Below are 288,358 nucleotides of genomic sequence, written 5' to 3' on the forward strand. Positions count from 1 at the left end.
ATTCTATTCAGCATGTCAGTGTCCTGGAAGGAGATCCCTCTGTGGAAGATTTTGTGCTCTTTAGATTTTAAATTATAATTTTCTCTTTTGCAAATTATTTTCAACCAACATGCAATATTTCACTATGCTAATTGAAAATTTTTTAAAAGTGAAGGATATTAGAGAGTAAGTTAGGAAAGAAAGGAGCAAAGAGGTGGAAATGTAATGGAGAGGAAGGAAAGGAAGAGCCTGAGACAGCCTCAGGGCTCCCTTGGCTATTTTGTGTCGCTTACAGAATCTAGTTTTTTCAGGAAATTGTAGGCACTGCTGTTGAATTTAAATGAGCATACCTCAGGTGGTACATTTGCATTCATGAAGCAACAGAGACAGAGTGAGAGTGAGACAGAGAGAGAATGTATGTTTAATCAAACGCTTAATGTTCAAATATTAAGGTCTGTATTTAGTCAAAACTAAAACCAAGACCAAGGTTGAGGCTGCATATCACTATTACATGTCAAACTTCTGGAACACAAGAACCAATTCTATTTTTTATCTAACAATCATTGCTAGATCTTTGATATTGTAATTTTAAAAATCAAGTTGTTAAAGTCTGACATTCCTTCTCAGCTTCCTAGAGGCTAGATGGTACCTCATTCTCTGCATGGAGTATTTGTAAAACCAAACAGAATTCTCACCAAGAATCACTGCTCAGCTTCCTACTATGCAACACTACAGATGATAATGTCAATCAAGTCATGAACCATTTTTTCTCTTTAAACATAAATGACTAAGGTAAAGACAAAATTATCTTCATGTTGGACAGGATTGGTTAATGGTAGCTATGCAATTTCACTGAACTCATTTCACGTGAAGTTTTGTTCATTGCTGGAAAAAAGGTGTCTGACTATTTTGGAAAGCAGAGTTAAGAATGTTACTCACATTTTTTTTTGGCTGGTACTGAAATTTGAACTCAGGATTTGTGCTTACTAGACAGGCAGTGTATCACTTGAGCCACACCCCCTGCTCTTTTTGCTCTGGCTATTTTGAAAATAGAGTCTTGCATTTGCCCAGGGAATCCTAGACCATGAGCCTCATATTTCACCCATCCTACTGTTGTTGGGATGACAAGCACACATCACCACACCCAGCTATTTTCCATTGACATGAGTCTCACAAACTTTTTGCCATGTCTGGCCTGTAATTAAGATCCTCTAGATCTTTGCATCTATGTAGCTTGAATGATAGGCATGTGGCACCACTCTGAGCTATTGGTTGAGATAGGGGTCTTGTGAGATTATTGCTCAAATTAGCCATGAACTGTGATTCCCTCAATCTTAGCCTCCCAAGTAGCTAGAATTATAGGTGTGAACTATAATGTCTGAGTGGTCAGAATTATTTGAAACAAATCTATCCTTAATCTGACAGAGACATGAGGATGGAGCCATGTTACTGGCTCAAAAAAATGGTTCTTTGAGTTTCCATCTGCAGCACAGTTCTTTCATGACACCAACTTTAGCTTCCTCCCTGGAGTGGAATGATTCGTGCATATTTTTGTAAGAAATACTTGCTCTCTTACAACCTGTCATTTTGATTACTTATTCAGCAGGTTCCAGCAAATGAACTTTTTTCTCTTACTGGTATTAGCACAGTGCAAACATTAAGGAGTTCAAATATGTAACAACTGTGACACCGTAATGGTTAAACATTGGGTGTCATGTAGCTCATCTTTGACCAAGGAAAGTGATAAACATGACCATGCATGTGCACATGTGTGCATGTAACCATGTGTGTGTATATGTGTGTGTGTGTGCGTGTGTGGGAATGTGTTGCTTTTGGTGAGAATTTCTGTTCCATTAATTTTGCTAAACACGCAATGAAAAATTTGTAGACATCATATCCTTGGAATTCCTAAATGACTCAGAACCTGGTTCCCTTGTGAATGATCATTGCACAGTGCATTTTCTTCCCAATTTGCCATCTTAAAGGAATGTCTTCAAAACCACTATATTGATAGCTGCTTGAGATACTAAAAACTCTTCCTAAGCAGTAGATTAAAATTATAACAATGAATTTTCTCCAAAGATTTTTTTAAAAATGTATCTCGCAAATACCTGATGAGAAAAAAGTTTCGAACAGAATAAATCATTTATCTTCTGTGTACAACATATTATCATTAAATAAAGATATTGTTTCACTAGCACATTTTCTAGAAAGAACATATTACCTGGGCTTCATACCTTGAGGAAACCTAAAATTATCCTTTGTCTTTAAGTGTTGAAATGGTTGACAGTTCTTTACTAATTATTCCATCAAACTTCTAATTTAAATATTTGGACTGAAAACAATAAATGTTCTTATAATTAAATTTGCAGCTTTTACATACAGAGAAATATTGAGGTGACACCATTGACATTTCGTTCATGAAATTCTTGTTTAGTTTAAAAAAAGTTTGATGCTTTGATGATTGAATCAAACAACTATAACTAAGATACAGTTCTTCAACCAATATTAATTACAATGTTAACTACTCATTTTATTCTACATTACTCTTGAATTTTAAAAGAAACATTTGTTGGTTCAAAAAGAAAATATGCTTCAAAGACTTATGTAGTGAATAATAGTTGACTTATTTATCTCAATAACTGACTTAATTGTCAATCTTTTACCTCACTTATTTGACTATCTCAAAGTTCTTAATATTGGCTTTAGTACTTAATTCTAGAATACTTTTCCATATTATTAATGGCTGAAGTATTTTACTTTTGCAATAATAAATAAATCATCTGACTGATGCTATTTCTCCATATAAATCATGTAAGGATACTTAATTTAAAGTCATGTTTATGGTTTTTCCTCAATTTAAAATTGAATGTTTAGATATAAGCAATAAGTCAGAGTTTCAGGCTTGTTTATAGTCCTCACTTTGACGTGGTGATCAGACATGATGCTACCTATACTGCCACTTAGTCATTGATCATGCAGAAGCTTAGGGATGCCAGAAAAGACACTCAGGATGGTGTCAGGCAGGCTACTTGGTTTCCCAAAGGCTGAGAGAAAAGCTGAGGCTGAGGACTATATAAAGATGGTAGTGCCAAACTTGGGTTCATTTACAATTGTATCTGCACTTGTATTTACCAGCAAATAGAATGCGGAAGAGTGAATCTATTAAACATTGTTGAACATTTCCTATTGCCAAGTGACATTCTTGGTGCCAGGAATGCATGGTTGGAAGATTGGGCAAGGAGCCATCCTCACACAGATGAGTCTGGTGGAGAAGACAGCATAGTGGACAGGTCATAGCTAGTCTGTCACACACACCCCTAGTCAGCACTTCACACAGAAGTCTTAGAAGACCAGCTTCAGCACCACTGGGGATGGCTTGGACAAAGATAGGTGTTAAAGGGAACAACATGATCCATGATCCAGGACCTTCACAGAAGTGGAACTCTTTTAAGATATCTGAAAATATAGTGCAAGGATAGGAGTGATGAGACCTGAGGTACGAGTGTTACCAGACCAGGTTATGCAGGTGTGTGGCGTAATGCCAGGGAGATGTTCCAGAGATGACTGCCAACTAATTGACGTGGAGGGACACACTTGAGCTTTGTGTCTATCGGGCAACATTGCTTTTGGTAATAAGAAAACATAGACGTACTTTAAGCATAGGGAGGCAATGACCATATTTTTATTCCTGAAAGATCATTTCTGCAATGATAAGGGGATAATTATTGGATGGATACATGGATGGGGATAGGGAAGCCATTGCTGGGTATGACAGTTATCCAGGCCCAGGTGAGGCTGGACCTATGTGGTGATGAGCAAGGTGGCCAGAAGGACATGGATTCCAAAGACAACAATGAGGTAGAATTGAGAAGACTATGGAAGCAGATTTGTTGCTGAGGGCAGATTTAGTGAGAGAATTGAGTCCCTGGTGAGGTCATCTATGTTCTTGGTAGTTTCAGAGTGCCTGTTGGACACACAGGGAAATGTGGAAGAAGGTAAGATTAATGAGCCTGGAATTTAGCTCTGAACCGTAGCTGAGACTGAATTTTGCTGATAGATTTTGTAGTCAGGTTATCTAATTTGATTAACTCATGAGCAAAGTCTATTTAGGGTGCTATAAATACACCATAGATTATATAGCTTATAAACAACAAACAGGTATTTCTCACCTTTCTGAAGACTGAGAAGTCCAAGATCAAGAAACTGGCAGATTTGGTTTCTGCTCAGGACCTGTTCAGAAACAGCCAGTTTCTTGCCACTTCCCCACATAGTGACAGGGACAGGGTTGCTCTCTGGGTCATCTTTTCTGGAAGCATAGAAGTCATTCATCAAGATTTCACTGTTATGACCTAATCACCTCCCAAAGACTCCACCTCTAATAATGCAGATAGCAGTGGAGAGAGTACAATCATCCAGAGAGAGCGTGGGATGGGAAGACGCAGGTTGCAAAGGAATTCTTCACACTTGTAGTTTGGACTGTCTATTGAATATTGAATATGAATAATGAGTGCAAATATTGAATATGGTAGCTCATAGGCACACTCATCTGCAGGCAGGTAGGAGCTAACATCAACAGTTTGGCTTGTGTACTTACAAGCCATCGTTTCTGGTTCCTCATGGGACCTTAGTCTCCCTGATAATTTGGTTTTCCACTGGAAACCAGCCCCAGAGCCCTTTTTTTGTCCCCTTTCATGTTGTCTTCATTTTTCTAAGATGCCTTTTGTATCTCCTTTTTTTTTTTAACAGTACTATAATTGAACCCAGGATATAGCACATGTTAGGGAAGTACTCCACTACTTGAGCCACTCCTTCAACCTTTTTTTTTTCTTATTTTTTTTCAGATTTTTAGACAGGGTCTTTCTACTTTTTCTCAAACAGACCTTGAATTCACAATCTTTCGGCCTCCATCTCTTAAGTTGCTGGAATTACTAGCCTGTGTCACCATGCCTAGCTTTAGTTTGCTTTTATATGAATAAAAGGCTTGTGAAGGCTGGGCTCAGTGGCTCATGCTTGTAATCCCAGATACTCAGATGGAGGAGATGAATAGCATAGCAGTTTGAGGACAGCCCAGGTAAAAAGTTAGTGAGACCCTCATCCCAATAAATAAGCCTGGTGGGTGGTCTACACCTGTGGTCTCAGCTACGTGGCATGGTCCAAGACAGCATAGGCGAAAGTGGGAGGCTCTACCTGAAATGTAAGTAAAGCTAAGTGACTGGGGGCATGGATCAAGCAGTAGAGTGCCTGCCTAGCAAGTAAACAGCCCTGGGTTCGAACCCCAGTACTGCCAAGAAAAATTACATAGAAAGGATCCTAGAGTAGGATTTACTTAACCTTGTTTATTCATTTAGTTATTATAAAGTCCTTTTACTCCTTTACCATGAAAGTTGAAAATTAAGATTCTTCCTGAAGGAAGAAAAGTTATTTGACAGTAAACTGCTTTAGGATGATTTCAGTGACATTTGCAAAGTTAGCAAATAAAACATGTTCCAAACAAATTAGAAGTCAGCCTGCCTGATTTTACATACTGAATATGACATACGTGGTCTTACGTGGCTATATTGCCTGTCACACCCTGAGCCCAACCTCCAAGGATAGCGTTAACATCAGACCTTACACACATGCCTCAATACCCCACAGAGAAGTGCCATGTTTTTATGGGAATAAGCAGGTGTGAGCTCCAACTGAATCTTCCTGTGTAGGTTTCCACAGCCCGGGATGTGTTTGTACAGCTCGTTCTCACAGAGGCCTGGCACAATCTCCATCTTTTCCGAACTGCTTCTATGGCCTGTGGGGGTAAAATCTTCTCTCAAGCTGCGAGAATGCTTGCCACAGTGAGAGAAAGCCAGCCAGAGTAAAAGCGTACCTAGAGCGGCTTCCAGGTTTTTAAATTGGTATTATGTCATGCTTAATTGGAATTATTTCCAGGGGCCTATGGGATAGTCATTTCTAATCAAGATAAAAAGTAATTAGTGGGTAACTGTGAGGTGGAAAAAAAAAAGTCTAAAATACCTCTGACCTATTTGATTCAGTGTTTATGTGTGATAATAGCTTCATGTTTTCTCATAACAAATTCATTTCTTTAATTAACAAACGTAAGATTGCAGTTTATATTATGACTGCATAAGCCTGGCCTATTTCCAGATTCAAATGAAGGAAACAGAATCAAGGGACGAAAACCCAATTTCACAGGGCAACTCACTAATGCAGTGTCAACTGTCCTAGCACTGATTTTGCCTCTGTTGTGAGCTCAAATCTCACACCCCTGGGGTGGGAGATGTCTGCTGTCACCTCCAGTTCTAAAATACCTGGTTTCCTTCAATGGCCTACACAATGTCCCAAATGTCTAAGCTGAAATAGAGGGCTAGACCATCTGCCCCATTCTGTAATATCCAATTAAAATACTTCATGTAACCACAATTTTAACTACATAGTGGGTGCTCTTTTTGTATAGCCTTCAATCACACTACTCTCTTCCCTGGAAATTCCTTACCCTTCTTTTGCACTGTCCACCCTGAGGAATCTCACATGCTGCCTTCTCCTAGACATGCTCTCTAGTCAGTTGTCTCAATTTAAATTAACCATCTGTGTCTTTGCTTACACCTACTTGCTCTCACACTTCTTTTCTGTAGAAGTTCCTTATTTGCAAATGTTACTACATGTAGTGTGTCTGCAGTGGGATTTATAAATTTTGAGTGAGCAAAATTTAGCCAATTCTTGTATCAAAGACAGAAGAAACATATTAAATAGATGTGGCAATGGAAACAAAGATCACATAATTGTTTTTACTATTCCATTCATCAAAAATATATCCAACTACAATATGATCCAGGTTTTCCCACTCCTGAACATATATATCTGAACAAAATGAAGTCAGTATACAATAGAGATACCTGAATTCCTATGCTTATTGCAAGACTATTCACAATAGCCAAAGTAAGAAATCAGTCGACATGCTCATCAACAGATGAATGAACAAAGAAAATATGATATGTATATATATATATACAATGGAGTATTATTTGACCATAAAGAAGAATGAAATCCTGTGATTTGGTGGGAAATTGATAGAAGTGGAGGGCATAATGTTAAAGGAAATAAGCCAGACAAAAAGACAAATATCACATGTTTTCTCCTGTATGTGGAAACTAAGAGGGGAAATAGAATACTTGAAATTACAAGGGGGACTACTAGTGAGGGGGAAAGGGGCTGGGTTGGTGAGGCGGGAAGAAGGTAGCGAAGAAGAGGGTACAAGATATGTGCTCATATGGAAACATCACAGTGAATCCACTTGACTTTTTTACAGTTGATCTATGCCATGGTTTTATGTTCTTAGGATATATCAGTGATAAATATGTAAATGACCTATGTTTCTGTGGAGATTTCAGTCTAACAATAGAACAAATAATGAAGTATGAAAACAATAAATTTGGAATTGGTTGACATGATAGAGGGTGATACATACTGCAGAAAAGAAAGACAAAAGTAGAGCAATATAAAGGCAGTTGGAGTGCTAGATGGGGGATGACTGCTACTTTAAGTAATTGATCAAGAGCTGCCTCATGGAGATGATGGCAATGAAGCAAACACTTTGAAGCTAACACCAAGTTAGACACAATGACAGCTGGGAAATGATCTTTCTAAGCAGAAAGGATAGTGTGGACAAGGAAGATGAGGCATTGTTAAAGAAGAGCAAGGAGGTTTTTAGTGTGGTTAGACTGATGATGGAGAGGTACTAGGTCTACATGTGTGGTGGAGGAAGATCAAGGAGAGGTAGGTCGTATCAAGCCTTGTGGCCATTGTAAGGGTTTGACTTTGATGAATAGAGAAATGGGACACCATTGCAGAATTTTGAAAAGAAAAGTAGCCTTACATACTGTGTGCTTAAAAGGAAAGCTGTATTTAGAACAGACTGTAAGGAACCCAAGATAGAAGAACAGTTAGGAGGTTGTAGCTAAATCGAGGTGAGAAGCTGATGGCTCAGCTTCTGGTGGTAGTAATAAAAGTGGAAGGAAGTGTTAAGAATTCAGATGTTCGAAGATAGAATCAATTGGATACTTTAATAAAGAGTGAAAGATAAGAGTGGAGGCCAGGAGAACTCTAAGGATTTTGGCCAGAACAACTGGAAGGATGGATTCACCATTTACTGCACTTTGGAAAGCTAGAGATTAACAATTCATGAAAGAAAAGGGTCAGGAATTCAGCTGCTGAGGGGCTGGAAGTGGCAGCACACTCTGTGATCTAGTTACATGGGATGTTGAAATAGGAGGATCACTGTCCAAAGCTGAACCTAAGCAAAAATGCGAGACCCTGTTAAAAAAAAAAACTAACACTAAAAGGTCTGGGGGTGTTGCTCAAGTGGTTAACTGCCCAACAAGCAAAAACACCAGTACTGCCAAATTTTTAAAAAGTTCAGTTGTGGACATACTAAGTTTGAAATGTTTATCTGATGCCATTTCCATATGAAGAAAGCAGTAGGAAATATGAACCTGAATGCCAGAAGAAGTCTGAGAGAGAAAAATAAAGTTGGGAGAAAATAGTATTTAAACTAGGAGATGGAATAAGATCACAAAGGAGTTCTTGAGAACAGAGAAAGGAAAAGAAAGAGGCATGGGACTGGGCCCTGGGGAACTTGAGCATTAAGGCTGAGCAGGAAAGAAAAGATCAGCAAAATGAGGTTGATTTGGAAATGCACTAATTTGAAATGAAGCCTCCAGGGAAGCTCAGCCAATCAAGCAGGGAATATGTGTTGAATTCGTACCATTACAGGGCTCTGTGCTCAGAGCTCTGGGGAGTGCAGAGAAAGAAGAAGTACTCTTTCTCTCCAGGTATTTATAACCAAATTTGGAAGTAAAACAGACAGATGTACTGAGAAACAGGTAGGTATATATACAAGAAACATTATTTTTTAATTAATTATTTATATTTTTGGTGGGGGTTTGAATTGTGAAATCAATGTGTTGAATGTCAGTGCTATTGTCTGAATATGTGCCCCCAAATTCAGATGGGGCCTTTAAGAGGTGATTAAATCATATGGGTGAGGCCATGATGAATGGGACTATTGGTTTTATAATGGAGGTTGAAGGTAGAAACTGAGTTTCTTTTTGTCCTATGTCCCTTCATCCATGTGATGACACCTCACTCACCTATTCCTGAAGTTGCAATGTACGAGGTACCATCATGGATATAGAGACTTGCCAGAGTCCAAGCCTTCTTCTACCTTATTTTAGGCTTCCCAGTCTCTGTGTCTGTGAGCAATATATTTATGCTGTTAATAAATGCTCAATCTGTGGTATTTGTTACTGGAGAAGGAATTGATTAAGACAGTAAGCATATCCACTTTTTCCAAATGAGCAGAATTGAGCTGGCGCTTTACATAGGAGTTTGGTTCATCAGAGAGGACATTCTAAGCAAGATGACCAATGTGAGTGAAGGAGTAGGTGTGCAAAGCCATGATGGATCTACGCATGCAACAGCCATGTTAATTGGTTTGAAAACCTAGTAAGAAACTGGAATGGATGAAAAAACAGTTAAGACTTGATCATGGAGTTAAAGGGCAGCTATGGAGACTACTTGGGAATGATCCTTACTACTAAAAGTGGGGCAGTTGAAGATAGAGTTGATGGCTCTGGTTTGGATATCATTTGTTTCCTGAGGTTTGTGTACTGGACACTTGGTGCCCAGAGTGGCAGTGTGAGGTGATAGAACTTTCACAAGCTAGGAATTTGTGGACAGTGATAAGATCACAAGGCTCCATCATCATGAATGAGTTAATGCTACCTCATTGAGTGGGTCAAGTCTGGTAAGAGTGTATTGCTTTCGAGTAAAATTGGTTGATGTAAAGGAAGGATCCTACCTAACAACCACCTGGTCTCTTGCTTCTGGCTGTCACATTTGTCCATTTTGTACTCAGTCTGCTCACTTTCTGCTTCTCTCCTTGTAGTAACATAGCTGGGATCTACACTAAGAAGTACCATGCTGTTTGAATGTTCCAGCTACCAGAATCATAAGCCAAATAAAACTTCTCATTTTATAAGTTCCCAGACTCAGGTATTTTGTTCTAGCAACATAAAAGACACCAATGACTCAAGGTCCTTCTTTAACCTCACATTTTAAATTTAATCCTTGATTGAATTGTTGGCCTGATTTGTCATCCTGATTCTGTGTGTCCCTTCCTCTTTCACCTTTTCTAGATACAATAGTGACCAATAGGACTGGGCAGGACTCTGGCTGGCTTGTGAGACTTTGGTAACCTTTGCTATGAACTTTTTATTTAATTCTTCATTAAATTTTGCATGAATTATGTAATGCTTCTCATATCAACTCAGTTCAGCTCAATGGACGTTTGTCAAGCATCTACTATAAACCCAGAGCTTTGCTCAATTCATGGGACATAAAAATGAATAATGTGTAGTCTCAGCCTTGATTTTTCAATGTCACTGTTCAGGAAATGATGTTCTCACTGTATTATGTCATGGAATAAGACAGAAGGATACACAGCTCACAATGTAAACTCAGAGAAGTGTGAAATTCAGAGTGTGGGAGAGCTTCCTGGTTAAGGAGGGAGCAAGCACCCACTTGCTCTGTTTTTAAACAAAGTAACCAGACAAATGCATAGTTAACTGGAAGTAATGGCTGTCTGTGAAAATCAAGCTACAGTGTAGAATAGATGTTATTGCTCTTCTCTGTGTAAATCTCAAATTGCTATTTGTTTTTTTATTTTTTAATTATATATTTGTCACAGTATCATACAAAGAGAAAGAGGGCAAGTTCCTCTGGAAGAGTCATTAGATTAATTACATGACAAATTAAATAATATTTGCAATTTTAACTCCTGTCTCACACCTCAATAAAGAGAGAGGTCATACTACAAAGAACTACGTGGGATCCAGAACAATAATATCCCAAGTCTGCAAGCAGAGAGCACAGGAGGTGGCACAAGTAGTATTGCCAGAGTGGTGGGAGTGGTAGTAGGGAGCATGATGGTGGTGGGAACCCAGGAGGTAGGGACAGGTAACTGACAAAGGCTCTGGGAGACCTCCTGCATAGAAAAAGAGCACAACTGTTATTCCAGGTGCCACCTATTGACACCTTATATCTTGGGCATGATAGTTTAGCTTCTCTAAGCCCTGCTCCCCTCATTTCACATGGTGAGAAGCAATAGCTCTTTTCTCACATTGTCCTGTTAATCTCAGAGCAAGATGGCCTGTCAGTACAGTGAAATTCAGAGAAAAAACTATTCATGTGTATCCTGTATAATGGAATAAGTAAAACACAAGGTTAACTGTAATTCATTCAATCTGTTAATAAGTTAGAAATCCTCACAGTTGTCCACTCTGAAACTCAAGTTACAAGACCACAGAGGCACTGACAAAGCCCACTGAGGGGTCCATGACTGATCAGTCCAAGAAATTCCCTCAAGGTTACCAAGCCAGAAGGCTCATCCAGGAAGACATTAAGACTCAGAGTTTGAGAGTGCTATTAGCTCACCTAAGTTATTACATATACCTGAGTTCTACTGATATCTCAGGGGGGAACAAAGATAGGAAAGTAATGATTTACTCTGGGGAACCAAGTTCATTGTTACTATACTGGACCAGAAAGCAACTGTGAAGTTGAATGAAGAATACTCCCACCCTCCATACATACAAGTTCATAATGACACTGAGTCATAAGATAACAGCTTTGAAGAAGCTAAAAAGTTTTATTACTATTGAAATCAGTGTAACCATGCTGTTTTCATTATTCTGACACTTTCTTTTTATATACCTTATACTGGTTTCCCTAGAAACAGACTCTTGACACCAGGCATTGCCTGCAGAGGGTTTATTGGGGGAAACTCTTGGAAGACACAACTGAAAGGAAAAGGGGAAGTTTAGGAGAACCTAAACTGTGGTAAGGCTGCAATTGAGGTCTCTGGCCATACTCCAGGGAACTGGTATTCAGTCTTGCAGAGGTATTCCAAGACAGAGCGCAACCTGAACCTTTGTTTTCCACATTGGGCTACCCCCAGGCAAGGCAGATACTTGCTTCCAGAGCTGTGTATCTGTGAGCTGGCAGGTAGTGGATATTCTAGTAACAAAAGGATAGGTGGGCCATTTCTCAGGAGGGAATCCGGGATATGGTCAGGAGATAAATTGCACAGTCCTCCCATCATAAGGCTTATTATAGTTGTATTTGTGTCACAAACAGTTATAACAAGTACTTAAAAGCTGGTTTTACTGCAAAGCACTGACTCTTTACTTGAGACCACAAATTAACTGAAAGGGGGATAAAAGCTAAGCTTCTCCAACTCCATGTTCTATCTGAGTCCTTTGCTCTGAGCGATTCTCTCCTAAAGTCACTTTGTAGTCATCTTGGGATCTAGAAAGGACAAGAAAAGAGACAAAGGCTACCTTCCAGGCAGCAATGACTCTTATAACAAAACCCCACAAAACCAATCCTGAGACAATGAGCTACTGAACCAGCTGTGGTGGTCACCTGTGACCACCCAAGACCACAGAACACACCCGGAACTGAGACTATTTAATAATTATCCATACACTTATTCCAATTCTTCCTTGTATTTAAACCTTAAGCAATCATCTGTGTGAGGAAGGGGGTGAATATCTTACCTTTCCTCTTCCCACAGTGTGCCTATGTCATGGAAATCAAATCTCCTTTCTTTGACTTCCACTATTACTTGTCTATTTAGTGCTGGGGTGAGTGGCCAGATCTGATATATGGAGCATCTGGCTCTGGGGCTTGAGTACTAAAACTTCTGTAACTCAGTGATGAGAACATTGGCCGGTTTCAGTGTTTGTATTAGTACAACTTAATTTCATCTGCTTCAATTGATTCCTGATATTTGGAATCTTATGGTTCTAAGATGGAACATGAAAGGTTGTTTTTTTTTAAATTTTATTTTATTTTTGTTTTATTTAAGGATTTCACAGAAAATTGTTTTTTATATTTTGGTGGATTTTTCTTCCTCACTTTGTATCATCACTTGTCTAACTTATTGGAGGGGAAAAAAGAGGCCACAAATTGTGGCAGCATAGAGGGGAAAAGGAAGACTCCTAATGGAAGACCTGCTGGTTGTTATATTTAATTTCACTTTAAAGTTGAGAAATTGTACTTATAATTCAGTCTAACTTGTTCTCTGGCATATGCTGGGCAGAAAGGAAAGAAATATCAGCTCAGAGTCTCATTGAGCTGATGTGATTTGTATGTACAGAAGAAATTGGCAGAGTCCAGGAGGCAGGTCTCAGGGAGGAGTGGGGCCTGGATGTTATACTGCTGAGGACTGAAGGTGCACTGGGAGACTGAGTGAAAAACCCTAAACTGGAAGTTTGAACCTTGGCTCTGGCTATAGTCTTGCTATTTATAGTGCCCTCTTGGCCTTATCATCTCAGCTCAATCTGGTTCAGTTTATTCATCTGTAAAATGAAATCAAATGGAGCCCTGACTGACTCACAAGACTATCTGAGGATCAGATGGGAGGTCTATGTAAGGATTTATGATCTGTAGAGCACTCAGATAAATGAGAAATGGACCTGGCACAGTCCAGTGTTATGAGGGCTGAGCTATTGGTCAGGTAAATCCAAAGTTATAAATAATAAATTTTGAAACTGTAATTTTTTGGCCCAAACTCATGGGATTTCACATGTCAGGTCCACCCAGTCACTCCATATATCCCAAAAAGAGATGATAGCAGTGAAGGGCAGAGAAAGGAGATTTTTTTAACATGTCCCTGGACACACCATGAGAAGAGGCAAGGTAAACACTTCAACCCATCTTCAACCACCTTCTAGGGTACAGACATGAGCATTGGGTTTAAATAGAGGAAAGGGAGAAAAGTGTGCATAATTAAACAGTGTTAGTCAAAGTGTGGCATGATTGTTATTATCTCACTTCTGCTTCTCCAAGGGTTCTAGAGATGTTGTTATAGCTGTCATCACTTGAGAAATCTGATTCCCATGAGATGATTACTCCTGCTCCAGGGTGAAGCCTCATTACTATGAGTAATTGTCTCCATTTTGGGGGTGGTCTGTACTGCAAGTCTCTGCTGTTTCTTAGGAATAATTTTGGTCCCTCATCATAAAGATGTTATTGATCATTATTGTGCTTCTGGGAACCCAATGTGATTACAAAGTGACTATAGACAGAATGGCTTGGAGCAAAGACAAATACAAAATAGAGGCAGGGATGTCAAGTTTTTCTCCTGCTTTTTGTAATTTGTAGGTCCAAGTAAAGAGTCAGTGCTTTTCAGCAAAATCAGTTTAAGTACAATTTCAGGCCATAAGCATCACCTAAGAAATAAAAACATCTTAAATTAAATAAAGTATTGAAGTGATAATCTACATAAATTGCCTAGCACACTACCCTCACATAAAAAGCAGCCCATGAATGATATCATTCTCTATGGTGTAGTCAGAGATATGATTCTGAGAGCACTAGAAAATGTAAAATACTCATTCAGTGAATTAGATCCTTATTGAACAGAAAACAGATGAACCTGGTCTTTTATTACTATTATTACTACTATTTTTGTCTATTTCATTGGTAAGACCTATTAGACCTATTGATACATCAGGAACTCATTAAGAGGCATCTCTTCAATGATTTGGTATACGCTTTTCTCTTTGACAAAATATTATAAATGAAGAGCTCTAATGGACACCAAGAGTGCTTCCAAAGTGCCCATCTAGGTTCCCTCCACACCTAGATGTCCAGGGTTATTTTTGCATTCATGTGCAAAACTCTTACTATTAATGCAATTTAAAAAAATATGTTCACCTTTGATTTTATTGATGTATAATTGTCATGAATTAGACATAGGTATGTGGCCTTTTAAAATGGAAGATCAGATTGAATAAAATATATGATCCAGTTTAGATTAAGAAAGAACTTCTTTGTTAATGACTAAAAGACATTACATATAAGATTATGCCCTTACTTTAAAGAGGATAAAAGGAAAACTCAGGCAATAGTATAGCTTCTATTGCTAGTGATAGAATGCCTGATGGATGATCACCTTTCACTTTAAGTATTAATAAAAGTGACCTCAGTCCACTTAAAACAAATTTGTCCTACACAAGCTTTCAGCTCACTTTTATGTTCTAAATGGAAGTTGCTTGGCATAAACACAAGGGCCTAATGGGAGATGACAGACAGCACATTTGATGGACAAGAGCTGATGGAGGAGATCAAACATGAATCCTACAAAGTAGTGTGAGCACACCATAAACATAATAAACAAATGCAGATGAAAAGAAAGCTCATGAATAATAGATGAGGGATACATTGAACAGTATTAAAATATGCAGACTCTGGATGGCTGATGGATTCTAGATGGAATAAGTCCAAAGAACAGGTGAGCGAAAGGTAAGGCCAAACAAGGAAAGTTGATTTAGTGATGAGGGAAGAAGGTCTGAAAATGGAAGCGCTGGAGAGCAAAGCTCAATTGCACATAGGTACGTGGCATAACACATGCCACGTAGATGGGACACTAGTTAGCAAATGCATAGACAAGAAAGAAGAAAAGGAGTAAAGGAGCAGACATTGCAAGCACTAACCATGAACATCTTAATGAAACGAAAGCTATGTGTTCTTCTTTAACAGAGGAAAAATGGGCAAGAGGGAGCTGGCCAGGAGCTTGTCACTGGAGAATTCAGTTAGCCTTATTAACTTGTAGATTTTAAGAAGCAAAAGTTATGAATGGGTGAAAATGTAGCCAAAACTTCTTAAGCAGAAACAACAGAGCTGAGATATTTGCTGTTCAAGTAAGAGAGAAGCTTTACTAAAAGGCTTTTGTTATTCATGTTTTGAAAAAAGTTCCTAATATAAAAATGGTTCTTTATTTTGCATTATGAGATGATAAACTATTTTTCATAAATAAGTTTTCCAGACTATAAAAAATTTTCCACTCAGATACTACTGCAAAAACCACAGGTTTTGACTCCACAGGCTGAGTTGTAGAAGTGGAAAATTTTTTCAGATTTTCCAGGACAGAATCAGATAAAACCCCAGGGCACTCTGCTCACCTGGGACAGCCTTAGGAATGCTTTTCCACTGATGGGTCAGCAAGTCAGTCAGAGGACACTGAAACTGTGGTCCTTATGGGCTTAGGTACAGGTCATGCAGACAACAGAGCCCAGTACTCTTCATGTAATGCTACAGGGTTTGCAGGCATGCAAAATGCAAGTAAGGGGTCATGGAGGCTTCCACTGAGATTTCAAAGGAATACTTGGAAGATCAGGAGTATATTCCAGCCCAAACTGCAATAAAGATGCTTAGAAGGCAGCAACATACAACACCTGCCAAGAGAAGCTGTGGGAAGCATGTAAAGAGAGTGGCCATTTGGGATACAATCAGCAAAGACTAGGGGGAGAGATATCCAATCACTTGGAAGCCTGCACCCTACCTAAGTGCAATATGACATATATCCATATTGAGCCAGACATGAAGCAAAAATAAACCTTTTCCTTTATAAGTTAATACCTCACATTTTGTTATAGTGACAGAATGCTAACCCCCACATTTGTGTAGCTCAGTTTGCTGGTGTTTCAGAATTAATACATACAGAAGATTATTTTAATTTCCTTTGATTGAAATTTTAGCATCTTTTATGCTGCATCTTATGAGCCTGTACCCATGACCAAACAATGGTTAAGGTCAGACTGATCAGGTTTGATAGAGAGATGGTCATGATTTATATAGAGAGCATAGACGTAGGAAGGGCTTAGGTTGTGATTAGAGCTGGCTAGAACATGACTTAAGATAGCCCATGATGTTTTTCTTAATGAAAATGTAAAATATTAGCAACATGAATACTAGTGGCAGTTAAACTTTCTAAGTAATTTTTATTTCTTAGAGATGATATTAAACATTGACCAGCATTATCTCATTTAATCTGCCAAACAGCTCATTGACTCTGCCATAACAATTAAGTCTCACTTCGCAAAGAATAGAAAATAAACTACAGAGGTTATAAATAACATATGAGATCACACAATTAGTCAGCATGGGAACTGGGCTTAGTTCCCAAACAGCTTTACCTTCTTGACCATTGCATATGCATATTTCAGAATATCTGAAGCCCAACTACTGAAAAGATGGAATGGTAACAATGGAGATCAGGAGGGTGGGAATCCTGAGAAAGGAAATAGCTAAGAAAATGCTGTTGAACAGGACAGACTTCAACACTGCAATGAACCTGGCACCCAAGGGCCAGATAGAGGTTTCCTCCCTTTTGGAGTCCTCTGGTTCCAGTAACAATTGCAGACATTTATAGATTCTCATTCTTCCACAAATAAATAAGCAAAAAAAATAAATAAATAAAAAGAAGGGAACAATTGTAGAATTGTCTTCAAATTTCATTCAGTTTTTATTTGTTTCATTACATAAGAAATTTTCAAAATTATGTGTTGCCCCTTGCTGGTACTGGAACTTCCTATCTATTCCTGGCCTAGCCTTCCTCCTGCCTTTTACTCTTACATGCAAGTCAGTTTTCTGCTATTATATAAAAAAAATCACAGAGACCAGGTCATTAATAAAGAGGACAAGTTTGTTTGGCTCGTGAGTCTAGAGGGTGGGAAGTCCAAGTGCATGGCACTGTCATCTGCTCAGCACCTGGTGAAGACCTCTTGTTGCATTGTAACTTGGTGGAGTATGTCACATAGTGAGTCAGAGCAAGTCTCCTGGCTCAGGCCTCTCTTCCTCTTCTTATAAAGCCACTAAGGCCATGATGGAGGCCCCGCACTCCTGACTTCTCTTAACCCTAATTACCTCCCCAAAGCCTCAAGTCCAAACCATTAAAACATGAATTTGAGGATTAATACATATGAACTTTTGAAGACACATTCAAATCATAGCATAGTACAAAATATACAGCATAAAATTTTCCATTTTAACCACTGTTAAGTATATAGTTAAGTATACTCTTACTATAGTAAAAAAGATCTCCAGAATTTTTTTTAACCTGAAAAACTGAAAACATGTACATATTAAATAAAAACTCTCTTTCCCCCATCTGCAATGTCATCCTTTTATTTTCTGTTTCTATGAATTTGTCTATTTAGAATATCTTATACATGTGGAATTGTACAATATTTGTCTTTTTGGGACTTATTTTACTGACCATACTGTCCTCAAGGTTGAGCCATACTGTAGCACATGTCAGAGTTTTTAGACTGAAAAAATTTACATTTTATGCACAAACTACATTAAAATAAACTATTTGCCAATGGACAGTTGAGCTGCTTTTACCTCTTGACTAGGAACATGAGTTTGCAAATACCTCTTTGAGATGTTGCTTTCATTCATTTTAATATATACCCAGCAGTGAAATTGGTGGATCACAAGTAGTTATGTTTTTAAAAAATTTCTTGAGGAACAAATTGTCTTCTGTAGCAGTTGCACAATTTTTTGGCCCCACCAAAATGCAGAAGAATTCCAGTTTCTCCACATTCTTGCTAATAATTGTAATTTTCAGAATTTTTGATTTAATTTTTGTTGGTTTTCTATTTGTTTTGGGTTTTCTGGTGGTAGTCATAGCTAAGAGGTGATAGCTCATTATGGTATCTCTTTTCATCTCTGTAATGACTAGCAATGTTGAAGGTCTTTTCACATACCTCATCATCTGTTCACCATCTGTTGAGAAGTCTTTTCCCTATTTTTATTTGGGCTATGTGATTTTTTTGTTGTTGTTGTTGAGTCATGGGAGCTCTTTATATAGTTTGGATTTTTAAACCCTTTTTTTGCTCTTTTATATAGAGTTAGTCACTTCAGGCTCTGGGTCCTCGCTTGTACTCTGACTTCTTTGTGAGATATTTGAAAGAATGGGTAGTGGGAGAAAGAGAGGAGCCAGGATATTTCTCTCACTTTTCTTCATTTTATATTATGTATCTGGCAAAAATTATATCTTCTTCTGACTCCAGTGTGAGTCTTGAAAGCCCACTGTGTTGCCAGCTTCCACCAGGGAACAGGTCTCTGTCATCTAAAGCAAGCAGGGGCTTCAGGCTTTTGTTATCTTTATAATATTCTACTTGTATTCCCAGCATTTATATCACATGAATCATTTGGCAAATTTCTTTTGTTTTATGTGGATTGAGAAGTTGATTTGGAAATTTATCTCTTACTTTTCCTTGGTTATATCTTTTCCTTCTTGTGTTACCTTACCCTTATTTTGTACTGTGTACTTGACTTATCTAAATTTCTACCCTGCCCTAATCTTGTTTATCTTTGAGGACAGGATGTCTGCAGGCCAAAAGTTTTTCATCAGGTGGGCAGATTGAAACTGCTAAGATGCCAGGGAGAGTGACCAATAGACATCTTCTGCCTTCATTATAATTTCATCTCCATGCAAAATCACACATTCTGGGGCCATGATGGTTGACAATTGCCATGAAAACTATGGAAACAAACATAAATAGAACAAAAAGAAGTGGCACCCAAATTCCCAGAGAACCTCTGCCTATTACCAGAAAATTCAAATATTCCCTCCTTTTATTAGCTTATCCTACCCTTCACTCTTCTTCTTACATTTACCTAAAACCTCCCTACCTGGGTTAAGAAGTTGATTTGCAAGTTATCTCCCGCTTTTCCTCAACTGGTGCTTTTGTTGGTTATGTTTTTCTTCCTGTTTTTCCCCTTTTACTCCTCTTTCTTCTTCTTCTTTGTTTTGAGACAGGATCTTATTGTGTAGCCCAGATTGGTCTGAAACTGCCTCCACAACCTGAGTGCTCATCTTATTATTGGTTCCACAAGTCTGACAGGAAAACAAACAAACAAAAAAAAAAAAAAGAAAAGAAAAAAAATTAAGGATCAGAAATTGGTAACATTTGAATCCTTACTGATAAACTGAGGATCATAGTGTGGTTTTCTGGTATATAAGACATATATATACTTTTTTATAGTAGAATTGAGACTGGAAACTAGGGGGCAGAGACTTTCTAGGCAGTTTATATTAGGGAAAGGGGACTGAATGGAAAGTATGCTTGAACCAAAGGTGAGATAAACAGGGAGTAGAGAATCCCAAAACCACTCCAGGAATCTTGGAGCATCTTGGATTCTGTAGCCTGCAGACCACAGCATGACTGAACTGCAGGACTGATCAGAAATGAACAACAACAAAAAAAGCACACATGACGCACGATTTGAACAAGCCAACGGTATTGGGACATGCTTGGTTTCCTTTCATTCAAGGGAGGAGAAGCTTTATTAAAACTCTCAACCAAAGGAGCCTTTGGTTCAGCAGATGAAATGTTCAATCTTTCAGAGTCCTACCTGCTCAGGTGTTCTTACTTTCTTTACTTTATTAAACTTATTTTCTGCCTGCCACTCACTCTCATCCCTGCTTGTCATTCTTAGACTGATCCTAGGCAAGAACCCAACAAACTCAAAACTGGTATCAGAATTTTGTCAATCTTTGTGTGGACTTGAAGGTTTTTGAATCGAGGCAAAATTTCCATACTGAAAAATGCAAAAACTCCCATTTATTGATTTAATAAATTTATTCCAATTTATATTTATTATACCAATTAGGCTATGCTAAATTTTTTTCACTTCAGAATATCCAGAACTCCAGGTCTGGAATTGGAAATCTGAGGAGCTCAACAGATACAGTGTCAAGTATAAAGAAAACAAAAACAGTTATACCAACCTAATTGCATAAAGTGTTTTAGAATTGTTATTAGATAATAAGGAAGGTTGATGAAACCTTTACTCAAGAAAATCTATGAAGTATACTAAAACAGCAAGAGTCTGTGGCATTCAAACCATGATGTCATCCCTCCCTTCCTTCTATCTTCTCAGTTCTCCATGAGAGAAGCCTAGGGTCCTGGGTGTGGCTAAGAGTCTGGCCAAGAACACAGGACTTCCTCTTCCTGTAGCTTGCATTTCCAGGCTTAGGTATGCTCTCCAGATAGCAGGCTCCCTGATTCTTCAACTCGGAGTCTCAGAGGCTACATGTCAGAAGTTGGGGCTCCCTTCTTTGAAGTGCCCACTCCAGCTGAGGATAGCAGGGTGAGAATACTGGCATTCCAACAGCTGCCAGGTCAGTGGATCCAGGAGGCTCGCCTCCATGTGGGGAAAGAAAGCCAGGAAACCCAGAGGCTCCAGTTGCACTTACAGCTGGGGTGTAAATCAGAGGAATGAGCTACGGCTTACCCTCAGATTTTGTTCAGGGGGAAAGCAAAGCTTACAACAGAGAGCTAGGAAGTTTTCTCATAAGGAGTTGAACTTATTTAAAACAGAGTAAGAAGGATTCCAGGCCTGAGGGCACTGTCAAAAACAATGGAGATTTTGATAGTAAGCGAATTAAACAAGCAACCAGCTAGTTTACCAGAGAGGGACCGCTAAGAAGAGTTCTCTTGGGGTTAGTAAAAGCATAAAAATTAATATAAAAAACTAGCACTGCAAAGCTTGCCAAATAGACTGTGGAACAAGTCATGCCACAGGGTGCGGTGGAAAACAATAAAACAATCAGCTGGCAATTAGTGGAACTTAACAGCTGGGTGTGGTCAGAAAATGAGAGGAAGAAAGAGTGCTATTAAAACCTCAGTCACCCACTGTGATTCTGCAAATACCCAAGGCTGCTGAGTAAGGAGCAGCATGGGAGCATTTACAGCGCAGGAGAAATACACTTTATTAAAATAGAGCATGCAGAGCTGGGCATTGTGGTATTTGTCTGTGATTCTAGCACCCAGGTGGCTGGGGCAGGAGAATCATGTATTCGAGGTTAACCTTGGATCCATATCAAGACCCTGTGGGAGAAAATAAAACAAAAACAAAGGGGTAGGCTCAGCTGCTCACTCCTATAATTCCAAATTTTGAGGAGAAAAAGACCAGAGATCAGGAAGATCAAGGTTAGAGGACAGCCAAAGCAGAAAGTTTCTGCGACCCCCATCTCAAATAAACTGGACATGGTGTTGTATGACTCTAATCCCAGCTAGCTAAGCAGTAGAAGTAGGAAGATTGATATCTACAGTCAGCCCCTGGCAAATACACAAGATGCTCTTTGAAAAAATAACTAAAGCTAAAAGGGTTGGGGGCCTGGCTCAAATGGTGCTTGCCTACCAAGTGTGTGGTCCTGAGTTCAAACTCCATTATGCCAACCCTTCACTAACAAAAAGAAAAAAAAAAGGGAAAGAAGAAGAAAACAAAACAAAAGTAAGCCAGAGGGGGAGATAAGAAGCCAAAGTTGCTCAAAAATACCATGATAATGTGCAGACTTCAAGAAAAAATTATAAACTTTGCAAAAAAACAGGAAAAAAACCCTACATTTTACATAGCAGAAAAGGCTGCAAAAGAAAACAGATGCCAGATGTAATGGACACCTCATAGTGATACTGGATCGTTTATCCCTAGTTCATGTCCTGGCAAAGTCGATGATTGAAGATGTAGGAGAAGGAGTTAAGAGCAAAGCAAGAACAAAATTTATTACAAGAATAGCAAAGTTCTCTTCATGGGAGGGGCTTAGTGAAAAAAGCTAAGCCAAGGAATGGCTCTGGAGATGATATAGGACTCTGCCTGACTTAGGTCCACCTACTGTACCTTGAAACTATGTTTGTGATTGGATGTCATTTAGTTAACTTCTTGTTGAACCTGACCCCCTGGCCACCCCCATCCTTATCAAACTGGACATTCCAGGTGGGGTCTAGTCAGCTGGACCTGGCCTTGATATCCACCATTTATACTTTATACCTTCCTTTTGCTAACTTGGTGGGAGATTTGCTGTGCTATTTTTCTGAGGAGCCTGAATTTCATCTTTTTAGATGTTGGCTTTTAAGGATGCTCTCCTGTCTTTCTAACCTAAGACAAAGTCATTTCTGTTATTTGCTCCCCTCACAATAGGAGTCATTATCACTCTATTCAAATAATTCAAGGGAAGGTGGTTAAAATGAAAAAAATGATAATAATGCTTCATCAAATAAAGAAAAGCAAAAAAGAGATAGACATTATTTTTTAAAATTTTGCAGTTGAAAATACAATAGCTGAAATGAAAAAAAATTAGAGGAGTTAAAGGGGAGATGTGAATTGAGGAGGAATTGGCGGACTTGGAAATCAATCGAGATTATGCAATGAGAGGAGAAAAACAAACGAAGCACAATGTAGAAAAGTTTCAGAGAAATGCAGCATGTCTGAGTACCCCAGCATGTGCATAAAAGTCACTAAATGAAGAATCATAGGATTCATTGGCTTCTGCCTTTCTAGAAATTTATCCATTACCAGTGGCATAGGATTGTGCATAGCATTCCTTAGAACCCATTTTATTTACAAGAGTGAAGGAGTCATTTCCTCATTCACTTCATATTTTGTAATATCAGTCATCTCCCTCATTTTCTTTGTCAATGTGCCTAATGTTTAATTAATTTTGTTGATCTTTTTAAATAATCTACTTTTGTTATTTTTGAATTTTTTTATTCTTCCTGTTTATTTCATTAATTCACACTCTAATATTTACTGCTGCTTTCCTTTTATAAGTTTTAGGTTTGTTACTCTTTTTTCCAGTGACTTAATGTGGAAAGCTAAATTATTTCAACATAAACATACATTTGTAGCTATTATTGCCTCTAAGTAAATGTTAGAAAAAAGAAAAATATTGAAATAACCCATCTGTATAGAAATGTAATGCACTAAATGGAAAGCTGTTGAATATTAGTGGAGTATGATGATATAGAATGAGTAAGTAATGGGGGATGAGGGGTTAATTTGATTAAAGCATGATATAAACTGGCCTAAAAAACCAAGGCAAAAGCCCCTTGGACTATTGATATACACTTAATTTAAAAAAATGAAGGAGAGGAAGGAAAAATAGGCCTTTTCCTTGGGTGGATACCAGTGGGAATGAATTGGGCATAAGGAAAGGGTGAATGAGGGTTAATATGGTGGATGAAAAAAGAATGAAATCTGTTGAAATTGTTCTAAAAATGGGGGATGGGGGAAGAGGCAGAATGATAAGGGGTAAATCTAAGATATATTGTAAGCACATATGTAAATATCACAATATATCCCCTGTACAGCTATTATATGCTAATAACATACTAAAAAAATTGCCTCTAAGAATTGCCTTAGTTGCAGTATTTGGTTTTATTATATTAGGTTTTTATTTCCATTCATCTCAAATCGTCTTCAAATTTTAATGTCATATTTTGTGGGGGGATGTGGAGGTTGAACTCAGGGCCTCATGCTTGCTAGACAGTCACTCTATCACTAGAGCCACACCCATGTTGTGTTTTATGTTCATTAATTTTCAAGTAGAATCTCCCTTTTTGCCTGAACTAGCAAGAAACATTAACCCTCTTGCTTTCTAGTCTCCCAAGTACCTAGAATTTCATGTATGAGTCACTGAGCCCAGTCTCATATCTTCTTTTATATATTGGAATGTACTGTTTAGTTTCTTCATATTTGTTAATTTCACTAAAATCATTTTCTCATTGATTTCTAATTTGGTTCTATTGCTCTCAAAAACTCACATTTTGAGAGATGGGGCAAGATGTGAAGTGTTGACATCCCTAAACCCTGGCAGGGACTAACTACCCCAAAGAAGGAAGACACTGAGGACTCCAAAAGATACTCAGGAGGTCCTATAACCAGCAAGAAGCAAAGCTCCACTTGAACCCACAAAGAGAAAGCAACTAACTACAAAAAGGATGACTCACAGATAAGCACTCCTGATCCCCCACCCCTGAAGTCTCTGCCCAGCTCCACTCCTCTGTGCTCTGCAGTAAGCTTTCCTGGCACAAGAAAGGACTTTGTTCTCCATGCTCAGCACACACCCACTTGATTTGTTCTCAGGTGACTACAGAGGTTGCCAGATGGAGCTCCTGGAAGCCCATGCAACTGCACAAGTGGGCACTGGCTCTGCTGCTCCACAGGTGCCAGAAGGCACAAGCCTACTGGCTTTGTTATCCCGTGCCTTCAGTGGCTGCTATATGGGGCTACTTACTGGAAGCCCACACTCCTGCATAGGCAGGCCCTAGAACCCCTGCTATCCTGTAAGCACCAAAAGGTCCAAGCCTGCTGGCTTTGCTTCCTCACCGACATAGTCAACCTGCTACTAAGCACAGAAACCTGCTGCCACATGTGCAAGTGGACTCCAGGCACCACACTTTGCTATTCTGCCAGTGCCAAGAGGCCTCCCTCCTTACAACTCTGGGCTGCCTGCCCACAGTACTGTACCTATTTGCAGGAGAGCCCTGCTTCCCTCAGAGTGGGAATACCAACTCCCCCACTGAGGGGAAGAAAGCAGTAGTGCTATTCTGCAGGTGGTGCCAGGAGCCCTGCTTCCCCAAGATGCACAAAGGGCAAGCACTCCTCACCATGTCCACCTGTGGGAGAGTCCATGCTACCCTGACAAAGAGTGGGAACCACAGATCCTTCACTGAGGTGAGGAAAGCCATAATCTGTACACAAGAACCCTGTGGTGGCTCTCCACTTGGTGTAAGGTTTCCTGTATACTTCTCGCTGAGGAAAATGTGGAACCACAGGCGAAAAGGCTCAAAACTCCAACCATAGGGACACAAGGGATTAACACTCTGAACCCAAAACAACTCCAGATGTGTAATTCTCAAAGGAGAATGAAATGGCAAGACAACCACTCTCCCTCAAAAGTCAACCTCAGCACTAAGGACTTAAACAACTGCATAGAAGAAGAAATATCAAATATTTAATACCAAAACTCATAGTAAGAATGATTAATGAGCTCAAAGAAGTGACACAAAAGCTAGTGTCTGATCTTAAAGAGAATATGAATAAACAATTAAATGAGCTCAAAGAGAACCCAAAGACATGAATAAATTAAGAACACTACACAGGATATGAAAGATGAAATCAATAAAGATATGGAAACCCTGTAAAATAATTGATAAACAGCTTAATATCCCAAATAAAAAAATTCAATTAAAAGCCTGGCAAACAGTGTGGAACAAGTTGAAAATAGAGTATCAGGAACAGAAGACAAAGAGACAAAGTAGAAGAATTAAAACAAACACTAAAAGATATGAAAAAATGCTAAGAAAATATGAATGAATAATGCCAAACATCTGGGACACCATGAAAAGACCAAACCTATGAATCATGGGTGTAGAAGGAGAGGAGATACAAACTAAAGGCATAGACAACCTATTCAGTAGAATAATAGCCGAAAACTTCCCTAACCTCATGAAAGAGTTACCCAATGCAGGAAACTTATAGAACACCAAACTGTCAGGATTAAAAAAAGAAACGTCCTCAGACACATCATAATCAAAACACTCAGCACACAGAACAAAGATAGAATACTGAAAGCTGCAAAAGAGAAAAGACAAGTTACATACAAAGGCAAACCCATTAGAATAACAGCAGATTTCTCAAGATAAACTCTAAACACAAGGAGGTCATGAAAAGGCATAATTGGGGCCCTGAAAGAAAGCAACTGTCATCCTAGACTAGTTTATCCAGCAAAACTATCCTTCCTAATTGAAGAAGAAATAAAAACCTCTCACAAGGAAAAACTAAAGGGATTCATGACTACCAAGCCAGCACTGCAGAAGATACCTAAAGGTCTTTTTCACACAAAAGAAGAAACTAAAGTGAGATAGGAAGATTCAAGAAAGAATAAACACTTTTGGCCAAACAGATCAATAAACAAGGAATATGTAAAAGTAAACAACACAGGAATAAAAATGACAGGAAACAACGCGCACATTATTAACAATGTAAATGGCCTCAATGCACCAATCAAAAGACATAGAATTGCAAACTGGGTTAAAAAACAAGACCTAACCATATGTTGCTTACAAGTGATTCATCTCACTGAAAAAAATTAACACTAGCTTAGAGTCAAAGGGTGGAAAAAGGTTTTCAAATCCCATAAACAGACAGAATTAGCTATACTCATATCCAACAAAGTAGACTTCATACTAAAATCAGTTAGAAAAGACAATGAAGGTCACTTCATACTAATTAAAGGAAAAATTCATCAAGAAGAAATACCATTTCTTAACATATATGCACCAAACCCAGGGGCACAGACCTACATTAAAAAAACTCTATTGGACCTAAGAACACAGACTGACTCTAACACAGTGATAGTGGGAGACTTGAATACCCACTGTCACAAATAGAGAAGTCATCCAAACAAAAATCAACAAAGAATCTTCAGAGCTACTTCACACATTAGACCAAATGGACATAATAGACCTCTACAGAATATTTCACACAACAACAAGCCAGTACACATTCTTTTCTGCAGCTCTTGGAACTTTGCCGAAAATAAATCATATTTTAGGCCACAAAGCAAGGCTCAACAAATTCAAGAAAATTTAAATAACCCTCTGTATCACAGCGGAATAAAACTGGAAATCAACAACGAAAGAAACCACAGAAAATGTTCAGCACTTGAAGACTGAGAAACACATTGGTGGAAGACTAGTAAGTGACCAGAGAAATAAGAGAAGAAATCAAAAAGTTTCTAGAATCAAATGAAAATGAAAATACAACCTACTAGAATCTGGTACAATCTACTCTGCTAAGGCCTGCTATGGGGAAGTTGATAGTTATAAGTGCCTACATTAAGAAAACACAGAGACCTCTCAAATAAACAATCTAATGATTTACCTTAAGCTCCTAGAAAAGCCAGAAGAAACCAAACCCCAAACCAGCAGATGGAGAGAAATAACAAAGATTGGGCTGAGACCAATGAAATTGAGACCAAAAAAATGACACAAAAATCAACAAAACAAAATGTTGGTTTTTTGAAAAGACTAATAAAACCAAAAAATCCCTAGCCAACATGTCAAAACAGAGGAGGGAAAAAACCCAAATTAATAAAATCAGAGACGGAAAAGGGGACATAGCCACAAATAGTAAAGAAATCCAGAGAATCATTAAGGAGTACTTTGAAAACAGATACTCAAGTAACCTGGAAAATCCAGAAGAGACAGATAAATTCCTAGGTGCATATAACCAGCCAAAATTGAACCAAGAACATATTAACCACCTAAATAGACCTATAACTAGCAATGAAATTGAAGCAGTAATAAAGAGCTACCCTACAAAGAGGAGCCCAGGAGCTGATAGAGTTACGGCTGAATTTTACCAAACCTTTAAAGAAGAACTAAGACCAATATTCCTCAAACTTTTCCAGGAAATAGAAAGGGAAAGAACACTGCTAAACTCATTCTATGAAGCCAGCATGACACTCATCCCTAACACAATAAAGATTCAACTGAAAAAGAGAATTATAAACCAATAATGAATGAAGACACAAAGATTCTCAACAAAATATTGGCAAACAGAATTCAACAACACATCAAGATCACACACCATGATCAAGTTACTTTCATCCCAGGGATGCAAGATGGTTCAACATATGTAACCCTATAAACATAATACAGCATATAAACAGATGCAAGGACAAAAACCACATGATCCTCTCTATAGATGTGGAAAAAGCCTTTGACAAAATTCAATACCCTTTCATAATAAAGGCTCTGAAGAAACTAGGGATAGAAGCAATGTTCCTGAAAATACTAAAGGCTATATGCAACAGACTTACAGCCAACATTATACTAAATGAAGAGCAAATGAAACCATTCCTGTTAAAGTCAGGAATGAAACAGGGATGCCTACTTTCCCTACTCCTATTCAGTATAGTTTTGGAATTCCTAGCCAGAGCAATAAGATCAGAGCAAGAAATAAAAGGGGCTCAAGTAGGGAAGGAAGAAGTCAAACTATCCCTATTTGCAGATGACATGATCCTATACCTAAAAGACCCTAAAAATTCTACCAAGAAACTATTAAAAGTTATAAACTGTTTTGGCAGGTTAGCAAGAATACAAAATTAACATACAAAAATTAGTAGCTTTCCTATATACCAAGAATGAACAGACTGAGAAAGAAACGAGGGAAACAATCCCACCTACAATAGCCTGAAAAAAAAAAATACCTTGGAATAAATTTAATGAAGGAAACCAAAGATCTTTTTTAATGAAAACTATAAATCACTGAAGAGAGAAATCGAGGAAGACTTCAGAAGATGGAGAGCCTTCCATGCTTGGGGATTATTAGAATCAATATTGTGAAAATGGCCATACTACTAAAAGCAATCTACATGTTCAACACAATCCCTATCAAAATTCCAATGCAATTCTGCACAGAAATAGAAAAACAAATCTTGAAATATATATAGCAAAACAAAATATCTCGATTATCCAAAGCAATTCTGAGCAAAAAATCCAATGCTGGAGGCATCACAATACCTGACTTCAAATCATACTACAGAGCTATAACAATGAAAACAGCATGGTATTGGCACAAAAACAGACAGGAAGACCAATGATTAGAATAAAAGGCCCAGAAATAAACCCATTTACCTACAGCTAACTGATCTTTGACAAAGGAGCCCAAAACACATGATGGAGAAAAGACAGCCTCTTCAACAAATGTTGCTGGGAAAACTGGATGTCTACATGTAGAAGACTGAAACTAGATCCCTGTCATTCACACTGTACCAAAATCAATTGAAAGTGGAATCTATAGGGAACTCAAAAAGTTCAACCTGCAAAGAATCAACATTCCAAAGAGGAAATGGGCACATGAATTAAACAGGGAATTCTCAAAGGAAGAGGTACAAATAGCCAGTAAATACATGAAGACGGGTTCAACTTCCCAGGTTTTAAAAGAGATGCAAATCAAAACAGCACTTAGATTTCATCTCACCCCAGTTAGAGTGGCCATAATCAAGGGTAAGAACTATAACAAATGCTGGTGAGGATGTGGGGAAACAGGAATCTTTATACACTGTTGGAGGGAATGCAAATTAGTATAACCATTATGGAAAACAGTATGGAGATCCCTCAAAAAGCTAAAGATAGAACTGCCATATGATCTGTGATACCACTCTTGGGCACATATCCAAAGCAACATTAAGTCAAGATTCAATAGAGACAGCTATACACTGTTGTTCACTTTAGCACTGTTCACAACAGCCAAGCTTTGGAAACAACCCAGGTGTCCTACAACAGATGAATGGATTGAGAAAATGTGATACACACACACACACACACACACACACACAATGACACAATGGAGTTTTACTCAGTCGTAATATGCATTCATACTGTGTTTTTAAATTATGTAATTTCCTTTATGAGTGCTCCTTGTTTTCACTGTATGCAGAATTCTTTTTATTTTTCCTCAGCACTAAAATAAATGACATGCTAGTGGAGTGGCTCAAGTGGTAGAGCACCTGCCTAGAAAGTTTGAGGCCCTGAGTTTAAATTCCAGTACCACTAAAAAAACAAATAAATAAGTAAAATAAGTGATCATCCATTATTTTCTAGCCTCCATGGTTTCTCGTCAGAAACCAACTACAATGTTAATAATTTGTTCTTTGTTATGTGGAATGTGTAAATTATGCAATCTCTGTTGACATCTTTACTAAGTATTCCCACACTTATTCCTTCTGTGGGTTTATACTGCTCAGGTTTTGCTTAAATTCCTGGATGATGAATTATTCATCTCAAAATTTGAGAAATTTGGCTACATTTTTCAAATACAGATTCTTCCCCTTCTGCATCTTTCCTACTCTAATTTTAGAACTTTGTTTACTTATATTTCAGCCTGCATCACACTGTTCAATAGGTAATTGTATCTGTGTTAATTCATTTTTTCATCCTGTTTTTCTCTGTGATACACACAGCATAACGTCTATTATTTCATTTTTATGCTCCTTGATTCTTTTTTTCTGCTGTCTTCTATGAGCTGTAACATCAATACACTGAATTATTATTTCAGATATTTCAGATTTTAATTTTAGAATTCAAAATTAGTCTATTTTTTATCATTTGCATTACTATGCTGCCATTTACCATCTGTTCATTCATTATACCATCTTTTAAAATGTTATTCAGCATATCTAGCATGGATTCTTCGGCATGTGCATCTGATAATTCCAACATCTGTGTGAACTGTGTGTCCATTTCTATTGCCTGTGCTCTTTTCCTCTTATCTATATATTTTATGTTTCATCTCAGGTATGTCAATATTTGATTGCAGTCTGGAGATTATACTTATACGTTACAGTGTCTCTACTTTCTGTTATTGTCCTCTGAATAATACTAATTTTTGTTTAAATAGGCAGATAAGTTACTGGTGACAAACTTGAGCTTCTGGATACTTGATTTCACATGTTTTTAGTAGGGCTAAATTTATGTTTTGCCCTTTGTTTGGGGGAAAATCCTTAACCATAAGAAGTATTCTTTAGTCAACAAGCATGGCCTTTCTTGAGATTCAAATGAAGACTTGGAGCATTGTCCCTCCAATCTGATAAAATTAAAGCTAAAATCTCTGTGTCCTGCTTGGAGGTCTCAGACATATTCTCCAGCTTTTCTATTGTTGCTCTCAGTCTGTCTGTCAGGCACTCACATGGTTCATGGATCACATATATAGTTCATTAGCTCATACAGGGATTGCAGGCATTTGCCCTGTCTGTTGTCCTCCTTTGTTGGAATTCCAACCCTTAATTTATACCTTCTTTAGCAACCATAGCAATGGTCTCTGAGATGATGTTCTAGGGCATAGATCCAGAAAAATATCAATGTGAACATAAGTGTCACAAGATTTAAAAAAAAATATTTTATAATTTGGTTTGTGAAACCATAGTATATTTCTATCACTTTTGTTTACTAGTTATGAAAAATATGAAAAAACTGAATGATTCATATAGTTATGAATTGATACTTTTCTGTAATTTTCCCATTTGATTATATTATATATCAGTGGACAAATAATATTTTTCAAATAATATGTTGTATTCTTCTTGATTATATGGGTTTTCTTACTTTATCTTTCTTTGTATACTTGGATTGGCTAGCATGTTTGTATTGTTTTTCAACCTCAATAATAATTCTTATTATTTTCTTAGACAATTACTGAAAAAAATCATGTTAAGGAACATTTTACTGGTTTGCTAAGAGTGAGCTTAAAAATAGGATTGTCTGGTTATGTCTGCCTCTGCAGTAGCTTGTCCTTGTCCTTTGGAAAGGGAGCATTTAAATATGACAATGACGGCGTGAAGTCAATTGGAAGGTTTATTGTTAACCAGGAATGCAATGTACACTCCTCAAGTGGAGAGAAGTCAAGATAGGAGTGACTCCAGGATTTGGGCAGGGGAGGGTTTTTATATCTAGGTCTGATTGGTGCCCTAGCCATTTCTCCCTCCCTAAGCTATATGATTAACAAACATGACTGATTATGTGACAGGTACCTAAGTGATGACCCCTGATCCTCTCTGGTGATTTTTCCCCAAGTCTTACACGGGGACCCCATTAATGTCTGTTTTTCTACCTAAAAATTATATTGCATTCTGAAATTTTATTGAATTGGCTTATCATTTTCGAACAGAATTTTAGTGGAATTTTTAGGGTTTCTATATGTAAGACAATATCATATACAAATAAAGAAAATGTATTACTTCCTTCTCAATTTATATGCATTTTATTGCTTTGTCTTGTTCAATTGCTCTGCAATATATTGTCACCTGTCTTGTTCCCAAATTGAGTAAACTTGTCTTGTTCCTAATCTTAGAAATCATGGTTTGAGTTTTTCATTATGATGTCACTATGATGTTAGCTAGGTATTTGTCATCTATGGCCTTTATTATGTTGAGTCACTTTCCTTCCACACCTAATTTATTGAGAGCTTTATTATGAAATGATGTAATTTTTGCCAAATGCTTTTTCTGCATCTATGATTGCATGATTTTTATTATTCATCCTGTTAACATGCCATTCCACATTAATTGATTTGTGTTTGTTGAGCCATCCTTACTTCCCATGGAAAAATTTACACTTTGTCATTGTATATAACACTTGCAGTGTTTTTGAGTTTACCTTGGTAGTAATTTATTGAGAAGTTTTGTAGGCATATTCATCAGGGAGATTGGTCGTAATTTTCTTTTCTTATGTTGTTCTTGTCTGAATTTGGTATCATGATAATACTGGCTCTGTAAAATGAATTTGGAGGTGTTCATTTCTCTTGAAGTTTTTGGAAACAGTTTGAGAAGGATTGGCTTTAATTCTTCTTTAAAATTCAGTGGAATTCATCAGTTAATATATTTGGTCCAAGATTTTCCATGAAAATTTTGTTCAAAATTCTTACTCATAATTGATCTGTCAGATTTTCTCTTTCTTCATAATTCAGTCTTATTAGCTTGTATGTTTAGGGGAATTTATCTAGTTTTGTTCCAGGGCATTCAATTTGCTGATGTATGATTTTTCTTAGCAGTCCCATGGTCTTTTGTGGCTATTTGACATTAGCTTTAATGTCTTCTCTTTTATTTCTAGCTTTATTTATTTGAGTTTTCTGTTTCCTTTTCTAGGTCTAGGTAAAGGCTTATTTTTTTAAAAAGAAACATTTCTTAGTTTCATTCATCTTTTCTATCCACAGTTGCTTTTCTATGTACTATAAAGACCTGAAAAAAGTTAGGAAAATATACTTTCAACAATAGGATCACAAATAATAAAAATACTTAACATATCTAACTAAGGAAATGAAAAGTCTATCTGTACACTAGTAAGTCTAAAATATTGATGAAAGAGTAAAGAAAGACACAAATAAATAGAAAGGTAGTTTGTATTCATGAATCAGAAGACAAACTGTTAAATTGTCCATACTATCCCAAGCCACTTATTAATTCTATACAATCCATATCAAAATTCTGCTGTTATTTTTGATAGAAGTAGGAAAATAACCCTAGAATCCACACAGAACCACAAAAATAAAAGAGTAGTCAAAAAAGTCTTGAGCAAAAATAATAAACCAGGAGGTGCCAACCTTGTTTGAAATCAAAAAAGTAGAGCATTGGGAGGCTAACAAATACATAGACCAATAGAACCCACTGGAGACCCAGAAATAAATCTACAAATTTACAGTCAACTAATATTTGACTGAGCTTCCAAAAACATAAAATAGAGAAGGATAATTTCTTCAATCAACGATGTTGGGAAAAAAGAATATTCACATGCAAAAGAATGAAATTGGACCCTTACCTAATCCCAGTTACAAAATCAACTCCAAGTAGATTAAAGATTTAAACCTGATTTAGATCATGTGGTATACAACTAATCAAAGGAAATAAACAATTCTTAAAATTTGGCTGGGCAAAGTGAGGTTTTTTTTGATTGTTGTTTTTGTTTGGGGTTTATTTTGGATATGATCCTGAAAAAATAAGTAACAAAAGCAAAAATGGACTACCAGGTTTGCATCAAACTAAAGAAGTTGCATTTTTTTTTACAGTGCTAGGGTTAGAACCCAGGACCTTGTGCATTCTAGGTAGAAACTATCACTGAGTTACACCCCCAGAAAGTACTTTGTATTGGCTTATTTTGTGTTATACAAAGTAGTATAAACTGTATAGACAATAGAAACTTAGTTTTTCACAAGCTGAGAACTCCAAGGTAAAGACTCCATTAGATTCTGTGTCTAGTGTAACATTCTCTTACTCAGATGGTGCTATCCTCACAAGATGGATGGTGCAAGTCCACTCTCCGGGGCCTTGTTTATAAGGCTGCTAATATCTATTAGAACTTCGCTTTCTGGACCTAATCACCACCAAAAATTTCCTCGTTTTAATTCATTATCTCTGAGAACTGATTTCAACATATGAATTATACAAGGTTACAAACACTCAGATCTAAGCCTATCTAAATATATGTTTCTTGAAAGAAGATAAACAAATGATCAGCAGGTGTATGCAAAAGTGCACAACATCACGAATTAAGGAAGACATGTTAATGAAGATCAGAACAAGACATTACTTGGTAATGGCTATTACCAAGAAGGCAATGAATAACACATGAGGGCAACAACATAGCAAAAGCAAATCCTTGTGTGCTATTGGTAAGATTGTAAATTGGTACAGCCATGGTCAGAAACTGGCATTTCCTCAAGAAATTAAAAATGGAACTACTACGTGATCCAGAAATTCTACTTCTGAGTATATAACCAACGGAAATTAAAGCAATGTATCAAAAAGATATCTGTACTCCCATTTTATTGCAGCATTATTACCATTTGTCAAGAGACAGAAACAGACTTAGATGCCAGTTGATGGATGAATAGATAAAGGAAATCGTTTCTTATGTGTGTATGCATATATATACATATATATATGTATATTTAATATGAAAAAAAGAAGAAACAGGCTGACATGTGGCTCAAATGGTACAGCACTTGCCTAATAAGCACAAGGTCCTAAATTCAAAACAAACAAAAAAAGTACTAAAAAATCCTGCTATTTGTGGAAACATAGGTGAACCTAGAGGACATTATGGTAAATGAAATAATGAAATGAGGCAGATGAAGAAAACTGAATATTGTATGACCTTACTTATATGTATAATCTAAGAATGTAAAACTTACAGAAGCAAAATGTAGAGTGGCAGTTCTCAGGAGTCTGTAGGGTAAAAGAAATGGGGAAATGTTTGTCAAAGAATGCAAAGTTTGAGTTATGAGTAAGTTCTGAAGATCTAATGTGTAGCAAAGTGATAATAGTGATGAATACAGTATTTTATACTTGGAATTTATTAAGTGAGTAGATCTTAAGAATTTTCTCAAAAAACTATGTGAAGTAATGGATATGTTAATTATGTGATTGTGTTAATTATTTTATAGTACATACATGTACCACTTTAAAAACGTATATGATATTTGAGGTACATATCATGATACACAGCTGTAATCCCAGCACTTGAGAAGTTTCGGTAAGGAGCTTAGGAATTTAAGGCCAGCCTTATTGGGCTTTCCAGTGTTCATTTAACAATCGTGTACCTGCCTTTTCTTTTGGCCTAAATATATGATTACTACTATTAACAGATATCATGATACTGAACCATTTATTTGGTCTGGAATGAACATTACTTAGTCAGAGAGTATTACTTATAAGGTTTCATTTCCTGATAGTTTATATAGAATTATTGAATCTCTGTTAAGAAATAATAACATTTTATTAAGGTTTTAAAAGCAAAATTTACCAGCTTTAGAAAAATAGTGTGAAAGTAACTGTTCTCTATGATTGGGAACTCCTAAATACTCAATGAATAATTATGTTATTTAAAAGCAAGACTTCCTGAGGTTTAATTGATTAATTTATGTTTTTTAATTTATTCACAGATATCTTTCAGAATGTCCATTTCATCACTTAAGGTAAATAGTTTATATATGTTATATGTACATAATAAATATACATACATAAATCTATATATAAATATATTGTTTTGCAGTACTGGGGCTTGAACTCAGGGCCTTCACCTTGAGCCACTCCATCAGCCGTTTTTTGTGATGTGCTTTTTCCAGATGGGGTCCATGAACTATTTGCCTGGGGCTGGCTTTGAACCACTATCCTCCCAATATGTGCCTCCAGAGTAGCTGGGATTACAAGCGTGAGCCATTGGCACCCTGCTACAATAGTTTGTAATTGTAATGTAGCACTTTGTGCATATAGGGTCTAAAATATGTTAATATATATTTATATAAATTCTTTCTTATTATATTTATTTGACAATATCTATTGTTATTTCATTGCTTACTAACTTCCAATTTGTTGATTTTTCCTAGCTTTTCTTTCATTTGTTTATGGTAACTTTTGCTAGTCTATTTTGTTGAGTATTTTCAAAATTTTATGATTTTTATCTATTTTTAATTTTGACGCTATTCTCTAGCATATTACTTACTTCTTTTGCCTGTAATAATTACCTTCATTTGATGTTATTGTTATGCTAATGTCATATGTGAAAAACAGTTATCCATTTATTTTGAAAACTGTGTTATATGTAACATTAAAATGACTTTCAGATACAAATTTTACTGGAGTAGTTTGGAGCATGTCACAAAGGTATTGATATGTGCAGTTTCCATTATAATTACTATGTAAATATTCTAAAATTGAAAGTTTGATTTCTTGCAGAATAATTACATAATCCTAATTTTCAAACAGTTTACTTCTTTTATTTATACTTCCATTATGGTTATGTATTACTTACAATAACAAGATAAATGCATGTAATAAATTTTGTATTTTGTATGTGCTCATTTCTTTAGTTAATGCATCAAACTCAAAGTGTTTTCATTAGGAATCTGTTTCTTACAATAATCTGTTGTTTAAATTTATTATATCAATACAAAAACTAAAATTTGTGGGGCAATTTTATATTATGACTAATGAATACTATTACTTTTACAGATTAGTTAATATATAACAAGTGAGAATGAAAATTGATGCACAGCACCCATCATTCTGAAGATCATGGAAATCTTTCACATTTCATATTCTAGAAATTGCTCTCTTTCTGGCTTGAAACACCTGCACCTCACCACTTATGTGTGCTGAAACCAAGGGACCAGCCTTGAGCAATGTCACCCAGATGAAGAGCTCTCAGAAACACTTCTTAAAACAAAAGACCATCCTTAGCTTCAGCAGCCTGAAGCCACAGAGCTGATGGAACCTGGAGCAATGCCCAGAATTCAAATGAACAATCAGTATTCAAGAGAAAGGAGTGGTTGTCTTGGTCTGGCTGCTGATTGGTCAAGTGAAATGAATGCTAAAACTGACCATTGTGTTCATCAGTCTCAAGCAAATACAAAAACAGTCATTGGGTGGAGTTTTGAGTTCAAAAGCATGAATATAAGGAGTTTACCAGAAAATGGAAATAAACAGTAAAATAAACGATAATGGAAAGTAAAATGAAAATAAAAAATAAAATAGGTGTGACAGCCTGGGACTTTTTTCACTAATATTGTATGATTTTAATTCTAACAGTAAAAGCACATAACTTCCAAATGAGTAGTCATGCTTAACTGCCTCTCTGCTTCTGTGGAAAAAAAAAAAAACTGGAACAACCTCGGTTGAAAAATTAGCAGTCACTACCAAAATTATTCAGCAAACTTATTTGCAGATTTTCTTGTTCTCTGATAAATGATTTTAATAACTTCAAAAAATAGATACTTGTTTCTAACACTGCTTTAGCTATAAACCAACGTATGTTAAAAAGATAGTGTATTATCATTTTTCTCAATAATTTTACTAGTTTTTAGGCACAAAGATTATTGATCTGTCCATTTGTTTTAAACTTATGTCTTATGGCAAGATGAAATCTTTAAAATCTCTTTCTTCTTCTTCTTCCTTTTTCTGTTGAACTAGAGTTTGATCTCAGGGCACTGCACTTGCTAGGCAAGGGCCTTACTGCTAGAGCTGCACCCTTGACCCAAAATTTTTGAGACTCTTTTCTGTCTGAGATTTTAATCCTTTCTTATTGTATGCTCAGATAGAATCTTGACTGAATATTAACTTTCATAATGTTACGCTAATTCTTTTTAAATTTGCTATTGAAACTTTCCATATAATTCTGTGTATTTTTTTTGTGTAACTGTTCGGTGTTTCCTTTCATGAAAGTATCATCTCATAAATTTTAGTACAATTTTTAAATAGCTTATTATCTATGCATGCTGCCAATGTTCATTTTATGAAGGTATACTGTTTGGTATATGTTTGGTATTTTTATAATATATGCCTGTTGATCCTTTCTATAGTATTTAAATTGTGTTCTGTCTTGAAAAATATTGAAATAGGTTCAGGCTTGCCCAGCATCATTGCAGCTGTTGCCCCCTTGGTCCAGAGCCTTAACCAGTCATGGAACATTGCAGCAAGGCTGATCCCAGAGGCGAATCCCAGGCAATCCTGGACCCAGAGGGAACACATGAGTAAACACAGCAGGAGAACCACAGACAGAACTCTGAGCACCAGAGATTGGAGGAGAACATCTGCTGCTCTGACAGAACCCAGCAGGCCCACACTCTTGTCAGCAAGGAATAAACACTGACTTTATTTCTTCTTTGTTTCACAAATTTTTCTGTTGATAGTTTATTCTTTTTTATTCTTAATTTTTCTATCCATTTGCAGTTCTTGCCTACCATGTTTCTCCACAATGATTAGTCTGCATTCCTGTACACTGTTAATTTGTTTACCTTCAGTGCAAACACCTCACTCCCATCTCCTTGTCTCCCTACTTCCTTATTCCTTTCCTCACCCACTCTGTTTTTTTATTATCTAATTTTTAAATACTACACAAATAATTTCTTTCTATCCCCAGTATAGCATATAAAAATGCTATTCTCTTTCACATATAATGTGATTGGTAGTATAGATGATGTTTCCAATTTTTGGTTTACTTCATGTAAGTATCTAGTTGGGTTTTGAATTGGTGAATTTGGTATTGCTGAGTTATACCCCCAGGCCAGTGGTAAGAAACAGCAGATCAACCTGTCACTACCCAGCCCTACCAGAAGATACAGAAAAAAGTCTTTCTCTATGAAAGTCTTTATGTGATTAAAAAGAAAAAAAAAACCAATGACTTGACTTCAGATGAGAAAATCTCAATGCAGAAACATTAGAAATATGAAAAAACATGGAACATGACACATCCAAAAGTCAAAATCACACACTAAAGAATGTGCATGATAGTGAAGTGGATAAAATCTCAAACATTGAACTTAAAAGAATGATGGTAAGAATGAGCAGTGAAATTAAAGAGGACATGTTCAATCAGCTCAACAAATTCAAAGAGAATAAAAATAAACAGCTAAATGAATTCAAAGAGGACAAACATAAACAGCTGAATAAAATAAGAATGACAATGCAATATATTTAAGGAAAACTCAATAAAGATACAGAAATCCTGAAAAAATTAGATTGAAATTCCAGAAATAAAAAGCTTTGTGAATCAAATAAAAGCTCAGTTGGAATCCCCTCTATAGCCTGGATCAAATGAAATATCAGCACTTGAAGACAAGTTAAATGTAATAGAAATATCAGATGAAGATAAAAAAGAAAGAATGGAGAGTCATGAGCAGAACATGCAAGAATACTGAGACGCCATTAAAAGACAAGTCACGAGCACAGAATAAGGAGAATAGGAGTGAGGTAAAGGTATGGGAAACATCTTTAATAAAGAGAAACCAGAAAAATTCCTGATTCGGGAGACAAAAATGCCATCCAGATGTAGGTGGTCTTTAGCACTCCAACAGAATCAGAACAGAACCTCTGTGACATTAGGTATACAGAACAAAGAAAGAATATTCAAAACGTCAGAGGAGAAGCATCAAGTCACCTATGAAGCAAGCCCACCAGAATAGCAGCAGGTTTCTCAACATAAACTTTAATAGCAAGAGGGGCATAAAACCCTGCATTTCAAGCTCTGAAAAGCAGTAACTGCCATCCTCACTTACTCTACCAAGCAAAGCTATCCTTGGAAATTGAATAGGAATTAAACAAAAGCTACAGCAATTTATGACCAAAAACTAGACTGAAGAAGGTACTAAAAGGAATCTTACACAGAAGAACTTATATTATAATAGACAGAAAAATCTAAAAGAAGTTGATAAATTTCTTTTGAAAGTTGAAATAAGAGGATATAAATCACCTAAACAGATCTATAAGAAGCAATGAAATTGAAGCAGTAAGTGCTAGAATTCTTAGCTAGAGAAAAAGAGAAAGAAATAAAAGGAATACAAATGGGAAAGAAAGAAGTTAAATTACCTTATTTTCCAGATGATATGATCCTATATTTATAAGACCCTAAAAACTCCACTGAAAAACTCTTAGATCTCATCAACACTTTTAGCAAGGTAACAGCATACAAAATCATCATGGAAATCAGTAGCTTTTATACATACCAACAATAAATAGGATGAAAATGAAATCAAGAAACCAATACCATTCACAATAGGTTAAAAAAATTTTTAAATGCCTAGGAATAAAACTAAGGAGGTGAAATTACTCTATAAGGTACACTATAAAACAATGAAGAAAGAAATTGAAGGCACTGGAAGGTGGAATGATCTCTTGTGTTCATGGATTGGTAGAACTAATATTGTGAAAGTAGCTGTTCAACACATTCCCCATCAAAATTCCAATATCATTTTTTCCACAGAAACCAAAGAAAATTAATACTAAACTTCATTTGGAAGCACAAAAGACCCTGAATAGCCAAAACAATTTTGAACAAAAAGAGCAATGCTGGATTTGAAATTATACTATAGAACCATACTGACAAAAACAGCATGGTATTGGCACAAAAACAGACATGCAAACAAATGGAATAGAGTAGATGATGAGATAGAGTTGTATAGCTACAGCCATCTAATTTTTGACTAAAGCACCTAAATCCTACATTGGAGAAAAGATAGTTTCTTCAACAAATGCTTTTGGAAAAACTGGATAGTCACATGTAGAAGACTGAAGTGAGACCCAACTTTCTTTGTACAAATATTAATTCAAAATGTCTCAAAGATCTGGATGTAAGACCTGAAACTTTGAACCTGTTCGAGGAAAACACTTGAAGATACAGGTATCAGTAACAATTTTTAATAGAATCTAATTAATTGATCAGGAAATAAGAGAAAAAATTGATAGATGGAATTGCATCAATTTAAAAGCTTCTGTATAGTAAATGTAACAATTATTAGAATAAAAAGAAAACCAACATAATGGGACAAAATATTTACCAGTTATTCATCAGTTAAAGGGTTCAAGTGTAGCATACATAAAGGGCTTAAATAAATTAATCTCCAAAAGAACAAGAAATCCAATTAATAAATGGACAAATGAATTAAGCAGACAGTTGCTCAAGGAAGAGCCGTAAATACATGAAGACTTATAAATACATGAAAAAATGTTCCACATCCTTCTCCACAAATTAAATGCAAATCAAAACAACACTGAGATTCCATCCCACCCCAGTCAGAATGGCAATCATCAAAAGAACAAACAACAAACATTGAGAGGATGAGGGGAAAAAGAGGACAGATAAACATTGTTGGTGGGAATGTAAATTAGTGCAGCCATGATGGAAATCAGTATGGAGGTTACTTAAAAAACTAAACACAATTCTGCTGTACCACTCCTGGGCACTTATCCCAAGTGTGAGTCAACTCTTAATCAAGATTTCTTCACACGCATGTTTGTAGTGGCATTTTTCAAAATAGCCAAAATATGGATTAGGCCTAGGTATGAATCAGCTAGTACACGAATAAATAAAATGTGCTATATATACATAAGGGAGTATTATTCAGTAAGAAAGAAAAATGAAATTATGTCACTTGCAGGAAAATGGATGGCTCTAGAGAATATCAAGTTAAGTAAAATAAAACTGAGAGAGACAAATATGTATTTCCTCTCATGTGCAGAATCTAGTCCTTAAAAATAAATGTCAGGAATGTAAAACATATACTTTTGGGAAGTGGTTATCATGGAAAGGGAGGGGGATGAAGTGAAGGCGAGTATGGTTGAACAACTTTAATACGTATTAAAGTTGAATAAAGAAACCTGATAAACTTGTTTTTTAAATGGGGCAGGGGGATGAGAAAGGGTAATAGAGAGGGAGGGGAATAGTATAACGAAACCTTTGTACAAGTAATATATGCTAATAAGAATGCGAAAGAAGATCATATTGAATCACACTTTTTGAAAGAAACAACAGTAAGTGGTTTTGAATGGTAAATTAAACTCACTTATATTTATTGTAGCTGTTTTTGACATCAGAAGTCATTTTTGCTATTTTGCTTTGTATTTTAAAAAAATTTCTACTCTTTATTCTTTCCTGTATTTCATTGTATAGAAACATTTTATTGTGATTAAATGAAAGGTATTTTTTCTTCAGTGTTTGATGGATTTATCTTCTCTGGGTTGTTATATTTTTAAAGAAGTTTATATTTTCCTCCAAAATAAGCTAAACCCATGAGCCTGTGTCCTCCTCAAGTCTACACTACCTTCTTCTAAGACACTTGATACACTCAAGTTGCTAATATCTGCAAGACTTTTATTCCACTGCCACCAATCCATGTGTCCCTGAGTTTTGTTCTTTAGATTAAATATTGTACCAACATTTTTTTCTTCATATTTTCACTGGTGTTAGGGATTGAACCAAGAGATTGCTAGGCAAGCATTCTTCCATTTGAGTTATGCTCCCAGCTCTTTTGCATTTACTTTGTTTTTGAGATTGTGTCTCAATAACTCGATCCAGGTTGGTCCCAAACTCACAATCCTCTGCCCTCTGCCTATGGAGTAGCTAGATTATTGACGTGTCCCAGCACCCCAGTCTTTTGAAGGCATTTTTAAGGGTAAATTTTGTAGTATGAACAAGTTAAGATGTTGAAGTTCAAGAAATACATTTATCGTGTCTTTGCATTTACATGCTTTTTGACTGGGTGTGCATTTCCAGGTTCAAAATGATGCTGGCTTTGAAGACAATACTATGTTCCCACTCATTCACATTTGATGCTGCTGCTGAGACACCTGTTTTAATTTCCTTATCTAAACTTCCTGGGGGCATGTTGTTTTTTCCTTCCTGGCAGAGGTAGAATGTTCTCTTTGTGTTTAATCTTCTTACATCTCATTACAATATGCTTGGATATATCATTGTCCTTGTCATTGTATTTGATATTCTATGATTTCTTTTAAACTAAGGTATTTGAAATATTTTTTAATTGAAAATATGTTATTATTAGTTTAAATATTTCTTTTTTTCTGTATTAGAGACTTAGGATGGCCATAACAAAATGTTGAAGAGTAGTTTCCTAAACAACATACATTTATTTTCTCATAATTCTGGGTGACCCAGATCAGGGTCGGCATGATTGGTGTCTGGTTGTTGAGGGATCTTTTCCTGGATAGGAGACAACCAGAGACAGTGGAAGACAGAGAGGAGAGAGAGAAAGAGACAAGAGAGAAAGAGAGAGCAGACTAGATCTTATGTCACTTTTCTCTTAAATTTTTGGTTTATCGTACATTAATAAAATGAAGGGATTTCATTGTGATAATTCAATACATGAGCACTGTGTACCTTGAACAAGTTCACTTCTTCCATTATTTTCTTAGTCTCCTTCACCCTCTTCCCTCCTCTTTCAAACAGTGTTTTGTTGATTTCATCATGCTGTCTTCTTATCCATATATTGCTAGTCTACTTCCATCTTTTTCATCCCTCAGTATCTTTTCCTTTTCCCTTCCCCCTACTAATGATCCCTACCCCAGACAGTCTCATATATAACTATGTCCTGTTATCATCATAATCACTTTAGGTTTATGTGCCTACAAATGAGTGAGACCATGCAATGTTTGATCTTTTGAGCTTTACTTATCTCCCTCAGAATAATGATCTCCAGTTCTATGTGTTTTCTAGCAAGTGACATAGTTTAATTTTTCATTATGGCTGAGTAATGTTCCATGATATATATACAAATATGTATATGTATATTTATATATATATATAGTTATCAGATTAATGACACTAATCATATTAGATCAGGTTCCCTACTCTTATGACTTCATTTAACCTTAATTACTGAGTGAATCTGTTTCTAAATATAACTACAGTTAGGTTTACAACTTCAAAATATGTATTTTGTGGATACGAACATTTAGTCCATAACATCCTCTACTACTTTTTTTGTTTTATTTCTATTTATATACCCATTTGTTTCCATTTTTGTTAAATAGATGTTTCCATTTCTTCTTGCAAGTCTTATATATCTTAACTTTAGAAGAAGCTATTGATTTAGCTTTAAAAGAAATATTTGATACATCCATCCCTAATGTATTCCTGAAGACTTCTCTAATTGGGTCTCCATGATCATTCATTTGTTCTTCTCTGCCCATTCTGTTATGTAATTCCACTTAATGTACTCTTTATTACTAGATATTTCCACTTTGCTCATGGTGTATTTACATTTTTCTGTCTCATATGATGTTTTTACACATCTATTTTAGTACATGTATCTTGTTTAATTATATTCTGTATCTGCCATATTAATTCTACTGGTCTTATCACTGTTAAACAGTGGTTTAATTATCTTTATTTTTAAGTAGATTGATGACTCTCCATACAAATTCGCATTTGTCTGTACTGTCAGCTGTTTGCTAGTGATGCACGCCTAGCCAAGTGTCCTTAACCCACCCTGCACTGCAATTGGGTTTGAGAGGAAGAGGCTGACCTACTAGCTAGGGCTTCTTCCCCATTGTGCTCAGGCTTTGAAGTCCCTGTGATGTTTCTACTATCTTGCAGTACTTGCAATAAATTGTCAATTCTTTTTTCTCAGCCATCTTATAGTATGCATTTATTTTCTGATTTATTCCCTAAATACACTTGTTAGGAATGTACCTATTAAGCAGTCATTTCAAAGAAACAGATTTTGGTTTCTTAAATGTTTGAAATGCTTTTCTTCAAATTTCTTAACTTCATTTTTTTATAATTTTTAAATTCTCTTCATGATTTCTTTTGACTTCTATGTACTCTTATGGCATTTGGTTATTAGTTTAGATATTATTAATAAATACACTGAAGATGAGATTTCCTGTGAGAAGATCCCTAAAAGTTTTACTGTAACATGTTCTCTCTTTGTTATTTCTAAATAATACCAAAATGTTTCTTCATTTTCAAATGGCCACTGTTTTGTTTATTTTTCAGTTTTGCTTGAGCTCACCAAGATTTTACTTCTGTTTATTTCAGTTTGATTTTTTTATGGATAGGATACATCCTATAAAAAGTATAATACATACTTATATGAAAAATCACTCTTGGAGCTTCTCACTCTTTGAAATAATTGAAAATTTATCTTAGAACTTACTAATGTCATATTTTCTTTAAAAATTGAAGAGTCCTTGTGTTTTTTGTATTAATCCTGTTTTTAATCTATTAAAAGTTAGGGGATTGGGGATGGAGGTCAGTGTTGGAGTACTTGCTTAGCATGTGCAAGGCCCTGGGTTCAATTACCAGAACTGTCTCCTCGCTGCTCTGAGAAAACTAGTGTTCTATCTTCTCAAAAAGTCTGTTTTCTATCCTTGTATTACATTAATACTCCTAGTTGAAGGTTTGGAGCATAAAACTCATATTAATAATGAATTTACTATGACTTTCTAAGCATTGTTTATCCATTACTTTTAAACTTGATTTGTCATTTTTTCTATACATACATTGAAATTATTTTTAATCCAGTATGCTTATTTGATGTAATAATTCAGTTCTTTTATACTTAGTGTAACAACTAAAATATTTCATTTTGCTCTTTGTCACATGTTATAGTAAATTTTATTATACTTTTCAATTGTACCTGCCTTTATTTTCTATTTTGGTTGACTTTGTCAATTTTGCCTGTTTCTCCTCTAAATGCATGTTTTTATTTTCTTACTTACCCTTCTCCCTTCCCTCCTCCATACACATACACACCATTCCTGTATTTTAATTTGTGATCCTAAATGCTTATAAAATTGGTACTCATGTTAATTACTTTTCTTGTCACTGTAACAAAATACTCAAAAGAAACAACTTAAGGGAGGAGTTATTTATTATTTATTTTGACTGACAGTGTCCGATATTTCCATTTATAGTCCTTGACTGTTGATTCTGGGAACAGAAGGAGCATGTGGAGGAGGAGGCTGTTCTCCTCATAGGGGGCAGGAACAGAGAGAAGCACAATGGGAAGGAACCAGGCCAAAATACAGTCCCCAAGAACACACTCCCAGTGACCTTTATCCTCCAAGCTGGCCCCACCTGCAGTTCTACCACTTCCAAAGTTCACTCAAATTTTGAATTCATCAATGGGTTAAATCACTCTTCATGTCATAGCCCTCAGAATCTAATTGCCTCTGGAAACACCCTCTCAGACACACCTAGAGGTATGACTATGAATCTCTCAATCCAGCCAAGTCAACAATGAAGATCAATCATGATTGTAGTGAACAATTTTTTGGCCATTGTATGTCAATAATTCTTTACCAGTGCTATTTTATTTATTCAACTTCCATTGCCCTAAAATTAAATATCAATTATTTCTCTGCTAACTTTGCCACCTTCTAACATTTGCATTGTGCTTGAGTAATTTAAAAACATTGTTTTCCAATGTGAGTCAATGCCCTGTATATCTATCCTTATCTCAACCAGCAAAAACCCTTGTTCCTTCCTATTATTGCTCATACTCTCTCTACAACAAAATTAGAAATAAGGGCAAAATAGTTTCTGCTGGGTATTGGGGGGGGGAGAGGGAGGGGGCGGAGTGGGTGGAAGGGAGGGGGTGGGGGCAGGGGGGAGAAATGAACCAAGCCTTGTATGCACATATGAATAATAAAAGAAAAATGAAAAAAAATATTGTTTTCAGCTTTTATTAGTATTTCTATTTCAGTATATCTCTTGCAATGTTTAATTTATACTTGGTGCTTATATTACACATTTGTGAAGATTTTTTTTATCAGATTAATTTGAATATGGTTGATTTTATTCACTCCCATTTTATTCATTTTCCTTTATCTTAAGATTTCTTTTTGGACTATATGGGGAAGAAAGACAAGTGTAAATTAGTGGTCATTTTTTAGAAAAATTAGAACAAAGGGTTTGTGCTTTTGAAACATGGAATATCCAAATGTTGGCTTTGTTTGGTCTGAAACATATATTTATTTAATGAGCTAAACTTTGTTGAGCACCATTTTATGCAAGGCACTACTTTAGACTTTGAGAACGTAACAGAAAATAAATATAGCAAAATTATCTGTCTTCTTGGCATTTACATTTTAATTTGAAATGACAAAAACTAAACAAATAAGTGATTTATTAGGACAGCTATGGATAAATATACTAAGAGTATACCTACTTCAGGTAAGGAGTACATGCTCCAGGTAAAGAGTGCCTGGCATGCTGAATGGTACCAAGGAGGCAAGTGGGCTGCTGTTGAAGAAGCATGAGAGAAAACAATGGGCTATGAGTGTAGGGGCAGTGGGAGGTGGGGCAGGCCATTTGGAGTTGCCTACATCATTGTAAGTTCCTCTATTTTCAATAAGATGACAACTACTTGGGTATCTTTGAGCAAAGGAAGGTCATTATCTGGCTTCTGTGTTATGGGATCTGTCTGATTCTTGTGTATATACTAGAGAAAAAGGACACAAAATGATTAGCAAGAGCCCGAGTAAGAGGTCATTGTAATCACCTGAAGTAGAAGTAATGGTGGCTTGATCCTGGTGATCACAGTGGAGAGGGTAGAAAGTGGTAAGACAATGAGTCCATCTTGAAGGGAGAGAAGACAGAAGTTTCTGACTCAATGCATACAAAGTAAGTGAGAAAGAGAAAAGTCATGAATAACTCCAAGGACTGCATCTGAGCAAATAAAGCAATGGAGTAGTCATTTATGGTGGGATAGGTAATTTTTTTAATAAAATTATTTGTTCAGCATTGATAAATTTAGCTTATATTGACTAATAATTATCAAATGGAAAAAATGAGAACATACAGTTAGATATATGATTCCAGAACTGAGAAGCAGAATTTAGACTGACTGGACCTAGGAGTTATAATTTACAGCTTTTTTCTTGAGAATCTACAAATATTGATATTCTCTTCTCACATCTATTGTTTCAATGAACATTCTATAAAGGTAATAGATTTTAAAATATACAAAAGATAAACAAAAAAACTACTACTTTCAGTTTACATAACGGAAAAAAGAGATACCAAATGATCTTTAATGACATTTATCTTTCAATTATATAACCCCTTAAAATCTTCACTGAAAATTAATTTGTATAATTTTATAAATTTGAGTTTCTGAATCTTCTCAGATTTAAAGCATCTTCAGAGTATTTCCAAACCTTTTGCAGATCCAGAGTTTTATGAGTCATTTTGGGTCACTGGAGTTATAGGGCAGAAGAACACATCACTTTTCTAAATTCAGAGAAAGGATCTCGGTCACTTTAATACCTTGAAGATGGACATGCTTATATTAGGGGAATATTGCAGAATCTTTGACTTTAAATTAATTATTTGATTAAATTCATTACTTTGCTTTTCTTGTTAATTGAATTGCATATTTCATCGTACTAACTTCTCTTGGAAGTCACTTGGAAGCCATTTGCCAAATACACATTTGGTGCAGGGTTACAGGTTCTTCTCAGTATGTCAGCCAGCTATAAAAGGTCTTCCTGGCCTCACAAAGTCTATACTAGACTTTTGGTCAGGTTGCATATGCCAAGACAAAGGCATCATCCTATACCCTTCTCCATTTGTTGGTTTTTACTTTGACATGGGTTTTACATGTCATGTCTTCTTCCAAGCCACTCCTTCTCCACATCTCTAACTCAATTTTCTGCCATGTCAATTCAACACTTTATTATTTTTCAGGTGGTTGTCAATTCTTTACCAATACAATTTTCCAACTTTTTATTAAATTCAACTGGTTTTCAAATTCATCTTCATTTGTTGTACTTTCTCACTAATCATCAAGATCGTGTTTCATTGATGTGCATACAAAGCAGATTCTGTGTAATTATTACTCTGATTTATGGATTTAATCCTTTAACTCCTTTTCCTCTGTCTCTTGTATGCTATATTTATGTTTTCTTCTTTTATTCTATAAAATTCCATCAAAGGATGTGTGTTTTTGTTTTGTTGACTTAAACTCCCCATTGCCCAGACAACAAAACCTACTTGTCTCAAAATATCATTGAAGTTCCCCTTGGACCCCATCTCAATTTTCCTGGGCACTGAGAAAATGTGTCATTATGAATTCAATATGAAGGCCTGGATGATTTAGATTTAGATGACAAATTCAGAAGATGAACAGAGAATGACATGGATTCATCAATTGTTTGACATAAGAATTTCATTTCTGTGTTTTCTTCAGTTTTATGAGAAGTCCGTTAGCCAATTTGTTTTCCTCTTGGTGAAGACAGGATGATGTCCCTGTGCTATCATCAGCTGATAGGAGTAAGCACCCTCCCATGCTCTATGCTTGCTTTCTTGTTTCTCTAAATTAGAAAATTTCTCATTAGGGTTAGTGCATTCTGTTCCTGTATTACAAAGTCCAGAAAAGATCAATACAGTTTGGTCAAGCATCTAGTTCTTCGTTCCAGGTGAAATGATATCAAGTTCTTTAAAATTCTTTTTTTATTTCTTGTATTAGTCCTTCCAATTTACGTTATGAGTTTTTAGTTTTCTGTGTTTGATTTTCCATAACCATTTATTAACATATCCGTGATAGTACTTGTATTTTACAATCGTCTTTCGAATTAAAGAATTTCAATTAAAAGACTTCTAAAGTCTTCTTTCAATTTAGATCCATTTCCATCACATTTTAAAAAATCAAATCTCTAAATTTTAAGGATGTGAATATGTGATATTCATTTGATAAATTCTTTGATACAGCCTCATGTTCTCCAAGCCAATGGTTATTGAAAGGTTCTGTTTACTGACTGAATATCTCACTCATGATGACCAATGAAGTGAACATGAAAATAACATTGGCTAGTAACTTTTTCAGGGCCATTTCTGAGCAGTTGTTTTCAGAGCTGTGACAAGATTTTTCTGTCATTATTTTGTTCTGGAAGCCAGAGCTGTGAGTGAGAACATTATGGAGCAGATTATCACAAAACTATAACACATTGTTAATGGGAATGGGAACGTGGTGTTGTAAGCCACTGAAACTTGGGGCCTCCTTGTTAGTTCAATGTGATCTGAATAAGCCCTATCAGTGGTAAAGAGGATTTTTCACATTTGTTTATTTCGGTTACTCAGTTGGTTTTAAGGGATAGTCATGAATATGTTGAATTTAAGTAAATAATTACATTTATCTGAATTGAAAGGCATTATTAAATTCAGCAAATGTGTATGAATGCATATATCCACAGGGCCAAAAGACAAACTGGATTGAATTCATTCTGATTTCTGCTTATGTGTAATTTAATTTGGTATTTCATCTATTGTATTTCTGGGTACTGTGAGAGAAGAAAAGTTTGAATCTTGTATGCCTACTTTCAGATTTTACTAATAATTACTTGTCACTATGTCCTTACCACCAAGCTCACTGAGTGTACACAGGAAAACCTTTGTACTACTGTATTTTTATGGAAGATACATATAGGTGTTTTAGTAGCATGGTTGGTAAGCAGGACCATTAGGATTCTAGCCTAGTTTGTTCCAACTCCAAATCAATAGCTCTTTCCTTTACAATGATGAGTTTTGCTATATTCTTGTTTCAGAGCTAAGGCTTAGAAGCATAACCGAAGAGCATTATATAAATTATTTGTCCACTGAAATAAATTGTATATCTAAAATAGATACTAAAAACTTAAGTTTTGTATATCATCGTGTAGAGAAATAATTAGCACTGACTAGAATTGTTAAGTCAACATTGGCGGAGTTTAATAAGTCTGGGAGGATGCAGAGAGGAACCCAGTGAGGTGTCAGCAAAAAAGGTAGCTGCCAGTCTCAGGGTCTGTGAGATTCCCCTCTCAATTGCTAAAATACATCAGATGTTAAATCATTGAAAATCAGGAGGAGTTGAATGAGGCCAGATTACTTCTAGTGATGACTGCTGTTGAGGAAAATTCACTAATGTGGAATGTCTTTTGTAATATGAAAAGGGCATGTATGCATTAGAAGGTCATTCTGCAGGGATTATTGCCATTTTTAGCAAATGCCCAACTCCTCCTGGCATGTGCATTTCAGACTAAGTGGGTTAAGTTAGCAGTTAGCAAAATCTCCACAGCTCAATTTTTACCTTTATTGTATGAGGCTTAAAGGTGCTAAGAATGCCTTTGGTGTTTCTATGTTACTCTTCTAACTGGAATGCCTTTATCTCCCCACATTCTTCTCATTTTTTAAGACTTAAGCTAAATGAAGCAAACTTCTTTGGTGAAACTACTTTATTTTCATCAAGCCATTGACTCTTTCCAGTGGTTGTCACATTAACACTGTCATTAGACCATGGACTTCTAAGTTGCCAAGTAAATATTTACTGAGTGAATGAAAGTTAGTGGAGTAGAAAGAAGAAGAAAGGCTGGGGGGCTGTGGTCCAAGCATTAGAGTGCCTGCCCAGCAAGTGCAGGGCCCTGAGTTCAGTACCACTAAAAAGATGAAAGAGGAAGGAAGGAAGGAAAGAAGGAAAGAAAGATGGATAGATTTCAGTTGCTTTGACCTAAAAAGTAATTAAATGAGATAGAGCCACAAATTGAGTTGACTTACATCTTAAAAGGGTCAGTGAGATTCCACAAAGAACTGACTATATTCTCTAAAATAAGAAAAGGAAAGGTACAGTCAGGTGCTGGAGAACACACAGAACAAGTAGAGCTCTCATACCTTGGTGCTGGAATGGCAAATGGTGCAACCACTTTGCTAAGCAGTTTTGTAAAGCTAAATAAAGAATATTAAGATTGAACAAGACCAGTCACAAAAATTTTCCAAACAGAAATTGAAACATAGGTCTCCATAAAGAATTTCATTATAGATGTGTATAGATCCTTTATTCAAAAAAGCCCAAAGTAACCTAAACAGCAGTTAAGTTGTTGTAACAACCTAAATGTCCCTCAGCTGGTAAGTGGCATTGTGAAATATCAATGCAATGTAATACTCTCAGCAATGCATTGACACATGCAACAAGAACACGGTTCCAAAGCATTGGTGAGTGAAAGAAATCATGCAGAAAAGATTGCATAATACTTGGCTTCATTTGGATAATATTTTAGAAAAGACAAAATGAAAATCAGATAGTTGGGGTGTATTCTGTGGTGGAGGACAGGCATTGATTAAAAAGGGAGATTTGGGGAATTGTTTTGGTGTGATAGGACTGTGTTATATTGTGACTGTGGTAGTGGGTAAGTGATTGTAAATATTTGTCCAAACTGAACTATTCATCGAAATAGTCAATACTATTGTAAGTAACTTGTATCCCAATAAACCTGGAAAAAGGGTTAAATGTAACATTTTGTTCTTCTCCCTCAATGAACTAAAATGTCTTATGCACTCATTAGTTACATGCTTTTCAAAAAGCTAGAATTATCCAATAGAAAGTCTGGAATTTCTTGCAAATTGAATAAAACTCAAACCTTGGATGTCTGCTCTGTGCTAACATCGTGCTATATACTTCCAAGGCCTACAGTTCATTGGAGCAGCACCATGAGCTGTCATCATGCATTCTACAGACAACAAAGACAATATCAAACCATTTAAATGCACTGTACAGGGCACTTTACTGGGACTTTTAACTAGATCAACCCGACTTCAAGCTGTGTTTGCTAATCCCGTGTGTCAATGTCTGCTTGACAACAGAACTGTCATTCTGAGTATCCCTTGTCACATGTAAATTGGATCAAATTATTTTCTGGTTTAGAACCATTCTATTTCTCTCCATTGCACATTGAATAAGACCCACACCACTCGTGACAGCCTCTGATGGTCCATGTACACAGGTGTCTGCCAACCTGTGCAACATTCTTTATTGCCATGGCCACATGGTTCCCAAATCACCATGAAAGCAAAGCTCTTTCCAGAGAAAGGGATTTTGCACTTTCTACCACCTCCTGGAAATCCCTTTCTGCAAAGGACGGTTTTTCTTCCTTCAGGTTTCAGTTTACTGTCATTTCATTAGAGATAGATATTTCACTAACCCACTTACTTTGAGGAGACATCCTCTCCCTTGTTATTAATTGTGAATTAACATTTTCCCTCACCAAGCCAATCTGGCACATTGCTTAGGACATAATAAGTACTCAATAAACATTTTTAATAAATGAATTAATAAATTAATGAGGGCAGGTAAGGCTGTCATCAGCAGGCACATAGAGAAAATTGTCAAAATCTGGTGCAAAGGGAAAGACCACCTGAAGGGAAACTTTTGGCTGGCAAAGCTGAAATGTGAGTTCTGCATATATTAATGAAAATCAATAAACAGCAATAGGGTTGCTAGAAAGACAGAAACTGGGATTAAATCAAGTAAGAATGTTGTCTCTATGTAAATCAGAAACATCAACTAAATTAAACTGCTGAAAATAGAAGATTAAAAGAATATTAATGAGCTGATGGAACTTGATAAGATTTCCAAAATGAGCCTTTTCCCCCTTGTTTGTTTTACTTCAATGAGAGCCAAATGTGAAGAAAGGGCATTTGAGAATGTTTCATGTCTTCTTAATGTCTCATAAATAGTATTTGCTGAAGGGCACTGCCTAAGAATCTTCATCATCTATGCTAAAATAAAGGACAAGAGGGAACTTTCTGTCTTCTATCTGCATTAAGAATTATGTGGGATTCCTTAAAAATTAGTATGTGTCCCAATGCAGATCCTTCATGCTGATCTTATTTTGAGGTGCTTATTTTACCATGGCAGACACTTTACAATATGGTGCTCCTGTACCACCATAGAAGGAGTCTACAGAGCTCTCCATTCCTTAGCAGGCTCCTGTCTCCCCACCTCCCATCTCCAGAAACAGTACATAGCAGGAGGCTGAACTTAGCTGAAAATGTCACATTTTCAGTGAGCATGTAATATCTTCCACTCACAATGCCCATCCCAGCCCAGCACACATGCATGCCCCAATGTGCCTGCACACACACACATTATCAGGATTAATCCTCTTACTGCATTCATGTCCGTTTTCTCAGACAATACAAACAATCCATGTTGCTCCATGCCCACCACAGGCTGCTACTCAAGATATTCTCTTTCCACTCACTAGTTTTGGCTATTTTGGACTCACATTTTATGTCCATCTAATCTGGAATATCAGGTCCTATATCTGGGTCCACTATGCCTCTTTCCTACCTCCCCCAAATGTTTCTTTTTTTTTCTAGAATTAAGGTTTTGTCATGAGGGACATCCCATTTCTTCAACCTCATCCCCTCCTTTTTCTTACATAAATCTAGCTGACACTAAGGATATCACTTAACACTTAAAAAGAAGGCTATTCATGTTTTCCAGAATATCCCCTCTTCTACTGGCTCCAGAGGAAGAATACTCCTTGCTAGCATTTCCAAGTAACACACACACATTTTGTTAGCACTACCTTCAAATGTACTTTGAGCTGTATACATCCCACTTAGAATTTGTGTAAGACTGTCATCTCTTATCTACCCTAAATATGGTAGTTTTATAACTAATCTTTTTTGCATTTCATTTCCTATTCTCAGAGATTTCTTTCTTGCAGTAGAGAGTTCTTGAGTCAGTGCATGTCAGATTCAACACACTTAACAACATCTCCTGTCTTACTTAGAATACATAAAAGGCTGTACTGCAATACGCCTTTGCCCACATCTCTGACTCTTTTCCTTTCTATTCATTGTTTTCAGCTACAATGAACTCACATTACTTTAACAGATTAAAAAGTTTAATACTTTTGAACTTGTCCCAAATGACTTACTTCTCATATCTCTTACACATAGGGGTCACTCACATCTCTGTTCATAGGTAACATTGTCATTGATGTTTTTCTGACTACAATCTGTAAAAATTTACCTTTTTATTCTCCATGTCTTACCCAGAAATATTTTCTTCATAATACTTTCATTCATCTGATGTAATATTATATATCTATTGGATGATTTGTGTATTATTTTTCTTCCTTATTAGAGTTAGGGACAAGACACAGTTTACCACTGTGTCTGCCAAATTTAGGAATCCCACAAAGATTTGTTGAATGAATGAATTAATTATAATAAGCTCCTCAGTTCTTCACAACATTTGCTTAAAATGTATGATATTAATAAGTGCTCACAGATTAAAAGTCTTATAGGGCTCTGTGATTAGATATTTGATTAGCCAGGACTCAAACTTGTGTTTCTAGAACTCTGAGGTCCAGAGCCATTGCCCTTATTTATAATTTCCCTTCTGTAAAAAGTTACCCATGGTTTCTGATAGCAAAGAAACACTTCACAACAAGGCTTGGATTACACAAAGGATAGCAGGACACACACAAATCTAGCCATCAGTTGACTTGAGTGTCCCCACCAGTTCAAAGTTTTTGAGGACAAGGGTGGCAAAGCATTTACCATCATTTCTACAAGATTTAGATCATGTTTGGCAGGAATTCAGAGCATGACTATTGGATTATTCCATGCATTCATTTATGTCAAATACATAAACAAAAATTGGCTGAATGAAATGTTGTCTCCCTAGTGGGAAATATGTCAGGTAACATAGAAAGTCTGGAAATTATTGATCATTGAACTAGCATAAGTACATAACTACAGAATTTCACTACATTTAACACAATGTACAAATCATGACAGAGATTCTGAAATTTTCAAGGATATATATTGTGTCTCGATAATATTTAATTTTCCATGGAAAAAGATCTGCCCTGGTTATAAAATTTTATTTCTGATAGTAATGAAGTTGTGTTTCTCCATTATAATTCTGATCCTCTTATGTTTGAATATTTAGCCAAGTCTTACCACAATGAATGGATGGATGATTAGATGAATGAGTTGATATTTTGATGAATGGATAACAACTATGTGAAAGAAAATAGTTTACTAGAAGGGCAATTCTCACAAAAACTTGCTTTGAATTGAAATTATTGATTCCAACTTAATTCTGCAATAAAGCACAAACTAAAGGAAAGAATACAGAGGGAGCTGAAGAATTCTTAAGTGTTCCTTTTTTGTTTTAAAGACAGTGTCTTACTATATAACCCTATGTTGGCCTGGGACTCACACTGCAGCCTAGGCTAGATTCAAACTTGCCATCCTCCTTCCTCAGCCTCCAAGATGCTAGGAATATCGATATGTAATCTTCAGCTACCACACACATCTAATTACTAGTTTTCTTAAATTTTAAATTTCAGTGGTCATGAGACTCATAAATAAGGAAATTTCTTTCAGGTGTTACCCCAAACAAGAAGTGATTTTTATTTTTCAAAAGTGGTAACCTACATGGATCTCATCATCATAGTATATAACATACTGCTGATCCAGGAGAGAATTTGAAAGATCAGACAAAGAGGGTTCTGTAGAGAGGGAGAATGGAGATTGCTCCATATGTTAAGAGTGAAGCAGACACAAATTTAATACAAACAGCACTGAATGTGTTTTTTGAGAGAACCATTGTATTTATAGAAATCAATGGCTAAAGACTTTTAAGCAAATTGTATATAAAAGAGAAACAATGGAGACATAACTTACAAATATCCTACACATGAAAGACAGAATCCCAGTATAGAATTCAGTGTTGAGGGTAGGTGTGGGAGTCCAGAGCACACTGGGGTAAAAGTACATCAAGTTTCATGTCAGACAATCTAAAGAATAGAAATGAATCAACAAAAATCTTGGCCAAATAAGAGGAGTTTCTAGCACATTGTGAGCACCTAATAACAGAAACCAAAAGCAATGTTATTACTATTCATAAAAATCATGGTTCAAATATAAGTATTCACTTATTCAGTTTGATGAATATTGATTCTATTTGATATTTCCTTTAAATTCTATAAATTTGCTGGTTCTGAGAGGAAACATATATAGGGCAAAATTCCATGATATTATTGTTTATGCTAAGAAATCCACATTTGGGGAGAAAAATATTATGGCATTGATCCTAAAGATATATCCTTTTCCTTCCCATTCTTATATGACACTTAGCAAAATGAATTTTCCCAGTTCAAAGCTGATAAGAAATACTATTGTAAAAAATTAATTAACCAGTGTCAGTCTTTTCACTATCAACCCACTGGGTAATGAATGAAACTTCTCTGAAGAGCAGTGCAAGTGCTGGTTGTCTTCAGTTTGGAGCTGCACAGGGAGATGTATGAACCAATGCACACAGAACACGGGCTCCTTTCCACTGGGGTTTCTGCCCACGTTTTCCTTTTAAGCAATGAAGGGAGAGTGAACAAGGGCGCAATCCCTAATCCTTGGCGGTTGAGGCTCTGCACTGACAGTGGTCTGTGCCTTCCTCACCAACCTGTTCTGCAAAAGCCAAGAACACAGCTGTGCCACACCCACAACTGCATGTCCTTCAGAAAAATGTATTATTAATCCTTGAATTCAAAAGTCTGATAACCACTAACTTAGTACACAAGGCACTGGTTTTGGAATTTGTTCCCAGCTAAAACCCCAAGACTGCTAATTGATATTTAAATAGCAGATATTTTTATGTGACATCTAACTTGCATGCGGCCGCTTAGGCACGCAGAAGATGCAGTGAAGCACCAGCTTTTATAAAGGACACAGATTTCAGACAACTGCCTCTGCAGCAACCTGGGTCCTTCCTACATATGACAGCATTGTGACCTTGGGTCAGTACTTAAAACTCTCTGCGCTTTGTGTAAAGGGAGAGTTTTTAATAATACATTGTGATTACTCTGAGTAAGGCAGTTAAAGTGTGTTCTTGAAATAATGCTGACAGTGTATAAAACACCCATCAAAATATTTGTGTGCTGGAGTTGTGACTCAAGCAGTAGAGCACCTGCCTCTCAAGAGTACAAATCCTAGTACCACCAAAAAAAGAATTTGTTATGATGATGATGATGATGATTAATTTATTTTAAAATAAGAACATTCAGTAGTAAATATCATGGAAATTTGGAATTATGGATTTTGGAATGAGATACATCTGTATTTGATTCTATTCCATTATTGTTTACACATTTGCAAAACAGGTTCTAATCTTTTCAGACTTTGTTTCTTCACATGAAAAAATAGGATAAAATAACTTCAAAATTATCGTGAAGATTAAACAAGGTATATGAAAGGCATGGTTCTTATGAACACGCCTGTGCACCTGTATGCACAGGTGTGCGTGTGTTTACACACACATCTAGCATGTAATCAGATGTCAGTAGAGGTTGTCCAGAGCCACTTTCCAGTACTAGGATCATTTCACCACCAGATGGTGCCTTCACTCAGACTGACATCTCAGGCCCTTCACCAATACCAGTGAAAAATAGTCACAAGATGGATTTGGTGCCGAGAAAGCAAGGCAAGCAGCTTCAAATGAAGCATTTAATAATGCCCAACTTGAAGATTCCAGTCCCACTGTGGAATTCTTGTTCTCCAACGTGCTTTGTTTTGTTTCTCTCACTTCACATTTGTTAATTTTGTCTCATGTGTTCTTTCTCTTCAAAATCAAAATAAAAGGTCTTACCTTTCATGCAACATAGTCTGGTTGTTTTTTATTGTGTTGGAGAGTTCTGATGTAAGATAAAAACATAATACATTTCTCATAATCCAGAATGAAAACTTCTTTCTCTTTGATCTATTTATTACTCCATGAACAACTAACTTCAGTTGGTGAGAATATTTAGAAAGGGATCACAAAGACATAAATAGTTATCAAACTTCAATTAACTTTTGGGGCTTCCTGTGAGCACTTACTTTTTTTTTCACTTAAAATGAATATTATGTCACATAACTAACTATACCTACTTCAGAAACTGATTTTAGGTCTTTTTTTATGGTACTGGTGTAGAGGCAGGCTTTCTACCACTTGTGCCATTCCCCAGAAGATTTTAAATTTTACCTTTAAAAAAGAATACAATAATTTGATGGATGGAAAATTACTACCAAGTGATAGTGCTTATTTTATTTTACACATTCAAAACAATGTAAAGCCAGCTATAACCCCAAATATGAACAATGACAAGTGCTAAAAATCAGAATCAGGTCCCACATGTGGGAGTTGGTAAACAGTATGAGAACAAGCCCCTTTGTCACCAAGATTGCAGAAAGGGGCATAGTAGTTTTTAGGAAAATGCAAACTCTAGGATGTGTAAACTCAACTTAAAGGCCACGTGGGAAAAGTTACACCATGAAGATAGGCCATACTCCTTCAAAACCTAATTTCATCTGAAATTAAAATGTATATTATTAAATCTCAGGTTTGTCATCTATAGGAGGAGATAGTTGTACTACCTTGCAGGATGGTGATAAGAAACAATCATAAACCTGCCCACGGGATGGCATGGCATATTGTGCTTATTCAATTACTTGTCATTGCTTTGGGGTTTCTTACCCTCTCATTTTCTTCTCATTAGTTTTCAGAGTCATTTTCAACTTTGTAATGTAACTTTCCACATTACTGGTGCACTACTCCAGAGAGCAAGTGAAGCATGCTGATTTCATCCTATTGCTTTGCTCACATTTGAAAAAATTATCCAGGTCACCCCTTGCTCCCCTCTCTCAGTGGCTCTAGAGTAGCATTTTGATGCCTAACACTTTGTTCACAGGATACCTCAAGGACCTCTACAACAATGTCTTTGGAGAGAAATTCTTACTGACCAAAAATAATAGCTTGGTAGTAATGTACTTAAATTTATCAATCATAAATGACTTGTTTTATCTAAGAAAAGCCATAGTTTTGCAGAGAACTTTTTGTTGTTATTGTTGCACATTTTTTAATAGTCAATTTTGTAAGCACTCAGTCTTCCTGAAAGATGGGTTCTGCCAATAGCTTTTGAGGTTGAAACTTTGGAGGCTTTCAGCCACAAGGCAGAGAGAAGGCTTTTGTGAAGTCCCCAGGGTCTCAATGAAGCACTGAATGCCAGGTCCTTTCCACCATGAGGTCTTTGGGAAAAAGTCGAATCAGTCTTCAGAACCATTTGACAGCCAGGTACAAATAAATACGATCCCTCAGGACAGCATCCTCCTTCAGATCTCATCTGTGTTTATTGGTCCTGGGGCCCTGACTCTGTAGCAAACTCCTTCAAGGACAGCTGGAGCTTCCTGGCTGGTGGTGCTGATTGCTCTTTGCTGGAAGACATCCTCTTATCATACTTTAATGACTTTGCAGGCTAGAAACAGACATGGATGGATTGCTGCTGCCTTTGGTTCACAAATTTGAATTTATTTGAAGTCTTGATCAATGCTGAGGCTGACCAGGACTCATTCATGCTTTTCTATGGTTGAGTTTGTAAATAAATTTGTAACTCAGGAGAATGAAACTGAGGCATAAGTTTTGGGTGGGTGTGGTGACTACTTCTATATAAATAACCCACTCTGGTTTCTTAGAAACATACATTTATTACTGGGAAGTAATAAATGGTACTTATTGCATGCACATCCTTACTAGTTTCATGGTTTGTATGTATAATGTCATGTATCAAAGCATCTTACTTATATATTTTCGGACATTCTTACTCTGAAGCAAGGCTTTTTCTTTTCCCTTTTCCCCTCTGTTTAAGCACTTTGCTAGTTCACATGTTTGCCTCTAGATGAACCAAACGTGTTTAAATTCTTTCTTGGAGGAAACAAAGGCAAAGCAAACTTTCTTTCCACTGTATTATATATCTCCTTTATATGCCCATAAAACGCAGGTGCTAAGATGCTCTTTCATCCCAACACCTGCATTTTATGACTCTTATGATATAATATATTTTATTTGTGACTCCTTAAAGTGGATTGAAATGCAAACAAAAGAAATGGGATTCATTTAAAATGAAGGGCAAGATTGGCAATATGTTTATCTGGACTAATATTTTTAAATACCTATCAAGCCAAAAATGATTAATATAAGCGCTAAAAGACAAATCCACAGAAAATCTTATCTGCCATTTATTTACCACTTACTCCTTTTATTATTGTTCAGCATTGGAAAGGTTTAAAATTTTATATCTTTTAAATGATAGGTAATGTTATACCATTCAAGTCTGAAAACATTTGCTAAAAAAAAAAAAAAAACCCTTCAAAAGTCACAACTTTTCTTAGTTCAGGTCCACTGTAATTAATTACCCAATCAGAACAATAAAAAGAAAATGCCAGTGGAAGCTGTTTGCAATACCTTTCTTGTAATTTTCATATAATGACAGAACCATAAGTGAAGCCTCATAATGAGTTTTCTTTTTTCCTGTGGAGGATAAAATCAGGAATCAATTCTCATAGTAGATGCAAAGTTTATAGTCTAGCCTCAAGGCACGGAGAAATGTCTCCGGGAAGAAGGCTGGAAAGAGGGGAGTATTTTATCAAACAATAGATAGGCTGCAAACTGTCCTTCTGAATAAATTGCAAGACTTTGGGGGAAAATTATCCCTTTGACCCCCCCTGTCCCTTTAGAATAGTTCAGAACTGGATGTAGGCATAGGAATAGGGCTAAGTGGCAAAGATTCAACTTTAAATGTAATGTCATAGTATTTATAGACACAAAAGAACCAATTATGCTATCTAGCCATCAGTAACATGGACTGAATGTTATGTGGCAAAGCAGTCTGGCCTTATCAGATTATGGGTTCAATTTTAATACTGTTGGTTTTGAAATTACACTATAAGAAAATGTCTACAAACAAGATGGCACACTGTTACATTTAGGTTTGAGTCTTATGTTAGAACTATGCTACCTTGTAGTCATATCTTACTGTTTAGAGAAGGCAGGTAGCCAGGCATGAGCAGGAAAGGCAACTCGACCCACATAGGATACGATTTACAAACACCTCCTTACTGAGCCCCCACCACTAGGCAACATGAGTGCCTGCTCTAGTCCATTTAAATGGAGTTACGGGTAGACCCAAGAGTTTGTGTCAACAGATTTCCCTCCCCATTACCAAACAAAGGGGCAGTCACACTGTACTTTGCCTGTTTTTACTCTTCTTTCCCTGCTGCTGCTGGGACGATCTAAATATAGATGTTGTATCCATCTAAATACAGATATTGTATCCAAAGGCATGAGGTCATTACAATACTTTCACACCCACAGAGCACTAAAACTGGTAACAACTCTGAGGTAATTTGGTGAGTAAAATATAAAAACCCTTCCTGCAACACCAATCTAAATGGCTATAAATTTATTCCTTCTGTAGAAAGAATACATGCTTATTTTTTAGAAGGTAGACAGTGAAGATGATGAAAGTAATGGTTTTTGCTGCTAACCGTCAGTGGTTGTTCAATCAGTAGAGGTCTACAATATTGCCGTTAAAAACAATGCCTTCCACTGCATGTGGTGACACATAACGTCTATACTGCCAGTCTCTGAGGAGGCAGAGATAGGAGGAACTCAAGTACCGTGCCAGCCCAGACAAAGTTAGCATGACCTTATCTCAGAAGACAAAGTACCAAATAAAACTAGGGCTCAAGTGTACAGTGCTTGCCCACCAAGGGCAAGATCCAGAGTTCCAACCCGAGTACCTGGAGAGCAGGAGGAATGGTGCCTTCTTTAACCTTCCCCCTCCATGGCTTTGCCCTCCTCTCTCTGTGAGGGGCATTGTCATGTCTTTGGGAAGGATTTCATCTGGAACTGTGCATTCTTCAGTGCGGTCAACTCCATATCAAGGAGTGTTTGTATTTTTTATCTTGTTGTTATAGATCACCTCCCTTTGCTATGGCCCAGGCAAAGAGGCTGGAATAAAAGTGTTGGGCAGTATGAAACAACTCCAATCACTGATGAAGATTAAGAAGAAAAAAATGAGGGCCTGTGGTCAGCCTGTGCTTATTAATCTGTGACTGATCACATACAACTATGTACCCTTGATGTCACTTCACTCTCGGTGACTCAGTATATTCATCTGTAAAATGGGTAATATTTTAGGAGTGTTGTAGCAACGAGGTTGCTAGGAGCATAAAATGACTTACTATTCAACCAACACTTAGATCCATCATCATTATTAAAAAGGTGTGACATTACATAAAATTGGATTATCTTTATTATGCATGCCAGTGCCCCTATTTAGAGTTGGCTTCAACTTATGAATTAGGAATTGTGTTTCCCTCAACAGCTATCTTAAAATTAATTTGATTGGTGCCAGCTTTATTAATAATGAGTACAAAACTGGCTGATATGTCTCTCTCCCTTTAATAATCTAATTAAAAGGGGAAAAGGCAGCAAGAACAAATGAGCTGGCCTCTCACATCTCAGTCATTAAGAGGAACGCCTTGGAGTGACCATTTGGATGAAATTAAGCTGCTCATGCATTGACTGCAGGTGGATATGAGAGCCACTCAGTCACAGAACCACATCTCTCCTCTCAGACAGGCAGACTTCACACAGTTGCCATTAGGCCATGTCTCTGAGGACAATGGCTGTCGTAGGCCTGGAGGGAAATACACAGAGAAATTCATAGCAGCATGGGAAGGAATTAGCCATTCCAGGGCAGGAAACCTGTAGAAGACACAAAACATTATTTAGTAAACTAACAGAGCACTCCTTCAATTGTGTGCACACAGCAAATGTTCTGCCCCCACCTGCTCCAAGCAAAACTAAAATTGGTATTTTCAGTCTTCATATTCTGTCTTCCTTTAAACACTGGCATCAGTGACATTTTCTGTTTATTCTTTTCATTTGCTTCTTAAGCAATCTGATTTTAAATAAAATATGTATTTCACTTATAGAGTTATAGCACTAAGAGATTTTGAAAGAGAAGACTTTAGGACAAGTTGAAATATGGCATGCCAAGGTAGAGGAATAAAGAACATGAGCCTTTATCCTGAAGAAGAACCCTTTTGGAATTTTCACTGGCATCATGGCACCTTCCCCCTTGGGACCAGGGAGATCACTTGCAAGATTATAGCACCAGGAATGGTGAGAGGATTAGTGTTTCAAGCAAAGCCTTCCATGACTATAGCTGACACTCAGTGGATACTTAAAAGTATTTACTATCTTTTATTATCAAAGCAGACTGAGTATAAGACTAAGTGCCAGGTCCTAAGAAAAGCATTCTAGTTGATTGTTAACATTAGCTCTTAGTGCACTGGGTGGGTGCACACGTATGCCTTTAACAGTTGCATGTGATGAAAGGTGGAGAATCATGCCCAACATTCTAGAGAAACTACCCTTTAAAAATATTAAAGATGGACTTTTAGATTGAATGAACTATCTGATTTTCAATTTTCCTTGTTTGACATACCTCAAATATATTGAAGGTTTTTTTTTCTAGAAATCTATACTTTCATTATTCCATAAGCCAAAAAGAGCATTAAGCTATGGTATTTTGATGGAATCACATGACCTTTACAATTTTATATTTGCAGACTTAATTATGATTGAGCGAATTGAAAAGTCTACTTCAAAACGGCAGCCTTCCAAAAATGGAAGACACACCAAGGGAGGTGTTTCAGTTTTGTGATCAAATTTGTGGAAAATCTGCTGATGTGGGAGATGTATAATGCCTCTCAAGGTGGGCGCTGTTCTTCTAAGTGGATTATTAAGTGTTTATTTATCATTAAAAATACCTTGAATTTAAGTGATTCCCCTCTCTCCAAAGTAAAGGTTGGAAAGACACGGTGTAGTGCTGGTTCACAAACCTGCCACTGGTTGCCCTAGAGAGTCATCTGAAAATACTTTTCAAATCTGTTCCTCAAACATTTTCCATCTCTTGTCACTTAACCCAATTGCCAATGGAGGCCATGTCTTGTCTGTTCTACTTCTGTGATCCCCTCTCTAAGAAGAAGATGACAAATGAAGGGTCCTTTCCCTCTACCTGCCTCAGGCTGTGCCCTACCAACTTCAAACTCTGTAATGATCATGGGGCATCTAGAATGACTGCCCAGGTCCTGAAAGTTTTTTTTGTGGCTGGTTGTTGGAGTGGCATTGAAGCTTCAGCGCCAAGTAACACTTACACCTGGAGTTTTCAGACCAAGTGTCTCTTTTCCTGACCACTCTTCCCTGATCTGTCTTCCTGCTGTTCCTTTTCACACTCCACTGTGTCACCATGCTGCCTTTTCTGTCTACTGTATTCGTTGCGTCTTTCCTTCTCTTAAGAAGCATTCACACTATTCTCCACCAAAGTCATATACAACCTACTTAATATAAAGCTTTCCTGATCACATTTGATCCTTTCAAACATACTGCTTCTTACATCACTCAGAATTTCTTCTATAGCACACGAAGATACTTTAGCACACTAATGTACTTATGTGCTTGTTTTCTTCATGAGACCATGAACCCATTAGATGGAGATACTCTATTCTTTTCATTCTCAGTACTTATCACATTAAATAATTATACTTTAAAATAAACAAAATAAAATTTAAGGTAATATTTGTAATAAGCTGATAATTATGAAAATGAATGAATGTGTATGAGTAAATAAATGAAGACAGAATGAAGGGCTGAGGCTGTAATGACACTTTCTTTATATGTGATTCCCGCCAACCCTACCCCCAACAGAGCTGGGAGTGGAACCCTGTGTCTTACAAATGCTAGTCAAGCATCCACCACTGAGCAACAAACATTCTGGCACACAGGTTCTGTTTGATTTCTATATTTGTGTGACCCAGCCCCTGACCCAGACACAACTATTGCAACAGAGTTGGCCTTCCATAGCAGCTGTGGGTTTGCAAGCTGGCTAAAAAGATGCAGCCAGATACAAGAAATCCTGGAGTATATATTGCACCAGAATTGTCCCATCTTCAGAGAAGGGGCCTACTGTTTGCACCCCAGGGTTGTTGCTTGTCTGAGAACCCCTATGGGGAAGGAAAGGTGGTGTGAAAGTGACACTGAATTGTTTTTAGACAATAGTACCAGGGGCAGGGGAATGGTGTCACCTTTAATAATGTTAATTCTTCAGTCATTTAACAGGGAATGAGACCTAAAGGTGGAGGTGTCTGGGATTCCTGGGAGCCAGGCCCACTCTTGAGGCTTTTGCATTCTCTCCCTTGCACATGGAAATGGGCACAGCTACTGACCGTCTCACCACCTCAAAGTTTTAAATCATGTTTTTAGTAGCACAGTTGTGAGTAGAAGAGGCAAAGGGTGTGATGTAAATAGGCTCTGACTGAAATCCTGTAGGCTTCACATACTGATATGTAGGCCTTGCCTCTAGGGATAAATTACTGAGACTGTAACAACCTCAGTTTTGCCATCTGTATAATGGAAATAAAAGTATCTTATTATTTTTGATTAATGATTTTTCATAGGTGGATTTATATTGCCAAACATTTTATTATCTTATTACTACTATTTTTGTTGTTTTTTTCAACTATTTAAGCCATATTTACAACAAAATGTTCTTGGAAACCAACATATTGTTTGCTACACTGCATTCAAATTTGCCTTGGAATACACCTCTTCCAAAAATGTGGGCATATATAAATATTGGCATGTTAAAATTTCATACATTGACTGAAAGAAATTTGCTGGAAAGCAAATTAGTTCTATTGGCATTAAACACAGGAAAAATAAGTCACCACCAATAATTGCTAGCACTATTTTTTCCTGTATTTCAACTTGAAGCATCAAGGGGAGATTTTGTCTAATCTTTAGTGTTTAATTTTGCTTTAAAAAGTAAAAAAGTGGGAAGGAAAAACGTAAATCTAAAATAAGGATACCTTTAAAGAAAATTGATATCCTGGAATGCAGAGTATGTATTAAAACTATGTTTTGCATAGTGATATTAAAAGGTGCAGAAAAATGTTCATAATACACGAAGGAAAAGTATGCAATTATGACAGAGGAAGGGGAGATTCATGGAGTGGTGAGACATTCCTGAGAAGGTACACACTACACCATTTTATAAGCCAGGGATCACTGATGGAGGATATTTTTATCTTTTTTCACCATTTTATTTTTCCTAACTTAATACTTCAAGTGTATTTAATGAGAAAATCTTAAAAATTGGATATAGGTTGGGAGAATTAATTTTCAATGTATGTACTAAGTAAAACTTTTCTCAACAAGCATAACCTACCCAAATTAAGTTAGAATAATGTTATCTAAACACGACTCTAGTGTCTTCTTTTAGTGACTAACATTTAGGTATTTTTCTTCATGTCTTATATACTTATGAATTCCTTCCTTCCTTGAATCGTTTAGCCTGGCTGTTTAGTAGTTAGCATTTAGATTTATTTCTGCCATATGCTGTGTATTTGTTCATCCTTCCTTGAATTGCATATCCTGATTATTTGAAACTCATCTCCCATAGGAATAAACTACTTATCTTTACACTTCTGCTTTTAATCAAGACCCATCCTAAGAGCATCCCACTGCTCATGCGTGACACCATCTCTGACCACCCAGGATAAACATGATTTCCTTCTAGTTACAATTACTAAGTCAACATTCATGCTCTGTTTGAAAGACTTGGAGTTAGTCAGGCAAGAGTTTGAATTCCAAATTTTCTACTTAATTACTTCCTGACCATGGACAAGTTTCCTTACAATCCTAAAATAGTTTCTTACTTGCCAAAATACAGTGATAATTGCACTTACCTTCCAGAATAGTCATAGAAATAATGAGATAACATCATTTTCAGAGTGATTCTTTGCATATAATAGGTGCTCACCAAAATTTAGTTTCTTCTTTCACCTCCTCTCTCGTATCCATGCTCAATAACCAATCTCCATGTCTATTGGCATAATTACTTTCAATATGTTATGTTTTCTGTTGTTTATTGCTTCTTTCTTAATGAAAAGTTCAGTTCTGTTTTATACAGTAAAGTACATATACAATATATCTGATAAATGATATATCAGAATAAAAGTACATGGAGAAATACTCAACTCTTGATGCCTCATACCTTCCTCCCACAAGGTAAACAATGAGCCTAAGCATGTGCAAAAGAAAATTCAGGCTAAGTCCCAAACTTCCTCATAACAACCCACTGTTGATGCAACTAGACTGCTCCTGGAAGAACTGAATTCATTTTCCTTAGGGGGTTGCCTCAATGATCTAACTACCTACCATTAGGCCCCACCTTTAAAGGTTACAACCATCTTTTATCATCAGCTCATTGTGGTCCAAGCATCCAGCACATGAATCTTTGGGGACAAATCACATACAAACAATAGTAAAGAGTTACTAAATCAACCCTGAGACCACAAAGCTTCAAGCTTCTTATTAATTAAACAATTAATATCCCCAGGATGTAAAATTCTGTCAACTGAACATTCTCTTAATTGCAATCAAAATCCTTCTAGCAGATACACATATACTAGTAAATTGTATTAATATTTTTAATGCTCAGTTGAGTGTATAAGTTTATATACAAAAATCTAGGAAACATTGTCTTCTTCATTTCTAAATTATCTCTAGGCATTTTATCAGTCAATGGAGCCCAGCTTCTTAGGATCATCCAACATATGCCTTAGTATTGTGGAGCTGAAATTCACAGATTCCCAATATCACAAAATCTGTTTATGGAGCTAAATATATAGTAGCTCCTCAAATAAACGTGGAAATTGACACTTGGTATAGTACACATGCTGTCAATGAAATGGTTTTGGAAACATGTTAGTACATTAAATTAACATTTAAAAATATTAGCTCATTATACGTTAAGACATATTTTAATTGGTTCGCCTTTCTCATTAAGGAGGTTTGAGGCCTATCTCTCCTCAGGATCTTGATAATGAAAATGTTGAGAGGTTAGCTAAAAATGTTGGCTTTAGGAACAATCTTATGCCAACTGACACGGAAACACAATCACTGCATATTAAAGGGAGATGAATAAAACTGTTTTAATTGTTTAATTTGTATAGTTTCTTTTTCTATGGTTTCTATGGCCACAGAAAATTTCCAAAAATGTAAACTTAAATTATGGTGGAAACTTATTTTGCTTTTCTTTGGAGTTTATTTTATCATCTAGACATAATGTTTTTAATTTGTTTAGGGGCAGAAGGATATCTATGGAACATCCTTTGGTTTGTAGTGAACCTCCACAATGAATTGTCCCTGTTAATGCAAAACATTTTAAGGAAGTTAAAATGAAGCATCCATGTCACTGTGGCCAGGAGGAGCTCATGGAAGGAGTATTCTTCAAGGCGCATTGTGAGTGGAGCTGCTCAGATCACCCATGCATCAAAGGCTAGGCACAGGCTTGTGTACTGCTCAAGGAAAAGTTAAATGCACACAGAATGTGAAAAATGGAATTAAATTAAAAGTAAAAGTCAGGGAAAGAGACCTGAACAACTACTTCTCTTTTCTCACTTTAAGTGGTAATGCTATATAAATGGTTTCAGAATTTGTGGGAGGAGAAAGAAGGAGATGACTAAGAATATTTTTGAATTTTTGAATAAGATGGTATTTTTATGAAAAACTTTTTTTATAGGTCAGAGGTTTCTAGTTATATTATTTCTTTCACAAATTAATTTTTCTATCATTTGTTTGCTTCCAGAAAGATTTATTGAGGGGGGACTCAAAAAATAAGGCAACATTTCTTCTTTCCACACACTGTTAATGAAATCTTCATTTTCAAATTAACTATTATCTTTAATAATCCTTACTGGGTAAGGATTATTACATACTTAGAACAAGATGCTGTTGTTATATACTAGGGATATAAATAGGCTTTTAAAAAAGTATTTTTTTAAAATACTATTCCTTGAATATTTCCTTATGACATTCAAGCCTGGTGCCAGATTCTGGGATAAAGTGTTGAATCAGACCTCAATGAATTTATAGAGCTTATAGAAAAGTTAAAGGCTATTACTAGATGGGAGAATATTTTTTAAATGATGCATTTTAGATAAGAAAAATTGCATGAGCAAGACACAGAACTGGGAATGAGAAGAGCCTATATTGACAAATGTGAGCAGGATAATTTGAAGTCAAACATTAAATTGGAAAGAACACTGGCTGGGCACCACATCTTACTTACCTCTGTGTGATTGTAGTGTAGTAAAGAGATGACTGCAGGAGAAACTCAAGTCTGGAGGTGGTTTCAGCTTTAGTGGGGCTGGCATTGTTAGCAAGGCATTCTCAAAAACTAAGAAGGAAATCCTCTGACAGGTAAAAACATGAGTTTGCCCACTCACTCTTTATTGTGAGAATAACGGAGAATTTTGCAATGTTCTGGACACAGCATACATGTGTGAACAAGGTGTCCTTTTCCTTCTCCTCAGGTTTTTACAGTCTGCCAAGGAAGCATGACTACCAGGGCTGAAGAAAGGGCTGAAGAATGAGGACTGATTTTGGGTATTCCTATCAAGATGTTGAATGGGATGTGGTTGTGAATGATATGGAGGTAGTTTTTGCAAACTATGGCTGGTGGGTTAAGTCCAGGCTACCACCTGTTCTTGTATGGCCATAATTGAAAAAAAAATCAAAGGATATTTTTATGACACAAAAATGTTGTGATAAACAAAATTCAGAGGATTTTAAATTTCATGGGCACAGTTATGCTTATTGGTTCATTTGTTATATATGACTGCTTTTCCATTTAAATGAACTTTTGTATTTGCAAGATAAAATATGCCTGCAAAACCTAAAATCCTAATTATCTGATCCTTATAGAATTTTTACTTATTGCTTAAGGAATGACTACCAGGTAGTCATTATTCAGTCAAGTAGTTATTCTTCTGTCTTTAAGTATCAGGGCTGAATGTAGCCATATAGTGCTGGAATCTGGGCATCCCTCCTTAGGCTTCCATGCTGCTTGCACCTAATACCACTGAAGGTTCCATCCCAGTCACAGCTCAAGCTTTGAATCATTACTGCTTGTCTGCTCTATTCTTCACTCACTCAAACAAAAGCCATGCTACCTTGGTCTTCTGGAGCAGAACTTTACTGTTCTAAGGAAAAGATAAATTCTACCCCGCAACAGGGGGAGTTTAGAATCAACATGTTACATATTGGAGGGGGGGAGAAGTATTGCTTTCCATCTATATTCTGTGTACATAAGTTTGGTGACAGTAGTGACCCAGGATTGATGAATAAACAAAATCCAACCCTTCTCTTCCATAACCATGATGACATTCAAATTTCTTGTACCATTTCTGATCCAGATTATGCATAAATTGCTTCTTTTCTCTGGATAACTTCTCTCTCACATCAGCTCCTTTTTGGAAGTGTTCACATAGCAGAAGGGATCTCTGTCATCTACCCATTTGACTCATGTGTCAGAGTTTGTCATTGTGTATCCAGGCTGGCCTGTTTCCCCAACAGATTCCTGAACCTGCTGGTCATTTAGCAAATAAACACAAAAAAAGGGAAGGTGAAGTCTCCTAAATTGATCCTTGGATGAGGTAGATCACTTTACTTTTCACAGTATAAAACTTAAACACTCTATTTCCTTTTAAAATACAAATGAAAGTCCTACTCAAATATATATGAAAATTAAGAGTGTGTTTTTTATAGAAAGGAAAGAGCAGTATTTTTCATGAGCAATTGTTTCCTCTCATAAAGCCCAAATCAGTCTTTTTATAGTATGTGTTTACATTTGAAAAGACATTTGATAACTTTTTTCTCAGAAATGCAATTGTGATAAGCAAATTTTGTCAAGCACTGGTACACTAATAGGATTTGATGCTGATAATAAATTACACAAATTCCTGTGACATTCATCATTCTTGTTTTGTGTCATGTGTCATCCTTTTAGATAGGTATGGATGAATGGCACAAGGTGATGGATAGTATGGTCGCTGTCCACAGGAGTTTGTTAAGGCATGGTACAACTCTTCAGTTTGGGTCATGGAAATTATATCTTCCTATTGCTTACAAAGCATATAGCATACACATCTTTGATTCCATTATCTTTTTTATTTGTTCTTGTTTAGAGTCTGTATACTCTAGAAAGAATATTTACTTGCATCTCAAGATTTTTACTCCCTCTCTTGTTATCCACTATTACATTTCAAATCAATGTGAAGTTCTTACTATTTGAAGCATTGGTATCCTATGGATTTATCACTGTAAGAGGAAAATGTTCTTAGAGTAGTAAGTAGTAACCATATTATAGTTCTGCTGCTTTCGCAGATCTAAAGGAAAAGAATTAAAAAATATTTCTCACTTTCAACAAATTCTATAAGAGAAGGCTATTTTTTTTCTTTTTGCAATGCTGGGATTGAACTTAGAGTCTCACACATTTTAGACAAGCACTTTACCACTGAGCTACATCTCAAGCCTCTCAGTGCTATTAAAATAAGAGAAGAAATGAGATGGATGCTAACATCTCAGTCCCCCAGTAAAGTAAACATGTAAAGGTTTCTGAGACCATTCTACTTAAAGTTTCTTGGGGACCACAAAGAGACCATCTGTAGACAGTTCTGTGCCACATGTGATTTGGGGCTTTATGAATATTGTCTTTTACATATGTAATATACTTGGTAATGTAGGTAGTGTTAGCTACCTTTTTTGTGTGAAGTTCAGAGGACCAGGTGGCTTGCTCCTGGTCACATGGCTTGTAGAAACCCTAAACAACAAAGGTTAGTCTGGCACCAATATCAAGTCTTTTCTGGCAACTGAGACACAGATAAGCTGGAGATGGCTAATCTTTGTACTGAAACTTAAGGTCCTGTCTCACCTTATGTGAACCTTGTAATGGAAGAAGGTCAGGGGATTGCCAAAGAGTGAGGTGAGGACAGTCTCCTCAGGACTGCACCACAGCTCAGTGGTGCCTAAGACTCAATACACTTGGCATCCTTTGGTGTCCCTGCATTTTTCAACCTGTAATTTCACTCTGGGCTCATATCCACTCTTCTATTAAATGTGGTAGACACCATTTTTTTTTCTGTTTACTTGATGAGAAAAACCAAAATTCATAGAAATTCAGCTTACTGACCATAACTTGGGCTTTTTAACTATACCGCCTTATTACTAAGTCAGACCCCTGCTACTCAGAAAACTTCCCTGAATGGCTAAGTCTTCTGTGATGGGAATAGTGAGCAATCCAAGAGATAAAAATGAGTTTATACAAGAAAGTGTGTGGCTCCCCAGCCACTCATGTCCACTTCTGATCTGGAGTATCTGTAACCACTTGCCATGCTTTATCTTGTCCTGGGTTCCCAGGGAACTTGGAGACTAAGATCTGAACTCTGGCCTCTAGGATTGCAGAACAAGAATAAAAACATCCCATGTGAAGTTTAAATAACATAATGAATATTAAATTCCTGGTCAGCAGGAATTTAAAAATTCCTGTTTCTCTTGGGAATACACACAGGTCATTCTTTTATGTCTATGGTGTGAGTGGTGTCTGATTTTGAATTCTTGACCACTGCTTCAACCTATTGATCCTCTGTTGCAAGCTGCCATCTCACTCCTTCATCAGTCTCCTCTTCAGGAGGAAGCCATCTCTCTGACTCTGTGTTCATAGCCCTCTCCTTGAATCTCATTCCTTCATCTCTGTGTGAGTCTCAGTCAGAAGCAGTAGAAATCCTAAATTAGGTTTATTAAAGAGGCTGAGTAATAAAGGAGCAGTTTCCAAAAATACTAAGAAGAATGTGGAGGAACCATAAAAAATAGTGTCTAAACCCTCAATGAGAAACAGGAAAGGGAAGAAGTGCAGTTGAAGACACTAGACTGCCTTGATGGAAGCCTTGATATTGAACACTGTCAACCTAAACACTGCAGAAGCTGGAGCCAGAAGAGTGAAGATCCTGACCACATTTTCCTTTCTCCTCTTATCTCTTCCAGAGTTGCAGTACCTAGATTCCCAGGGATGCCTGGAAATGGCCCTATCCATCATATACCTTCTTGGGCATAGAGAAGGGTAGAGGACTGGAAGAATGGAGATTAGAAGTTGGGGGAAAACTGGGAGACATCTGGCATGTGTCTTCTTTTGTACTGTCATGGTTGGCCCTTGTGTTGAGTACCCCAGCATCACTTTGTCACTAATGGACACTGAAGATAGGTTTTGCTCTTATAGTCTGTCCTTTCACTACATTTCAGAGCTACATTCTGCCTTTGTCCTCAAAGACAGTCTGCCTTCAACTAGCGCTCCTCATGCCCTGGACCATTTTAGCCCTTCATGTAGGCTGCAGTACACAGACACACACATACACACACATACACATACATACACACAGACACACACATACACACATGCACACATACATACATACATACATACATACACACATACACACACATACACACATACACACACATACACACATATACACACATATACACACATATAGACACACACACATACATACACACATACACATACACACACACATACACACACAAATACACACATACACACATACATATATACACACGCATACACACATACACATACACACTTACACACATACACACATACATGCACACATACATACATACACAAAAACATACACACACAAACACACACATACATACATATACACATACACAGACATACAGACATACACACACATACACACATACACATATACACACATACACACACTTACACACACATACACACATACTTACACATACATACATATACACATAGACATACACACACATACATACACACATACATACATACACACATACATACATACACACATTCATACATACACACATACATACCTACACACATAAACACACATACACACACATAAACACACATACACACATACATACACACATACACACACACACATACACACATACATACATACACACACACATACACAGAGCCATACATATCAGCATGGCTAAGGATCTCTCAAGACCCCTTACTCTTATTATAAGTAAATATCCCTGGATCCCACTAGGTCCTAACTAGGATGGTTATTGGCTTCATGAATAAATATAAAGTCTCTAACCCCAAATAATTGTTATTCTGACTGAGAAGACAGTACAGCCTAGAGTTCTGTTGTTATAAATGATGATAAATATAGGAAGAATTTATGCATATGAGATACATTATTTCTTAATTCTCAAAACCACTGTGTGAAGTAGTGGGGTTGTTCCCATTTTCTAGATTAGGAAACAAAAGGACTCTGAAGAATGAGAGCAATTCACTCAACTTTGCATGATTAATGACAAAGTGGAATCTGAATGTATGGCTGACCCTAAGTTTCATTTACACCTCCTAACTCATTATTGTCCAATTTAGAGTAGAAGAGACAGGCACAGAAAGCTAAAATATGTTTGGGGATGCAGAGTAAACAATGACATTGCATTTGGCAATAAGGAAAGACCTCAAGAAGGCACATTGTGATGTGGCAGTTAAAACAGAAGGGTGATAACAATCTAGCATGAGCTCCTTTGAAAACCTCACAATGACACTTTCAGAGATGAGTTAGATACAGCCAGTCCCACATTAACTCACTATCCATGAAGAGAAATAATCAGTTATGAACATTGTACAGAATGAATAAGAAAATAAAAAGAAATGACATTGGTAAAATAACAGTGCACATAGCAGAGATTTCTTTTATCATGCTCGAAATGGGTCTGATTGTGTCAGGTTGGATATAACTGTAGATGTAAGTAATTGCATATACTATTCAGGAAACTTGTTTATGTAATTGCAAATCACTGTTATTTTTATTTCTCATTTCATTGATATGTGCAGATACAGTTGTATAAACAGATGTAGGGGTAGAGGTAGATATTTCCCTGGGAGCTCTTTCTTATGCACACATCCTCACTGGCACCTATCATGTGCACTTCACTCTCCCAGATACCATTTTAGTCTTTTCTGCCAGACTAATGGCATGAGGCCTTTTACTCAAAATAAATTACTGAAAAGAGAATGGCCTCAAGGATGACTTGCTTCTACCTCTGCTATTACTTCTGAACAAAAAGGGAAGAAGGCAATCTCCTGATCAATTATCTGCTTTCACTCTGCCCCAAGGTGTGCATGCCTGATCCCAAAAAGAAGCTCATTCCTCTTAGGACTGATGAGATCTTACAGAACAGCTGCGACCTTACTCTCCCTCTCCATTTCTTTCTCTGTATTGCTGTGTTTCCTTTCTATCTTCTCTAATAAATGTTCTGATAATAGCATTTACACAGAGGTCCAGTGATTAGCCATGATTGATTTTCCATGGGATTTCTGCCTTTCCATCAAGGGAAGTGTATAGACTTCATAGATGGCTGTGCAAGTGACTGTAGAAACGTCACAGGGTGAAAGCATTTTCTTTCCCCTGAACTTCCACTACCCAAGAGACCCTATTAGTGGCTCAGGCAAAAGTTAACCTTAGTTAGTTATTTTGCATTTGGATAAAAGTTATCTTGTTGGCATGTCTGTGTCTCTCAATACAGCTCTTTATTTTCAAAGTTATATATTTAGAACATTATAAAATTCTGGAAATGTTTATGAGTTCTTTTATTTTCATTTCTTTGGGGTATAGTGGGGTAACAGAGATTCTATGGGACTGAATTTTCTGGTTAACGAGCAAGGGATGGTTTGTGACAATTGAAGGTGACTGATTTATATTGATCTATTCATTCAGCCCAAGTTTGTGGAGAGACTACTGTGCTATATACTTTGGTCATGATGAAAAATACTGAAAAGCTACTCCCACAAGGATTTTATATGTGTTCTGTATTATAGACAGGGATAACACAGAATAAACAAGAACACGAATCAATAAATTAGGCTATGCCATACAGTAAAACATATCCTGGAATAATAAAGCAGGATTTATTATTCCAACTCCTGTTGGAGTTGGAGGAGGAAGTTGGTAGGCATTGCTATAGGAAGTTTTCTGGAAGATGAAGTTTGAGTTGAAGATGAAATTGTGAGAAGGAACTACGCCATTAGAGTCCTGGGAGAAAGTACAAATGAGGCTGAAGGAATAATAGGAGAAAAGCCTGGATGGAAGGATGGTTATTTCCAAATTTGGATAAAGAAGAAGATATGACTTTAGTGGGCTGAGCATCAGATAACACAGACTAAAAGGAGGCCAATAGAGAGAAGAGGTCAACATTTAGAAAAAACAAAAAATAATGAAACAAAATGGAAAGACTTTCCTATAGTTTTGATGTTGAATGCCCCATATTAAAGACTGCACAGTATTGTGAATGCTGGGAACTTTTATTTGTGGGAAGTCTTTAGGTCATTGAAGATGTGCCTCCAAAGAGGATTGTGAATCCTGTTTTCTGTTTTTTAAAAAAAATTTCAATAGTATTGGGGTTTGAACTCAGGGCCTGGTGCTTGCTAGGCAGTTTCTCTACCAATTGAATGATGCCCCCTGCCCAGCACTTGTTTCTTTTTTGTCACTTTTTTGCTTGCTGGCAGATGACATCACTCAATTGTTCTGCCAAAAATCACCTCACTAGAGGCCCAAAGCAAACGGAACACTTGATCATGGTCTGAAAACTCCAAAACCATGAGCCAAAATAATCTTTTCCTCTTAAAAAAATTTGCAGAAAAAAATGAAAATTCAATGCAATATTTCAATTTGTTTTTTCAAAGAAAATAACAACAAAAATATTAGTGAATACTTGGCACTCATTAATAAGTTGTCCATAAATATTTACGTTTTTTTAAACCACATTAACATCTAAAGCCATTAATGTGCCCAAAACAGTTTATAGAGAGACAATAACAATGGGTTTGTGAAGATGGGAACAACAGCTATAGCAGCCCATTAGGTAAAGATTTTTTTCTAGGGTATAAGAAATTTTTGAAGTCACAAGATTTTTTTGTAACCAAGCATCTTCATTGTACTTGCCACACAAGGTGGATAGAATTCATATAGAAGACAGTGGGTACACATCATAGTATAGCATTTGTTTTTCATGTAATGTTTTATAGGCACCTGTCCCAATTTGAACTTAATGAACAAATGACCCCTCAACTTTCATCTTCAGGTGGTAATATGTCATGGCAAGAAATAGCTGTTGTATGTAAAGCAATTTCTTTTTTTAAACTATTTTTATTAACATAAGCTATAACAAGGAGATTTTATTGTGTTAATTCTATAGATATGTACAGTGTACTTGGAACAAGTCCATCTCCTCTATTATATTACCTTAACCACCCTTCTTCTTCCTGCTTTTTTTATTGTTTGTTAGGTCGCATTATATTATCTTTCTCTCTGTGTGTGTGTGTGTGTGTGTGTGTGTGTGTGTGTGTGTCTGTGTACTTCAGTCCTCTTTACCTCCAAGTAACCCTTCATTTCTCTCTCCCTCAGCACTGATACCCCCACTGGAATACTTTACTTTTAATAGGTTAAATATCTTAGCTATTTCTATTTTGGTAATTCAAAGCTAACTAATACAGACTTTTTCCTCGTTCTTTAAGGCCATTTGACATGGAAAACTGAAATATCCATTAATGTGCTCCCATTACATACAATATATGAATTGTCTACACTTTATGGCTCTGAGCCATTTATCTGAATCAACTCCACACACAACATGGTCTTACAATCTTGTTGGAGAACTGAACTTCTTCAATCTGCTATTCAGCTGGGCTCTCGGTGCTTTGCCGGTTATTTCCTAGGTATTAACTCAGTTCTCCATTACTCCCTCAACTGAAGAAAGAAATGTCAGTTCTTTTCTGAAACCCACCACAGCCTCCAGAGTTAGACTGACTTTCTGTCTCCATGTTATAGCTCTATGTTATTTTTTTAATTATAAAAAACAGAAATTTATCTCCTCACAGTTCTGGAGACTGGGGTGTCTGAGATCAGGGTGTTGCACTGTTGTCTGCTGAGGGATGTTCTTTGCTTCCAACGTGCTGCCCTGCTCCATCCTCACATGCTGGATGAAACCTCTTCCAGTGGCCGTAATCACATCCTAAAGACCCAACCTCTTCATACCATTGTAATGGCAATTAAGTTTCTATTATGAATTTTGGGGGGAGCATAAGCATTGACTATATCACCCACATTGAAAAATGAGCCATGATGTCATACTATATGAAAAGTGAATCCAAGATGGATCTCAGGATGTAGCTCAAGGTTAGTAGCTGAATGTTCTTTTATGAGCATCATTGAACATAGTCTACATGTTATAATAGTCATATGCTTTTATCTTTGCTCTATCTTAATATGAATCCAGTTCTGATATTTTATGGCTCCTAACATCAACTTCCTGAATTCCTCCAAAAGCCTCCTGAACTCCAAGACAGCAGTCATCCCTAGTAGTGTACTGGCAGTAGTCCGGGAACTTGCAAATTGTAGTAAAGGGCTAATTTGCTTGTTCAGCCAGTATGCATGGAGAGAAGTGAACTCAGGGCTGCTGTCTTATTCGGGTTCATGCACCTGAGGCCTACCAACATTCTCAAAACATGTCACTGCTCAGTAATGAATGAATGAATGAATGAGTGAAGGTTAGGGATTTAATTAAACTTCATTAAATGGATTTAGTGTGGAAGTTCAACGTCAGTCAAGAAACATGCTTAAAAATACAGATTGTACCAAAGAAATAGGTGCTGAATGCTAGAATGAAATTATTACCATGTTCTTATATTCTGGAATAGATTATTATGAAAAGTTGTACTATCTCCTCAAAATCTTTAAAAAATAGCCTATTATTAAGGTTTTGATCCTACAAAATAGGGGATTTGGTTTGAATACAGAAAAGTCTTCAATTGTCTGCTCTCAATATTTATGCCAATATTACCTTTTTCAACCTATTTTAGTAAAAAAATAAAATTGATAGTACTAAAATATTACATATGATTTATATTACACATTTTGTTTCTTAATAATGGCTTATCATTATTAATAAAATAAAGTTCTATTACTTTATTAAAAAAATACCTGTCATGTTATCTGGGGTATTGCAAAATGTAATCATATATATATATATATATATATATATATATATATATATATATATATATATAGTGTTGGTTTTTTGCCCAGGCCAGATGGGAACATAGTCCTCTTATTTTATTCTTCTTGCCATCGGTGAGATGACTGGCGAGCAACAACATACTTAATTTTTTCTGTTAAGATGGGGTCTCATAAACGTTTTTTCATGACCTGGCCTGGAACTAAGTTCCTCTTGATCTCAGCCGGCCAAGTACCTGGGATTGCAGGCATAAGCCACTCCTGCCTGGCCTATATTTTGTTGTTTGATGAATTTATGCTATAGATAAGTCATTTGAAAATAATATTTATGATATCAACAAATTATTAATTGATGTTATAAGAAAAAGGACAATTACTCAGGACCTAGAAGGAAAGACGTGATGATGGTTAAATGCAAACCTACAAATAATTTTCAGTTGGAAATGCAGTATTGGAGTTGGGGAATGTAACTAAATGTTGAAGACGACTGAAGAAGGAAGGAGACAACTTCACTATGACAGCCAAGATAAATTTGCTTAAGGTGACTACATTGCAGTAGGTGAGAGTAGAATTATCTGAAGCTTGGGAGAGAATTAATATATATTTTAATTTGCCTCAGTATTATTATTTATATAATATATATTGTTATCTTCCTCTGATTCATTTTAAGTCATTGGAAATGGCTATTTCTAACTCTCTGCCAAAGGACAGAGTGAATACATGTGTGCCTCACAATTGTGTCCATTCTCCAGACTTTCCACAGTCATCATACTTGCACCTTGCTTTACAAATTCTTTCATGGAAGATACAGGAAAGGCCAGAACAGAACACTCAATAAGGGAACTGGGTCCTGAATTCAAAATATGATGCCCCTTATGGAAAGAGATATTGCCAGCAATAAGTCATCCTCTCTCCCTCCTTCACACTGCCTTTTATTCACCAGATTATTGATAGATGAATATCTGTGAGCTTATTTCTATTCTTTCAAATATCCACCTCATAATGTTTAATACAAATCTTTACATTTTCCCTTCTTAAGATTAAACTGTTCTTCATCCTTTACAGAAAATATATTTCAGACTTGGTGGAAAAGTCTCCTCCAGTTCTTCTCATTGCTCAGAAAACCCATATTCAAAATATCGATCCATTTATAATACAAAGCACTTTATATAATGTGATGTGAATCACATTTTTGTACCAATTAGAAAGAGATTTGACAGTTGGAGATGGATTCCTCAAAGCAGATGCTGAGGAAATTTCTATGAAAAAAAAGTTTCTTTAATCACTTTTCTGATAGTACGGGAACACACATGCACAGTAAAAATGGTGACAGTCAACAAAACTGAAATTTAACAAGCACTGGAGTAGGAGTTTGCCTTAGCATGGGGGTATTATGGCAATGAGGGATTTTATTGTGCTTTTTTGTACATTGAGAATCCTTCCTCTCCATCACTTTTTCCACATTAAATTTACATTGAAATTCCACTTCTTTCTTTGTCATGCCTGTGTAAGGTTTCATATTTATATTCATAACTCTCAGAACTTTATCTACCTGAAGAAGTAATCACTGTAACCAAACACCCTAATAAAAACACACTTTACACTGTCTGTCTGATATTTTTATAACAGGTCACAATATTTATGAAATAATTAAAAGTCATTTTTTTCAAATACAGGCTAGGGACTTTGGGGGAACAAGAGGTCATGATACTATATATTATTCAGAGCTGATGGGGAGACCATACAGCTAGATTTTCACACCTCTTCTGCCCATCAGCCTCTGTGTGACCTTGAGAAAGTCACTAGAAATCTTTGCACCAGTTTGTGTAATCTAAAATAAAGGGCTTGTGTTGAATAACTAAACCTCTTTCTAGGAAAAAAAAATGACAGACTCAATATGAATGTCGAAGCTGGGGAAACAATCAAAGGATTCTGCTAACCTGGTCAAATCTCACCATCAAGCCTGCTGGTATCAGACTGCCAGCAACACTGTTTTGAAAAGATCCTAGAGAGCTGGGAGTACATTCACGGGTGCTGAGAGTACAGAACTGTTTGAATGAGGAATCTTTCATGGATGCACTTGAGGTAAGGAGGCATATTTGCAGAACACATTATCATTTAAATTATTTTCCATTCCCATATCAAAATCACCCATTAAAAAAGTTTCAACAAATCAAAAATTGAGCAGAAAGGCGGTAATTGTGGCAATGATTCCTGATATTTCCTGTTCCTGGCACATGTGTATAAATGTGCTAAGCTTATGATTGAATGGTTTGCAGATTGCTTTTTTTAAAAAAAATTTAATGGCTTGACTATCTTTGTAAAACAATGACAAAAAAAACTCCTGCATTTTCTAAGGTGCTTCCACTGCTTAAGAAACACATTTTCAGATTCGTTTTTATGGAGAAGCAGCTGTTCATGCTAAATATTGTAAAACATATTTTACACACCTGCATTCGTTTCACTGCCGATATTTATCAGTTAAATTTCAAGACATATCTCAAGGCAACCAGCCTCCTGTTTATTTTTTTCTTCTATGACATCAGTGAAAATGTGCCTCAGTCAATGGGTCACAGACCAAGGATCTGGCCAAGGTCAGAATGGTCCTTTTATGTGGTCTTCTCTTGGTACCATATTTAAGTGTTTACTGGGATGACTATCACTCCATGGCAAGACTGATTTTATACTTTTTGCCATGTAAACTGTCAAACCCCAAGAGCATCTGAACTCAGCTAATGATTCCTTTAATTTCTATTGATTATTTTGAATCCCCGATAAGCAAGAATTGGGGATTAGAATGACAATAAAACTGCAGATGGCATCTCACACATTGGAAAAGGCAATGAGAAATTACCATTTATTTATACTTTTGAGATTATGTCTTGATGGGATTTGAAGGCAATTCAGATGAAAAAATCCTCTGTATATTAGAAAATAAATAATAATACAACAATGCTTGTAGATGATTCCACTATTAGGAGAAGAGGGAATTTGAGAAACATAGAAAAAATAATCACAAATCAGTCTGATAGCAAGAAGTTCTTGGTAGGTTAAGGAAAAGTGTGGAAGTCTTTCTGAGACATCTGCAGAATCCCCACTGAGTTTCCACTAACATCTGCATCAACTTTGACTGGATTAGTCAGTGGGTTAGTCTCATTGACTCAGGTTAAGACATTTTGTTCAATCAATAATTTAAAAATAAAAATGAAATGAAACACAAAGCATAAAGATATTAATCTAGCCACCTAATTAATATATTTTCTTGAATATATGTTAGAGTTCATCTGCTCCCATTTTATTATCAAGAGATGGAAGATCACAAACCTTTCTTTTTAAAATTCAACACCTTTAGCCAGGTGCTGTCGGCTCACACCTGTAAATCCTAACTGCTCCACAGGCAGACAGACATCAGGAGGATCACTGTTTGAAGCCAGCCAGGGAAAATAGTTTGGAAGACCCTATTCTTGATAATACCAAATACAAAAACGGCTGGTAAGAGTGGCTTAAGTGGTAGAGCATCTGCCTAGCAAGCATGAGGCCAAGAGTTCCAAAAAATAAAATAAAATAAACATGTTTAAAACCCAAGACCACCCTCTCCAGGAGGGCCTTTCTTTCCTCCTTGACATCCTCATTCTGGTATAAAACAGTTTCTGGAGGCTGAATAAGGATTCATACCTGGTTAGAAGGCCTGGAAAACAGGAGGGGAAAAGATGCTCTCCTTCACCCTACAATTGATCAATTCTGATTACAATTGGTCTCCCTGCCACAAGGTATCAGTGGTGAAACAAGGGTCATCCAGCACCCGGGAGTTCTCGTCACCTTGTCTGTGGTCAAATAGCTATTCACCATTGCACATTAATCTGCTGAGACCTGAAGAGTCCCTGCCATCATCCCAGGGGAGCTGTCAGCCTTTTGGTACCTGTATTCAAGACAAGTGCTTTGCAGAGGTAGGACAGCTTACCACCTTGCAGAAAAAGATTTCTTCTCAGAGTGCTTCTGATTGATGATACTCCCTGAGAGATCAATAGAGTAATATTAAATTGATAAATTACCAGTATTTTCATATTTAATTATTACATAAAGTTTACTATGTACTACAGAATAGTGAATAAAAGATGCAAATAAAAAATTAATCCTCACGACCTTAGGAAGTTTCTCTCATGGCCATTCTTTTACTGATAAGGACAGTAAGGGACAGTGAGGAGGGTAATTTGTCTGCAGTCATATCACTTGACTGGGATTCAAACCCAAACAGCCTGACATTAGGTGCTGAGTATTTGGTTGTATGTAGTGTTTTTTTCTGGCCTGGCGCATGTACACTTCCCCCAAGACTGAGTGCTAGCTGCCTGGATGTGGAAGGGTTTTTGCTAGAGAGGGTTTTGCAGGTCCTCCACTGGACCTTGATGTGAAGGGAGTCCCCTCACTCCCAGGCTACAAGGTATACCTCTGATTCTAGTTCAAAGGAGAAGGTGAGAGCATCTGTGACAGCCCATTTTGGATAGTAACTTCCAGTGCCCTTCTGCAATCTAGGGTTCCTATCTTTCCAGGTACATGCAAGGATCATTTTTCCATCCTGTTTCTATAAAGCAGACTCACACAGCTAGTTCCAACTGGTATCAAGTGACTTTTGTTAGGGGCTGGAGCATTTGAAGTGGGGATCTTCTAGCACACTCTTTCCACCAAAGTTCTTGAGGATGTCACAACTTTCAGGTAGTCCAGCCAACAATAGTGAGCATCATCTGACAGAGAGACCTGAGTCTCCACTCTCACCTTACTTCATACAGGGCGCACCATGTGCACAGAGTTTTTGGAATAGAAGCATTTACTTCAGAGACTTCTGTCAGTCAAGTAAGTACCCAAAGAGGATTCAGAATCACAAATAGGTGAGAAAAAGAAACAGTAGGGATCCAGAAAGACTAGGAATGAGGGAAGTAAGTAAACAGAAAGACTGCTTTGATAAAGTGGCCAGGTAGCTAATACAGGACTCAGACATGAAATCTGACCTGACTGAAAAGCGATGACACTGGTATAAGACTGCTAACCTGGCAAGCAGGCATGAAGCATGGAGTCTCTTTTCCATGCAGAAAGCTCTCTTATTTTGATTTCATCTCAGATTACTTGAGAAGAAGGCAGCCATGATACTTACTCATGTGTGGTCAACCCAGCAGGCAGGTAGACTTAGCTAGGAGGGAGGGCCTCCCATTGCTTGGTGACCAGGTCAGAGGTCAGAGGCTTCTCCAGGCTTCAGGTCCAGGTTACCTTTGCATTTCAGAATCACTTATTGGATTATTAACATGGGGAAATTACGCAAAAGGGATCAGATTACATGCATTGTTCTCTGCTTTTTAAAAAAGTTTAATTTTTTTATTGGAGGGACCTATCGCATTGCCTAAGTCAGAACAGTTTAATAGTATTTCATCATATTGAAATATTGAATCACAATTTAACAATTTTTAGGTTTTTGTTGTTACTCATAATGCTGTGAGGAACATCTCTTACATATTTATTGGAGACATTGTATAAAGTAGATTGCAAAACTGCCTTCCTGGTAATAAGATTGCTGGGTCAAAGGTTATGTGCATTTTTAATAGGCTTGCCAAATTGCCCTCCAGAAATTTCACACTAACTTACATTCCCATCAATTTTTATGAGAGGCCCTGTCTACCCCACACTTGCTGGTACCCAAAATCATTAGGTTTGTTCTTTTTAAAATTTTTGATAGGAGAAAAATCCTTAGTTCATTGTGGATCTGCCTTGCATTTTCTTTTCTTTTTCTTTCTTTCTTTTTTTTTTTTCTTTTTTGATGTACTGTGGTTTGAAGTCAGGGCCTCACGCTTATAGGCAGGCATTCTTCATATATTGTAAGAACTCTTGAAATGCTACAATGTACCCCAAGCACGACAATAAAAAAAGAAAAATAAATTATGCATCTAAGAAGCAATATTCATGGTGATTTATCTGGTGATGCTTACATTTTCTAAAGTGGATTTGAAGTTTGAAAGGGACCTTCTCAATGATAAGGTGGTTCTCATGATTGGTCCCAAATATTCATTGCACAGGGACTGGATTTGCTTGGAGTGAACCTTGCTATCTTTTCTTCTAGGGGAACAAGTGCTGCCTGGATATATGTTTTATCTTGTCCACAAACTCACCTCCTGAATGTGGAAATTCTTTCATGCATTTTAGGTGCTTTACAAAAGATACTATAAAAGACATAATTTTCTTACCTATGTTGAGTGTTCTGAGGAAACAACGCTTAATTTAGACACACAGTGTGAATCTGTGTGTCAATGACATGAAGTAGATGCTCCAGTGTTCAGGGTGGACCAACATCTCAAAGACAGTATTTGGCTACTTGACAAGTGGACAGAACTCCACCTAGTGGTATAACTGGAATTTTTCAAAACTCTTTCTATGCAGATAGATTAGGTTTGTGAGAAGAGCTAGACTTAATGTATTGACAGCAGGGCTCACCAAAGCCTGGCTGTTAAATTCTGTTAACCTGCCCAAAACATTCCATGTTCCTCTCCTTTACTCTGAGCTTCTCTATGTAGCAAGGACTTGAAAGTAAAGATAGAATTAGACTCAGTTTCAAGTTCCATCATTTGACCTTGAGTCTCTTTCTTTTTATATGTGGGTGCTGTCATGGAATAGTCAGCATTATAAATATGAATAAATTATGGAGGTAAATATCATGGACCATTGTCTCCCTACTAGTGTCTGTATTGCTACTTTCGCTAATACCTCTCTACAGCATCAAACATGATCACATCATAGATGCAGAAGGGGAAGGTCTTTGTTTTCATGGTGTATTAAAAAGCTGTTTTGAAAGGGCTGTGTCAAGGTCACAGTACTCTTACAGGGATTCTGCAAGCATCGGTAACTTTTAGGGAAATGTTGGGTTTCTCCAGCAGGAGAGGGAGAAGAGCAGTGAGGACTGGCAAGTGCTTTTCTGAAACCTAATTCTGACCTGACCCTCTGCTACCACCCCTTAAACAAGAAGATGAAACTTGAAAAACCATGTGCCCTGAAACTATTATACAGTCAACCTTGCAAATAATACATGGGGAAGATGATACCACTGGGAAGATTTATATTGATATTAATAAAATGAAATAATATGTAGAAAGAGTTACTCTTTACCTCAAATCCCATCACTTTGACTAATTGATTTAACACCTATCTGCTGAACATGTACTGTGTAAATAATTCTGTACTAAGCTGTCACTTACTATGTGATGCTGAGAAAATGAAAGATTTACCTGTACCTAGAACTGCAAGCTATATTAAGTGAGATAATGTATTAGAGAGACTCTCACGGTGCCAGGCATATAGCAGGTATCCACTGACTGTGGAGCACATGACATTGACACCATCTGCAATAAAACACAGCAATGTATTTGAAAGTGCTTAGCACTGAGTTGTCCTGCAGTATGTACTACTTATGAACCTATTAAATATTAATGGTGAGTCAACCTTCCACATGATATGATTTTCAACCATGATGAAAAGCCTTATATACAAAGAAAATCCCTTGTCAAGCATGACAACGTAGCTAAAAGTTCTAGCAAACTGCTGTTCTCTACTCATTACCACTCATTCTCATTAAACACCACAGCCCAGAGAGAGTACATTGATAAGAATATTGAAAAAATGAAATTCTATGGGAGAAGGACAAATAAAAAAACTAGTATTTTAAAAAAATGACTCTTTTAGTCACTTAATAAAAGATTTCCATATTTGACTCTCATAAAACCTTATAAAAAGGGTAGTATCTCCATTTTCCATAAGAAAAAAAAAACGAAGCTTAGATAGAATGTATACATTGCTCAAGATTACCCAGCTAATAAAAGGCATTGGTAAAAATTTAAATCTGATCTGTTCATTTGAAAACTAACAAGAGTGGAAAATGGTATTTTCAGGATGAATTAGGATGGTCATTGGTGGTGTGAATGCACAGGTGTTTCCTGCCTTTATGATGTGGTGCTATAAAAGAGGTTTATTTTAGTAGAGTCAGAGATTCCTAGAAATATGTCATTCACAAAAAATTATTTGATAAAATAAAGGTCTATGGCAAAAAAAAAGAAGAAAGGCACAGAGGACACTGGAAGAAATAGTAAAACATGACAATATTTGAAAAATTAAGAGACTGTAGCAAGTAGACTATAACTTGGGAACAAGAATCATTGAACATGAGAAGATTAATTGAAAGGCATTCTTCCCAGCATAGACCAATACTGAGAGGGCTGTCTTGGTGCTACATTTGACTGGGAATAATTGTGGTACACAAATCAGTGAGCAGGTCTCTTGGGGATTTGATGGAGGAATGGAGGGGTCCAAGCAGGGCTCTCCTGGTGCTTCCAGGTGAATGGGATGATGGACCAAGGGTGGCTTCAGACCTTCATCTGGGGATGATGGAGACCATGGCTGTACTTTGCTCTGAGGGCTCTGCTGAGAAATTAAAGAAAGGGGACAAGGAGAAAGATAAAGGCAGTGTTGACTAGCAGAAGTTCTAGCATTTGCTCTGTATGAGCTTGTTGAAGTATACATTCTCTATAGTCTCCATAATTCCCTCTCTCTTAATAGACAATACAGAGAGCTACTGCTCAAGGAACCTGCTGTGGTTTAAATGTGTTTTTCCCAAAGCTTATGTGTCAGAATTTAGCACATAATTTGTATGATAGTGCTTTTAGAGGTGGAGTCTTTGAGAATTAATTAGGATTGAGTGAGGTCATGAGGGTGGAGCCTCTGTGATGGTGATAAGAAGAGAAAGAGAAACCTACACCAGTCCACATGTCTGTCTACAATGTGATGAATTAAGCCATTTTATGATGCAGCCATGAGTCCTTCATCAGATGCCAAGAGGATGCTGCCGTCATACTCGTTGACTCCTCAGCCTCCAGAACTATAATTCAAGTACATTATATTCTTTATACAAAAAAACCAAAGTTTGAGCCTTTGAAAACATATCCTCATAAAAACCTGGATATGAATGTTTGTAGAAGCTTTATTCACAACTGCCAAATACTATAAACATCTATGATATCCTTCAATAGGTAAATGTATGAACAATTTGTGGTATATCTATAAATGGAATACTTTCAACCATAAGAACGAATGAATATTCAATCCTTGGGAAGACCAGAATGGATCTTAAATTATGCAGATAATGAAAGAAACAATTATATGCTGTTGAATTCCAATTATATGACATTCTGAAGAAAGAAACTGTAGTAATAGTTGGCAAAACTGTAGTAGTCGCCAGGAGTTCAAGGAGAGGGAGGCTGATTAGGTGGAACACCAGGAAAATATTTTTGCTGTTGTTGTTTACTGCTGGAAATCAAATATGGGCCCTCTCAGGGTAAATTCTCAAATACTGAGCTACATCCCCATCCCAGCACAGGGGAATTTTTAGGGTGTTAAACTTATTTGGTATTATTCTATAACGGTGGATACACGAAACTATAAATCGGTCAAAACTAATAGAACATTTATTAAGAAGAGTCAACCTTTAATATATGAAATTGCATAAAAAGCATTTAGGAGGTAGGGGATGAAATGCAGCATGTGGAAAACAATCTATATTATGACTATATGAGACTTCCTTACTTGACTGGTGTTGGAAGAAAGAGGCTGACTTAAGTAATTTTTAAATAAATGGAGTCTCTAAGTCTAAAAAACAAAATGAACCTCACATAAGCAATATGCTTTAATTAATAAAGTTATTTCCCATAGGAGTACAGGTTAATAATTTGGGTACTGAAATTCATGAATGTTGGAATGTAACAACGAGCACACCTGGTACCTAGATCTTAGTTTCTAAAATTCCCCAATAAAAAGGAACCAGGGCTCTCTGGATAAATGAAAGTGTGTCAATATTGGCTCGTTAACTGTAGCAGATGTACCATACTAAGAAAGGATCTTCACGTGTGGGAGGCTGGGTGATCAGTGCCATCATTACATTTTTTTAATCATTATAAAGCAGTGCTAGGATGGAAAGTTAATTAAAAAGAACAAAAGGCTATAAAACTTTAGGCAAATCCTATTCATATGTTATTTTGAAATTAATCCTTCAGTGAATTTTGTCAGAGTGATAAGGTCCAGGGAGTAAGAATTTGCTGATTCAACTCACGAAAAGCATAACCCATCTAAAAAAGAGAGGTGAGCAATATTTCGGCTTCATGGAATTCTGCCATATTTATTCAGGAAGAGAAGATGCATAAGCACAAATTATTGCCCTTTAAAACACAAAGTGTGCACATATACATGGATACTGGCTCAGCACAAGAAAGAGTATTTATATCCCACTACTTTCCAAATTCCATCTTCAGCGTTTTAAGACCTTCACAGTTTGCACTCTTTCTCCATTTCCCAACATTTACCACAGGTGTTGATACAGAGAAAGTATTCATTTCATACTTACTTAAATGAACTGAATTGTATCTGACTTGATGACTGCTGAGCCTAATGACTCTTTGCACAACAGCAATTAATCACAGAGTGTAGAGCTGGCCAAATTTGGGGGCAAAGGACAAGTCCTCCTTACTTCCTACCAAAAGAACACTTCCTGAATCTATGCTGTACCCATAGCAGTTTGTTGTATATTCCAAAGCACGTTCTCATCACTTAAGAAGGTATAGAAGAAATTATAGACTTGAACAGACCCGAGAGAGAGAGAAAAGGAGAAAGAGAAGTGGAGAGAAACAGAGAAAGAAGCAGTAGGAGGGAAGGGGGACAGGGAAGGGAGAGAAATCCCAAAGAGCCTTAGTCATAGCATGGTTGGAACTCCACAGTCAACTTCTTTCTGTTTCCCTCAAACCTCAACAAGGGCATAGCAGAAGTACAACAAAACCTAAAGGAAAAATACAGGAACTGAGAAAGTCTGTAGCTCTCTTATAAAAACTTTTAATGCTAGAAACAGGGCAGAGGTGCCCTTTTGAAATAATTTTTAAATGATTAAATGAGATACCATAATGAGATACCATAATGTATGGTTTAGCACACATGTAACATGCACACATTTTTAAATGTTTAAGCCAGAATGATAACTGCTCCAGGACAGCCTTGGCAAGAAAAGCTCACGAGACCACACTTCAAAGGAAAATCCTGGACATTGTGGTGAATGCTTGTCATGCCAACTATGGAGGAAGTGTAAAATAGGATTGTGCTCTAGGTTGGCTTGAGTAAAAAGTGAGACCCTATTAAAAAAAAAAAGACAGCATAAAAGGGGCTACAGGTGTGACTCAAGTGATAGAGCACCTGCCAAGAAAGTGCAAAGCTCTGAATTCAAACCCTAGTTTCACCACAATTTTTAGTCTGTGGTGAGGGCACAAGGAAGTTAAAGAAACCTTAGCAAACTTACAAGAGAATACTGAGGTAGCTAAAATTTTCACAACAGAATTATGAAAAGCAGATTGATACACAGGAAAAAAGTTTCAGAAATCTGCATCTCAAGTCCACTTGAGTTTTTACCTGAATAATAGATGCGTAAGTATTGTACCATTCTACAAGTCTAGATTTTAGAGCAAAGAACAATGTGAGGGACCTGGAAGATAAAAGAAAAATCCTAAGCTTCACTCAGGGCTTGCAATTTGAAATCCTTTGTGGTCCCTCTCTCCAGGAATAAGAAATCTCATTACACACACAAAGCATTCATTACTGACCCCAAAAGGCCATGCATTAAAAGTGGGCCCATGTTCCTGAAAATGAAAAATTTAATCAAGACCTTTTCTTAAATGCCTAAAACAAGCCTCAAAAATATCTAATTAACCTGCAAGAAACTTTTTTTCTCATACCCACCATCAACAAAATAAAAATAAATAATGTTCATAGTTTAAAAATGCTTGCTACTAAAAGACACAGAAAAATGTGACCCGTAACTAAAGAAAACTCAGTTGACAAACACAGCAAAGAGAAGAAGGATTAAATAATAGAATTAGAACAAAGAACATTTAACCAATTATTCTGACTGTGTTCTACACGATCAAAGATGTAAAGCAAAACATGAATACAAGGTGCAGAAAACAGAAGATAGGAAAGGACACAAATAGAACTTCAGGCATGAAAAGATGTTAACAGAAGTTCAAAATTCACTGGAAGTAATTAAAAGAAAATTAGAGGTTGTAGAAAAATTCATGAAATTAAACAATGAATATAACATTCATTGAATTTCATTGAATATAACAATGAAACTTAGCATAAGACAGAGGAAAAAATCATGGCAAAATGAATAGAGCTTCTGCTACCTGTGAAATATCATCAAGATAATTACCATGTTTGCAATTAAATTCTCAGAAGGAAAGGGGAAGAAGGACACAGAAATAATATTTAAAGAAATAAACACTGAACGTTTACTAAATTGGATGAGACCTTATAAACACGGAGTTAAGAAGCTTGATGTGCTTCAGATACATTAAAACAAAAAAGAAAAATAGTGAGGCACATTGTAATCAAATTTCTGAAAATCCGCAATAAAGAGTAAATCTTTAAAGCATCTGTAGAAAAAAAAATATTTTACACAGAGCTGAACAAAGATAATGACTTAACAGGAAAAAAAGAGGAAAGAAATTTATTAAGAATTTACTAAGCATAAGAAAATAGATTTCAGAATAATGATTATTACCAAGGATAGAGAGAGATTTCTTATAATGATAAAAAATCAATTCATCAAGAAGCTTTAACATTTCTAAATATTCAGGGACTGAATAATAGAATTTTAGAATAATTAAAGCAAAAACTGACAGAACGAAAAGAAGAAACAGACAGAACCATAGTTATAGTTAGAAAATTTTTCTCAGTAACTATTAGAACAAGTTGACAGAAAATCAGTCACACTGTAAAGGACTTGAACAATACTGTAAAGTAACTGGACTTAATTGATATTTATGAGATATCCATCCTGCAACTAAATATATACTAACTTCAAGTTCAAAAGAAACATTAGCATGTGATCATACTTTGGGGCACAAAACACCTCTCAACAACTTCAGAAGTGTTTGGAATCATGCTAAATATGTGCCTTGACCTGAGAAGAATACAATTAGAAGCCATTATCAGAAAGAAAACTTGAAAATTCTCAAATGCTTGGAAACTAATCAACACATTTCTTAAAAACCCATGATTGAATGATGAAATCATGAAGGTAATTAGAAAATAACTTTGAACTGAGAGCAAAAGAAACACGGAGCACATCAAAATTATGGGACACACTTAAAGGGAAATTTACATCATTAAATGTGTGTTTTAGAAAAAAGAATTGCTAAAAATAGGTGATCTATTTTTCCGTCTGAAGATACTCATAAAATGGAAAGAAACAGAAGCTAAAAAGAGAAACATTAAAGCTAAGAATAAAGATAAGTACAATGGAAATAATAAGAGACAGGAAAATTGATGGAACAAAAATGTATTCTTTGAGAACAAATTGTTTTAATGATACATATCCATTTAGATTGATCAAAAACAAAAGAACAAAAGACACAAGCTACCAGCATCAGGAATTAAAGGAGGGAAAGACTGTACATCACTACATAAGGGAGTATGACAAGAAATTGTTCAAAAAAAAAACCCACTGGACAACTTAGATGAAAAGGATGAATTTCTTGAAAGACAAAAAATAATCATGAAAATTGCAGAAGAAGAAAAATGAAAATCTGGATGACGCTTTATCTTTCAGATAAGTTTAATTTCCAATTTAAAATATTTCCACAAAATTAATTGTTGGTTCAGATGGTTCTGTTACATATATGAAATGTGTAATTTGGCTGACCAAAAGAGATTTATCTGGGGAATAAAGGACTTTTTTAATATTTGAAATTCAGTCAAAATAAGAAATTCTATAGAAGAGGAAAAACAGAGACACATATCAATAAATGTTGACAAAGCATTAGACATATTTGTTATGAAACTGTTTAGAAGGTTAGACACAGAAGTGAACACCTTGTACCTGAGTGGAAGTATCAGTGAAAAACTATGGATTAACTCTTCAAAGAATGATAATTTCCATGTACTATTATCAATGATATCATTTTTATCACTCCAATGTTGCAAATATAAGAAAAACAAATAAAAATACATTTTTGGCAGGAAGATGTTACCTTTTTTGTAGACGATATAATAATAATATAAATTTTTATTTTTTCTAGAAAACAGTAAAGAATACATATAGTAGCCACAGAACAAATGAGTTTAGCAAAGATACATGATACACAGACATTAAAAGTCAAATCTATTCAATATACTAGAAATAAGCAATTGAAAATTCAAACTAAAACTCATGTTTATAGTCATACAGAAAAAGGAACTATTAAGGAATGTAATCAACAAGACAACTTCTGCAAAAAAGTATACTATAAATTATTAAAAAGGTTATGAGATAAATTAAAAATGTCTAAAAAATAGAGAAATTATCCAAAACTTAAGTAGACAATTCAATATTATTTTGTGTCAGTTCTCTCCAGATTGACCCACAAATCCAATGCCATGCCACCAACATTCCAATAGATTTTTCTTTTAGGAATTGACAAACTGATACTAAAATTTCTGTAGAAAAAGAAAGGACCCGTAATAACCAAAACAATTGTGAGAAAGATAGACCTGAAAGCCGTGCACTACTTGATTTGATGAATAAATGCACAGTTCCAAAATTGAGAGATGTGTTGGCCAATCATTAGAAAAGAGAGTTCAGAAAGCCTCCGGCACATATGGTTAATTGGCTTTGAGCACAGGTGCCAGATTCAAGGGAAAATGATTTTATTTTCAACATACAAAGAAACTAAAAAGAACTATCAGTCCTAACCTGCACACACACACACACACACACACACACACACACACACACACACACACACACACCCCTAAAATAGATTACGTACCTAAATGTGAAAGTTAAAATTATAGAACTGCTGGAGGAAGGCATAGGAGGAATTTTTTTTAACTTTGGATGTGACAAGGACTTCTTAGGTGAAATTAAAGACCATGGATCTTTAAAGAAAGACTAGCACACTGAACCTGATCAAAAGTAACACCTGTGCTTGAGAAGAATGGTAAATGGATGGAATTGAAGAACATCATTCTGAGTGAGGTTAGCCTGGCCCAAAAGACCAAAAATCGTATGTTCTCCCTCATATGCAGACATTAGATCAAGGGCAAACACAACAAGGGGATTGGACTTTGATCACATGATAAAAGCGAGAGCACACATGGGAGGGGTGAGGATAGGTAAGACACCTAAAAAACCAGATAGCATTTGTTGCCCTCAACACAGAGAAACTAAAGCAGATACCTTAAAGCAACTGAGGCCAATAAGAGAAGGGGACCAGGAACTAGAGAAAAGGTTAGATCAAGAAGAATTAACCTATAAGGTAACACACATGCACAGGAAATTAATGTGAGTCAACTCCCTGTATAGCTATCCTTATCTCAACTAGCAAAAACCCTTGTTCCTTCCTATTATTGCTTATACTCTCTCTTCAACAAAATTAGAGATAAAGGCAAAATAGTTTCTGTCAGGTAGCAAGGGGGTGGGGTGGGAGGGGGGTAAGGGAAGGAGTAGGGGGAGGGGGGAGAAATAACCCAAACCTTGTATGCACATATGAATAAAAAAATAAAATAAATTAATAAAAAAGGAAATTCCACATAGACTAGTTGAAAATATTTGCAAATGAATGTCTTATCCATTTACTTCCCATTGCTATTGTAACACATTAACACAAATCTGATGGTCTTAAACAGTGCAAGGTTAGTTTCTTATACCTCTGAAGGTCTGACCTGTGAGACCTGGTTCACAAGATATCAGCAGGCTGTTTTTTTTGTTTTTTTTTCAATTAACACTAGGGGAGTGAGTATCCTTTTCCTTGCCAGCAATCCCACTGTTAGGTCTTTACCCTAGAGAATGAGAACTTACGTTCACTCACAAAAGTACATGTAAACATCATCACAGCTCTATTCATGTTCAACAAAACCTTCTTTCACTGTTTGCTTATGGGTAAAAAATCCCTAAAAAACTGTGGTACAAACTTTTAGTGGAATAGTTCTTAACACTGAAAAGGAATGGACTACTGATGTACAACATAAACTATGTAAACTTAAAAATATGGTTGTGGAAGACATAGACTCTAAATGTATGAATACATTCTTACTTAATTTTGGGAAAGACAGCAAAGCATAGGAATGAAGAGGTGAATAGTTACCTACTGTCAATGTTGGTGGGAAGGTGTGAATACTGAGGGACAGCCTGTGGGACTGTTTTATAGTGACAATACTGTTCTGTATTATACATGAATCTAATCTTGTGTTAAAATTCATAGACCTGTACACCAAAACTAAAGTTAATTTTACTTTCCGTTGATTAAAAATTTAAAAATGAATGAGAAGGCCAAAATGTTTGAACTTGTTACACAAAGACATGGAAGAGACAGACATAATGCTGAGCAGAACTGGTGTTAGAGGACTGTAAGTTAAAACCATGTGCCAAGTAATTGCTTACCCACCTACCTACTAAAATTACACCCAAAAACTAATAACATGAAATAGCCACAAAACTTACAGCAGCGTTGTTGTTTGGTGGTCTTGGATGAAAAATAACATAATCATTTTTGAAAATATTTTAGTAATTTCTAGTAAAACACAATCTTCACTTACCACAAAACCTAGCAATTACACTTTGTAGTTAAGAACTGGATGGTATTGAAAACATCTATCCACATAAAGTCCTGTACATAAATGTTCATAGCAGCTTTAAAAAAAAATAATAGGAGCTAAAAATAGGGCCCAAATTTGACAACAGATGAATGAAGAAACATCATTTTGTGTTACGTCACTAGTATACTCTCCAGCAATAAGAATACAGACGCTATTGCTACACACAGTAATAAAGAGAGATCTAAAAAACATTATGTGAAACAAATGAGGTTATCGCAAACCGTTCCTAATGTGTGGTTCTACCCGTTAGGAACTACAGAAAGATAATCCAGTTCTAGAGGTAGAGTCACTGGTTGCCTGGAGCATAGGAGCTTGACTGGAACGCAAAGGAGGAATTCTGTGGCTTGAGGGAAAGGTCCTATGTCTTGATTTTGTTCTAGGTTACATTATCTAGAAGTGTGTTCAAATTCATTAAAATATCTATACACATGAGTTTATTTTAATGCTTTTAAAATTATGCATCACAAAATTTGATTAAAAATAATAAAAGTGAAATAATTGCATTTTCTTCAAGATTTTATTTCCTTCAGATGTTCACTACAAGAAAATCAATCTTCAGAATAAAGAAAAATAAGTAAGTCTAAATGGAGGCCCAGACCTGAAGGAAAGAATATCAAATGGTAGTTTTAAAAATATATATCTGTTCTCCCCATCTCTCTCTTCTTATCCATGCACCCATCCATTTATCCATCAATCCATCCTCTAACTATTCAGCCTTTTATCTTTCAGTGTATCCATCCTGTTTTGTTTCACCCAATACTTCTTCTCCTGGCTTTGTACAGCTCTATGGAACACTCATCACACTGTACTTTAGTTGGCTCTTAATAGATCTGATTGTGTTGGCTTCAGGCTTCCCAAGGGTAAAAGATTATGTTAGTTTTTCTTACCAATGTTTCTTCAACAATTAGCATGGTTCCAACCTGACTCTGTAAAGGGATATTTATGAAAGAATGAAAACAAAAATAAGAAAGAAAAATACTGAAAGTTTGATTCTGATAAAAAGGTTTCCTACTTTGCATAAGAAAGAGTTATTGACAAGTCAGAGCCTAGCCTTTGACCAACTGCCATCTTTATTTTGTACTAAAGGACAAGTACAGTGGTCATCCCTTCTAAAAAACATACTACTCTAGAAGACATAACTGATAAATGTAACTGCTCTATTCTGAAAGCTAGTAATCTTGTTGAGATTATTCAGAGGTGTACAGACATCACACGTAGCTAACGTCAGATAAACAGTGAGCAAGCTAGCAGAACAGGTTTGGAGGATGTTTGAGTGGGACCTGAACAGACACGGAAGAGTGTGCAGATGGGCCACAACATCAGTTTGAGAAATGCTAACTGAAGGGGAAGTTGTTGTACACAGAATATTGTGAGATAAGAATAGGAAGGTATGCGGGGACCAGATTAAGAACAACATATAAAAATGAAAATTATTTTATTTGCTATGAAAGAGATGCTATTGAAGCCATTTTATTATTTTAAAATAAACCCACATTTACCAACGCCACCACTTTTCACTGCTTTATCTCCACGTAAGTTTAAAAGAGCCTCTTAGGAATGTTTATGTACTAGTCACTGTAAAAGGTTTTTTTCATATGCTCTATTAGAAAAGAATACCACAGCAAACCACAAATGATCTATACATAGTTTGCTGGCAATACTCCATGTCACAGAAGTAATAAACAGTAGAAGAGAGAAGTCTAATTGAATTCTATCACTTCCCAAACCATTCTGTCCTTCTGCTCTATATGATTACAAACTAGATTTAGTGTTTCCAAAGTCCTTTAGGCATCAGAAAGTCCTCCATGTCTCAGTTATTGTCAAAAGATGTGGCAGACTCCCATTTCCTATCCATTTCCAGTTATGTTTAGAGTAATGCTCATGATTTTATGAAATACATGTTTACGTCTCTGGGTGCCGTCCTGGCCTTAGCAGTCTTGGTGTCTGTGAGAAGATGGAACTTAATGATCTGTGATAACTCAGGGAAAAAATCACTTCTGAGGATTTTATTTCTTGAACAACTTGAAAGTTTCCAACATACAGAAGATTTCTTAGAGATCTGCCTTTTCTCATAGCTCCTACCCTGACACCACATTATCCACAAAGAAAGACTGAGCTGTGTTTGAAGGAGAATTTGGGGGTTATGAGGTCTGTGGATAATTTTTCCTTTATACACTATTTCATGAAATTTTAAAAGTTCTTAAAAACCCAAATTATAAAATGAATGAGGATGGAGGGGCCTTGCCCTGTATGGTTGCTTCCCATTTATAGACACAGATCACTTTTTAATGATCGTTCTCATTCGTTCTATCTTTTAAAGAGCTGTTGAGTATATTCAGTAGTATTTGATGAACAAGAGCTGTAGGACATAGAAAGTGAGGGAGAGAATGGTCCATTGGCTCTGACTCAGACACCATTCCAATATTTTAAGGCCTAATTTTCTACTTTAACTTGAATCCTTTGAAATTGTCTTTTTATGATTTCTAGGACAAGTAAAAACCCCAGCTCACTGATTGGAAAGGCATTCTCAGCTTTGTGGGCATTAAAATCCTTAGGGAACAGACTCTTCTGTGAGTTTAAGCATCAGACTCAGCAGGTTACATTTCCCTGGGAGAACTGTCCTTAGGAGAACACAGGAAGAGAAAAGCACCATCACTGAATTGTGCCACATCCTGATGGAAGTCTTGGGAGAGAAAAACACCATTCTCCTTGTGAGTGTCCTCAGGCTTTCCAGAGTGAAGCATTCTTAATCTAAATGAAGACATTTTTGAAACTTCTCTGCTGTGCCTCTCAATTCACTTTGTCCCAAAGGGTGGGCATATATAAAACCATTTCAAAAACATGTATTCAGTGTTTGTTTATGTGTCTTTCCCACTAACCATTGTAAATAGAGAAAGTAAGGAAACAGATCTTGGTTCATGTGACAGGAATAGTAGGTTTTCCTCCCAGACCTTAAAACATCTACCACCTGGTTCACCTGGTAGGTTGAAATCCATGAAGACAGGATGTTTAGTTTGCTTCTCAATCTTGTAGGCATACCAAGATGTTCAAGATAGGACCATTTATCACTACCATTTATTGGCTTGAAGGTGCCAACTTCTTACAAAATATTTCAGTGCATTTTTATGTGTTCAATTTTCTCAAGTAACTGCCAAATTTCATAAATACAAATATCAAAAAGAATTAACCTAGAAGGTAACACCCACGCACAGGAAATCAATGTGAGTCAATGCCCTGTATAGCTATCCTTATCTCAACCAGCAAAACCCCTTGTTCCTTCCTATTATCGCTTATACTCTCTCTACAACAAAATTAGAGATAAGGGCAAAATAGTTTCTGCTGGGTATTGAGGGGGGGAGCGGGAGGGGGTGGAGTGGGTGGTAAGGGAGGGGGTGGGGGCAGGGGGGAGAAATAAACCAAGCCTTGTATGCACATATGAATAATAAAAGAAAAATGAAAAAAAAAACAAATATTGTTCCCTGCAAATTTTCTTTACCCTCTGTTAGAGTGAGGTAATAAATTAGGCTTTATTATTTCTAAATTAACCTTCAAAATATCTTAGTCTGTCTCTACTACACCTAGAAAAAAAATTCCTCAATTCAACTTCCATCTCATTCTTTACTTGTATGTTTTTCTCAACATCCCACATTTCAAAAAAATTTAATTTTAGAAACATGCTTAAGTTCTGATGACTTTTTTTGATAATTTGTAAACCAGATGTCATATTCTCTCTATATCTTGAAGATACATGAATGAGTTCTTTGGCTGTTGGCTATCCTTTCTTTCTTTTTATACCTTTGGTTTTTTTCCCTTTATTGTTGTGCTTGGTGGAGGTACATTGTGGCATTTATAAAGGTTCTTACAATGTATCAAATATATCATACTTGAATTCTCCACTTCCACTGCTGTCTTTTATCCCTCCTCCTATTGCAGGTTAAATTAACATTTTAGAGCGTGTTAATTATTCTAGTTTGTCAAATTGCTGCTGAATTTCTGTGCTATGTGCTAAAACCTGCCTGCTGAGGTGGTGGTAGCCAAGCACCTGCTTCATGTGATCTCTCAGTTGCTCCTCTGGGGCTGGGGAATATGCACCTCCTCTCCCACCTTGAGGCGGGCACCAAATGAACAACTGAGGATTTTGCTTTCACTGATTTAGCCACTGGTAAAAAGCCATTGCAAACAGCTACTCTGTGTGAACAAAATGAGGTGTGGTGTACTCCTCTCTGAGTATAACCCCTTGAACTGCTGCATTTCTTTTATCTGTCACATAGTCATACATTCATCACAATGTATAGTGTTTCTGGCTGTATTACTACCACATTTTATTTTCTGATATACATAACATTTTTGCTCTCTAAATTAGGAAATTCTTTGATATGGGGGGCCAACAAGGGACATTCAAAATTTTATTAACAGAGTATTAATTTAACAATGATTTATGAAACACCTATTGTATAATAAGTACTGTTCTAAGACTAAGGATACAGGAGTGAACTAAACAGACAAAGTCTCTGTCCTTATGGTTAGGTTAAGGAAAAAGATAATCTCAAGATGGTATGTGGACCAAAGACTGCTAAGTGCTACCAAAATCAAAAGAAAATAATGAGGGAAGGAAGGAAGAAAGGAAGAAAGGAAGGAAGGAAGGAAGGAGGGAGGAAGGCAGGGAGAGAGGGAGGAAGGAAGAAACAAAGGAAAAAAGAAAAGAAAGAGAAAGAAAGTAAACAGGGAAGTATGTTAAGAGCACATGGGGAGGCCACTTATCACTGCATGAAGAGCAAAGTGTCCCTAGGGATACACTCTTCAAGCAGCCATGTAAGTGAAATAAATGAAAGAAACACCAATAACTGGAAGGTGACAGATGACAAGTAGAAGTTGTGGAGTTGAGCTACAGAGACTGGGTTTGGAGGAAAGGCAGGTAGAAAGTCTCAGTAAGTGGAATAACAAAGAAACATAATAATAAATTATCTTAAATGGTTAACTTTACACCAAAGCACATTATGGAGTTTTTGTGTGATTTCAGTTATATTATTGTCATATCTGTAGTAGATCACAAGGCTCTACATTCCTTCTATAAAGGCACTCAATTCACTTTAATTACACTTCCCTATTGATATAACATCTATTAACATAATATTATAAGAAATTAGTGCATTGGAAAATGGTATTTTTGAGAATTTTGAAATAGGAGCAATTTCCACTGTGTACTTGTGAAATTATGATTTCAACTTAGAAAGTAGACATATGTATTCCTAGGTTCAAGTTAAAATATCTTCCACTTATTTAAAACCTTGATCCAATCAAGTATACCAAATTCTCCCACTTTGAGAAAGAGTATAAAAATAATAACATATGCACTCAGTTCCCTATATAAAACAAGGAAAGGCATAAAATTCTTTGAGAGCTGGTTTTCAGACCCTGTCAGTCACACAGCTCAAGGCCAGTCTTCTGTGGATTTTGACTATCCCATGCTCATGTTTATATTCTGTCTTGTTTCTAGTCAGAGACAAAGAGCATCCACTTGTACTTACTACTTTCCCCCTTTATTCTTTTTAAAATAGGTTGCATTTTTAAATACTTTTATTACCACAGTAGTAAATTTCTCTAAAAACAGTATAATTTAGTAGAAAAGAATGGATTTTTATAAAATAGTCCTACTGTCTGTGAAACATAGGGTGTTCTTCATATAAGAATTCCATTTCATGCTAATTTTAACTACAAAGGAAGCATGATTAATTTCAGTCTAAATAAGCAAATTAGAAATCAGTGCCAGGTTGGATATGGGGTTCATGCTTGGAATTATGACATAAGCACACACATAATAAGATTATCTCAAAAACAAAAAAGAAAAGAAAGAAAAAGAAATCAGTGTTTTGTTGATAACAGAATCAAATCTCAAGCATACTTTGTAGCAATGAGATCAATAAGTTACATTCACTAATTGAAATCAACATTAAAACAACACAGAAGTGAATAATTTTACTTTCAACATTGTTTAGTGGAAGAATAAGCATAAAATTGAGATTTGAATCTTTAATAGTAACAATGTTGAAAATTTAAGCTCTTTTCTATGCATTATCATATTTTATCTTTCCTCATAAATAATCTTAAATTTTCAGATCAGCATATGAAGTTTTGGTGGATCAAATTGCTTGCCAACATCCCACAGTTGCAAAATGGCAGAGTTTAATCTGAATCTGACCTCCCCGTGGCAGGCCTTTTCCAGGGAATGCCCACTAGGCAGTCTGGATGTCCCCTCTATCTCTGCCCTTCAAATGAAAACCTCAGTGAAGCTTTCCCTCTGGGGTGACTTACTTACTACTGAATATACCTGAGGCTTTTAAGAAATAGACACAATCACTACTTTTTAAGATATATGTTGAACTCACTTATCCTGCCTGATCAATATGTGAATACCTTGGGATATAGTGGGGAGGGAAAATGTATAAGAAGGAAATAGTATTATGCAAAGCGAGCACACAAGGCAGTGACAAGTTGTTTGATTTAAGAGCAGAGAAAAAAGATTGGTCTGATTTCTTCAGGATGAACCCTTGGTCTGTCCTCATTTCGCAAGTGAACAGCATATCTCAGAAAATAAATGTATTTTCAGATTTTAATATCAGCACCATGGAAGTCACTGGAAGGTTTTGTTATGACCTTCCCCCGCAATGGAGGATTTCATGAAATATATTCTGTTGATGAAAATGCAGAAGACCAGGGGAGCTGATAAAATATAGCTAAGTGATTCAGAGAGTAAATATTAGGTTCAGTGCCTGATTGCCTCGTATTTTAAATATTTCAGTGCTCCCTGCATGACTGGACAAGTGTAAAGAACTTACTATTTAGCAACTTCAGCCACAGAAACACCTTAATAGCATCATTCAAAATGTGCATTGTTCTCTGTGGAGTAATGGGCTTTTGATGATAGTAATCAAAGAATGCTGCCTTTGTAGATTGCAGTCATAGCCATGTTGAGAAATGATGACTGTTAAAGGCATTTCTTTTCAATAATTGCATGATTTTCTCAATCTTTTTCTCAGGATTAAGATGAGTGACAGTGAAGGTGGAGAAGACACAGATATTTCTCCCCTGTCCAAATGGGAAGCTACATTAGAGAGGCAGATCTGGGTGGTGGAACTATGCAGAGAACATGATCTGCAAAAATAAGATGCAGCTTGAGAGAAAGCCAATCAGAAAGACTAGCGTAGGCAGGATAAGTTGCATGCTATGCAAGCTAAAATTCAGAGACCTGGGATAAGAATTTATAGAGGATTAGACAGTAGTTGCGGGGAGGCTTCATTGGTTGAATAATGTACAACTGCTTGGGATGGGGGCCAGGTTTCATCTACTCATCTTTTCTGTAATGAAGAAATGGGGTAAGGTAAGAGAAGGAGCATCTATGCACAGAAAAGTTTCCCTTTCTCTGTTTAATCAGTCATTAATTTTCCACATTCAGTGGACCAAGAGTCAAATGGTGTGGATATTTAGATTTCTGGTTTTGTGATATTTTGGACATTTTCCTCTGCAGGGTAGGGGTCCCCAGGAGCCAGGTAGACTGTAAAGAAGAGATAGTAAACTTTTTGCCTAGACTGGCTTTGAACCATAATCCTCCTGCTCTCTGCTTCCTGAGAAGCTAAGATGACAGGCATGAGGCACTGGCACCTAGCTCTAACCCCTTCTTTACACAAGTACATCTATCTCCCTTTTCCATTCTCCCAATATGATGCTTGTGAAATAACCACTCTGGCCACCCATTCTTTGTACATTCCTTTTAAGAGCTTCTGAGACAACAACCAGGTGGTCAGTCATTTTGCAAATGGCCATACTTACTAAGAATTTTCTTGGAAATAGTAAGATGAACCAATTTGGGTATATATATATATATATATATTACACACACACACAACCTCCATCATTATCTTTTATCACCCCCCTCCTCCACCATTCCTGGAATAGTTTCAAAAGATATCATGTTTCCATACATGTATACACAGTATTTTCTCTATATTCACCCTACCACACCATTTCCTCATCTCCTCCCCCCTTCCACTGGTACAAATACCCCCAGGCAGGACCTGTTCTGCCCTCCTATTCTCCAAGTTTATAAATGAAAAAAAAAATGACATTTGTGTTTAAGATAGCTACTCAGGGAATTTCTTGTAATATTTCGATGTATATATACATAATATAACCCAAATTTGTTCATCTCCTTATAACTTAGTCCTCTTTTTATGGTGGCCTCAGTAGATTTAAAAATTTTATTTTCATGCTTGTAGAGAGAGTACATCAACCATATTCACCTTCTTAACTTCCTTCTTTTACTTCCCCTCTGTTGTATGTGACCTCCCTTTAGTGTGACCTATTTTTCATAATAGTTCTGTATTTGTATTAGGTCTATATTCCACATATGACAAAAAATATGCAGCTTTTGGTCTTCTGAACCTGGCTAACTTCACTTAAGATGATATTCTTCAGTTCCATCCATTTACCTGCAAACAACAAAATTTCATTCTTCTTTATGGCTGAATAAAATTCCATTATATATAAATGGCACATTTTCTTAATCCATTTGTCAGTAGTGGAGCATCTTGGCTGTTTCCATAGTTTAGCTATTGTGAATAAACATGAGTGTGCAGATGCTGTTATTACAACCTGACTTACATTTCTTTGGGTATATCCCTAGGACTGGAATTTCTGGATTATATGGCAATTCTATTTTTAGCTTTTTGAGGAGCCTCCATACTGTTTTCCATAGTGGTTGTACTAATCTACATCCCTACCAGTAGTGTATGAGGGTTCCTTTTCCCCACATCCTCACCAACATTTGTTGTTGTTTGTGTTCTTGATGGTAGCTATTTGAACAGAATTGAAATGGAATCTCAATGTTGTTTTGATTTGCATTTTCCTTTATGGCCAGTGATGTTGAACATTTCTTCATGTGTCCTTTTAGACATTTGGACTCATCCTTTGAAAAAGCTCTGTTCAGTTCATTTGCCCATTTCTGCCTTGGGTTTGATTTTTTGTGAGTTCCCTCTATATTCTGGTTATTAATCTCTTGTCAGATGTATAGTTGGCAAAGATTTTCACCCATTCTGTGGTCAGCCTCTTCATTAGAGACTATTTGTTTTGTTGTGCAGGAGCTTTTTAATTTCATATAGTCACATTTGCTAAACCTTTGTCTTAGTTGTTGAGTCTTTGAGTTCTACTTAGGAATTCATTGCCTGTGCCCATTAATTCCAGAGTATTCCTTGCTCTTTGCTGCACTACCTTGAAAATTTCAGGTTTTATATTTAGGTTCTTTATCTACTTTGAGTTGATACTTGCATGGGGTGAAAGACATGAACCTAATTTCAATTTTCTGCAGGCATGTATCCAGTTTTCCCAACATTTGTTGAAGAGGCTGCCTTTTTTTCATCATATGTTTTTGGTGCCTTTGTTGAAAATCAGGTGGGTGTAGCTGTGTGGCTTTACATCTGAGTCCTCTATTCTGTTTCACTGGTCTTCATATCTGTTTTTTGTGCCAGTACCATGCTGTTTTTTATTGCTGTAGCTCTGTAGTATAGTTTGAAGTTGGGTATTGTGATCCCTCATGGTGTTCTTTTTGCTCAGTATTGCTTTGACTATTCACAGGTTTTTTTTTTTTTGTTCCAAATGAACTTTAGAGTTGATATTTCAATCTCTGTGATCAATGTCATTGGAATTTTGATAATAATTGAATGTGTAGATTGCTTTGGTAATATAGCCATTTTCACAATATTGATTCTACCAATCCATGAGCATGAGAGATATTTCCATCTTTTATAATCTTCTTCAGTTTCTTTCTTCATTGGTTTATAGTCTTTCTTGTAGAGGTCTTTCACATCCTTTGTTAAATTTATTCCAGGTAATTTTTTGAGACTATTGTAAATGGAATTGTTTTCCTATATTCTTTCTCAGTCTTTCATTATTGGTGTAAAGAAAGGGTACTGTTTTTTTGTAAATTGATTTTGTATCCTGCTACTTTACTGAAGCTGTTTGTGGTATCTAGGAGATTTTTGGTGGTTCTTAAGGTCTTTTAGGTAAAAAATCATGTTATGTGCAAATAGGGATAGTTTGACTACTTCCTTTCCAGTTTTTATTCCTTTTATTTCTTCTTCTATTCTTAATGCTCTGGATAAGAATTCCATGACTATTAGAGAGGGAAAGAACGGAAATCTTTTTCTTTAAAGGAAACAGTTTCAGTTTTTCCCCATTTAGTATGATGTTGACTATAAGCTTTTCATATAAAGCCTTTATTATGTTGAAGTGCATTCCTTCTATTCCTAGTTTCATCAGAGCTTTTATCATGAAAGGATGTTGAATTTTGTCAAAGGCTTTGCTGCATCTATTGAGATGATCATGTGGTCTTTGTCTTCGCTTCTGTTAATATGCTGTATTGCATTTAATGATTTGCATATGTTGAACTGCCCCTGCATCCCTGGAATAAAATTGACTTGATCATGGTGTATGATATTTTTGATATGCTGTTGAATTCAATATTCCAATACTAATATTTTATTGAGGGCTTTTGCATCATGTTCATTAAAGAGATTGGCCTATAATTCTCTTTTTTTGTAGTTGTGTCCTTATCTGGTTCTGGAATGAGTATAATACTGGCCTCATAAGATGAGTTTGGCAGTGTTCCTTCCCTTTCAATTTTGTGGAAAAGTTTGAGTAGTACTGGTATTAGTTCTTCTTTAAGGGCCTAGTTGAATTCAGCATTGAATTCTTCAGGTCTTGGACTTTTCTTTTTTGGTAGGCTCTTTATTGATGCTTAAATTTCATAGCTTGTTTTAGATCTGTTTAAGTGAGTAATATCCTCTTGGTTCAATTTTGGATGGTCATATGTGTCTTGAAATTTGTCCATTTCTTCTAGATTTTCCAAATTATTTGAATATAGATTTTTTCAAAGTAGTTCCTAGTGATTCCCTGAATTTCCTTGGTATTTGTTGTTATCTCTGTTTTTTCATTTTGAATTTTACCAATTTGGGTCTTTCCCTACTCATTTTAGTCAGATTGGCCAGGGGATTGTCCATCTTTTTTATCTTTTCAAAGAACAGCTTTTTGTTTCATTGATTCTTTTATGGTTTTTTTGTGTCTATTTCATTGATTTTGAAATTTATTTTTATTATTTCTTTCCTTCTGTTAGTTTTGGGTTTGGCTTGTTCTTGTTTTTCTGGAGTTTGAGATGCAGGATTAGGTCATTTATTTGAGATCTTTCTGTGTTTTTGAAAGTTTATAGCCATGAGTCCCCTTAGAACTGCCTTTTCTGTTTCCCATAGGTTCTGATAGGTTGTGCTTTCATTCTCATTAAATTCTAGGAATTTTGATTTCCTCCCTTAGTTTTCTGATGATCCATTGATCATGGAGCAATGTTTTGTTCAGTCTTCAGGTATTTGAGCATTTTATGCTGTTTCTTTTATTGTTGAGATCTAGTTTTATTGCATTGGGGTCAGACAGTATGAAGGGGTTATTTTTATTTTCTTATATTAACACTTGCTTTATGACATAAAATATGATCTATTTTGGAGAAAGTTCCACAAGCTTCAGAGAGGAATGTATATTGTGCTGTTGTAGGATGGAATACTTTATAGATGTCTATCATCTATGGTGTCATTCAATTCTAAAGATTCTTTTTTGATTTTATGTCTGGATGACCTATTGATTAGTGATAGAGAAGTAGTAAAGTCTCCCACCACCACTGTGTTGGGGTCTATATGTGATTTTATACCCTTTAGTGTATTTTGATGAAGTTGGTTGCAATGACATTGGTTGTATATAAGTTAACAATCATTGTTACCCCTTGATGTATTGCTGTTTTTATTAATATGAACTGAGCTTCTTTGTCTCTTCTGACTAACTTAGGTTTGAAGTCTATTTTATCTGATATAAGTATTGCTACTCCTGCCTGTTTTGAGGGGCCATTATCTTGGTAAATCTTCTACCCTTTCACCCTAAGGCAATACTTGTTTCTGTTTGTGAGTTTCTTGTAAACAAGAGATTTTCAGGTCTTCCTTTTTAATCTGGTTTGCCAATCTGGGTCTTTTGTTTAGTCTATTAACATTCAGTATTGATATCAGAGATATGTGGTGATTTTTGCTTTTAGTTTGTGTGTGTACAACTATTCCTATGCTACTGTCTGGTTATTTGTCTGTCTGTCTCTTGAGTTTTAATAATTCCCATCCTTTCATGGCTATGTTTGTTTTCATCTTCTGTGTATAGGATTCCTTTGAGAGTCTTCTGTAGTGGTGGTTTAATGGTCATGTTTATTGTGTGTTTATCATGGAAGATTTTTATTCCTCCTTCAATTTTGAATGATAGCTTTGCTGAGTAGAGTATCCTAGGACTGAAATTGTTTTATTTCATTGCTTGAAACACCTCACCCCATGCCCTTCTTGCTTTTAAGATTTCTGTTAAGAAATCTGCTGTTATTTTGGTGTGTTTACTGTTATATGTTAATAGATTATTCTATCTTACAGTCTTCAATATTCTTTTCTTGTTCTCTGTTCTAATTATTTTAACTATAATATGCTATGGAGAGGTTTTGTTTTGGTCATGTCTGTCTGATGTTCTGGATTCTTCCTGTACCTGGATGGGCATCTCTTTCTTGAGACCTGGGAAATTTTCTGATATTATTTTGTTGGATATTTTGCCTATACCTTTGACTTGTACCTCTTGTCCTTCTTCAGTGCCTATGATTCACAGGTTTGGTCTTTTAATGGAGTTGCAAAATTCTTGCATATGTATTCCTTTTACAGTTCTTGAGTCTTTTGTCTAAAAATTCTGTTTTTTTTTATCTATTTGTTTTTCATGCCCTGAAATTCTGTCTTCCATTTGTTCCAGTGTGCTGGAGTGGTTTCAGCTATGTTATTTATTTGACTAAAGTAACTTCTTATTTCTAGGATTTCTTTTGTTTTTTCTGAGACTTTGCATATCTTTGTTAAACTCCTCTTTCATATCTTGTGCTGTCTTCTTTATTTCATATATCACTTTTTAAAATAATCTTCTTAGTTTTGTTTCAAAGTTTGGTGAAATCCTCCTTGAGTTCATTTAGTTGTTTCTTTGCCTTCTCAGGTTTTTTATTTGTGTTCTCTCAGGATTAATTGAGTTGTTTTTGTATGTCCTCTTTAAGCTTCTGTTTAAGTTCATTAAACATTCTTATTATCATTCTTCTGATGTCAGCAACTGGGAATTCCTCACCTTCACTTTCCACCAAATTCTCTGTTATGTTATCATTAGTCTTTTGAGTTATTGTATCCCCTTGCCTTCTTTTTTTCCCTATGTTTCTATTTTCTGCTTTGCTTGTGTGTTGTTGATTAGTGTGTTGTTCTAGATTTTAATCATCTGTTTTCTTTCTCTTGACTTTGTTTCTATGCTCTGAGTATCTTAGTTTTTAGCTAGATTGGTGTAATATTTCTATTCCCTGACCTGGAGGTATAACTTAGCAATAACAAATTCACAGATTCCATACCAAACCAGTTATCTACAACATATATATATATATATATATATATACCCTTGATGATATTATCTATAAACAGCAAGTATTGGAGAGAAAACAGTTGTTTGCATTGAGATAGATACTTTGGTAATTTAAAAAGTGGAGCTAGAGGGGGAAAAAAGGTATGATGTGCATGGACTACAGGGTACTAAGGCCCTAATGTCTGCAAAGATGTATTTCAGTAATAATAAGGCCCTAATGTGTATAAAGATATAGTTCAATAATTATAGAGGAGGGTGCTATTACCAGGGATTGCAGAAGGATAGGAAAGATGGGAGTAACTTGTAAGGATGGTAAAATAGACTATCCAGTGAGTGGTGAATTTGGGGAATGTAGGGACAGTGGGGGAATGGGGGTAGCAGGAAAGAAAGATAAATAGAAGAAAGAAAGAGAGGAGAGAAGAAAAGACAAGGAAAATGGAGGGAGAAAGAGGAAAGTGGAACAAGAGAGGGCTAAGCAAATTGATAGTTGAGCAGAATGGAGGAAGGAGATAGGTAAACACAAACTTAAAAATTAATTTAAAAAGTAGAGAGGAATTGGTTTCTTTTTAGTTCACAGGGTGATACTAGTTCTTTTCCTCTGATTTTTAATCCAGGTACTGACACTTTTGACAGGAGCTTTCTCTCTGTGTCTCTCCCTCATCTTAAGGTTGGTATGCTGTGCTGTGTGGCAATTGGTGTTGCCCCTCCCTATTGGTCAGCTTTGGGGACTTTGGCAAGGGTGTTTGTGACCAGGCTTTCCTTGGTGGGATGGACCATCTGGTGTAGGCAGATTTTCAGAAGTGATCTCTCAAGGAACTGGTATGTGCACTATTTCCAGCCCCTACTGTCCACAGGGCAAGCCTGGGAGCTAGAATTGAGCTTTGAGATCCACAACTGTTCTTTTGGAAGTCTGTCAGCTTCAGCTCAATACCAGTTCCAAGGTGGTAGCATGTTTTGTTTCCACCAGAATGTGACTGGGCTGCCCCATATCCACAGAGGGTGCATCAGCTCAGTGTTCTGCCCCACCCCCACCAGGTGGAGGTGAAGTGTTCCTTCCACTTATTTGTCCACCAGTTTTGTCTACAGAGGTTGCAATTTGCCCAACAGCTGTGCTGGGCACTATGGTTCCTAGAGCAGATGATGTGACACACTCTAATGGTAGGGTTGCAGTTATACATGGTGGAATTGGATCATCTCTAGGAAGACTCAGGCAGACAGTAGTCTAAGATTCTGTGTCTTGAATTATGGTGGGTCCAGGGTATCCTAGATTCTTGTAGAACTCATTCTGTTGCTCTCTGTGTTGTGTAAGAAAAGAAGCTAAATTAAAAATAAAAAAAAAAAAAAACAGAAAAAATGGCTTTCTAGCCAAAGGGCCAGCCACTACCACCCACAGCTAGTCCACAGTGCCTGGGCTTCCAGGGATGTTATGTGCTATGAAAAAGCTAATTTATGGGCTATTTGCTGCACTTTATGTGTACCCTATTTACTGGCATTATCTTAGTTGGCAAAAAAAGCTGAGTTACCCTATCTTTGCTACCATGAATTTGAAGTATTCTTCTGAAATAGTGGAGCTCATTTGAGATCTTAGAGGTAGAAACATGGTTGTCTCAAAAACATTTTGGGAAGCACAAGAACTAGTGGACTAATTATTTTAAAGTTATACTACATCTCTCTACATGGCATATACTGAAACATGCTGAGTCACTATGCCATGTAGAGCTTGTTTATATTTTCTGTTTAGTTCAAATGCAATGCAGAGACACTGTGTATTGCTTCTGTTGGTATAGTTTCTACATTTACTTAGACAATATCGTTAATGAAGCTACACTTACCTACATAACTACCAGAATTCAGAGAATTAAGATCCTTCCTTAATTCTTCCATATTTCCTGAGTTGTTAGGAATAGGCATTCTGAATATTTCATACATCCATTTATCCTTGCTTCCACTGTGTAAGTGCAGGCCTTTATATCTTGCTTGGGTGATTAGAAAAACTCTCTTCTGGACTTCCAGATATCCCACTATGGTTCCCTCAAGACTGTAGCAAAAACATCTTGTATTGGCAAAGGTGATCATGCCATCTGTCTAAAAACATGTTTTAGGTATGAAGTTAGAGAGGTCTGAGATGAGGAAGGGTCAGAGGACTAGAGAGGATAAAAGCAATGATAAATAGAGGTGGCTTTGGTAGATACTTTTCAGGTGGGCCACATTTATAGATGAGGTTGGTATGCCCTTAATTATGCCTGGTGGGCTAGAACCATCTACTTGAAGAGCAGAAATACAAGCTGGGGAAAGGAGGATCAGGATTTTATTAATATATATTTTTTGTCCTTTGTCACTTATTTATAGCCAGATTGAGGGCATATAGGAAAAGACTCAATTTCAAAAGAAAAAAATGTGCATATGTATTATATTGGAAGTTATCAGATCCATGTTCTCTGGGCCCTTGTGATCTCATTTAATATTCCTCCAGGCCTCTTCATCAAATTTGCATTTATGTTTATGCCAGTAACATCATTTTTAATACTCTCATAAGGAAGCAGCACACTTCTAAGACTTTGTATTTAGACACTGTTTATAAGTAGAAAGTCTAAGCCAACTTTACTAAGCTGGATAGGCAAAATCTTTATTAATGTGTGCTATACTGGGCATGGAATGTGAAAGTATTGGTGAGCAGGCTGTTAGTTAACGGAAGATAAACTTAGACTCTCTACCCATAAGCCTCTTAATGAGAGAAAACTTTGGAACAAAGTTGAGAAAAATAACAACTGTTTTGATAAGTTCTCCATAGGTCAGGGTTAGTAGAGGAATGATGCTCTTATATTTTTCCTTTAATGTCATATACTCAGATTCCCTTTCTTTATACCATCTACAGTTAAGGCTTTGTCTTTTAAATGGCTATAGATAAATCAAGAATAAAATAATTTGTCTTGAGTAAGACCAAGCCCAAGGGAAAGGAGATGCCTACCCCATGATAATGCATAGATCTTTTCTGTTTGGTTGGTTTTTGTTTGTTTTCCCCATCATGTGCTTTGGACCACATTTGTTCTTCTCTATCACTGAGTCCCTTTCTGTAGCTGCACCTTTTTTATCATCTAGACTATCTGTCTTTTAATTACAGTCCTGGATTGCCCAGGTATTTTACAATCTTGCAGCCTCTCTCTATCTTTTTCTCTCTCTCCATCTCTTACATACACACATATACATACACAGTCTCTAGCTCCTTGCCCCAAACATAGTGAAATCAACATCCCACATTGCCATTACTAAATTTAATAAGGCTCCCATTTTCCAAGAGTGAAGCAGCATATTGTCAGGATCTAATTGTCCTTAATGCTTATTCATATTGCTATGTGCTGTGCTTTCTGATTTGAAATTCAGGATGTTAACTACTATGCATTCTAGAAAAGCCTATTGTGTGATTTCTCTGACTGGTAATATTTTTTAAAGTGAGGCTTTGTTAAGTGATATATTCAAAGCTGCGTTGTTTGTGTTTTATTGTAGTTTTCCTGAGAAAATATTTGCTGTGAAATCAACATAAAGTTATTATAAAATAAAATAATTTAATATCTCAATCATATATATGGGTGTGTTTAGGTATATCTCATCTGTATATATATATATAATATGTGTGTGTATCAGCAAAAGTTTAGTGTTCAATGTATGAAAAACTACACAATAATAAAGAAAAGGAAATTAAACATGTAGAAAATGACCAATTTGAATATTAACAGAAAAATTATAAAGAATTGAAAATGTAAAACTACATGGAATAAGGGTTTCTAAGACAATAGCCATCAGATAAAACAGATTAAACAAGATTATTATTATATATTAGAAAGCAGATATAAAATTTTTGATGACAGATCAAACCTTGATGAATTTATTCATACATACTGCTATGGGGAATAAACTGGTATAATGAAATTGAATGGCAATTCAGAATTGCTATCAAAACACAAAATACAAATACCATAGAACCCAGTAATTCTTCTCTGAGACATCTTCCTTAAAAAAAGTACTTATACATGTATACTGTGAGATCTGAAAGAAGATTTTTGTTGGAACAGAAAAACAAAAACACAAATTTATTAAGAAGGTAATACTGGGATAAACTGACATATTCACACTTTACAATATTATGTAGTGTTTTAGAATGATGAACAGATGATGATGGATTATTCAATAAAAATGTGTGAATACTCCAGCTTGTTATTAACTGTTATACATTTCCTAAGTATAAGCAAGTGTGTGTAGGTGTTTATATGTATGTGTGTGTGTGTGTGTATAATATGATTACCAATGCATTGCAAAAAGTAGGGAGTATGAACACTAAGCTAATAGTGATGACTTCCTAGGGAGGTAAATCAAGAGGGAGAAAGGTGAGTTCTTGGGTACGGTAAAAGGAAAATTGTGTCCTGTTTGTAATGTTTTGGCTTTTACTAAAAGAAACGCTCATGTACTTCCTTTGTGATCAAACTGGTCAAGTTGCTTGATCTCCCCATGCTGAACACATCTTCCCATGTATTTGATAGGAGTAATTAAGAAACAAAAATCTGCTGGGCACAGATGTCTCATGCCTGTAATCTTAGCTACTCAGGAGCCAGGGATCAGGAGGATTGTGGTTCGATGCCAGACTAGGCAAATAGTTTGAAAAAAAAATCACAAAAAAGGGCTGGTGGACTGGCTCAAGGTGTAGCCCTGAGTTCAAACCCCAGTACTACCAAACTCCCCCCCAAAAAACAAAAACAAAAGCTACCACTTATGATAGTTTCAGAATTAAATGAGACAAACAAAAAGTCTTTAGATTGACTGAAGGTATGGCTCAAGTTTTAGGATGCTTGCCTATCAAGTACAAGGCCTTGAGTTCAAACTCAAGTACTGCTAAAAAAGAAAGCAAAAAAAGTTAAGATGTGGCAGGTGGTGAACATTTGGAACATATGAGTCATTGTTAGCTCTTTGTTATGTGAAAAGTCACCTCTTCTCATAGATCTTTACACACAAACACACACACACACACATCCTATTATTTTCTACGTGATATTTATATAGTAATATTTAGACAATCCTACCAAAAATGTAAATTGAATACCTAAAAGAATGTACAGTATACTATATCTGTATACTTCTTTTAAACTCATTCCTATATTCATATAAAATGAAAGCAAAATGTCATACATCCTTTTCCTCAAAGTTGAAAAATCTCATCACTTGTTGGGAAATTTGAATAAACCACTTTTTTTATCTTATGTCAGTGACATAACACACCAGGACATTAAATTGAATCAACTTAAAATTGACTCTGATGATTTATGATTCACAAAACTTTAGCCCTTCCTCTATTTTGGCTTAAGTTTGGATTTGTCATACTCTGACATTTTTATATGTTACCAAAATGTCACAATTATAGGGCAAAAGAAGCTATTACATCAAGTGCCCTTGAAAAACTTCCAAGTCCAACTCTGCGTTAGTTGTGCTTAATGTTACAGAGGGAAGCAACAGTTTTTTCTTTAGATTTCAGGAAAAAATATTAAGTTTCAGAAATCAAGGGTTTATGAGGCATAGACCCTATCTTCAACTGACTCCTTCCACTCCATTTATAGTCATCTGACACTAAGAATAAAGCAATGCATATCAATGCAGGTACATGTGTGCACTTGTACACACACACAAACACACACACGTGTTTCTGTTTAGATGTGACTTCTACAGCAATAATGGCTGTCAGATATAAATAAAAATAACCATTTAATCTTCAAAATCCACAATGACAACATGATTCCTAACTCCTATTTTAAATTCTTCTTCTAATTTTAAGTTTGTTAACAATGTGTTTGATTTTATCTTACCTTTATAATTTTACAGTACACATGATTTCTCTATGAATGCATTTTTATTCTGAGTTTTCTGTGAGTTTACTGTCTTGTGAAAACATGATGCTACTCTCTCCTTTTACATTTATGGCCACTGGAGATTGGCTTTCTCTCTGTCTCTCTCTAATCACTGAAATCTTTAATCATCCTCTGAAATTCATTTCAACACACTTCCCTGATAAGTGTAGGCCTCACTAGCCACCCCTTCTTTCATTTTTCATGGTACTGTGTTTTGAATTCAAAGTCTTGCTCTTACTAAGCAAACACTCTGCAACTTGAACACTTGAGTCATGCCTCAGCTCTTTTCTCTGCACTATAAAGTGGACAGTCTCCATTCCTAGCCACATTATACTTTCTGTATGTTGTAGATCTATGTGTCTCATTCTTATCTGCATAACTTGAGTGTAAATCCCTGAGAACCAAGAATTAGAAATTATCCCACATGTAAACGACTTCATTCCATAGCATTGCAAAAGGAGGGTAAATTGATTATATTTGGTAATAATATTGGTAATAATAATAAAAGAAAAACTTTAAAAAAATATCCTTGCAGAATGCCAAAGTAGAAAGCACCTGGAACCTGTCTCCCAATATATATAATAATTTCATTTTTTGAATGTGACTGCTACATATATTTTGTAACTCTGGAGTCTGTCAAAAAGTCATAGAATCCAGGGGAAATTTTAGGCAATAAATTGTGGTTCATTTAGATATGTTCTAGCTCACAGCTCAGTAGCATTTGACCATTACACACCCTACCCTTGCAGGTAGGCACTTTTGCATGTGTTTCTGGAGTAGCTTATGCAGAGTTTGTGAGCCAGGGTGGGCATAAGGGACTGTGTCCTCCAATTATGAATGAGGAATTTGTGCTCTGAGTAAAAACCAATGCAAACACGAGGTAAGAAATCCTTGTTTTAACATTTCCTTCACTCCTTGCTCTCTGGAGAAAAGAGAAAAGGGCCCATACTTTAATTCTCCTCCCCATTCTGCTTTTCCCTTTTCAGATCCAGACTTCGAAGATTATGCAACCACAATGTAGAGAATTATAGTTTCTTCCACACTCAGGGAAAAGATTGAGTCTCAGAAATAACCTGAGAAGACATTCAGTTTATATTTCAGTGTGATCCACAACACACAGACAATGTGAAACAATATGAAACAAAAGCAATAAATAAAGAAACAAAAGCCAAGCAAACCCCAGAGATGGAGACAATCAGACTTCCAGAATTATGACATTGATTAAAATGTCACTTTTCAGCAAAAAAGTCAGAAGGCTGAGAAAGCCATAGGAAAGAATGAACCATTTAAAGGAAAAATAAATAAATCTATAGGAGCTGCTTTTGCAAAAGCACTGATGAAAGATATTCTACATAAAGACTTTAGTGCAAATGTCTTAAACATGCTCAAAGAACTAAAAGAAGATTCGGAAATGGCCAAGAAAACATTTATAAACAAAATAGAAATACCAATGAAGAGATAAGGAAATCTAAAAAGCAGCCAAAAGGAAATTATGGGACTGAAAAATACAAATGCTGAAAATTTTGAGCAAGCAGAAAGAATCAACAAACCAAAGGTAGGACTATGGGAATGAATTACAGAGTCTTAGCAAAAGAAAGGAAAACTATGAAAGAAAAGTAAAGAAATACTGTGGATGCTGTGTGGCATCATCAGTGGAACCAATGTACTCCTTGAGAGAGCCCAGAACAAAGAGAGAGAGAGAGAACAGGAAGAGAGAATATTTGAAGTAATAATGACCCCCAACTACCACATATGATGACTGATATGAATGTAGACAGCCAAGGTTCTCAATGAATCTTCCAGTAAATGAATATTATGAGGACAAAACATTTTAATCTGAGCCAGAGACAATGAGGATTTTAAAAGCAGAAAAATGGAAACAACTCATCAGCTAAAAGTCCTCATAAAATTATCTTCATGTTTCTTATCAGAAACCTAGAGACCAGAGGCAGATGATTGATATATACAACTTCTAAAAGAAACAACCACCAACAAAACCTTGTCAACCAAGCATGTACTAGTCAGCAAAACTATCCTTTAAAAGTGAAGGAGACTGCCTGGGAAGTGTGAGGCCCTGAACCTAAACCCAAGTACTACAAAAAAAAAATAAATAAATAAAATAAACAAACAAGTAAATGAGAAATGTAAACACATCCAAGCAAATAAATGCTATGAGATTTCATCATTATCACATTTGTGCACAGAAAGAAATAGTAAGGTGAATCCTGCAGGTTCAAATGAAAAGAAGCTGGGCAGTAACCCAAAGTTGCATGAAGAAATAAAGATCTAGGTAAGAGATGAACCAATTTAGGTTATAATACATATATACCTAGAAATATCACAAGAAAACAAATTTGTGTTTATTTTATACAAATAAAAATATCATTTTTTTTACAAAAATAGAGAACAGGACGTACAACAGGTCCTGTCTGGGGGGTTGGTAGTAGTGGGAGGGGGGAGGGTGTGGGAAGAGGATTTAGGAGAGTGAAAATTGTTCAAATTCTGTGTAACATGTATGTAAAAGGAAAAATGACACCTGTTGAAACTATTCAAAAATGGGCAAGGGGAGTGGGAGATGAAAGAGAATGATGGAAGGGTGAATTCAGCTATAGGAACTTTTGTAAATGTCACAATGTACCCCTAGCACAACAATAATGAAATAAAATTAAACCTGACCAAAAAATCTTAGTAAAAATAAATAACAGAGCAATAATAAAAGCTAGTACTGTTGTTACAATGATGTGTAACCTTAATTTTTGTATGCTATGTGATTTAAGAGACTAACACATTGAAAGATTACTAATCTAAGAGTATTATTATAATTTTGCTTTGTAACTCCCTATTTATTTTTCTACATAATTTGAGAAACTAATACACTAAAATATTATTATTTCATATTTTGGGGCACATGTAGGGATATGATTTTTTGATATCCACCACTTGAAGGTATGGGGATGGAACTGTTAAAGGAATAGAGCTTTGGTATGTTATTGAAGTTAAAAATGAATACTACAGTTTTTGGATATTAAATGTAATCTCAGATGGTAACTATGGATTGGATATCTGAAGAAGATACACAAAAGGAAATGAGAAAGGGATTTAAATGTTTCACTTCAAATAATTATCAAAACAGAAAAGAAAACAATAATGTAGAAAGCTAAGGACAAAGAAGCTATAAAGCATATAAAAAATGTATTGAAATGGCAGAAGGAAACCCCTCCACATTATGAATTACTTTAAATATACATTGCTAAAATATCTAATCTAAAAATAGATGTTGGAAAAAGTGTACAGAAATAAAGATGATACAATATTCTATATGTAAGAGATGCAGTTTATATTTGAAGACACATATAGGTATAAATGTGTCTTTATACCTATAAACTGATATTCTGTAGAAATAGTAATCAGAAATATTTGTGTTACACTGAGGTAATGGACTTAAATCAACAAAGGATATAAGAGAAAATATCACATATAATAGAAAGTCTAATATAACAAGAGATATAATAATTAAAACATCTATACACCTAAAAAAAGACCACTAAAATACATGAATCAAAACTTGGTTGAATTGAAAGAGAAAAAAATGGTTCTACAATAATAGTTGGAGACTTCAGTACCTCACTGTCAATAATAGAATAGCAGATGGAATTAAGTAAATATTGGTCTACTCAAAACAATAAATTAAGTAGTTCTAATAGATATGTATAAAAAATTTACTAATAAGAACAGAATGCATATTCTTCTCAAGTTCACATGGGTCATTCCCCAAGATATACCACAAGTTAGTCTACAAATTAAGTCTCAGAATTTTTGAAAAGGCAAAGATTATAAAAAGCATCATATCTAAATTCCACATGATAAAGTTAGACATCAATAACAGAATAAAAGTGGAAAATTTGCAAATTTGTGAAAATTAAACCATATACTCTTAAACAGATAATGAAATTGACCAGGAAAATTATAAAATATGTAGTAATAAAAGAAAATGTAAATGCAATATGCCAAAAACATTGCTAAGGGGAAAATGTATTAGAATTTTTATTAAAAGAAAAATAACCTCAAATCAACCACCAAGTTTTACAACCTAAAGAATAAACCAAACACAAATCTAGCAGAAGAAAAATTAAGCTAATGAAGATTGAAGGAGAGACAAATGAAATAGAAATCACAGAGAAAATCAATAAATCCATGATTTGGCTCACTGGAAGGATCAACTAAATTGGCAAATCTTTAACTGGATGAATTGAGAAGATAGAAAGAGCAATGACAAAAGTTTCTAAAATGAAAATGAAAGTTGATACATTATCCCCAATTCCATAGAATTAAAAAGTATTATGAGTAATTATACACCAAATTGGATAACTTAGAGGAAATGAACAAATTCCTAGAAACACAAAGTATACTAATATTATAAACTACAAAGGAATAGAAAATAAATAGTTCTATGTTTAGTAAGATGAGTCTGTAATCAAAGATTTCCTAATAAAGTCTTAAATGTGATAGATTCACCAATAAATTCTACCAAATATTTAAAGAACTAACACCAATCCTTTTCAAACTTTTACACAAAATTAAAGAGAAAGAAAATGTCCTAATTATTGTATAAGATTAATATTACCCTGACCCAGAGTCAGTCAAAAGCATTACACAAACAACAAATGCTAATATCCCCTAAGAAAATCAATTCAAAAATCTCCAAAAATAGTAGCAAATGAAAAGCCCCAAAGACCAAAAATCTTATATTCTCCTTCATATGTAGACATTAGATCAAGGACAAGCATAACAAGAGGATTGGACTTTGATCACACAATAAAGCGAGAGCACACAAGCGAGATATGAGGATAGGTAAGACACCCAAAAAACTAGATAGTATTTGTTGCCCTCAATGCAGAGAAACTAATGTAGATACTTTAAAGAGACAGAGGCCAATAGGAGAAGGGGACCAGGAACTAGAGAAAAGCTTAGTTTGAGAAGAATTAATTTAGAAGGTAATACACATGTACAGGAAAGCAATGCAAGTCAACTCCTTGTATAGCTATCCTTATCTCAACTAGCAAAAACCCTTGGTCCTTCTTATTATTGCTTATACTCTCTCTCAACAAAATTAGACATAAGGGCAAAATAGTTTCTGTCTGGAAGCGAGGGGTAGGGGGAGAGAGGGAGGAGTTGGGGTGGTTAAGGGAGGGGGTGGGGGGAAGGGAGAAGAAATGACCCAAACATTGTATGTACATATGAATAAAAAGAAAAATTCAGTCACATTTAAAAAGGATTATATGGAGATTCCAAGATGGTAGCTACAGGGAGGAAGCAGAAAGCATGCCTCCTATAGTGAAATCTTGGAGAGATGCTGGAGACACACCTTGCAGGCAAAACCACAGAGAAGAGGCAAAACTTTGACCCCTCCACACCTCCAGGTGGCACAGAGCATCTCCACTTCACATTAAACATAAAAATCAGGAGGGCCCCTGGGCCACCAGCTGCCAGCCACCAGCCACCCACGCCCAGATGGCTTGGGAAGATGCAGACAAGGTGAGCTTTGTGGTACCGTGGTACTCCCACAGACAAGCCTGGGCCAGAGCAGCATAGCCCCCTGGACAGACTGACCTCGACCCGAGGAAAAAAGAGAAACTGAGTAATAAGCAATAAGAACAATAAAGACACGCTGGAAAGAGGGTGGGTGCACTGAGCGCCGAAGATTGGGGGAAGGGAATCCTTCCCGGGACTATAAATAAACAAGCCAGGTGGGCCAGAGAGGCTCTGGCAGGAGCGGGGGCAGGTGCCCAGCAACCAGGAGCAGGAAAGCTTGTGAGAGTGGCCGAGGGAGGAAAACTCCACAGGAGAAGAGGGAAGACCGACTTCCCACATGAGCTGTAAACAAACATGGCGGCTGGCAGGAGCAGCAGCACTGCCCAGTAATCATGAGCGGGAAAGCTTGTAAAAGTGGCAGTGGGAGGAAAACTCCACAGGAGAGGAGGGAAGACCCACCTCTCATGTGAGCTGTAAACAAACATGAAGGCCTGAGAAGGCTGGTGCAGTGTCACCTCCCCTAGTGTGCTTGGAAAGGGGAAAGCTTGTAGCAGAGGCTCACACACAGGAGAACTGTGAGTAAACAAAGCCTGCAGGGCCAGGTGAGTGTTAAGCTCACCCTTTAGATATGCATAAATAATGCCTCCAGCAACAGCAGGCTGACAGTAGTGGGCAGGCAAGCCACAGCTGCAGATATCATTCACAGAACTGTCTCCGGACTCTTTTTTCTTTTTTCTCTCTCCCTACATTTGATGAGAAAACAACCTAACTAACCTTGCATGCTGAAAAACTTACTGAAACTGTATTGCGTTTGAACTTAGGACACTTTGTGGGTTTTTTTTTTTGTACAGTTTTGTTCTACTTTATGCATCCCCTTTGATGAGACAACTACAGAACAACATCTGAGGCACCATCTCCAGGATTGGAAACTGAGATGGACACCAAAATTATTAAGACTGAAACTTCATTACATTTGAACTTGGAGGTTTTTTTTTTAATTATTGTCTTTATTTTTTATTTTCTATTTTTCATTATGTTTTATTTTATTTTTATACATATATTACTTTTATTTACTTATTTTTTATTTTTGTTCTTATCTTTATTCTTTTTATTTTTTATTTTCAATCCTCTCTCTGTCTCTCTAAGGCCTGTTCAGCTTACTGTCAATTAGTACACTAATGCTTCCTGTTTACACTTTTAAAACTTTCTTGTTTTTTCCTACCTGTCTGTTTGTTGCTTTTCCCTTTTCTTTAACTTCTTGCTTTCCATCTCCTCTCACCCTTCCATTCTAAATACTACCATTGTTATTATTACAAGCTAGAAAATACTTAATTGCATACAGTACAGGGACAGTAACAACACCAAGGACAATGATGGGAAGACAGAAAAAAAAGGGAAAGCAGTTTCTCCACAACAAAAAATTAGTACAAGAACCAGAGGGAAATGAAGAAAACAGATACTCAGATCCAGACTCCAACAAAATGAAGATAAACTATGCCAAAGAACCCAATGAAGCCCACAAGAATAATTTAAAAGAAGACATACTACAGGTACTCAATGAGAATTTTATAGAGATGATACTGGTCAACCAAAATGTACAGGAGACACTCAAGAAATTCCAAGACAACAAAAATAGAGAATTTGAAAAAGCAAAAGTAGAAATAAAGGAAACCATAGAAGCACTGTATAAACACCAAACTGAAACAGAGAACAAGGTTAATAAACAGATAAATGAACTCAGGACAAAAATAGACAACATTAAAGAGGAAACCACTCAGGATATGAAAACCTCAGAAAAAAGAATAAAACAGAAGTGCAAAACAAAATGGAAGGCTAATCCAGCAGAAAAACCAAAGAATTATTAATTAAACAACTCAAGACCTGTGAAAAGACAATGCAAGAACTCACCGACTCCATCAAAAGACCAAACTTCAGAATCATGGGCATCGAATAAGGAAAAGAGGTGCAAGCAAAGGGAATGTGTAATGTATTCAACAAAATAATAATGTAATATTTCCCAAATCTAGAGAAAGATATTCCCATACAGATGCAAGAACCCTCCAGGACACCAAACAGACCAGATCAAAATAGAACTACCCCATGACATATCATCATTAAAAACCAAGTACAGAAACTAGGGAAAGAATATTGAAGGCTGTAAGACAGAAAAAACAAGTAACATACAAAGGTAAACCCATCAAAATCACAGCAGACTTCTCAACAGAAACATTAAAAGCAAGAAGAGAGTGCGGTGAGATCTTCCAGGCAATGAATGAAAATAACTTCAACCCCAGGATACTCTACCCAACAAAACTATCATTCAAAATAGATGCAGCAATAAAAGTCTTCCATGATAAGCAGAAACTAAAACAATATGTGACCACAATGCACCACTACAAAAGATTCAACAAGGGATTCTGCACACAGAAAGTGAAACTCAACTTAACCATGAAAAGACAGGCAGCACCAAACCACAGGAAAAGAAAAAGCAAGAAAGTAAAGAGTAACCTCAACTTAGGTATACACATCAAACCTTCAAACAACTAAGACAACTAAATGACAGGAATCACCACATACCTATCAGTACTAACACTTAATGTTAACGAACTTAATTCACCCATCAAAAGGCACCGCTTGACAAAATAGATTAAAAAGGAAGATCCAACAATTTGTTGCTTACAGGAGATCCATCTCACTGACAGAAATAAGCATAGGCTTAGGATGAAAGGCTGGAAGAAGATTTACCAAGCCAATGGCCCCCAAAACCAGGCAGGAGTAGCAACACTTATCTGTGACAAAGTAGACTTCAAACCTACATTGATCAAACGAGATAAAGAAGGACATTCCATACTAATAAAAAGGGAAATAGACCAAAAGGAAATAAGAATCATCAATCTGTATGCACCCAATGTCAATGCACCCAATTTCATCAAACATACCTTGAAAGACCTAAAAGCATATATTAACACCAATACAGTGGTTGTGGGAGACTTTAACACCCCATTATCATCAATAGATAGGTCATCCAAACAAAAAATCAATAAAGAAATCCAAGATCTAAAATATACAATAGATCAAATGGACCTACTTGATATCTACAGAACATTTCATCCAACTTCTACACAATATACATTCTTCTCAGCAGCCCGTGAAACCTTCTCCAAAATAGATCATATCTTAGGGCACAAAGCAAGCCTCAGCAAATATAAGAAAATAGAAATTATACCTTGCATACTATCTGATCACAATGCACAAAAAGTAGAACTCAACAACAAAAGTAAAGACAAAAAACATGCAAACAGCTGGAAACCAAACAACTCACTACTTAATGAACAATGGATCATTGATAAAATAAAAGAGGAAATTAAAAAGTTCCTGGAAGTCAATGAAAATGAAAACAATACCTACTGGAACCTATGGGACACAGCAAAGGCAGTCCTGAAAGGAAAGTTTATAGCCATGAGTGTATATATTAAAAAGACTGAAACATCTCAAATCAATGACCTAATGATACATCTCAAACTCCTAGAAAAACAAGAACAAGCAAATCCCAAAACAAATAGAAGGAGAGAAATAATAAAAATAAGAGATGATATCAACAAAATAGAAAACAAAAAAACCATACAAAGAATTAATGAAACAAAAAGTTGGTTCTTTGAAAAAAAAAAAAAAACAAGATCGGTAGACCCCTGGCAAACCTGACTAAAATGAAGAGAGAAAAAACCCAAATTAGTAGAATCAGGAATGCAAAAGGGAAGATAACAACAAACACCATGGAAATCCAGGAAATCATTAGAGACTATTTCGAGAACTTATATTCAAATAAATTTGAAAATCTTAACAAAATGAACAGATTTCTAGATACATATGATCATGCAAAACTGAACCAAGAGGATATTAATCACCTGAACAGATCAATAAAACAAAATGAAATTGAAGCAGCAATCAAGAGTCTCCCCAAAAAGAAAAGTCCAGGACCTGATGGATTCTCTGCTGAATTCTATCAGACCTTTAAAGAAGAACTGATAGTAACCCTCCTTAAACTGTTCCATGAAATAGAAAGAGAAGGAAAACTGCCAAACACCTTTTATGAAGCCAGTATTACACTTATCCCAAAACCAGGCAAAGATACCTCCAAAAAGAACTATAGGGCAATCTCCTTAATGAACATTGATGCAAAAATCCTCAAGAAAATAATGGCAAGCTGAATTCAACAACACATCAAAAAGATTATTCACCACAACCAAGTAGGCTTCAATCCAGGTATGCAGGGGTGGTTCAACATATGAAAATCAATAAATGTAATAAACCACATTAACAGAAGCAAAGACAAAAAGCACTTGATCATCTCAATAGATGCAGAAAAAGCCTTTGATAAGATCAACACCATTTCATGATAAAAGCTCTAAGAATACTAGGAATAGAAGGAAAGTACCTCAACATTATAAAAGCTATATATGACAAACCTACAGCCAGCTTTATACTTAATGGAGAAAAACTGAAACCATTTCCTCTAAAATCAGGAACCAGACAAGGATGCCCACTATCTCCACTCCTATTCAACATAGTACTGGAATTCCTAGCCAGAGCAATTAGGCAAGAAGAAGGAATAAAAGGAATACAAATAGGTAAAGAAACTGTCAAAATATCCCTATTTGCAGATGACATGATCCTATACCTTAAAGACCCAAAAAACTCTACTCAGAAGCTTCTAGACATCATCAATAGCTATATCAAGGTAGCAGGATATAAAATCAACATAGAAAAATCATTAGCATTTCTATACATTAATAATGAACACACTGAGAAAGAATATATGAAAACAATTCCATTTACAATAGCCTCAAAAAAAAAATCAAATACCTAGGTGTAAACCTAACAAAAGATGTGAACAACCTCTACAAGGAAAACTATAAACTTATGAAGAAAGAGATTGAGGAAGACTATAGAAAGTGGAGAGATTTCCCATGCTCATGGATTGGTAGAATCAGCATAGTAAAAATGTCTATACTCCCAAAAGTAATCTACATGTTTAATGTAATTCCCACCAAAATTCCAATGACATTCATTAAAGAGATTGAAAAATCTACTGTTAAATTTATATGGAAACACAAGAGGCCACGAATAGCCAAGGCAATACTCAGTCAAAAGAACAATGCTGGAGGTATCACAATACCTGACTTCAAACTATATTTCAAAGCAATAACAATAAAAACAGCATGGTACTGGCACAAAAACAGACATGAAGGCCAGTGGAACAAAATAGAGGACCCAGATATGAAGCCACACAACTATAACCAACTTGTCTTTGACAAAGGAGCTAAAAATATACGATGGAGAAATAGCAGCCTCTTCAACAAAAACTGCTGGGAAAACTGGTTAGCAGTCTGCAAAAAACTGAAACTAGATCCATGAATATCACCCTCTACCAATATTAACTCAAAATGGATAAAGGATCTTAATATCAGACCACAAACTCTAAAGTTGATACAAGAAAGAGTAGGAACTACTCTGGAGTTAGTAGGTATAGGTAAGAACTTTCTCAATGAAACCCCAGCAGCACAGCAACTAAGAGATAGCATAGATAAATGGGACCTCATAAAACTAAAAAGCTTCTGTTCATCAAAAGAAATGGTCTTTAAACTGAAGAGAATACCCTCAGAGTGGGAGAAAATATTTGCCAGCTACACATCAGGCAAAGGACTGATAACCAGAACATATAATGAACTTAAAAAACTAAATTCTCCCAAAACTAATGAGCCAATAAAGAAATGGGCAAGTGAACTAAACAGAAGTTTCTCAAAAGAAGAAATTCAAGTGGCCAAAAAACACATGAAAAAATGCTCACCATCTCTAGCAATAAAGGAAATGCAAATTAAAACCACACTAAGATTCCACCTCACCCCTGTTAGAATAGCCATCATCAGCAACACCACCAACAACAGGTGTTGGCGAGGATGCAGGGAAAAAGGAACCCTCTTACACTGCTGGTGGGAATGTAAACTAGTACAACCACTCTGGAAAAAAATTTGGAGGCTACTTATAAAGCTAAACATTGATCTACCATTTGATCCAGCAATACCACTCTTGGGGATATACCCAAAAGACTGTGACACAGGTTACTCCAGAGGCACTTGCACACCCATGTTTATTGTAGCACTATTCACAATAGCCAAGTTATAGAAACAGCCAAGATGCCCACCACTGACGAATGGATTAAGAAAATGTGGTATCTATACACAATGGAATTCTATGCAGCCATGAAGAAGAACGAAATTTTATCATTCCCTGGTAAATGGATGGAATTGGAGAACATCATTCTGAATGAGGTTAGCCTGGCCCAAAAGACCAAAAATTGTATGTTCTCCCTCATATGCGGACATTAGATCAAGGGCAAACACAACAATGGGATTGGACTTTGAGCACATGATAAAAGCGAGAGCACACAAGGGAGGGGTGAGGTTAGATAAGACACCTAAAAAATTAGCTAGCATTTGTTGCTCTTAATGCAGAGAAACTAAAAGCAGATACCTTAAAAGCAACTGAGGCCAATAGGAAAAGGGGACCAGAACCTACAGAAAAGGTGAGATCAAAAAGAATTAACTATAAGGTAACACATGTGCACAGGAAATTAATGTGAGTCAACTCCCTGTATAGCTATCCTTATCTCAACTAGCATAAACCCTTGTTCCTTCCTATTATGGCTTATACTCTCTCTACAATAAAATTAGAGATAAGGGCAAAATAGTTTCTGCTGTGTATTGAGGGGATGTGGGGGATAGGAGGGGGTGGAGTGGTGGTAAGGGAGGGGGTGGGGGCATGGGGGAGAAATGACCCAAGCCTTGTATGCACATATGAATAATAAAACAATTTAAAAAAGGATTATATGTAATGACCTAATGCCATTTATTCCTGGAAAGCAAGAATGATTCAACAAAAAAACTTAATTAACATAATATACTATATTAACAGAATGAACAACAACAACAACAAAAACCAATTGATCATCAAAACTGATGCAGACAAAGTCTTTGAAATATAGTCAGGTGATTTTTGACAAGGTCACCTCACCTACTCAAAAGAATAAAGAAATAACTTGAGTATCCATTGATAGATGTATGAAATGAACAAAATGGTATGTTCATACAGTAGAGCGTTCTTTAGCCTTATAAAGAAAGCAAATTCTGACATGCTACAACATAGATGAATGTTGAGAATATAATGTTAAGTTAAACAAATCAGTCATAAGAAGACAAATACTATATGATTCCAGTTATATGTGGCATTTAGACTAGCCAAAATTGTAAAGACAGAAAGTAAAATGGAAGTTTCTAGCAGCTGGGGATATGGGAAAATAAGGAGTTATTGTTTAATGGGTACAGAATTTCAGTTTTTGCAAGATGAAAATAGTTCCAGAGAGGGATGATATGAAGGCTGGACAATAATATCAATGTACTTAATGCCACTGGATTTAAAAAAAGTTTAAAATAATAATTTTACTCTACTGGTATTTTACGACAATAAAAAAGAAAGAAAGGATTTTTCTAATTCATTCAGTCAAAGAGCTTTCTGACTATACAATAATTATTCAATGAATACTTGTTTTGATTTCACTAAGTATTACATGTGTTAGGTCCTGGAATGATGTTGATAGACAAATTAGACTTTTAGTCAATGCTTTCAAAATGCTCACATCTCCTAAGTTAGGTTTTGGTGAATAATCAGGCTCTATGTGACAGAAACAACTGCTTATTCCATCTAAAAGGAACACCTGCTGTGTTCTGTTGCCAGGTCATTCTGTAGGCCCATGTTTGATATCAGTGTCAAGGCTAAAAGGAAATATGGGGTCCCAAAGACCCCATATTTCCCTTTATCGAAGACATATATCAAAGACAGAGTAAAATGACACACTCCTTTGTAAGGGCATGGTTCTCTGTCTTGCACAAATAATCTTATCACATTTTAAATTCCTGGAATACTTCATCAAGTCTACCATAACAAGTTGTATTTTAGTAATGACCAGTAGCAAGGAGCAACACAATTATTCTAGACCCTGTGGTGATTGGAGCTCAGGCACATGAGAAAATTATTTGTCTCCTACACTACAGAAAGTAGCAGTAGATGCACTCAGTACTTCCTGCCAAGCTTATCCTTATTTAGCCATGCCCACCTTTCTGGATTTAGGAATGAAGGACAGTCTTGCTTGAAGATTTGAATAAACTCTTAGCTTCGGTTTTCTTCATAATCTTTCAGGATTATAAAATTCGAATGAAGAACAACTTAAAAATATGGATTATATAGATCTTGATATTCTCTTAAAAGATAATGAATTTGCAAGCTCAAAGCCCTGAGTTCAAACCCCAGTCCTACCAAAGAAAAAAGGATGATGAAAATCACCATATAAGTACTCAGTACAAAGGGAGTTCATGCCTCTCAAGAGCCAGAAGTCTTTGGCTTGAGATGAATTTGTTACCTCGGGAGCACCCAGCATTGTCTTCTCTCCAGGAAATAATGCTGCCTTTCTAACCCAAAGGGATCAGCACAAGAAAGATGACTAGCTTTCTTTTCACTTTTATTAGCATATATTCATTGTACAGGGGAATTCGTTGTGACATAGCCTTACATTATACATTAGTTAGGTTTTCCTCACCATCTCTGCCTTGCAATCCCATGTTCATCCCACTTAAAGCAATTGCAATAGGTTTCATTGATCTACTACATATATGTATGTGAAGCCCAACAACCATATTCCCTCAACTTCATCTCCTCCATTCACCCTCACTCCTCCCACAAGAATCCCCCCACACATGTATCTTTTATACAGCCCTGTCTTTCATTTATTATTCTATAGTCAATGTTCAAAGGGGTTTCTTGATGTATCCCAGTTGTGAATATACTTCATTTTAGTCAATTCAACCCCTGTATTACTCTCCCTTACCCCATCCCTCCCACCCTCATTATTCAACAGCTTCCAGTACATATCATTATGTCCTCTGCCTGCACTGATGTACTGCATTTTGTTATTGTTGACTATCATTCTTTTTTCCTTTCTCACCTCCCTGGAGTTTCATAGAATAGTTCCAGTATTACAAACATATAAGTTTGTATATGATCATGTTTGTTTTTGTGTATATGTTTATCTTTTGGATCTATTTTCAACATATGAGAGAAAACAGAAAAAGAAAGCACCTTATCTCATGAAGGAATTTCTTAGTTAGATACATCTTACTCAAAATACAATTCCAGGATATGAAACCTTGATTGGTTAACTCAGTATTTTGACAGATACTGAAAATGGGACAGGCCTCAGTTCTTGCATTTTAATCAATCTTGGATTTAAAGTCACTTGCAAAGAAATAATTTCCTGTTTCTCTGTAACTTATGCATAGTAATTAGAATGCTTATGCAACTGTTTTTGGAAACTATCCTTGATGTAGGCAGCTTAGTTTAGCTTTGAGTATCATCCTAATTTTTTCTCAATACACATGTTCGATGCTTTCACTTCTATAGTGTGATTCATAGCTAAGGTGATACCCGACTGGGCACTGTTAATTTTTCTTCTTCAACATACTGGCATGTGGACTCTTAGTGTTAAGCATTAGCTCTCATTCTTTTGCCAACATGTACCACTTACTGAACATCCTCTGTCTTCTTAGTTCAAATTTACACTTTTGCCATGCAATCAACAAATCCACTTGATCCTTTCCCAGCTGTTCTCAGTTTTCTTGTTAAGAATTTCCCTTGAAAGTTATGAAAACAGCCAAGACGCCCCACTACTGATGAATGGATTAAGAAAATGTGGTATTTATACACAATGGAATTTTATGTAGGCATGAAGAATGAAATGTTATCATTTGCAAGTAAATGGATGAAACTAGAGAACATAATTCTGAGTGAAGTTAGCCTGACCCAAAAGACCAAAAATCGTATGTTTTCCCTCATATGTGGACATTAGATTAAGGGCAAACACAACAAGGGGATTGGACTTTGATCACATGATAAAAGCGAGAGCACACTTGGGAGGTATGAGGATAGGTAAGACACCCAAAAAACTAGATAGCATTTGTTGTCCTCAAAGCAGAGAAATTAATGCAGATACTTTAAAGCAACAGAGGCCAATAGGAGAAGGGGACAAGGAACTAGAGAAAAGGTTAGCTTGAGAAGAATTAATTTAGAAGGTAACACACATGCACAGGAAAACAATGCTAGTCAACTCCCTGTGTAGCTATCCTTATCTCAACTAGCAAAAACCCTTGGTCCTTCCTATTATTGCTTATACTCTCCCTTCAACAAAACTAGAAATAAGGGCAAAATAGTTTCTGCCTGGTAGCAAGGGGATGGGGGGGAGAGGAAGGGGGTGGGGGAATAAGGGAGGGGGCAGGGGGAATGGGGGAGAAATGACCCATTGTATGCACATATAAGTAAAATAAAGAATTTCCCCTGAGCAGTCCACTGGTGCATAGGATTCTATACACTGTGAAGTCACATCCCCTCATGTATCTGTCTGAGCCATAGTCACTTTGAAGTGACAGGGTATTTTGTTGTTGTTATTTAATTAGTGGATGATGATAACTTGGAATGAAACTTGTAGGTAAATATAGCACCTACTTTTTAATACTCTGTGAAAATCACAAATTAGGTAATATACATAATATACTATGCTCAGCGTAGTGCTTAGCACATGGTGTTATGAATTCTGACATTATCATTGTCATTATCGCTAAATAATATATGTAAATGCTTAGTTCATGGCAATTGTTTTGTCAATTATTGCTCTTCTCTGACTTTCCTTTTATCCCTGTTTGTTTAATAACACAACTTAATTGGCATGACAAGGAAAGGAAGGAATTAGGATAATCAGATTTACATAATTTTCTCCCTCCTCTGTTTCCTTCCTGATTTTAAGAACCTAATATGTACCCCTAATCATTCATTCATGTTTTCATTCCCTAGAAGCACCCATTTAATAAATATTTATTTAGTTCTTGCTCTATTCTAGAATCTGTGCAGGATTCTTACAAATTATATTAGCTTATGTTATTCTCAAAATAATTGGCTATGTAGGCATTAAGGTATCCATTTGATGTACGGGAAAACCAAAATGAGAAGAAGAAACTTATGAGCTTTATTTAGACCTCAATATGTCTGGCTTCATACCTGGATGTCTCTCACTTCCTTACACTGCCTTTGGCACAGTGTTTGTCTGTGCTGTGTTGTCCAAAGCCAGAGCAGCACCAAGTCAATTGCATTTTATAAACAAGAATGTAAGACTGGAGAAAGATGAGTACTTTCTCTAACTCTCATGTACATGAAAGCTTTATGCTTTCCTCAAATCACAATTCCCTGCTGCTATGAATCCAGTTCCAGTCAGTTATATTGTTGTAGACTGACTCTGCAGTCATAGGCAGCCTCTGAAGCAACTAATTTTCATTTGAAATGGTGTTTCCGGTGGTATTCATGACCACTTTCTACACTATTGATCAGTTCAGCTGGGTGATTGATTCAATTTGGTCATCAACACAGCTGTAGAAAACAGATACATCATGTGTTTTTTTTTTTCATTTTTCTTTTATTATTCATATGTGCATACAAGGCTTGGTTCATTTCTCCTCCCTGCCCCCACCCCCTCCCTTACCACCCACTCCGCCCCCTCCCTCTCCCCCCCTCAATACCCAGCAGAAACTATTTTGCCCTTATTTCTAATTTTGTTGTAGAGAGAGTATAAGCAATAATAGGAAGGAACAAGGGTTTTTGCTGGTTGAGATAAGGATAGCTATACAGGGCATTGACTCACATTGATTTCCTATGCGTGGGTGTTACCTTCTAGGTTAATTCTTTTTGATCTAACCTTTTCTCTAGTACCTGTTCCCCTTTTCCTATTGGCCTCAGTTGCTTTAAGGTATCTGCTTTAGTTTCTCTGCGTTAAGGGCAACAAATGCTAGCTAGTTTTTTAGGTGTCTTACCTATCCTCATCCCTTACTTGTGTGCTCTCGCTTTTACCAGCATCATGTGTTTTTTTCAGTTGTGTTTAGCAGCTGTTGAACAAGAGCAGTCATCGCTTATAGAAGGTGTTAGCAACCACTGGATTACCCCACGCAGAGGTTGTTCAAAGCCAAAGCCGCTGAATTATCTGCCAGTGCCCAGGAGCCTGGGAGGGGATGATGACTTTACTAAGCTATGCAGTTTTTATTTCTGTCTTGGCAAGCTTCTTTTTTATTTCCTAAATTTTCACTCAAAACTTGAAAATGTCTAGAATACCATTTCTTTAAATCTGTGGTCCAGGTTTCTTCTCTTGAAGTCTGAGAGCCTGGGATATGATATACTCCTGAGTGGACCATTACAAATGTAAGTTTTTTTTTTCTTTTTTTAAGGCAAACTCCTTTCTTTTCCACAAAGGCATCTGGTATGTAGATGGGTTTCCAATTTTTGCTTCTTGATTTCACAACTGATTTTTAATTCATGTATCAGAATCTCATGTAAGGGAAATTGTGTCATTTATTTCTTTGGTTTCTAAATGATGTTTTCTAAATAATATTCTTGTATGTATTAATATCAAGGTTTCTAATTTATTTGCCTAAGTTAATAACAAATTCAGAGATAGATTTCTACTGTTCTGGGTTTGAATATAAGCTATTCACATATTTCTCCTGAAACTACATATTCACTGTATTCATGTTCAATAATTGAAGCATGTGATACAAATAGCAAAGAGTGATAAATAAGGTATAAATGAATATAATTTTCCTTTTTCAGAGCCAATTATTATTATTATTCATTGCAATTCCTAATAACAGTAACACTGAAAGCACACATATTCTTTTTTTCCCCTGGACACACTCTTGAAGTAACGTATTTCCATAATGTAACATCTTCAGCACCACCCGAGGTTTCTTACATCCTTCAAAGCCCGCCATTCACAACCACTTGATGTGTCCTGGGTTTTAATGAACTCAAGCTCAAGCTTTCTTGATTGTCACTATGGTTATGATCTACAGGTCACTCACCGTTCCTGACCTGTGAATGACCTTTGTAAATTCAGTAGTGTTGCATATTCACACAGCATTTAGGTATTTTTTCTTTTTTGCTAGTTTACCACATAAAAATATTTCCTGCATTCTTACTGATTATTACTGTTTCCCTTTAAACAAATATTCTCAGAATTACATTGTGTACCCTCAAGCTTTTACGGTTGTCTCTCTGTCATCATAGAACAATCAGCACAATGGTTCAAAGGCTGCATTCTAATAGGAAATATACTTCTGAGAGATTAATCTACTGTAAGCCTTTCTTTTCTCCCAAGTGTTGCTGTTGACTTCTTATTGGCCAGATACCTGCAGATAGCTAGAGAGCTATTTATTTATTTTTTCATTTTTCTTTTATTATTCATATGTGCATACAAGGCTTGGTTCATTTCTCCCCCCTGCCCCCACCCCCTCCCTTACCACCCACTCCACCCCCTCCCGCTCCCCCCACCTCAATACCCAGCAGAAACTATTTTGCCCTTATCTCTAATTTTGTTGTAGAGAGAGTATAAGCAATAATGGGAAGGAACAAGGGGTTTTGCTGGTTGAGATAAGGATAGCTATACAGGGCATTGACTCACATTGATTTCCTGTGCGTGAGTGTTACCTTCTAGGTTAATTCTTTTTGATCTAACCTTTTCTCTAGTTCCTGGTCCCCTTTTCCTATTGGCCTCAGTTGCTTTAAGGTATCTGCTTTAGTTTCTCTGCATTAAGGGCAACAAATGCTAGCTAGTTTTTTAGGTGTCTTACCTATCCTCACCCCTCCCTTGTGTGCTCTCGCTTTTATCATGTACATTCATTTTTTTAACCTTTTTATTTTCCTTCTGCAATTGACTACTTTTTCTATTCTCTCAAACAAAGCTTTGTTTCTCCTAATTTTCAGGTACTAGAGCACCAAATTTAGGTGATAGTTTTGTTCTTTTGGATTTAAATCCCATGATACCCATTTGTTTTTATCTTTCATGTTTGTTTTATTTTGTTACAAAAATCTGTGCTCATCGTAGGAAGCATTAGATGCTTAAAATTATGTTAAAATTACTATTAACCTTTCCTGAAAATTTTAGCAAAATTTCAGTAATGTCTATTACTTTTCATCTAGTAATTTAAAAATAAATGACAGTACTTACACATGATACAATACTATTCAGTAATTTACTTTTCTTAAGAATTTTGAGTATTTTGGAAAAGAAACATGAAATAGATATCCAAGAAATATTTATTGAGCTCCATTACATCCAAGACACCATTTCAGTGGTAAGTGAAAATTTGATAAAGAACCGTATGACCATGATTATTTGCAATTATATATTAAGGAAATCTACCAAAGTAGAGATATTTAAGTGAACCTATAGCATTCCTTGTATTCTTTATACTTTTTTATATTTTTTAAGTTTTACAATAATTATTTTTTGCAATAAGAAAACCTACTCTTATTTTTTGTATAGTAAAATCTTAGCACATAATAATACTTATTTACCAAGCAGAGTATGAGAGGTGATAATGGGTAGAATGATAACATGCAGTTCCTTAAGCATGAATCATGTCTTACTTACTTTTGTATTGCTATAACCAAAATGCCTGTGAGGACAACTTAAATGAGGAAAGATTTAATTTGGTTTTAAAAGGTTCTGTCCATAGTCACTTGGCTCTGTTTCTGAACCTGTAGTAATACAGAGTGTCATGGCAGCAGGAGCAAATGGTAGAGACTTTTACTTCATGGCACATGGGAACCAGAGTTAGAGGAGGAACTGGGGACCAGGTATGATGCTCAAAGACATGCTCCCAGGTCACTTCTGGTCCAACTAGGCTCCACCTTCTGAAGTTTTCAGAATCTCCCAAAATAGCACCACCTTCTGGGGATCAAGCATTCAACCTATGCTGGAATATTTCATATTCAAATCAACGTAAAATATTTATGTCTTACATAAAGTATAATACATGGAAATTTAATTTTTTAAATCTTTATTGAGCTATAATTCAGAAAGCACACAACTATTTACATTGTTCAATTTACGGGTGGAGTACAGCCAATTCCTGAGATGCCCTCAAGGCATCTTGCTCCCCAAACACTTGATTTCTTCTTAGTTGCACTAATCTCTTTACAACTATGCCCTCCTTGTTTAAAACCTTAATTGTGATCCTCTTCAGGCCAAACCACATATTTTTAAAAATCTTTCACTCTGCTTTTCACCTTGAGATGCTTGTTGTAAATCAACTAAAAGCAGCCAGTAAAGGGGCAATAGCCACGCCATAAACTGAATGCTGTGGGGTCTTGAAACGTCTTCTGTTAAATTAATTAGTCCATTTCTTTTCAATTCAGCCTCATTCAAAGTCTCAGGACAAGTGAAAAATGCAGACTTTTTTTTTGTCAGAATGTTAAACACAGCCAGCGCTTGATCTCAGAATATTAAACACAAGTCCTCTATTCCAGTTCCCAACAGAGTCCTTATTCCCATCTGAAGCCTCCTGAGCCTGGTCTTCATTGTCTGCATTCCTGACAGTATTCTGGTTTTCTTGGTTCCCACTGGAAATCACCCATTAAGTTCTGCTTACAGCATTCCAGGGGCTTTCTAGTCTGTATCCTCAAACTTTTCCAAACTCCTTCCAGAAGCCAGTTTCAAAGACTTAAGAACCACATGGTCAGATTTAGTCACAACAAATCTGATTTTCTATATTAGTTACTTTTCTATACTAGTTACTTACTCACAGCCAGAGAGTACCTGAAAGAAACAACCTAAGCGAGGGAGATTTGGGCTCATAGTTTCAGAAACCTCAGTCTACAGTTCTTGCTTGGCTCTGTTGATTCTGGGCCCCTGGTGAGGCAAAGCATCAAGATGGTGGGAAAATGTGGAGGAGAAGGCTGTTCACCTCATGGTGGACAAAAAGCAGACCTGGGACCAGGCAAGTGTAGCCTTCAAGGGCATGATCCAGGGATCTACTCCAAGTAGGCCCCATTTCCTTAAGTTCTAAACCTCCCAAAATACTGCTACCACCAGAACCAAATATTCAGTACATTCATTCGCCTGTGAGGGACATTTTGTATTTAATCCATAGCAGGTGATATCAAACTAATACAGACTTGGAGAGAACCTTGTAGTCCTTACTAAACAGCCAGTGACAAAATATCTGTGGTAGAATTTATACTAAATATATGCTCTACATTCTACCTCAGCTCTAAATTGAATGAGAGACTCCAATTAGGAACTTCTATTAGATAATGCATATTGTAACAATTTATATATATAAAAATTTAGCAGTTTATAACAAGTTTTTAATATCCCACACAGTTTCAGAGGGTTAGAATTAGCAGCTTGGTTTCCAGATGTCAACTGGATCTACAGATATCTGAAGATGAAGTCCAATCCGGAGAATGCACTTACAATGTGAAAGTCTCACTTTCTTCCTGTTTGTTTGTAAAAAGTATAGTTCACCCCCACATGACTTTCTTGATAGGCTGCTTGAGCTTCTTCATGACTTACTAGCTGGTTACTCCAGAGGTAGCGATCCTAGGGACAAAGCAAGGAAGGCAACAAAATTACTGGATTCCACATTATACACTACTACTTCCTCTATATTCAGTTCTTCAGCAGTGGATTTCCAAGTCTTTGCGCACTTGTGCAGAGGGAAATTAAGTTCCAACACTTAAAGGAAAGACTCTAAAATAATTTCTGGAAGTGCTTTAAAACTATGCCATTGTCTCAGAATCTGTGCCTGCAATGCAAACTCTCCTCTTCTTGATTCCAATGTGTAGGTAGGTTGGGGTACCTTATCATCCCTCTCGCTGTATAAGAGTCCTTCCTACAGGGAGCGTGGCTAAGCAGGGTTTACCCATCCCTGTCTTAAGGACTCCCACCTTTAAGGGGCGTGTCTCATCTCACCAGATGTCACATTATGATTAGGACAAATTGAATTTGCACAATTTTCCCTTTGTTTGAGCCAGTATCTATCGGATAACCTCTTTACATCAGCTCAAATTTTCTGTATCTAGATTAGATGAAAAAGAAAAAATAGCATTTCCTCATCCTGGGGAATTTTTCTTCTGCAAGACTGGGGTATGATTTAAAAGTCTTCCTGGCCAAATCTAGTAAACAAAGCAGGGCTTGAGAATGTGGAATTCACTGGTAAATAGTTCATTGTGAAATAGGATAGACAAGAATCCAGGAAAAAATAAATCCTGGAATTTGAGGTGAATGTAATTTTGGGAGAAGTGAGACATACTGTGAATATTTTCTTTAAAGTAGTCAAAACACATCATTGTGACATTAAAAAATTTAAATTTCATATATATGAAACATGGTAATCCAAATTCTGTGCTCCTTTTGCTACTTTTGCCACATAGATTCATTCAAGAAATGAAAAAGTATAGTGGCCAGTTTCTTATTGACTATACAAAAAGGAATAAGAGAAGAAGAGAATTGGGGGGGGGGGGGCAGAGAGGCCAGAAAAGGCTTAGAGTACAAAACAATTTTTCCTTCTCCCTAGTATATATGTAGGAGTGGGACAATTAAGGTGCTGTTTGTGTGTTTCCCTTAAATTTTAGGGTTGATCCAGGATGTCTGTGAAGAGATTCCTGCATGTTAGTTGTTCTATTACGGTGGGCTGAGCTTCACTTCTTATGCCTCCACCTCTGTTCCCAAAGCCATTCGAGAGGAACTTAGAGAGGGAAGAAAGACATGGTATCTAGGAATACAGATGGAATATTTTCCCTGGGAAGTGTGATAGAGGTGGAAGGAAATTCCCAAGCATCGTCACGCCAGACTAAACTGAGGGGTGTGACACAGCCAGCTTTTGGTCACTCCCTTCCCCTCTGCCCTGTATATTGCCCCTGGCTGGGGCACAGCATGTAGGGAGCATAGAAATCTATGCCCTCAGAGCTGACTCAGTTCCCACATGCATGCAAGAGATCATCCAACTGAGAACATCAGCATGCAGTAGGTAGACTATGGAAGGGTTTCACCAGTACCACTTCCTTTGCCAACAATAGCCATGACCTTCTTTGGAAAAAGTGCTTTCCTGCCCTCGAGCTCCTGTCTACCACTTCTGCACTAAGAAGGAAGATAGAAGGAGGCTTTAGATTTCACCTGGCTCATTCAATCTTAATAGGATTACCACAACTAGGGACCTCTCTATCTAATCTTGTACAGGAAAGTGTGCAAACTAGGGAGTGACAGAAATTTTCACTCTGAAATTATTGCCAAAAATGTTGGCTTTGGCAACTTTAATTTTTTTCTACCCTTCCTTTTCACAAAGTATATTTGTGTACCTTAAGTGTTGCTACACTGAAAACTCTAAATTAGACAATTTTTAAAAATATGAAAATGAGCCAGGCATGGTGGCTCATGCCTGTAATCCCAGCTACTCGGGAGGGGAAGATGAGGAGGATCATGATTTGAGGACAGTCTAGGCATGGTGGCTTAAGCCTGAACTTCCAACTACATGGGAGTCACAGGTAGGAGGATCATGGTCCCAGGTTGCCCTAGTCAGAAACACAGGACCCTTTCTGAAAAATAACTAAAGCAAAAATTTCTGGGGGGCATGGATCAAGCTTCTGTCTAGCAAGCATGAAGTCCTGAATTCCAAATCCCAGTACCTGCAGTGTGTGTGTATGATGCATATGTACACAAACATATATATATGTATATATATTTATATAATATATGAAAACAAGCTATTTCATACAGCGATGAGTTGAGACTGCTAGTTTTTACTGCTGAAGATAAACCTATGTGATGCTTACTACAGATTGCTACTTTCTTGGCACCATATAAAGTTGTCAAAATAATGATAGATAATACACTGATTGCTTAACATGTGTCACCACTTGGCTAGGTATTTTGCAGGTATTATTTTATTTGAGCTTAATAATAATTATATAAGTTATTGCATATGTCATCCCTCAAATAATGGAAACTGAGTTACAGAGTGTGTTGTGGAGGGGAGTAAATCAGGATAGGCAGGCAATTGTCACAGTTACAAAAGAGCTGGGTACACAAAGAGAATTTGAACCCAGGAAGTCTGACTTCACTGAATAGCATTAGTTTTTGCCTAGTTTAGCTGAAGCTGTAGAATGAAATCAACACAATTGTCTATCCTTCAAAAAAGGCTTCTGTTAATTAAATCCTATGCTTTTCTTGTTTTTGGAAAAGTTAGTCTTGCTCTCAGCTCTCCAGAAGGCATGACCATATATAATGTCAAAGTTGACGCTCTGTTTAAAAAAAACTGAATACACTCCTAAAATTATTTTCTGAAAGAAAAATGATGAATGATATGTGCATGGAATTGAATGTTGGTCTTAGGAAATTAATAGCTTACATTCATTTTTTTAACTTACATAATACATTTGAGGACTAAAATATGTTAGTACTTTGCTTCCATGTCTCTCAAATCTCACTTCATTCATTCATTTATTCATATAATATTTATATATTCATGAATTTTTATTGTGAACAAAACACCATGCCAGTTTTTAGGAAGACCAGAAGAACAAATACCTGCTTAGACAGTTCACTAAAAAGCTGGTTCTTAAGCTATTTGAAGACTGAATAGAAATGATCAGAAGGAGAAGGAAATTGACTTCCAGGCAGAGGGAAGCTAAAGAAAAGATGTATCTCAGGGCATACTATACAGAAATTTCCATTATTTATATGGAGCTCATATATGAGGTTCAATAAGAAGATGCTGGGGTAATGGATGTGGAGTAAATTATAAGAGTTTGAATTCTATTTGGAAAGAAAGGGGACCCACTCAAATATTTCATATTTGCTCATGTTAACTTTGTATTTTACAACTATGGCTTTCAATAATATTGAAAATTGAAAATATTCAATAATATTGAATATTGAAAATTAGAGCAAATTGTTGAGGAAGGAGAAAAAATAGTTGGAACACTGAAAATTTGAATAAGAAATGACAAAGAGGACTCTTCTTTTTGTCTTTTGTAGCAAGAACCAAATTTGCTCATTTCTTTGAAACCATTAATAAATGAACAGAATTTATGAATCAAATTTTAAAAATCAATGGACAAAGACAATGAAGTGTAGTGATTAGTGAGAGAAGAATCATGAGTGTTGTAAACTGTATGACTGTCTCAGCTTACTACATTGAGACTTTCCAGGTCATGGTGCAGGGAGAAGGAATCTAGGCAGAGCCCACAAGATTCTCTGAGATGAGCATACGGTGCTGAGGGTTTGGATAGGATATTGAGGAAAGATATTTTCTGAATAAGTAAAGGGTGAATTAAGGTGAATATGGTAGATGTATTTTGCATTCATATATGGAAATAGAAGAATGAAACCTGTTGAAGTTGTTTTGAGAAGGATGGAGGGGGTACATCTAACTAAAGTATATTGCAGGCACAAATGTAAATATCACAATGTATTATTACTCTGCACAACTATTATATGCTAATAAAATAATTTTTAAAAGGAAAATATCATTAACCTAAAAGTCTATTCTCAGTGAAAATATTGTCTAAAAATGAAGGGTGAATTTTTTTTCAGACCTATAAATGCTTGAAAGAATTAATTATCAAAAGATTATACATATAAAAACATTGAAGGACTCTTTTAGGCAGATGGAAAAATGAACAAGGTGGAAATTTGCTCTGGACAAATAGAGTGACTTCCTGTGCCAAAGGCAGGGCCACAGCTTCAGTCTATGTTTATGAGTCACTTGCCGTAGGGAATCCAGTTGAAAATACTGAAGCAGACCATGGTGGAGGCCATCGTGGGAGAACCATGACAACAACCATATGAGCAAATTGTATGGGGAACAGTTCCTTCAGTCCCAGTCAAGTAATCCGGTGTCTACAGCTCTGGCTGACATCTTAATTACAGCTTCATGTTAGCTCCTGAACTAGAGACATCTGAAGTTTCCTGACTCACAAAAACTGAAATGATAAATGTTTGCTACTTTAACAAAAACAAAAAAGCAGGTCCAGCGAGATGGCTTGTTTCTGTGATCCCAGCTACTCAGGAGGTAGAGATAGGGAGAATTGTGGTTCAAGGCCAGCTCATGCAAAAAATTAGAAAGGATCTACTTGAAAAATAACTAAAGCAAAATAGGACTGGAGGTGTGACCCAAGTGGTAAAGCATGTGCCTAGCAAGCATGAACCCCTGAATTCAAGCCCCAGTACCCACCAAAAAGAAACACTAATTCAAAACAGACATATGAAACACAAATTCACATGTATTTTAAATGATTATCTGCATTCTTAAGGGTGTGTTCTACAGAAATTCTAGAACTTGTTTGCAAATATATATTATAAGGACATTTACTGTAACATTATTTGTTAAAAACAAAAGGCTGGAAAAAACTGAAATGCCATTCCATAAACAGGGGTCATTTAAATTGTGAGGAATATTGTAATAATCAAAAAATAGCAGACAAATATTAAAGTGATAGACTAAGTAGTCGTGAAGAAAGTTTGTTAGGTAGGAATGGTTTTTTTCTTGAAATTTCCATTTTCTCTTTCACTATTTCCTACCCAAGTCATTGCAAAAGAAAAATAGGCAAATGGGTTATAACAAAACTAAGATGCTTCTGCACAGCAAAGGAAAAAATCAGCAGAGTTCAATGATAATCTACAAAATGGGAGAAAATATTTGCAAACTATTCATAGAACACGGTATTAATAGGATTAATATTCAGAATACTTAAGGAGTAAAACACCTGCACATCAAAATACATTCCAGTTTCGAATGAGCTAAAGGTCTAAATAGACATTTCTCAAAAGTAGACTTATGAAAGGCAAATCGATATATGAAAAGATGCTCGATTTAACCAATCATCAGAAATATACAAATAGATATCATCTCACCCCAGCCTGAATGGTTATCATTAAAAAGAAAAAAATGACAAATATTGGCAAGGATGTGGAAAATGTGGAACTCTTGTGGACTGTTGGTGAATATGTAAATTATTATAGCTATCCCATAAAGTAAAGAGATTCCTAGAAAAACTAAAAATATGACTATCACATGACCCATGAATTCCAATACTGGATATCTATCCAAAGGAAATGAAATTTTTCCAAAAAAGTTACTTTTGCTCTCATGTCTATTGCAGCTCTATTGACAATAGGTGAACTGTGGATCAACCCAGATGGTCATCAGTGAATGAATGAATGAATAAGGAAAATGTGGTACTCTACAGAATAGAATATTATTCAGCTATAAAAATTTGCCACAATGTGGATGGAACTGGAGGTCATTATTTTCGGCAAAATAAGCCAGAAACAGAAAGACACTCATTTGTAGGGAGTGAAAAATTAATCTCATAGAAAAAAATGGAATGGCTTAATAATCGCAGAGATTGGGAAAGGAGTGAGCAAAGGTACAGAAAGGCTAACAAGGTGCACCAACACATAGTTAAAAAGAAGGACTTAGTCTTGTTATTTGTACAGCACAGTGGGATAATGATTGCATAAAATAATCACAATATGTTTCAATGTGGCTGAAAGAGTATGAAGTTCTCAACACATAAAAATGATAAACGTTTAGTCCAGCCACTGTGGCTCAAATCTGTTATTCCAGCTATTTGAGAGGTGGAGACTGGGATAATCATGGTTCAAGGCCAGCCTGGACAAGCAGCAAGACCCCATCTCCACAAATGTGGGACACAAATGTTGAAGGATTATGACCCTAGACTGACCACTGTAAGAAGTTAGGGAATCCCAATCTCAACTACTAGCTGGTTGTGGTGGGCATGCCCTTGACGTCTGAGCTACATGTGAAGCATAAATAGAATCACAGTCTAGGCTGGCCTGGGAAGAAGCAACTAAAATTAACCAAACATAAAAAGGCTGGGGTGTGGCTCAAATGGTGGAATAACCTCCTAGCAAGCTCAAGGTCCTGATTTCAGACCCTAATACCACAGACACACAAAAGATTAACATTTTAAGAGGGGGAATTCTTCTTGCCTTTATATGATTATTACTGTTTATATACATGCAGTGAACTACTTTATGTACATGCAGTGAACGTACAAATATTACCTCTCAGTAAAAAGTAAATCAGAATGAATGAAATTTCCTTAAAAACTAAAGGAGAAATGGTATATTTGAAAAGAGAGCCAAAAAGTCAGAAACTAAATATTAATTTAAAGTTAGAAATGTAGACTAAAATACAGGCATCACTTCAACACACAAAAAAAGCCTTAGCAGAAGGGAAAAAGAGAAGAATGATCTTTTCATGAAAAAGTAAAATGAAAAAAGAGAAAATAATAAGCTTATAAAATGTGCAAATATTTTTTAATACTATCATTAAGAAAACTTTATGGTGACTAATATAATTTTAAAAATACATCCTAAAAATTTCTAGCATTTCTTAGAAATTCAGTTTAGCTGAAGCAAAGAATGACTTACTTTTATAAAGTTATTACAGCTTAAAGACAAAGAAAAAACATCACCAGACTTTTGAAAAACAATACTTTTTTTGCAACAAGACAATGCGGTTTTATAATATAAGAAGCAGAAATGTAAACCAAAGATTTCATATCCTGCAAATTGATCTCTACATATGAAGGGACAGAAAAAACTGTCTAAACATGCAGGAATTTGGCACATATGTTTGTGGAAGCATTGCCGAAGAATTTACTACAGAGTGAATGAGGGTAAGAAAGTAGCAGTGGTGACATGAGCCTCAGGACCTGTCCTGAGCATTTAATGTATTTCATTCTACAGAAACAATATTGCAATGCATCTGTACTGGATTCAAGACCTTTCCTGGCCATGTGCTATGGCTATGTAAAGGTAACAGGGAGGAAGTCATGGGAAGAGTGGAGGAAAACACAAATATGCACCAGTTGCCTTCTGGGAATTAACTAGGAATAGTAGGCTTTTACTTAGAATTAAATCTTGGGGAAAAGGATGGGAAATAGGGAGTTTTAGCTACTATCAGAAGCTGTTGGCTGATCTTCTTCATAGCAGGGAACCCATGTAAGACAAACTCCTCCCCTGAAAAGAAAGAACTATATGCTTATTTAATACTATTGCACGTAATCATGGCTGGAGTACACAGTGAAATCAAAGTCTTTTCAAGATTAAGAGTTAAGCCAAAAATGAGCATGTGAAGACAGAGGGCATAGGGAAGCCTATGTAATAAGACACATGCACACAAATACACACATCACAGCACCTTACCCTAAAAAGATTCAGGAGAACTAAGAAGAAATTTTGCAAAGAAGTTCAATTTGTTTGTAAAGAGAATAAACACATATTCACAGGAAAAGGAATTAAGATATGATAGGTAAATATAAAAAAATAAAAAAAATTAATATCTGCCATGATAGAATTAAGATCAGAAAGCATTAAAAAGAAGACAAAGAAGCATGTTTCATAATACTTAAATCTAAAATTCACCACAAAGAAATACCAGTGATTAATATTTGTACATCCAATTAACACCAACATTGCTGTCATACAATTAAAAAAACCCTAGAGAATAAGAAATAAAACTTCAGTGTCAAAACTTAAAAAATATTTTTCATAATCTATAACAGGTTCAATATTAAAAATTAGAAGACCTAACCTATATAATCAATAGAGTACATTTTTATAAATTTTAAAACTTTGATAGCATCAAACATACCATCTTCTCAAATATACATGGAACACTGATTATATCTAAGATAGCAAGGAAAACCTCAAAAGTGCTAAGTGAAGGATAATAATGTAAAGAACTTTCTTTAATCATGAAATAAAATAAAATCTAATAAAATTTTTTAAAAACCTTACAACTGAAAATTAAAAGAAAAATGTCATTAAACAATTTTTGGATCAAATTATATGTTAAAATGAGAAATAATCATGAATGCAAGCCCATATTTGTGGCTTAAAACTAAAGGAGATAGGTGTGTGCATGTGCCTAATTAAATATCCATATCAGTAAAAGCAAAAATGAATTGAACTTCTATTCAAAACTGTAAACGTTAAACAAAATAAGCAAATATAGAGATAATAAAGACAAAGTGAATAGAAACAGACAACTGAAAAGAAATTAATACATAAATCCAAAAGATGGTGCTTGAAACATTTCAACAGAATGGACAAACATTGAGTTAAGCTAATCAAGAAAAAGATGGCTCAAATTCATAAACCAAAATGCCAAAATAACTCTCAAAACACAGAACATATTAAAAATGGCAATTGTAGTTGGCACAATTATATTCAAACAAATTTGAACTTTTAAATCAAATAAATTTAAAAAGAACTGGACTTAGTAGAGACAGAAAGTTACCCTATGAGAACTCACATTATAGCCCCAGGCTCATGTGAGTTCACAGGGAAGCTCAATAGATTGTCCTGATTAGGAAAATCCCATTTTGCTTTTATTTGGCCTTTAAAGAAAATAAGAAATGAACAATATAGTCATAATCATTTTGTTAAGTGAGTACAATAATATATTCCCAATTCTGATTTTAAAAAGGTAACAGAAAAAGAAAACAAAATCAATCTCACTTATGAACACATTTGTACCTCCATAATACATAGAATAAGGAAAATGCAACAGTACAGTAAATAGTTTATGCATCATAACAAAACAGAATTCAACTCAGAATTGCAACAGATATCAGGAAATATATTATTAATAGAATTCTAATTTTACAGGTGCCAAAAATGTTTTTTGAAAAAATGTTAATACCTTTTTATGTTCAAACCTCTCAACACAATTGAAGTCACTTGGACTTAAAGATCAAGAAAGTGAGTTAAATATGAGAGTTATTGTTAATTCAGATGCAACAGACCTTGGTGACTGACTAAATGTTAGGGACAAGATATGGGAGGAATTGAAGATGGTTCTGAATTGTCTAGTCTGGGTATATCTTTATATGGGAATCTAGAGGACATATGGATTTGCAGTAGGTTAGATTTGGTATTTTTGAGTTGAAACATCAGGGAAATAGTCATATCCTAGAATCATGATGAAATGACGTGGGGGTATGGGTATAAGGACGGATATGGAGGTGGAACATAAGTTCTAGCATCCTCAATTTATAAAAGAGAATTAATTTTTGTAGAATTATTAAAATATATACATTGCAATGATACTCTCGAATGTGATAAAATTCCACATATTCTCTTGTAAACATTATTTCTCTCCTATTTAATGTAAATGTCATTCAGAACTATAAAACATCACCACTGCTCTTCCTAGCAGTTAGAATTCTACATGTATTTAAACATATTGTACAAGCTTTAATTGGAATGAGATTAGATACTGAAAATCTCTTAGCCTTTGTAAAAGTTAGTCTGTCTGAGATGTGCTAAAGGAACAGTCTGATGTTTAAATGCTAAGTGAGATTTAAGGTCCGTTTTAATTCAAGTATGTTGCTTCTACTGCAGAAAGGAAAGGTTTCTATTTTGAAGTGGCCACTTGTTTCCATGCACTTAGCATTTCTTATTTATATCTGAGGCAGACCAGGATTTTAATACAGATCTGTCTGATTCTGTCCCTCTGATTTTATAGGTATATATTTCTTTGGATTCTTGTGCTATTAACACAAATTCAGTTAGCTTGAATTGTTTGCTTGGTAAATACATTAAGAATAACTATCATTTATTGAAAGTCTTCTATTCCTAGGAGTAGGCAGAGGTATATTATCTTCTGTAACTTTTAACACTTAAGGAAAACCCTAATGAAATATTTATATAAGATCACTTTACTGGAAGAAACCAGAATCAAAATTATTAATAATTGTACAAAACAGAAAACCTAATTGGTTTTAGATGATGAATAAATGAATGATAAGTAACAGATCCAGAATTTAAAGCTAGTTTTTGTGAATCCAAAGTGTGTTCATTTTCTTTTACTTGACAAGTTTCCATATTGGCTCTATTTGGCATCTGCTTGCCACTGGTCATCTTGACAAAACACGTCCCTGCTTGGCATATTATTATCCAAAGACAGCAGTCCCATCTCCTTCCATCCCTCCTCATCTAGAAACTGAACACTTTTCTTTCCAGATGTACAGTATAGTTTTCAGTGTTTTGGTTTCAGATGGCCTTTGTGCCCAATAAGGAAGAGTGGAAGTGTTGTTGTGGGACTTTTGGAGTTAGATTGCAGAAGACATTTCAGTTCACCCTTTGCTGGCCAAAACATTCAATGGCCCCACTGGTATTTAAGGAGTTCAGTACCACTAGTGTTGCAATTATGCAAGGAAGCTCAAACCAGCCCATGCCAAGAGGTGGTCTCCAGTGACAAAAGCTTGAGCCCACATCTGACTGCAATTGCAAGCCCTGAGCAATGGGTTCCCCCCAAGCAGCTTCCCTGATTCCTTGCCAACCAGACTGTGCGACATTGTTCTTTTAAGTTACAAAGTTTTGGCTTGATTTCTTATATAGCAACAGTGATAAGAATAGGTATGTTATCAGACCCAAATCCAGCTGCTCATTGCACCACAGGCCAGTTAAGTAACAAGACAAGATGTTGAGGTGAGGAAGCCAAAAATACTCAAAAAGCCAGCTGGTAGATAAGATGGACCTTTGTCACAAATTCCATCCTTCCAGAAAGTTGATACCAGAGTGGTTTAGATAGGTGGCCGATGGGTATTGCCAGACTGACTAGTGGACAGTTGCAGTTGGTGGGGGGTGCCCAGATAACACAAGTCTGATTCCAATTGCCTAGCTATGAAATGTTTGTCAGTTCTGCAAATCTCAAGAACAAAGATCTTTGTTTCCTTAGGCTTTTCTTGCCACTGGTGTTTTTCCACATTCATGTCCTGATATATTATACAATGCATAGAATTGTTGGGGGCAGTGGAAAGAGGCCTGAGGTCTTTTTGTTGATTGTTAGACTCTCAATAATGAAAGAAAACATTCTTAATGTTCAACTTTGGGTTCTTATGGAGAGGATTGACAAACTATAGTTGGCATTCAAACTCTACCCACCACTTCTTTTTATAAATAAAGTAGATTTTTCCTTTTTCCCTTTCTCCCTTCCTCCTTCCCTCTCTCCCTCCCTTCATTTTCTTCCTCCTTTCCTTCTTTTTCTTCCTTCCTTCTTTGTAGGGTCTGGGTAGAACATGAAATCCTCCCACTTCTGCCTTCTGCATCCTGGGATCACAGGCATGAGCCACCACACATTGCTATAAAAAGCTTGGTTAGAACATAGACACAATGCTCATTTGTTCACATGTCTGACTGCTTGAAGCAGAGTTTAGTAATTTCAACAGAAATTCCTTTTGGAATTCCCTTTGATGTTTGAATCTGCCTTCTTCAAAAGCAATGGCTCAGTGACAAGGTCAGATAGAGATGAATCAACTTGGGTTTAACACATTTGTACATGGAAGCAATGCTAGGAATCTCTATAGCTATCCTTAACTCAACTAGCAAACACTTTGTCTTTCTTATTATTGCTTATGTTTTCTCTTCAACAAAATTAGAGATAAGGGTAGAACAGGTTCTGCCTGGAAGTCGGGGGCGGGGGCAGGAAGGGGATGGGAGGCAGGGGGAAGAGGTAGGGGGAGGGAGCAGGGGGAAGAAATGGCCCAAACAATGTAAGCATATGTGAATAAATGAATAAAAAAATAAATAAAATTTTAAAATAAAAATAAAAAAATAGATAACTGTAGATAACTGATGTCTACCAGCACTTCTTTTGACTTTATTAGTAACAGTAATAAAATCAGGGATGTTTGAAAAAAAAAAAGGAATGGCTCAAGTGTGGCTCAAGCATAACAGCACCTGCTTTGCAAGCCCCTAGCCCTGAATTCAACCCCAGTCCCACCACAAAGAAGAAGAAGAAAAAAAGTAAAAACAATGGCTCCTGAATGTTCCTAATGAACCCTGTGATGTATTTCTGAGTTTAGTTGCAGATCCCTCCACAAATTCCAGGTCTTCTTGTTTCCATCTCGTACCTTGCATTTCCACAGGAAGAACCAGTTTTGAATTGTATTTCACTGAGTTATGGTGGTAGAAAATTTTCAAAATGGAATTTTTAGTTCCTTTTGTGTATCCATGAGTTCTGAGGGCTGCTCCCACAGTGACTTGTTCATGTGGTTTTCTTTGGTCAGTGGGACTTTTGCAGATGCAACAAACACAGGAACTTGAAAACTTATGGCATATTGACACTTGCACTCTTGCTAGTGATATTCTCTACCATCACCTGACCAAGCCTAAGCTCACTTCTGGGAGGATCAAAAACCATGACTTAGCTGTAAGAGACATTTCAACAATTCCAAAGTCTAGAAGTCCCAAACCTCTAGTTGTGAACTCAGTCATATCAGTAAGGCTATTCTAGATCAGTCAGATCCAGTGAAGCCTGCCCACATTCTGAAGCATGTTAGTTTGATTGTCTTCAGTCATTGAGTTTTAAAATGACTAAACAACAGTTAACTGATACATCTTGTAAAATGTGAAACCATATAACTGATACAATGTATCAAGTGATACATTGAATGTCACCTTCAATGCTCCTTACCTCTACTCCTTTGTACAATTTGAGGAAACTTTTGGGAAATTATTAATCTTAAGAAATAATATACACAGACACAGTGGCTCATACCTGTAATCCTAGCTACTTAGTAGGCAGAGATCAGGAGGACTGAGGTTTGAAGCCATCCAGGCAATTAGTTCTTGAGAACCTATCTCAGAAAAACTAATCATAAAAATAGTAGGGCTGGTGGAGTGGCTCAAGGTGAAGGCCCTGAGTTCAAATTCCAGTATCGCAAAAAAAGAAATAATAGAGATCAAGAATGAATAGGTGTCAAAAATCACTTAAGCTCTTTAACAATATATTTTTCATTTTTTAATGAGAGAGCTGATTTAGGGATTAGAAGACAAGAAGCATGATGTTTTACATCCTTTTAAAAATTTTTTTGAATTTTTTTATTGTGCTGGGTGAGGATACATTGTGGCATTTACAAAAGTTCTTACAATATATAAAAAAAAAAATCATACTTGAATCCACCAGCTCCAACATTCTCCTTTATCTTCCCTCCTCCATTCATGGAATAGTTTCAACAGGTTTTATTTTTCCATTTACATACATATGTACACAGTATTTCCACCATATTCACCCTCCCATACCATTTCCCCACCTCCTCCCCCTTCCCATGGGTACCACTCCCCCAGAGGAAGATGTTTTATATCCTTATCTTTGGACTTTTGTTTTTTAATTACAAACTACTGGCAGGTAGTGGGGGTAGTACTAACCTGGAGTGGCCTAATTTGTGTTTCTGTGGGTTTCAACAATTATATGAAGAAGAATCAGGAAGTGATGGAGATTTTCAGATTCAATGAATGCTTGAAAAAACTTTTGGAATATAACTTTAAAGAGCAGGCCAGTTTAAAATTCCCTGAGTTTACTTGGTCAACAATAGACATGTTAACACTAGAAATTAGGATAGCCAATCAAATCAGGTGGGTTGGTGAATACTGTTCTTACATTTTCTTTTGCTTTTAGAGAAAGATATTTATATATGTGTGGGTACCACAAGCTTGAATAAAATAGTCCTTCAGCAAATTACATTTTCTAGCATTTCATTTCCCAGTAGTAATGCCAAATAAAATGTAGATAAAAACATTAAGTAGAGCTACCTACTGCTTTAGCACTGGGCGGGATTCCACTGCTGCCATTGTAATAGCTGGCGATGAGTGCTTTCTGTGCTGCTGAATTATACTGTACAATCACAGGATAATTTAGAACAAAAAGTAAAGGTCAGTTACTTAATGCTGCTCTGAGAGACCTTTTCACTCCCAGCTCTTTGTAAAAGCATCTGTATTTGCAAGTTTAGATGTGTCTTTCAAGAAAGTTGTACAATTCCCACCAGGAGCTGGGTTTTCACTTTGTGAGGACCCCCTGGGGAATCTAGTTCTGCTGAAACATTCACAGGAAATCAAAATACTCTGTGTCCCCGTGGAAGAGTCTATGACAATTGGAAACACTAAATATGAGGGCAGAAGCTTCAACGCTAAATATTAATGCTGGGCACTGAGGTACTTAATTGGATCCTAGGAGTTCAGCAAGAACTTCTTCCTCCTCAGGAAGGATGTGGGGTCTGCCAAAGGTCAGCTGTTTTATGAGTCTTTGGCTTATAATGTACTTAACTGGCTATTATGCCTGTTATTAGATGACCTTCTGCAACAGAATAAAATTTCCTCTTTAACCCAAATTCCCAAGATTACATGCAGTAAAAACAGCATCCTGTAATAGCAGGTTGGAAAAAACTGCTTTTCACATAATGAATGTTCAATAAATGTTATTTTAATTAAATAAATCACTTATATTGTTTCATTTCAGGGTAGAAACTGTGAATTATAAATTTGGAGAAAACCGTGTGACCCACTGGGCTTTTAAATTCAGTCTAGCAGATGACATTGACTCACACTCCACATAGGTACAGCCTACGGATGACAAAGAGACTTAGAACAACTCCCCCCCTTCACTAAATGTCTGTACTTATCACTGCTAATTCTCCATATTGTAAGTACAGTAACAGGAAATTCCCTATATTACCTGCTTGCTTTTCTCCCTTTTTGACTTTATGAGGCTCATTGGAGACTTATTTATTCCCATATCCAAAGGACACAGTTATGTTCTCAATTAAGTTTAGATTTCAGTAGCATTTGCTATTGTCAAAATTTCACTTTTGAAATCATTCATGTCTTCCTTTCATGGCCTCTCCTCCTCAGTCTCCTTTTCTAGTTCCTCCTCATCTCCCTGGGCTCTTGTAGTAGTTTAGAATGGGGGAGTAACTATCCCCTGGGTGATTCTGTTGATACACATGGCTATTACTGCAGTGTTTGCATTTCCAGACATGAAGTTACCTGTGAGTATACATTTGTCCATCCATTCATTTGTTCAAGAAATATTAAGGAAACAGTAGATGAATACATGGTTATGAAATAAAGAAATCAAACCGCATACTGGAGTTGCTCATGAAGTTGCCATAAGTGTTTGAAAGTTGAAGGAGATATGGAGGCTGATTCTGGGAAGTAATGTCGTGATTTAACAAAATTGAGATAACAAATCTTTCTTTTCACTATACGTTGCTGTGTTACTAACATTCTAAAATGGTCTTCATGGACCTCATCAGCGTTAACATGGTTAATTGTTAAAATGCTCCATCCCCAAATTAGAGGGATGGAATCAGAACTACTGGGGCTTACTGTCTCATGTGGTAAGGAGTCTAGGAGATATTCTTGAAAGCCATGAATTTACTTTAAATATTACTTGTTCTAATTTCATTGTTTTTTGGGATTTTGTTGTATTCTTGTGTTTGTTGTATCTATACTTTCATTCAGGTTTTACATGTGCTATTGAATCAGGAGATGTTTATTTGATAGCTCTGTCTCTGTCTCTCTGTCTCTCTCTCTCTCTATATATATATGTATGCACCTTTGTTGTTTTAAAGTGCTCAGATTCTTGTTATATGGAACTATGGCCAGAATCTGAGCTGTTTCTGTTATTATTCAAGCAGTTTTAGGAATAGATGTGTTTTTTAGAACAGTTGTGAGTTCACAGCAAATTGAGATGTTACACAGTTTCCATATATTTCACATGTGTACTACTCAAACCAACAGCTTCATCCATTATCAGTGAGGTTTTTATAAAATGTATTTTAAGCTATAGTCTATATACTTGCAAAAGATATTTATTTAATTTTTGGTATAGATTTTATATTTTATCATGGATATTATATTTTGAGAATTTCTATTCCTCTATAATTAAATGCAATTTTTCTCTATTAAAGGTATTAAAAGTATAGAAAAGTATTTTAAATTCCTCATTATAAATGAGTATAATGTTTTCAATGTAACCTTGCATTTCTAAAAGGTTTTATTTTAATATATTTCACCATTATATTTTTGAGTGCAAAAAGACTCATGACTATTTTATCTTTTAGAGATTGTACCTTTCATGATTATAAAATATTCCTCTTCGTGCTTTCTAAAATGGTGTTCACTTCAAAAGCTACTTTCCATGTTATTACAATTGTCATACCTGTTTCTTTTATTTCTTCCTTTGACTTTTTGTTAGCCAAAAAGTCTTTAATTAACTGTTTAGTTTAACCTTTATGTGCCATTCTTGCTTCTATAGAACTTGTTATAATAATTGTACAAGTAGATATTAATTTATAGAGTCTGAGAATCAAAGTCATTTAAATTGCAGAGTTTTTAAATTTAATAATCAATGTATTTGTCTCATTTTCATGCAAAGTTCTGTACTTTTTGGTTTTCTGTCAGTTGAATATTTTTGATGGCTCTTATTTTTCTACTCTGATGATTAGTTATTGGTTTTAATATATTTTATTTAGTACATTTTCATCCTGTATTCACTTATAAGTTCTATATTTTATTATCAAATGATGAAATAATCAATAGCTTTTGCCCTTATAGAAGATATATTTTGGATATTTGTGTATTACACACCAACCCTCATCCCCTGGAATGGTGTAGAAAGATATTTTGTTAATGTGTTTTGTTTTGATTTTAGTCATCTACATCCATACTTACCATAATGCTCCTTTTACATGAAAGTCTATTGCTGTTTAACAGTGTAGTAGCCTGATTAATTTATCTGAATCTACACAGTAGAAATTTTACTTATTCATTTGTTTGCTTTTGTTCTAAATTCTCTTAGTTCTCTTCCAAGCACATGGGTAGGGGGTGTTCTGTGCTTAGCGTATGCTGTCCCCTCTAATACTTAGTATATAAGCAGCAAGTTAGAGTGACAATAATGTACACAAAATCCACACGACTTGGTGGTCAGAGCCCATTTAGTGCTTGACCTTCTGAGTTACTATACAGAAAGAGCTTTGGATGGTGCATAGTTCATATATGAGAATTGTTATTATGCACTTTTCTTTTATAATGACCTTATCCAGATATTATCTGCATTCCATACAATTAATCCCCATGTCCAATTCAATTATTTTTAGTGTACTCACAGAGTTGTACATGCATCTGCACAATAACAATGAGACCTTGTACATGTTAGCTGCCTTCTCTACCCTTAAGCTGTATTTTGTCTGTATAGATGGGCTTATTTTGACTTTTACTTACCCTGGTGACTTAACATAAACAGACTCATGGAATAGGTATTCTTCAGGATGATGCATCACTACCTTTCTTTTTATTGATGAACAATATTCTATTGTCTGGATAGCACATTCATTGATTCATTCATCAGCTGATGGATAATTGAGTTGTTTTCACCTTTTGGATGTTTTGAAAAATGCTGCAAATTTTTGGGGAACATATATTCGAATTTCTTTCAAGTACAAACCTAGTAGTAAAAATTGCTTTGTCAACACAATGTTTAACTTTTGGAGCAACTGGAAAATCATTTTCTAAACTGGCTTCACCATATTATATCCCTAGAAGCAGTGTATAAGGGCCCCAATTCCTCCACTCTCACCAGCTCTTGTTAGTGAGATCTTTACTGTAAGTCATTCTAGTAGATAGGAGTTTTAAAAGCTGTTCTATTATCATTCAAGTATTCTAAGACCAAAACATCAGGAGATGACTGTTAACCTTGAAAATGTAATTTTTATTCACAGTTCCTAAGAGGAGGGGTCATGTAGATCACACAGGGCCTCGTGGGAAGCCCCAGAGTTGATCAAGATGCAGAAAGGTGTGGGGAAAGCATGGGAAGGAAGTTGTTGCATTTTCACAGAAGAGGCAAGGCAGAGTACACAGGTCTGGAACTGGCTACTTTGAGCAATTTCAGAAAGATCTTTACAGGGTATGAAAGCTGTCTCTAATAGTCTGATACTACTAGATAAATAGGGCAGGGAAAATATCATCCTACCTTGTAAGAGTTAGAGGAGGCAAGTGAGCTCTGAACTGGTAAGTTTGCATATGAAAGGGATGATTATCAGTGGGTTGTTTGCTATGACTAGGAGTTAATTCACAAGGGAAGTGAGGTCTCTCCAGAGTCAAGAATGCTCTAAATACCAGGGCATCAAGAAAACTTACAAATGTGGTCAATATAGAGTGAAATGAGAAATGGGGATTAGATTTGTATGTCTCTGCTGTGTGCATTTCATACAAATTTATTGAATCTCTTCTCTCTGTCAAACATCATTCTAAAGACAAGGGTTAGAGTAGACTCTTTTTGTTTGGGCATCTTATTACACAGTATCATAAACTGGATGTCTTGCAATGCATAGGCATTTATTTCTCATAGTTCTGAGACTGGGAAGTGCAAGCTGTGGATCTGGCAGATTTGGTGTCTGGTGAGAACCCACTTTTCAGAGATGATGGGAGAAGGGCTGAATGAACTCCCTAAGGCCCACTTTTATAAGGAGACTAATCCTACTCATGAAGACTCTTCTCAAAAAGCCCCACCTCCTAATATCACCTTAGATATTAGTATTTTAACAGATGAATTTTGTAGGTACACAAACTTTCAGACCATAGCAAGCACCAAGAGGAGATGGTGCCTAGATTGTATAACCAGTAGACCTATTTTTTTTAAGTAAAATTTTGATGTAACTGTGGCTTACACCTATCATCCTAGTTACTTGGGAGGTTGAGGTTGGGAGGATAGCAGTTTGAGACCAGCCCAGCCAAATAGTTTGCAGTGCTCAAACTCCAAAAAAAAAAAAACCAAGAAGATGGACTGTTGGTGTGGCTCAAACTGTAGAGTGCTTAGTTTGCAAACACAGGCCCTGAGTTCAAACCTTAATTCTACCAAAAAAATGTAAAATTTTGTGATGCATGTAGAACTGGGAAGTGAGAGCAGTCAGTTGGTATTTTAGCTAGGGAAAGCTTCTGTGAGGAGATGGCCCTTGCCAGAGACCTGAGGACAGAGCATTCCAGGAAGAGGGAGCAGAGAGCACAGTGATCTTAAGGTCACTCAATCTTGGAAAGTTCAAAAATCAGAGGACTGGAGAGTATTGTGGGAGCTTTAGGGACTTGGAAAAGAGGAGGCTAGGAACCAAATTATGCAAAACCTGGTGGAGGTTACATATTAGTTTCCTAGGGCTTCCAAAACAAAGTAACACAAACTTAAAACAACAGCAAGTGGCTTCAAACAACACAATTCAAAACTGAAATGTTAACACATGTCCATTATCTCAGTCCTTGGAAGGCTGGGGCAGAAAAAGCATGAGCGCGAGGCTAATTTATGTCTCATAAATAAACAAACAGATGAAAAAACATACCCTACAAGTTTATTGTTCTGTGCTGGAGGCAGTAAGTTCAAAATCAAGTTGTCGGGGCCATGCCCTTCAGAACAGTAATATCCTAGCATTGAGGATTTGATGTTCATCTGCTTGAATTCACACAATGCACTCTCCCTGTGCCTTTGTCACCACATGTGTGCCTTCTTAGAAGGACATTAGTCATATTCAACTGCAGACCTGACCCAGTATAACATGACCTCATCATAACTTAACTAATTTCATCTTCATTTTCTCCATTTCCAAGTAAATTCACCTTTTGAGGTATTGGGGATTAGGATTTCAGCATGTCTTTTTTGGGGAAGGACACAATTCAGCCCTAAAAAAGGTGATTGCTAAACAATATAATAATTTCCACAGCATTGACTTTACAGAATTTGCTGCTAAAAAAATGATGTGGGAGGATAAGGGGAGAAAACATATTGGGGAGAATTACTGGTTTTCTGTCTCTAGTAGCAGGTTTATTGGCTTGGCCTCTTAGTGAGATGAATAAGACTAAAGCAAAATAGATTTGGTAGTGTATAGAAGAAAAGAGTCCCATTTTGGATATGGTTAAGTTTAACCATCTATATGAATAAGGACATTGAAAACCCACATCTGATTCCTGGATGAGTGGTCCAGGATGGAGATGAATCCATGGTCTTCCTTGCCAAACCAGAGGATGTTTCAGGCCTTAGGAGAATACTAATTATAGGATAATAAAAGTGCAAAAAGAGAATGGGGCCAGTGGGCTGGATCTTCACCACACCAACACATAATGAATAAATGAAAGCTTTAAAGGATATTAGGAAAAGGAATTCACTGGTTCAAAACAACCAGATAGTACAGCATTATTAACACCAAAAGCCTCACAAATGAACTCTGGTCAAAACCTTTCAAATGGGACTGAGGTAGAATAAGACGAAATTGGAAACTTAGGGCACATCTAAATTTTTCTGAATTCAGTGGTATCCTGTGTGTCTAATACAGAAACACTTTCAAATATTTGATGTAAGCTATTAAGCTATGCAAACAAATTGTCAATAATGTTATGTGTTTTGCTTTTGGTTTAGTCTGAGAGTAACACTCTTGGTACTAAAGAAAGATAAAAGAGAGTTCTAAGAACATAAATGCTCTTCATGTGTCAATATTAATAAATTAACTTACGGGTATAAACATGTATGCTGTTGATAATATGTATAAAGTGTTGATAATTATTTTGGTCATCAGAAGACTCTGTTAAGGAATTAGAGAAATGACATAGCAAGAGACATATATCTAAAATATATCAAAAACTCCTACAACCAAATAAAAATTAGACAAATAACCTAAAAAAGGTATAAACATATGCTCCACTGTACGTATTTGTATGGGATCATAAAAAATGGCCAACAAACACATGAAAAAGTTCGTAAAACATAGAACTGAAAAGAATGTTCATTAGCTAAAATATAATTTTATTTTATATTTTTTATACTTTATTTTTTTTTACTGGGATATTTTTGTTGTACAGCAAGAATTCACTGTGACAATTATGAATAGTCTTACATTGTACTCACCATCTCTCCTCCTCAATCCCTTCCTATCTCACTTAAAGCACTTGCAAGAGGTTTCATTTCATTTGGTATATGAAGTCCATCAATCATATTCCCTCACCTTTTCATTCATTCCTCCCCCTCCCAAGAACCCCAGCACACACACTCTACCTGTTTTACAGTCCTGTCTTTCATTATTAATATCTAAGTCCATGTTCAGAGGGGTTTCTTGATGTACTCTTGCTGTGAGTATACGTCACTTTGGTCAGTTCAACCCCTTCCATTGCTCTCCCTTACTCCTTCCCTTTCTGTCTTTATTGTGTATACATTTGTGCATCTGTCCTTTTCTCTTTCATTTGAAATATCCCAAACAACCACAAGAACATACCAAGATAAACCCTTTGTTTTATATAAGTTGAGAAATCTTAAAATTTTACAAGTTGTCAAAAAAATAACAAAAAAGAAACTCAATGTCTTAGTCAGGTGGGCAGTTAATTTTGTTTATATTTTGGCTAATATAACATTAACTAAGATGATAATTTAATACAATTAATTAATACTAATGAATTATTTCAAAGAATAGGTGTATTAAATGAAGCTGTTTGAAATATAAAGAGGCAGAGCATCTACATATTTTGTAATGTTATTGTAACAGCCATACAAATCTAATTAGAATGGCTAATTCAAAAATTGTACAAATCAATCCCAGTTTTGAACAAGACAAAATGACTTAAATACAAGAAGTTGAATTCAATAACAACATTTATTTTTTATTAATAAATACTATTGTACAAAGGGATTTGTAATTTAATCAAATTTACCCCCTCTATTACTCTTTCTTATCCCCGGCTCTATTTTTAAAAACAATTTCAGTGGGTTTAATTATTCTACTTTCATTCACATATATGAAGTTCTTCAATGTTGTTTAACCCACTCTCACCATTTCCTTTTACTCTCCCCTTCCCAGGAAATACCTCCTAAACTGTCCCCTTTAAACATTCATGTCACTGGGTTTTTTTAGGTCTAGTTTTCACCTATGAGAAAGAATATGTGATATTCACCTTATTTTGCTTAACATGATGATCTCTGGTTCCATCTATTTTCCTGCAAAGGATATAATGTCATTCTTGTTAATTGCTGAATAGTATCCGTTGTGTAATTTACCACATTTTCTTCACCCGTTCATTTGTTAATGGGCACCTATGTTGATTTCATGGCTTGACTGCTGTGCATGGTGCAGAAGTAACCATGGGTGTGCAGACATTGTGTGCCTGCTTACATTCCTCTGAACATACACACAACTTGGTATAACAGGATCATGTGGTGGTTCTACTTTCAATTTCTTCAGGAACTGTCATACCAGTTTTCATCATGGCTGCACTAATTTACATTCTTATCAATAGCATACAAGTGCCTCTCTCCCTCACATCCTACCAGCATTTGTTTTTGTTTGTTTTCTTGATGGTTACTATTCTGACTGGGGTGAGATGGAGTTTCAACTTCATTTGGATTTGCATTTCCATTATGACCAAGGATATTGAACATTTCTTCATTTATTTATTAGTCATTTGTACTTCTTATTTTGAGAATAATCTGCAAAATTCAATTGATCATTTATTGATTGAATTGTTCCTTAGGGTTTAATTTTCAGAAATTTTTATGTATTTGGGATAGTAATCCTTTATCCTATGGATATCTTTCATTCATTCTGTAGGTTGTCCCCTGGACCTAGTAATTATTTCCTTTGTTGTGCAGAGCTTTTTAAATTGATGCAGTCCCTTTTGCCAATTCTTGCTCTTATTTCCTGAGCATTTGAGGCTATACAGAAGGTCACTATCTATACCTATAGCGTAAAGTGGTTTCTGTATGTTTTCCCGTAGTAACTTCAAAGTTTCAGGTCTTACATTAAGGTCTTTTATCCACTTTGAATTGATTTTTGTACACAGTGAGAGAGCAGGATCTGGTTTCAATCTTCTACATGTGGATATACATGGATATCCAGTTTTCCCAACATTATTTGTTGAAAAGACTGTCTTTCTTACAATGTATATGTTTTGGCAACTTTGTCAAAAATCAGATGACTAAGTTTGTGGGAGTTTACTTCTGAAATTTTTATTTTATTCAATTGGTCTATGTATCTATTTTTGTGTCTGTAGCATGCTGTTTTTGTTACTATAGCTCTGTAGTATAATTTGAATTCAAGAAATGTGAAACCTTTTTGCTCAAAATCACTTTGGCTATTTGGGGTCTTTTGTGCTTCCATGTGAGAGATAGAATTAATTTTTCTATTTCAATGAAAAATTATATTAGAGTTTAGATGGGGATTTCATTGACTCTGTAGATAGCTTTTTGTAGTAGAGCCTTTTCTTTTTTGTTTTTATAGTATTAGTTCTGGCAGCCTATAAACATCAGAGGTCATCCTATCTTCTAGTGTCTTCTTTAATTTCTTTCTTCACAGTTTTATAGTTTTCACTGTAGAGGTTTTTCACCTTCATAATTAAGTTTATTCCTAGATATTTAATTTTTTGAGACTGTTTAACTACAGTATAGCTCTTAATCTATGAAACTCCTAATAATGAACATATGTTGACATGTTGAACAAAATTTATTACATTTCCAACCTAAAAATGAATACTTAAATACTAAAGCTACTAGAATTAAAATGAGGCACAAAAATGTGAGCTCTTATAATCATGACTATTAAACATTTGCTTAGATTTTCCAGCAATGAAGTGTAACTTTTAAAAAGACCCTCCATATATTTAGTGCAAATCTTGGATGAAAATAAAATTTGAGATCATTAATGAGTGAAAACAGAAAATAGAACTATTTACCTTAATTTGGAACAAAAGAGTAATAATTTACTAAATTTAAAATAATAAAGATAATATGGATGCAATTATACTTTAAAATGTGTTCATATAAATGATTTCAAAAGCAAATTTGAAAGTTAAATAACTATAGAAATAAAGTAGAACAATTGAATAGTAATTTGTATATTCATAATAGTTTGCACACATTTATAAAAATTATCTCTGTTATAAAGGTGTATAGATACTATAAGCATACATTTTACAAAAAAGAAAAACAAAATGCTAATATGTATAAAATGGGTAGTCTTATCACAAATTGGAGGAAAAACATCAGCTTCAGAAAAAGTTGGCATTTTTAATCTGCTAAATGTTTCTTCTTTCAAAATAAATCCAACTTTTTCACAAGATTTCAGGGCAACGAGTACTTTCATAAGTAATTGGAGGAGAGTTAAAACATAAACTTACTGGGAGTTAATTAGTAATGATTATACATCACTGTTGAAACATTGTTCACATCTTTGCCTCAGTACTTCTACTTTGTAATATAAAAATGCACAAAAAAATGAAAAGAGTGTGCAGAGATTTAGTTGTGAGCATGTTCATGTGGTAATTAATGAAACTTACAAATTGGAGGAAACTTAATTGGCCAAAATGGAGAACTGATCAAATAGGTAAGTGACAATGTAATCCAAACAACACAATCATAAGCATTTGACATAATACTTAAAATCCTAACAGTATTGTCACTTAAAATGCCTCATAGAAAGCCTTGGTCTAATAAATTATTTCAGAATAACTGGCATACCACAAGCATAAGGTAATGTGCTTTTAAATATTTGTTTTACCTGTATATACCAATATTTATACCATATCATGAATTAACTGCAAAATGTAAAAAATAAAAAGAAAAATTTCTTCATGTATGTGTACACATGGCACATATTTGATATATATTACAGAGACAATAAAAAATAAAATTAGATATAATTGAAATTACTCACTATACTTTTTTGAGATTCTGTTTACAACTTTTTTGGTATCCCTACACTAATTAGGAATTTTCTATAATTAATATTCTTAGAAGAAATGCAGAGGTCGATGAACATATGAAAAATAGTTTAGCCACATTATTAAAAGTAAAATGAAATTGTGAATGATCATCAGTAAGATTTTCAACAAAATTATTTGCCTTTCAGGGAATTTATATGTATGTATATGGGCATGAATATTATACACATCTGTAATATACATACATATACATTTATAAATATTCAGGGGATCACTAATTTATGATGATTCCAATTATGATACTTCAACTTTATGATAGTGCAAACGGGTTCCAGTAGAAACCATACTTTGAAATTTGCTTTAGGTCTCTTCCCAGCCTGCACTGTATGGTCCAATCCTATTTTATGAGGCTGGGCAGCAGCAGTGAACTGCCACTCCCAGAGGGCCACATATTCCCTAGGGCCTATACTCCACTGTGTACCAGGTTGCTGAACTGTGACATGTACTAGATCAGGGTTATTAAGTACATTTTCAATTCATTATGCTTTCAATTTATAATGGTTTTAGCCAAGACATAACTCTATTGTAACACAGCATACTCACATATGTAGTATAGACTATATTTTTCGATATAATAATTAACATTTCTGCATGTATTTTTGGAGGACAAATGTTTTGAGACAACACTTTAACAACATTTTCATAGAATACTGAAAAAGTATTATCTCTGACACAGTAATTTTACTTATCAGCTTCTTTTCCTTCTAACCATTGACGTGAACCCAGGCTTACATAAAGATGGATCACAGAGTAGATGGAAAGGGCAGGAAGTTTCCTTGTCATTGACCCAGGTTTTAATCTGGGCTTAGTGTTTTGTTAGTTATGTTGTGGGTGTCATCTAACATCTGAGTACCCAGTTTCTTTATAATTAAAATGGATGTAATGAAAATAAGCAGTGTTGAGGATGAGAGGAAGAAAAGCAGCGAATGTTCTCTTTCAGGGATCAGCCTGTAATTGGTACAAGTTTTTCATTATCTACACCTGCATTTATTAAATATTGTGAAGGAAATATTGTCAGCAACCTAACCATTAGCTAATGTGGACAAAAAAATACTTACCATTATGAGAAAACATACATGATATGTCAGCGTACACTGCAAAAACATCTTCATACACATGAATATATAATCAAAATATTGAATGGTGGTTACTTGAGGATAGTGACATTATTGGTGACCATCATGTGTATTTGTATTTACTTGTAGTATGTCCTAAAATGAGCAATATTAATGAATTTTAAACAGAATGCACCTTGTTAGTTCTTAGTATTTATTTATAGTCCTCCAATCCTAACAACTGCTGTCATCTTCACATGTTCCCCTCAGTATTTAATCTATGTTCCTACACATTTTTATGTTGCTTGAGTTAAAACATACATAAAATTTTATGTTCTCTTGTTATTTTTAGTTATTTAAAATCTTTCATGTTGCTTTTCAATTTTTATATTCATCATTTTAATGACTTCATTATATACCACCTTGGTTTAATATAAGACATTTACTTAACTTACTTAATAATAGGCTTAACTGTTTTCCTCATTACATTTTTGCCTTTAAAATTACACTGTTATGAAAAATCTATGTGCATACAATTTATTTCACTTTGTCCAGACTCCTTCTTTAAAATAAATCTCCAGGAGAGGGTGTGCAATGTTAAGTAAGAACATTTCTCTTGACTTTTATTACTTACTATAATAGTCTCCCATCCAAGATAATTGCTCTGATTCACTACATTCTCAGTAATGCAAAACTGTATTTTGCTCCCTAGAGCCCTACCAAGGCTAAGCACCATAAATATTTTGTCTTTTAAACAAATATATATGCTATTTTTACAATGTAAAAATTGCCCTAATAACACAAATACTACCTGTGGTGGTTAATCTTGATTGTTGATTTGATTGAATTGAGAAGCACTAAGATTAGTAGAGTATACCAGTGTTAGGTCCTGAGTGTGTTTCAAGAAAGCAAGCAGAAAAGACCCATCTTGATTGTGGGCTGCACCATCCCATAGACTGGGGGCCCAGATGGAATAAAAGGGAAAAAGGATAAAACCTACTAGAGCAGGCATCTCTCTCTTTCTGTTTCTCTTTCTCTCTCTCTGTTTCCTGGCCACCATGAGGTATGTTTATCTATCTCAACAGGCCCTCCCCACCATGACGGACTGGAAAACCCTGAAACTGTGAACTAAAATACAACACTACTCTCTTAAGTTGCATTTCTCAGCTATTTGGTCACAGAAACATAAAATTAACAAACACACTAACTTAATAATTCTTTTTTTTTTTAAACTTTTATTATTAATATGTCATACAAGGCTTGGTTCATTTCTCCCCCCTGCCACCACCCCCTCCCTTACCTCCCACTCCTCCCCGTCCCTTCCCCCCCCAATATCCAGCAGAAACTATTTTGCCCTTATTTCTAATTTTGTTGTAGAGAGAGTATAAGCAATAACAGGAAGGGACAAGGGTTTTTGCTGGTTGAGATAAGGATAGCTATACAGGGCATTGACTCACATTGATTTCCTATGCGTGGGTGTTACCTTCTAGGTTAATTCTTTTTGACCTAACCTTTTCTCTAGTACCTGTTCCCCTTTTCCTATTGGCCTCAGTTGCTTTTAAGGTATCTGCTTTAGTTTCTCTGCATTAAGGGCAACAAATGCTAGCTAGTTTTTTAGGTGTCTTACCTATCCTCACCCCTCCCATGTGTGCTCTCGCTTTTATCATGTGCTCAAAGTCCAATCCCATTGTTGTGTTTGCCCTTGATCTAATGTCCACATATGAGGGAGAACATATGATTTTTGGTCTTTTGGGCCAGGCTAACCTCACTCAGAATGATGTTCTCCAATTCCATCCATTTACCAGCGAATGATAACATTTCCTTCTTCTTCATGGCTGCATAAAATTCCATTGAGTATAGATACCACATTTTCTTAATCCATTTGTCAGTGGTGGGGCATCTTGGCTATTTCCATAACTTGGCTATTGTGAATAGTGGTGCAATAAACATGGGTGTGCAGGTGCCTCTGGAGTAACCTGTGTCACAGTCTTTTGGGTATATCCCCAAGAGTGGTATTGCTGGATCAAATGGTAGATCGATGTCTAGCTTTTTAAGTAGACAAATTTTTTTCCAGAGTGGTTGTACTAGTCTACATTCCTACCAACAGTGTAAGAGGGTTCCTTTTTCCCCGCATCCTCGCCAACACCTGTTGTTGGGGTGTTGCTGATGATGGCTATTCTAACAGGGGTGAAGTGGAATCTTAGTGTGGTTTTAATTTGCATTTCCTTTATTGCTAGAGATGGTGAGCATTTTTTCATGTGTTTTTTGGCTATTTGAATTTCTTCTTTTGAGAAACTTCTGTTTAGTTCACTTGCCCATTTCTTTATTGGCTCATTAGTTTTGGGAGAATTTAGTTTTTTAAGTTCCCTATATGTTCTGGTTATCAGTCCTTTGCCTGATGTGTAGCTGGCAAATATTTTCTCCCACTCTGTGGGTATTCTCTTCAGTTTAAAGACCATTTCTTTTGATGAACAGAAACTTTTTAGTTTTATGAGGTCCCATTTATCTATGTTATCTCTTAGTTGCTGTGCTGCTGGGGTTTCTTTGAGAAAGTTCTTACCTATACCTACTAACTCCAGAGTAGTTCCTACTGTTTCCTGTATCAACTTTAGAGTTTGTGGTCTGATATTAAGATCCTTTATCCATTTTGAGTTAATCTTGGTAGAGGGTGATATTCATGGATCTAGTTTCAGTTTTTTGCAGACTGCTAACCAGTTTTCCCAGCAGTTTTTGTTGAAGAGGCTGCTATTTCTCCATCGTATATTTTTAGCTCCTTTGTCAGACAAGTTGGTTATAGTTGTGTGGCTTCATATCTAGGTCCTCTATTCTGTTCCACTGGTCAACAAATAGAAGGAGGGAAATAATAAAAATAAGAGCTGAAATCAACGAAATAGAAACCAAAAAAACCATACAAAGAATTAATGAAACAAAAAGTTGGTTCTTTGAAAAAATAAACAAGATCAATAGACCCCTGGCAAACCTGACTAAAATGAGGAGAGAAAACACCCAAATTAGTAGAATCAGGAATGCAAAAGGGGAGATAACAACAAACACCATGGAAGTCCAGGAAATCATCAGAGACTACTTTGAGAACCTGTATTCAAATAAATTTGAAAATCTAAAAGAAATGGACAGATTTCTAGATATATATGATCATCCAAAACTGAACCAAGAGGAAATTAATCACTTGAATAGACCTATAACACAAAATGAAGTTGAAGCAGCAATCAAGAGTCTCCCCAAAAAGAAAAGTCCAGGACCTGATGGATTTTCTGCTGAATTCTATCAGATCTTTAAAGAAGAACTGACACCAACCCTCCTTAAACTGTTCCACGAAATAGAAAGTGAAGGAAAACTGCCAAACACATTTTATGAAGCCAGTATTACACTTATCCCAAAACCAGGCAAAGACACCTCCAAAAAGGAGAACAATAATTCTTAATTAGATGTTGGTAGGGATTGACCACAGTTTTACTCTAATAGTCTTCTTATTCTAATTCTTTATCCAGACTTTTTAAAATTTGTCCCTTGTATATTTTCTGTCATTATTATTGGGTACTGATTTTAAAAAAACAATAGAAATAAATTTTGAAACAGATTTTTTTAAGGACCAAATAAGAGATCACACTAGAAAAAACAGAGGGCATGACCCTCTGTTTTTAGTAAAAGAGTTAAGTTTTTAAAGCATTCTTACTGAAATATTGAGGAGTGAATCACCTTTTTTTAGACTTGTGCTTGAAAATGCTCCCATGAAGAAGAAAATAGTTAAAAAATCTATTGATAAAATGAAAATGGCAAAACAGTGACATCTATTTTATATCTTGATGAGTTCATATTGTAGTATCTTCTTCACTCTTTTCTGTGCTTATCAATATTTACATGAGTTTTTGGATACACTGACAAATTCCTAAATATTTGAATAAGCGTTTAAAATAGGTGTGAACCTGTTGTCATATTTGTTAAATAAATACACTGATATGTACCATTTCATTCTAATTTGGAAGCCTGATGTGTTAAATACCATGTTTTAATTTTTCAGAGAAAAATAGATAAGACGTTGTAAGGTCTTCTGGCCTTTGTAGGCGGGCAGAGCTGTCCTCTCCCAGTGACCTTTCCACAACAAACGTGTCTGCTTACTGTCATTAATGCTCACTTTTTGTTTGTAATTCTGACAGCTCAGAGGATTAAATTCTCCATGAATCAATTTGGATGTAGGTTCTGTCCTGTTCTGATCAAAAGAAACATCGTTTTCCCTCTGCGTCAGTGATCAGGTACAGTATGCAGATGACTGAATCCTCCACAAAAGCCATTCTACAGTGTGTCCCTTTCCTGACAGCCATGTGTGTATTTCCTTCTTTAAATTACAAATTAAGCTGCTGCCATTGATTAGAGATGAAGAGGATATTTTTTCCCTTTGGATAGAAAAGTTTAACTCCATTCCTAAATCCCAAATGGAGGCCAGGTCCATGGGCGTGAAGTAAGAGTAACTGTTGGGAACAGAAGTCTCACCAGAGTGTTTTTTAAAAGTATCAGCAGTGAAATCAGATAATGGACAGAAGATCAAAGACAAATTTTGGTTTTTATTAAGTGAGCAGTTGAACCATCTTCAGCGGAGAAGGAAAAATTTAACATTATTCACTGCCTAGCAGTGTTCATAGATGGTATCTCCTCTAACTTGCTCTTGTCAGTTGAGTGTGGAGGTCCACCTGATGAGGAAGGAAGCACAAGCTTGCCCAGGGCCCACAGCAGATGATAGGTGCCTTCTGGGATGTCCTCCTGCCTCACCCAGGGTCAGTTCTTCTCCTCCATACCCCACTGAGCAATAGGGCTCCACAGTCAGGAGGACCCGGGTGCTAGATCCACACTCACTCTACCCAGGAGGGAAAAAGTTCCCTTCTGATTAGGAGGCCCCTCCTCTGGGAGCCTGAGAACTAAATTGACCTGAAACAGACTTCAGAAGTCAGCCTATAAGGACACAGCATACGCAATTATTTAACCTACATTTTCAGAAGAGCATTGAATGTGTCCAAACTTAAGTGGTTCTCCCCCCTCCATTTTTATTAGGATATATTCATTGTACGGGAGGACTCAGGACAATTCTGAATAATCTTACATTGTATATTGGTTAGATCACGCCCACAGTCTTCCCCCCTCTCCACCCCACTTAAAGCAGTTTCAAGAGGTTTCATCATTCTATTTTGTATATGTATGTGAGGCCTATCAACCATATTCCCTCACCTTCATCTCCTGTATTCACCCTCCTCCCTCCCATAAGTACCCCTCTACTGTACCTATTTTGCAGTCTTGTCTTTAATTGTTAACTCCAAAGTCAATGTTTAAAGGGAGTGTACTTTACTTTGGTCAGTTCAATCCCTTCTATTACTCGTTCTTACCTCTTCTCTCTCACCCCCAATTATTCAACAGCTTTCAATACATATTGTTATACCCCCTGCCTGCACAGATGCTTTTCTATGAGGCTCAACAATGCAAGGAAGTGACTAGCCTATGCTGGGAAGCTGAAGGAGAAGAATTATTTGAACAAGGCATGTTTGCATGGTCTTTCCTGTCTCAGCTTACTCTGTTTTCTTTCATTTTTATTTTGGATGAACATATGTTAACTGTGCATATTATAGTGTCCACTGGGATATTTTCACACATGCACATGGCATGTACTAATCTAATCCAACCTTCCTTTCGATTCCTTCTCTCTTTTATTAAATTTATTTTTTGTTATTCTAGGGCTCAAACCCAGGTCCTTTTGCATGCTAGGCAAGAGACTGCTGATCTACATCCCTGCAGGCAGGCCCTCCTTTTTCATTGTTCTTTTACTTTTTTTGGCAGTATTGTGATTTGAGCTCAAGGCCTTGAACTTGCTAGCTAAGCACTCTACTCTACCACTTAAGCCTTACCTCCATGCTTTTTGTGCTTTTGTGTTTATCAGATAGAGTCTCATGTTTTTTGCCAGGATGGCTTTAAACCAAGATCTTCCTACTGATAACTCACTCCTACAGCTTGGATCACTGGAATGACCACCACACCTGGCTTATTGATTCAGGTGGGATCTCAATATCTTTTTTTTCAGGGCTTATTTTTCCTGATTTCAGCCTCCCACATACTTGGGATTACAGGTATGAGCCACCATGCCTGACTCTCCTTTCCCTTTCTTGATGATAGGAATGCTCTTTGCTCCCACAAGGAGGACATTTTTTGTATAGATTTTTCCCCATTGTTTTCAGGGAGAAAAATAATAGAGTCAGAGTGACCTTTTGGTCTAAGTGATTATAGCTTAGAAGAATCCATATACCCATAACAATGAACCAGCCAACCACAGACTAAAACCTCTGAAATCACAAGCCAAAATCAGTCTCTCTTCCTTTAAGTTGATTTTCTTAGGAATTTTATTACAGAAAAATAAAGCTAACACATGTTTATGGTATTTTGTTATAGTACTACAAATGGATGAAGATATTTATCTTCCCTGACAAACTTGGTGTTAACATTGGTCTATGGTACAAAATAAGGCAAGATGTTTGACATTAAAATCTGCAGAAAATATAAGATCACAACAGTGACCAAACTGCTTCTTCAGAGGCCATGATCAGAAGGAGAGAGTATCAAGGCCACCCTGGGCAAAAAACTAGTGAAGTCCCATTTCAACAAACAAGCTGGACTGTTATTCTGGCTACATGGAACTTGGAGGTAGGAAGATCAAAGTCCAAATCCAACCTAGGCAAAAGTGCAGGACCCTATTTGAAAACTAACTAAATTAAAAAGGGCTGAGGGTATGGATCAAGTGGTAGAGCACCTGCTTAGCAAGCATAAGGCCCTCCTTGGCTCAAGCTCCAGTAAAGCCGTAAAATAAAATAAAATAAAGTAACTTAGAAATAGATTTATTTCTGCTAATGCTGAATTTTTACCTAAGTTTTTAAGAAGAAAATTATTTTAATTACTATAATATTTCTAGTTATAATATTGCCATATATGTGTTATATCCCATAGCTATGAGAGATATATTATATTCCTTAGTTTGGATCAGCATATTATAATTGATTCCCTGAGCCTTATAATCTTATAAAAGGGTCAAAGTAAAGAGGCTCCTACCTTAAGCAGGATGATCATCAATGATTCTGTGACAAGTTGCCACTCATTTGATTGAATTTAGGCTTCTTAACTCAACCTGTTGTGCCAAAAATAATGTCACCCGTCTCTGGACTCTAAGGTGCTTCCTATTTCCGGGGAATCCTTGCATTTGTTGAACTGTTCCTGAATGTTCATTAATTTCAGCGTCAGGTAAATGTCAGCTTGAAACTAAAGGTGACTTAAATGCCACAGCACCCTAAGAGTATTAAAATAAAGAGTGCTCATGAATTATATGAGCTTAATGGACACTCATTCCATATGCAGACAGGAGGCAGGGGCTCACTTGTCCTCATTTACCAGCTCAGGAAACCTGGGCATCCCTCTAGCAGCAGGTCACAGCATATATGGGAGAGCCATTTGGTTATGAGTTACAAAATGAGTTGGCATTATTATTTTAAATGTTAACCAAGCACATCAAAACTTGGGCCACTTCCCAAAATAATATAATCCTAGCAGAATGGGAGGCAGTGTGTGTGGAAGAAAGAGCACAGAAATAGGAATAGGAACTACTGGCTTTCGTCACTCTTGTTATTAATTATGCTACCTCAGAAAATATAAAATAGATCCTCAAGTACTTCCTCAACTATTTCCCTCCCTTCTGAAAAATAAAGAAACAAATAAGACAAAATAAATGAAGAAAGAAATAACAACAAAGGAAAGTGTTTAAAATGAAAATCAAATTTCATCTCATCATTTCAAACCTTTATCCATCCATTGTCCCAAGGATAACAGGATAGAAACCATACCCCATCCTCAGGATAACAACTAGTGACAATCCACTTTCACTGTATCTGCATTGCATTTACTTAAAAATTATATATATATATATAATAAAAAATATTAAACACACACACATATATATATATACATATATATATATGTATATGTATATATATATACGTATATATATATATATATATATATATATATATATATATATATACATATATATGATGTGTGCTTGTACCTTTATGCTATGATTAATGAACTTTGGACACTACAAATTACTGGTTTGCAATAATATTGTCAAATTTAGCTCCTTTTACAGTAACACTTTGCTCAAAATGTTTAAAAGTTATGGTATTGTTTTCAGTTCTTCTTTCATTAAATATGTAATATGAATAATATTTAGCAAACATCAACTTGCATACTTTTAGACATATTCTGTGACTTTATAGTTAGTACACTGAAACCTTCAGTTGTCTATAGTTCTTCCTCTTCCACCTGTCTCCAGTACATCACTTTTGCCTTTACTTACATCTCTTCAAGACCTTATATCTCTCATCTGAAGAGAGGTCACAAGTATACCATCTGCTTTGTAATTGTAATTAAGTCACCCACGCTTTTATCTAAAGATTTATTCTAAAAGTGGTAATTATAAGCAATAGTTCTATCCATTCAATTTTAACTTTTCAAATCTTCTTCCTGCAAAGCTAGGAAGTTACTATTTCCTCTGCCGAGAGAACGATCACTCCTTTTCTTTTAACATTTAAGGGTTTTCTTATTATCATTATTATTATTGTAGTTGTTTTACTGGGGGTCTATTGTGACATTTACAGAAGTTCTTACATAGTTGAATTCATCTCCTCCATCATTCTCCTTTATCCTTCCTCCCCCATTCCTGGAGTAGTTTCAACATTTCCCATTTTTTCCATTTTCATACATGAGCATGTAATATTTCTACTATGCTCCTTATTTCTTAACATTCTGCCACATTTTCATTTGTTTCATGTTATGAACATGAATTTCCCGGAAAAAGCTGATTTTCCTGCTTTATTCCTCTCCACCACTGGGAGAAGAAATAAAAGCCAGTTTCATCACCTATCCAATGCCTTCATCTTCTTACTCATCATTTCCTGTTGCTGGCAGACTTCCTTTCTCTGAAAGTGGTTCATTCCTTGAGTCATTTGGAACCACCTGCCTTTTAAGCCAATTGGATTCCTATTTTTCTGAGATTCAGTTTCATATTTTTCTCTCTACTGATACTTTGTGTTAAATTTTATTCCTCACTGAATTTTGCCACAAAATAACTGAGATTTTTCATATTTGATCTTTTTCTCCCATGATTGAGTTTTTAGGTGGTTGAGTTTGGAAGAGAGGCTCCACTTGCTCTTTGGAGTACTGTGTCCCCTCTCTGGTTGCATCAGTCAGGGCAGAGGGAAAATTAATTCCAGTCTCATTTGGGATGCTTTGAAGGAAACTGATTACAATTTCTTTTTTTTTTTCTGAAAGTTTTCAAAATCTTTTCTTTATCCATGGTTTCTGAAATTTCAGAAAAATGATGACTAGATGCTTGCCTTTTGAAAATTCATCATGCTAAAATTTTGCTTGGTAAGATTAAATTTAGACTTTAAATCTTTTTCCCAATCTTAGAGGTTTCTCCTCTTATTTAACTGATAATTTTCTGTCTTTCTCTCTCTACGTGTGTGTATATATGTATGATTTACACATATCTGTGTAAGTGTATGTGCACGTGTATATGTGTTTGTGCATGTGGGTATGCATAACACTTTAACACGCTTTTTTTTCCTGAAACTCCTGTTGGTCTTAGGTGGGCTTCCTGGCATAGATTCTATTGCCACTAACGTTTTTAGCCAAGTTTTCCACATCTCTTCATTTAGAATTTTACTTTATGGAAGACTATCTTATATTTTATACCTTCTGCTTAAACTTTAATTTTCATTGTCGTTTTTTAGTTTTCAAAAATAATGTTATTTACTGAGAGTTCTTTTGGCTTGATATATTGTTTTATATTATACATTACCTAATTGAAACTTTTTGAATACAAAATATAATAGTTCTCATGCAAAATTTTTCATGTTTTTCTGTTTATTATATTTTTTTATTCATTTATTCACATATGTATACATTGTTTGGGTCATTTCTCCACCCTGATTCCTCCCCCACTCTCTCCCCTCCTTTACTCCTCAGTTCTAGGCAGAACCTATTCTGTCCTTATCTCTAATTTTGTTGAAGAAAAGATACAAGCATAACAAGGAAGACAAAGTGTTTTTGCTAGTTGAGTTAAGGATAGTTATACACAGAGATTCCTAACATTGCTTTCGTGTACCCATGTGTTATGACCCATGTGGAAGTTAGTAGAAATGAAAACACGACCTACCAGAACCTATGGGACACAGCAAAGGCAGTCCTAAGAGGAAAGTTTATAGCCATCAGTGCATATATTAAAAGGACAGAAAGATCTCAAATCAATGACCTAATACTACAGCTCAAATTCCTAGAAAAACAAGAACAAACAAATCCCAAAACAAGTAGAATGAAAGAAATAATTAAAATAAGGGCAGAAACCAATGGAATAGAAACAAACCAAAAAAAACCATATAAAGAATCGATGAAATAAAAAGCTCATTCTTTGAAAAAATAAATAAGATTGACAGACCCCTGGCAAACCTAACTAAAATGAGGAGAGAAAAAACCCAAATCAGTAAAATCAGAAATGCAAAAGGGGAGATAGCAGCAAACACTACAGAAATCCAGGAAATCATCAGAGACTACTTTGAGAGCCTATCTCTAAGAAATTTGAAAATCTTGCAGAAATGGACAGGTTTCTAGAAACTTACAACCACCCAAAACTGAACCAAGAAGATATTAATCACCTGAATATATCTATAACACAAAAAGAAAGTGAAGCAGGTATCAAGAGCCTCCCAAAAAATAAAGTCCAGGACCTGATGGATTCTCTGCTGAATTCTATCAGATGTTTAAAGAAGAACTAATACCAACTCTCCTTAAACTGTTCCACAAAATAGAATGGGAAGGAACACTGCCTAACTCATTTCATATTTTTCTTCTATACTGCAGTTTCCTCAGATGTGAGATGATAAGCATCATCAGATATAAATTTCTGTATGTCTATATAATGAGATATCAAAAGCTTGTCTGTGAGCTGGGTTGTTGGTGTCTTGCTGGGTCTACTGACATGTTCCATTTTAGGTAATGGAATTGACCTTGATTCATAGCTTAGAATGCTATTGTCTTTTCAATCTTCATTTGTCCTCAAAGATCTGTTGGTCTCCATATCCTTGGCTGTCCTCCAACAACAAGCTCTATGACAGATTTCAATCTCTTTCCAATTTCTGTTCCTACAAAGCAGGATCTGGTAGTGGCTTCCAGTACATCAACCTCTTCTGAGTCTCATTCCACCTGGGGTGGGGGAGTAAAAGGGAAGATGAAGGGTGGAGAATAAGATGACTTTCAGGAAGCTTCAGGCAGTTATTTGAGGGCTGAGAACTTAACAGTAAATCAACTTAGGCTCTTTCATCATTTTTTTTCTTGAACTATTGAAATGACCTTGTCCCTCTGGCTCCTATCACATTCCTGCTCATAGATATTCTAAGTTAATGCCAGAATCACTGTCATAAAACAGCAAATCAGTTCTGTTCTGCCTGTTTCATATCACAAACCCACTGAAAATTGTAGCCCTGGATTAAGAGAAAATTTTGCATGAAATGGTAAAGAAGAGCTTTTCTTTCACATATGTGGAAGAGACTAAAGAATGTTGACAAGTTTTTGCCTTGGCAGAGAATGGGAAGGGTGGGGGTGATGTTGAAACACCAGGGATTGTAAGAGGGTACACTGTAGCCAGTGACATGACAGAACAGTGTGGGGTGTCTTGTGCTCTCTGCCTCTCCTGAGGGTCTTTAACAAAGCTGATAAACAGCTAGTTTTGACTGGAGCATGATGTGGTTCTGAAAACAGACAATGGCGAAGTCTTTGTGGTTGTGTGTTATGGGACCCAAAGCAAAAGAATTTAGAAGCAGAAGCTAAGAAGTCATAAGCATGCAAAGTGTGCATATACAGTTGGCTGGGAGGCACTGAATCAGAACGCAGAGTTAGGACAATCACATCCTGTATTACAAAAGGTCAGAGAGCCTCAGGTCACTCAAGTACTGTGCAGTATGAACTTTGTTAATTCAGAGATCCTATCTGTATCATCTCTGGGAAAAAGTGACATTGGACTAAGAATTACATGAGATAAATTTAAACTCCTGATAGTATTGTTACTTAATCAGTTATTTTGTTTTTATTAACTTTGCCTAACTTGAGTTTTTCAATTGATTAAATCTGCTCCATTTTCAAAGGAACCAATTTTAATGACAGATAATTATGTTCAAAGCGAGTCCTTCCTAAAACTCAGCCAGTCTGTATCCTTGTTGTTTTTACTCACTAGTTCTATAGTGGCTTCTGGAACAATTGAACAGTGGCCAAGTCATCAAAGTCAAGTGCTTGAATTAGGTCAAGTATGCAGTCCAGAGGAGACACTGAATTTGAATCTACCATAGATATCCATTCTCCTAGAGACCATTTTCTCTTGGAGAATTCATCCTAGGTAAGTAGAAATCTTTTTCTCTGGCATCTTTTGAAAATGAGGACAGTGATAAGTGTGCAGCTAGATAACTATTTCATATTGTTATAGAAGGTTATTTTGATTACCTTCATGATGTGAGACAGACTGTTCCCACAATGGGCCATACATCAATTTCATATCCTTTTTGAAGTAATTGGAGTAGATCAACCTTGTCTTTTGGTAAAGGATTAAGGGAGAGTGTTCTAAGGGACTAAACAGACCAAAGCAAAACACACCCACAGAGGGCATACATTGAGACACCCCTCTGAACATCAACTCAAACAGTAATTACAAAAACCAGGACTGTAAAATAGGCACAGTGTGTGCAGCATGGGGGTTACTAGTGCGAGTGGGAAGGTGACTAAAGTGATTAAGGTGAAGGTTTATGGTAGATGGACTTCATATGCCTATATGAAACAGAACTAGAAAACCTCTTGCAATTGCTTTAAGTGGGGTGGGGAGGGGATTGAGGGAGAGAGACGATGGGGGCAATGTAACCAATGTACAATGTAAGTATAATTGGAATTGACACTAGGAAACCCCAACTGTATCATGAAAATATCCTAATAAAAATTTATTTTAAAAAACTCGTCTACTTCAACTTTTTGGGAAGCTCTCTAAAGCTTTTCCCAAATCTTGAGGACAGCTGGCCCAATGTGTGCCACTTCCCTCTGTGTGTACAGGCAGAACTGTATTCTCTTTGTTAAGTATTGCTATAGGGAAGCCATATTTGACAGTTGGTGTCTCAAGATAGATATGTTTTAACAAGTGCCTGAAGTCTTGCCCCTTCAAGATCACTCAGTGAATTTAAGAGAAACATGAATTCCAAAGGGAATTTTATACTTACCTTGCTTAATAATTTTAACAGTGTACAATCACATTTGTTGTTACTTTCATATCAACAGACAAACCATGGGGAATATCATTATTATTACTACCCATCTGATGCTTTTTGTTGTAAATGAATCTTTAATTAGTTAAATTACCACTATGATCATGCTCGCACAGTAGAGCTCTACAATGCAAAGTGCCTAAAATTTAAAATAAACAGTAGTTTCTTACTTTCTCTTGCTTCTCTGTGGTATACAGAGGTGTATCTTATTCACGGTAAAGACTACTTTTGGGTATCATGATTCACAAGGGTCAAGCACTTAACTTTCTAAATATCAAGCTGATGAAGATCAAGGAATGAATGTGAATGAGAAACTATGGCACACAATGATTTTAGTGGTAGGAATTCTGGAGTACCTTCCTGGGTTTTCCTACACAAAGTCAAAACTTCATCAAGTCTCTATGCATTGGTGGCCTATAAACAGACAGCAGTGAATGTAGACTAGGGTTCTGGCTTTAAGAGAAGGAATGTTTGCACGGCACTCCAGGGAGGCAGAATCACAGGACCAGGCAATGATTTACTCATTACAGGCCAAAGAAATTTTTGACCTTGAATAAGGAATGTACAAGAGAAGAAAATTATCTAAGAATCTGATGGTTTGTCTGAGAAAGGAGATAAACTAGATGTCTGGAGTTCATGGGAATGAGAGTGGAGGAGGAGTAGCACATCTAGCAGAAATGTCTGCACATCAGCCTCAGCAAACCCCATGGTCTCTCTTCTTCTCTTACAAGAGCAAAAGATAGTCAGTGTGATGATAGTGATGATAATCAAATATTAATAAGAATGTATTAAAATAATAAAATTGTGATAAGGATGGATTGAGGCTTAGAGATAAGTAATTAAATTTCCAAAGATAAAATCTAGTCAGTGGAAGATGTTGAGAATAAAATCCATGCATACTGACACTGACTTCAGAAATCAGCTTCAGGATGACTTTACACCCAAGCCATGGGATAAGAAAATCAGAGACTTCAAAATCAAGAAGGAAGGAAGAGCACCTTGAAGATCAAGCTTCTCACAAACAAATATCTGTGTCAGGTTCTAAGATCAGCAAAGGAAAAGATGCATAAAACTGGACATCAGAAATTAGTGGAAAGATAGATAAATTCACACACACTTGACTATCATGTAACATTAATTCTAAAACTTACTTTTTTTTACTGTAAATATTCTTTCAGTTTGTCCAGGATGAATTTTCAAGTGAGGAAGAAGGCATAGATAATTATGATATATTTTCAGAGACCTGAATTTTTCTAGTATTCTCCTAAATTATCTATCTGTCTTACCTATCTATCTATAAATATAACTATATGTCTATATTTTCCTCCAGATTGACCATGATTTATGTCTATGCTTTCCCCATTAAAATTGAATAACACTCTCCCTATATGTCTATATAAGAAAATAGTAAATAAAATATTGACTAAATACATAGCTGGCATAAAGAGGGAATATTAAGTATGAGTTAAACTCACATTTTAATTGATTTAAATGTAAAATGAAGGAATTATGTCCTCATTCATTCACTCAAGGAAGGCTGACAGCACGTGGACTTGGTGCCAGGCTGTTTGAGCACGCCTATCAGCGGCTTTGATGGCAGAGTTGGAAAGGTGGAAGAGTGTGGCTTCTCTAGGACTCAGGCGTACACACCAGAGAGGGGGCTTTCTGTTCCATGCCCTGATCCACAGATGTCACTGATGACCGGGGCATGGTTCTTGCACATTAAGATCTCTGTACATATTGCAAAATGTGTCCACACAAAAGACAACTATCCTCATGTGCATGGCATATGAGTTTAGATTGATTTATCTTTCCCTCAGAAACAAGTGAGATAGCAAAAACACGGTTTCAGCCTTGGTCATTTGACTTCATCAAAGTCATTTCCTGTAGTTACAATTGGTTACAATTTTTGAGATAAGGTCTCACATTTTTGCCTCTATACCAGCATGTTCCTTCTTATGCATGTGAAAACCACTAGGCCTCAGTTGAATGCTGACATTTGAACGGGTCTAAAGTAGGAAGAAAAACACAGCCAAAAGTGATATGGCTGGCTATGGAGAACACTCTAGACAAGAAGCATGTTAAAAAGATCTGTGTGCATGAGTATATTTCAGAAAGTAATTTACCAAATAGCTGACCCAGAAGAAACAGTTCCTAGTCAGTGTTGAATAATAATTAATACCTCTAAAATGGGATTGATGGCTGAAATGTGTAATTAATTTCTTTATATCTATAAGAAAAAAAGCATCAAAATCCATCTTAAGAAAAGACTTTTGAATAGCAGTTCCAAAAAAAGAAATGCAAATAAATAACAAGCATATGAACAATGTTTCTTTATTTTCTTCCTTCCTCTCTCCCTCCTTTCCTTCCTTCCATCTTTCCATCTTTCTGTTTGTCTTCCTTTTTATTAATTCACTACAGATGAGAGAAAAGTGCACTAACACAATTTGTTGCTGCATTGCTGCAATTAGATGAGTGAGAATTAAAAGGAACACTGAGGGCACGGTCTGCAAAGGTGGAGGCCCTGAGCACTTGCACAATGCTGGTGGGAGAGAAACTGAGTGCAGTCATTTTGGAGAACATTTTCTTAATTATGCTCATAACCTATGGCCAAGCAATTTCATTTCTGAAAATAAATCCCAATTATGTGCAGGAAGACTACACAGGAACCTGGACAAATGTATTTATTAAAGTACTGTTTGTGCCTATAGAGACTTGAAGGCAAACTAGAGACTAGATAATTAACATGTGGATGTTACAGGGAATATTGTAGAATATCATGCAACAATCAGAAGGAGTAATCTAAATTTCTAAATTTATGTGGTACAATATTGAAACTTCTTAAACACCAAAATGGTTGAAAAAGTGAGAAATAGAAGATGACTTATAGTTAGTATCATTGAGATAAATTAAAAATAACACGTAAAATAATATTATTTATCTTACAGGTTGTGCATGTGCACACAGACATAGATAAAGCACATGCAGTGCTTAAGAGGTGATGATGGAACAGGAAGAGATCAGGGTGCAAGAGAGAAAATTCAGTAAAGTTGTGTGGCATAATATATATGATTGTTCACTAGGAGCCAAAAAATATGATGAGGAAAACCTTCTGCGTCTGAGAGAAAAAATAACAAGAACAGGTGTTAAAACCATAAATATTGTAAGGTAAATAAACACATCACCATCATCATTAGGGCTTTATTACATTTATTATAAGGTACACAGAGAGGTATAAAATTTCAAATAGTTTCAGCTTCCGCCCAGCCAGGGATAATTAGAGCAGCATCCACAGCCCCCTGAAGTCTGGTCTCCATATTATTGCTCCATCCACACAGACCTTGCTTTGTTCTTGCCCCCATGGTAAGACACTGTACTGACCCACACATTCCCTGCCTCTGCATTGGCTACACCTGCTGCTCCCAACTTTTTGGTTGTGTGTCTCTAATTCAAACTCCCTGAGAGAAAGAACTGGTCTGGTCTGACCCATCACACTGAGCTATGTGTATCCATGCTGAGCATGTTTCTCTTGACAAGTGAGTTTTATAGACTGCTGCAAGCCCTTCAGGGGTTTCCATTCAGATAAGTGCTACTTCTTAAACCAGTTTCTAGTCTGGCTTGTCTCCTCTGGCTGTCCTAGACCTTGAATTCATTGTTCACCTCCAACAATCCATCATTACTTTGCAGTTGTAATGTGGCTTCCATGGTTTGATATTGGGCAATCACTGCATAATCAGGGTCAGTGGGACAAGGTGGTTCAAGTGGCAGGGAAAAAATTATACCTAGAACTTGCACATTGGATCTAGGTGACAGTGGTCTTGTGCTTGCTAAAAGCCATTTCTACAACAATTCAAGGCAAAATGGTTAAGGAAAGGATAAGTTTGACAAATCCTCCAGTTTCTCTGTGAACTGGCAGAATCTCACTCTTGGTAGGAAGAATAGCAACACCACCCACATCCTTTCTCATGGGGAATCAAGAGGACTTGAACCCATGCTCACTCAAGCTCTTACAGTCTTTAGTAGGTTAGTATGTTTTGCCAAGAATGTGCTCTTTGCATTATTGCAACATTCAATAATATATGCTAAATGTTAATGTCAGAGGGATGCTTTTTATCAAGTCTCCCATTTAGTCCTCAGGGGCTAAAAAGACAGTTCAATGCAGTGCAGACACATAGAGTGTCACAAATCTCCACTAAGAAACATGAGTTTGATAGTTAAAATAATAAAAGTGTGTGCAAATATATAAACATAAGCATGCGCTACAAAATGCTCTTTACAGAATACTTAATTTCTAGTTGAGATGGAGTAGCAGGTACCACATTTGCCCTCCGGCATGAATCAGCAAGAAAATATATTAAACCATGTTTTTTATTTGGGCACTGGTGGCTCATGCCTATAATCCTAGCTACTTGACAGGCTGAGATCTGGAGGATCATGGTTTGAGGCCAGTCTGAGCAAAAACTATCCAGACCCCATCTCGATGGAAAAAAGCTGGGTGTGATGGTATGTACCAGAGATGGTGGGAATGTGAAATAGGAGGATTGCAATCTAGGCTGACTTGGGCAAAAACCAAGACCTTATCTCCAACTTAATCAGAGCAAAAGACATTGGAGCCTTGACTCTAGTGGTAAAGCACCTGCTTAGTCAGTAACGAAGCCCTAAGCTTATAACCCCAGTACTGCCAAAAAAAAAAAAAAAAAAAGCAAAATCCTGAATGTTTTCAAGACACTGAACAATAAAGGACAGGGTTCACTGACTCATGGCAAACCAATGAAGTCAACCTTATGATTGCCCCAGGACAGTACCTTTGGAGAGTGTCCAGACTGTTCTGTAGTCAGGATAACCTAGGCAGAACTTGAAAACCAGGGTGAACTGAAAAGACAGAGCTCAGAGTCCAGGAGATGGAACTGACTGGAGTTTGTAGTTAGAGTAGCAATGAGGAGCTGGTGTTTAGAAAGTGCAAAGAGTTCACATGGAAAATTACACAGAGGAAGCACTCTGGAGCTGGGAAAGAACCATCTGACAGAATCCAGTCAGATTGGAAATTCTTAGAATTCAGAAGTAGGGTGTACAGAAGCAAGATAGGAACAGGGTAACAGAAGTGAGGCACCCGGGGAATGAATTTAAGGAGACACTCATTCTTAAGTTCCTAAAAGTGAGGACTGGAACATGAAATTCTCACCCTTGTGTCCCACTCTTAGTAGGCTCTTCTACCCAGGAAGATACTACTGTCAGCAGTCCAGGTAGGAAGCACATTCTTGCATGTGCATTCTACATGTCTCACCAGCATCCTATCCATAGTCAGAAGATAGGAATAATTTGTCCCAGACAAAAATGATATTTCTTTTATAACATCTGAAAAGCAACATCCAAAGAGATCCACCTGTTGGCACATAATTTATCTATGTCTCAGAAGTAAGCAGAAGAATATTTAGAGAAAAAGAAAACTAGCCAGCATTCCCCAAAAAAGGTCATTATGTGTGACAATATAAAGATCAGGAAAATACCCATATTGAAGAGTAAAACCAACCCAGAACTGACAAAGATTTCAGAAAACTGGAAAAGGATATTAAAACAATAATTATAACTGTATTTCATACTTTTAAGAGTTAAGTAGAGACATAGAAGATATGAAAAAGACATAGAGCAGCAATAGAAACTACAAAAAATAAAGCACAGGAGAAAAAAAGAATTAAAAAATGAAAAGAGCATTGGAGCCACGGAACAAATTCATGTAGTTTAATGCATATGCAATTAACGTTTACAGGAGAAGAGGCAGAACAAAATTAGAGATAATAGCTGAAACTTTTCTAAATTTGAGGAAAACTACAAACTGGAGACTCAAAAAGCTTAAATGAACTTAAAGTATAAGAAATATGAGCAAAACCATTCCAAGGCACATCACATCAGACATGCTTATAAAACCAGGGGAAAATCTTAAAGGAGTCACCTGGATTGATGGTGTTGGATAAGAGAAAAGACACATTACACACAGAGGGAGGAAAAATATCTAAATGACAGTGATCTTCTGTCCAGAAACCATATAACTAGAAGGATATTTGAGTAATACATTTAAGTACTAAAAGTAAAAAAGAAAAAGAAAAAAGGTCCTGGCAAACTAGAGTTCTGTCTAAGCAGGACTACCTTTCAAAAACCCAGGTGTAATAAACCCCAACATTCAAATGCTGATGAAATTTATTACCATTACACCTATACTACATGAAATCATGAAGGAGGTCCTTCCCATGGCAAAGATGCTCAACAGCAGTAGTCATGGAAAAAGGTAAGTTGAAACTCCAGTGAGTTATCAGTAGCACCTATCAGAACAGCTAAAACTGGAAAGTTTCATCACAAGCACTGTCAAGCATGCAGAGAAGCTGGCACACTCCTTCAGACCTGGTGGAAAATAAACTGGTACAACCACAGTGGAATACAGGTTGATAGTTTTAAAACTTTAAACATACATCTACTAAAAACATAGCTATTCCATTCCAAGATAATAACCCCAAATACAAGAAATAAAGCATATATCCATGCAAAGACTTGTACATATATACTCATAGGAACCTTATTTTTAATAGATCAAACTGAAAAGGGCCCAAATGTGCATCAACAAGTGAACACATAAAGACGATGTGATTACACATACAAAGGAGATACCCAACAACAAAAATAAATCATTGTCATATTCAACTGCATAGATATTATCAACAAAATCATACTGAGTGAAATGAGCCAGGGAAAAGTAAACATATCATATACACTCCCATCTCTATAAGAAACTATTTTTAGTGACAGAAAGGAGTCCAGTGGTTGCTTGGGAGTAATAAACTAAGAAGGGCAGTGGGAATTATCAAGAAAGCCTTTTCAAGTAATGGATGAGTTCACTAACTTGAGGGCAGTAACACTTCCACAGATAGGTTTATATATCAAAGCTCATGATCTTGCACATATCAAATTTGTGCAGTTTATTATATCTAAAAAACACCTAAATAAAGATGTTAAATACCAGTCATAATTGTGTGACAATGCAGGAGCACTTAATGTCAAGCAGCAGCAGATCAATTGCATGCAGTGTGCTTGTAACTCCTTTATGGGGATGTTATATAATAAATAAGAACAAAGTTTAAGAACTAAATTTATCAACCTTTAAAATTTTTATAATGTATTGTTTATAATCAAATTGACCTCCAGGCATGGTGGCACAGGCCTATAATACCAGAAGTTGGGAGGTGGAGGCCAGAGGATCACAAGTTTGAGACCTCCGTAAGTTGCATATGAGATCCTGTCTCATAAAACAAAATAAAAAAAATCAACACAACAAAGAAAAATAACAAAAATGCAAATTGGCTTTATCTAATCCCACTTAGAAACAGAATATTACATTATGCCTTGAAATAAATTGAGAAATTAAACACTAAAATATTTATTTTTGAGTGAAAGAATCATGAGTAATTTTATTTTTTCTTTATAATTTCTTGCATTTTATTATTTTACTAAAATGAATAATTGCATGATAAAATATTTTCATGAAAAATTATTGCTATGTAAGTATTTTATTTTTAATTAGGGATATCAGATAAGTAACATAACATAAAGGAAAAAAATAAAAGATCCTGTCTGTGGCCAAAATAGATTTCCTTGGAAGTGCTCAGAAATTTTAAGAAAGAAGGCCATAGCAGATGTAAAAGTAGTAATTGACTATTGAAATACAGTCAATACAGGACCTTCCTCTGATACAGGATCTTCCTCTCAATAGGCAACTGACTATTTTCCCATCTCTCAGAGGTACTCAAATGTGAAAGTTAAATCCCTTTGAGTTAAATCACTTGCTTAATGTTATACTAACTATCTGTGTCATTCAGCCTTCTATTATTGTAATAAAATACCTGAGAAAATCAACTTAAAGGGAAGAAAGGTTTCTATTGGTTCATAGTTCCAGAGGTTTTGGTCCATGGTCAGGTGCCCTGCAGCTTTTGGGACTATGATAAGGTAACACATTATGCTGTAGTCCATGGAGGAACAAGCCCTTTCCACATGTTCAGAAATGAAAGAGAGAAAGAGGAGAAGTTAGGGTCTCAATATCCCCTTAAAGGACAGCTGTCTCCATTACCTAACTTCCTCCCACTAGTCTCCATCTTTTATAGGTTCCACTACTTCCCAGTAGCACCAAGCTGGAGACAAAGTGGCTATCCTGTGGGGGACACTTCTGATCCAAACTATAGCAGTATTGCTGAAGAGATCAGGTTGACCAAACTCCATTCCTTGCATTTTGGTATATTGCATCTTTCAAGATAGGAGAGAAATACAATGCAAACTAGATTTTCCTTTCATACATCAGCCTTTAGACCTTCCTTAGATATCTGTTTCATGCCTGGAAACTTTGAAGGAAAGACAAGCGATGAAAGGATTTATTGACCACTTCAGTTTAGACTATATACCAGCCTAAACAATAAACTTGTTTGCCAAGAATACTGGTTCACCTCATTCAATGCCATCATTATTTTCCCCCATTGGCACCAACCACCGAAATGCATTCAGAGAACCCAGTAAGGGAGAAAGAGATGCTAGCCACTTTTGAAGATGATTTAGTTGTTTCTTCATACTCCTAGCATGTACTTAAAGTGTTGACCCACACATGACTTACACGCAGTACTTTCTGAGCAGGAGTGAGGTGGTTACAAAGATTGAAATGACATCGATGCTTATTATGTTCATTAATACCAACAATTATGGGATTACTGTATGACAGACAGCTAAATTTACCAGAAGATGTTTAATGAGCATTACTGTTTGTGTTTGGCTGGCTTAAACAGGAAGATAAACTTAACATACTGATTGTTCCATCCTTCAGGGTATCTTGTCAATTTCACACCTCATAGATACTATAAAACATGAGAATACATTGCTATTAATCCCATCTACAATGGCTCACTGAGGAAGTGTACATGAATTTCATATTATTTGATATGTAGAAAGTGTTAACATGCCTATATTTTAGAATACAGAATCAGATGCAATTTCAAAATTAAGTGTGCCATCTCTCTTTACAGATGAATAAAGACCCTTGCTCAACCTCACATACATGGCTACTGGCAGAAGCGAGCCAAAACTTAGGGCATCCGAGTTCTAACTCTCCAACCTGTCCCTGAAACAACATGGTCTGACTTTACATAGTACATGCTTGCATAAGAGAGTTACCAGCTTATATTAAACAAACCTAAAAAGTTGACTCCACCCTGTGTTAAGCATTTCCTATATAAAGTAGCTTATAGTTTTTGCTATTTTCAAAATAGTAGGTTTTCTTAACACATAGAGAGCATGGCAAACTAATTAATATTCACTACATTAGAAGGAGAGATAGAACTACACATACCACACATAGAGATCTAATACATTTATATTATTAACAATTAATAAAAATTAACATTAGTAAGTATCATTAAAACAGTAATGCAATAACTCAACACATTTTTCATACAAATCAAAAAGTTATTAATAATTCACCAAGATGGCACATTCCTCTCATTATTTCATGAAATGTCATGGTTAATATTTTCCAAATGATAGCATATGCTGTGCCCATAGACATCAGCATTAATGGCTTTGGAATTACATTATTGTCTTATCTGGAGAATTATTATATGAAAAAGTCTATGTTCATTATTTTATTTCCTTTATGGGTTTTATTGATCACAATCTTTATAATTTTACTCTCTTAAGACAATGATAAAAATTTCTCTTAGGTATCATTAAGAGAAATAGTTGTGATGTCACTCAGCCATAAGTTTGTATTTATTTTTTATTCATTTTTTAAAATCTTCATTCACTCTATAAGGAAGCCCCATGTTTCTTTTAATGGGCACATGTGTGCATTTTACATATTATTCACAGTCCTGAATTCTACACTTATTTTATCTTTGCCAAGACTTTCCAACTTATTTTAAGAAATTATTGTATTTTTTAATTTGTCTAAGTTATAAAATAATAACTTTTAGAAAATAATCACTGCTATGAATAGCATCAATAGAGGGAGGATTCTTGGTTAAATGAAGCAAATTTATATATATATTCTTCATTACTACCTATAAATCCACTAAAAATATAGCAAAAGAGAAGAAAAAAATGTATACTCCCATAGCCTGTGAGAACATGATATGTGATAACTGATGAAAGATATCCTCATTGTCTTTGTAAATATGAAAGAGAGGTAGTGGGAAAATAATTTAACAGAGTAGAATGCTAAAGAGAGGGTTGAAGCATGGAGCTTTCCAGAACATAGCTTGTGACGCCACAGGAATCAGGCTCTAAGCAATTAGAAAGGCATGATTAAGGACAAAGTGGAAAATAAGGGTTTAGACACTGGATAAGGACCAGTGAGAACCCCAGGTCTCTTCCCACCATGACAGGGAACAAAGGTGCCTTCTGTAGGGGCTCTTAACAAGGAGCTCTGGGACATCATAGAGGAGTTACACACACACTCTTATAGGGCCCATCCATTAGTGAGGCTTTTCTCCCTCAGAGGTTCCTGTATAACTTCACAGCCTTACTTTTAATTAAGAATGAGCACAAGACATTATCGAACATGAGAGAAAAAATTTTAATATGGAGAACATACAGATAAAAATCAGAGGTTTGGGAAAACAAACAAAATGGAAAGTATAAAAATTAAAATGCATAATTAGCATCGTAGGGTCAATAGAAGTATACACATGCATCTATGTTCTCTTTTCTACTACTGCATAGCACACAGCCCAAGGTACACTGTGATTATCCCTTGTAGTTCCAGTGCTCAACTGTAAAGGTCTTGCTTAAAACCATTTACAGTCAGATGGTGGCAGGGTCTGGTATCTGTCTTTGATGAACACAGAGGCTGATGATCTCTCTCCATGTGACCTCTAAGGGGCTGCCTTGCATTTCTAATTGCCCTCCAAGTATCAGATAGTCAGACTTTGTATATAATACAAACATTTAAGTGTTCTAAGAAACAAAATTTGAAAATTCTAGTCTCTTAGGATCTAGTCTCAGAAACTGTTACAGTAACTGTTCTACTATATTTATTTATTGCTAAGTTACAGTAACTGTTCTACTATATTTATTGGTTAAAACATTCCTAAAGTCTGCTAAGATCTAGGAAGGAGGACATAAAACCTTCCTCTTCATGGGAAGAGTATCAAAGAATTTGTGACTATTTTAGCATTAACAATGCTGTTATGGATGACAGAGTAAAAAGAAAGGTCAGAGACAGTAAAGAGTCTTAGCTATTAAGATAAGGTAGCCAAAATCTTAAAAGAAATTGAATGAGCTGGGCATTATGTTATATGCCTGTGATCCCAGACTCAATTGGCGGCAGCAGGAGGATCTCAAGTTGGAGGGCCACCTGGGATGCATAAGGAGTTTAAGGACAATCTGGGATACATAGCAAGACCTTATCTCAATAAAATAAATAAATAAATGAATAAATACGTAAATAAATAAATTGAATGTTTAGAAGACAACATCAAATAAATCACCTGCTACTTAGAATTACAAAAGTGACAATAAAGAAGTAAAAATTAGGAATAAGACATAAGGAATGTGTATTGATCAAGGAGAAGCAAGCTCCAACTAATGAGGTCACAAAAACATGACAAAAATAAAGGAAAATTAATGAAATTATATAGTCAACTAAAAATAGAATGAGGAGGAGAAGAGGGAGAAGCAGAAGGAGGAAAAGGGATTAAAGGTAGTAAAAAACAGAAATAATTTTCATAAATATAGGACCTTGTTTCCCAGATGTTTGACAAAATACAAAATTTTAGAATAGAAGAACATAAGAAATTGAATCATAAGTTTCTATAAAGAAAACAGTCCCAGAAAATAGAGACAGAGATCCGAATTCCAACATAAACCTTAATGTCCAAGTGGAAGCAGAGAACACAGGTACAAGGAATTCTTAGGGGAAATAATCTACTACAGTAATATGTCCAGCAAAATCATCAATTGGGCATGCAATGTGGATGGTAGACTTGTCCATCTGTAGCATCCACCCTGCAGACATCAGAGTCTACCAAAATATGGGAGAAATCCAAAAAAGACAAAGGAAAGACATAATCTAGTAATTGGAACTTAGAACATAAAAGGTATTCTCAAGGACAGTTCCAACAGAAAGTAGCAGAACTCTTCAGGGTAGAAAAAAAATCCACCAGCATAGAAAAGAGCAACCTAGTGGATGGAGAAATGTACACATTAATGATATTTGATGGTATCTGACACTTGAAAGAACCTCAAGAGTTCTATTAGTTAGCCAAGAAATAATGGTATAGATAATAAAACACTGAGCAAAAGGCAAATGTATATGGCTCATTAAGAACTCCAGGTAAAACAAAAAATTGTGCAAGAGATCAGTATCATCAGAAGATTCTTCCTGTCTAACTGGTGAATAACATTTAACATTGTCAATATATTTAGATGGAGATTTTCCTAATACTCACTAAAATCTGAGTCTCCTTTTCTTCTTGGGAATATAAAAATACCCTCCTTGGTCCTTTTGAGATTTGGAAACAAAACATATTCAGTTTAGACAAAACAAACAAACAAAAAAATATCAAAAAACTGTAAGTAGAAGTAAAACAATTCACTAATTCCAGGAAGGAGTAGTGAAAAGCCTGTGTGATTTCCAATTTCTCTCCTCCGGCTGTGGCATCAGAGGAAGTAGCTTGTTCTAGGTGTAATAGCTTAGGACCCTGAAAGATTATAAAAAATCAATTCTCCATTTCTTATCACTGCATGTAAGAGAGACATCAGACCCAAAACTACAGATCCTTACTGTATGAAGTCACTGAGTTTCATTTATTACTATATATCCTTACATCTTCCATCTATTACTTAATGTAAATATTGATTACTGAATTCACAAAAATTTGTGGTATATTAATTTGGTTGTGAATGGAGGTAAGAAGAAATAATAGTTGTTTTATTGGTATGATAAATCCCATTTTCCTTCATAATAATAAATAGGCAATGTGTAAAATTAGTATAGAATACCAATAAACATGTAGATTTTGGAGTTGAGAGTAACTAAAAAAAAGCCAAGACAGTCAAAAGTGGTTTTGTCTGAAGATCTCAAGAATGGTGAGGGTTAAAGTAGAAGCATATTATTTGTTACAAGAATTTTATTTATTAACTGTTTGCTTCCAGGAACTTTGATAAAATAAACATTATTTTAAGTAGTTCATATCTTCATAAATGTAGAATTATAATGATGCATTTTCTCCTGTGAGGCAATTAGAATGTGGAGTTAAAATTTAAATGGCTTTTTGAGCTTCTCCACAATAAAAGAAATGATCACCAAGTTGAAGAGGCAAACCATAGAGAGGGAGAAAATCTTTGCCAGCTGTACATCTGACAAAGGATTAATAACCAGAATATGCAGGGAGCTCAAAAAAGTAAATTCCCCAAAAATAAATGACCCAATGAAGAGATGGGCAAATGAACTGAACAGAGCTTTTTCAAAGGAATAACTCCTAAAGGCCAAAAAAAAAGAAAGAAAGAAATAAAGAATGCTCAATATCTCTGGCCATAAAGAAAGTGCAAATGAAAAACCACATTAAGATTCCACCTCACTCCTGTTAGAATTGCTACCATGAAGCACACCACCACCAACAACTGTTGGTGAGGATGTGGGGAAAAAGGAACCCTCATACACTGCTGGTGGGAATGTAAATTATTACAACCAGTATGGAAAAAAGTATGGAGCATCCTCAAAAAACTAAAAATATAACTGCCATATGATCCAGCAGTACCACTCCTAAGGCTATACCCAAAGGAATGTAAGTCAGGTTACAATAAAGACACCTGCACACCCATGTTTATTGCAGCAGTATTCATAGTAGCTAAGCTATGTAAATAGCCAAGGTGCCCCAGTACTGATGAATGGATTGAGAAAATGTAGTATTTCTATACAATGGAATTTTATTCAGGCATAAAGAAAAATGAAATTTTGTCATTTGCAGGTAAATGGGTGGAACTGGAGAACATCATCTTAAGTGAAGTCAGGCTCAGAAAGACAAAGTCCACTTGTTTTCTTTCATATGTGGGAGATAGATACAATACAAACAGAAGCAATATTATGAAAATCAGGTTATACTTATGGGAGGTTACATATGAGAGGGGGAGTGTAAGAGAAGGAAGTTAAGAAGGTGAATATTGTTGATGTACTCCATATACAAGAATGAATATGGGATTTTTAAACCAGTTGAAATCACCTTAAGAGGGCAACTAAGGTAGAAAGGAGAAAAATAGAGGGAATGAACCAATTTAGGTTATAGTACATATATACATGGAAATGTCACAAGGAAACAGACTTTATAACTATCTTGAACAAACAAATTTGTCACTTTTTTTGTTGTTTAATAAAATGGAGAACAGGAAGGCAAAACAGGTCCTGTCTGGGATCTGCAGGTAGGAGGTACCAGCAGCAGGAGGAAGGGTATAAGGAAAGAGAGTAGGAGGGTGAATATGCTGGAAATATTATGTACTCATGTATGTACATGGAAAAAATGAACATTTTGAAATTATTTCAGGAATGGGAGAGGGAAGGATAAAGGAGAATGATGGGGGGTGAATTTAACTAAGATATATTGTAAGAAATTTGTAAATGTCACAGTATACTCCTAGTATCACAATAATAAAAAGAAATAAATAATTGAAAAAAATTAGATGGCATTCTGGTTAAAGTATACACTAAGGAACTCCAACTGATAATCCCAGACATTCCAATGGTGTGACATGACAACATTCTTTCTTGCTCACATAGGAACATGGGCAGGCAGTTCTCCCCTCTCACAGCTCTGCCATCTTCAACTCAATGAACTTCTGGTTTCTTGGGAAAATCCACCTGATGGACTTGGAAGGTGTCACAGTCATTTCAGGCTGCTTTAGCAAAGGACTATAGACTGTGTGGCTTCTAAACAACAGGCACATATTTTTCACCTTCTGGAAAATAGAGGACCAAGATTAAGGCTCCGGTATGGTCAAGTTTTCATCAAGATACTGCGGCTGCAGAGTGTCAATTTCTCATTGTGTCTGGAGTCCCTTTTATAAGGGCACTTACCCAATTCATGAGGATCCTTTCCCATGACTTAATTGCCTCCTCAAAGGCTCCTAATACCATCATATTAGGAGGTATGGCTTTAACCTATGAATAGGGACACACTCACATATTCAATCCATAACATGTGTTTGATTTTTGCTGCTTTGCTGGCTCTTTAATACCGACAATGAGAGCCAACATAAACCTCATCACTTGCTGGTAGAATGGCTTAAGTGGTAGAGCACTTGAGAAGCAAGTGTGAGGTCCTGAGTTTGAACCCCAGTATCTCTCATTGCAAAAAAAAAAAAATCTCATCTCTCATCCCAGATGGACACAGGTGATGGTACCTGTAGAGGGATCACTCAAGCACCAAGGCTTAGGCCATCATGCAGGTGTCTTAGAAATGAAGCTTGATGGCGAGATTTGTCACAAATTTCTCTTCTCAGACCATCCACAGAATGGCAGAAAATATTTGCCAGCTATACATCAGAGGACTGGTAACCAGAATATACAGGGAACTTAAGAAACTAAACTCTCCTAGAATCAATGAACCAATTAAGAAATAGGCAAGTGAACTAAACAGAAGTTTCTCAAAAGAAGAAATTCAAATGGCCAAAAAACACATGAGAAAATGCTCACCATCTCTGGCCATAAAAGAAATGCCAATTAAAACCACACTAAGATTCCACCTCACCCCTGTTAGAATAGCCATCATCAAAAACAGCACCAACAACATGTGTTGGCAAGGATGTGGGGAAAAAGGAACCCTAATCCACTGCTGGTGGAAATAAAAGCTGGTGCAACCATTCTGGAAAAAAATTTGGAGTCTTCTTAAAAATCTAAACATAGACAATCCCACTCCTGGGGATATACCTAAAGGAATGATACACAGGTTACTCCAAAAGCAACTGCCCACCCATGTTTATTGCAGTGCTATTCACAATGGCCAAGTTATGGAAACAGCCAAGATGCCCCACTACTGATGAATGGATCAAGAAAAGGTGGTATTTATACACAATGGAATTTTACTCAACCATGAAGAAAAACGAAATGTTATCATTTGCAGGTAAATGGATGGAACTGGAGAACATTATTCTGAGCAAGGTTAGCCAGGCTTAGAAGACCAAAAAGCATATGTTCTCCCTCACATGTGGACTTTAGATCTAGGGCAAATGCAGCAATGTGGTTGGACTTGGATCACATGACAAAGGAGAGCACATACAGGAGGAATGGGAATAGGTAGAAAACCCAAAACATGAAAGCATTTGATGTCCCCACTGCAGAGGAACTAATACAGAAACCTTAAAGTGACAGAGGTTAACATGAGAAGGGGATCAGGAACCAGTGTAAAGATCAGTTAGAGATGAATCAACTTGGGTTGTAACACATTTATACATGAAAGCAATGCTAGGAATCTTTCTGTATAGCTATCCTTAACTCAATTAGCAAAAATGCTTTTCTTCCTTATTATGCTTATATCTTCTCTTCAACAAAATTAGAGATAAGGGCAGAACAGGTTCTGCTTGGAAGTGAGGCAGAGGGGGGAGAACATGGGGGATGGGGGCACTGGGGAGAAATGACCCAAACAATGTGCATGCATGTGAATAAATGAATTTAAAAAACCCCAAATTTCTCTTTTCCCTTTTCTTCAAGTCAGAGTGAATCACCACCTTGTTGGCCACCAACCCATGTTTATTAAAATCAAAACATTTATAATATGTTATCATTGGTTCTTGACTTGCCTATATCCAAAATACATCATTCTTTATTTTGCAGCTCTCTATGGGTAGCTAGTAAACTCCAATAATTAGTTACAGAATATGGATCATTCTCTTTGCTGTGCATGAACATGCATATATCCTTCACATTCCTTATCACATCCATTTTTCAAGCTTTGGCTGAAGCGCATCCTTTGTTAAACCTTTCTTTACAGAATGTTTAATGAGGGTAGAGGGGGACCTAGCATATGCCTTTTTTGTCCATGTTCATAAGCTATAATTAGACTTTCATTGAACCATAAAGACTTCAATTCTTCTTCTACATATAATAATAAAAATAATAAATTTGTATTATATCCTCTGATACAGATGTTGTTATATGTATTTCACGTATACCAATTCTCTCAATCTTCACACTAATCCTGGAGGTCAGCACCCTTAGAGTCCCCCTTTGGCAGATGGGGCAACTGCTGCATAGAGAAGAGAGGTCACATGGATGTTACAGAGGGAGCTAGCATGGGCACTTTTTAGTGTTCTACTGTCTAGTTCAGAAGTACTCGATAAATGTTTATTGGATGAATATGGCTTGAATGAATGTACTATTTGAAAGTGAGGAAACATTTCCTTATGTTCTTAAGTATGTTTTTGCTTGTGATTTTCCTTTTATCTCCTATCAAGTGGCAGTTGAGGAGAAATAGGGTCATAGTACATCAGTAAGAAATTAGCCTCAAAGAATAAATAGAGCCTATGCATAAGATTCAGATGAGGAGTTCATCCATGGTCACTTTGGATAATACCAGATCGCATTATTTAGGTCATGGCCATTAGACCTAGAGATGTATGCTCAAGATAGTGGACTTAATGCTGGACACTGGACATAGCAAAAAAGATATGTAAAACATAGACCTGCCTTGTTACAGCTTAAAGTCTAGGGCCATAGATTAACAAATAATTATATTTCAGTATAATTAGAGCAGCAATAAAGCTAATGATGGAATAATTTTGGATAATTGATTTAACATTTCATTATGAAAAAGGTTTCATTCCAATTATTGGCACAAAGCAGAATTAAAGATTTTCTCAGTTCTAAGTTATGACTATATAATAGTAGAAAAATTCAGAGAGATCAAAACAAGTTCAATTATTAAAGGTAGTAAATTAAGCAGTATTGTCAAATGTGTGTGTATACATACACTTTTCATACACATCTGTGTGTGTGTGTGTATATATATATGTATATATATATATATATATATATATATATATATATATATATATACATATATATATATATACATACTCTCAAAGTTAATGCTTGGTATGTCATATTAAAGACAATCAAAACCGAGCTAGTGATTATGTCTACTTCAGAAAAGAAATCATAGACCCATTTTTCCCTGCTTCTTCCTGTTAAATATAGCTATGAACCCTGGAAATAAAGCAAGAGCCAAACAAAGGAAAACTTTAACCCAAGCGAAAAAAAAAAGAGAAATAAGTTGAGATCCCAGGATTGAAGGAGTAGCATTTCAGTAATGTGTCTTACATCCTCTATCCCCCAACTGAGGCCCCAGACCCAGCCCTATCTGTGCTCTGACCAAATAATAGCAATAGCACAGGAAGACTGGCTTGTCCCTGTAAACCCTTCATCTCTCTATCCCCTACACATCCCATGTCAGAGTTATCTGTTTGACAATATCAGATGAGCCCAATGTCATGACATAGAAAGAGTATTTGAGTTCTGCAAATAATAGGCAGCCAGAGAAGCACTTTCTTTTCCACTGGGCCTGATATTGTCTGAATTGCTAAAAGAAGAGGTGGGCAAGTGAAACTCATAGGAGGGTTCAAGCTACAGCAAACAGTCCAGTTAGGAAAACAGGCATAGGACTCTCTTCCTCCAGTCAGAGACACCTAGGCAATGGGAGAATTGCACCTCTCTGGAGATTCTGTCATCCTACCGAATCCTTCTCCAAGAGAGACACCTCCTGGCCTGAAGGCCGGTCTTATGAAACCCCTTCTGCCTTCTTAGCACAGAAGGGCACAGTGGGAATACCCAAGGAATTAAGTAAGTCATCATCATCACCCCAAAGTGACACCTCAAAGGCTCCAAAAGTTAAGCTATCATTGGAACTACAGCCAGTAGAAGCAGGTGAAGACCCACATGGTAACTTGGTCTGATAGCTTCCAAATGACTTAATTTTGATAATTGTTTCTCTGTGGATGAAAACATCATGTTATATACTGTAAACATATAAAACTTTTGTCTGCCAATTATAGCTCAATAAAAATAAATAAATAGCACAGTCTTCTAGCATAATAGACAAAATATCCAGAATTTAAGGAAAAAGTCACCCAATGTACCAGGAACTAAGAAAACCATTATTTGAATGAACAATGATACCCAGTTGATAACTGTTGGATGAATCAGCTGGAGTAATTATCTGGGAAGTATTTTGAAAGCAGGGGGAGACGACAAAAAAAAAAAAAAAAAAGACCAACTCAAATTAAAATAGATTTATCAAGGAAAACCATGGGGACAGAAGAAGTTGGGACAATATTTTAAGTGATGAAGAAAAGACACATATTTCTTTATCTAATGAAACTATTGTTCAGGAACAAAGGAGAAGTAAAAGCATTCTCAGATTAAGGGAAACTAGAACTTGTTGTAAGCATACATGCTCTTAAAGGGTGGCTGAAGGAACTTCTTAAAAAAAATCAAAGATGGGGAAAGGATAAAACAATCTTGGGTCATCTGGAAATAAGAAGAAACACCAGAAAGAACAGAAACACAAGGGTACAGAACTATCCTTTTCCTCTTAAGTTTAAAAAAATCATATTTGATAGACATAAAAATAACAACATAAAGAAACTTAAAAGAGCTGGGCGCCTGTGTCTCATGTCTAATCCTAGCTACTCAGGAGGCAGAGAAAAGGAAGATCGAGGTTTGAAGTCAGCCCAGGCAAATAGCTCAGGAGACCGCATTTTAAAAAACCCTTCACAAAAAGGGCTGGCAGAGTGGCTCGAGGTGAAGGCCTTGAGTTCAAGCCCCAGTACTGCAAAAACAACAAACAAATAAACTTAGAAAAAAGGTAAGATATCTAAATGGAAGTCAGATTTCCACAGTTCACTTAAAGTGGTAAAATATTGATAGCAGTAGACATTTATGTCATAATTTTATTTGAAATTTCCAGAGAAGCAGCTGCCAAACTATAGAACAAGGTTTATAAGTAAACATAGATCAAGGGAAATCCACAGGAAAGGAAGGAAAGAAAAACTTGAAGAAAGAAAACACATTTACTCAAATGGAAAACTGAAGCACTGACATGGCAATTATTCTGTTGAATATAAATGTTTTAAATACACTAACCAGATGAGCATAGTGGTGAAGGGTATCAACTGTGGTTTCCTATTATACAAATATGACTTTGTGAGTAGTTAGCTGAGAAAGCTTGAACAAACCACTTACCTTGTCTGAATCTCAGTTTATTCATATAAAATTAGGGATAGTAGCACTATCTGATAAACTGTGAGCATTTATTTGGTAGAATACTAAAAATAAAGACTGGTGATATAAATTTGTCCTACTGTTAAAATGCATGGAATACTAGTACAAGTAAACTTGTAAAATAAAGAGTTTGGATAACCTCTGAATAGAGTGAAAGGATAGGTGAGGAGCCACCTCTTTGACAGTTGATTTTACCATCTGGGGTTCAATAAAGAAGACAGGATTTACTCTGAGTATTTTAAACATGATGGGAATTAACTTACCCAAAGAGATAGATTTTCTTGTTCTTCAACAAGACTAAGAAAGGTGAGTTGGCTATAGATAGAAGATATCAGACATTTATCTTCTTAGGGTTCTAGAAGTAGAGGTCTGAGGTCATGGTGCCAGGAGAACAATTACCCTTGGATGGGTGCAGGGGAGAATATCTCCTTGCTTCTTCTAGCTGAAGGTTATTGTAAGCAATCCCTGGCATTCCTTGGTTTGCTGATGCATTAATCCAGTTACTGCCTCTATCATCACATGGCTTTCTTTACTATGTGTCTCTGTATCTGAATCTTTCTCTCCTTGGAAGTATATTTCTTAGTAGATTTAGAGCTCACCCTAATTCAGCATAATTACATTTTACTAAGTTTAATTACATCTGCTAAGACCATTGTTTCACATTCATAGTTACTTGGCATTTGGATTTCAGTAAGTCTTTTTTGGTAACAAAATTCTACTTACAACACAAACTAAGGTAAATAAATAGCAAAACTATTTTTCCTAATTTGAAATTTACCTGCATTATCAATATAGTACTCAATATAATAATCAATATAAGCTAGAAAAAATATTGCTGGACACGGTGGTACCTACCTTTAATCCCTGCACTGGGCAAGCTGAGGCAGAGGATCTGGATCATGAGTTTGAGGCTAGCCTGGGCTACATAGTGGGCTCCTGTCTCCCCCCCACCCAGAAAAATCCTGGGAGCATAGCTCAAGTGGTAGAGCACTCACCTACAAAGCATAAGGTCCTGTGTTCAACCCCCAGTTCCTTAAAAAAAAAAAGAAGAAAGGTTGGGCATGGTGGTTCATGCTTATAATCCCAGCCACTTGGGAGGCTGAGATTGGGAATATCTTAGTTTCAAGGCAGCTCAGGCAAAAATGTTCATGAGACTCTGTCTCAATTAATAAGCTGAGCGTAATGGTATGTGTCTGTCATTCCAGCTACAATAGAAGGGCATAGGTAGGAAAATTGGGGTCTGCAGCTGGACCCAGGCAAAAATGCAAGACCCTACCTAAGAAATAATGAAAACCAAAAGAGCTGGGTTCATGGCTCCAATGCCTACCAAGCACAAAACCCTGAGTTCAAACCCCAATACTGTCAAAAGCAAACAAATGAACAAAGAAACATACATTCATCTAGACAAAAAAAAATTAGAACATCAGTAGATGTCTCCCATCTGTGAATAGTCTCCCATATGACTTACCTAGCCATGTTTTTCCCAAGCAAGGTAGCTACTATCCTGGTAGTTTTACCTGTTTTGAATTTTTTTAAATGGAATAATTAAATTATATTTACTCATATTTCTAGATATTTTCATGGAATGTTGTATTTTGAGCTCAATCTTGGTTTTATATGTAGCAAACCCTCCAGGAATGTCCCCAAATGCAACAGAGCTGACCCAGGAAGGTAATTACCAGCATGAAGTTATCAGTTAAACTACTGAACCCAAGAGCAAATCACTAGAGCTGTGATCTTGAAATACGAAAGGTTAAAACTGGAAATGTAATCACTATCAGTGCCTCTTGGACACCCAAAAAGAAATGAGGCCAGATGCTGAAATGCTTCAGCATAGACACAGAAAACCTTACACAACACAGAAGAACATCCCACTATCAGAATCTTCTGGAAATTTAATATGTGGCTGCAAAGGAGTCTGGGAAATGTAGTTTGTAACTTCCTTTCACGGAATGGCAGAAGGAATTGGAGGAGTGGAGAAAAGATGGAGTGATCAATTGATACCATTGACCAGGGCAATAAACAGGAAAATATGCAGAAAGGAGTGAAAGGATACCAGTTTCTCCTTATTGTGTAAGACAACGTTGAAATACTAGATACTTAAGTGCATGGCACATACATCTGTGTACCCCTGTGGCACACAAAACAGAATATAATGCATTCTGTTCTGCAACTTAGAAGCATTTTCTAATTTATGCTTATAAACAGACCATTTACAAAAGATAGTTGCTTAGTATTTCCTCTAGATAACACTTCTCAATGTTTTTTAAACTATCTATTAGTGGTCATTTGAGTTGCTTTTGTATCAAGATGTAATTATAGAAATATAGATATAGATACATATCGTAGTAGATCACTCTATAAAGTGATATATATATATATATATAGTGATATATATGTATACTTTTGAAAAACAAATTCAAAGTAGTAAAATTTTTCCTGAGTGAAAAGATGTTTATTTTCATGTATATTACCAAAACTTCTTCTAAAGAAATTGTAATTTTTTTACAGTAACTTTGCATCAGAGTGGCTTTTTTTCTACAATTACATTCACAAAATAAACTTTTGTAGAGATTAATAAATTTTCTGGATTAATAAATTTGTCAAGATTAATAAAAAGTAGATTTGATACATTTCAATTTACATATCTTCAATTACAAGTGATATTGGATGTGACAATTATCACTCTTGGAAATATTTCTCTGGAAGAATCCTTTCATGCATAGAGGTTGGTTTTGAGATTTTAGAAAGTAATAACAATAGGACACAGAGTGATCATTTTTAATTAATAGCAAAGTAAAAACAAGTGATCACAGTTGAGGAGTAGACAGTATTTGTACCTGAAAAGAATGTAATGAGTAGTAGAAAATGAGTATTGGCTTCCCCTATTTCACAGGACATTTTAATTTTTTTCTTTTAAATGATACTGACTTCAGTTGACATTATGTGAGATCTAGCTAAAAATAGCATGCTAGAGAACTGCTCAAAAATTCCTGTGTCCAATCTGAAAAACTTACTTTTGTTCCTGAAGAATAGTTTACAACACAAAGGGTGTTGCTACAAAGCTAGCCATTGAGTTTGAGGGATGTGGCAATGAAATTGTAGATGGTATCATTTTAAGATGTTTTCCTTCCAGAAGCACTGGAGATAGAACCATGATTTAAAAAATAAGAAAAGCCAAGCATCAAAATACAGTAATAGCTGGTGGTTTGAAATTTTAAAAAACATATTAGCTGACCTACTTTAAAATAGCCCCATTAGTGCCCCTATATGGAATAAGGTATTTTTTTAACACAGTAGTTTTGTGGCAAGATGATTTGTCTTGCAAAGGACAGAATGTTCTTTTAGTCTCTAGAAATACATGTCAACAAACCCCACTGGTGTACATTTGAGAACTCCAATGCTAGAAGAAACTTAGAAGTTAATCTATACTAATTACTTTTTTCTATGGTGGATCAGAAAAGACAATGACATGAGTGGTGGGATTCCTAAGACTTCACACAGTAGCCATAGGAAGTACTGACATAAGGTTGGTTATTGGTACACTTACATCATCACACTGTGTGGTGCCAGAAATGGCAGGTAATTGTAGAAATTTTTCACATATAAAAAAAGTTATCATGGCTGCATTGACTATGTTATTGTAGTGGAAGATCTGACGGCAAATATTCTTTAACTATATAATTGTAAAGACGATATAATTTAAGATTATTCAATGTCATATAACACAGTTATACAAAAATAAAACAGAGCCCGATAGTCATTATTACTCTAAACAGAAGAATAACTCTTTGCATCCTGAATACTAAATAGGTACTGGCAAGCAAATTTGTTTCCTTTTTCCACTCTAATTTTGTTCTAATTTTGTTTTTGACTTCCTATTAGTATGACATCTTATGCTCCATGGAACACAGGACGTGAATGGAATGGAACCAGGTGTGCAATGAGGCTCTAATCACCTGCACCTTCATTGACTCTGCATGACAGAAGGGCATATGCCATGTTCCTAACTCTCCAGTGCTTATCAATGATGCTTTAATTTTTAAGTCATTAGGAGCCTTATGATGATATAAAGCCTCCAAGTCATTTCAATCATTCAAGTATTTCACATGAATGACAATAGACCAAAAGGAATTTTAAAACAAATAAATATTTTGAATTAATCTCCTTTATGAATAAATTATTAACCATTGAAATTACCAAAAGAAGGGGACTAAGGTAGAAGTAGAAAAATAGAGGGGATTAACTAATTTGGGTTATAATACATATATACATGGAAATGTCACAGTGAAACACCTTGTGTAGCTACTTTAAACAAATATGTCATTTTTTAAATATAAAAACAGAAAGTACGAAGGCAAAACAGTTCCTGTCTGCAGGTTGGCACCGGTGGGAGGGAGGAGGACATAAGGAAAGGGTGTAGGAGGGTGAATGTGTGGAAATACTATGCACAAGTGTATGAAAATGGAAAAATGAAACCTGTTGAAACTATTCCAGGAATAGGGGGAGGGAGATAAAGGAGAATGATGGAGGGGTGAATTCAACTGTGATATAATGTAAGAACTTTAAAAAAAAAAGAACTTTTATAAATGTCACAATGTACCCCCAGTGCAACAATATTAAAAAATTAAAATAATAAACAAACAAATCTTGGGGAAAAGAGAAAAAAATATTAATTGATAATGAAATTGAACTTCATAAACATCCTGTAGATTGTCTTTTTCCCCACTGCCATCCTTTTCTTTTTTCTCCAGTCAATTTGCAATAAAGTTGCTGGAATAATTTTTTTTAAAAAAGGTAAATTGGATAAAATCTTTTAAGGTTTTCCCATTGAATTTGAGATTAACTCCAAATGATTCTGCACAGTTGGTGAGAGAGTCCCAGGGGAGGCTGCAGTAGATACATTTCCCATAAAGGTACATGGCTGCCTAGGGTGATTTGCATGGAGTACTTCCTTTTCCCGAGGCATGTTCTGCCTTTGTGATTTTGTGTTTGTCTTTCAAGGCTCAATGCTAGCACCATCTAATTTATGATCTATGTCCCAGCTATGCCAATTAAAATTACCCTTTCCCTTTCTTATGCTATATCTATATGCAGGGGTTATTTATAGTCCTCCTTCACTCTCTCCTCCTTTGGGAAAGACTGCACCTCCTTAACTCTCTTTGGTTCTAATGAGGTTGGTAACTAATTATAGGGTGCTCCTCACAGTTCATGGAATATTACCTCACTCACTAACTCACCTTAAAGGTTAGTCCAAGGAATCAGAAAGTGAACTAATACATGTTGAACTAATAATAAATAGATTTATTTTTCTAAACAAGAGTGGTAGAAAGACTGGGTAGATATGAGGCTGGACTTGAGGGAGTCAGAAATGTAGCTTCTTGGAAACAGTGAGCAGAGATAAAAGCTTATGTGGAAAGGACCTAAGCTGGGATGCAGAGCATCAAGGAGCTCCCATCTCTGTCGAGCGCTCCTGCTCTTCTGTTTTGTTAAACAGCTCAGTGCATTCCCTTTTTAAAGTAGTTTGGCTAGTGTGTCTCTTAAAAACCAACAGAATATTAAGGACACCAGATCATGTGTAGACTTCTACAGTAGTTACTAAGGTATTTTATTCAACACATTTATTTCTATGCTTCTGGCTCTCAGCATTTCTAAGTATAAAATTAGCCACTTACTTTAAATGAATGTACTTCTTTCTTAAGTTGAAAGGCACTGAGAGGACTATTTTCCTTGCCATACTGAAGATATCCAAAGCAGATGTGTTGAATAGCAGGGTTCTAGAGATGGAGTTGGGCACCCTTGTTAAATCACCACAAAGAATTGTTAAACTGAGGCTTACTTTGACAAGGAACCAAACTAAGGTGGTCATAAAACAAAACAAAACAAAATAAAACTCTGGGACACTAACAATACAGACATTGCATGCCAGCTTTACTTTCTCTGGCCTACTACCAGATCCACTCTCCTAAGCATGTACAATGGGAAGTCATTAGAGTTTCCCCAGTAAGTGCTGGGCCACTTGTCTCTGGCGAAAGCTTGTTAAATATGATCTCAACAGGATAGTTGCCTCTCTCCAGGCTGTTTCTTAATGGCGCAATCTGAGACTACAGGTTTTTTTAGATGATGGTCAGAGAAGCAAAAAGTTACCACAAGTTATTGTTAGCAGGTGCCAAGAGAAGCTGGAGGAAATCATTGCCTGCTGCAACCCGGGTACTAATTAGCCTCCTCTTCATTAATTACACACAGTGGCCCACAGTCCTGGGGGAGCTGTAGCCCTTTTGTTTTGTTCTTAAGCTTGAAGACAGCATTCTCCTGATCTTTTTCAAAGTAGTCCTAGTGCCACATAGGGCACAAAAGAAAGCTGAGTATGTTCTGAACATGCTTGTGGGCAATAGACTATGAGTTGCATTTGAAATAATACAGATGTTTTTGAAGCAATGAGCTCCAAGTAAATTTTGATGAAAGTGATTACCAAGGTCTATACCATGGAGAATGTAAGGGGATGTCACCAAGTGATGAATATGAAAATTCAGGAGGTGATAACCTTTCCTAACTCACACTGTTCATTAAGGCCCTGGTGGAGGTTCATTGCCCATGATCAAAATGGCCAGCGATGTTTCAATTTGGCTGAGGGTAATTACCAATTAGAGCAAAAGTCGGCATAGTTCTCTCTTATGGTAACATGATTTTGCATACTTAAGGAGTCTGTCTTCTTTATTCAGAGCCAGAAAGAGTCCCAGAGATCATGCAGTTTGAATTTTTGTTTTGTAAAGGGGGAAGAGAGGCACAATGCCATGAAGTGCACACAGCTTATTCTTAACAGAGATGAGGCAATGAATATATAATTGGTGAGCAAACTCACTAGTTGAACTTTTCACAACTACTTTGGAATTTTGCTCTGTTAATTATTCATGTTCTTCTATAATCCTGAAACTTTCCCTCCAGGCCTGAGATTTCTCAGCAGTGTAATATATTAAAAATCTTTTTTAAAGCAAACAACTTTCAACATGTACCAGCCTCCACCAGCCATATTCTACCATAGCTCACTTAATACTGGCTTCTTTATTCTGCCCTGTCTTCTCTATTCACCACCCCAAATACACTGACTCCAATATTTTATTCCTCTTCACCATTACTGTAAGTCATCAGTGATTTAACTGTGAAAGTTGAAACATACTTTTTCAACTTTTTTTGGATCAAGTGGAATTGGGAATGCTAATACAGTCATCTTCTAAACATTCTTCTTCCCTGGAAATACATGGGCATGCTTGGGTTTTCTCTGGGAAAATAACCCCTGATTCTCCTGAACAGTCACGGTCAGCCCTTCTTCCTCTGTCTTGTGCACTGGCTTCTCACATCCTGTTCTCAGCATTTCTTCCAACTTAGTTTGCCTCTGTTAGGCTCAATCATTCTGCCCCAGGCTTCAACAGACCTAGATTTTCCTCTGATATTTGGAGAGCTCTGTGTAATTGCTAAACTGCCTTCTACCCTTGGACAGTACTCTTACACGGATACACACACACACACACACACACACACACACACACACACTCATACCCTACATAGGAACACAAACAAAGCCCAAACATGATTGATCTCTTCTTCTCTTACCTCCAAACCAGCTTATTCTCATGGTATCAGCTTTGTTGAATGGCATCATTATTTAATTTATGCATAAACTAAGAGGGGTACATTGAAAGTATCTGTGACTGCTTCCCCTCTCTTCCTCCCTTTATCACTATTATCTTTCTGATATCTGGAGGTCTCTATGTAATTGCTAATCTGCCACCTGCCCTTGGCAGTACTCTTGCATGCATACACACACACACACACACACACACACACACACACACACACACACTCATTCTCAACATAGAAGCAGACACAAAGCCCAAACATGATTGATCCCTCCTGCTATTACTTCCAAACTAGCTGCTTCTTATGGGGTCAGGTTTGTTGAGTAACATCATTATTTAATTTATGTATAACCTACGAGGGGCACATGGTAAGAATCTGTGACTTCTTTTTCTTTTCCTCCCTTCATCACTCATCTCCAGGTCCTATTTATTCTTCCACCAAAGAATATCCTGAATTTCTCTCCTCTCAAATTCTACCCCCAACTATAGACACTGCTTCAACTAGGAAACTTTATCATGCCTTGCCACATCTTGCTTCCATCTATGTGGAAAACAAAGTCCTCAGGCTCAGTCCATGTGTTAATGTGAAGGTGCTTGGAGTCAGAGTACCTGCAGTGGTGACCACATTTGTAACTCATCCTTACCTTAACCCCATCCACCCCTGAATCACTTTCTACCTGTCACTTCTGTTCCTAAGGGTCATGTGCTCCATCAAAAGTCAGAACTAAGCCACAATTGCAGGCTCTGGTTGCTGAGGAACCCAGGCTTAAACACAGAGGGTAATGGTTGCAGCAAGGAATAAAACAACAGATTTTTAGTAGCTAAATCTTCTTCATGCTACATTTCTCCAGAAAAATAATTTTCTGCTTTTATAAAAAAATGGTGAAACCATATTTGTTGACCTGAATATATATATATGTGGATATATTAGATTTGACTTTCATATATGCCATGCATAAATTATTTAGCATGGTTAATTTAATAAACTCAATAAACTGATTTCCTCATCCGTGAGGTAAGGGTGAAAATAATACCCACACAGGATTGCTGTGAATCTCAAGTGCAATAGCAGATGAAAAGTGCCTCTGAGAACATGAAGCCTCCATCATGCAGGCCCTCCTTCATTACAGAGCAACATGTTTCAGCAAAGTTACACAATTACTGAATTGGAGGAAAGCCAGCAATTGTCACTCATTTTAACCACCACTTTCTGTTATGGGAAATTAAAAATAGTCCATCACATTTGATACCTTGTCAATTTTCAATACTAATATCCATTTTTACACTTTACTATGAGTTAATTTTCTAATGGGTGAAGTTTACTGTGCTGACTTGTTAGAAGAAAAGAAGCTGATCTCATCAGCATAACATCATTTTTGGCACCCACTGCAATTGATTAAGCTATCCAGTGTTCTTACCATCCATTACTTATCGTTGCCATTTGTCTAGATTCTATAAGGTGGATTATAATAATATATTCACAAAACACTACTGCATTTACAGATATGAAAATAACTATCCAATCAATTACTGGGCGTCAAGTGCCAACCTAGGAAAGTCTAAAATGCTGATTCATCAACTATTTCAAAAATTTGAATTCAGCATATGAGGAAATCGACACCTGTCTATTTACAATACATTTAAAGACAGGTATTAGTTAAACGCCCTAATGTCCAGATATATCTATTTTAGCTGTAAAATTATGCAGTTCTTCTGCCTCTACAAAAAGAGTGAGTCTTATTCAGTAGGAATTCCATCTGAGATACAAGGCTCCACTTGTATAGTTAAGTGGTACTGTTCCATAGATAAAATGTGTAAGAATGATATAGAAATAAATAGCATATCCTTTGCATTGCATTTTGAGTAGTACATGTTGCATGGTGGGAATATCTCTGGAAACACTTATCATTGTGAATTTATCTGCCACATCACTTTTAAAATAGCCATTTTAATGATCAGACACGGTGGTACATGTATGTAATCCCAGCTACCCAGGAAGCAGAGATGGAGAGGATTGTGGTTTGAGGTCAACCTGGACAAAATGTTAAGGAAATACCATCAGAACCAACAAGCCAGGTGTGGTGGCATGCACCTGTCATCTCAGTTGTTCAGGAGGATTATTTTCCTAGTCTGGACCTGGGAAAAAATACAATACTATATCAGAAAATAACTAAAGTAAAAGGATTGGGTCACTGCTCAAGTGTCTTTATCTCTCCCAAGCATGAGGTCCTGAGTTTAAACCCTAGTACTGCCTAAATAAATAAAATATCTAATGTTGTCCTAAAAATTAAATTTTATTCATTCTTCAACTCCTTGAAATATTTGATTAGTCTGGAGTATTTGGCTGTCAGAAGCTGCTAAATGTATGTTTGTGGAATAAGTGATTGAACAAATATATCATCAACATTGCATTGTGGTCATTGAGGTCTTTGCTTTGAGCCCAAAGTCACTTATAGGCATTAATGAGATGACCCAAAAATATTTTGGAAAGCCTGTGGCTTGCACATGGTTAATTGTCAAAGCAAACACTTCTCCACTTGGATCAAGTGGTAACAAAAAACCTCTCCTTGTTTCAGTTTACACATTTGAAGTCATCTTTTTCTTTTGTATTTACCACCAATTTATCACTGTCTCATCATTTCTTCAAAAGATCTCAAAGTGACTGAATCTTTTGTCACCTTCCGGGCCTTGGCTCAGACTCCTCACCTCTTTCCTGACAGCAGTGGCATGTGTTGCCAAGAACTTCTCTTCTTTCCATTGTTTTTCTCTGGGCTACTGTCCCATGCACACATATTTGTTTAATCTTTCATACAAGCCCTTAACTCATTTCATATTTCCACCAAAGAGCAACAATGAATTCACCTGTAACTTCAGACTAAATTTCTTCCCCATTTACATTTTGTTTGCATTTGTCAGCTACAGAAGAGTGCCGCTGGTGGTGTTCCAATCCCCCAGATTCCTAGGACACCCCAGATTTGGAATGCACTCTTCCAGCTGTTTTCCAGTTCCCTGGGATGATGTTCTAATGCCAGATACATATTATCCACCCTCTGAGCCCTGCCTTGGTGGCCAATATTAGGTCAAAGCTGCATTCCTACTACCCCAAACTATTTTCATTTATCTTGCAATGACTTTCTTCCTCTTGCTTATTCTGATTGTTTTTGCACCTACATGTTTTGTCTTTTTATTCACTACACTACTGTTAGTTAGCTCATCAAATCCTACTAATTGATTAAGTCCCAACATTAGACTTTATCACACTATACAGAAATTTCTCCTGAGTACTTTTCTAGTTGCTATAAGGAAACATATTTCATGATGTTCACCTATGCCATTGTCTGCCAGTTTCTTAGGAATGCTAGTGAAGACCTCAATCAAAAGGCCCAGTTTTTGCTTCTTTTTGTACCCAAAATTTTGCCAGAGAAAAAAAACAGCCAAAGTTTGTAAATTCTTTTAGAATAGAAATTATGTCATTCTTACTCTTGTCCCCCCATGAACTTTTACAGTTTTCAGCTAATAAAAGGCAAATAGCTGAATGTGAGTTGAAATAATCATGAATGAATGACTAAATATCCACAGATTTTCTACACAGGTACAATTGCACAGTGCCATATTGAATTCAGTTTATTTCAGTTTGCAGTATGTCATGAGTTTAGTCACACTTGACCTTAACACTCCAAAACACATTAGATGTGACATAAATGAAATAACATACAATCTGTTTATTATATTATTGAATGTCTTGGTTGCCTCCATATTCCATACTTGTAGAATTTATTTTTATTTAAGTTTTGATTATATCTTGAATCTAGATCTCTGATCTTGACATTTTTAGGTCAATAGCATACATTTTTAATGCTTTTTAATTATAATATTAAATGCTTTTCTACACGTGTTTAAAAACAGCATATACATTGATGAGTTGCACCACATAATTTGACACTTTGTACAACTTCAAGTAATATTTAAATAACACTTGCATTTTTTCAGAAGAGGTAATTTACAAATCTCAAATATGTACAGAGGAAGAAAAAGTGGTACAATAAATCTGTATCAACCCAGCTTCAGTGAGAACCAAATTGCTTGTGGCCAATGTTGTTCTATCTGTGTCCCACTCATTCCTTCTGCCTTCCCTCAAGGGTTACTACAAAGCAAATCCACAATATTGCATTTTCACCCATGAATATTTAAGGTGTATTTCTAATAGATGGAGGGTCTTATAGCTGGGCGTGTCCTCCCTGAACTTGCCCTTGGTGTGGAGGATGCCTGACCCGTACCGAGATCTAGGCACAATTTCTAAATAGCTTGTGACAGAAGTGCAAGCCTGCTGTGTTACTTGACCTTATTCCTGGGGAAGACACCCAGGAATAAACTAAGGGGCATGTCATCATCACCTTTTCCTGTCTACTCTTTACCTTCTTCTACCCAGTGCTCTGTCCTGTCCAGTTGGGCCTCTGAAGTTGTGAAGGTGAAAGACAGTACAGCTGAGGTATGGAGTTGGTTTTAGGCATGTAAAGTACTGGCTTTCAGTAAGAAAGGAGCCAGCTATCATTAAAATCATGACTTTCAAACCAGAAAAAAAAGTGGGCTGGGATATGGCTCTGTGGGTAGACTGCCTGACTAGTAAATGCAAGGCCCTGAGTTCAAATCTCAGACTCAGCAAAAAGAAAAACTTTCTATTATCACACCCAAACAAAATTAACTATAATTCCACGTTATTAAATATTTTGTGTTAAATGTGCATGTGTGTTTACATATGGATTTAATGTTCTCTTACTTAATTTTTTACCAGTACAACTTTGTGGTTCAAAAAGTGTTTAGTGCTTGGTCCTTCCTATTATTGCTTATACTCTCTCTCAACAAAATTAGAAATAAGGGCAAAATAGTTTCTGCCTGGTAGTGAGGGGGTAGAGGGGAGAGGGAGGAGGCAGGGGAAAAGAGAAGGGGTGGGGGAAGGGGGGAGAAATGACCCAAACATTGCATGCACATATGAATAAAAGAAATAAAAAAAAAAGAAGGCTGCAAGGCTAGCTCTAAAAAAAAATGTGTTTAGTGAATACTCCCCCGCCACACACAAATTTAGCAAGTAATTGATCCTTAGTTACTTCTTATTTGCTAATTTTTTTATTTGTAATAATGTGTTCTCTTCATGCTCAGAAGAAGTCCAAATGCACATTACTCTAAATCACTTCTAAGAAGTAAGTCAGGGACCCAGGATTTATACATCTGTTCACCTTGCAATTCCTTCATGCTTTGAGGTCTTCTGCTGGTTCCCCTGCATTGAGTGAACAGATGAAGAAGGGAAGTAGAGCAGTTACGGTTTAACTTGGAAACAACCCTTATCAATCTGACTGCCATCCCATTGGCAAGAATCTATTGCCTAAAGTCAAAAAGATATATAATCCACTGTGAAATGAAGTTTTTTGCTGGCCACTCACTTCTCAGAAACCACACCTTTCAATGGAAAAAGGAGGGAATATTTGGTGATCTGATAGCCAAGTCTGCACAGAAAACCTCCGTAATGCTTCTCTTACCAACCTGTCAGAAGAAGGACTTATGCACAGTAAGTACTCAAGAAACACTCTTTGCTTGACCTTTAAGTTGTTTAGCACATAAAACCCATAGGAAAGATCAAGTATTAAATGAGTCCAGATAAGTGAAAAAGGAAGAAACAAATTCATATTTATCTGATACATGAAAAAACGTACTTATATGTGTAAGAAGATTCAGGGACTGATAATATTGTTATTGATTGCTTATGCAAATTATCCATTTCATTTATATACTCATGTAAAATTTAAACAGTGTTTGCACATATATTCTTTCATTTGTTTAATAAAGATGAACAAAAGATAGTCATCTTACCATACACTTACTTCTTAATAACAAAGAACCCAATCATCCATATGTCTTAAAATAGATGACCATTTGCATAAATCATGATAAGGCAATATAGAAAATAATATATGGATATTAAATATTCTGTAATTGTGTATTTTTATATTTAAGCCACTGTTAATACATTCTTACAGAAACAGGCCTCAAAATATGACACATAGTATAACATGATCTTATAAAATGTAAGTACTATATTACTCTATAGTATTGTGTTAATTATCTATTGACACATAACCTGGTACTATGAATTTATCAGCTCTATAACGTTTGTCCATTGTATCATTGTTCAGTAGGTCTGAAGTCTGCCACAATGTAACCGAACTCTGCTCAAGATCTCACACAGTCAAACCAAGTATCAAGCAAATTTGCATTATTTTCCTAAAGACTCAGAAGAGGAATTCCTGTCAAATCGATTTAGGTTGTTGGCTGAATTTAATTTCCCGCCATTGTAGGACCAAGCATGACATGTATATACATTCCTCTAGCCAGCAGGGACTGAGTGCATTCTTCTCAAGCTCTGAATTCCTCTTCTGCCTCCTCTGCTGCTTAGCAAGGCTCACGTGATGCTGATAATCTCTCAGATCAGATCAACTGATAATTGTCCTTAATTACATCTGCAAACTTCCTTCTTGTATTTAGTGTAAATAGATTCACACTTACAGGGATTAGGGATTAGTCTTCTTGGGAGCCATAATTCTGTTTACTCATACAAATGATCATATATAGCAAAAACAATATACAATTGGAAGCTTATTATTATATTGGGTTAGTCACCATTCTGCTGCTGCAACACAATACTCAAGATAACTTACAAAGAGCAAAGATTTACTTTGGCTCACAGTTTTGGAGACCCCAGTCCATGGTCAATTGACGCCATTGATTTTGAGCCTGTGGCAAACCAGTACATATGGCACAAGTGCATGGCAAAGTAGTCTGCTACCTCATGGCAGCCAGGAACCAAGAGAGAGATAGGAAGAGGCCAGGGTACTTTTTATTCCTTTCCAGGACACACCCCAAAGACCTAACTTCCTTTTATTGGGCCCTACCCCTTAAATATTCCATCGTTTCCCAACAATAGCAAGAATGAGGGCCAAGTTTTTAACACATGAGCTTTCAGGGGACATTCTGGATCTAAACTATAGCATACTGAAAGGATGCTATTATGGATGATTCCTTTTCTGCATTTCTTAATTTTATTTTTCATTTAAATGACTATGCATATGTGTGCTGGAAAAAATCAGGACAAATAACAGGACTTTTCTAAGTTTAGAAGATGACCATTCCACAGACTTGACAGCTGTCCATGTATACATTTCTGACTTTGTAGTTTGATTATAACACATCTTTTATAACTACTTTCCTAATTTTGTTCCCTCAGATATACCAGTGCTGGGTAAGGTCTGGCTTCCAGAAGTTCATGAATGGGTTGACAGGTACTGATGTGAAATGAGCTATGACAGAATAGGTCAGTCTAATGATGCTAGTGTCCAAATGCCTAGGATTATATGTGGTTTTCTTAAAAACATGTAAAGAGACAGTGGCTCTGTGGGCAATGAGATGTGTGCAGGCTTGGTAATGAGATGTTTGGCTGGAAAGCTGTAATGAGATGCTTGCCTGGGACTCTAATAAGATTGCTTGCTGGGAGTGTGTAATTAGTCATTTAACTTGGTCTGTGCAATGAGGGGTGTGAGTAGAAGAATAATTAGATTGGGGGTTGGGAGAGAGAGATGCCATGTGTGGCTGGACTGCAAAGAGATGATCAGGCAAGCCTTTGGGAACTGTGTTGGAATTGTGATGATGTGCACACTGTGAGGGAAATGAGTTGAGGAAGGAGTGACTGCTCTGTTGGGGCAGTGAGGTGATGTGGTCTTTGATGAGTGTATGGGCATTCATTACAATGCCTGATGAGGCTATGGAAATAAATTTACATATAGGGTAAAATAGCTGGCCCAGGTGATCAAGGCAAGAATCCCTGTTGAGTCACTTCAGAAGCATCCTCAGGGAAGTCACTTACATTATCCCTACCTCCCATCCTTTATCTGTAAACTCAGAATAAGCAATTGTACCTGTCCCATAGCATCACTGTGAGGATTAAACAGATCCATCTATAAAAAGTGTTTAAAGCAGTACATGGCAGATACATGAGTGTTCCATATTAGTTCCAAGTCTTATGATGGGCCAGGACATAAAGAAATACTGCATTTAATCCTCATGAAAACCCGACAAGAAACAAAAGCTTATTGCCTCAAATGATATAAGTAATTAGCAGGAAAGGGAACTGGTTTAGAGAGTATAATGTCTTTTTCTGGAAGAAAAGACTACAAACTTGAGATCCAGCTTCTTTGGGGAGCTTTGAGAAGGAAAGTGAAAGGAGGCATGCACTCATCAGAACTGGTGACAGACCTTAGGAAGAGACGTGTCAGAGCCAGAAACTAGTGTATGCGTGTCCTTTCTGCCCATGATTTCTTTATCTGTGTATGTGTATAATTGGGAATTTTTGTCCTCATAGCTTAAGTGGCTCTAAATTTGAAAGGAAAAAAATTTACATAAAAGGTTTAGAATAGTTTTTGGTACCTCTTAAATTTTGGTGAGTTAGAATAGTATTTGTTCTCCCTCAAGTTATAGAGAATATAAACAAAAGTGATTTGAGGAAGATTTTTGAGTTATAACTGAACCAGAATCCTGGTGTAGGCAAGTTGAGAGTGATGTGGACATTGCAACAGTTCATTCAAGGACTCTGGCCAGTTCTGATTTTCCAGTCTTCTGTGCATATTATCTAGTAGCCTCTTCATAGGTTGCAATGTTCCTGTGCCTCTGAGCTCCATATCTGGATGTCATAAACAATACAGGGTGATATTTGAAGGACAATGGGCCAACTATACATATAGGTTTGTCTACCCCATTGTAAAAACTTCCATCACATCCCAACATGACTTTTGATTATGACTTGTAAGCGATATCTGACACTGACAAAATGATTTTTTCAGTCTTCCAATGTACATGTACTGAAATGTTCATTATGATTTTTGGCAATGGATAGATTTTCGTCCATGATCATTTATCTGTCAACATTGAGATAAGCCTTAGTGACAGAGTTGTTGGCTTCTCACTAAGAGACCTTGGTAAATGAACAAAACCAATGGAAAAAAAATCACTCACAAGGCATTGGGACTGCTATTCTACATGATAACCACATTTCTGTTATCGTTCTGAACTTATGCTTCATGTAAGTCTCCAAATAAACACTGCCTTTTCCAAGGCATATTTAACAGTTTCTTCCTACTTAAAAGAGGAAAATATGAGGAACTCCATTTCCTTAGAACAAGCCAATATTGGTTGCATAACAAACAAAATTATCAAGTTGATTTATTGCTAAGAATGCAAAGGGTTAAAGCCCTGAGCAGTTTCTCAGAGGCATTTTACAAATCCAAGGACTCCACAGTGGTCATTAGCTCCATCTCTACAGAGCCGTTGGTGGTCTCTTTTCTTCATCTTTTTTCTCTAAGCTTGAAAAGGACATTTCTCACACAAGATGAATTAACACTCTGAAAGACATCTTCACCTGACACTAGCCACCACTGTGATTTTCTCCTTTGATGATGAAAAGGTGATGGTAGGTAATGTATTATTCAGGTAACCCTAAATTATGCTGCAGTAAAATAAAAACTCCAAATCTGAATAGCTTAATAAAGTCAAAGGATGGCTTGCTATTATGTTTTGTATCCAAAGAAAGTTGGCTTGTGGAGCTCTGCTCACCAGAACCCCTCAGGGATACAGCTGGACAAAGGCACCAACATCTTATCATGCTATTTTCTGAATACAGGGTTCAAGATTCATTGTAGTTTTCATAGAGATGGCTGGTGAGTCACAGGCAATTAAATGCTTTTGCTGAACACAAATGTATTACCTTTCTTCAAATTCCCTTAGCTACAAATAGTCACATCACCATGTATGTAGATGTTAGGTCAAGAACATTTGCTTAACTCTACCCAGTTATTCGATTTCATTTTTACAAACTTCTTAAATTATTTATACTTGGCCGTTCCACTTCCTTACCACTACTCTGCCAAACTTACTTCTAACTCCACATTCCCAGAGAACAATGTAATACAAAAGTTACCAATAACTGACACATTCCCAATCCTGTATCTTTAACATGCAGAACATTCCCCAAACAAATAAACTTGGTAATATTTTTTTTAAAATTCTCTTCACTGGATAACGTTTTGTCAAATGTTCCACCAATATCCCTAGCATTACCTGATTCTTGACTAATTCTAACCTCTTTCATGGCTGTCTTAGTACTATTTATTCCAAATTGTTTTGCTCTGCCCTACTATTTCTTCTTAGTGTCTGCTTGTCTATTTTCCTTCCTACTTCCCTTCTTCCTTCCTCTCCTGATTCCTTTTTTTCTTTACATTTTGAAATTATACTGCCACGTTTTTTATTCCTTTTTTAGTAGTAATGTGATAAATGTATAATAAATAATTTTTGGTATTTGAGTGCTTTTCCAAGTGTTTTGTTATTTTGACTTTATTTTTAAAAATTTTGTTTCTTGAATATAGAATTTTTAAACCTTTGGAAACCACCATAAGGAGGAAACTAAGGTAGAAAAAGAAATATAGAGGAGATGAGCCAGTTCAGGTTATAGCACATATACACATGGAAACATCACATGGAAACTCCCAAAAATGTCATTTTTTTTCTTTTACAGAATGGCAGAACATGTCCTGCCTGGGGATGGGGGAGTTGGTACCAGTGGAAGGGGAGAAGAGAAGCAGAAAGAGTGTAGAAGGGTGAATATAGTGCAAGTACTGTGTACACATGTATGTAAATGGAAAAATGACACCTGTTGAAACTATTATAGGAATGGGGGGAAAGGAGGATAAAGGAGAATGGTGGAGCAGGTGAATTCAAGTATGATATATTTGATATATTTTGATATGTTGTAAGAACGTTTGTAAATGCCACAGTGTACCCCCATCCAGCATAACAATAAAAAGCAAAATAATAAAATAAAATTAAAAAAAATTTAAACTATTGCAAAATAAATTTCAATAGCTCTTTTTAAAAACTCATGCTTCTTTTCACCATCTTAAGGTTTTTTTAAGTGTATAATTCTTTGGCATTAAGTGTGCTTACACTGCTGTGCAAGCATCACCAAATCTATCTCCAGACATTTTTAAAATTTTTCCAAACTGAACTCCTTTACACATTAAAAACAAGATCTGCTCTTACCCATTTCCCCAGAGGGTCCCAGGGGACCACCATGCTACTTTCTGACTTAAGGAAATTTTCATCTCTAGTACATTATACAAATGCATCCACACAGCATTTGTCCCTTGGTGACACTGGCTTAATCCAGTGTTACCACTTAGTTAAGTATTCATTGTCCATCCAAGTTGTAGCATGAATCTGGATTTCTTTTCTTTTTAAGACCTTCACAATACTCCTTTTTATATGTATTGCACGTTTTGCTTATCCATTCATTTATTAATGGAAACTGTTTGCTTCAGTCTTTTGGGTATTGCTAGCCGTGCAGTAAGAACATAAGTGCACACATACCTATTAGAGTTTCTGCCTTCAAATTATTTTGAGCATATATTTGAAAGTGGAATTTATGCTAATTCAGTTTATATTGATATCAACACTTAGTGGTGCTTTCAATAATGAATTTTCAGTTCATTATGAAATGAAATGAAATAGTGTCACATTGTAATTTTCACTTGCATTTGCCTACTGATTAAATAACTTGATCATCTTTTCACGTGTTTATTGCCATTTATGTATCTTCTTTGGGGAAAGAAATGTCTACTCAATTTATCAATTCATTTATCTTTTTATTTCTTTTGTGGGGGAGAGCATGCTGAGGGTCAGAACTCAGGGCATGGTGCTTATTAGGCAGGTGCTCTACCACTTGAGTTATGTCCTCAGCCCTTTTTTGCTTTGGTTGTTTTGAAATTGCAGGCCTAGATCACAATCCTCCTGTTTATGACTTCCCATGTAAGTGAAATGGTAGGCAAGCACCACCACACTTAGTTTTTATTGGTGAGACATAGGCTGTCTGTACAGACTGGCTTTGAATCTCAACACTCCTGATCTCTGCATCCTGAGTGGCTAGGACTACAAGTTTGAGCCACTGACTCAGTATCATTTACCAATTTTTGAAGGGGATTGGCTCTTTATTTATTATTGAACTGAAGTTCTTTATGTATACTGGGTATTAACTCCTTATCAGATATGTGATTCACAAATGTTCTCTCATGGTTGACATCACTCTATTGTTAGTACCTGTTTATAATCAGAAATGTCTAACTTTGATGTCATACAAATTATCTATATTTTTTCTTCTGTTTCCTGCAATTTTGGGTCCTATCCAAGAAATTATTGTGAAATAAAATATCATGAATTTTACCCTTGTGTTTTCTTGTAAGAATTTGCTAGTTTTTAATGCTTACTTTTAAGTTATTAATTTATTTTGAGTTAATTTTTGTATATAGTGTTTGATAAGGGTCAGCTTTATTTTATTCATAAGGGTATCTCTTTCACCCAATACTATTAGTTGAAAGAGTATCCTCTTCCCGTTGTACAGTTTGGACATCCTGTTCAGATATGATTTGAACATGTATGTGAGAATTTACTTCTGGATTCTACTCTACTGTGTTGGTTATATGTCTGTTTTCATGACTGTGGCATAGAGTAAGTATTAAAACCAGGAAAGGAAGAGCTCTACTTAAGTTTTCTTTTTCAAGATTATTTTGGCTAGTCAGGCTTTCATGAGATTCCATATAAATTTAAGGACTGATTTTTCTATTTCTGCAGGAAAATTGGGATTTTTAACAGTACTTGCATTGAATCTATAGATCACTTTGTATAGTGTTGATATTTAGCTTATCAAGTCTTTCTATTTATGTCTCTTTAATTTCTGCAAACTTTAAAAAATTTCAACATACAAATCCTTCATTGATAAATTCATTCCTAATTTCTATTTATTTATTTATTTGTCAGTTTATTTATTTATTTTTGTAGTACTTGGTACTGAGGTTTTCTCGGCAGTGTTTTACCACTTGATCCACACCTCCAATCCTTTTTTTTTTTTTGGATGATGTGAAAAGTCAAACTTGTATTCTCAATTTATTTCCAAATTGTCCATTGTTGATATATAGAAACAGTTGGTTATTGTAGGCTGATTTGATATCCTGAATTTATTTATTATTTCTAACATATTTTTATGAGACAATTGAGATTTTTTTTACATATAAAATCATGTCATTTTCAAAACACTATAATTTTATGTTTTCCTTTCCACTTTTCCACTTTGGATGCTTGTGTTTTTCATGCCTTTTTGCTCTACAACTGTGCCACACAGAAGTGGTAAAACAGGTATCCTGTCTTATTCTTATTTTTATAGGACAAGTGCCTGGTCTTTCACCAATGAGTCAGATATTAGTTGTGAGTTTTAATATGTGGAATTTATAGTACTGAGGTATTTTCTTCTAATAGTTATTGAATATTTTTATCATGCAAGGTGCTGAATCAGAGTAAGTACAAATGATCATAACTTCCTCTTTCCCTTTATTCTCTTCATGCTGTTTGCTGTAAAGGTTGATGTTTCAATGTTGAACCACCCTTGTTTTCTATGAATAAATCCCATTTGGGCATGGTGTATAATGTTTTACTATGTTTATGTATTTGGCTTTAAATTGTTTACTTTTAATATGCTATTGGATGATTGAAGTAAGTATTTTGTTATTGTATTTGATATCAATATTCATAAGTAATATTGGTCTGAGTTTACTTTCATGTGTCTTTGCTTCTAGGAAAATTTCTATTTTTTATGTTATCTAATTTGTTAGATTCTAATTATGCATAGTAGTCCTTTATAATCTCTTTTATGCATAAGATCAATTGTTTCATCTTTTGTTTATGATTTTATTGTACTTTTGTCTTTGTTATTCAAGCTAAAAAGCTTGTCAATTTTGTTCATATTTTCAAAAAGTTAACTTTCAGTTTTACTGTTTTTAAAAATTATTTTTATATTTTACACAATTTCTGCTCTAGCCTTTACTATTTCCTTCCATCTGTTAATTTTGAAATCTGTCTTTGGTTTTAATGTAGATAAGTTTGGTATAAACTTCTTCTTTGACATGTTTTCAGTGGCTATAATAAAATACCTGAGGCTCAGAACTTTATTAAGAAAAGAGGTTTATTTAGTACATAGTTTAGGAAGCTGCAAGTCCAAGGTCAGGTGACCCACCTTTTGAGACTTTGGTTAGTGCCCTTTTGTCTTTATGAAAACATGGTGAAGAAGTGAAAAAGGAACTAATTTGTGCAGAAGCAGCCTCATATGTGGGGTGGAATTCCCTTATGAAGTCTACTCTCATGAAAACTTATTCCATACAACCAGCATTAATTCCTTCTGGGGACAGTGTCACCCATGATGTAAATTACCATATGCTAGGCCCCACACCTCCACACCTCCACACTGAGTAACAAGCCTCCAGTGCCTGAACTGTAGGCAGACAAACCATATTCACACTGTTAAACTTCACCTTTGCTGCTATTCTTCCTGAAACTCAGAACTTTATGTTATGTTTTCATTTTCATTTTTTACTAAAATAATCCCTAATTTTCTTCTATATTCCTCTGTGGCCTAATAGTTGTTGAAGAGTGTTTCATTTAATTTCCATGTATTTGTGCATTTTGCTGTTTTTTTTTCTTTTATTTATTTCTGGTTTCACTCCATGATTATCAGATAAGATAATCTGAATAATTTCCATATTCTTAAGAATTTTTTATGTTCTGGATTTTGTAATCTATTCCGGAGAAGTGTGTACTTGAGAATAATCAGTGATCTATTGCTATTGGATAGAAAGATCTGCGTAGGTTCTCTTGGTTCATTTGGTTTATGGTGTTATTCAGTTCTGTTTTATTCTTACTGATAATGTTTCTGAATAATCTACTGCAGAGAATGGGTATTGTAGTCACTTACTATTATTGTCTTGCTGTCTACTTCTTTTGGATTTGTCAATGTTTGCTTTATATATTTAGTTCCTTTGATATTGAATATATATAGTTACCACTTTTTCTTTTTGAATTAATCCTTTTATGATCATACAGTGATTTTGTTTCACATGACATGTTTTGACTTGGTCTATTTGTCTGATGAAAGTACACACATTGCTGTTCTTTTTTGGTCAAGAGTGTGACCTCTTCACTTTCAGCTTATGCTTTTGTAGTCAGTATTTAGTGGGTCTCAGTTCACAATCTACTCAGTTAATCCATGCCTTTTTATTTGAGAGTTTTGTCCATTTACACTTAAAATAATTATTGACAAGTGAGGAGTTACTATGGCCATTTTGTTCACTGTTTTCTAGTTTTATATTTCCCTTATTCCTCTGCTTTCATATTTAATGATTAGATAACTTGGATTTTGAGCCTCCCTTCTTTTCTATTTGTCTTTTGTGTGTCTGCTATATGCTTTTTTGGTAGTCTTCAAAACTTATATTTGAAGGTTTTATACTTATAATATTCTCTTGCATGCTGATAACTTCAGTGGCATAAAAAAAGGAGGAGAGCTCTGTCTCCCCTCCTTCTCACTTTCCCCTGGGTTATGTGAGAATTATGTCAGACCATAAATGCATTTTTGATGTCCGATTTTACTTCTTTCTATCTTGTGTTTCTATTAACAAATTTCCATGGTCATAATTCTTTTTCCCTTCATGTTTCTTCACTATGTTTTTTTTTTCCTTTACAGATTCAACAATCTGTTTATGAACTACTTCAGGTTTGAGTCAGGTATTAAACTTTTGTGTGAATTTTTAAGCTCAATTATTTTATTTCTGAAGTCCAAAATATCTGTTTCATTCCTTTAAAAATAATTTGTTTTTATTTATATTTTCATTCTATCAACATATTCTTTTCCAGAATTCATTTAGTTCTCTGTGTTTCCCCTATCTTGTATTTATCACAACTGTTTAAAATCTTTCTCAGTAAATCCAATGCTTGTGTTTCTTTAAGACCAGTCTTTAGAAATTTATTTCTTCCTTTGAATGGACCGTGTTTTCTTTCTTTCTTTTTCTGTCTTCTTTCCTTCCTGTCTGCCTTTTGTTCCTTGTACACTTTCTGATCTGTAGTTGGAAATAGGTCATTTGATAGAAATGTCACTTCTCTCAGTCTTTGCATACTGGATCCATAGAGGCTATGTCCTTCATTAATTAATTAACAGGGCATGTTCTAAGACTTAGTTCTATTGGACGACTTGAAGTCTTAGAGTTTTTCTGGGTATATGTCTTTCCTGGCCTCCATCTCTGATTTTTTTTCCTGATTCCCTTCAGATGTAGCTGTTTTTAAAAGGTGTACATTATGTCAAAAGCTTTGCCTTATTTCTTCTCTGAGCTTTCAGTCTTCACTACTCTCTACTCAGTAATTTCTTGCCCTAAGCATCTGCAGGCCTCTAGCCTCCTTGGCTTCCATGAGACATACACGTTTTTTGACTAGCCTGAGATCCAAGCAGCTGTATTTTGGGCTGAGCTCATTGTTAGGTGACACAAAGACCAATTCTTCAAGCAGTCCCCAGACAGGGTGGAACATTGCAAGTTAAGAGTGCTTTGCTCTCTCCCATTAATGGAGGAGACTGTTGAATAGCCTGACTCTTCCCCTAAAAATAGCAAAACCACAAGGAAAAGGGTAAGGGCAATAGTAAGTGAAAACAAAACACAAGAAAATTTTCTGTATTGAGTTCTGATTGTTTGCTTACTTGTTTGTTGTAGATATTTGACTATCTAAGCCTCTATAAAGTTATCTTAGGGTTTATCTATTTCTATACTTGATAGTTTCATTGGAGACTGACAGCCTTGATCCTCCTTGTTCACTACCTTGCTGATGTCACTACTACTTTAATTCTTAAATAAAGACTAAAGTAGATATTATGAATAATATCTTTTTTAGATAAGAAAATCATGACACAGAGAGGCTGAGTAACTTTGCCAATGTCACATAGGGAGTAACCAATACAGTGGGATTTTGAAATGTGTCATAAAACTTGGGACTAGGTTTTACCCTAAGACAGAAGAAACCTTGATGTCCTTGTATGTTTCTTAATTTTCATTCTCATCATGAACTTAAAAACTTTAGAGATGGCAATAGACTCATACTTAAATCCAACTGCTGTGTCATAGTTAGGCAGAAAAAAACAAAACAAAACAGAACAAAGTAGAGCTGGCTTCCTTAAAGAAAAAAAATTTAAAAGAATGAAAAAGATGCACCATTGATATAAATAACACAAAAAAGATAAACTAACTTTACCCTTCAGGTGTGTGGAGCATCTGTGAGTAATGACTTTTTATTTTAGTTATTCTTTTGCTAAGTGTTTTGAAATCCACTGAGTAAGAAGGGTCAACAGAAGGATGATTTAGTGGAAATTGGAAAACAATAGTTTTAGAAGAGTGTTTGATTTCAATATATATCTTCTGCTCTCTGGGAACCTCTCCCTTCTTAGTATTGAAACCACGTCTGGCAAGCAGTTGGCAGGAGGCAAAGGTCTGCAGCAAGAGACTACAAACAAGACAATTACTGGAATTCAGAAAAGCAAAATAGGCTTTTCCCACACAGAACACTGAATATCAAGCAGCAGTTTTATCTTACACTCTAAATGAAACGCATCTGCCTATTTCATTCTTGCTTGTGTCTAAAGGCCTGTGGTGGGAGGCCAACTCTCAGTCATCTAATAAGAATTCAGTGATGGCTTACAGGGCTCAAATTATCATCTATTAGTAGTGACTGATAACCATGATCACAAATTTATACATCATTCTCACACACTCAAGAGTACCTCAAAACTCAACTCAACTAATTGTTAGCATCTAAAATGTTTGTTACAGCAATATGATGAATAAGATACTCTTATTTCAAGGAGCTTGATAAGTAAGAGTGATAGGAAAGCATATAAATTGGAGTATGACTTGATTTATGTATTCAGGACATATTTGCTGAGTGTTTGCTCAGTGCTTACCTCTAGGATGGACTCTTGAGTTAAAATCAAATTTAAATAATGCATTGCCCCTGTTTTTAAGGGATCTAAATAATGGAAGGTACAGAAGACCATGACCTGGAAGTAAATTAATAATCGCCCTGTGCCTGTGGTGATGCTAAGGTAAGAGTGTGTACATAACATGGGGTTGTAAAAGGAGGAGGATCTGGCAGCAGGATTGAATTTCCTCCCAGTCAAAGTCAAATCTTATTTACTATTGCAGTTCAGTTATGGGCATGTCTGATAAACCAGTGCTGTAGAAAAAGAAACACTTTGATGCTACCTATAAGAAGACAGTGCACATTAAAGGAAGGATGTAGGTACTAATGTAGGTGAGTAGGAATGAACACTTACTCTTTGGAAAACTGCATGTGCATAACCTCGAAGTTATGCATTTCTGTTTCAGCAGTGTGGCTGCTGTTCCTTGCTCTGTGTTGCTTTGTGGATGTATGTACAATGAGAGAGATGTCACTATAAGAGTGTAAAACACAAGTAACCACCCCACTGGAGGTAATTCAAATGGAATAGAGCTGAAAGAAGAATGTGTTTCTCTTAGTTTGATTCCCACCCACAGTTCTCACTTGATACCACAGAACATCACATGAGGCACAGACTATGCATGAGCCTGGGGAATTTGGCCAAGTACTGGTGGAACAACTGTGGTCACCAGACATGGTCTGTGATGTCCAACAGGAAATGCTGAACAGAAGAGGTACAACACAGAGTTGGAACACCAAGGGTAGCAGTACCAGTCCCAAAGTGACAGGTGGAACAAGGAGCATATTACAGTGCCAATGAAGTCCTATAGAGTACAGACAGTGGTGAATGAGAAACACCTTTCTTAGGGTGAGGCATCAAGCATTACATTTGCCTGTAACAACAAGGCTATTGATGAGTATGTGGGAGAAACACAGAAATATTACTCAGAAGGGATGGCTGGAGTAGATCATGACCTAATAAGTAAGGGCTAAAGACAGAGAAAACTGGGTATTTTGTGTAATGTTACATCCCACTGTAAACATAGGTAGAGAATTTGTAAGACGTATCTGTCAGTGGGCAAGAAATGCCCTCCTGGGTAGAAACTGTAAACCTCCATTAGCAGCTGGTGTGAATGTGAACCTCTTGTCCTTGGCCACATCCACTCAGGAGAGAACTCTTCTTTCACTAAGCTAGGAGTAAAGAGAAGTGGTTCATACCACAGATTCACTGTTCTTACTGAGATTTAGTAGATTTTCTTGACTGTGTGTGTTTCCATTCATTCATGCTCTCAGCATAATTTCTAGAGATAAAATTGTTGGATTTTTGTTTGCTTATGTTTTGTGGGTTTTGGTTACATTTTTCTGCAAGGAATCAACTGTTTCAGGAGAAAAGAAACATATGTCAAGTTCCTCCCTGTGACTTCTTAACTTCTTCCATTTTTAATTTCTTTTTAAAAAGTCATATGACATTGTTCTACTTCTGTAAACCAACAGATAAAAAAGGCTCCTCTGATCTAGCAGGCAGATCTGTGTTCTCTTGCCTGTAAATCCTTGAAATAAACTATTAGTATTGCACTTAATAGTCTAATTTTACAATCATTTTCTTCAGACCTCAAAGCCACATTGATGCTATATTCTGTGTGACACAGAGCTCAGCATAGGCCTGACAAGAAGGAGTATTTATTTAACAAACAAAAGAATCAATGTATTCATGAACAAGGTTAGCCATTTGAGACTGAGAAGTAATTAGGCTTTTATCTCCATTGCTGATAATGTGAATAATGAGGATAATATGATACAGCATATTATTCATCCCAATACTTTCATTACCCTCTCTTCCATTCAGCACAAATATAAACGCCAATTCTCAAATGTAATCCCTAAATATAATTCCTTCTCTCAGAGTAATTTAGAGTTATCCCAGGTTGCTGAATAAAGTCTATTTAATGGTAAAGTGTTTTATAATATGGGGAATGATGCCAAGGAGTCTTTCCTATAAAGTGACAATTTGCTGTGAAAGGAAAATTAAAATCAGCAAATTTTTTGACCTGACAAATTAGAAAATATTATTACTATTTTTCATCCAGTGTACTTAGTAATTGCCAAGTACTTTCTCTAATGAGCATTATAGTCTAGTAAATCATTTCCGTGTTACTGTGGTTGGTATTCCTGTTATTGTACTTATCACACAGGACTGCAATTACTGTGCTTACTTATGCATTTATTGCCATTATTAACTGGGTTTTCTTGAAAATCATCACAACATATTGAATATCTCTATGCTCCAGATACATGGTACACAATTGGTGTTAATAAATATTTGTATCATCCTGTGTGGCAATGGTATGCTTTCATGCTGGCTCCTTCAACTCCTCAAAGATAGTCATTTATCTTCTTGACAAAATCCTCAGATTTTATGATTGTTTTAATAAATAAATAAGTGAGAGTATTAATAACTGGATAAATGTGTGCTGGAATGGTGCTAATGCCATGTGCATTCACATCGCCATGACTTCGAACTACTTCCTACTTGGCTTCATAGACTAATTTCTCAGATGGTGTCCCCATCCCAGATATTCCCAAGAGAGCTTTCCAAGTTTAAGAGTAGTTGTGGCATTTGGTTCACTTGATGATATTTCTTTACCCAAGATGAAGTTTCTCTGGAGGTTTTTAATGGCCTTTCTTGTAGTAAGACCTTTGTCAGTTCCACCTAAGCCCTTCAGATATTGTTGCCTATATCCTCAGAGGAAATCGATTATGTGCTTGCTTGGCACAAAACCCTTAAATGAAATGCAACTGCATCCTTGTTGGCATCCTCTGCCAATCTGATGATCTAGCAGTCATGTCACTTCTCTTCTCAGTTCTACCAGCAAAGGAAAATGGCAGAAATCTGGACTTTACCAGTTAGAGAATTCTCCATGAGATCTTGAGCCATGAGTAAGGTGATGGTTGATTAGAACTCATGGAGACTTGAGTGTTCAGAGTCCATGCTGTTCCATGGTGACAGCATACTGCCTAGACAATTTCTAATAAGCCATTAATAGTGTATCACCTTCTTCTAGACTATCCAGGACTTCTATGGTTTCTACTAGCTAACCAAATGTATCTTCCTGACTACCTTCATTATCAGAAGCTGTAATGGCTTGTAAATAATTTCTTTGTTCTCTGTTTAATGCAATGAGAGTCAGTTTTTCTACCCTGGAACCCAAAATCTTGATCATTATAATATTTAAATTTTAAACATAAACTTTATTAAAGTGGTTTGTTTACCAGGAAGTTACTCAGTGCCATTATAAATTAATAGATGCAATGTCTCAGGTAAAAACATTGTTTAACTCCTCTCAGTCGAATAGCTGAGTACTTTCTGGGATGGGATACAGAATAAGATCTTGTTCATATCGTGTTCAATCTCTTGATGGAAACCACCATCTTTAAAGCTATATTCATAAACTTTAGTTTGAGGATAGGTTAGAGAGTACTCTGAAAAAAGTACATTCATAGTCATTGAATGTTGTGGTACACTGGATGCTAAATCTTCCTCATACCAATTCATTGTGCACTGTAGCCAAGTCTCTGACACATCTCAACTTAAGACTCCTATTCACCCTCCCTACACTCACTGCTCCTGGGTTTAACATAGATAATATATTTTGAAACACACTAATTCACATAATATGGAAGAACAGACTAGTAAAACAATTTTAAATATTGTTGGTCTTCTTTTTTTTCGGTGATACTGGGGTTTTGAACTCAGGGTCTCAAGCTTGTTAGGCAGGAACTCTACCACTTGAGTCACACCATCAGCCCTTTTTTGTGTTAGGTATTTCCAAGGCAGGCTCTCACAAACTATTTGCCCAGGGTGACTTTGAACCATGATCCTCCTGGTCTCTGCTTCTCAAGTACCTGGCACCCAGCTAGTGATCTTCTTGATTTACATTAGAGGAAATAGATGCAGAGTCTCTGTGAAATGCTTTACTGCCACTTTTCAACCCTGTACAAAATTCCTTGTGAGTCCTGCCATCTGCCTGCTGCCGTGAGTGACTTCAGAAGTTGGAAAATGTAAGAGAAGACTCATTTTAAAAGAAACAAACAAAATATTCATTAAGAAAATGTAAAGGACTAAATACTCAGAAACCTAAGGTCCTCGTGAAAGTAGAATAGCACCTAAATGCTTTATAGGAATTAACTAGAGTGGTTCAAATTAGATGGTAGGGGTAGAAAGGGGAATAAGGGAAGTTTCATTACTTTTCATTTCAATACTCCTACAAGGAAGCATAATACTCCTTTTAAAGAAAAAAGGAACAGAAGCTATTATTGTAAAGGTAATAAGTAGAAATATTCTATATGCATATAGATTTAGATATGGCTCCCCAAATACAAGAAATAAACAACAAAGAGTAAATAATGTAGAATATCTAGCAAAGGAATAATTCCATATGCATCATGCATATGTGTGTGTCGATCTTTACTAGTATATACATGTATCTTCATATAGAGACTGTAACATGAAAATGTGGAAAAGAAACCCTGGAAGCTAGTATATTTGTCATACTAACAAGTGTAAATGGCTCAAACCTGCAAATTGAAAGTAGAAACATTTGCAGATTTACTTAGGAAGTGAAAGAAATCAAATATCATATAGGAAATAAATATAAAACAATGAGTTTAAGAATGGCTGATAAAAAAGATGTACCAGACAAAGAAAACAAAGGACAGAAGTTTTTCCATCATGATGTATGACAATGAGAATTTAGACCAAAACCACTATCAGAGACAAAGAAGGACATTCTGACATTCTAAAGTACCACAATGAAACAAGTAAAACTGTGCATTTTTCAAAGATACAAAATACACAGAAGCATATTAATAATAGCTTTAATTAACTCCCTTCAATCAATGGTAGCTTCAGTCAATAATAATGTAAAATTCAGTGAAGATACAGAAGATATTTAGATATAGAAGATCAAAACAAAAAGTTATGTTTTCAAGACCTACAACAAAATCCAAACCTCAATTTTAAAAGAATATAACCTTCAAATACACAAAAATTTGCAAAAATCAATGATGTATAAGACAACAAAAGAGCTCCTATAATTTGCACAGAATAAAAGTAACTAAGAATTATCTTACTCACTATGTAGTACCACTGGACTGAATAATTGATCATAAACTAGAGTGTAATACTATTTTTGAAGATCATATTTTTGGAAATAATTCAACATCCTATTAGCCATTGGATAAAAAGCTAAATATAAGCTCAAAATTCATAATTTCTAAGAAGTGTGAAAATGAAAACATAAGATAAAATTTATATCATGGAGCAAAAACTGTCTCCAGTAGAGATATTTTAGGTATATTATAGCTATATCAATAAGAATGAAAATATATCTGTAAACATTTTTTAAATTTTAAAAAGATACAGGAATAAAGCACATGAAATTAGTAGGTGAACTTTACTACTTTACTACAAAAGATTGACTTTTCCATCTCAGTGAAGAATGTCATTGGAATTTTGGAAGGGATTGCATAGAACATATAGATTGCTTTTGGTGGTAGAGCCATTTTCACAATATTGATTCTGCCAATCCATAAGCATGGGATGTCCTTCCAACTTCTGATGTCCTCATTAATTTCTTTCTTTAGAGATTTAAAATTTTCATTGTATAGGTCTTACATCTCCTTCATTAAATTTGTTCCGGGGCATTTTAATTTTCTGAAGTTATTGTGAATGGTAGTTTTCCTAATTTCTTTTCCATACTGTTCATTGTTTGTGTGTAGAAATGGTGCTGACATTTGTGTATTAGTTTTGTATCCTGCTACTTTACTGAAATGTTTATGAGATGCAAAAATTTTTTGGTTAAGTTTTTAGGGTCTTTCAGATGTAAGTTCATATCATTTGCTAAAAGGGATGATTTGACCTCTTCCCTATTTGAATCCATTTCATTTCTTTATCCAGTCTTTTTGTTTTGGCTAGAAATTCCACTAGAATGTTGAGTAAGAGTGGGGAGAATAGACACCCATGCCTCATTCTTGATTTTGTAGGAAATGGTTTTAGTTTCTTCTCATTTAGAATGATGTTGGCTATAGGTTTATCATATATAGCCTTTGGAATGTTGAGGAATGTGCCTTCTATTCCTAGTTTCTTCAGAGCTTTTTAATAATCAGAAACTGTTGAATTTTGTCAAAGATTTTTCTGCATCTATTGAGAAGATGATGTGGTTTTCATCCTTTACTGTGTTTATGTGTTGTGTTATATTTATTGATCTGCATATGTTGTACCAACATTGCATCCCCAGAATGTAACCTACTTGTTTATAATGTATGACCTTTATAATGTGTTCTTGGATTCTGTTATAAACTATTTTATTGAGGGTATTTAAATCGATGTTCAACAGGAATATTGGACTATAACATTCTTTTTTTTTTGTTGCATTTTTACCTGGCTTTGGTATTACAGTATTATTGGCTTTATAAAATGAGTTTGGTAGTATTCCTTCCTTTTGTACTTAAGATAAAAATTTGAGGATTATTGGTGTTATTTTCTCTTTAAAGGTCTGGTAGAATTCAGAAATGAATCCATCAGGACCTTGGCTTTTCTTTGTTGGTAGTTTCTTTATAACTGTCATAATTTTATTGCTTTTTATAACTCTGTTTAAGTTGTTAATGTCCTCTTGGTTCAATTTTGGTGGGTCATATTTGTCAAGAAATTTGTCTATTTCTTCTTGGCTTTCCAGTTTGCTGAGGTATAGGTTTTTAAAATATTCCCATATGGTCTTCTGAATTTCATTGGTGTCTATAGTAATATCCTCCTTTTCATCTGTTATTTTGTTAACTCTTTTCCTTTTTCTTTTAGTTCAGAGCCATAGTGATAATAAAAATAGTATGGTACTGGCACAAAAACAAATATGAAGACCAATGTCATTGAATAGAAGACACTGACACAAACACATGCAGTTATAGTCATTTGATTTTTGACACAGGAGCCCAAAATATGCATCAGAGAAAAGATAGCCTATTAAACAAATGGTGCTGTAAAAACTAGATATCCACATGCAGAAGATTAAAACTAGATCCCAGTCTTTCACCTTGTACTAATATCAATTGAAAGTGGATCAATGATTTTAATGTAGGATCTGAAATGGTGAGATTACTCCAGGAAAAAACAGGAAATACACTGGACCCCAAAGGCATAGGAATAACTTTACAAATATGACTTCAATAGGTCAGCAATTAAGAGAAAGGATTGGCAAATGGGACTGAATGAGATTAAAATATGAAGGAAAAACATGCAGCCTCTGACCTTTAGAGCCTAGTTACTTTGCTTAACATGATGCTCTCCAGTTCCATCCAGTTACCTGCAAACAACAGAATTTCATTCTTCTTATTGCTAAATAATATCCATTGCATATATAAGCATTCTATATATGTATTTATTACATTTTCTTAATCCGTTCATCAGTTGTGGTACATCTGAGCTACTTTCAATGCTTGGCTATTGTGAATAGTGCTGCAATAAACATGGGTTGTGCAAGTGACTGTGTTGTACCCTGGAGAAGATGTGTTTGGATATATGCCCAGTAGTGGTATAACTGGATCTTATGGTAGTTCTATTTTTAGCTTTTTGAAGAACATCCATACTGCTTTCATTAGCATTTGCATTAATTTACATTCCTACAAACAGTGTATAAGTGTTCTTTTTTTCCCCATATCGTCACCAAAATTTGTTGTTGTGTGGGTTATTGATGACAACCATTCTGACTGGAGTCAGGTGAAATTTCAATGTGGTTCTGAGTTGCATTTTCTTTATGGTCTATAAGATATTTATCCATAAGATAGATATATTTATCTATAAGATAGATATATTTATCTATAAGATAAATGTACACATAAATGCATACATGATCTTATATACATATACTTACACATATACACACACACATATATAATACAAGATTGTAGTAGTGGGTCTGTCTGAGTTGACTACAGGTGAGGCAGGAGAGGGAAAGAGAATGTAAGAGAGTGAAAAATATTGAAGCATTCCATCTACATATGAAAATAAATAACACAATGCCCTGTAAGCTGTTTAATAACAGGGAGCAGGTGATAAAGAGTAAGTAATAGAGGGATGTAATCTGATTAAACCACAATATATACATATCTGAAATGGCAAGGTGAAATCCTCTTGGATATCAACACACACTTTAAAAGATGAAAGAGAGGAAGGCAAAACAAGTCCTTTTCAGAGGAGGGTACCAGTGAAATGTGAGAGGTCATAAGGAAATGGTGAATGGGGGTGAATGTAGTGACTATATTTTGTATTCATGTATGAAAATGGAATAATGAAATCTGTTGAAATTGTTCTAAGAAGATGAAATGGGGGTAGGAGGGAGAACAATGGGGGGCACAGAATCTAATTTAGATATATTGAAAGCACATGTGTAAATATTACCATGTATCTCCCTGTACAACTTTTATATGCTAATAAAACAAATAAATAAAAAGAAATTGAAGAAGATAGTTTAAAATAAGTCTCCATATATAGAGATATATATGTAGATTATATAAATGTATATGCATAATTATAGAGTATATGTCCATATTGCTAATTATGTTAGTACATACAATCTGCATATATACTTGACATATACACAATCATGTCCAGTGGTTTTGTAGGGGAATTTTGACCAAGTATTAACTACTCATAAAACAAGTCATTGATGACTATTTTTTCTCACAGTGCAAATGATTCCCAGGGCTCAGTTCAGTGGTTCTGGCTAACCAGTTTTGGTAAGATGGAAGTCATAAAATGATGAGCTCCTTTTGTGGTGTGTGTGTGTGTGTGTGTGTGTGTGTGTGTGTGTGTGTGTGTGTGTGTGTGTGGTGTTGGATATTGAATCTAAGGCCTCACAAATTCTGGGAAAGTGCACTGCCAATGAGTTGTACCCTTAGCCCCAACCATATAGCTAACTCAAAGGCTTCCTCATATATCTTCTACCTGAGTTAAAGACTCAAATGGCTTAAAGCTGAACAGCTGGTTCTTTTAAGCATCTCCATGAGGTCTCTGAAAACAGCATCTCCTGTAGAGGTTTTAGGGCAGCTGGACTTCTCACATAGACATTGTGGGCATCAAAAACACATGTTCCACAAGAAACAGATGGACTTGTATCTCCTTTTATAACCAAGTCTCAGAAATCACACTCTATGTCTGCAACCTTTAACTTATTGCAAGTAAATTACTAAAGCAGCTCATAGTCACAGGACAAGGATTTGATTCCACTGCTTGTTTTTATGCAAATGGAAATGAATTTATAGGCATGTTCTAAAACTACATATCCACCATGTTCACAAAGTCAACAAAGAGATTAGTAACTGAAAGCAAAATAATACATAATTTAGGGGTAAAAATAGCTAAGAGGAGAGTCACAAAACAGTTTCTACTTTTTTGAGAGAGATGAGAAAGTAATTAGAGAAAAATTCAGAGATAATTATTTTCTACTTTTGAAGCTGGATGGTGAGATATCTTCCAAAGATGTTGGAAACAAGTCCCATTGGTACACTTTTCTCCCTTTGTTGCTCCTCACACACAAAAAAGTGAGATCTGGATCCCTGATCCTGGAACTTGATAGACATGTGAGTGCTTCAATGAATGTTTTTTGAAAGTTCCAAAACTAAGAAAATGTGCTGTGGCTGTTACTGTATTGACCAGAAATTTTTCTTGGAGCTCTGAGATTCTATGAAGAGTCTGGTCACCCAGAGGTTGCCATGAGGTGAGGAAGCCAAGCCATGGGCTAGGTTTCCCACTCTAGTTCCAGTGTTAGAGTCCTTCAGCCCAGTCACCACTCTGGAGAATCACTGACCAGTCTGATGAGTCCAGACTGATGGTGCAAGATTATTCCCTAGTTTTGAATCTTCCAGGAGGAAATTCCAGATGTTGTCAGACAAAGACAAGCTCTCTTTATCATGTGAGGCCCTAGTTTCTGCTCATGGAGACATAATAGGGTGCAACAGGGTCAAGCATAATAAAATGGTTATTTCTGCTGCTAGGCTTTGGAATAATTTGTCACACACCAATGCAATATATATATTATTACATGAGTCTCATCAATACTATTATTATCGATAATATATGCTATATCTACCCTTGTATGTAGATCATATTTCATACAAATAAGCATTTTAAAGAAAAGAATAGACAAGTACATAATGGTTAACATATAAATAAGAAAAAAATTAACTAAATGAAGTGGTAGTAACTAGTATTGGTCTGAAGATAGGTTGCTTTGGAATATAAAGAGATGAGTAAAGTTCTTTTATTGATTTGACTACTTTTGTGTCATTTGATTTGGGAGGCTTGTTGCATTTTAGTAAATATATGTTTACTTATAATTTCATCTTCTCTTTGTTAGCATTTAATTTATGTGTGAGGCTATACCCAATGATCACTCAAAGACAGGCCAGGGCCAAGTAATCTCCTTCAAAAATACAGTTAGTTCCAAAACTCTGATCTGAAAGGGCAGTCTCCCCAAAATGAAAATGCTATTGAAGACTGTATCAGACAAGTTAGAGAAAGTTTCTTGTGGAGCTGGTAAGTTAGACAGCAGGGGTCAAAAAAGGCTGTTGAAGTCTCTTGCGAGTGGGTTGTAGGCATCTCTTGGAAGTCCAGAGGAGACAGGATTTGGTATAATGTGGCCCCATTATGTCAGGCTACGTTGACTGCCTGCATTGAATATGATGACAGGCAATCCTAGTCTCAGAAAACAGTAGACACCCCAGCAGATTCAGGAGGATTCTTTGAGAGTCATGACTGCTCAGCTCTAATGCAGAAGTTCAGAATTTTGATGCCCAACCTAAGAAACCTTGTAAGAACAACAAAGAGACTTATCACATTTTATATAGATCAGTGAGTAAGAAGAAGAGCTCTAGAATATCCCATGTGGGCTTAGCATCATTGAAAAGAGCAAAAGTATAGGGCTGAGTTAAAGGACAAAATAGGGTGGCAGTGAGGAAGGTAGAGATTCTTTTTTTTTATTTCTGGATATTTTAATAAAATGGAATTAATAACAGTACCTGTGTCAAATTTTTGAGAGCTTTGAATAAGCAAATATACCTAGAAGAGTGTATGATGTGTTATAAGCTCTGATTAAACATTAATGATTATTATTTTATTAAATTTACACAATTTTGGAGGTAGATATCATCATTCCTGTTTTTATAGAAAAGCAAATTAAGGGTTGGAGAAGGAAAATAATTTCCCCAAGATCAGATAGCTATTGATTTGCAAAACTGTAATCTAGACATAGATTACAGTATATTATATTACTCTATAATACATCTGCCTCTAATAGCCAAGTAATGTAAGAGATTTCTCTCCAGATAATCTATAACCCAAGATAGTTATCCAAGCTTCTTGGATAGTACTCACTTTGCATGGCAGGGTGTGATTCAGAACCATCTTTTCATGTCATAGTTCTGATCTCAACTGACAGTTTCTATGTCATGGATTGTTCTCAATTACTACCAAATCACACAAAGTGTGAACACAGCTCCAATATGTACAAGTTTCAGTTAACATGGCATATTGCCTAGAATTTTGTTAGCTGCACATTCACATACATAAATTCCCAAGTTCTCTGTCCTTTGGATCATTTAGGCAGTTCATTTTCATTTGAACCCATTATCTTTTTATTTTTTCTCCTTTTAAGGGAAAGCATTGTGTAGTGATTCTTCATTGGACTCTGAGTTGTTAGAATCCATGGAACTCAAGGATAGGCAGAAAGACTGAATGTAACAAAAGCAATCCCAAGTCAGGGAGCATCAGACCAGAGACCAAGGTGACAGCATAGAGGATAATGCAAGTTTCTAGAATTGGATGGAATCCATGGGGTTTTGGAAAGCTGAGGCCTTTGGGGACATGTGTAATGTTAAGGGAACACAATTTAAAACCTGAAAGTAAGGGTGTGTGAACCTATTTAGAGCATATGCATTTTTCACAGGCCTGAATGCACAAGTGCAGATGCCAAGCTCAGAGAAGATCAAGACATAATTTTCCCTCAGGTGGGGTCTTCTGAGGTGCAAATCTCCATTGAGGAGTGATGGTTGAACAGAACATTATTTTCTTCTTAGCCAATCTTCTTCATTCTTATCTCATTTGTGGAAGGCTGATCTGCATTCTCCCTTTAACCAATAGCTCTGGAAAGATGTCTTTGCAGAGTGATCACCTCTCCTGTCTTAATAAAACCATTGTTTCAGACCAGAAGATACAATAGTGTTGGCCCCATAGATTTCTTTCAACTTAAACTTAATTAAAAAAAACACTTAATTGTGATCGTCTGAAGTTCTCAATTAAAGATGTAAAGAAATAATGACTTTCCTAAAGTGTCTGTCTTCCTGGGTTTGTTTGCAAATGAGGGAAATAGACTTTTCCTTTCAACAACAGGAAATTATTTTAAAGATGCTTCTGGTGGGGATTCCAAGATGGAGGCTAGAGGGAGGAAGCAGAAAGCGAGCCTCCTATAGTGAAATCTTGGAGACGTTGGAGATACACTTTGCAGGCAAAATCACTGAGAAGCGGCAAAACTTTGACCCCTCCACACCTCCAGCTGGAGCAGAGAATCTCCACTTCATGTTAAACAGAGAAACAAGGAGGACACCCAGGCCACCAGACGCCCACTCCCAGATGGCTTGGGAAAACGTGGACAAAGTGAGCTTTGCTGTACCGCAGTACTCCCACAGACAAGCCTGGGCCAGAGCAGCATAGCCCCTGGACAGACCGACCTCCACCTGGGGAAAAAAGAGAAACTGAGTAATAAGCAATAAGAACAATAAAGACACATGGGAAAGAGTGTGGGGTGCACTGAGCGCCTAAGATTGGGGGAAGGGAATCCTTCCCGGGACTGTAAATAAACAAGCCAGGTGGGCAGGAGAGGCTCCGGTGGGAGCGGGGGGCGCATGCCCAACAACCAGGAGTGGGAAAGCTTGTGAGAGGGCAGAGGGAGGAAAATTTCACAGGAGAGAGGGGAAGACCCACTTCCCATGTGAGCTGTAAACAAACATGGTGGCTGGCAGGAGCAGCAGCACTGCTCAGTAATCAGGAGCAGGAAAGCTTACAAAAGTGGCAGTGGGAGGAAAACTGCACAGGAGAGGGGGGAAGACCCACTTCCCATATGAACTGTAAATAAACATGCAGGCCTGAGAATGCGGGTGCAGTGCCACCTTCCCCAGTGTGCTTGGAAAGGGGAAAGCTTGTAGCAGAGGCTCCCATACAGGAGAACTCTGAGTAAACAAAGCCTGCAGGGCCAGGTGAGTGCCCTGAGATCTCACCCCTGAGATCTGCATAAATAATGCTGCCAGCAACAGCAGGCTGACAGCAGCAGGCAGGCAAGCCACAGCCACAGATACCATTCTCAGAACTGTCTCCAGACTCTTTTTTTTTCTCTTTTTCTCCCTACCTTTGATGAGAGAACAACCGAATTACACCTGCAGGCTGAAAAAATTACTGAAACTGTATTGCATTTGAACTTGGGACACTTGGTGGGGTTTTTTTTTTGTGTGTGTGTATAGTATTGTTCTACTTTATGCATCCCCTTTGATGAGACAACTACAGAACAACATCTGAGGCACCATATCCAGGATTGGAGACTGAGATGAATACCCAAATTATTAAGACTGAAACTTCATTACATTTGAACTTGGAGGTTTTCTGGTTTTGTGAAAAATTTTCTGTTTTTCATTTTATTTTATTTTATTTTTATATAGAGATATTTCTTTCATTTACTTATTTTTTATTTTTATATTTATCTTTTTTTTATTTTTTATTTTCAATCCTCTCTCTGTCACTCTAATGCCTGTTCAGCTTACTGTTGATTAGTACACTAACGCTCCTTGTTTATACCTTTAAACTTTCTTGTCTGATCCCTTGTTCTCTTTTCTCCTTCTTGTCTGTTTATTTGTTTTTCCCTTTTCTTTAACTTCTTACTTTCCATCTCAGCTCACCCTTCCATTCTAAATATTACCATTGTTATTATTACAAGCTAGAAAATATTTAATTGCACACAGTACAGGGACAATAACAACACCAAAGACAATGATGGGAAGACAGAAAAAACAGGGAAACCAGTTTCCTGACCGCAAAAAATTAGTACGGGAACCAGAGGGGAATGAAGAACTGAGATCCAGACTCCAATAAAATGAAGATTAAACTATGCCAAAGGACCCAATGAAGCCCACAAGAATAATTTAAAGGAAGACATACTACAGGTATTCAATAAGAATTTTATAGAGATGATACTGGATAGGGCAACCAAAATGTACAGGAGACACTCAAGAAATTCTAAGACAAGAAAAATAGAGAATTTGAAAAAGCAAAAGAAGAAATAAAGGAAACCATAGAAGCACTGTATAAACACCAAAGTGAAAGAGAACATGATGAATAAACAGATAAATGAACTCAGGACAAAAATAGACAACATTAAAAAGGAAACCACCCAAGATATGGAAAACCTCAGAAAAAAGAACAAAACAGAACTGCAAAAAAAAACTGAAGGCCAATCCAACAGAATAGAAAAAACAGAAGACAGAATATCAGAACTTGAAGATGAAATGGTCATTAAAGGAAAAACCGAAGAACTATTAATTAAACAACTCAAGACCTGTGAAAAGAAAATTCAAGAACTCACCAACTCCATCAAAAACCAAACTTGAGAATCATGGGCATCAAAGAAGGAGAAGAGATGCAAGCGAAGGGAATGTGTAATATATTCAACAAAATAATAATGGAAAATTTCCCAAATCTAGAGAAAGATATTCCCATACACATGCAAGAGGCCTCCAGGACACGAAACAGACAGATCAAAATAGAACTACCCCATGACATATCATCATTAAAACAACAAGTTCAGAAACTAGGGAAAGAATATTGAAGGCTTTAAGAGAGAAAAAACAAGTAACATACAAAGGTAAACCCATCAAAATCACAGCAGACTTCTCAACAGAAACATTAAAAGCAAGAAGAGCGTAGGGTGAGATCTTCCGGGCAATGAATGAAAATAACTTCAACCCCAGGATACTCTACCCAGCAAAACTATCATTCAAAATAAATGGAGCAATAAAAGTCTTCCATGATAAGCAGAAACTAGAACAATATGTGACCACAAAGCCACCATTACAAAAGATTCTTCAAGGGATTCTGCACACAGAAAGTGAAACCTAACTTAACCATGAAAAGACAGGCAGCACCAAACCACAGGAAAAGAAAAAGCAAGACAGTAGAGAGTAACCTCAACTTAGGTACACACAATCAAACCTTCAAACAACTAAGACAACTAAATGACAGGAATCACCACATACCTATCAGTACTAACACTTAATGTTAACGGACTTATTTCACCCATCAAAAGGCACCGCTTGACAAAATGGATTAAAAGGGAAGATTCAACAGTTTGTTACTTACTTGAGACCCAGCTCACCAACAGAAATACGCTTAGGATTAGGATGAAAGGCTGGAAGAAGATTTACCAAGCCAATGGCCCCCGAAAACAGGCAGGAGTAGCAATACTTATCTCTGACAAAGTAGACTTCAAACCTACATTGATCAAACGAGATAAAGAAGGACATTCCATACTAATAAAAGGGGAAATAGACCAAAAGGAAATAATAATCATCAACCTATATGCACACAATGTCAACGCACCCAATTTCATCAAACATACCCTGAAAGACCTAAAAGCATATATTTACGCCAACACAGTGGTTGTGGGAGACTGTAACACCCCATTATCATCAACAGATAGGTTGTCCAAACAAAAAATCAATAAAGAAATTCAAGATCTAAAATATAGAATAGATCAAATGGACCTAGATGATGTCTACAGAACATTTCATCGAACTTCTACACAATATACATTCTTCTCAGCAGATCATGGAACCTTCTCCAAAATAGATCATATTCTAGGGCACAAAGCAAGTCTCAGCAAATAGAAGAAAATCGAAATTATACCGTGCATACTATCTGATCACAATGCAGTAAAAGTAGAACTCAACGACAAAAGTAAAGATAAAAAACATGCAAAGAGCTGGAAACTAAATAAATCATTACTGAATGAATGATGGATCATCAATGAAATAAAAGAGGAAATTAAAAAGTCCCTGGAAGTCAATGAAAATGAAAACACAACCCACCAGAACCTATGGGAAACAGCTAAGGCAGTCCTGAGAGGAAAGTTTATAGCCATGAGTGCATATATTAAAAAGACTGAAAGATCCCAAATCAACGACCTAATGATACCTCTCAAACTCCTAGAAAACAAGAACAAGCAAATCCTAAATCAAATAGGAGAGAAATAATAAAAATAAGAGCTGAAATCAACGAAATAGAAACCAAAAAAACCATACAAAGAATTAATGAAACAAAAAGTTGGTTCTTTGAAAAAATAAACAAGATCGATAGACCCCTGGCAAACCTGACTAAAATGAGGAGAGAAAACACCCAAATTAGTAGAATCAGGAATGCAAAAGGGGAGATAACAACAAACACCATGGAAGTCCAGGAAATCATCAGAGACTACTTTGAGAACCTATATTCAAATAAATTTGAAAATCTTAAAGAAATGCACAGATTTCTAGATACATATGATCATCCAAAACTGAACCAAGAGGAAATTAATCACCTGAATAGATCTATAACACAAAATGAAATTGAAGCAGCAATCAAGAGTCTCCCCAAAAGGAAAAGTCCAGGACCTGATGGATTCTCTGCTGAATTCTATCAGACCTTTAAAGAAGAACTGACACCAACTCTCCTTAAACTGTTTCACGAAGTAGAAAGGGAAGGAAAACTGCCAAACACATTTTATGAAGCCAGTGTTACACTTATCCCAAACCAGGCAAAGACACGTCCAAAAAGGAGAACTATAGGCCAATCTCCTTAATGAACATTGACACAAAAATCCTCAACAAAATAATGGCAAGCTGAATTCAACAACACATCAAAAAGATTATTCACCATGACCAAGTAGGTTTCATCTCATGGATGCCAGGGGTGGTTCAACATATGAAAATCAATAAACGTAATAAACCACATTAACAGAAGCAAAGACAAAAACCACTTGATCATCTCAATAGATGCAGAAAAAGCCTTTGATAAGATCTAACACCTTTTCATGATAAAAGCTCTAAGAAAACTAGGAATAGAAGGAAAGTACCTCAACATTATAAAAGCTATATATGACAAATCTACAGCCAACATTATACTTAACGGAGAAAAACTGAAACCATTCCCTCTAAAATCAGGAACCAGACAAGGATGCCCACTATCCCCACTCCTATTCAACATAGTACTGGAATTCCTAGCCAGAGCAATTAGTCAAGAAGAAGGAATAAAAGGAATACAAACAGGTAAAGAAACTGTCAAAATATCCTTATTTGCAGACGGCATGATCCTATACCTCAAAGACCCAAAAAAACTCTACTCAGAAGCTTCTAGACATCATCAATAGCTATAGCAAGGTAGCAGAATATAAAATCAACATAGAAAAATCATTAGCATTTCTATACACCAACAATGAGCAAACTGAAAAAGAATGTATGAAAACAATTCCATTTATAATAGCCTCAAAAAAAATCAAATACCTAGGTGTAAACTTAACAAAAGATGTGAATGACCTCTACAAGGAAAACTATAAACTTCTGAAGAAAGAGATTGAGGAAGACTATAGAAAGTGGAGAGATCTCCCATGCTCATGGATTGGTAGAATCAAAATAGTAAAAATGTCTATACTCCCAAAAGTAATCTACATGTTTAATATAATTCCCATCAAAATTCCAATGACATTCATTAAAGAGATTGAAAAATCTACTGTGAAATTTATATGGAAACACAAGAGGCCACGAATAGCCAAGGCAATACTCAGTCAAAAGAACAATGCTGGAGGTATCACGATACCTAACTTCAAACTATATTACAAAGCAATAACAATAAAAACAGCATGGTACTGGCACAAAAACAGACATGAAGGCCAGTGGAACAGAATAGAAGACCCAGATATGAAGCCACACAACTATACCCAACTTGTCTTTGACAAAGGAGCTAAAAATATATGATGGAGAAATAGCAGCCTCTTCAACAAAAACTGCTGGGAAAAATGGTTAGCAGTCTGCAAAAAAAATGAAACTAGATTCATGTATATCACCCTATACCAATATTAACTCAAAATGGATCAAGGATCTTAATGTCAGACCCCAAACTCTAAAGTTGGTACAGGGAAGAGTAGTAAATACTCTGGAGTTAGTAGGTATCAGTAAGAACTTTCTCAATGGAACCCCAGCAGCACAGCAACTAAGAGATAGCATAGATAAATGGGAGTTCATAAAACTAAAAAGCTTCTGCTCAACAATAGAAATGATCTCTAAACTGAAGAGAACACCCATAGAGTGGGAGAAAATATTTGCCAGCTATACATCAGACAAAGGACTGATAACCAGAATATATAGGAACTTAAAAAACTAAATTCTCCCAAAACTAATGAACCAATAAAGAAATGGGCAAGTGAACTAAACAGAACTTTCTCAAAAGAAGAAATTCAAATGGCCAAAAAACACATGAAAAAATGCTCACCATCTCTAGCAATAAAGGAAATGCAAATTAAAACCACACTAAGATTCCACATCACCCCTGTTAGAATAGCCATCATTAGCAACACCACCACCAACAGTTGTTGGCGAGGATGTGGGGAAAAAGGAACCCTCTTACACTGTTGGTGGGAATGTGAACTAGTACACCACTCTGGAAAAAATTTGGAGGCTACTTAAAAAGATAAACATTGATCTACCATTTGATCCAGCAATATCACTCTTGGGGATATACCCAAAAGACTGTGACACAGGTTACTCCAGAGGCACCTGCACACCCATGTTTATTGTGGCACTATTCACAATAGCCAAGTTATAGAAACAGCCAAGATGCCCTACCACTGACGAATGGATCAAGAAAATGTGGTATCTATACCCAATGGAATTTTATGCAGCCATGAAGAAGAACAAAATGTTATCATTCTCTGGTAAATGGATGGAATTGGAGAACATCATTCTGAGTGAGGTTAGCCTGGCCCAAAAGACCAAAAATCGTATGTTCTCCCTCATATGTGGACATTAGATCAAGGGCAAACACAACAATGGGATTGGACTTTGAGCACATGATAAAAGCGAGAGCACACAAGGGAGGGGTGAGGATAGGTAAGACACCTAAAAAATTAGTTATCATTTGTTGCCCTTAACGCAGAGAAACTAAAGCAGATACCTTAAAAGCAACTGAGGCCAATAGGAAAAGGGGACCAGGAACTAGAGAAAAGGTTAGATGAAAAAGAATTAACCTAGAAGGTAACACACACTCACAGGAAATTAATGTGAGTCAACTCCCTGTATAGCTATCCTTATCTCAACCAGCAAAAACCCTTGTTCCTTCCTATTATTGCTTATACTCTCTCTACAACAAAATTAGAAATAAGGGCAAAATAGTTTCTGCTGGGTATTGAGGGGGTGGGGGGTAGAGGGAGGGGGCAGAGTGGGTGGTAAGAGAGGGGGTGGGGGCAGGGGGGAGAAATGACCCAAGCCTGTATGCACATATGAATAATAAAATAATAAAAAAAATAAAAAAAAAATAAAGTTGCTTCTGGCTTTATTTCTTGCTCTTCAGCTCTGTTTTCTTCCCCTATCATTCTTTCTTTTTTCACTCTCCAGCTCTAAAGCTGCTGGATCTAGTGACCAAACTCTTGCTTCCTTTTGTTCTCCAACAGTTCTTTGCTCTTTTATTGTGAGAGAAAATGAAGAGCCACATTTCATGGTCCATGGGTGTTCTAAGCCTTTGGAGAGAGGGTATTTGTGAGGCCAGTGTGCTGACTCAACTCAGGAGCCTTGGGACAGACAGGTTTGAAGTAGCCATCCTCTTTATCCTCTTTGAAGTGGATGCAACCAAAGTCATCTTTCCTGTGTTAAATATTAGCCCTGAGGGATTAATATTTGATTGAATAATTTACATTTTATAAGCCCTGTTCTCAGACCAGTGTGGATTGATGTGGGTTGTCACTTTGCTTACATCCTGTTCTGTGCTGAGCTGGACCACAGCAAGTGCATAAGGTCACAGGCTCCCTTCCCCAGTGCCAGTATATTGCAAGTTCTTTGAGATGGGGGTTGGGGGGACTGTGTCATTTATATACTTATTCTTTGCACATTTAACAACACTTAATCAGTACCTCTAATCAGGTGCTAGAGATGAAGTCGTTACAGAAAATGTGTGTTGTTCTTGTCCACAAGGAGGTGTATAGACTTCTGGGAAACAGACATTAGTCAATGGTGACATGAACAAAAAATGTCTTACTATAAAAGTGTGAGCGTACAGTGCTTTGAGTGTATAATTTAATATATTTAGAGAGGTCAAGACTTTCCTAGGAAGTTGCAACTTATCCAAAGCCAATGAATAAGAAGAAATTAACTTGATAATTGTAAATAGATGAATAACTTTGGAAGCGGGAAGAGCAATAATGAGAAGGCGTGTGGTGGTGCGACTCATCCACCTCAAATTTCTTCATAAACATGAATGTTATCAGATGGAACTACTGGTCACAGAGGAGAAGAGCTGGTATTTTTACCTTCATGCATTAAACCTGGGATCCATACCCAAATTTCACCCTGCCTCTTATAATAGCCAAATGCTCCCATATATTTTGTGGTATCTCCAAAGCAACTTAACATTTCCAGTTAGCAACCATGATATCAGGCTTAGTAAAGATCTTTGTGTGTGAAGGTGACTAACAGAGTTGTAGGGGAGGAATTGATATGAAATGAAATGAATTTGGAAAGAGTGGTAATGTCCAGATTTTTCCAGCTTTGAAAGATAAGCGAAGTAGGACAATTTTCCAGAAATTAATTCCCGAAGTCAATTTTCCTAAACCAATGTGCTGAATTACTATTCACCTAACAACCAGGTGTCCTTATCATGGAGGATTTCACTAAATGTTTAGTTTCCCTATCTTTGTGCCAGTCCTTCCCTTTGCTATTCCTGTCTCTGTATGTGTTCCTGAATCAGCTATTCTGTGACCATAAACAAGAGTTTACAAGAGGATAGGGCCAGATTCAAGGTGAGATCCAAGCATAATTGCAAAGGGAAATTGGAAAACTACAAAAAGTATTCCTCATTATTCAGCAAAAGACTTTTTGGCAAACTGATTTTCCAGCTAGTCATACAAAGATCTAGAAAATAGCTGGGCATTGGTGGCTCATGCCTATAATCCTAGTGACTCAAGAGGCAGAGATTAGGAGGATCATGGTTCAAAGACAGCCCAGGCAAATAGTTTCGAGATCCTATCTCGAAAATATCCATCACAAAAAGAAAAGGGCTGGGCTGGTGGAGTGGCTCATGTTGTAGGTCCTAAATTCAAGCCCTAGTTCTGAAAAAAAAAAAATAGATCAGGCACAGAAATGTAAATATGTGTGCTATCCACATATTAGTAGTATATTACTTTGGTAGGGCTACATGAAAAATATTTAAGAACATGTGTCCTAAACAGCAGGAGTTTATTTCCCTATGTCTCTGGAGGCAGAGATTCTAAGATCATGTTTTCTACATAGTGGATTTCTTGTGAGACTTCTCTGGCATGTAGATGGCCATCTCCAACCTGTGTCTTCACCTGGTTCTTTTTCTGTGTTTGTATATGTCCCTAAAGCCCTCTTTCTACAAGGACCTTAGTGATGTGGACTAGTACTGTATGACCTCAATTTACCTTAATTACTTCTATGAACTTGCATTTCTGAGTACAGTCACATTCTGAAGCACTGTGGTTAGGGCTTTAGCATATGAATTTCTGGAGGTTACTGTTCTGCCCACGTAGATGGTAATTAAAAATGTGGGAGTGGGATGATCTTACCTAGAGGAAGGATAAATAATAATAAGAGAGGACTTGGGATTGCAATATAAGGAACTCCAGTTTTTGAATTCCCAAAGAGAAAAGGGTAATGGAGAAATCAAAATGTTGAAGTCAAATCAGAAGAGATCTTGGTTTAGAGGGCACTGGAATTGACATCATGACAATGAGACAACTGAGGACAGTTATGGAGGACTGATGAAAGATCACATGGAATGAATAGGGAAGAAAGTCTTATTTTATCTACTCAGTGCCTAGCCATCATTCATTGCCACATTTGAGTCTGGAGGGAAAAGAAGGAAGAAAGGCCAGGAAATGTTGATGATTATAGAATTGGCTAAAACATCTGTGCAAACTTGAAGGGATAAGGATCTCAGTTCTAAATTGTATCACATAAATTTAATAATGTCTATCTCACAGGGTTGATAGATTTATATGTCTGGAAAACATATCAAAGTTACATAATGGTATTATTTTAACTACTCATTGAAATATATTAACCCTAGGCCATGTACACAAATTGGTTAGAGGTAGAACAAAATAGAAAATGAACCCATATCAAGCCAAACTCTTACTGGAGAATCACATCTAAAAAATATATTTTCAGCTGTGAGTTTCAAAGGGACATTCAGGACAAGAAATGAGACACTGCTACAGTGTAAGAGGAAATAGAAAATGGCACTGGAGCAGGGTCCATACTAGGGTCCCAGTGTGCCAGCCTGAGCAGCCAGAGGTAAAAAGCTTACTGTTACAAATGTCTGAGTGAGACTCAAAACCTTATATGTTGAGACCTAACCTCCAAGGTCATAGAACTAAAAAGGTGGGACTTTGGAGAAGTGCTAAGGAATTGTCATCCTTGTAAGAGACCTGAAGGAGCCTGTTCACTTCAGCTGCCATGTGAAGATGCCAGATAATGCCATCTTTGAGGCATTGAGTAGCCCTTACCAGATACCTAACCTGCTGATGCCTTTGCTTAGATTTCCCAGCTTCCAAAACAGTGAGAGATAAATTTCTGTTGTTTGTAAATTACAAGTTGTCTAGCTGTAGCATCCCAGAAAGACTGCAGTCCCAGTCTAATTTTAAAACCAGGTGAAAAAGCTTAGAAGTAAAATATTTTTAACATATATATGTGATTTTTTTCCAAGTCAATTAATTAATAAGTCACTCAAAGGCATAGGCTATGGATTTAATATATCTAATCTCTGAAATAAAGAAATGGGGGAGGTAGAAATACATATGGGCTCACTATGTTTACCCATAGAGGGTAATCCAACGACCTTGAGAGTGAACATTCTTATGAAAGGACACATAAAACCAAGGGCTCCTGAACTGCTGCATTGTGTCCAGGTGAAATATTGAGTTCATTAGGTGAATTATTTACATGCTATGAGTCCTGGAAATCTTTGACCCTTTTGCTTTCTCTGCATTGGTGTCCATATCTCCTTTCCCTCAGATGCACAGACCATTCCTGAAACCCAGATTTCAGCAAAAGGAGAAAAGAGAAAAAGTAGCATTTTTGGGTCTCTTCTACATATGAAATATTATGTTGAGGGCTTTCCTACAAGTTAATCTCATTTAACCTTACCGGTGATATTTGAGGTAACTTGCATAATCTTCACTTTATGGTTAAGGAAACTAATGATTTGAACCACTAAGTGACCACAGTTCAAAGAGAGAGACTGTGCTCTGGACTTGGTTATGTGCTGCCTGGCTTGACCAACTCTCCAGGGCCTCCTTCTCAAAGCCATGCTGCACAGTGACCCATTGGTAGCCTGTTGTTGGTCCAGGAGGAAGTGTTTATTTTGTGGCAATCAGAAAATGTTACAAATTCATGTTTTTGTTGATTTCTTTTTCCTTTTCAGAGACATGGTTATTAGGCAGGGATTGAGATTAAAGCCTATTTCATGCTTTCTCTGATCTATCATCATTAGGATATATGTAAGGTGGAGGACTTTCTGGCAACTTCTTGGATTGTGCCCTGACATGGCATAGACTATAGTCTCCTCTCTACCTCCTCTCTCTCTACCTCTTTAAGAACTGAATGATCTCATTTATGTCACAATGTCCACATATGAATTATCTCATCTCTTAAATGAACCTGTGCTGATCCATTTCACACCCAACTTATATGAAATCAATCATAACTCACTACCTCAACAAAGAATTTGATAATGTAGCCAGATAGTTTACCTGACTCAAGACCTAGATTATACAAGTAGGTGAAGCCTCAGGAGCATGGCCACCAGAATAAGAACCTTTGGAACAAAGGCAGGTGGCAAGAAACCACAAGAAAGATCCTTAGAGAAGTTAGATCAGAATATTAACAGCTAACCTTTGTTGAATACTTATTATATGACTGCCATTATTACAAGGAATTTACACAATTTAGCATACTTACTCCTCACAAGAGCTCCATGACAGAAATATTAAGATTCTGTAAATCCAGTTTTTGAAACCCAAAGAATTTACACAGCTGGCAACGTGCAGAACCATTTGGGATCAGCTTCTTGTAGAGTTCTTGGCACATAGGAATCTCTCATTAGTATTAATCAAATTGAACATCAGGCCAGAGGTGCAACACAGGTTCTCTTAACTTTTCTTCTTTGAAGCAGTTTCTGGAGTATATTTGACAAAGGATGATTTTCATAAATCAATTCAAAATCTCTGTTTGTCCCTCTAATCTGTCCCATGTGAAGATGGCATCTGATAGATTTGGAAAAGAAAGATGGGGATAAAATAAGTGACATCATTTGTAATAAGAGAGAAAATTTTGAAAAGTTTAAGCAGATAGAGAGAGATAATGAGGGATTCTTGAGTGTTTGTTTATTAGTCTTCTGTTTCCTCTTACTGCCTGATGTTCCTCCACAAAGGTTGACATTCAGTGCCTTGCAAAATTTTATAGTATAAGGCTCCCCTCAAGGAATGGGGAGTAACGACCCACTGGGAGACAGAGCAAGTATTATGAAACTCTGATCTACAGATTTGCTTCAGCCTGGTGACATAAAGAAAGGCAATCATCCTCTTCTAGGTTTTTCTGCCTTAGAAAGACAGACTGTATCAGTAGCAACTCTGGTGCCTGGTCTGAGGTTACTCTGATTAGTCATTGTGAGACTCTGGGGTGTGGATCTTGGGAAGTAAGAATCTTAGCTTTGACACTTCTTTCTTGGGACTTGGGACAATTTTCTCTACTGGTCTAGGTTTCCATTTCTCCATCTTTAATGGTGTAAAAGGAATTTTAATGCTGCATATACAAATGAATTCTCTTTAATATCTAAAAGTTTTTCCAAATCTAAGATTTTTTGATCCAAATCATCAGTCTACAAGTTTGTCCATGTTGAAATATTAGCTGCTGCCTGTGAGCAATTTTGCTGCCATGACCTAACAAGGTCCATATTTCTGGGAATGTCCTCACCATGACAACCATTGATTTCAGGGTAGCTGATGGGGTGATTTCTGAAAGCCAGATGTAGATTTAGGACACTTTAGAAATTAGGTGATAGGCCAGAGTAGACATAGACATTGACTACTTCCCTTTGTTCTCCAGCAGCCCTGGTGCTTATAGTAGTATTTTTTTAAAGTCTCCTTGATGTATTTAAGAAAACTGTCTGTCCACTCTTCCTCCTAACCCTACTGCTATTTTTCCCCGACTAAAACAATCAACTCTAGTATCCAAAGTTACCTCATGTCTAATGGCATCTTTGCTGATAACAAACATTTTTCCTGCTTAATTAGGATAGCCTGGAGTCTGTGATTAGAAGAAAATACAAAATAGCCAAGATTTTCCTGCAATAGAGAGCTAACTAATGGTCGAACACTAGTCCTCTTGAACGTGAGCTGATTACACACTGTGCTGAGATGCTCAGAGGGCCATGTAAATGCATCTTCTTTTTTTGCCTCTAACCATTTTCTCTCATTTAAGTTATGAATGTTCTAGTTTGGTAAATTAACAGAAAATGACGTGCTCACAATTCTTTTAGAACTGTTTCTTAGCCTTACTTTTCCAAGTTGGGTTGGGTGATATCCACATAGTTAGAAAACTAATAAAAAAAACAAACAAAACAGCACCAAGAAAACCTAGCAGGCTGGAAACTGGGGATGATTCCTTAGTACCTACGCAATCACATACTCCTTCCCTTTGTGTTTGTTTTCTAACATTACATTTTCTCAAATTATGTCTGAAGTTTATTTTGGATAGTTGTGAGAGTTTGGGAGAATTTAGGGACACTTTTGATTTCTGAATCCCTCCCTCTACCTGTTTGCTTTGGTATCCAACTTCTTCCTATTTCCCCTCCACAACTTTGCTGTATTTTCTTGTCTCTTCTTTTCCCCTCTATATCTTTTCATTCCTACTCTAACAGCCTCTCCCTGTTCCTCTTGATCACTTTCTGCATTCTCCTTTTTTTCACTTGATTTTTTCTATCACTCTCCATCCCCTTTGCTTCCTGTTGACTCAAAGATACTAAGAATAATCCAGGCATGACTGTCCTTATAAGTGAAGTCATTGAAAAGGAGTTTACTTAGATGTAGCTTGATATTGTTGGAGATAATGTCTAAAACTTGCAATTCAACAAACATTGAGCTGTGCATTTTGACAAAGTACATGTTAGGTGAAGTTGTAAAAATAAATACACAGCCCCTCTGGGGTTGGAAAAAGATGTGTATAACCATTTTGATATGTGTAATAATATTGTGAAATGGTTTAAATTTTCTGATACTTTCTACAATTGCACTTAGTCAATCTCCCTTTGCTGCTGAAACCTGGACTAATTAGGTATCATATGAACCCATAGGACTCCAGTTGATATTTATTGTTTCATATTTTCTAGGTATATCCATTGTACTAAATATTCTTTTTTAGCAGTTATAGATTCACTCACCACTGAAATACCTGTTATATCATGATGGAAGCATTTCCTTTTGAGAAAATTTGATGCAAAATTCCAACATTGTTTGCCATTTAACTGCTACCTTTGAAAGAGACATAGAACCTATTATGTCCCTACATAAAAGAATGAATTCACAAGATGGTCACAGTTGTGCATGCTTATAGTGCTAACACTCAGGAGCCTGAAGACATCACTCAAAACTAGGAGTTCAAATGGCCAAAAAGCACATTAAAAAGATGCTCACCATCTCTGGCCGTAGAGGAAATGCAAATCAAAACCACACTAAGATCCCACCTCACCCATTAGAATAGCTATCATCAAAAACACCACTACCAACAGGTGTTGGTGAGGTTGTGGGGGAAAGGGAGCCCTCATACACTGCTTGTGAGAATGCAAGCTAGTGGAACCACTCTGGAAAACAATATGGAGGCTTCTTAAAAAAATAAACATAGACCTGTCATATGATCCAGCAATCCCACTCCTAGGGACATACCCACAGGAATGTGACTCAGGTTCCTTCAGAGGCAACTGCACACCCATGTTTATTGCAGTGTTATTCACAATAGCCAAGTTATGGAAACAGCCAAGATGCCCCACTACTTCGAATGAATTAAGAATATGTGGTATTTATATCCAATGGAATTTTACTTAGCCATGAAGAAGAATGAAATCTTATCATTTGCAGGTAAATGGATGGAACTGGAGAACATCATCTTGCGTGAGGTTAGCCTGGCTCAGACGACCAAAAATCATATGTTCTCCCTCATATGTGGACTTTAGATCTAGGGCAAATGCAGTAATGTTGTTGGACTTGGGTCACACACCAAGGGGAGAGCACATACAGGAGGAATGGGAATAGGTAGGAAACCCAAAACTTGCAAGTGTTTGATGTCCCCACTGCAGAGGAGCTAGTACAGTAACCTTAATACGACAGAGGTCACTATAGGAAGGTGACTGGGAAGTAGTGAAGAGGTCAGGTAGAGATGAATCAATTTGGGTTGTAATACACCTGTGCATGGAAGCAATGCTAGGAATCTCTCTGCATAGCTATCCTTATCTCAAACTAGCAAAAATGCTTTGTCTTTCTTATTATTGCTTATGTCTGCTCTTCAACAAAATTGGAGAAAAGGGCAGAACAGGTTCTGCCTAGAAGCAAGAGGGGATTGGGGGAGAGGGGGCGGGGGGGAAACATGGCCCCAACAATGTATGCACATATGAATAAATAAATAAATAAATAATAAAAAAAAGACTAACCTTGGCAACTTAGTGAGGCTCTGTCACACAAAAAAAATAAATTCACAGTTGCGCAGGCAAAATAAACTGAAATTCTGATTATCCTTCTCTGTCTTAGCATGCTTTTTCTTCCTAGACTAACCTCTTTTATGATAAATTCTGCATATTTATGAACCAAAGAATAAACCACAGAGTGGTTTAGATTCAAACCAATGCCAACTATTTGTTTTGTAAATACACACAAATTTTGTCTTTAATCCTCTGTCTGGTAGTTATATGCTTATGCCCAACTCAATATTCTATTGGTATCTGTGACGGTCAAGCTTGAGCCAAGTTTGCAGCTGACCCAGACATTATCATGGTATTAGTTAGGGTTCTCCAGAGAGTCAGAACCAATAAACATCAATGTACCTCTTTAACTATAACAAGATTTATCATGAAGGATTGACTCATTCCATTATGGAAGTTGGAAATTCCCATGATACACCCATAACCTGAGGCTGGAGAAACACAGAGATCCAATTCCAGTCCAGACCAAATGGCTGAGAACCAGAAGAGCCAGTAGTATAAATTCCAGTCCAGTCTGAAGGCTCATGGACAAGGAGCAGTTATAAGTACAGAAAAAGACAGATGTTCCAGCTCAAGCAGAACAAATTTCTCCTTCCTCTGCCTTTTTTATTTTATTCAGATTCTCAACCGATGGGAGGAAGCCTAGTTGCTTTAGGTGCAGATGCACCAAAAATAATGTTTCAGCGGCTATCAGAGCTTAGCCCAGTCAAGTTGATCCATAAAATTAACCAATGCAATTAGTCACTCAACACATACTTGTTACAAGCCTGCTGCAATTATTCTAATCTGACCACACAGCCCACAACATATCTCATGTAATACTTTATAATTTGCAGACATGTGGATATCTGTGTCTGATTCAGTGTGTAAGAAACCAACCATCCAGGGGTACAATACTGGCATTTGACTGTATTTCTCTCTCTTTTTGCTTTCTATTTAGACATCTGAATAAGTGATCAAATTCACATTATTTCTTACAACAGCAAAACCCTATTAGATTCCAGATAGTAGGTTAAAAAATATAAATGAACAGATATAATAGCTGATAAAAGATGTGTTTGATAAAATTGTAAATAGGCTTTGTAAGAGGCAAAAAGGGGCTCCCAAATTAACTTTCTGATCAGAAATATGTGTTCTGATTATGAGAGAGAAGAGGAAATTATACAATACAAAGAGATATATACTTCGGGGAACTGAATCAAGCCTGAGAAGGGGAAGTAGAAAGGGACAAGTCATAATTATTGAGACTGAATAAAACAGATCCGATACAGAAACCAAAATCATATTATTTCCTTCTGCTCTGATTATGGATAGGTATAGGGATAAAATATATCTTTTATTAATTAAGCAAGAGAAATGTCATTCTCCAGTCACTGACAAAGGTCAGAGAAAAAAGGAGCAACTCTTGAGGAAGGTAAACTGTGACAGCCCACGCCCACTCACATACTCTAGGCAAGAGGGTTTCACTGTGTATCTTGACTTCCGGCCTGAGCTGTAATCAAGGGCACTGAAAAAGAGAAAATCTGCACTTTTAGATGAAGTTCACTGGGCATACTAGCCTCATCAAATGTGAAGGTGTTTTTTATAGAATGGGATGTCTGAAAACAGCTGTATGCAAATAATTTATTGAGGCAAATATGCATCCTTCAAGTACCTGATCTGAAAGCTAATATTATGCCCCTTGCGTTTGATAAGAGCTGTTTCTTCCTGTCATGATCAATTAGTCTCAGGATGAAAATCTGTCTGTACACTGGATATCAGTGTGTCGTGCCTGACATCATCAACATTTTATTTTTATGAATGAGCTCAATAATTACAGCAGGAGGGGAAGTGCTAGGGCAGCTGGAAGAACTGGGAGAAGGAAAGTGGAGATTACAAATTTCTATTTTCTTTTATCCTCTACTGCTGGCTTGAATGGTATTGTAGTCCTAGAAGTCTCAGTCCTGGGTCTCCCATGGGTATTCACAGATAATGAAGTAAGCTCTTTACCAGGTTCTTTCACTTGGCTCACTAAACGTGTTAAAGGACTTTTGGATCCACAAAATATCCTATATATAGCTCCCAGTATTTAAGGACATGTGTCATAGAAGATACAATATATTAACTCTTGAACTGATATTTAAGGGCAAATGTAAGAAAAAGTTCTCTAAGGACAAGATATTTCTAATCTACTGGGAAAACTGAAATAAGAACTAAAGTTTATTTTAGCATTGGTGCTTTTTGTATGGATATTCCAAGTTTGGGAGTTGTTGAGTCTCTCTCCTTCTGGTTTAATCTTAGAGATTGTGGATATTTCAACAAAGAAGTGAGATAAGATAGAATTTTTTAACCTCAGGCCTATGGATGCAGTAGGAGTTCTGGGAAACAGATAAACTGTGCAGATATTTTTCTAGAATGTACACAGACAGCCTTCAAATTGTTTTGCATGTTTCACTTTTTAGAAATCCATCTTAAAGAAAAAGTATGTGAAAATAAAAATTTAAGCATAAAAGTTGTTCATTATGAAATTATTTTAATAAAGAAATTTGGAAATATCCTAGATAATTTAGAAAGGATTTTGAAAATGTCACATTATTCTAGTAAGCTATTGTTTACCCATTTAAGAATGCTGGAAGGGGAGAATCTATTAAAGGTGCACTGTAAAGGTACATGGAAATGTCACAATGAAAGCTGCTGCAAAATGATTATATACTAATAAAAATGTTAGAAATACCAAAAGTTGAATTAAACAAGTTAATTTATCTAAAAAATTATATATATATATATATATATATATATATATATATATATATATATATATATAAATTGCCTGGTGACTTGAAGAAATTTTTCCAAATATAATTTCACCTATAAAGAGCTAGATATGTTTTAGTGTTCAGTGTGTCCTCCTGAAAGTGTGAGTGTGAGAAAGAGAGAGAGAGAGAGGGAGAGAGAGAATGTGTATGTGGAGAAGAGAATGAGATGAAATATGTTAGCATGTGCTAGCCACAATATTCTTACAACTTGCATAAATGTTTAAGACTTTTTCTGTGTTTCCCTGTAACACTTCCCCCCAGCTTACAGTCTTCTATCATAAGAACTTTTGTGTTTTATACTTAAAGGCGGCAAGGTTTGTCAATGTGTGTACCCAGTCATTTGCTGTTCCTCCTTCCAAATTAGTTTACTTGCTTGACTTCTGGGGACCATGGTTGGGCACATGCTCGGTTACATTTGTTGGTGGAACCAGGGCAAATGGGGCCTTAGCCAGTTGAGCAGAGCTTTTGAATTCTTCTGAGCCTCAGTTCCTTAGACTGGGAACAGCAGTGTCCCAGACAGGCACTTCTCTATATCCTGCATCTCAGAATGAAAATGACAGGTATTTGACTAAATGGGAAATATTAGTAGTAAGCTACTGAGAACTGGGGGTTGCTTGTATCCCTAGAACAATGAAGAGAACTCATTTATATGGTTTGTTTGCTTAAATTTTCCGGTGTTGGCTTTGATCCCTAGTTAAAGTGCTAGTGACCAAGAAACTCTACTGTGGTTCCTTGCCTTTTCTCTGTAACTTTTTTTTTATTCCAGCTTTAATAGTACTTATTTGAACGATTTACTTAGAACATTTTTTATCATTTTTACATTTACTCAACATGTGTATACATTGCCCCACTTCTGGGTAGACCTGTTCTGCCCTCTTGTTCTATGCTTTTGTTGAAGAGAAAACATAAGATATAATAAGAAAGACACAGCATTTTTGCTAGTTTGAGATAAAGATAGTTATACACAGAGATCAACAGAATTGCTTCCATGCACTTGTGTATCACAACCCTCATCGGTTCATCTCTACCAGACCCCTTCACTACTTCCTAGTTCCTTTCCCATAGTGGCCTCTGCCAGTTTAAAATTACTTATATCACTCCACTACAGGGAGCACATCAAACACATTCAACTCTTAGGTTTCTTTTCCTTTCCCTATTTTTTCTGTACATGCTCTCTCCTTAGTGTGTGACCCATGTCCAATAATATGATATGTTGTTAGTTTCAGTTTGCCATTATTTTATTGAGGATTTTTGCATCAATGTTCTTTAAGGAGAGTAGTTCTCTTTTTTGGATGTATCCATGTCTAGTTTTAGAATTAGTGTAATAATGGCTTCATAGAATGAGCTGGGCAGTGTTCCTTCCCTTTACATCTCATGAGAAAGTTTAACGAGTGTTGGTATTAGTTTTTTTTAAGTTGGTATTTAGTTTTTTTTAAGTAAAAGTCTGGTAGAATTCAGCAGAGAATCCATCAGGTCCTGGATTTTTCTTTTTTGGGAGACTCTTTATTTCTGCTTCAATTTCATTATGTGTTATAGCTCTGTTTAGGTGATTAATATCCTCTTGGTTTAATTTTGGATGATCATAAATATTTAGAAATTTGTACATTTCTTCAAGATTTTTCAATTTGTTTGAATATAGTTTCTCAAAGTAGTCTCTGATGATTCCCTGGATTTCCTTGGTGTTTGTTGTTATTTTCCTTTTTTCGTTTCTGATTTTACTAACTTAGGACTTTCTCCTCCTCATTTTAGTCAGATTTGCCAGGGGCTTTTCAATCTTGCTTTTTTGTTCAAAGAACAGGCTTTTTGTTTTATTGATTCTTTGCATGGTTTTGGGTCTCTATGTCATGAATTTCAGTCTGTATTTTTATTATTTCTCTCCTTCTTCTTGTTTTGGGTTGTGCTTGCTCTTGTTTTTCTAGGAGTTTGAAATGTAGTATTAGGTCATTTACTTGAGATTTTTCTGTCCTTTTAATACATGCACTCATGGCTATAAACTTTCTTTTTAAGACTGCCTTTGCTGTGTCCCATAGGTTCTAATAGGTGGTGTTTTCATTTTCATTAGCTTCCAGGAACCGTTTGGTTTCCACTCTTAGTTCTTCCATGACCCACTGATGGCTGAGCAATGTGTTATTTAGCCTCCAATTATTTGTGTATTTTCTGTTTTGTTTTTGTTGTTGAGTTCTAGTTTTATTGCATTGTGATAAGATAGAATGCATGGGGTTATTTCTATTTTCTTATATTTGCTGAGCCTTGCTTTGTGCCCTAAGATACGATCTATTTTGGAGAAAGTTCATGTGCTACTGAGAAGAATGTGTATTTTGCTGCTGTTGGATGAAATATTTGGTAGATATCAGTTAGGTCCATTTGATTTATGGTGTCATTTAATTCTAAGATTTCTTTGTTGGTTTTTTTGTTTGAATGACCTATCTAGTGGAGATAGAGGGGTGTTAAAATCTCCACTGTGTTGGAGTCTATATATGCTTTTAAGTCCTTTAGTGTATGTTTGATAAAATTGGGTGCACTGACATTAAGTGCATATAGGTTGATAATTGTTATTTCCTTTTGATGTATTGCCATTTTTATTAGTATGAAATGTCCTTTTTTTATCTCACTTGACCAATATAGGTTTGAAGTCTACTTTGTCTGATATAAGTATTGCTACTCCTGCCTGTTTTCTGGGGCCATTGGCTTGGTAAATCTTCTTTCTGACTTTTGCACTAAGCCAGTGTTTATTTCTATCAATAAGGTGAGTCTCTTGTAAACAACAAATTGTTAGATCTTCCTTTGCAGTCCAGTTTGCCAAACTGTGTCTTTTGATAGGGGAATTGAGTCCATTTACTCAGTGTTAATATTGATATGTATGTGGTGCTTCCTCCCATTTAGTTGTTTTTGTTGTTTAAAGATTTGATTGTGTGCAGCTGAATCAATGCTACTCTCTGATTTCTTGTCTTTTCTTCTCCTGTGGTTTGATACTTCCCATCCTCTGTGGTTTTGTTTGCTTTCATCTTCTGTATGCAGAATTCCTTGTAGAATCTTCTGTATGGTGGCTTGGTGGTCATATGTTGTTTTAGTTTCTGTTTATTGTGGAAGATTTTTATTCCTCCATCAATTTTGAATGATAGTTTTGCTGGGTAGAGTATCCTAGGACTGAAGTTATTTTCATTCAGTGCCTGAAATATCTCACTCCATGCCCTTCTTGCTTTTAAGGTTTCTGTTGAGAAATCTGCTATTACTTTGATGGGTTTACCATTATATGTTATTTGTTGTTTTTTCTCTCTTACAGCCTTCAGTATTCTTACTCTAGACTCTGTACATGTTGTTTTAATGATAATATGCTGTGGGGAGGTTCTATTTTAGTCAAGTCTGTTTGGTGTCCTGGAGGCTTCCTGTACCTGAATGGGCAAAACTTCTTCTGGATTTGGGAAATTTTCTGTTGTTATTTTATTAAATATATTATGTATCCCTTTGGCTTGCACCTCTTCTCTTTCTTCAATCCCTATGATTCTCAGGTGCAGTCTTTTGATGGAGTCACTGAGTTCTTGCATATTCCTTTCACAGCTCTTGTTTTGTTTAATTAACATTTCTTCTGTTTTTTCTTTAATTTCTACTTTATCTTTGAGAGCCAAGATTCTATCTTCCACTTGTTTCAATCTGCTGGAGTGGCCTTCCACTGTGTTTTTTGTTTGACTAAGTTTCCAGGATTTCTGTTTGATTCCTTCTTCTGAGGTTTTCCATATCTTTGTTCAACTCCTCTTTTATAATTTGTGTTGTCCTCTTTAATTCATGCATCTCTATTTTTATAGTGTCCTTTGCTTCACTTTGTTGAAGTTCTCTCTGAGTTCCTTTATTTGTTTCTGTGTCATATTATGTTCTTTATTTTGATGTCTTGAAGTTTTTAAAGTGCCTCTTGTACATTCTGTTTAACCACGTCTAATATCTTCTCCATGAATTTCTCAGAGATTTCTTCTTTGAGTATTTTTTGTGGGTGTCACTAGATTCCTTAGTTACATTTATCATTGTTTTATTGAGGTCAAGAACTGAGTTTCCATTTTCTTCATTTCCCACTGAATCCTGTATTGAATTATTTTTTTGAGGATAGTAGTTTCCATCCCTTCTTCTTCCCATCACTCCACTTGGTGCTATGCAATTTTGTTTTCTTTTATTCATATACTCATATGTGCATACATTGTTTGGGTCATTTCTCCCTCCCACCTCCCACTCTCTCCCTCTCCCCCCACCCCCCTTGCTTCCAGGCAGAACCTGTTCTGCCCTTTTTTCCAATTTTGTTGAAGAAAAGACATAAGCATAAGGAAGACAAAGCATTTTGCTAGTTAAGGATAGCTATACAGAGAGATTCCTAGCATTGCTTCCATGCACAGCAACTTTGTTTTTGATGGGCTAGTTGGTGGCTTTGATTGTCTGATTTCTTTCCCTGATTTAATTTTTGTGTTTTGAATGACTTGGTTGTTAGTTAGGTTAGCTAGAAAACCTGTTAGACAGGTTTTCTGTCCCTGGCCTGGAGGTGTAATTTAGCAATAACAAATTCACAGGTTCAGTGCCAGACCAGTTGTTTACACATTATATAGAAAATCCCTTGGTGATGATATCTATAAATACTAGGAGTTGGAGGGTAATGGTTATTAGGCTAGATATAGAAATCTGGATAATTGGTAGAGGTGGCACTAAAAAGGGGGTATGGGAAAAGTGTGTGTGTGTGGGAAGAGTTACGGGGGCTGCTGGGTTTTGTTGCCCTTGCATGTGTTTGGGTGTGTTTCTGTTGTTGTAGTGGAGGGTGCTGTGTCAGGGATTGCAGGGGGCTGGGGATGTGTACAGTTCATACAACAGGCTAGTCAGCAGGTGGTGAGTATGTAGGAGGAATGGGTAGTGTGGTGACAGGTTGGGGAGGATAGGAGAGGGATGTGAAGACAAGGGAAGGAGTGGATGGGATGGAAAGGGGCAGAAAGAGTAGTTGGGAGGGACAGCAAAGGATTATAGCACAGGAGAAGGAGGGAAAGTGAAAAGGATAAGAATAGGGATAAGATAATAGTGATGGTAAAGTTAATAATACAGGAATAATAAAAAATTAAAATTAAAAATAAACACAGTAAAAACATCAGGTTCAGGAATCATGGCAAGTTCAGTCTTTTGGCAAAAGTTCTGGAGTTATTCCTTAGGTGTCCAATCTTGGTATTGGCATACAAGCAAGAGCTCTGATGTGGTCTCACCAGGTGACTGGCTTGTGAGTGGTATTTGTTTCCTTCTGTCCACAGGGTTATTTGCATTTAGGAGTTGAGGTAAGTCTGCCAGTTTGTGCAGGGTGGTCAGAGCTGCATTGCCCTTTAGCTGCAGCTCTGTTTGTTCAGCTCCTCCCACAGCAAGGTGGGGCAATTCAGTTTTGAATTCTGTCCTCTTTCCCACGATATCAGCTCTGGGATCTACTACCTGCTTCACTTAAAAGGTTGACTTGTTGCCCTACCTGCTCTTTCAGCCCTTGTGCCTCTCCTGACCTCTGTTCAGTGCTAGCAGCTCCTTTGGGAGATTGGCTTGTCATCTCACCCCCACTCTTAGCCTTAGTTGGTTTACCCACAGTTTATTCACTGAGAGTTCTAGTGAGAGTTCAGCTCCTTGTCTCACCCCCATTCTCAGGGGCAGGTTCAGTGTTCCACCTCCTCTGTCAATGTTAGATTACAGCCCACTGCTTATGCTTTTCAATTTTGGGGGGCAAGGGGAGCTGTGTGTGGTGCATGATGCTCACTTGTTTGTCCTGCAGATTTATGCAAGCAGCTTTGAAACCAGCTAGCAGGTAGAAATGGTGCAGCATAGGGAGGCTTTCCATGGGTTAGGGGTCTAGGATGTCACAGAGTTTAATTCTGATTGATGCTTTGTCTTCTGCTTGTTGGGAGAAAAACTTTTCTTTATAATTAATAGATGACTTTTCAGAAGGTATTTGAGAGCAAATTCTTCATCAAACATCAGTTAGTTTTCATATATAATTATGGCTTTATTTAAAATTACTATTACTAACATAGTTAACAAAGATAATTGTAAATTTCCATCATTTTCTTGGCACATGTAATGCCATTCTACTGTAAGGAAAAAGCTTTATCTTCTCCATTTTTAACATGTATTCCTTATTTGTATCACAGTGGGCAGACATCTTTTCATTCCATTGACTAGGCATGCTCTGTTACAGTTGTTATTTGCTTTCATTATGAAGTTTTCATTTTGACCTCTGAGAACTCTTTCAGTCTGACTTCTATGCTTCTGATATGTTCTTGTCTCTTTTGCAGTATTCCTTATTCCTGACTTGGAAGACTTTCAAAGTGTACTGGGACATTTCTTTTACTAGATTTTAAATCAGTCATTTTTCCAAGGAGCTCTGCTTCCTTTTTATGGAGAGAAAAGGACTTTTGGTGTCCTCATTGCTAATGGTGTGCACTGCTTTCTAGGCTCAGTGGAGCTATGAGGCATTAACAGATGGATAAATATAAATATTTTGACATCTCCATATCTTCACTTATAACTATGTAAAACTTTGACTTTATATTGATATCTCAGTCCCAATCCTACATTGCAAGATTTAGTTAAACATTGTCTTTTCTTATTTCTAAATCCTCTAATAGTGGGTGATGTAATCCCTATTAGATATTGTAATATTCCCTATACATCATTGTACTTACCTTTTGCTCATAACCATCATACCCTAAAAGTACTTTCAGAATGGCTAACTCCTATCAGTGGAAAAGAAACCTCTTAAGAAGAGTTCACTATTTGTGCGCAGTTAATTTTGTATTTCATCTGAAGGTAGACAATCAAAGTAATGTATATTGTGTGAAAAAAAAAAGGGAGGGTGAGGAATAAGGAGGGGGTTAAGAAAATATAACAGAGTTCAAGAATTTGATTGAAGTATATATGCATGTATGGAAATATAATGCAATCCCTTTGTTTAATTAATTTATGCTAATAAAAAAGTAATTGAATTGAATTTTATTTTCAGGGTACCTTTAACATTGATTTGAAATGCAATTGTATCTTCCATTTTGTTTGAACAGAAGACATAATTTTTAGGGTTTTTTTTAGGATTTTTCTTCCCAGTCATTAAATTGTATTTTATATTTTAAAATATGTAAATATTAACATGATATAATAAGTCAAAGCTATTACAAGAACATATAATAAAAAAGGGCTCTCCCTGCACTTTCAACATTCCAACTCCATTCATATGAATCCTTTCTAGGATAAATCTCATTAATCTATGGTTTATTTGTACAGTTTTTCTTTTAGTGGTAATAAGTTTAGCACACATATATTTAGTTTCCATATTCTCTTACACAAAATATGGTTTTAATTCTTTTTTTGCCAGCCTTTTTTTACTTAGCTATAAATATGGGAAATAATTCCATAACAGGCAAATATGCCAGAACTTATTCAACTGATCTCTCATGTAGGACTACTTACCCTGTTTCCTATGGTATGTGCTGGCAATGTTGCCATGAATAATCTCATGCATAAGTATTTTTAAATTGTTAGACATCTATCTTCAGAGTAAATTCCTAGAAGTGAGCTTCTGGGGAGAAAAGTTAAAGTACTTTTAGTTTTATTTTACCATTTCAAAATTTTCCTAATAATGGTGATTCTAATATGCACACTTACCTGAAGACTTGTGCCAGAGTATTTGTTTTTTTGAAAGCATGCTCCTGAAAGGCTAGGTGTTAAGCCTTTCTATTTAAAACATTTCCTAGAACTTCCTGCTCCTGTGTAATTGCAGCTCAGTCCTCATTGATGGAGATTTCCCTTATTTCACAGTACGGTCCTCATAGATAACAAAAACATAAGTGTGTATCCAAAAAGGGATTTTGAAAGTCTTCACCAGAAAGAAATGATAGATCTTTGAGGAGATAAATTTGTTTAACCTAATTTAAACATTATGCAAGATATGCATATATCTAAATATAACACAGTACCCTATTAATATGTACAATTTTATATGTTTTTGTACAAGTACATAAGTACACAAAACACTAGTTACATGGAACTGGAAAAAATAAAGTGGGTTTATTATAAAAATTGTAAAAGAAAAGTTCCCTAGAATTTCTATTTTTCAAAATGGAAAGAGTGTTCTTCTGAATAAGTTCAGTCCACTGAACTAATCAGAAATGTTCCAGTTAAATAGTGCCTGGTGCATGTCACAATTTTGGCTTCATTATAACAAATCCCATTTCCCTCAGTAGATCAAAAGCTCAGGAAAAGCAGGGATTGTGTGTATTTTACCCAGTGTCTAATACAGGGTTCTATAGTTGCTTTACATAAAAACTATATGTAACTAACTCATTTGTTTTAGAGACCAAGCATAGTGGCACATGCCATAATCCTAGCACTTGGGAGGTTGAGCCAGGAGGATCAAATGTTTGATGCCAGCCTGGGCTCTGGAAACGCTTTCTCAAACAAACAGATCAGACCAAAACAATGACAAAAACATAAAGATACTAGTAATAGATGCAAGATACTAACCCAGATTTCTCGTGGGTTTTTTATTTGTTTGTTTGTTTATATTAGCTTCTTTTTCTTTTTGTGCTATAAGTTATACTCTTTCTAGATTGTACTGTGACTTTCTTTCTTCCTCTTTTTAATCTGGAAACTAAAACCAAATAAGGGGTCACTTAGACACTACAAAACCCCAGGAGAAATTACCAGGCTACTTGATAGGGGAAATGCCTCCTGGATGAGTGGGAACTATAGACCATCTCCGCTTTGGGCTGCCATTTCTCATGTCCAGCCCGAAGACAGCAGAGTTTCTCAGGGAATTTAAACTGACAGCTCTGTGCTGATTAGCAGCCTCAGGACAGGCATCTTGGAATGAGATCAATGTCACAGTGCTTTTGCCCACAGCAGTCACAGAAGGAGGAAAAATAAAATCAGCAAACACTTCCCAAGATTGTTTATTAGAACAAAATTTGAAGTGTGGTCTGAAGGAGGAGGAGAGATTTTCACATTGTGCCCTTAGGAAAACTCTCAGCAATGACAATGGGAGACAAACTTCTCTTTACTGTAAAGAGTGTGAACAGAGGCCTCCATATCCAAATCAAAATGTACAACTGACAACTCCAGATGTTGCTGAAGTATCTAGAATATCCTTAGGTTTTTGAGATTGTTTCTGATGTCTTTTCTTCACAGTTGATTCCAGCTGATTGTTTGGAGTGTTCAGAAAGAAGGTTAGAGCATTATCATATTTCTGCAGGTGTGCCCAAGGAATGAGTGCTTTACACTTAGTTATGAATGTCACAGAAAAGTTGCTTTAATATTTCCTAACAATATGAGAAAAAGACTGGACAGCATAGAACAGACCTAAGTTTAAAATGTTGCACACCTATTTCTGATTTGTATTTCTTGATGTTATTTCGGGTCTTGCTTTGCCCGGAATACAAGTCCTCACCTAAAATGTGAAGCAATATGCTGAATGAAAAACAGATTTTTCTCACATATTTCTATTTTTTTTTAAAGTCAGCAAGATTCTCTGCTAGCTTTAGGGTTCTCAAACATTGTGAATAAATAAATGTACATCAATGCAAAATAATTTAGTGATGTGATTGCCTTTATATATGACATGGATAGTGAGGTGGAGACCTAAATTTAGAAGCTTATTAGTGTGAGGAAGAAAAATGTTACTATTATCACAAATACAGGTGAACAATAGCAGCATTGATTCATTGAAGATTCTATACTGAGGTTCAGTATCACTTCCTCCTGAAAACCTTCTATCGTTTCTCTAAAAGAATTGAGTACTTGATCATCTTATTGCAAACATCGATTTTAGAATATAATCATTTTATATTATAAATGAAATTATATTAGAATTTAATTATATTAGAAATGTATAGCAATATCACCTTTCTTTTAGGTATACATGCAAAGTAAATTACACAAATGTGTACATGAATAAACAGGAGAGACACATGGTATGAGGTTATGACTTAGAAGACCACATTTCTACTGATACATAAAACACAGTAAATGTGTATTTATTCTGTAAGATCAGGGCAGAGAGATTATTTTTTTCTCTCTCCCTCTTCACTACTGATCTTCCAGGCCTTGCCCATACTGCATATTCAAAAATGTCTATTTAGCGGACTGGTTGTGCATACTTGTAATCTAAGCACTCAGAGGCTGAAGCAAGAAGTTTGTGAGTTTGAGGCCAGCCTGAGTTGCATAGCAAGAACCTGTATCAAAAATCAAACAAAAATGTGTGTTGTATGGATAGATAGGTGAAGGAGTGAATAATTCGTGACAAAGGTCTGAACAGAGCTGAGCTATGCATATTCTTGAGACCCCTAACAGCCATCAATGCAGCGAGTGTTCCCATCCTCCCCAAGGATTTCCTGGGCATCTGCAGCTCCTCATTCCTGCCCTGCATGGTGCCTGGGAACGCTCTTATTCTTGGTCAGCTCTCTCTGTCAGCACAGATAATTCTGCATTTTCTAGTGTTTTATATGGATGAAACAATACAGGATATGTTGTTTTTCACTCTGGTTTCATTCACTCTGCATTAAAAATGTTAAGTATAATAATTTTACTTAACAATGATAATAATATAACATGTTATAATAATATAACATTGTTATAATAATATAACAATGATAATAATTACTCTCTAAACTAGGTACTTGTTTATATTGTCATTTATACTTATTTATTAAGTACATCTTATATACTAATTGTACAAAGAGTTTTCATTGTGGTATTTCCATAGATGTGTATAATGTACTTTGATCAAATTCACTCCCTTTTTTAACTTCCCTTATACGCCCCTCTCCTCCCTGTTTTTTCAAACACTATTTAGTGGGTTTCATTATGCTACCTTCATATGTGTGTGTGTGTGTATGTGTAAAAAGTACTTTGATCTTTTTCATCCCCCAGTGCTATCTGCCTTTCCCTTCCCCCTCCTGCTGATTCCCTCCACCTCATTATCATTTTAGGTCTATGTTCCACATATGTGTGAAAACATATTTGGCTTTTTGAGCTTAGCTTATCTTGCTCAACGTAATGATCTCCAGTTCCATCCCTATATCTAAAAATGACATAATTTCCTTATGGCTAAATAACACTTCTTTGTGTATATATATAAACCAGATTTTCTTGAAGCATTCATCTGCTCTTACAAACCTAGGCTGGTTCCATAGTTTAGCTATTGTGAATAGTGTTGTCTTGGATGTTAACTTAAACTCCTTCCAATAAATGCCCAAGAGTGACATAGCAGGATCAAAATATAGGAATATTTTTAGTTTTTTGGTGAACCTTCAAAATGATTTCCATAGTGACTGCACTAATTGACATTTCTACAACAGTGTGTGAGGGTTCCTTTTTTCTCCCAACTCCTCCGTGATATTTGTTGTTTGTTTTCTTGGTTATTACCATTCTGACTGGGGTGAGATGGAATCCTCAGTGTCATTTTGATTTGCATTTTTGATGACTAACGATGTTAAGCATTTATTGTTTTTCTGCACTTCTGAGAACTACCTGTTCAATTCATTTGCTTATTTATTAATTGGATTATTTGTTCTTTTGTGCTTAATTTTTTGTACTTGTGTATATTCTGGACATTAATTCTTAACTATTGAATAGATGACAAAGATTTTCTTCCATTTTGTGTGTTGTCTCTTCATTCTGGTAGTTGCTTCTTTTGATGTGCTGAGGCTTTTTAATTTGATGCAATCCCATTTGTCAATATTTAATCTTTTCTTCCTGCCCAATTGGAGTCCTGTTCAGAAAATAATCGCCTATTCTTCTATCTTCTGGTGTTTTCCTGTAGTAGTTTCAAAGTTTTAGGTCTTACGTTAAGTTGTTTGTTCCATTTTCAATTGATTTTTGTACAGTGTGAGAGATAGGGTCTAGTTTAAGTTTTCGACATGTGGATATCCAATTTTCCCAGCACCATTTGTTGATGAGGATTTTCTCCAAGGTGTACTTTTGACTCCTTTATCAAAAATAAAAAGTTGTAGCGGTGTGGGTTTATTTCTGAGTCTTTTATTCTATCCCATTGATCTGAGTATCTGTTTTTGTGACAATACCATGTTGTTTTGTTATTATGGCTTTGTAGTATAATTTCAAGTTTGATATTCTTATACCCTCCATCATTGCTCTTTTTTGCTCAGGATTATTTTGGCTATTCAGGGTCTTTTGTGATTCCAAATGAATTTTAGGATTGTTGCTCTATTTCTGTATTGGAGTTTTGATGGGCATTATATTGGATCTGTAGATTGCTTTCAGTAGTGTCGTCATTTTCACAATATTAATTCTGCCAATCCATGACTTTGGGATATCTTTCCATCTTCTAATTCTTCTTCAATTTATTTAAGATTTTATAGTTTTCATTGCAGACATCTGTCATTTCTTCAGTTAAGTTTATTCATAAGTATTTTATTTTTTGAGGATATTGTAAATGAGGTTGTTTTCTTGGTTTCTTTCTCAGTCTGTTCAATGTTGGTATACAGAAAAGCTACTGAGATTGTGTGTTGATTTTGTATACTGACACTTTGCCAATAGAGTTTGTAAGACCTAAGAGGTTTTTTGGTGGAATGTTTATGATCTTTAAGTACAGGATCATATCATCTGAAAACAAGAATGATTTGACTTTTTCCTTTCCATTCTGTATCTCTTTTATTTCTTTCACTTACCTTATTGTTCTGGCTGAAAGTCCTAGCACTGCATTGAATAATTGTGGAGAGAGTAAACACTCTTGTCTGGTTCCATGTTTTAGAGGAAACAACTTAATTTTTTACACTTTAATATGATGTCGGTTATAGGTTTGTCATATATAACCCTTATTATATTGAGGTACTTTCTTTCTGTTCCTAGTTTCTTCAGAGCTTTTATCATGAAAGGATGTTGAGTTTTGTCAAAGTCTTTTTTCTGCATCTATTAAGATGACAATGTGAATTTTGTCCTTAATTCTGCTTATGCATTGTATTATAATTACTGATTTGTATATGTTGAAGCATCTTTGCATCCCTGAAATGAATTCAAATTGATTGTGATATATAATTTTTAATGTGTTGTTGAATTTAGTTTGCAGCTATTTTACCAAAAATGTCTGCATCAATGTTCATCAAGAAAATTGTTCAATAACTTTCTTTTTTTGTCATGTACTTATTGGGTGTTCATATCAGGGTAATTCTTGCAATATAGTTTAGTGATTCTCTTTTCCTTTCTATTTCATGGAATGGTTTGGGAAACATTATCGTTAGTTCTTCCTTCAAGGTCTCATTGAGGTTACAGTGACTCTATCAGGTCCTGGGCTTTTCTTTATTGGGAACTCTTTATTACTGCTTCAAATTCATTGCTCATTATAGAAGTATTTATGTGGTTTATATCCTCTTTGCTCAATTTTAATAGGTCATATGCATCTAAAAATTCATCCACTTCTAGATTTTCCAAAGCATTCCCTAATGATACTCTGAATTTCACTGGTATTTGCTGTGATATTCTGTTTTTCATCTCTAACTTTATTAATTTGGGTCTTCTCCTTCTTTTGGTTTGCTTGGCTACAGTTTTGTAAATCTTGTTCATCTTTACAAAGAAACAACTTTTAGTAGCTTTTTTTTTCTAGTCTCCATTTCATTAATTTTTGTCCTAATCTCTATTAACTCTTTCTGCGTGTGACTTTTGGGTTTGTTTTTGTGTTTCAGGTTCATTATTATGTTATTTATTTGTCATTGCTCTATTTAGTGTAGACACTCAAAACTGTAACCTTTTCATAGTATTGCCTTTTCTGTATCCTCAAAATTCTTCTAAGTAGTGTTTTTATTTTTTATTTGATCCTAAAATTCTTTATTTCTTTGATGAGCCACTGGCCATTCAATGGTATATTGTCTGACATCCATGTGCTTGAATAGTTTATTTAGTTTTGCTTGCTAATGATTTCTAGTTCTATAACATTGTGGTCAGATATAATACAATGTATTATTTCAATTTTCTTGTATTTGTTAAGACTTGTTGCATAAAATATGATCTATTTTAGAGAAAGTTTCATGAGCTGCTGAGAATTTGTATTATGCAGCTGTTGTGTGGAATATTCTATAAATATTGTTTAAGTCTATGTGGCTTACAGCTTCATTTAATTTTGAAGGTTTTTTGTGCACATTTATTTCTTTTGGTGGATCTGGTGTTTGAACTCAGGGTTTCACATTCACTAAGCTCTACCATTTTGGCTGTAGTTATTTTTGAGATAGGGTCTTGCTTTTTGCCCAGGCCAGTCTGGACCACAATCCTCCTATGTTATGCTTTAAATGGTAACGACAATTAACAAGCAAGTGCTACCATGCTTAGCTAGTGGTTGAAATGGGGAATTATAAACTTCTTTTTCTTATACTAACCTCAAATCTCATTTCTTCTGATTTCAGTTTCCCAAGTAGCTAGGATTGCAGGCTTGAGTCACACATCTGTCTTTCTTTGTTGATTTTTTTTGTCTGTATGACATATATATTGGTGAGAGTAGGATACTGAGGCCACTCACTATTATTATGTTGGTGTCTGTTTGTACATTTTTGTCCAGTGGTATTTGTTTCATGAAATTGGGTGGACCAAACCTTGGTAAGTACAGGTTTATAATTGTTGTCTTCTCTTGATCAATATTCTCTTTCTTCATATAAAGTGACTTTTTTATATAGTCTGACTAATTCTACTTTGAAGTATGTTTTGTTAGATAAGAGTATAGCTACTACTACCAGCTTTTAGGGTCTATTTGCTTAAGAAATATTTTTTTTATCCTTTTACCATAAGCCAATCCTTTTCTGTGTCACAGAGATGATATTCTTTCTTTTTTAAATTGTTGTGCTGGGGGTGTGTACATTGTAGCTTGTACAGAGCTTCTTACAATGTATCAAATATAGCATGCTTGAATTTCTCCTTCCACTGCTCTCCCCCAACCCCCATCCCTTAATTCCTGGAACAGTTTCAACAGGTATCATTTTTGCATTTACATATTTGTGTATATATTATTTGCACCATATTAATCCTCCTACCCATTTCCCTGCCGCCTATCCCATCCGACTGGTGCCATCCTCAATCCCTTTTCTGGGGAAGAACCTATTTAAAGCTCTTTTTATTTTTTTACTTTTATTTTTTTTCATTTTTTTTTATTATTTTATTATTCATATGTGCATAAAAGGCTTGGGTCATTTCTCCCCCCTGCCCCCACCCCCTCTCTTACCACCCACTCTGCCCCCTCCCTCTCCCCCCCACCCCCTCAATACCGAGCAGAAACTATTTTGCCCTTATTTCTAATTTTGTTGCAGAGACAGTACAAACAATAATAGGAAGGAACAAGGGTTTTTGCTGGTTGAGATAAGGATAGCTATACAGGGAATTGACTCACATTAATTTCCTGTGCGTGGTTGTTAACTTGTAGGTTAATTCTTTTTGATCTCACCTTTTCTCTAGTTCCTGGTCCCCTTTTCCTATTGGCCTCAGTTGCTTTTAAGGTATCTGCTTTAGATTCTCTACATTAAGGGCAACAAATGCTAGCTAATTTTTTAGGTATCTTACCTATCCTCACCCCTCCCTTGTGTGCTCTCGCTTTTATCATGTGCTCAAAGTCCAATCCCATTGTTGTGTTTGCCCTTGATCTAATGTCCACATATGAGGGAGAACATACGATTTTTGGTCTTTTGGGCCAGGCTAACCTCACTCAGAATGATGTTCTCCAATTCTATACATTTACCAGCGAATGATAACATTTTGTACTTCTTCATGGCTGCATAAAATTCCATTGTGCATAGATACCACATTTTCTTAATCCACTCATCAGTGGTGGGGCATCTTGGCTGTTTCCATAACTTGGCTATTGTGAATAGTGCCACAATAAACATGGGTGTGCAGGTGCCTCTGGAGTAACCTGTGTCACAGTCTTTTGGGTATATCCCCAAGAGTGGGGTATTGCTGGATCAAACGGTAGATCAATGACTAGCTTTTTAAGTAGCCTCCAAATTTTTTTCCAGAGTGGTTGTACTAGTTTACATTCCCACCAACAGTGTAAGAGGGTTCCTTTTTCCCTGCAACCTCGCCAACACCTGTTGTTGGTGGTGTTGCTGATGATGGCTGTTCTAACAGGGGTGAGGTGGAATCTTAGTGTGGTTTTAATTTCCATTTTCTTTATTGCTAGAGATGGTGAGCATTTTTTCATGTGTTTTTTGGCCATTTGAATTTCTTCTTTTGAGAAAGTTCTGTTTAGTTCACTTGCTCATTTCTTTATTGGTTCATTAGTTTTGGGAGAATTTAGTTTTTTAAGTTCCCCATATATTCTGGTTATCAGTCCTTTGTCTGATGTATAGCTGGCAAATATTTTCTCCCACTGTGTGGGTGTTCTCTTCAGTTTAGAGACCATTTCTTTTAATGAACAGAAGCTTTTTATCTTTATGAGGTCCCATTTATCTATGCTATCTCTTAGTTGCTGTGCTGCTGGGGTTTCGTTGAGAAAGTTCTTACCTATACCTACTAACTCCAGAGTATTTCCTACTCTTTCCTGTATCAACTTTAGAGCTTGTGGTCTGATATTAAGATCCTTGATAAATTTTGAGTTAATATTGGTATAGGGTGATATACATGGATCTAGTTTCAGCTTTTTGCAGACTGCTAACCAGTTTTCCCAGCAGTTTTTGTTGAAGAGGCTGCTATTTCTACATCATATATTTTTAGCTTCTTTGTCAAAGACAAGTTGGCTATATTTGTGTGGCTTCATATCTGGGTCCTTTATTCTGTTCCACTGGTCTTCTTGTCTATTTTTGTGCCAGTACCATGCTGTTTTTATTGTTATTGCTTTGTAATATAGTTTGAAGTCAGGTATCGTGATACCTCCAACATTGTTCTTTTGACTGAGTATTGCCTTAGCTATTTGTGGCCTCTTGTGTTTCCATATAAATTACATGGTAGATTTTTCAGTCTTTTTAATGAATGTCATTGGAATTTTGATGGGAATTGCATTAAACATGCAGGTTACTTTTGGAAGTATAGACATTTTTACTATGTTGATTCTACCAATCCATGAGCATGGGAGATATCTCCACTTTTTATAGTCTTCCTCAATCTCTTTCTTCAGAAGTGTATAGTTCTCCTTGTAGAGGTCTTTCACATCTTTTGTTAGGTTTACACCTAGGTATTTGATTTTTTTTTTTGAGGCTATTGTAAATGGAATTGTTTTCATACATTCTTTTTCAATTTGCTCATTGTTGGTGTATAGAAATGCGATTGATTTTTCTATGTTGATTTTATATCCTGCTACCTTGCTATAGCTACTGATGATGTCTAGAAGCTTCTGAGTAGAGTTTTTTGGGTCTTTAAGGTATAGGATCATGTTGTCTGCAAATAAGGATATTTTGACAGTTTCTTTACTTGCTTGTATTCCTTTTATTCCTTCTTCTTGCCTAATTGCTCTGGCTAGGAATTCCAGTATTATGTTGACTAGGAGTGTAGATAGTGGGCATCCTTTTCTGGTTCCTGATTTTAGAGGGAATGGTTTCAGTTTTTCTCCATTAAGTATAATGTTGGCTGTAGGTTTGTCATATATAGTTTTTATAATGTTGAGGTACTTTCCTTCTATTCCTAGTTTTCTTAGAGCTTTTATCATGAAATGGTGTTGGATCTTATCAAAGGCTTTTTCTGCATCTATTGAGATGATCAAGTGGTTTTTGTCTTTGCTTCTGTTAATGTCTTTTATTACGTTTATTGATTTTCATATGTTGAACCACCCCTGCATCCCTGGGATGAACCCTACTTGATCGTGATGAATAATCTTTTGGTTGTGTTGTTGAATTTGATTTGCCATTATTTTGTTGAGGATTTTTGTGTCAATGTTCATTAAGGAGATTGGCCTATAGTTCTCCTTTTTGGAGGTGTCTTTGCCTGGTTATGGGATAAGTGTAATACTGGCTTCCTAAAATGTGTTTGGCAGTTGTCCTTCCCTTTCCATTTTGTGGAACAGTTTATGGAGGGTTGGTGTCAGTTCTTCTTTAAAGGTCTGATAGAATTCAGCAGAGAATCCATCAGGTCCTGGACTTTTCTTTTTGGGGAGACTCTTGATTGCTGCTTCAATTTCATTTTGTGTTATAGGTCTATTCAGGTGATTAATTTCCTCTTGGTTCAGTTTTGGATGATCATATGTATCTAGAAATCTGTGCATTTCTTCAAGATTTTCAAATTTATTTGAATATCGGTTCTCGAAGTAGTCTCTGATGATTTCTTGGACTTTCATGGTGTTTGTTGTTATCTCCCCTTTTGCATTCCTGATTCTACTAATTTGGGTTTTTTTCTCTCCTCATTTTAGTCAGGTTTGCCAGGGGTCTATCGATCTTGTTTATCTTTTCAAAGAACCAACTTTTGTTTCATTAATTCTTTGTGTGGTTTTTTTGGTTTCTATTTCATTGATTTCAGCTCTTATTTTTATTATTTCTCTTCTATTTGATTTAGGATTTGCTTGTTCTTGTTTTTCTAGGAGTTTGAGATGTATCATTAGGTCATTGATTTGGGATCTTTCAGTCTTTTTAATATATGCACTCATGGCTATAAACTTTCCTCTCAGGACTGCCTTAGCTGTTTCCCATAGGTTCCGGTAGGTTGTGTTTTCATTTTCATTGACTTCCAGGAACTTTTTAATTTCCTCTTTTATTTCATCGATGATCCATTGTTCATTAAGCAGTGAGTTATTCAGTTTCCAGGTGTTTGCATGTTTTTTGTCTTTATTTTTGTTGTTGAGTACTACTTTTCTGCATTGTGATCAGATAGTATGCACGGTATAATTTCAATTTTCTTCTATTTGCTGAGACTTGCTTTGAGCCCTAGGATATGATCTATTTTGGAGAAGGTTCCATGGACTGCTGAGAAGAATGTATATTGTGTAGAAGTTCGATGAAATGTTCTGTAGACATCAACTAGGTCCATTTGATCTATTCTATATTTTAGATCTTGAATTTCTTTATCGATTTTTTGTTTGGATGACCTATCTATTGGTGATAATGGGATGTTAAAGTCTCCCACAACCACTGTGTTGGCATTAATATATGTTTTTTGGTCTTTCAGAGTATGTTTGATGAAATTGGGTGTGTTGACATTGGGTGCATACAGGTTGATGATTATTATTTCCTTTTGGTCTATTTCCCCTTTTATTAGTATGAAATGTCCTTCTTTATCTCATTTGATCAATGTAGGTTTGAAGTCTACTTTGTCAGAGATAAGTATTGCTACTCCTGCCTGTTTTCGGGGGCCATTGGCTTGGTAAATCTTCTTCCAGCCTTTCATCCTAATCCTAAGCGTATTTCTGTTGGTGAGCTGGGTCTCAAGTAAGTAACAAACTGTTGAATCTTCCCTTTTAATCCATTTTGTCAAGCGGTGCCTTTTGATGGGTGAAATAAGTCCGTTAACATTAAGTGTTAGTACTGATAGGTATGTGGTGATTCCTGTCATTTAGTTGTCTTTGTTGTTTGAAGGTTTGATTGTGTGTACCTAAGTTGAGGTTACTCTCTACTGTCTTGCTTTTTCTTTTCCTGTGGTTTGGTGCTGCCTGTCTTTTCATGGTTACGTTGGGTTTCACTTTCTGTGTGCAGAATCCCTTGAATCTTTTGTAATGGTGGCTTTGTGGTCACATATTGTTTTAGTTTCTGCTTATCATGGAAGACTTTTATTGCTCCATCTATTTTGAATGATAGTTTTGCTGGGTAGAGTATCCTGGGGTTGAAGTTATTTTCATTCATTGCCCGGAAGATCTCACCCCACGTTCTTCTTGCTTTTAATGTTTCTGTTGAGAAGTCTGCTGTGATTCTGATGGGTTTACCTTTTTATGTTACTTGTTTTATCTCTCTTACAGCTTTCAATATTCTTTCCCTAGTTTCTGAACTTGTTGTTTTAATGATTATATGTCATGGGGTAGTTCTATTTTGATCTGGTCTGTTTGGTGTCCTGGAGGCCTCTTGCATGTGTATGGGAATATCTTTCTCTAGAGTTGGGAAATTTTCTGTTATTATTTTGTTGAATATATTACACATTCCCTTCACTTGCATCTCTTCTTCTTCTTCGATGCTCATGATTCTCAAGTTTGGTCTTTTATTTTCTTTTCACAGGTCTTGAGTTGTTTAATTAATAGTTCTTTGGTTTTTCCTTTAATTACCATTTCATCTTCAAGTTCTGAGATTCTGTCTTCTGTTTTTTCTATTCTGCTGTATTGGCCTTCCATTTTTTTTTGCAGTTCTGTTTTGTTCTTTTTTCTGAGGTTTTCCATATCCTGGGTTGTTTCCTCTTTAATGTTGTCTATTTTTGTCCTGAGTTCATTTTATCTGTTTACTCATTGTGTTCTCTGTTTCACATTGGTGTTTATACAGTGCTTCTGTGATTTCCTTTATTTCTTCTTTTGCTTTTTCAAATTCTCTATTTTTGTTGTCTTGGAATTTCTTGAGTGTTTCTTGTACATTTTGGTTGACCCTATCCAGTATCATCTCTATAAAATTCTCATTGAGTACCTGTAGTATGTCTACTTTTAAATTATTCTTGTGGGCTTCATTGGGTCTTTTGGCATAGTTTATCTTCATTTTGTTGGAGTCTGGATCTGAGTATCTGTTTTCTTCATTCCTCTCTGGTTCCTGTACTAATTTTTTGCTGTGGGAAAACTGGTTTCCCTGTTTCAAAGAATCAGCTTTTTGTTTAGTTAATTCTTTGTATATATATATATATATATATTTGGTCTCTATTTCATGAATTTCAGTCCTTATTTTTATTATTTCTCTCCTTCTTGCTTTGGGTTGTGCTTGTTCTTATTTTTCTAGGAGTTTGAGATACAGCATTAAGTTGTTTATTTGAGATCTTTCTATTCTTTTAATATGTGCACTCATGTGTATAAACTTTCCTCTTAGGACTGCCTTTGCTGTGTCCAGGAGGTTCTGGTAGGTAGTGTTTTCATTTTCATTAGCTTCCAGGAACCTTTTTTTTCCCACTCTTATATATTCCATGACCCATTCACTGATGGTTGAGCAATGTGTTATTCAGCCTCCAATTATTTGTGTTTTTTCTGCTGTTGTTTCTGTTGTTGAGTTCTAGTTTTATTGTATTGTGATCAAATAGTATGCAGGTGGTTATTTCAATTTTCTTATATTTGTTGAGACTTGTTTTGTGCCCTAAGATATGGTTTATTTTGGAAAAAGTTCATGTGCCACTGAGAAGAACATATATTTTGATGTTTCAGGATGGAATACTCTGTAGACATCTATAAATTTCATTAGATCTATGGTGTCACTTTGTTCTAGGATATCTTTGTTGATTTTTTTGTCTGGCTGACCTATCTATTCTTGATAAAGTCTCCCACTACCACTGTGTTGGGGTCGGTATGTGATTTTAATCCCTTTAATGTATGTTTAATAAAGTTGGGTGCACTGACCCTGGGTGTATATAAGTTGATAATTGTTATTTTCTCTTGATGTATTGCTCCTTTTATTAGTATGAAGTGAGACCTTCTTTATCTGTTTTGACTAATTGAACTTTGAAGTCCAATTTATCTATTTAAGTATTGCTTCTTCTACCTGTTTTCAGGGGCCATTTGCTTGGTAAATCATCTTCCAGCCTTTCACCCTAAGCCAGTGTTTGTTTCTGTCAATAATGTACATCTCTTGTAAACAAAAGATTGTTGAGTCTTTCTTTTTAATCCAGTTTGCCAAGTGGTGTCTTTTGATGGGTGAGGTAAGTCCATTAACATTCAGTATTATTATTGAGGTATGTGGTGATTCCTGCCATTTAGTTGCATTTGTTTTTCAAGGATTTTAGTGTGTGCAGCTGATTTTCTGAGTACTTGTCTGTTCTTCTCATGAGGTTTAATACTTCTGTCCTTTCTTGGTTATGTTTGTTTTCAGCTTCTGTGTATAGGATGCTTTTAGAATCTTCTGTATTGGTGGTCATACATTGTTAAGTTTCTGTTTATCATGGAAGACTTTTACTCCTTCATCAAGTTTGAATGATAGTTTTGCTGAGTAGACTGTCCTAGAACTGAAATTGTTTTCTTTCATTGTTCAAAATACCTCATTCAATGTGCTTCTTGTTTTTAAGATTTCTTTTGAGAAGTCTGTGTTATTTTGATGGGTTTACCTTTACATGTTATTTGTTTTTTCTCCCTTATAGTCTTCAATAATCTTTCTCTGGTCTCTGTGCTAGTTGTTTCAGTGATAATATGCCATGGAGATATTCCATTTTTGTCAAGTCTGTTTGGTGTCCTGGATGCTTCCTGTATCTGATTGGACAACTCTTCTTTGAGATTTTGGAGATTTTCTGCTGTTATTTTGTTGAATATATTACTTATTCCTTTGGCCTGCTCATCTTCTCCTTTGATACCCATGACTCACAGGTTTGGTCTTTTGATGGAGTTGCTGAGTTCTTGCATATTTGTTTCACAGCTTTTGGGTCTTTTGTCTAAGCATTCTTCTGTATTATCTTTGATATCTATTTTGTCTTCAAGCCCTGAGATTCTGTCATCAATTGTTCTAGTCTGCTGCAGTGGCTTTCCCCTGTATTTTTTATTTGATTTAAGGAACTTCTTATTTCCAGGGTTTCTGTTTGGTTCTTTTTTCTGAATTTTTCCATATTTTTGTTAAATTCTTCTTTGATATCTTGTATTGTCTTCTTTTTTTCATTTATCTCTTTTTTTACAGTTTCCTTTTTTCACTTTGGAGTTTGGTGAAGTCTTCTCTGCGTTCATTCAGTTGTTTCTGTATCTTCTCAAGTTTTTCATTTGTGGTGTGGGAGTTTATTTTGTATTTTCTGTTTTACAATTTCTTATAGCTTCTTCATGATTATAGTGAGATACTTTTCTTGTAGGCAATAAATGATCAGATTTTGTTTATTTAATTCAATTTGCAAATCTATTTCTTTGAATTAAAAAACTGAGATTATTGAAATGTGTGTAGTATTTTAGGTTTTTATTTTTGCCATGTTTGCTTCTTGCCTAGTCATCATTTGCTTAATCTACTCAGCAGGATTTACTCTTTGCTGCATTTTCCTGGTTGCCTTTATCTTTAATTACCTTCTGCAGTGCTGATTTAATGTCCATGAATTCCTTTAGTTTTTGTTGTTATGGAAAGCTTTCATTTCTCCTTCAATTACGAAAGATAGATTTGCTTAATACAGTAATCTTGGTTGACAGTTTCCTTTCTCTTTTGGGACTTAGAATATATTATTTCATGTCCCTTTGCTTTTACAGCTTCTATTCTTTTTTTGTTCTATACATTTAGTTCTTTAATTATTATGTATCTGGGGATTTTTCTTTTCTGATCTTGCTGATTTGGTGCTTTGAAAGTGTTCTGTACTTGGATAAGCCTCTCTTTCTCATGATTCAGAAAATTTTCTGTTATTTTAATGAATATATTATCAATGCTTTTAAATAATACATCTTCTCCTTTTTCTATACCCATAATTTATCAGTTTGGTCTTTCAATACTGTCCCAGAAGACTTGCATGTTCCATTTGTCCTTCCTTGGTATTCTTTCTTTGTCTTTTTCTTAATCTCCTAATTCTTCTGCTTTACATTCAATCCCTGGTATTCTCTTTTAAGCTTGTTCCTTCTATACAAGAGGGTTTCAGTTGAATTTTTTTCTTTTTTTTTTTGGCAGTACTGGAGCTTGATCTCAGGGATTTACATTTGCTAGGCAGATGCTCTAACACTTGTGCCACTCCACTAGCCCTGTTCTGTGATGGAATTTTTTGGAATAGGGTCTTGACAGATATTTGTCCAGAGCTGGCTTTGAATCACAATCCTCCTGATCTTTGTCTCCCAAGTAGTTAGAATTACAAGCATGAGTCACCCAACTGGACTGAATTTTTTATTTTGGTTGTTGAGCATTTCGCTTCCAGAGTTTTAAAGCTTTTTTTTCAGGATTTCTATATTTTTATTCAATTTCTCTTTCATATCCTGCTTTGTCTTCCTTATTTCATTCAGCTGCTTATTAAAATTTTCTTTGAGTTCATTCTACTATTTATTTGTATTTTTTAAATCATTCATGGTGATTATACATGTCTTAATTTTGTTGATCATTCTTACTATATTTCTTTTGAGTTTATTGTTTGAGATTTCATCCAGTTCACTATCATTAAGGTCCCTCATTTTGGAATTACTAAATTTTGGAGGAGATATGCTGCCTTTAAAATGTTACTTATATGTTTACATTGGGATTTATGCATCTTATGCCAAGCTTTTTGTTGGAGGTTTTAATCTCCTGCATCCTTTCAGTTCAAGTATTCACAATGATTAGTCAAGACTGAATGATGCCTTAATTGTGGTGTGTTTTCTGGTCACCTTAATTGTGGTGTGTTTTCTGGTCACTTACCCACTGTGCTCAAAACACTGGGTCTGGCCCTTATTCCATTTAGGGAGAGGAAGATTAGCTATAGTAGTGATCACAGTTGATAAACACACACACCAAGAGGATATGGTAATTCCTACTTAATAAAATTACTACCACTTCTCCAGTATCTCTAGATGAATAACAAAGTCAGGATAATATTTGGTAGACATTAATTAATAAGTGTAATAAATGAAAGAAGGGATAACACTAATGAATAGCACATGGCATATGATGTACAGTGATGGAAGAGAAGGTGGCTAAAATCAACAGAAAAGGGTAATGTGAAAGAAGGAGATTGATAGAATATAACCAACCAAAAATACAGTGAGGATGAAGGAGAAAGAAAAAAAATGTTAAAAAGCAATCTAACTACCTGGTAAAAATAAAGACAAAAAATTAATTGTGGTCAGGAGAATAGAAACAGTAGAAAAATGCAAGAGAGAACTACTCTAATTCTGTTCAGAAAAAAGGTAGAAATTCAGGAAGTCAATAAGAGAAAGAGAAGAAGATATGGATTAAATATTAAAAGGTAGGTACACCCTCTCTTGGGACCCCAACCACATGTCTGGGGATCTACTCTCCCACTTTACTCTTTTCTATCTCAATAAGTGCTCTCACTTTACACTTTTAAAATATTAAAAGGTAGATGCATTGATTTGTACATGGTGACTGTTAAAAAAGGAAGGGAGAAACAGAAGAACAAATAAGAAAGTGAAAAAGAGAAAAAAAATACTCAAACAAAAAAACAAAAGCAAAGTCAAAAACAGTCAATATTTTCTTTAATGCTCCCCATAGTAGCTGGTTTTGCTTGTTTGTTTGTTTGTTTTCAAGTCTGAACTAGTTGGGTCATTAGTGGCTGCCTGATTTGGAGATTTAGCTCAGCAGGAGAGTGACTGCTCAGGGCCCTGAGCTGAGACCCTAGCATAGAAAAATTGAGTCAAAGTTCTAATTGCAAGTTCCTCTTCTGGCTCTTAGCTGGACTCTTAGCCTCTTAGACACCAGACACTTCCCACTTATCCTGTGGCATCCTCTGTGACTCCCCTTAAGCCTCTCCCGCCACTAGGCTATTCTCTAGACCAGAGTAGTTTGGTTTTTAGATCAGAGGCCAAAGTGTTGAGCCTTTGGTTTGCTGACTCTTTTGTGCTCACACCATTTAGGATTGCATTCTGATTTATAAGATTTAGCTGTGGCTGGTGTCAGGACTGTGCTGAACTTCAGAACTCTTTGCATTTTGACTGGCAGGATTTTCTGTGATTAGTTGATGTAGTCCCATAAGTTACAAGTTCCCTACTGCAGAGCTGGCCAGGTTGAATTGGGGATCTCAGTTGTCAAGGTTTCCCTCACCAAACTCCCTCCCTCCCCTCTTCCAACTCCACATTCTGTCCTCAATAGCCAGGTCTGAGGTTCCATGCCTACTTGTACCTGCCAGCATGCTCATGAATGCTGGTGCAATCAAATCTACTGTGACACCAGCTCTGACTTTTTTAGCTCCTCAAGGGAAGGTTTGGTGTGAGAAAATCTGTTTCCGTAAGCTGTGTCCATGAGGAGAGATGCTGGGGGATGTCACTCTGTGGCCGTCTTGCTTGGTTCTCCTACATTGTCATCCAATGTTATCCACTATTCTTTGAAAAAATGAATTATGAAAATGGTCTTAAAGAAGTCCCATGGGAATTGATTTGTTTCTGATATAGATAATCACTATATTAACAGAAGTGAATTCTTTTACTCACATGATAGAAAAAACACATTGTTCTTGCACAACTAACACAGCCATGATTGCAGTAAAATGATGCTCAGCAGCTCATTCACTTATTGAGAGGAAGATATTATTACTTTCAGACAAGAAAAAATATACACTCTAGTCTCAAAGTTCTGTATGCAGTGTCATTGTTCTTTGTGAAGTGTTAATTCTAAAAGTTGCTTTTGTCTTTTCATTGAAGCTATTTCCTAACTGTCTTTATACTGAAAATACTTTCAAACCTAAGTCAGTAGATTGGTTTCATGTTAAAAAACAAAACAAAACAATACTATTAAGGGAAATAAATGAAGCTTTCCCATAAAATATCCAAACTGACAAGAAGATAAGGTGAAACTATAAGGAAATGAATTCCTGAGTGTTATATGTAGAATGAAACTATTTCAGGAGCCAATAGAAATTGTTTTGAGACAGAGTCTTGTTCTGCAGCACAGGTTGACCTAAAATCCTCTCAATTCTTCTGCCTCAGTCTCTAGACTTATGGAATTACAAGCATGTACCACAATAACCTTGAGAAAGTGATATTTGTAATTAAAGGAAAAAAATCCATTTTATAGACTGGAGGAGTCAGGATATTATTAATATAATATTCATTTCAATGAAAGCGGAATTAGTTCAATATATTTTTCTGAAGTTATTTTACTTTCTGAAATTTAGTAAAAGAAACATAGTGTCATATGTAAGTGGAAGGATCAAATAGAAGCCAGACTTCAAGAAAAAAAAAAGGCTTGTAATATTTCACCAGCACTCTGTCAGTCAACAGCGTTTCATCGGTAGGGCACTATGCTAGATGCTGTGCCTTTAAGGCATCCCTGCTCCCTTCAAAGATATTGATACTAGTAGGAAAGTAAAGTACACACATTAGGTAACTAGATGAGTTAGTGATGTTTAAGACATTTACCAAACAATAGGGAATTAAAACTCCCCATGTAACCAGAGGGTAGAGTGATTCAGTTGGCCTGAGAACTTCAGAATGAATTTGAAGAAAGAAAGGGTGACATCAGTGGGTGAGTTATGGATAGAGGAATAGGGGTACCAAGATACACAAAGTAGAGATAATCTCAGGGAGCAATTTTCATGAGGGAATGAGAGAGAGAGAGCAGAAGCAGAATGAGTCAAAGTGGATATGGTTGGAAAAGGGGGAGGAGGACAACCTAAGCAGTCTATCCTTTGGTGACAGCTCCAAACGCATGTGCCCATTATAGAGTTCAGACAAGACCATGAATTCCTTGTGCTTTTACCCTCTGCAACAGCCTTGTGCAAACTCCATGCTGATATTCATAACTAAAGGGGAAACATTGACATGGATTGCAGAGTGATGGCACTGGAACTGAATCGGCCCCTTGGGGATAATGAGAAGTTACTAATCTCTGGCACTCATCTAGAAAGCACAAAATATTGAGCCTTTTGTTCTTGGGGCCAGTGCTCTGGCATAGGTAGAACAAATTCAGCTGCTTACATAAGTGATGCTCAGAAAGTCAGTGTTTTATTCCAGGCCACATAACTAATAGACTCAACACCTGGAATCGACTTTTCTTGGCTGCCATTTCAGGGTTCTTTTCAGTAAGCGAAGCAGCTTCTGGATGGTGACCTTATGCTAAGACTGACAGAAGTAGAGTAAAGTACAATTTGGAACCTGATCAATGATAAAAGATGGTAGTGACCTTTGGGAAATAGTATTCTGTAATATCTTTTAAATTATGTTACTTGTACATAATACATACTTATACTGTGGCAAATCCAGACTGAAATCTTTTACGTTGAATTTATTACATTTTCAAAATAAATAACTTAGACTTTAATTCTTCCTTTTTCTGGTCTTCTCTGTCACTGCTGTACAGAATCTTTCAGCCTCCTGTTCAGTCACTCTAAAAGGACCACTGGACGTGAAGTGCATGCACCCACATTACTTTTTTAGCACACAGGTCAGTGCATCTGCTCTGTGGATATGTACCCTGTACTCTTGAAGATGACTGAGAAAAAAAGAATGGGCATCTGACTCCATGACAAGAATGTCCCTTTCTGAAGCCAAGACTGAGCCTCCTTGAGCTTTAATTACTTGTGGTAGCATTCTAACCCTGTCCTCTTTCAGCCACAGTCAAGAAACCAACCAACAGCAGTGAACAAAAGATCTAAAATGTATTCTTTTATACTGGTTAGTTCTTGGAAAAATGGTGTTTTAGAAACTCATTAGCAGCATATTTTCTCAAAGAAATAAAAGAGTTTCACACTTCTCTATTATCCTGCTATATTTCTATTTCTTTTGGCTGATATCTCTGTGAATAAATTTACTCCCAAACATTAGTTTGCTTTGCTTCTGTGCAAACCCACAGAGGGAGAAGTAATTATGAATCACTCAGGTCAAAGAAGATGGTGTGTGTATCATTCTCATTTGATTGACACACATATCATTCCTGGACCATGTTATCTAATGTTTTTAACTAATTAATTAGTTTAACATGAAGATCTTGGCAACCAAGTATAGTCCAGTGCTGGATGGTGACATTTTAGTTAATGGCAGATGGTATAAACTATAGTGGTGCCAAAGTAGTATATTGGAGCTGAAAAATTTCCATGTAGTGATGCTGCTGATGCCAAGACATTATTCACATGTTTGTGGTGAGATTCAGATACTCACATCTACTGCACTCCAGTCTCATGACAGGAAAGCACATTTAATCTTGTACAGGACATAGCACTTGACAGTGATTATAAAAATCTGTGTTGTTGGTTTATGTATTTATTAGACTATATATTATATCATTATGATACTCCTCTACTTAGTAAAGAATAAATTTACTGTAAAGTTAAATGCTGTGTTACACCAGAAGCAGCCTTATTTAGCTCCTGTTAATGCTTTCTCTGTATCAGGAGCCCTGCACCTGGAGGAATGGACCTTGTCGTGTGTGTCTGTGGACCCGAACTTTGCAAGGCTCGCAGTGACGGACCAGTACAACACTGCACATGACTGCAGCACAGAACCTTCTTAAGGAGGAAAATTTCATTCTATTCCTACATTGCTCTTACCAATGAGAAAGAGGTATTATATAGTAGGTTCTTGAATTTTAACATTAAGGAAATCCTTTAGTTTCATTTTAGGGACAAATCTGTGGTATTCTTTAGACAACAGTCAGTTGTTATTATTTTGAACATAAACAAAAAAGGAGAGAGATGATTCTGTGTGCTTTTAGTTTGTTTTATTTTACTTCCACCCAGAATCCTGCATTGTACCCAGAAGCTAAGAAGCCTGTTGCTGCTCTGGCTTCCATCTTGAATTTGTGGTTACCTTGAGTCCCATTCACTATGGCCTTTCTTGTGTTTTACTACACTGGCAACATTTCTCTCTCCATGGATGTTTTTGTTTGTTTGTTTTGTTTTCTTTCCATGTTCATTCAGTGACTACTCCTAGGACACATGCACATAGTTAGTGCATAGGTCCTCATGTTGTCACAGGCTGGATGCCACAGGGGTGCTCAAGGTACAGAAGGAGAAGGCACAGAATCTGAGGTGGGAAGGGAGGGGCACAGAGAAGCAGTCAGTAACACAGGCATGAGTGGGAACCCCCTAGAGAAATGCACAGAACTTAGCACAGAAACAGGGACACAGACTGGTACAGAAAGGAGGCTTTTCAGGTAGTAAAAGGTTGTTCATCAAAGGCTAGAATGCCTTAGTTTGATACTCAAATCAAACATACTTATCCCAGGAAATAAGAAAAAAAAAATGACCATCTAAGCAGAGGGGATAGAACAAATGAAGGTTTCCAAAGTGGCTGCACTGGATTTGCAAACCCCTTGGCTGGCAGTGGTTGGAGCACTGTGCACCGCAGTAATAGAGAATGAGGTGGGCGCCTAGGGAGGGAAGGAAGTGACAGCCGCCAACCCGCGTGGCCTGCTTTCAGGGAGAGTGGCTTCTCCTCACAGGCAAACTTGTGACATCTGTCTCCCCTCTGGGCAGGCTTTGCAACTGCTGGAACATTCTCAAGAAAAAGCTGTGCAGACTAGCAAAGTGGTGGAAGCAGGATGAGGTGCAGAGCCCAGGGAAGAGACACCCTTTTCTGTGTACCACAGCCTCCCTTGGGTCTACCAGACCTACTTCTACTGCTAATGCACGTGCCCATGGAGAAGAAACAGGACAGAGAAGGCAGGGGGATGGTGAGAATGTAGGACCAAGCCCTCCGGGGAGATTTCTCTGGCAGCATCTTCCTGAGTCTTCACTGCTCTCTTATGCTCCAGTTTGAGCCAATTGTAGTCAGAGCTTTCTGTCCTTCTTAGAACAAGGAGCCCAGACCTGTCACACAGAAGTTGTTGAGAAAGTGCTCCAAGGCATTATGGACAATTCTTCAGGGACCCCTTAAGTGGATTAGGCCATCTTATTGGCCAGTGTGTTCTCTATGCAGTGGGGACTCTGGGGAAGGACACAGAGGCATGTGAGACAGGAGACACATCTGAAGGACAGTGAACAGAGGAAGCCAGCTGGATGCTGGAATCTGGGGAAAGGCAGTGTGAAAAACAGAGGTGAATAAAATACCTCTAGGGAGACAGAAGGAGAGAAGGAAGTAGAGTCAAAAGACACAGGCAGATTGCCTGCTGAGTAGAGAAGGAAGCTGAGCCAGGGACCCTGCCCCACCTTCCCATTTTCTCCTGACTCCTATGCTAACTCCTGGGTTGAAAAATCTGGAGCTCCATGGCTAACCCACAGCAAGGAGACAGACAAAAGGACAATATGTCCTGCTCCGCTGTCTGGAACCACTGTCCTGACCTTTCTCTCCTGCCTGGAGAGGCCAGAGAGAAGGCTCCTGAGCCCCAGGTTTTGCAGGGTAGCCAGAGTGGCATAAAGTCAGACTACCTGAGTCCTTGCTGTAGTTTCTTTCTCTCCACTGAAGGTATGAAGAGGGTTTTATAATATGAACTCATAAATCCTATGATCAAATTTAAAAAATATTTGTCCTTCACAGGCATTAAATATGCTGACAAGAAATGAGCAGAAGCTCTAAAAAAAAATCAGATCATAAACTCTAAGCTTTCTAAAGTGGTTAAATTTCAACAAGAGTTATATATCAAGCCATTTAAAAACATTTGTTTTATATCCCAACCTTTTTTTTCCTTTTATGTTGCCCTGATTTTTGTGCAAAATATGACAGAATGGATCATCAACCTCTCAAAAGCATCATTAAGTAAAATGTAAAAGACAAATTTTATCAGATTTAGTACTGAACAATAAATATTGATATAGATATATATTCACAGCCCCAAAATAATCTACCCTGAGTATAACATGATTACAATTCCACATTCCGTAAAGACCCTTCCATCCTGCTGGGCAAATCACTGATTTACTTCCATATTTCTAATAGGACTATGAAGAACCATTAAATTTGACTGAAGAAGGACATACCCATCCCATTTTTTTTGATGAGCCACGCAAAAGTGTAAAAAGAGCATAGACTTTAATAACAAGTTTGCTTGCGTAGGAGTAGGAAGAGGCTAATCATTGGCTCAAATGTTACTACAAAAAACCAAAAATTGTCAAGACTCATGCACATGTGCATGGTCACCAGCTTGAAACAGAAATGAAAGTAAAAGTGATTATAAAAATAACAGCCTTTTTCCAGGTGTTGGGTTTCTGCTTGTATGCCCATTAAGAGTTTCCACTTCAAACCGAAGAAGATAAATAAATCATGCATAGTGTAGAAATCATAAATAAAAACCCAATCAATAAAAATTCAACATTTCAGATTTCTTATATCCTGATGGTTTTTTGATGGCCATGTAGCCCTTCAGTACTAAGGAGATAGTGGATGCTCAATAAATACTTGCTGAGTACTCTCCTCCTCTCTGCTTCTATTGAAGCAAGAAAAAGAAAAATAAGCATTCACCAAAATGAACTGTACATCTTTTGCTTTTAAATGAAAAACCACACTAGGTTTCAGAATCTATCTTAAGTTCAGCCTGTCCCTCTGTGGCACTAGCATATAGTTTAATGTGCATGGTAAATCCAGCTGGGGTGCTTAGAAAAGCCCTAAGATGATTTGCTTCAGTACATAGGGGTCAGTCCCAGAAACTTGCATTTTCACAGAAGCTGTAGGAAAAGGTGGAATGAAAGAGTAATGATTTGGCCAGTAATTCTCAGACACATCGGCATATTCAAATTTCCTGGGGAACTTTATCCAAATTCTAGTGCTCTGAATTCTAACTGAAGTGCTCTGGTGAGATATTTTCCGAACACGGTCAAATCACTCTAAGGTGTGGTAAGGGTGGGCCAGCATCACCTTAGAGCACTAGAAGGCTGAGGCTAAGGCAAATGACCTCTGCTCTCAGAGCTAATCCTACTCATCATCACTATCAACTGTAGAATAGCTATGTCTTCTCCCTTTGCTGTCACATTCCAGGTACTGTTGTCCTTTACATTAAAGACAGTTATGAATTTTATTTAGTTTGCCCAACCACAGTCTCTGCAGAGGGACAAAGAAATCTGCCTTTTAGACACATATACAAGTGATTGCTATACGCTCCCAATCTCTCTCTCTTTTTTTAAACTTCCCATATTTTTACCCAATGTAATCTTTTCAGAACTTAAATCTGAGGATAGATTGCCCTTTTTGTAGTTCTCTGTGGCTGCAGTTACACTCTGGTAAATTGCTTTGTCCTATCCCCAGATATAATTAAGGATTAAAAGCAAGCACCTATGAGTATTAAACCCCAGAGATTTCAAATCTGGGTTCCTCAAACCAATTTCCTTCCTTTGCTTCACCCAGCAGCATCTTCATCTCACACATATGCATGTGCGTGCGCACACACACACACACACACACACGCACACACATGCATTCTTGCACCCAAATTCTAACCCGTGTGCAGAACCACACATAGTCTCTAAGACCTTAGGTCTCACCAGCTGTCTCTCCCTCTGCTTTAATTCTTTTCTCACTGACTCCTCTATTTGCGCTTGGGCCTCAGTTTTGATGTCAATATTCAGTGTTCTCTGGAAGTCTAGCCTACTCCATATATTCTGGGTACTTCAGCCAGCATCAGGAACACAGAACAAGTGGCTTTTAAGTTAGAGTGGAGAGCTGGTCATAAATAGGAGCACAGGAGTGGAGCTTCACATGTGTGATGTGTGTGTGTGCATATGTTTATGTCACACACATCACATGTGAACACACAAGTATATATGGTGCCAGTGAAGGGCACTCATTGATGTAAGTGGAAAGTTTGTCTTGAGAGAAGATCGATCTCTATCAAGCCTCTTTAAGGTAATCACAGATCCTACTGGATAAATAAACACTCTCATCAGACACTCATTCTTTTCAATGTCTAATGCTGTTTTAAGGCCTAGATAATATGATTTCCCACTGGGGTGATGCTGTCTTTGTTTTCTGTGGTAAAATTCCACTCCTCCAGGTTATCTCATGACAGTGGATCACTAGAGAGAGCCCAGTGGTCACAGACTGTGCTTCCTAGGCTAACATTAGAATTCAAAATGGAGCAACCCAGATAATATAGTTGTATAATCATAGACACATGTTCAAAGAAGTCTTTGGCTCTAACAAATTAACCTCCTTCTACAAAAGAAAACTGGGTCCATTGTGTTAGTGGTCTCCTGAGAATAAGACATGTTGCTTCTGGACAACTGTATTTCTGACTAAAAAAGAAGAAAACTTTGCAGAAAAAAATACTTACTGAGGAGGATACATAAACAAGTTGCCTTGATCATGACTCAAATGTTGAAGTACAAAAAAGTATCACTCAATCTAGGCAGATTCTAAACTCTGGATGGTCAAGGGGCTGGAAAGTGAATGTGGATTTTGATGTGTTCAGAGTGTGTCCTT

Source organism: Castor canadensis, chromosome 4 (assembly GCF_047511655.1).
Source record: "Castor canadensis chromosome 4, mCasCan1.hap1v2, whole genome shotgun sequence".
In the NCBI taxonomy this organism is placed as follows: domain Eukaryota; kingdom Metazoa; phylum Chordata; class Mammalia; order Rodentia; family Castoridae; genus Castor; species Castor canadensis.